This window comes from Leuresthes tenuis, unplaced genomic scaffold, assembly GCF_036924035.1.
Source record: "Leuresthes tenuis unplaced genomic scaffold, fLeuTen1.0.hap1 SCAF_8, whole genome shotgun sequence".
NCBI lineage: Eukaryota > Metazoa > Chordata > Actinopteri > Atheriniformes > Atherinopsidae > Leuresthes > Leuresthes tenuis.
Window position 1 is genome coordinate 18,220,150 of NW_027325362.1, and position 211,246 is coordinate 18,431,395.

General features: G+C 41.7%; 9 protein-coding genes across 14 annotated transcripts; 4 read left to right on the forward strand and 5 right to left on the reverse strand.

Moving 5' to 3' along the window:
• Positions 1–1,894: 1,894 nt before the first annotated feature.
• On the forward strand, positions 1,895–4,687 carry pla2g12b (phospholipase A2, group XIIB). Of its 2 annotated transcripts, none has more exons than XM_072391204.1 (4): positions 1,895–2,438; positions 2,897–2,985; positions 3,094–3,259; positions 3,399–4,687. In XM_072391204.1, the coding sequence occupies exons 1-4, from the start codon at positions 1,895–1,897 to the stop codon at positions 3,515–3,517; spliced, it is 918 nt and encodes a 305-aa protein (XP_072247305.1). In that variant the 3' UTR covers positions 3,518–4,687. The 2 variants fall into 2 exon arrangements, with proteins under 2 accessions (XP_072247305.1, XP_072247306.1); XM_072391205.1 differs by having other exon boundaries at positions 2,897–2,973.
• Positions 2,070–14,503, reverse strand: oit3 (oncoprotein induced transcript 3). The gene is made up of 9 exons (XM_072391203.1): positions 14,395–14,503; positions 10,092–10,466; positions 9,854–9,964; positions 8,035–8,157; positions 7,808–7,930; positions 6,698–6,858; positions 6,116–6,528; positions 5,130–5,229; positions 2,070–4,977 (listed from the first exon to the last, which is right to left on the reverse strand). Exons 1-9 carry the CDS (start codon positions 14,450–14,452, stop codon positions 4,825–4,827), a joined length of 1,617 nt encoding a protein of 538 aa, XP_072247304.1. The 5' UTR covers positions 14,453–14,503; the 3' UTR covers positions 2,070–4,824.
• Positions 14,504–17,466: 2,963 nt separating this feature from the next.
• mcu (mitochondrial calcium uniporter) lies at positions 17,467–65,213 on the reverse strand. Its single transcript, XM_072391212.1, has 9 exons — positions 65,027–65,213; positions 43,519–43,632; positions 26,468–26,531; positions 24,265–24,435; positions 23,844–23,948; positions 23,589–23,749; positions 21,688–21,891; positions 21,156–21,272; positions 17,467–21,005 (listed from the first exon to the last, which is right to left on the reverse strand). The coding sequence occupies exons 1-9, from the start codon at positions 65,141–65,143 to the stop codon at positions 20,925–20,927; spliced, it is 1,134 nt and encodes a 377-aa protein (XP_072247313.1). The 5' UTR covers positions 65,144–65,213; the 3' UTR covers positions 17,467–20,924.
• Positions 65,214–71,937: 6,724 nt separating this feature from the next.
• micu1 (mitochondrial calcium uptake 1) lies at positions 71,938–100,191 on the forward strand. 3 transcript variants are annotated; one of them, XM_072391213.1, is made up of 13 exons: positions 71,938–72,058; positions 77,251–77,415; positions 78,231–78,426; positions 80,608–80,770; positions 82,551–82,594; positions 84,929–84,940; positions 92,252–92,366; positions 93,830–93,912; positions 94,333–94,533; positions 95,572–95,709; positions 97,056–97,164; positions 99,111–99,200; positions 99,363–100,191. In XM_072391213.1, the coding sequence occupies exons 2-13, from the start codon at positions 77,252–77,254 to the stop codon at positions 99,521–99,523; spliced, it is 1,476 nt and encodes a 491-aa protein (XP_072247314.1). In that variant the 5' UTR covers positions 71,938–72,058; position 77,251; the 3' UTR covers positions 99,524–100,191. The 3 variants fall into 3 exon arrangements, with proteins under 3 accessions (XP_072247314.1, XP_072247315.1, XP_072247316.1); XM_072391214.1 differs by lacking the exon at positions 84,929–84,940; XM_072391215.1 differs by lacking the exons at positions 71,938–72,058; positions 77,251–77,415; positions 78,231–78,426; ... (1 more) ...; positions 82,551–82,594; positions 84,929–84,940 and adding an exon at positions 89,645–91,533.
• A 1,996-nt stretch (positions 100,192–102,187) lies between these two features.
• On the reverse strand, positions 102,188–111,050 carry nolc1 (nucleolar and coiled-body phosphoprotein 1). The gene is made up of 15 exons (XM_072391217.1): positions 110,917–111,050; positions 110,579–110,634; positions 108,896–109,035; positions 108,637–108,776; positions 108,423–108,549; positions 108,206–108,330; positions 107,972–108,080; positions 106,313–106,429; positions 106,160–106,234; positions 105,788–106,063; positions 105,435–105,647; positions 103,773–105,350; positions 103,465–103,595; positions 103,250–103,333; positions 102,188–103,149 (listed from the first exon to the last, which is right to left on the reverse strand). The coding sequence occupies exons 1-15, from the start codon at positions 111,025–111,027 to the stop codon at positions 102,991–102,993; spliced, it is 3,441 nt and encodes a 1,146-aa protein (XP_072247318.1). The 5' UTR covers positions 111,028–111,050; the 3' UTR covers positions 102,188–102,990.
• Positions 111,051–111,666: 616 nt separating this feature from the next.
• Positions 111,667–114,004, forward strand: mrps6 (mitochondrial ribosomal protein S6). Of its 2 annotated transcripts, none has more exons than XM_072391236.1 (2): positions 111,667–112,019; positions 113,897–114,004. In XM_072391236.1, the coding sequence occupies exon 1, from the start codon at positions 111,667–111,669 to the stop codon at positions 111,997–111,999; it is 333 nt and encodes a 110-aa protein (XP_072247337.1). In that variant the 3' UTR covers positions 112,000–112,019; positions 113,897–114,004. The 2 variants fall into 2 exon arrangements, with proteins under 2 accessions (XP_072247337.1, XP_072247338.1); XM_072391237.1 differs by having other exon boundaries at positions 111,667–112,005; positions 113,882–114,004.
• A 633-nt stretch (positions 114,005–114,637) lies between these two features.
• On the forward strand, positions 114,638–122,156 carry psap (prosaposin). Its single transcript, XM_072391229.1, has 14 exons — positions 114,638–114,839; positions 117,248–117,381; positions 117,594–117,668; positions 117,774–117,899; positions 118,283–118,498; positions 118,606–118,749; positions 118,832–118,888; positions 119,856–120,014; positions 120,127–120,219; positions 120,298–120,481; positions 120,683–120,846; positions 120,934–121,014; positions 121,095–121,202; positions 121,402–122,156. The coding sequence occupies exons 1-14, from the start codon at positions 114,806–114,808 to the stop codon at positions 121,435–121,437; spliced, it is 1,611 nt and encodes a 536-aa protein (XP_072247330.1). The 5' UTR covers positions 114,638–114,805; the 3' UTR covers positions 121,438–122,156.
• A 176-nt stretch (positions 122,157–122,332) lies between these two features.
• slc29a3 (solute carrier family 29 member 3) lies at positions 122,333–128,406 on the reverse strand. 2 transcript variants are annotated; one of them, XM_072391231.1, is made up of 7 exons: positions 128,297–128,406; positions 127,146–127,256; positions 126,620–127,007; positions 126,116–126,198; positions 125,574–125,800; positions 123,537–123,699; positions 122,333–123,317 (listed from the first exon to the last, which is right to left on the reverse strand). In XM_072391231.1, exons 3-7 carry the CDS (start codon positions 126,947–126,949, stop codon positions 122,702–122,704), a joined length of 1,419 nt encoding a protein of 472 aa, XP_072247332.1. In that variant the 5' UTR covers positions 126,950–127,007; positions 127,146–127,256; positions 128,297–128,406; the 3' UTR covers positions 122,333–122,701. The 2 variants fall into 2 exon arrangements, with proteins under 2 accessions (XP_072247332.1, XP_072247331.1); XM_072391230.1 differs by having other exon boundaries at positions 126,620–127,054.
• A 2,066-nt stretch (positions 128,407–130,472) lies between these two features.
• On the reverse strand, positions 130,473–181,330 carry unc5b (unc-5 netrin receptor B). The gene is made up of 17 exons (XM_072391221.1): positions 180,550–181,330; positions 147,244–147,474; positions 146,840–146,983; positions 146,450–146,553; positions 145,189–145,369; positions 144,800–144,967; positions 144,219–144,383; positions 142,460–142,492; positions 139,680–139,874; positions 138,948–139,316; positions 138,739–138,826; positions 138,311–138,485; positions 137,991–138,230; positions 134,612–134,761; positions 133,586–133,750; positions 133,302–133,480; positions 130,473–133,084 (listed from the first exon to the last, which is right to left on the reverse strand). The coding sequence occupies exons 1-17, from the start codon at positions 180,635–180,637 to the stop codon at positions 132,919–132,921; spliced, it is 2,841 nt and encodes a 946-aa protein (XP_072247322.1). The 5' UTR covers positions 180,638–181,330; the 3' UTR covers positions 130,473–132,918.
• Between the last annotated feature and the right edge of the window lie 29,916 nt (positions 181,331–211,246).

A 211,246-nucleotide genomic window follows, 5' to 3' on the forward strand; every position in this document is an offset into this window, starting at 1 on the left:
TATTAATTGACTAAGTTTTCTTTTAAGGATCTAGAGAACAACATCAATGTGGTGCTGAACAGAGAGAAAGCAAGCAAGGCCATAAGACGGTGCGTGTTGTGCTGTATACAGCGTTTGGGACATTTAATTAGTTTGTGTCCCTTATTTACCTACATGTTCTCTCTTATGTTTTGCCACAGGATGCTGTGGGGCGAAATACACAATGATCTCCAAACAGAGGGTGAACAGCTTCATCATCAACAAACCAAATAATCAGTTGGATGTTTCAAAGTCATACTGTTTGTGCAAGATAATGCCAAGTGCAATCAAATGAAGGAAGTCTCTCTTTTTTTTTTATTGATTCATCACGTTCAGCGTGGAGGACAGCAGCACAATGACGTGGTTGTGTTATCTCTTTAAGTACAATGTTTACCTCCAACCAACCAACTTTGATTTTTTTTTTCAATTCTTCTCCAACTGTGTGAAATTGACCACATTGAACACTTTAAATCACACGACAACAAACAGAAAGGTTTAATTACAAGCATGAGATTCAGAAATGATAAAAGTTATTTTGCAGACAGGCCCTTTTATGAGTGTTATTCTAGTCAGATATATTTTACTGTTATGTGGCAATACTTAAACAGCACCTTGAAATTGCGGTCAGTTTAGGTGACGGTAATGATATAAAGTATACACTATTATAGCGGTTAAACTGTAAAAATGTGTCCCATCTCACAAAAACAGTCATGTTTTAAATGTAAAAGCTTGCTTTAAATGACAAACTAGTATCAGACTAATCTCCATGACATAAATCTATATGATGGAGTAAGAAGTACGGTTTAAATAACAGCTAAATGAGATAATTCGATGCTTCACATATTGTTTTAATGCCAAAGGGAAACCTAGTTTGGCTTTGTTAATATGAGCAACTTCCAGCTTACAATAGAGGAGGAGGAAAAAAGAACATTAAATATTGTCCTTTTTTAAAATTATTTATTTCCACATGGTAATCTGCATGAGCAGGAGATAATATGTATTGTTGTGCAGAATGGATCATTTAGATAAAGAGTCCATAACATAATTCCCAGTAGTATGATTTACGCATCTTGGCAGGAACACTGAAAAGGTCTTTTTTTTTTTTCACAGAATTGGGAGCAAATTGCTCTATAAACACAAGATGGCACCAGAGATATGTGAGAAAAGTGCACCATAGAACAAACACAAAGTTCAGCACCAGAAAAGGATTCATTTGCTGGCTTCACTCTGGAATTGCAATTAATTTGTTTAACAGATTTCCCTTCTGTTGTTTTAATTTTTTCACTTTTTTAACCCTTGAACATGGACTTAAACAGACGGATCTCAACATGTTAATGTTGTTAAAGTCCCCTTAAATGAAAAAGAATGTTTTGCTTGTCTCTGTTCTTATTCAGTGCTGAGGTGTCAGTTTGTGACCTTTATCAAAAGCAGCAAAGATAGTTTGAGGTTTGTGATGTCTTGAGAAAGGTCATGGTGGAGACGCAGGGGGAGCATTAAAAAGAAATCTGAGGAGGGTTTTCCTCTAGGCTCAGTTTCCATGGGACTTAAGTCATAAAAATGTAATTATAACTCTGTGAACAAAACTGTGGAGAAACACTCATTTGATATATTCAATAACCACAAAGAATGAGAGGATTAGCGGAGTTATAGAGGCTTTTCTATGGTGTGATATGGTGTGACCTTTAACCCTGATAGGACAAAGTGTCTTGTTGTCTGCGCCAATCTAATCAGAGGTCAAAGTCTGCACTGTGGCTGACAGAGGCAGTAAGAGCAGAGTGCGTTTTTGCCTGTCACTGTCTAAGCTCTTCCCTCCCTGGAAACAACACTTCACTTTGTGAAGAACTACCTTTGCTTGGATTGTCGCCAGTTCATCATCATGTTGCTCCGGATTTTGGTCCTGCTCCTCCTCTGCTTGTCCTCGGGCATGTGTGCCACTTTAGGCTTCTACCAGACCGAAGCAAAGGAGGAAGACGCAGCTCCCGCTGTGGCAACACCTGCTGAAGATGCCCATGGAGGCGCCTCTGAGGCTAATTCCCTTTTTGGCGACAAACTTTTAGCTAAAATACTCGCGGTGGATAACCAGGGAGGTGATCGACCTGAAGTGGAGGTTCGTGTGGCGGATGGTGCAACAGTCAAAGAGCCAGGGGCAGACAGTGATAAGCCTGCTGGAGACATCCCTCCCACTGAAACTCTTACCAAGGAAGCTGTCACTCAGAGACCTCCATCTGAGGAGGAGGCCAATGAGATCAGACCAGTCCAGACAGACAAGTCCCCAAACAAACCCCAAGCACAAGAAGATGAAAACAGTTGGAGCCTCAATTCAATTAGAAATAGTTTTCAGAATATTCACGGATACTTTGACTCTCTGGTTGAGCTGGTCGGGGGACGCGACGGTGTCTGCCAGTACCGCTGCAGATATGGTAAGACTGAATATGTTTTTTTTTACACATATGATCACTTTACATTAGTCTTATACAGAGTATTGTAAATACCTAATGCAGTGAACCGTACTGATGCAACATCAGTGATGAACCTTCATAAATGTTATTTTGAAGCCAAAAATCTGTATCGGCTATTTGTTTGGTCAGCTCTCTTTCATTTTAAAGAAATTGATCTGGTCTCAGTTTACAGCCACTTACTTCTTGTAAGCCTCAGGCTGTGACTGAAACTTGAATTCTTTTTTTTTATCAGTCTGGAAGGTGCATGTCCTTTCAGTTTCACAATCAATGCAGATGTTCTCAAACAGAAGTTACATCTTATCTGTGAAGTGACACACACCTGACGATAGAGATATACTGTACTGTTATCTTTTGCTGAAGGGATGTGATTGCATCAAATAAGTTTGTAAATGTTAAATGGAACTTTTCTGCCTTCATAGGTGAACTTCCACTTCCTCGCCCGGGCTACCAGCAAGCAGAGCCCAACGGCTGCAGCTCTTCTCTGGTGGGATTCCAGGTGAATGCTGCTGTAGGTGGCCTTTTCATAGCACCAACAGCCCAGAGCTATACTGTTCAGCCAGCCATACCTATGTATCAGTGAACCGTTCTGATGCAACATTGTTATTTGTTTTGGTAGCTTGATATGGGAGTCCCTGCTATGACAAAGTGCTGTAACCAGCTTGATATGTGCTACGACACTTGTGGCATGAATAAGTACGACTGTGACGGCAACTTTCGCTCATGCTTGCATGACATCTGCTCTGACCTTAAGAAGAGCCTCGGCTTTGTGTCCAAGGTACAAGGTGAGAAGTTTGCAAGTATCTACTTACTCCCAATTCCTAAGCTGTGTACTTTTACCACCAGGATCATAATGCAAAATTGTGAGTTATTGAAAAATAAGCCTGCGTCTCCCCTCTCTCTGTTTCTTAACCCCCCCTCCAGCCTGTGAATCGATGGCAGACACTCTCTACAACACAGTGTGGACTTTTGGTTGCAGGCCCTACATGAACAGCCAGAGGGCAGCGTGTGTCTGCGAGGGAGAGGAGAAGGATGAACTGTGACACACAGCACTACGGACATCTCTACTTTCACAGATGAATAACATAGTTGTGGAAATTCCCATTTATTACACAGTACATTTATAGGCTTTTTGTCAAAGAGGAGACACCTCATAAAGGCCCCGCTCAAGATTCCAAGACCGGGCATTAAAATGACGTAAATGGGAATTCAAGTGAACTGTTTCGTAGGATTTATTCACAAGGAGATATCAAGTGCCTAAATATGACTTTCAGAATCATCATTAGTTGCTCTTGCATATTTAACCCTCCTTACTCCTCATCTTAGGCCAAAATTAGGCCTCTATGACTCCATTACCATAAATTACTTGATGACTCCAAACAAAGTGCCTGATAGGAGGATGGAAAGGATATGGAAGTCAGATTAATTTCCTTATATAGTTAAGCTCAAGATTATTACTGAGGTGCACATGGCATTCTGCTACACCTAAAGTTTGCCAAGCTCAAACGCAAAGTCAATATCACGTAAATGTAAAGCCCATTACAGCTACAATGCTCCTGTTTGATGTAAGTTATTCGGCAGTTATTTGCTACTTTTTATGAATAAATGTATGACTAATGGCAATTTAACTGACATGATTACCTCCAGATTGATAGTCAGAGTGATGAAGCGTGTGTATAATTTCCTGGCACAGCTCACTAATATCTCTTTTCTGCCACAGTATAATGTGCGACATGCTCCCCAGCCATCGATTACACGTAGCAAATGACTTAGAATGCATCTAAGGACGTTCCACTTCTATTTTCCTAGTCAGTGATGGTGTGAAATATGAACCATTTTTATAAATCTAGAAAGTCTCCAAGCTGTAATTAAGCCTAAGAAAAGCCCCAAAGTGTGACCTAGAAAAACATCTGTCGTGCTGTAGTTGTTAGAAACGCACTGTGGCCACTCTGAATGGTTTCTAATAGAAATGTCAATCACTTTAATGTCAGTAAACTGTGCTGCGAGGTAAAGTGGCAAAGATACACAAACTCATATGTGCTGGGTCATCACCAGCCCAATGAATAACACTGGAACTAAGACAAAAAAGGGAAGTACAATGTACTGCTAAGTGTGTTTCTATGTTGTACTTTAAAGGGACAGTCCGATAGACTTATTAGCATACACATCTATTTGTTGTTTTACCTGCCAAATAAATTGGATTGGTCTGTTCATCTGAAAGTGTAGTTTTTCTGTTCCTAGCACGCACAGCTGCCATGTTCTCAGTGTTTTTCTGGATATTTTCTTTTTCTTTTTGTTATGGTTTCTTGTTAGCATCATTGTCAAGGCAGAATGTAAATGGGGCCTATGGTCAAGGCAGAATGTAAATGGGGCCTGTGCTCAGTGTGCGTTGATCCTGAGATTCACCCATCTGAATCTCCCGTCTGGCACGTCCCCGGCAGCGCCGGGCACAGCGGGTGTCTCCTGCCCTGCATACCAACACCTGGCAGTGGAGGAACACTTGCTGTAGACACAGGAGACAAGCTTGTTTTGAGGTTTTAAGATGGAACAAAATACCATTGCATAATAAAGGATGCTGCTAATGCATACAGTCTATCTTCACAGTATAGTACATTATATTTGCCAGGTGGCTCCCAGCATGCTTCTTTTACTCACTCGATTGTCCTTGCCAATGAACTTGAAAACGGGGACCTGGTAATGCTTGGAGAGCTGGTCCTTGGATGAGTACTGTGTCACTGTCTCATCAGAGATGCATCTGTGCAGGAGGCCAAAGAGAAAAAACAATGCAGGCAGCTGACATCTCAACACAATACTATTTCTTTAACCTTGATGTTGATAATGAGAAAGCATAAAAACAGATTCAAATCCATGCTCTGTCGATGTCCACAGTGCAGCATTAGAAAATCTCACTCTAGATAAATATTTAGCCAAAAGTAAATGTTTCATATATAAGGCCACATTAAGCATTCATGTTTTCTCTCCATATTCATCAAAATTTGAGGCCAGTGCCATTTTTCATTTGACATTTCTCTGAAGGACTGAAGATTCCCTGTCATATAACTGTCAAGCATGAAGCTAAGGACTTTATAAACAACAGCTGGGTATGACGCCGTTGATATTAATGATAAAGTTGCAGGATCAAATGCATCTCTAGTTTTAACTTGACAGAACCGAGAAGGCAAAGATTAGCATTATCATCATCATTAGTGGAAGTCGCAGTCATTTTGAAACAATTTCATGTGATCATTTTGGTGACACTGCAACTACAAAGCAGCTATAGCTATTTTCTCTCTGCTACTCATTAATAATTCAGAGGTGCTGATGAAGTGTAGCATTTCTGTCATTAAAATATTTTTGCTCAGCCAAAGGTGATATCCTACTTCTACTATACACTAACACATCTCTTTCTGTGTAGTTGATCATCCTGTCTGGAAAGATTAACCTGATACCAGCAAATGCACAAGTTACCTGGATGCAACTTATTGTATCGTAACTTTAGCTAATAGGGAGTAGTTGGAATAAGATCCTTTTAATCAAAAAATTGCATCGGTACACAGTTTCACTGCTTGTGTTTGCTCATAGTTTAATATGTCATGTAATGTTGCATATGATGTGACGCTAATGCTGTGAAAGTTATTCACCCATCTTTGATGAGGTAATACTTGAGGGCCTGGTCAGCGTTGGGCCCTGGTGTTGCGAAGCAGCTCTCCACCAGGGAAGTGAGGCCTTCCACTCTCTCCTTTGGCTCCACCCCAAAGAACAGGGAGTCGTGCAGGCGCAGCTGGGGCGGGGTGCTGTAGCGCTCTGAGAACTCAGCGTTCTTGAATAGCTCCAGGTTGAACTGGAAGACTCCCTCACTGTGGCTTTCCAGCTCCAGGGCTGAGCTACGCAGACTTGCCTGGTATCCGTCTGACACGTGGTATTCCCGGGGGAACTCACAGGTGACCGGGAGGAGTAATTTACTAGTCCGGACTATTAAGTCCCGGCTGCTGCCTGAGCTGCTCCTGGGTAGGCCTGTCACCAGGTTGGTCCCCACAATCTTGTCACTTGTCACCTCGAAGCAAATATCTATTTCACTTAAATGGCTTTTTCAGTCAGCAACAACCTCTGAAGTGAGTAACTATTTTAAAATATATTGCATTCAGTTTTTTCTTGCCCTAATCTTACACACAAACAATGCACACACTCAGTGGAAAAAAACATGTCACCCCAAAGCAGCTGACCTCCACAACTGTGCCGCACGTCTTGAGGCTGAAGCTGAGGTTGATGTGTGTGCCATTGGAAACACCTCGACAAGAAGAGTTGGACAGAAAAAGTTCCAGTCCACCGACAAGGTCTTTAGGAACTGATACTGTGATAGAGCTGGAGTCACACTGGACCGGCACTGCAGGGATTGGAGTGAGAAAAGAGGTTAAAATAACCCCACTGTCAAGTAAAGTGAATAGAACCTTTAAACTCACACTGTCTGCTTAACAGGAAACTACATGAAGAAAGTGAGACTGTGTGAGAATACTCTTGAAAGCAGAAAGTGATGTCCTACAGTGATCAATCACTTACTGATTGACACCAGTATTCACCATTTTCTGCCTCTCAGGTGATGGTTTGCTGCTCGTTTTACATGATGGAAATTCAAGATGAGCTTAATTCATTAATATTAAGCAATTAATTAATTAAGTTGGCGAATTGAAAGAAAACTCATTTAAATCTATTCTGATAACCCATCATTTGAGAATTTGTTGTTGTGATCTCTTTAAAAAAAAAGACTCTAAGTGAGAGGGGGTATGATTTGTGTCATGAACAATGATAAATAATAAATAACCAGATCCTGAAATATATATGATATATATCTATATGCCTGGAAAAAAGTTTTTGTTGTTTTTTTCCCCTCCCAATACACAATTACACACCTGTGAAGATAAATGCAAACACATTTGTATTCCTAATTTCAGCCTCCTTGGCGACTCCCTCTACTGATGTGAAAAAGAAAGAACACCCACTTCCAAAGATTTTTCATACTGGAGCATCATCTCAAAATCCACCCGGTTCTTATCACATTTTGAAAATGGGTAAATACCTCAGTCAAAGACCATGACATATTACACAGGGTCATTGTCTATTTAACAAAAACTAAGACAAAATTCAGAAGCAGTGAGTGAAAAAAAAGTCTATCTCATTACTCAATAACTTGTAGAACCATCCTTAGCCACAATAGCTCAAAGCAATTGTCATTTGTATGACATGATTAATTTCAAGAGCTGGTAGAGATCTGATGATTTTTATTACTTTCCGAAACGTTAAACCTTAGAATACCTTCTTCTCACACACATACACACCCTGGCATGTGCGCTTGTCATCTCCCAGCTCCAGCCCTCTGGGACAGTAGCACCGGTAGGAGTCCAGCAGCTTGGAGCAGCCATGGCTGCAGCCTCCATTGTTGACATGACAGCCTGCGATCTCTGGATGAAGCAGTAGAGAGATATGCAAAGTATTAAGTACACTAACACTAAGCAGATCCCTAGTTTAATTATCTCTGTACAACACCAAATGGTGTGTCTCATACCTCTACAGTTGTATCCATCCTCATCCAGTACTCTACCCCGCCCACAGTCGCAACGCCTGGAGCCTTTGGTGTTCACACACACCTCCGCACAGCCACCATTGCCATTTTCACATTCATTTATATCTGAACACAGCATAGGCAGCACATCTTTCATGATATTATCATCAGATGAGTCTTGTTTTAATCCACTGACCACCAGATGGGAGGAGTTTATCACCTCCAAGCAATTAATTTTATTTTTTCAAGGAGGAGGATGATAAATTGACTCTAAAGAATATTAAAATGGAGAATATAATAGGGAGAGAGTTAGTAAAGAAATAATGATGGATTAAATAAGCATGGGGAGAAAAGTAAGAATCTAGTAGAGGGTGAAAAGATAGTGAAGATAGAGGAATGCAGAACAGGAGAGAGAGAGGCAGATTTAGTTGAAGGGTGTATAAAGATAGCAGTTTTCAGGCTGTCTGTGATCACCCTGCATGCCTGTCATCCATCATTAGGTGCCAGTGTACCACACATACACACAAACACACACACATGCCTTCTCACATGACATTACGCGTACCTATATTAATTTCCTGGAGACTTAGTCCAACCATGATCAAAAAAGCATTGATCTTAAAATGTATCCTTTTACAGTGCAATATGAGACCTTACGTTTGGTCCCTATAATGTGTCTTTTTAAACCCATTTAGGTCCCCACAACATTGATAATACGGTAAGTTGAGGTGGTGGCAGCAAACATAAACAACAATCTGTTACTTTTTCCATCAACAGTGGTTGCTTCTGTCATCATTTCTAGACATTCGAATATAAAATTAGGTAGAAGTTGTTGGTTTGGAAGTGTAATTGTGATATAAACTACACTCTTTTTGGAAGAGAGTCAGATCTCCAAGATAACACAAATTAAAGCTGGGACTTCGTTTCCAACGTTTCAAAAGAAATTAGACTTTTTTTTAAATTATTGATTACAGTCCTAGCTCCATTTAAAGTTTAGCCACCCAGAGAAACTTGGGCTCTCATAACTTACTGAGGTCTCAGACCTTGTTCACAGTTGAAAAGGCGAAGTGATGCAAATTAGACTTTGTCCCAACAATCAGTAGTTTTTGGCTCCTCAAAGCATTAAACACGCACTTTTATAATTAGAATATCTGATGCTCAGGAGGATGTATAGAACACTGCAGGTCATAATGTTATCAAGAAATAGCATTTAGCAGAAAAGCTGGAGGTCAGTTTGAGGTTTGCAAGAAAACTTTGTGAGAGAGAGCTGCTCATCTAATTATAAAAACAAATTAAATCCCGTTTCACTGCAACCATCAGGATGAGTAATCAGTGGTACACCGTTCCACTCTGCACAGACACCTTCACATATAGTAACTTTATGGAAGAGTGATGAGAGTAAAGAAAACTTCTCACAGTACATCACAAAATTCAGCAACACAAGACTGCACAAGAGCATCTAAACAAGCCTAATGCATGTTAGAAAAAAGCCTTGTGAAATGAAATAGGACTTCATAAAAAATTCTGTGGACAGATTACAAAATAGCAGCAAATTCGAGACAGCCCCAAGCACATATGATATGGAACTAGAAACCTTTTTGAAAGAGCAATGGATAAAAATATCTCAAATAGAAACTTAAAGACTATAAAAAGTGTAACAAGCTTCAACACTTGACTGTAATACTCAAATATCTTGAAACAGGCTTTGTTTTTTGTTTGTTATTCTGAAAACACTCTATCTGTCTATCTGTCATCTGTAGTTATCTTTTCCTCTTGAACAACTTGTCTGTCTCCTCTCTCGCTTCCTCCCTGTCTGTCTCACCCAGGCATGTCTGTGTGTCTGGTCCCAGGACAGTCCCAGGCGCACAGCGACAGTCAGACTCCGGACATCCGGGGCCTGTGCAATCGACCTCATCACAGATATCGTAGAAATCTGTGAAACAAACACACGCACACAGGCAGTAAATGTCAAGCAAATGAAATGCTTCTTGAAAGTGAAAAAAGTGAAAATAAAAAGAAGATTTATAGAAAAAATAAAAAAAACTGTCATCCTAACTCACGGCCACAGTAAACATGGAAGCAGACGGAGGGTCTGGGCAGGCGGTAAACAAAGTATCCACCAGGACAGGCCTTCACATCCACGCTGGAATTCCAGTGACAGCAATTGTCAGTGAAGCTGGCACAGACAGGCAGGGTCACGATGCCTTCATCGAGCTGGGGGTGGTTGCCATTGAGCCATATGGGGGCGTGTGTGCCACAGTGATTCTCAGTTATGCAGAAGGTAGGCATGGCATCCCCGGCCATGCCAGTGAAGCGGTACCATTCCCCCGCCACATGGCTGTCGCAAAGGGGCCCGCCAGATGACTGGTTGACGTGGAAGTCAGTGTTCCTCCAGGGTTCATTCAGACTGATGTAAGCAGAGCACGGGTCCAGGGCTGAGAGGGGGGGGTAGGGAAGGCGTGAGTGAACAACACGTCGGTGTTCACTTTGACATTGCACACAAATGTAAATTTGCTCTCAAATGACTCAGTAATTCTTGAAACACATTATTACCTTATGAAGGGGCGTACAGCAGAGAGTTAACTCTGGACAACAAACTGTACTGGCCGGCAATTTTATTCTCAGATACTTACATTTCCCCTATCTGTAATTCAGCCACAGACAGTTGATACTGATCCCCCTCTTGGGCACAGCATTGTTGTGAGTCATGCATTTGAATGGCCCAGGTTTGTAAAACACACCAATGGTAGGACTGCTGAAGTAATGTAACAACCAGCCAGAAATAGATCACTTACAAATCTGTTTGTAGATTTTTTTCTTTTTGAATATTTCGCATTTTAGAGGCCATTGTTATGAATTATTGCTCATATGGGCAACACTTCCCTGATACAAGTTTGCAAGTTTGTTTTTGTAATGTTGGGTTCTGTTGCTGTATCTGTTCATGCTGCATTCAGAAACAGATACATTTCCAACTTCCAGCTGGGTAACAACTTTGCAGAATGCCAACAAAAAGTCTGATGCCTTTGGAGGAATCCGAAAAAGTAGACAAACTACAGGAAGAGCTTCATCTTCACAGCTATAAAACCAAACATGACCTACATCTGAGTTACAGCAGATGCTGCCTGATTTGAAGTTGTGGGTGGGAATAAAGATGGTGACGCTGTATATTTCCACTCTGGACTGATACTACGATGCAATGGTACCATAAAAAGTCTGAAAAACTCACCACTCACCTATACTTTTAGATTTAGTTTAGTAATTAATACTTTTAGTAATGAACACTTAATCACTCTAATTAATATATGTCAGTTTCAGTATCTATGTTAGCCTTAATTAACATTATACTCTAACATTATTTGTTGTCTCTTAATTTATTTAAACCTGTATGATTGTAGCTGAGTCTTCCAACAATTGAGTTCTCAATTCCCAAAACCTTGGACAGAACAAATTCCCATGTTAAATGTAACAGATTGTGTGATGATGGAAATTGTCATCAATCCAGGTACACACTGCTCCCATGGTGTTCAATTTGTAAAAAAAAAAAAAACAGTGTTAAAACAGAACCATATATTGAAATCATTACATGATTTGGTTGTATTTTATGTTTCAATTCAGTTATATCTTAAATATAGAATATATTTTTGCAAAGAACAAAACCATCTGAAAGAAAGATGCATTTCTTGGCTGTGAAGTTACATTTAGCAGACTCTGTGACAGTTTTCTTTATTCAGAATCAAATTACTTTAAAATATATTGGAATAGGAGAATGGAAATTTGTATGATTTATATGATTGCTGTAAAAAAGGATTTCATGGATGTTCATTCAGTGGGTGGGGCTCAGAAAGAATTGCAAAACATTTCAAATGTAGCTTAGAAAGACCAACTCCAAGTACGGTGAGAATAGGTCTAAGGTTTTCCAAAGTCTCATGAACTTGATAGAGGTTTTCACGTGAACATTTGAAAGAAAACTGCAATTGCAAAACATGATGCCATGCTAAAGGTTGTCAAATTATTTGAAAATGGTGTTATACAATTATTATCTGTTCTCAAGTACATTCCAGTGATGTTCATAACACTGCAGCCGCCTTATTTTTCAATATTTCGAGTACATTTTTCAGCTAATAGAAGAAAGTGTTGACGTGATTACATTTCTGAATGTGTATTTTGTTGCTTTTGTCACTTTTATGGCATTGATACTTTAATCGATACTCTCTGTCAGTGCTGCCTTCCACTAAACCTGTGCAGACTTTGTTGTCCGCACTTTGTTTTCGTTTAGATTTTCTCAGGTTTTGGGGTGTTTGTTTCTGAGATTTCCACCTCTGCATCAACATTATGCAGAACAACGTTTCTGGGTCGAGTCCAATCTGGGGCTTTGGTGAAGGTCATTCTGCATCTCTCCCTGAGATAAGCAGAAACTTCACCACTTATACTTTTAATTCTTGGGTAGTTTTAATGAAAGCTGCTCATAGATTGGCTTATAAAAGCCATAACGTGTAATTTTCCAGAGCTGTGAGCATTAGGATCCACAACTAAAATTGATTTCACCTCCATTATATTAGGGGTGGAAAAAATATCTCAGAAATCAAATAGGATGTGTCTGGTCATGTGACTGTCTAGCATGAATGGTTACTCCATTAAATACTATAGTAAAGGTTTGAAGGGTCTCAGAGACTACTGATCTATGCTGCCTATTTGAGCACTCTTGTTACCTTGGAGCAAATCTTCCTATCATCGAGATAAAAGGTAACCGAGTCAGGTGTAAATCAAGATAAACAAGCTTTCCACAAAGGATTCTTTATCCTCTGAGTTGTCAGAGACGACTGTCGGTGACGACTCTTTTCACCACAGTCAGTTGTGCATAATCAGGAAAACAACTGAACAGGAAGAATAAACAGTCAATAGTTGCAACCTTCTTTATGGCCTCTCCACAGTGTAATTAAGAGGCAGACATAGAACAAAAGGAGATAACATAAGGACCTGGGCAATGCAGACAGGAACGAAAGCATTAATGAGTGAATTTTTGGAAGGCGTGGAGAAACAGCAGGAGGCTGATCAGTGCAGCATCCGCTGTGTTAAGCAAAGCCAGACAGCATGAGAGCTGACAACCAGCTCCAAACAGTTTACTGGAGCATTGATCACGATTATATCCAGTGGTCTTGCTTTCCATTCAGAGGAATTGCATTACATAAGATCCCCATATTTTACGCTTTCCAGTATCTTGTATTAAAAGTGCACTAACTGCAGTCAAGGCCGAGAGGAGATTTACAGTAACAATAACAGTATGTTTCTTAAATCTTCTGTCAGAAGTGCTCATGAAAACACACACTCAGTGTGAAGCCATCAACTAAGACTTAAGTGTTGAACCCAATTTGTGGCCACAAAGCACACACATATCATTTTCACCCTCCATCCACTGCTGGACAGTCCACCATATCACTATGCTGCTGCAATAAAAGCAGAGGGAGGAATCCATATAGCCTGAGAACCTCTGATGACATTAACAACCATTTGTGGAGACGTACAACTGGCTCACAGTGCTCATGTTCGAGCTGCACAGAAGGGGCAGAGGACACAGCTGACTCATGTGGTTATATGCTAATAGGAGTATTAAATCACCCACATGAGGCCTGAACTTTATTTGGCTTTTACAGAGAAAGTAGAGCCAGACCTGGATGATCATTCAGACTCCTCTTATCTGTGCTGATGAAGACCAACAGATCCAAATTTATTGCTCATACTTTTGTGTTGAAGGATACATGTCTTTTCTAATCAAAATTAACAACAAACTAATCATGCTGACAACTGTACCCCTTAAAAGCCTGACAGGCTTTTTTTGTCTTGCATTAGACCCACAGTGATGCCCAAAGTATTGTAAACACATCCCTAAGCCACAGCAAAACCGGATGACATGGTGATTTATTACAGTAAACAAAAGAACTTCACTTTATTTTAGGTCAATCCCCCTTACATTGTTTTAGTGCTTAACTGCTCATACCAAACGCATGTATTTCCACAGCTGAAACTAGTCCCAGAGTAAGATCTTTCAAATAACTGACTTCATGAAAAATGACTGCATTGTAGGAAATCATGAAGCCTTAACGTCAGGAAAATATATTTGTGACCCATTTTTAAAGATTTGCAAGCTCAGTACAAAAAGTAGTCTCGAGGCTGACTGCAACATACAGGAAACTGAAATATTTAGAGAAAGACCAATAGGGGGATGGAATTGTGTATTTTAATTGGGCATTACCATTAAATCTATAGCAGAAAATAACTGTTACAAAAGCAAACAGGAAAGTAATTTCATAAAAACTATAGCAGAATTCTGATTCTGGGTATGAATATGTGAAATGATGCACTCACCTACACCTGCAACTGCAAAAGCCTCCTGCAGCAGACTGATGATTACTAAAAAAATCATGATATGAATTATTCCATCACTGTTGGATAAAAGATAATCCAAGCTCAGGCCTTAGAGTATATGGAAGTGTAACGCTTCTGTGTGTCTTTAATAGGGCCTCTTATCTGAGCCATATTGTTATGTATCTTTGTCACCTTGAACCACTGACCCTCTGCTCCCTGAATCCAGAGGCAGGACCATCCTCCCATTGTTTCAAACAAGAATCTGTCTATTCACCTTCCTCTGTGCCTATACACATGCTCTTAAGATACTCCACGCAACTTAATCTACTGTCATGCTAAGAGGAAGTGTGGCTTATTCCACTTTAGCATGTCCGTCTTTTTCTTTCGGATATTTTCTTGTCATAAAGTGTGTCAAAATACAAGCAATGACCTGGTCTGCAGGATGAGTCAACAAAGTGATTCATCTGTTTAGCGTCATATTGAAGGATCTGTCACATTAGGATGACAACAAGGGTTGCATACTCAGGATTTCCTGTAGTGTAGACCGAGTCCCTTAGTTAAGACACACACTTTTTTTTTTGGTTTTTCAGTTTTGTTTCTCCACATATTCAAATTAAGAGGGATATTAGTCCACAAATCTTACTATAGAGGACACATTTCAGGCAAATTGATCAAACACAAATTATGCTTATAGTATCCACTTGGAGGGATGTGTTGTCATTTACAACACACAGGAATTTCCTGTGGCGTTTGGCTGTGCATCGCGGCGTGATGAGTATATAGCTGAACATGCTCCTGTGACTGTGTTCGGCCTGCCATCACTAAGTCGTAGCTGGCTGCATTTCACATTGATAGGACAGGAGGAGGGCTTTGCAGTATTGATACAAAGCAAGAAAAATGTAGATACTGTTCTACCATGGAGCTTAAATGTAGACCAGTTCATGGTTTCCATGTCTTATGGGGTCCTTGTGGATCTGAGTGATGCAGATGTTGACATCTACCAAGACAGCAAGGGTCTACACTAACCTCTAAAGTTTGTCTCAGTGCTGAACATTCCCTGCAAGCTCATGATCAAGGTTACTGGATACAACTCCAGCATCTAGTGACACGTGCAAAGTGTTTTTGAGGAGAGGATGAAAGCTTCTATCCCTGTGCTATTGGGAATTTTCCATTTTGCCATTTGCGAGTGTGGAATGCTCCAGCGTCACCTTGTGCTACAGCTGTGCAGCTGTGTTCTGACAGAGATATACTCGCTTTTTATTATGTATTTGTATCAATAATCAATAATCAATGTATCATGTAATGGGAGGCAGAGCCTTCAGTTATCAGGCCCCTTTCTTGTGGAATAAGCTGCCAGTAAATGTCCGGGAAGCAGACACCCTTTCCACTTTTAAGATTAGGCTTAAAACTCTCCTTTTTGATAAAGCTTATAGTTGGGGATGGCTCAGGTGATCCTGAAACATCCCATAGTTAAGCTGCTATAGGCTTAGACTGCTGGGGGACCTCATCTGTCACACCTTTCCTCACTTGCTCTCTTTTTCCCCTGTTTAATTTCTCAAATAATATTATGTACATGTGACATTATTGTGGTTATTAACTTGTGTTTCCCTGTTCCAACAGGTATCCTTTGAATGGTGTTATCATGTTTTTTCCCCCTCTTTTCTGTCTTCTCAAACCCCAGCTGGTTCGAGGCGGATGTCCACCCTTCCTGAGTCTGGTTCTGCCAGAGGTTTCTTCCTGTTAAAAGGGAGTCGGTCCTTTCCACGGTCGCCACAGGCACGCTCAGGACGGGAGATTGGACTGAAGTTTCGGTGCAATCTGTTGGTTTCCTTAGCTAGGATATTGTTTTTTGAATTGGCTCTATATGAATTAATTGGATTATTTTGAAATGAAATAATTGGATTTAATTGGATTATGATTACAATTAATTGAATTCCAAATGGCTTGAATTGGACTATATCATTTAAGTGCCTTGAGATGACAATTGTTGTAATTTGGTGCAATATAAATTAAACTGAATTGAATTGAATTGAATTTGCAAACATATGATGGCTGCCTTGTGTATGCTGCATCTGGAACATGGGCTGCAGGTGTCCTAAGATGCATTCGCAATATTCAATCAAAATGAGACCTGAAGGGGAAAAATCTGACCGATGTCAAGGGTACAGGAGTCACAAGTGGTAAAAACTAGTCTTTAGACAAGTTTACAGACATTGTCCCACAATCCATCAAACAAACACTGAGTTGTTCCATGTCTATTGATTGGCTCAACTATTCCAACGACTACAAGAAGAACTAAACTTCAATAACTGTTTGGCCTAAAAGCACCCAACTACTGTATATCAATAACAGAGCCAGTGGTTTAGAAGCAAGGAGACGATCATCTTCCCAAATGCGATCCGGTGGGTCCTTTGCTCATGCAGGCCAAAACCACCTACAATCATAACCCATCCAGGAAGCACAGTGGTGATTTGGTGAAGAGAAAAAACACAGTTATCATATCTTGGTCTCGGACATGCAAACAATTTAAAAGCACTGCGTGTAACTATCCAGTATGTCTGTCTGATTGCAAAGACTCAATAAGTCTGTGTAAAACTGATGCAAAGAAACCATAATGTATGACGAGAAAGGTATTCACTGGTTACTTAAAGATGGTAAAATGTTAAAATAAAAGTATGGAAAGTATAAATACTGTATATAAATACAATGTATGCCATTTTCAAAGTGTAAAACCTCTGGCCTCGATGCATTAATTAGTCCAATATTTTACAAATCTAACTGTCACGGTCCAACACCTCTGAGCATAGCTTAGCAAGCCTTTTTTTTTTTTCTTTCCCCAAAATATATCAGGATTTATGTGTCTAAATTCATAATTGGTTTCTTATGAACATTGTAAGTGTCGTGTGTTGATTCACAGGTCTATCTGATAGGATGTCCTGTAGAGGAGGAACTGGAGGTCAAGGAGAGTCGGAGGATATCATCAAGACCTTGAAAAGCTGCTCTTTGTAAACATCTGCAGCGTGTCACAAGAATTACGGTAACAACAACAAAAACTTTATCGGGACAACTGGCTCCAAAAAACTGGATAAGGATTTTATTGATAATTGAATTACATTTCTCTTTTATACATATTTCATAAATGATACAGGATTTTACATTTTTCTTTTTTTTGCCAACATGACAGCATCATATGTCAACTGAAGAAAACAACAAACAAACAAGAAGAGGTCAGAATGAAGAGCGAGATCGGTTCAATCCTATGTTCTGCTTCACTCTTTAGGCATTTTAAACGGCTTATTGTAAGTGCACAAAAAAAAAAGAAAAGAAAACTTAACACACATTTAAAACATAGAATAACAATGAGACTTTGGAGGGGGGGAAAAAAACCTGAGGGTTGATGAAAAAGGCAGAAAAGGGAGAAGAACTGGAGATTTTCCCCCAATAGGCTGAAACTGCACGTCTGACGACTCTCCTTTGGACAAGAGGTCACGAAACCTTCTTTAAAGGTGCACCAGCGGTGGGGGTGGGGGGGGTTTCCATCTACTGGGGAGTGTGAATGCACAGTCAGGGCAGGGGGGTAAGTAGGTGAAGATGGGACTGGGTCGGGGTTTGAGCAGTGGGTTGGCTGGGATGGAAATCACATTTGGCAGAGCAGATTCTAAAGATGCAGCCCTGTCCACTGCCCTTTATTACTAGGAATCTCTACAAACAACGTTCTTAAATTATCTTTGCAGTTATTTTAATAAATCGTCTTTTTTTTTCTTTTCTTTTTTTTTTTTTTAACTTTTTACATAATTTCCCATGTAAACATACATTCATGCAACACCCTCTTTAGAATAAAGTTTCCCTATATTTGATATATTTTGTTGGAAAAAAAAAAAAAAAAAAAAACCAAAAAAAAAAAAAAGGCAATAAACAGTGGATGGTCTGATAAAAAGGAGGTGATGATGGGGAGAAATGTTGCGTAGAGGCCGCAGAGGGGAGGACCTTCCACTGTGCATCGCCAAGGAAACATTGTTTCCTCATTGTGTGTGCGTGTTGTAGCGTGTGGAAGCTGGCCTATTTAGGCGAAATGAATTTAAAGCTAATGATGGAGACTGGATGAAGGCAGAATTGATTCTTACCGGTATTGACAAGCAGCAATTAGGAGCAAAGGATTCGCGGATAGGGTGATCTGCTCTTTGCTCCCAGCGCACACACATGTGGACTCAACAAACATCACTGTTCACACAGAGCGAAAATAGATTTTCCCTCCTTTATATGATCAGCCTGTTCCATGTAACTTTCACAAACCATTTCCTATCTTCTTAACATTGCTGTTCATCCAATAGCTACATTGTCTGTACAGTTCAAATCACTGATTATCTAAAAGGCACCATTTCCCTTGGAGGTAACACGCACATTGCACCAGGTTAGACCAAATCCTTGTGATCTGCATGTCTTAACTACTGATTTGACCCAAAATCATGCATTTTAATATGAAATCTGCAGTTAAACATGCTGATCTCCTCAGTAGGATTCAGCCAGCTGTTCACACACAAGCACAAGATGATCTTAAACTCTGTGGAGCAATGTTGAGTTGTTGATCCTCCCCTCTGCAGAGGTGATCTACTGCAGTTCAAAGTAAAAACAAGTACTTGCGTTACTCCAGAGACAAACGGGGCCTGGGAGAGGGCCACCAATCCTCACCCTGAACAGAAAAACGATGGGCTGACAAAGGCTTTCTCTTTTTTTTTGTGACCGTCCAAAAAAAAAACAAGAACCGCCAACATAAACGTATGGCTTCTACAACCTTTGACTTAATAAGGGGTTCAACTTCAGCTAGATGTGGATGAGACTTCAGCAAGATGTGGCAAAGAAAAGTGTCCAATTAAGTACAAAATTGCAATAATGCTCCTACACATTCACAAATTTCTACTGAGGGCATACCACAGCATGCAGTCTACCCTGCCTTGCCTTTGAGGGAGCAGGGGGGGGAGGGGCATTACAGCAGCAGTGGGAGGAGAAAACTCTGACTTTACTTCAGGATGAAAGAACTTTTCCTTCATCCACTCGAATTATGGTGTCATTTTCCCTTTTCAATTGAAAAGGGGGGGGGGCAGGGGGAATGTAGTTTATCAGATCTTTTAAACTTCAACATGCCTTTGAGTTTGTCTGAGGCCGCAGTAAGTGAACATTTTAACCCTGTCATTATCTTAAACTTTTTTTTTTTTTTGGCCTATCCACAGCCATGTTCACCTTTTTTTTGGCTTTAGCTTTGTGTCGCCCCTCATGGGGACCACAGGGGACTGACCTTTACAGTTAACAGAACGTCGTGACTGATATATTTTGTCATGGGATCACGTGAAACTGTTAGTACAACACAGTAGATGCATACTGTGTTACATTCTTCGTGTTGTACTGCTAGAGGGGTTCTTTATGGCAGGAAATCTTCAGAAGATGCAAATGGCCTTTTCATGAAATGACGTTAGTAAGAGAGCTCCTCCCCCCACTGGAAAAAAACTAGCCTCTGGTCATTTGTTTATTTGATTGTATACATATATATTCATATATTTTTTTCATAACAAATATACTATGGCTTTCAAAATAAAAAGTGCCAAAATATTTTTTTTTTTTGTTTTTTTTTGGAATAAAAGAACACACAGTGATGTTGTTGTCGGTAGGACTCTCATAGTTGCGGATGCCGGGCCGCTACAGGACATCAACAGGAAGAGGAAATGAGCCGTCGTCATCCCTGCGTCCTGTGAGCGAAGATATGCTCCTGACGAAGGTCAAGCAGGGAAGGACAGCTGTCCTTCACCTGGAGGAGGCGTGGCTCAGAGATGGAGAGGCAGCAGAGTTCAGCCACGGCGATACCGAGCTCCCTCCCGTAGAGTGACTGCAGTCAGAACTTCCTTGTAAACTTGTCCCTAGAGCCTGCACTGGCCAAGAGTAGGTGTGTGTGTGTGTGTGTGTGTGTGTGTGTGTATGTCTGAGTGTTGATAGTTTGACTGCCGGCGAAAGTAGAGATAAACTGCTGCGTTGACCTGCAGCGTGGCCAGGGTCTATGTCCAAGCATAGCCAAAGGCTGTCCAAAGGCTGGCCCTCTTCGTGATCCCCGTCTTGGAGTGCCTGCAGGCGTGATGCTTCACTGTTTTGAGGCATATCCATGGCGCCCAATTTGATTCGATCATCATCATCTTCCTTTTTAATCGACCTTTTTCATCCTTCAGCTGCGAGAAGTTTTCAGTTCTGGGTTTTCTCACCATCCTGTTTTCATCTTTGAACAGTTTTTACTTTCAATTCCAACGGGAGATTTCAGTCAGGAAAGTAAAAAGGAAAAACAAAACAAAAAACTAATCGGGAGAAAAAAAAAAAACCTAACTCCCACTGTCGAGAACGAGAAAGGATTAGTGGGTAACGGAGGAATTTGGGGGGGGGGGTCTGAGGAAAGCTGGGGGCATCAGGAAAGGAAGACGGGTGTTGGACAGCAGAAGGAAAGAGGGAAGGGGTGTTGTAGGAGCTCAGAGAGGAGGGAGTCACTCTTCACATCAATTTTTATCGGTGGTGAGCTGCTGAACTGGGAGCTGGAGCTGGAGCGGGTCCCGTAGACGCTTCAGATCCAACTCCACCTGGGGAGACAGAGACGGGGGGGGGGGGGGGGGGCACGAAGGGTTGGTTACAAATCAAAGTGGTGAAATGTAAAATGTGTAAGACCCCGGTTTGACTGCAGAGTCTGTTTTTACATCACAAAACACGCAGCTATCACCGAGCACCCGTACCTCAGCAACATCATCTTTCAGCTTGTTGTACTTCTCAATGTCGAAGCGTGTCCTTTTCACCCCCTTGTGGAAGAACAGCAGATACTGTCTGTCTCTGGCGTCGGGGTAAACATACTCCTGCAGGTTATAGAGAGACACAGACGGAGCACTTTGTAAGAAGAACCAGTTTCTCAGATGCCCTTCGTGTTCTGCTTTCTTGTCCTTGGGCCAAAAATCACACTGGCCTAAAATAAATCCAGTGTCCTTGGATTTCAAAATTTGTGTTAATTCATGAAAAGTGAATTCAGCTCTGAAGGACAATTTCTCCACATTAATCTTTATAAGGCTTGATGATAGGGATTTCTGCTTAAAACTTCTGCAAAACACAACTTAAATAAAAATAAAACAGCAGGGTAAAGCAGTGGGTGCTCACATTAGAGAGGCTCGAATCAAAGTTTGGCCTCACATAATCTTGGTTACTGTTAGCATCTTGCAAGCAGCTTTTCTTCTTGTTCACTTATGCGCATGTACTTAGACTCTTGGCATATCTTACCTGACGTGTAAGAACAAAGTAGGCATACATGGCCATCGCAGTGCCATAAGTGATGAAGTAGGTGACCGGCTCCATGATATCCCAGGAGTACTCCCACCAGGTCAGCCTGGCCAGGATGCCAAACTGGGTGGCCATGTAAGCCATGCCTCCCCACAGCACCCAGGTGGTGCGCCGCTCCGCCTTCTTACTCAGCTCCTCCTTCACCTACACAGACATGTGTACAGAGCAGCCTCAGCATCAGAGGTCATTTTTACAGACGATAGAAAGAAAGTTACGAAACGAAAAAGACACAGGACACAGTTATTGTCACCCTTTTTAAATAACAGAAATACAACAATTATAGTGTTCAAAAGATGCTGTTTTTTCAAAATATGAAGTGGAAATGTATTGTACATAAAAGATTGTTGTGCTGATCACTGGAAATGTATCAATTAAATTGAAAAAGCACTGATCTTGAGGCCTGAGGGCCAGAGTATTTATAGTATTTTATATAAAAGTGGAATATATATATAATATGACGCTGTGCAACCATTCAGGAAAAATAAAAATGTTTTATGTTGTGAAAAAAACAATCCCTAAGGCTACAAGGCAGTTGCCAAAGACTGAAAGTCCTGGATTTCAGCAGTTTGTGAAGATGTTTCACTCATTAAACTGTTAAGATGTTTCTGGGCTGCGAAGATGGGGAGATATTAAATGAGACAACTCTGTGAAGAAAAAAAAAAACATCCCGCAAGACATCGAAAAAGCTTCAGGCTGACCTGCAGCTATCTGGAAGACATCAATTTTATAGAGGGCACAAAATGCCAAAACTGATATTTGCAGAAGTTCTCGGAGTCAACCCAGTCTTTCTGGGATAAGTGCATCGCTTTTGTTTTTATAGGTGAGAAAACGATGTTCACAGGTAAAAGATCACCATTCATACAGTAAACAGAGTGGGATTCTATCGTGCTGCGGGACTCATTTGCTGCTTCTTGTGCTGGAAGCATTGAACGTATTAAATGATTGAGAACCAAAGCAATGAGGAGCAAAATGGGCAACACTAGATTTGAGTTGAATGCTGTTAGCTATTTCATCAAAGAAACTAAATGAAGCACAAATCCAACAGCACAAGAAGGAGGTTTAAAAAAGAAAACAAAGACTGCATTAAAACTGGAGAGCAATGAGCAGCGACGACATCCCATTGAAAACATTGAAATCAGAAATTGGAAAAACAGCTTGAACACAATTAAACATTTGCTAAAAGTGCTATCAGACAGGTACACAAAGCTCCCAGGTGGCAGTACGAAACGATTTGGGGCTTTTTAATGTGACAATAACTGTGTCCAGGACACATTTGGTGTTTCTGTCGCTTCACCATCATACAAGTCGTCTGGCCTTTTGTTCACATATATTCAGAATGTTAAAAACAAAAAAAAAATGGTTCCTTTGGATTACTGAAGATACTCAGAATTCTTTTCTGAGAGCTCACAGGTGCCGATAATTCTTATAATTCTACTAGGACAGCAATCACATTATGGATGTACAGTACAACATTATTAGGCAGCTGTTCCTTTTCTTTTCTAGATTAAGACTTCATCACCATGTGATCAGCGGTTTTGTCGCGGTCACACAAACAAAAGGATCTCATTAGAGATGTAACAAAAGCTGTGTGTTCATACTCATGATGGCTCAACTGTGAAGTAATCCTCAGTTAATGGATAAAAAGACCAAACACATCACACAAGTCACACAATGAAAAAGGCCAACTATAAGCAGTTTGAATAACTTTGTAATGTCTTAACGGCGTGCTCATAAAAGTTTAGCTTGTTCCGTGATTTGTCAAACGTTCGGCTGGCTGGCTCATTAAAAACTTGCAGCAATGTGGGTCTCTACTTAAAATCAGTCAAGAACTGTTAATGGACCTTTTCTAGGGGGCGGAGTTGAGAGTTAAGATCCTCCAGTCGTTGAATCAGCTCACGTTCTTTGCTGAGTTGGTGCTCCTCGATGCGCAGGGTGGTGTAGAGCTGCTGCACTAGAAATTTGACGTCATTCAGCCTCTCGGCCTCCTCGTGGGGCAGCAACTCTGAGGGGCACGTGAGATGACAGGTGATCTTAGTTGTGAAGGCATGACTCCCATCAAACAGCACAGGCTCGGCCTTCTGGTTGCTGGTACTCACCTCTCCTTGGTGGCCGTACGAGGTGTGTGGTGTCATTGATGACAAGCTTGAAATCATCCAGCAGCAGGATGTCTATGCCTGTGGAGGAGGCAACCCTCGCGCCATCTGAAGAGAAAGACAAATGGGAGGGAAGGCAGTTAGAGTCGTGAAGCGCTGATGGGTTTCCACTTCAAACGCTCTTCACTTCTCTTGATAATCAGGCTTGTTGCCATCTGATTATCATGAGGAGTAAAAGCAGATACACTCACTCACTAAGAGTAATATTTCAAGCACCAGTAGTTCATGAATAATGAACCCTGAGCAGAGTGTAAGCAGCGCCGTGATAGGCTGTCACAAAGCCACAGCTGCAACACTTAACTATACATTCACATGCAATTGGGTTAAGTAGAAACAGTGTGTATTGTTGTGCTTGTGTGCGTACCCATGGAGTAGATGGCTACCCGGTCGATGCCTCTGTCCTCTTCCTGGAGCTGTTGCAGGAAGACTCCCACACAGTCACTGAGAGGCTTGAGGGTGAACTGACAACGCTCTCGCCTGGACGGCAAACTGACCGAGATCACAGGCAGCCCGTTCTGATACACCACTGTCACCTCTGTGAGGGTCGGAACAAAAAAAAAAAAAAAGGGGGCGAGACAAATGTCACAGATAGCCTGAGGTCTACACTGAGCCACAGACAAAAGATGTCCCTCTGCTCCCTCTGACGAACACATAGTTTAGCAATGATACACGAGTTTACTTTCGATTTGCTCAGTACTGCTCGGTCTCTGCAACAGAAGCCGACGTTTTCACAGACCTCAAAGTTGATATAAAAGAACACAGAAATGAAGGAAAATAATCCAGCATTGTATACATTATATGACAGTGGCAAAAAATATGTGGACCTTCAGACTTAGCACTTCATTTTTATATTAAATTACAACCAGCTGTTTTTAAATCAATACGAGGACAATAAGGTGTTCCTCTAAGCTGGTGTGATGCACTGATCAGCAGTTACCAGAAACACTGAGTAGCAGTAATTGCTAAACAAAGGGGTCACACTACTTAAAGCGAGGCTTTACATACTGTTACCACACACAAATGAGGAACATTGCATGATTTCCTTCAGCGCCCAAGTATAAGATTTTTGCCTTGCTTGTATACTTTGATCTTTACCAGCTGCCTTTGAAAATCTGACAAAGTTTTGGATAAAATCCATGCAAATGAGCAGAAACTTCTACAAGGTTCACCTACTCTCAAGCACCACTGCACTTATGCTGCATTATCAGCGAGCTGTTTGAACTTCAACTCAACTCCTCAAACCGGTAAAATAATGCACGGGCAATGCTGCACGAGCAGAAGACAGTGAAGCACACTGCTGACAGTTTGCTCGGGACTAACACAGCAATAATACATCACCACCGTTTCCTGAGAGAACTGTGGTGCATTCTTTGATGCCAACTATTGATATTTCTTATTCCCACAGAAAGGCTTAAAAGACTTCTGGACGATGCTTGTGTGCTGAGGCTGACAATCCCAATGACCTTTAGACACAGCAATGATCACAATTCATTCATTTCCGGCAAGATTTTTAGAGCAGAAAAAAAAAAAAAGGAAAAGGATGAATCGGTGCTGCGGGGACAGACCGAACAGACCCCATCACCATTTCAAAGCTCGTGATTATGGTTTTGTTTGTTTGATGTTCTCTATTCACAAGCAGATTTTATTTTTTATTTTTTAAACTACCACAAGAAAAGGCATTTTTGTCCCCAACAGCTGCTCAGAAGCACTTTCTAGCATACTGATAAGGTCTGCGATGCAGCTCTGTTGGTCCGTAACGAAACTATAGTTATAACGAGCCTGCACAGCTTATACTATTATCATGCTGAAATGCCTCCAACGAGAGAGCCATGAATCAACCCAGAGGGCTGCGAGCCCATAAAGGAGACGATCCACACTGCCTTGTTGCTGCTGCATCCAAAAACCTCTGCCTGCTGCTGAGAGCCACTGCAGTGAATCAGCAGATCTCTGCTTGAACTCGCACAGGGAGGTGAAGGATCATCAGTTGGCAGCTACGTGTCTTTTTGTGACGTGCTTTCTTTTGAAAGACAACAGGGGTATCGATATTTCGTCTCACAACCGTTTCTCCTTTACAGTGACACTCTGAAACCTTTCCCCAAGCAGATAAGCTGCTCTTCTCGTCCTTTCCCTTTGTCCTCAATTATCCTGCCATCACAGTCACGCTGCTTGAAGTGTGAGTATCTTGTGCTCATCTCTGCTAAAACTGCACAGCTATTAAAGCTCACTTTAAAACCAAATCATCCTGCTCTGCAATGCTGCTGCCTCATCCTCCTCTCAGCTAGCCAGCTCTTGTATTCCTCCCACCATTCACACCTCCCATCGCAGACTAAGAGATGCTACCCAAGATAATAATGACCACTGCCTGTTAAGTCTAAATGAAGCTCTGTTGCCCCATCAATGTATAATATCTCATTTGTCTCCAACTGGAAGCGGAAGCTGGTCTGGGGAAGTTGTCTTAAAAAGGGAAATCCCTGATAAAGCTCACATAAACTGCAATGAAAACAGCACCTTGGTTTGTATAAGTATTGTATAAGTTGACAGAAGTAAGAGGAGGGGCAACGACTTACCTTCCGGAGCAGTGGAGGAACACAACAGTCTCTGGCCATGCCATGAGGGGGCGCCTCGAAAAACCTAAAGACAAGAGGAGAGAAAGATACAAACTGCTTATTCTGCTTTAACAACAACCTGCTGTCCTCTGACATGTTGTTCTTTCAAGTAACCAGAGCTGCTGCTGGCCAGTGTGACACTCAGAAACATGGCACTACTCTAATCTATAACATTTACTTCTCTAACTGTTTATTTTCTCGAGCGGCACAGTATCCTTTTACAAAATGGCTTCCAGTTCCAGGCAGTGTTCCCATTTGCAGATGGGAGCCACACCCGAGGAGGGAAGTATAGCAGATCCAGTAGTGGCTGACATATTCTGGACGAGTGTAAGCAAAAATATGAAAATACACAAAGCCCCCCTACAGCTCATTTAAATACACCAGGATCCAGACACGAAACACGTAAAAAACACACAAACTTCAGCCTGAATTAAGCTTTCAAATGAAGAGGAGAGGATGATAAAAACAGTTCACGGAAACTCTTGGTTTTTTTGTTGCTATTAGATACTGTAAACTGCCAAATGGGAGTGCCCACACAGCCTGTGCTGCACATGCTTCAAATTACACAGCTTGTCACGTGTTTGAGTGAGCCTTGGGCACAACAACTCCTCATTTCTAGAAAGAGCATGAGTATGAAGACATAAGAAATCAAGCAAGCAAAAGGGCCATGGGGGGGGGGGGGGGGGGCTAACTTTTATGATTAAAGCTTTAGTCATGCACTCAAAGATGCAGATAAATGCCCCTACCAGAAAAAAAAGGCTTCACTTTCCTGGCAACTGGATGTCATAATTAAAAACATTCAGTAACCCTTCACCAGGCACAGGAAGTCCTTCATGCTGTCTGGGCTTTTAAAGAGACCTGTCTGCCTCCAGCAGCAGGCTGATACACTCACTCTGTATACAGTATGCAACTCAGATTTAGCCTGTACTCACACTCTCTGACCCTTACTGAGGTGAGCCGCAGCAGCAGAGATTTAAAGCTCTAACAGCTTCTCCTGTGTGACCACAAAGTGAAAAATACCACAGAGGACGCAGGTGTGTTTGTGTTCATTTATGTGTGCGGGATCTCACCACGAGCAGCAGTCAGACAGGGACCCTGCAGTGGGGCTACCAGTAACCCCAGCATCAAACTGAGACACCGAGGATCGGACTGAGCCGTCAGTCAACAGCTGCGGATCGAACATCCCGCTGTCAATCAAGCCACGGCTATCTCAAATGAACAAAGCCGGTGCTGAAGTCAGACGGATGCAAGTGCGAGTGATGACAACGTTGAAGCGATGGCTGTCTACTAAAAACACTGACATTTAAAAGAAAATGATCCCAATGACTCAGCAGCACAACATGACTGACCTGGATCTGGACTTCTGAATTTCAAGGGGCATCAACAATCCATCGCAACACTATCCAAACCTCTCTGAGGCTCAGCCACAGAGGTGGGAGCCCCACAATTGAGGTGTTCCTCTGGCGGAATCCCAAAATAAGACTAAAAAAAGCTCAACTTTGTTATGCCGAGAACAATGAAGAACAAATTGGAGAATTCTGAAAATATTTGTGAAAGTAAATGCCACCGCTCGGCTGAGCGTGATTGCATTGTAATTGAGAATACCAATTGCTGCCCCACAGAACCAAGTAGAGCACAAACAGTGATTAGTGCTGCCGATAGGCTGACATGCTGAGAAAGGGCTTTTTGGCCCGTCTGGAATAACTGCACACTCTGCAGAGAGTGGTCCAGCACTGCTTTGCTCTTTCATTAACTTCAGCTGTTTGAAGCCAGGAGGAAAGATTTAATCGAAAAACACACAAACTTCACCATCGACCATCCGCGCAACCCTGACACAGTGCAGCCGGCATCAAAAACATATGCAAATACGGAGCCGGCATTAGTGTACGTCCATCTGTGGGGTGACATGTGTGCGTGAACGTCGATGTGCGTGTGTGCAGGTGGCGTGTGTGCATGTATGTGTGTGCGGCCGTCTGTTCACCAGCCTGTTTGTCAGCAGTGGTTGCAGAGCGACTGAGCAAACCCTCCCGCTCCTCCCTCGGCACACAGCCACTGAACTGCTGCCTGAAATATTTAACAGAGGGGCAGCAGTCAATGGCACACCAACCTTGGAATCAATGTCACTCAGCAAGGGAAGGGAGGCAAACAAAGAAATGGGCTTTGAGGTAGAAGATGGACACATGAGCTGGAAGAGGGAGAGCGGTTTGGAGAGATAGTTTAGAGAAAATGTGAGGATAAATGGAGGGTCAGCAGGCGAGCGATAGAGATAAATGAATGCAGGAGTGAAATGGTGGGAGTCACGAGTGCGCTTGCGTTTCTAACCGTGCGCTGCGTATACTGTACCATGCAGCAGACTATCCCTCACCACTGAAACGTGACTCTGGTGTGTGTGTGTGTGCAGCTGAGATGGCATCAAATAAGAGGGATGGGGGGGGGGGGGGGGGGGGGGGGGGGCTGAGGTAGGATGAGAGAAAAGAGAGGGAGGGATAAGAAAAGAGAAAGCCTTGAGAGCGAGGGAGAGGAGGAGAGGGGAGGACTGCTGATCACTGCAGTAAAGGAATCCCTCGTCTACAAAGGGGGGTTGCCCCTCGAATTCCCCCTCCCTGCCTCCATCTAACTCACACTGAATCCCTACGTGCCGGCTTCTGATCTTCCATCAAGTCTCATCTGCACTGCGCTTTAACTTCCTCTGTGCATCATTATATCCCTCGTGTGCACATGTGCACTTTCCTTCTATTAAAGAACCCTCCTCGACTCATAATCGCCATGCCAGTGTAGTAAATTAACAACAAGCAGAGGCCTAGTAGGTGATACCACACATGCTGCTGAAGAAAAATGAATGGTCTACAAGAAGGCTTTGCACCAGTTTAGGCTGTGGGCTACCCGCCAGGTCCCTCCTCACATTATGTAGTATTATGTACTAAAGGTATGACACTGATTTGCAGTGAGGATTCATCACCTTTATACAGTAGAAACTCAGACATCAGACTATAAACAGCACGGGAAGGAAACTGACACTCAACCACATAACCAGCTCAGCCCATTAACAATACATCCCCTGATGTATGTGTAACCTTTTCAATTTGGAGTGTTGTGTTCCAGCAACATAATCATATTCTCGTTCTCATTTCAGTCTGGACTATAACTGTGCAGAAATTTGTGGGATTTATTAGCCTCCTCCTCCTCACACATTACACATATTCATGAACTGTTTGCAGAGCTGCTTTGAGGGTGGATCAGAACAACAGCCAAAGTTGGTAAATCAAGAAGAAGCTCAGAGACGGGGTTATTTTAAGAGTTCTGTGGAAGGTGACAAAACGCAGGACGCATTGGATTTAATTGGAATACCCCTTACATAATGGTAGCATTGGGCTTTTTCTACAATGATCTATCCCTTTAAACACCAAACGGTGCTGAAACAAGTGAGCTGGCACAAAATAGGATTTCATCATGAAAGTGTACTGAATATCTTCACACACGGTCCTCTGGGATTACAATATTGGGTTCAGCCATTTTTTTCCAACTCATTTGGTCTGAATAATGATCCCAAAACTAATGTATACATACAGGTAGATATAAACATAAAATAAAATGCTTTTCAAGCACATATTTACTGAAAAAAAAACAGAAAAGCTATTTCAACTAACCCACAGAACATTCTAAATTAACTTTAAGAAATATTCTCAATATCTGATATGCTGATATTTCATTTTAAAGCCTATATTGGCCAATATAGATGGTTAGGAACCACAGCAGTTCACATAAAGGCTGTCTCTTCATTCAGCTTCGTTGGTGCAACAGAATCTGGGCACAAAATGACACAGCTGTTTAAAAGCCTCTTCCTCCTCAGAACAAATCCTTTTAACTCTACATCAGAGGAACCAAGCAGAGTTTACAATGTGTCTGCATGTTGAACAGACATCAACGCTGACGAATAATGTTGCTGATATAGTTCCCATTTCATGGTGCCCTACTGGGGGAGTGGAAACCTCCGCCACATATTTAAACAGGGTGTGCATCCATCTCTGCGGTAATTTGCTGCCCCGGATTGTGACCACAGACGAAATAATGTAGTCGCGCACAATCATGCATGCAATCATTCACGGATAAAGGGGCTCTTTTACACCAAACCCATGTCGAAAGGAGCACATATGATAACCTCATCCCTGGGCCTTAATGGACATGCGAGTCAAAAATGATCATTTTAGATCAGCATGAGTCTAGAGGACAGGACAGAAAATAAAAGGATGCCTGTCATCCAAAGTAGAGAGAACAAACGTTCCAGCGTCACTTTATCAACACAAAAAGGCAGGGAAGCACAAGTTATCATTTCCAGAAGCACCACCAGCCACCTGCTCTTTAAGATAAAGTAAAGCCTGTGAAGAACAGTTAACAGTATCACCACAATTAGCTGGAACGGCCTGCTGACTCAACTGTAGGGACTGTATGGCTTGTCGCAGAAAGTGAATGAAGTTTATGAGATATTAAATGGACAATGCAGCACACCAACTATCCTATCACCTGCCAGAATCCCCGTGTTGGCAGTGACCTCTTTGATTAACCCAGTGAGATTTTAGTTTTTAAGGATCCTTGTGTTTCTGGTTTTACGAGACTTTTATAGCACATCCGGAGAACGCTGACTGCAACATTTTCAGACACACCTTGCTCTCATTTCCTGTAAAGTGCTGTTTTCTCGATTTTCTTAAAGATACAGTATAATTGAATAGCAACTAAATGAAGTGGAAGCACTTATTAGATTACTTTAGACACAAGCTAATTTATTTTTCAACTTAATGATTTATTCAAATTCCTCTTTTGCCAGCTGAAGATGGGTTTTAAAATGGTAAATCCAGTTCAAACGCATATCATCTTAGCTGCAATATGCTGTATACTCTCTCACATCAGTCAGAAGACCATCAAGCTAACCCTTCGGTCAAATCACCTCATCTTTACACTGATTAACTGTCTAATGTGTACAAAAGCAGTTATGCGTTAACTTTGCTTGTTTTTAACACGCAAAAGCCAAAGATAAGAAATTTACAATGACATAAAAGAAATCAAATCAGAAAATCGGTTATCTAATGATTTCTTTTTTCTTTGTGCTAAATGGCAGCTAGTTGAAGAGTGACCATGTCATGTCTTCCCCTGTTGTGAGTGCCCTGGAACTCTTTGTATGCACACTCCCACCTACTGCGTGCACTCAGCATTCTTTAAAGAGCAAAGTGGATTTGAAAGCAATGGAAGGATAATCACTCACCGTCTCTCACACGTCACTAATCTGGTCACTCCACCGCAATGCAGATTCAATAGTGAAAACTATTTCCCCCCGATTAGGCTATCAAACCCCAAAACCAGTTACAGCAAGATACAAATAATTCCCACTTGTGCATTCATTTTCTTTCAATAGATTGCCTTTCAGGATCGAGACATGCTTTGATTAATTCATTCCAGTTCTTGGCCTGCCTAATCCACCAGATGAGACCTCAGCTGTGGAGGAATCTGTTCCTTGATACGTGGGCCAGTTTGACCATCATACCCAAACCACCAAGCCATACATCTGGAATGTGACGCATTATTAAAAAGCAGTGCAGGCTGAAGACTTAAAACTTAACAGTGCTTGCATACATAATGCCTATAGGAAGGTGTGTGTGTATGTGTGTGTGCGGTCAGTCTGCAGGCGCAGCGAGGCCTCCTCTGATTGCTCATACACCAGATGGCACTAGCTGCTTGTGTCAGTGTATAATTCAGCTACACAATACTCTGCTGACATGGTAGTTGACTAGACAACAGAGCTCCACCTGGGACTCATTTAAATTGTCTTGAAAAAGCTTTACTTTCATTAAAAGCTTTATTTCTCTTCTTCCCCATGCACATTAAATACACAGACCCTCATCTTATTGATGGTCTTGACATTGTCAATTAACCTAGAAGAGCAAGAAAAGGTGGAGCTCAATGACTCCTTCAAATCACACATCAATCTGCTGCTTAAAAAAAAGACAATTCAGTTCTTTCAAATATTATCCTCCAATTTTTTCTGAGCACAAAGGGTCCTTGGCATCTATCCGCACATCCCACCATCATACCGTCTGTGTGGTGACACCTCCGCCAACAGAGCTTCTCTCTGCACCAGCATCAACACCTGAATGAGGGCACACATGTATCCTCAAACAACGGGTAACAATTGTGATGTACGATCATTAGGAGCTTTCTCAGCATGGGGAAACCATCTGCGATGTAGCTTCTTGGTGATTGGTGGTGCTTATGTCAATTCAGCATTGCTCTCTGTAGTGTGAATGCAACCACAGAGAAAGCTATTGAAGTGACTTGTCTTTAGGGAAGTCCTCACAACTAAAGGAGTCTCGAAGAACCCCAAAATGCCAGAACAGAATCTGAAAGTAACTCTTGCAGCTGCTGGTGTCACAACGAACACTGGCAAAATGAGAACACACACATTTTCCCCTCCTTCTAAAGCTTACTAACTAGGAACTGGACGCAGATGCAGGAAAACCCAGCAGACTCACGTCAGACTGATGGACAATTGTGCAAATCGCTTTATCCCCGCTAAAGGGAGCAAAAAGAGGAATGTTTCAGAGGGATATTACATCAAAACAATCGTGGTGTAAACACTCCCTGCAGGATTCAAATTTCATGATCACTTTTATCAAAACCCACACTGGATATATGATCATCTTCACAGCATGCATTAGTACTAGGTCACCAGCGATTTATCTCTCATCACTGGTGCTCAGGGGCACAAGATGCTCCACTTTTCATTCAGCAGCCTCTTCTCTTCGCGTGCATTCATAATCTGACCCCAGGTTTTGTTTCAGACGAACAAACAAACTTTCAACCTCGCAAACTCGACAGCACTGTCGAACTAACACGTTTATGTTCACAGTTCTGGTATAAAACTGTCATTTTTCAGTTCTGCTGGAAACAGGTTTGATTTCCGACACAAAAGATAAATGGAATTACATCCTCAGAGTAATAATATCCCACTGAATTCATGCCAGTATATTGCCTGTGTGCTCCAACTCCACTCAGGTGATAAGTCTCCAAGAGGGAGAGCAAATTTCTTCTTGGCAACACCAAAGCCTTTCCATACACCTTAAATAAACACACCTTCATAAAGACAGCTGATGCAGGCCAGTCCTGCTCTGCTGCACCAACAAAGTTCTCAGTACTAGAAAAGGTAAAGGTAGTACCAAATCTTCACTGGGCTGCTCTGCTTCAGAGCCACACTAATTAAATGTCATCTGAGAAAAAAAACGCACTAAAACTCAACAAAGAAAATGTCAGATTTAAATTCCAAGACAGCTAGGTGGCTTTTCATCTCGACTGGCGGTGCTGGGGGATTTCAGCCCTTCTCGGGGAAATTTGGAATATTATTTGACTAAAAAGGGCACAAAAGTGGATAAACCTGCAGACAGAGAAACTATCCATCTCACCATAGACCAGGGTGGAAGAGGAGAAAGTTAAATGCACACAGAAAATGATACATCTTGTGCCCTTTGAAATAAAAATGTTTCCCAGAGTAATGAGCGCAGTAAGAAGATCTGAGGAAGCTGAAATAACCTGTCCACTGGTTAATATGATAGCTGCTGCTATGATTGGTTTAAAAACAGTTAGTAGAGTCTCTGGTGAGGTTACACTCAGGGCAGCGTACAGTATCTCACAGACCGCTGTGAATTCCCTCTGAAGCAGCATCTGTTATTTATGGAGCAGAGCCTGGGAGAGCTTCTGAGGAACTTTGACAGCACTCTCCTTCTGTCTTCCCTATGGCTATTCATATCTCAAACACGAAAAAAAAAAAAAACAGAATATCAATTCCTGTTTCCAGCCAGCTCAGTGCTCGGCTACCAGTCTGCAGAATCACCCCTCCACCAGCATTAGTGCACAGTCCACGGAGAGCACTGGACAGGCCGCATGCACATCCCACATCATGTGACCATTTACTGCTGCACGTGGACCTCAATGTCTTCTTACTATGATGACGGGGTTTTTTTTGTTGGTGAAAGCCGAATGCGTGACTAGTTTTCTGCACAACATATCTTTTGTCATTTTCAGCTTTCAGTATCTGTCCGCTGCTAAGCCTAGAGGGGGTTTGTGCCACCTTCGGTGTCAGAGTGTAACATACACGGAGGCTTTACTCTGAGCTGGGTTGATTCAGTTGGAGGCATCGCTGCTAATCGCTAAACCCCGTGTCTCAGTGGTCGCACAGGCAGCTACAGGCAGCTACACCTCCACCACTGAGCAAATGGTGAAGATGTAATTACGTTGGTACATACACATCTGTGTCACAAAGCAGCAATAAAACAGCTTATGCCGTTTCTACACCAAAAGCAGCAGTGTTTAAACTGTTTTTTTTCCTTTCTTTCTTATTCTTAAAGTTAGTACACCTGCTAAAAAAAGCCGATATAACGCATTTCCCAGTGAGTCTGACACATTTCCATTGACCGGTTTGGAGTAGTACTGCCAGAGGGTGGCCTGGAACACCCCTGACACGATAGAAGCAGTGGACCTAACGGAAAACAAACCCTGGTTGCGATTCAAAAAGTTGTTTCCATGCCCTTCTAATGAGCTCCAAGTCTTATTTGAAATGAGAAAAAAAAATAAAACATAACCAAGTGAACATAGAAATTGTTTTGCACCACCAGTGGATGTTTTTCCAGTTTTTAGGTTTTCCATTCACAATTTTTTTGGGGCATTGTCTAAATACAGCAATGGAAACTCGAGTAGAGTAGAAGCAGTCCATTAACTACCACCACCTGCCACGGGACAGACCTGACACTCTGACAACATGAAGGGATTAGACTGTATCCTGCAGGCTGGTTTGGAACACAATTTCTGATAGGCAAGACTCTAAAATATCATTATTGACTGAATAGCAGGCGTCAGAGCCACACAAGGTGACAGACAGTGATCCAACTGTCTTACAGTCAGATTAAAAACAAATCTGCAAGTTTTTAGTCGTAAAGTGGCTGCTGTTATTTTCAGATCCTCCATGAGAGACATTAGGTTTGGTAAATGTGCGTCTCTAATTTGAAGCTGGACAGAAAGCAAACAAACGTGCCACTCCAGGCCATTCACAACGAGCATCAAATATTTACAGCCCAGGTACCGTGGGGGCCTGTTGTGTGAAGCATGCCGTCATACACACTTTGGACAGTTTGAAGAAAGTAGGCCAGTCTCTGTGAAACGCCTGTTATTCTGCCCACCTGCAGGGCAGCGGGAGAGGAAGTCACAGCGGTCAAATAAGCAGACAGTCCAGCTTTCAGATGTCAAACACTTCTAAGCAGCATCCCATTCCCTCCTGTTTGCAGGCGATGCGCCGGCAGCCGCTCAAACAGCTGAAGGAGTCACGATAAACACATCACACTGACTCACAGACCAGACAAGTCTGACAGTGCTGAAATGAGTCTAATAACGTCAGCTGGTATCAATGGTGTCTCAGACGCCACTGCTAAAGGTTTCCTTCCACCCATCTCTCCTCCAGCTCCTCGGCTCATATCTGCCCTTCATCCTCCCATGCGATATCATGTCCTAATATCAGAGTGAGCGAGACAACCTGCCTCTGACAAAAACAGTCTTCGTATCTCTGACCTCATTTACAATCTTAATCCCCACCAACAGTATGGTGCTAACTGTGCCGCCTTTACTCCTCGATCCCTTCCCACTTGAATTTGATTCGATTCTCCAGCCTGCTCAAGGGCCCCCTTCACCGCTCGACCCTCTGCTGCTATTGTTCCATAACTATTGTCGTTCATCCCTCGCTGCAAGATTCCGTACTGCTTGGATGTTTGCGAATGAACCGAGGGCGCCCCATCATACTTCCTCCCACAGGGGAAAAAGTGCTCCAGCTCTGCTCGCTTCCCATGGATGGTTCCAAGATTATTCAAGGCACATAGAGAACATTAAGCTGAGACACATGATGTTAATAATTTGCAGGTAAAGCTAATCTCCACGAGGGTCCATTAAGGCAAATTAGAGTTTTATCAGCTTCAGTGTGATCACTGAACAGCATCACCCCCGGCGAGCTGCCAGACACAGCATGGCCCCTGCTTGATCACTGGTATTAACTGGGATGAGGGCTGGGATGAGACAAGCTTTCGGCACTTTCTTAAACTAGCGTTTACATGTATACTGTTATTTTTTTTAAATCAGACTCGGTTGTTATTTTGCATGCGATTAACAGTTTTGTAGGAAAGTCTTGAGCCACCCCTCGTTTCTTTGTATTGCTAGAAAAACTGGAAAGGGGTGCGTCGATTTTTTTAAAACGAGAAAAACGTAAATGGAAACAGATTACGTGCGGCTTTCTTTTCATTGCTTTAAGTGGTCTTCAGGAATAGTTCTCCAGGCTTCTTGAAGGGCATTCCAAAGCGTCCCACACGGCTTCATTATTGTTGAGGTTCGGCCTCTGGAGGATTCCTCACTCCAACAGACCCGATTCTCAGTCCAGTTCTTGTATGATTTGACATACCTCAGCCTTTTTCCTTATGAATGGCTTCTTGACACCCAAATGTTATCTGTGTTATCTTTGGCATCTTTCACAGATGCAAATAAAGAAATGCGAGCAACTCATGTGTCTTTGCAACATGCTTCTGGGAACAAAGATATTACATTTTTTTTTTTGTTTAGATTCACTGGTTCATCCCAGGTCAGTGTTAAGTGGCTTAACTAACAAACAAACACAAAAATTTCTCTGAAAAAAGCCAGACACAAGATTTGGACTGAAAATGAGTGAAAACGCAGGCAGTGTTCAAAGAAAAACTTTCAGAGAGACCTTCAAAAAATCTAGAGAACTATAGCTAAGGACCACTGTAAAAGATAACAAGAAAGTCTGGCTGCTTGGAAACAAAATATAAAGAACGTTAGTATGGGTGAGGTGGATCCCGAGGGAGTACTTTATCTTGACTAGCATGTGATCATAACCAGGAGACCATTTTACAGCTTCTAACGATAATCCAAAAAGGAAGTGATTCATATTCAAATTTCTTCTACGCAGCAGCTAACATCAGAGTCTGGAGGCACATTCACACCTGCTTTCTTTATGGTTTGTTCACTGGTACAGTGTAACAAAGTCTTTTAATCTCAGAGCAACAGAAAGGAGATTGATTAAATCAGATAGAAGCTGATAAATGAAGCAAATGTGTGAGGACTGGCGTGTGTTGAATAAAAAGGAGGCAATCAAAACTAAATAGATGGACATGAAATTAAAAAGATAAACATATGGTTATAATGACAGATGATTTTCTTTGTTTTCTTTTTTTTGAAAGAGAGAGAGAGAGAGAGAGAGAGAGAGAGAGAGAGAGAGAGAGAGAGAGAGAGAGAGAGAGAGAGAGAGAAGATTGTCAGCATCAACATCAATGGGATTGGTCACCGTGGTAACCCATGAATGAAAGTGAGGCTTGTCGGTGATGGGAGAATCTTGCTTTCTATCAGGTGATGAAAGTTTTCAAATAGTCGAGGTTTACTGTTCGTCTTCAAGCTTTTGCTCAACTTGTTTTAAATTCATCTTCAGTCTTGCTCGAACGGTTTCATTTTTTTGTTATTTTGTTTGTTTTAAGACTGGCATTCATTATTTACACAGAGTTATTGATTCGTTGCGTTAACAGTCAATGGGAGTTTAAAGATCAATAGTTTCCTTTCTAACACATAACTGAGGCAGAACATGTCAGTTAGCATCCTCTGTGCAAAAATCAATCTTCTTCTTTAACTTTGTCACATGGATTTAATGATCAATCCCAAGAAACTCTCCGCAGACACATCTGCGGACAGAGAGGGTTTCAAAACTTTTAAATCGGGCAGAAAATAGGTCATCTGGTTTTTGGACATTTACTGGTTTTGCAACACTGCAAACACATCAATGTCAAACCAATGTTTTTTGCACCGATACGAACATTGGGGCTGCCTTTATTTGTCCTCCGCATTGTCTGAGAACGTGAGCATCAAAAGGATCATTTTTAATATCCACAAAGTGAAGTGACACACAGAGAAAAACAGATCAATAATAGAATTAGACAATGGAATGAAATCTGAGACTTACAGGTAGTTGTAAACTGATGACGCCTGTCAGCATTTATGCATAGTGATGGAATAATCCATTTGTTTTAAAGGCAACAAAACAAGAATTTGAAATATTAACTCAAACAGGCTTTTTTCCCCCCTCCTGTCTACTGACAGATGGCAATCTTGTAAGAGCTCTGGTGACGACTCTGTGCGCTGCCACTCAGAGCACACAGTTACACGAGAATGGACTCAACATCCTAATTAAGTGCCAAGTTGATTAGAGTTGAAGAGGCCCGCTCGAGCTCTCTGGATGTGCAGGTGGAATTGAGGATTTGTCATTTAGACACTTTTAGAACGTGGGGAGAGAACACAAACACAGGAGCGTGACGGATGTGTTTTTTTGCAATCCAATCCATTTCTTTGTGCCGTTCCTTTTCCCTGACAAACATCAGAGACCAATCGAATTATTGAAATCGCCCCCTGACCTGCTGCTGGTACAGTCAGGGACGTACAGAACAGTCACGACAGACCTTTAGCAGCTCCTATCGATCTTTTCCGTTAACTAGCTCCGATTATCAGCTCCTGCTTGAGCTTTTGAGGTAAACTGTACACACCCATAAACACCATCCATTTCCATTTTCAGTGTTACGGCACATTTCTCCTCTGACACCTCCGATTGTTAATAATGTTAATAATTGCTCAAGTTTTAGGCTAGTCGTTATTGATAGTTTAAAAGCTCTCACGGACGTGTAACAAGAGAATGACTGTTCATTGATCTGAAGTGGATATGTGAAAGTGAGACATCATCAGCAACCAAAGCCTTCATGGTGTCTTTTAAGAGCTTCTCCGAAATATAAAAAAACAACAAAAAACAAACGATAATGAATAAGATAAGTAGATTTACTGAGTCTCACTGTCTGGGCGATGAACTCAGAATTGGATTCCACAGATTTTAATACATACAAACAAACTCTTGCCAAGTTCATGCCATAAAAGTCGAGAACGTGCTTGAAATATACACAGAGAGAGGGAGAGTGAGAAAGACATGCTCTCTAAATGCAGCTAGTTGTGCTTCAGAGTTGAACAAATGTTTGAGTTCTGCAAGAGCAGGTCAATGGGAGGCATTGAAATAGTGTGGCAAACTGTTCTCCTGGCACTCCTCACAACACACCTGCCATTGTTTTCAATCACAGTTTCCCAACTCCTCACCCCGCTGATGCAACAAAACGTCTTATTACGCTCTCACATAACGCCCACCTGCAGAGGCTGGACAATGTGCGATTGCTCAAGTGTAGATTACTCACAATATCCTCCAGAGATAAGAGAGACTGACACAACCTTTGAACTGACTGAACAATGTTAGTTTTCACCGTCTAATGTTCTCTCTACAGGCTACAAGACAGAGTACGTGTTTTGGGGTTTTTTTTTCCAGGAAGAGGTTATATTTGACATATAAAGGCTGTGTGAAGAAATGGGAGTCTCCAGATGAAAAGTGCCTGACAGTGACCTGCTCAACAGCTTTCAGTGTACTCCCCTGGTGCTTCATCTCCATCTGATCATTGCTCCCAGTTTTACTCAACATCCATCTCATCTTCAATCAATCCACGAATGTCCCCTGTGGTTCAAAGCCGTAAACACGGAGCAACGACAACCGCACAAGCTCGACTCCAACGGGGAGCCAACAACTTTGTTTCCTCCTCATTTAGATTTCTCTCTCCATGTGTCGGCCTGAGATCTGACAACTGTCACGGCTGTCCTTCTGGAGGAACTGAGTCGCAGATGGGTCGAGAGGTTCATGCGTGAATTGTGCTGCTCTTGTGGCTCTGTGCGCGCGCAAGTGTGTACACAGCCGTGGCCCACGAGGCCTCGTGGGAAGCTGCAGCTAAACTGAAGGATGCCAAAGAGCGACAGAGGGGAGGCGGGAGGAGTGCCAGCATAGCCAAGGAGGAGATACAGTGCTGCAGCAATGCAGGCGCACGAAAATAGAAATAGACGGGGAAAAAAGAGGGGGAAAGTATTAACAGAGCACAACAAATATGTCAGATGATGAAATAGCCTTGTTTAGAGTCATTTCTCACAAGTGTGTGCACGATGATTCTCACTGTATAAAGCTTCTGTACAGCATCATTGCATCACTTTCACTGCAGTAATGACAATATCATCCTGAGCTCTACTTAGCAGAGACAAGAAGACCTGGTGAGACAGACACTCCCTGCTGGGCCTCCCATGCCTCCTTCCTCCCCTGTCCTCTGAACAAACAGCTCTCTCTGGTGGATTCATGGCAGGAGGAGAGACACTCGGGACTACTGACTAGCTCCCTACCAGCTTCGATGTTTCATCCCGTTGTGAATGAAGCCTTGAACCCATGGCAGGTGTTCTTACTATCGTCCAGCAGCGTATGTAATGTATAAATTTCCTCTGTTTCTCTTCACAAAACTGCCCTCCAACGCATTTCCGAGAGGCCCACAGCATGAAATGTAAACACAGTCTGAAGAAAGCCCCTGCTCACTTTACACTGTAAAACAACCACCGCGCTGTGCAAACCACAGAGCCTTTCTCCATTTCATATAGCCCAAATACACACAGATACAAACACACAACATGCACATACAGAAGAGGGGATGAGCTAATGCACTGCGATCCAAAGGCGTAAGGATTGCGAGCACTCAAAGAACAAATATCCTGTTCGCATCATAAAAATTTCATCCCGTGCAAGTTTGTTAGAGGACCAAGTGCATTTCCTGGAGAAAATATACGCACTTAACCTTGAGCTGATCTTTTTAACATAATGCGTCTACCTTATTGAATTCTAGCTGGCCCTTTCTCACAGGAATACCAAGTGCAAAGAGTCGCGGTCTGACAAAGCCAAGTTGGAGATTAGGCGAAGGAAGGAGAAAGAGGAAGCGGTGAGAAGTTGCTCTGCCAGATCTTATGGCGGTTTGTCACAATCGACTGGAAGGCCACTGTTATGCCATTGTGATGAGAACGCTGCAACAGTGTTGCGCTAATCCTCAGGTAATAGCACGCAAAGACGAGAATTACCCACACCTGTGCAAATATCGATTTTGGTTTTAAATACAGTCTGTAACTATTACAATATTAGCTCATTAAAAATGTATTATATGATCATTCTCAGAAAACTGCAGATAGAAAAATCCCAAGTTTTGAGCAAGCAAATCCTTAAGTTTGCACAGATGAAAGCGACACATGGACACCAAACGGCAACGGTGAGAAATCTTCGATTTGAAAGCCCCATGGAGGTGGGCAAACACCTTGAAATGACTTGAAGTGGTTTAAAGTTTGCTTTCACATCAAAGCCAAATGTCATTAAGAGGCTCTGTTTATCATCTAAAAGCATCCATGTCAAAGTATCACTCGTTTGCAGGAGAAAACACGTCACAAGACGTGACGCTGGCTTCATATGGCGACACACGCTGCTAATTCATGTCAACAAGACAGAATCATGGCAATTACACCAGCGTAGCGAGGTTGCTTTGAACATTTCTGAATACATTTCAATAGATATTTTTCTGGTAATAGAATTATCAAAAGGCTGCCTCATCAGCCTTCAAAGGCTTCTCCACTACATGGGCCCATTGTTAATCATCAGATTGAGTTATATGCAAACGATCCGTTATTTTCATTGTATTACTATGAATCTACCCCCTGATCAAATCTGGTTGATTCAATCGCAAATGTACAGCACAAAAAAAATGGATGTGAACCCACTCTGGACAAATGAATGAGACGTTTAAATCTGTTTGCTCATTTTCTATGTTACTTATGTTACTTTCGGCAGCAACTTAGAAAAGGAGGAGTCACAGCGCCAAAGCTCCGGGTCTCTCCTGTCGGTCGTGGAATTCATCTTGCCAGAACATTTAGGCCTGAGCCGTGCATATTTTTTCCTCTTACAGATCATGGGTGTACCAGCTCTATTTTAACCACAGTAACATACGCTGAACACATAACATGGATTTGGTTTACGTCCACAGTTTCAGATTACAGCGTTTCTAAGAAGTGTCATCATGTCACTGACTCTCTTCCAGACATCAAACTGAAACTGAAATGACATTTAAATGCAGAAGTGTTGAATCTATGTGGTTGCCCCGACATCAGATCCAAACAGAAGGCTTTAGATTGATGAAGACAGAAAAATCAATAAGCCAGCTGCCAATGGTAAAGACAGCCTGTGCAATAATTTAGATTATTTTAATAGTCAAATTTGATTAAAATTGATTCAATCACATATTTTCAGTATTTCGTTTACCGCACTGTTGCATATTTGCATGCACTGTCGCTCTCTGTTGCTCGTGAGGTGTTTTTTTTACACCTCACGATTTGAACAATATGTTCCGCTTATGAATAAAATGCCATTGGTACGTTTAGTGCCAAAAAAACTTTTTTTGTCCAACCTCACAAACACAGAGCAGAAGTGGACGTGAAGCATTGGAGCAAGAGGAGAAATTAAATAAAGTTTGTTTATTTTAAGCATATCTTTTCTTTCAACCTTTTTTTTTTTTAAAGCTCGGAATTCAAAGTTCACGTCTTTATCATATGTTTATGTATCTTAAGTGATCGCTCACAAACCCCCTAAAATGCATCTAGGCAGAGAATGACCTTAAAGAACTACCCAGTGCTACTAAACTGTTTTGGATAATTGGCAACTTCTCAAGGCAGAATGATGCAGTTTACAATTTCTAGCTGGCCAATGTCCATCCATCCATCCCACAGTGATCTACATATTGGCTTCATAAAGAAAAACTATTTCATAACTGACCTTTTGAAATGACTTGAACAAGAGAAATGGCTGATGAAGGTGTCAGAAAAAGCTGACGGTGCTGATGCCTGCATCGATGAGCCAGAGACATACACAAAACTGACCTCATATCGATGAAATATGGATTTGCTCTTGAGGTCGTAAAATGGCACAGAAATCAATACCGAGCCTATTTTCCTTTTTTTTTTTTTTTTTTAAAGACGTGCACACTCACAAGAACACTAACCTGTGGAGACAGGGCAGTGGTAGGCTGGGTGAACAGTGCGGAGTGGGCTGCCGACCGTAGGCCATGTGCTCTCCTGACGGTCTGACGGGTGAAAGGAGCAGGCAGTACCTCATGCTGGAGGAGAGACACAAACACACAGACATGTCAAGCTGTGGAGCGCCATCTTTCACAAAGACAACATAATCACAAGACAAATGGAAATTAGCAAACCCAAATCCAGTTTTCAAAACAGGCACCATCAGGATCTACAGCACATTACTGCGGGCTAAAAGAAAGGCTGGAAGTAATGACACATGAAAGTGTTTTTTTGGTTTTTTTTGGTTTGGTTTTTTATTCTATTCCTGTCACGGGCTCTGGGTACTTCTTTTTTGTCAGGAAATCAAAGTACGGTGTGCGAGACAAGAAATTTCCTGCATACATTTCAGAAAGGACGCGAGGCAGTCGCTGCTGCGGCAGCTGACACCCGGAGATGAAAGATAGGACCAGCCTGCAGCTGCTTTACCCCAAAAACCAAGATTAGGTGTGATTTAGTTTGAAAATATGCAAATACGTGCGTTGTGTGCTTGTTTAAAAGAAAGAGGTGATATGCTGGCTGCTCCTCACTCTCAAAAGGGCTGTGGGAGGGTTATGTTTAATTTATTTATTTTAAGTAAGGAGTTGCAGAGGCTATTTTGTCAATGACTGTCCGCACACAGACAGAAGTACAAACATGTGTGTGTGTGTGTGAGTGTGTGTGTGTGTGTGGGGGGGGGGGGGTTATACAAGTGTATAACAGAGTCATGGACGACTGGAATGACTAAAATACTTTCACCTTCAAAGTACACACTCGGATGTTCCCTGCCTCCCAGCACTGAGGAAAGATTAGATGGAGATAAAGTGGAACCTAAAGACAACACCTTGACTGTTCACACAACCAGTGAAGCTCATTTATTACTCATTTTCAGCCCATGTACGAGGACTCGTTTTGGTGTCTCGGGAGTACGGGGAGTTCTTCTGAAAGAGTCTTGTCTTGTCACCCAACAGGAGCGTGCTCTGGTGTTTTATTGAAGAAACACTTCTCTCGCTGCGTTTGGCACATTTCAGGGCAGCAACATTTGGGCCAAGGTAGTGCAGGTATCAGCTAATTGCGGCTATAAAAACATAGCGTTCAGTTCAACCAAAATCCCCTCCCACTTGTCTGTTTTCTGTGCAGATATCCGTCCTTCACACATTCTTTCCATCTTCACTGGCAGAACCCCACGTGATTGTGTGGAAGTGTGTGTATGGACATGAAACTGCTGTGAAGCAAATGGCAAATTCTGTTTAATTTAAGGGATTTAATGCTTTGCTCAGCTTGGTCCTTCTGTCCCTTTCTAAACACTGCTACTACTCTTGTTTGCAATGCTGGGCAAGGGGCCAAGTTTTATGTTGCATTTGCAAGGATATAACCTTGCTTATTAAACCTTAAACTTCTTTTTCTAAAGACTCTGGAAGCCTTGGATTCCTAAATCATTTTTACAACGGAACACAAACTGGCTTCTTCCTGCATAAGAGTCATAAGAGGCCTAAGACGGGCCTTCCACTGTACCACCAGGGTTAGAACAGAGTTCCATCCCAGGGCAAACACATTCACACAACACTTTCAGTGACATTTATATTCATAACAGTGTGCAGCCGGTAGATGTATGGCACTGGAATTGTGGCAACCCTCTTATGGTACATCAACTGTGTTCTTTCCACCAGCAGCGTTCCAATCAGTGAGGACATCTACTTTATAACTTTTCCTTCACACTACACAAACAATTACTTTTTATTAAATTACTTTCAACCGCGGTGAACTGCATTTGAAGGCACACTTTATGCCCATTTGAGTTTTTGCTCGAGGTAGGAGTTATACAAGACATCGCAAAGAACAATTTGGTGAATCAAGTCTGTGGTTTATCTTATACCTTTAAAAGAAAAGTATGATGCACACTGACGGGAAGTCTTTACTTCTCGGTATGCAGACCTGCGGAAATTCAGGAGCTGTCAACTCAAAGATGAGCTACCCTGGAGTGGTGCTGCAGTTACCAGCACTGGTGACATCCTTTCTCCTAGTTTCTACAAGTGCAAACAAGCAAAACTAATTCCTGATGGGATGGTCGAGGACACCTATTGAAAAAAATGCTCTCCATTGTTATTAATTGTGTTTGATATAATCTTTTGAGCACAAACTGAGGCAAGCTACCTGGTTCCGAAGGAGGCCAGTTTCAACAACTGACGACCCTGTCAGTTCTCTGAAGCAGTGAGCAAAGAAGTCAAGTGAGATATCATAGTAAGACTTCCAGACCCAAAGTCCTCAACATTAAGATAGGCAATGCACCTTTGTACGGAGACAGCATGTTGCAGCATTAATTACTGAGTCTTCCTCATCTATGACAAGCCAGGCATACAGCATCAACTCTTGGGTGGGGCATCAAGAGCCAAATGACTCCAAGGTGGTCTGAAACTGACAAAAAACTGTCTCCTCTGGTGAGTTGCTGGCAAGAGGAACAGCACCTGTAGAATTTCTGGAGCTGCGATGTGGAATATTAACAGCAGCTTTGTCTCATTTTCAATTTGGCAGCCAAGCGTAGTTATAGCAGTACAGTACCAGAATAATATATTTGGTTAATAAGCTCCAATTTAACTTCAAGAGCAAAAACAGAGCCTAAGGTCTACCAAATCAACTTAACATTACAAACCCCCCCCCCCCCCCCTTTTTTTTTTTTTAGAGTTGACTGTAATTTAATACAGTATGACTGAGCTCAAAGTTTAATTCAAAATGTGTCATTCAAAATGTGAGTTTCGCCCCTCAGTGACAGTAGTTACTGTGACTTCTCTCTGTCACCAGACCTGCAGCACAGAGACAGCGAAGGAGGGTAGGGACTCCGTTTATTTCTGTTTATTAGATTGCCAAAGAGAACAGCTGCTCTCTCTAGATACTAGCTAACAGAAAGAGTCAGATCACACAGAATGCGCACACACTTGACCGTACCACTTTGTCCTCCTGACACAAAAGGTCCCACATGGTTCAATCCGCACTGACAACACCTGTTCTCCTGGATAAAGCACAATAAGCAACAAACAAGTGAGAGTTGAGAGGAAAGCAGCAATAAAGTAAAAACATGCCATTTTGCCAGCAGTAGCGAAATAATATTGCCATGCATGCCCTGCAGACTGTACGTATGGTGATGTGAACGGCTTGAAGAAAAGCCTGGCAATCATCCGAATACAATATCTGACAGTCTCAGTTACAAACGGAGTGATCCAACTGAAAGATACCAGTTTTTCACCATGTGTGAGACATGTGTGACTTTGAAACATGCTTTATTGTCCTCGTCACACTGAGATATTAAGTGGCTGCCACGTATTGATTTACTGATTGACTTATGGCACAGTGTGTTATGTGCTCAGTGCTGTTTAGGGACCCATCTCCATTGACAGCAGACGTTTCAAACCTAAAGTCCTCACGATGCTCAGCTCACAGTCACACAAGCCGTAACCACAGTTACCTGCTTTTCGTGTTGTCAGTCTGCATGTTTATCACCTGAGCGCAACCCGACCTGCAACAGCTTATACTGGAGTGTTTACATGAGTTCTGAGCCAAGGCCAGACTCCTAACATTCTGCCACCTCTACACATTCCCCATGCATGTGCATCGGGTGTGTTCCCGAGCAGCTTTAATTACTGGAAACGACTCATCAGCAATGTCCAGAAGACTCAGATGTCTGGCTAATGGTTAATCTTGGATGTCACGGACGCCAAGTTATGCGAGTCAACTTGTTACGAATAGGAGTCGGTGTCCGGCTAGGTTTTCTGAACCGACTACTTTAGAGTCCATGAGCCTAAATAAATCTTCTGCTTATAGTGAAAAGCAAAGTATTTGGGTACCATTTGTTAAAATTTTTGCTTCTCTGACTAAGAGACATACAGTTAAATTTGACAAAGTTCTTAAACATTTCAGGCAAATTAACTTTTCCAAACTGATATAGTAAAACGTCCTGCTTGTCCTTCTTGATTTAGTCCATAGTGGAAGTCCAGGTGAGTTAAAATAATCATCTTTATGTAGAAGCTATCTTCATTTTTCATCTCCAGCTGTTTAAAGGCAGTTTAATGTTTGCTTAGAGATTTTAATGGTATTTAACTACCCATTCTTCCCTCTGCCAGTGTAAAGTTACCCAAAGTAATCCCTTAGCATCATCATCCCTGTGCTTTTTAGTTGGAAAAGTTCTCATGAAATTTTGACATCTATTTCTCTAACTTCCCTTGATTAATCATGGTCAAAAAGTTATATTTCAGATTCATCAAGACTAGTTTCCAAAATGCATCAAAAGGGTCTGAAAACTTCATAAGCTAAATTTTGAGGTGCACACGCTGAGGAGGTTGTCCTCTAAGGGTGTTTGCACAGAGAGGAACTGTGTATCATCGAGTCTGCAAATAGATGCTGATTGTTGGAGCAAAGCCTGAAATCTTTATAAAGCTTTGAATTTTGCACAATTTGGTCTTCTCTTTCTCTGAGATTTTAGTGAAAGTTAACCCCTGGATTGCCCAAACAACTGGACTGTGGTCCCTTTCCTTTTTAACATAAATGTTGCACAAACCAAAAACTTTTAAACCAAAAGTTTAATTTCTGACTTTATGCCTTTGGATGAACACTCAAACCCAAATGTTTGCATGCCCTGGAATTACCAGCATTATGAACATTGTGTAATCGCAAACACAGCTTTGACAGCTTTGATGGTGGACCCTCCATCACAAGCCTCACACTGAGGTTTAAACATACAGGAGAAGAAGGAGATTTCTCCCTCAGCTTGGCTTCAACAAGCTGGCCTATAATACGAATAATACAACACAAAACCCTGATAGGTGTCAGAACATGGTGTGTGCTTTCACACAGCACATCATATCAGCCCAGTAGACCAGGAAGCCGTTGAAAGACAAGTGCCAGCAAAGTAATGGGAACGCTATTTATTCCCTGTTAAGTGAGTTAACGTGTGCAGCAGATTGGAAATGACGGCATCTTAAAAGCAAAAAGGATGCCACAGATAGATGACGGCCATTTTCATCTTGTACTCATGTGCCCATACAGCTAATTTATACTGTATGTGGAGTACATAAAAAGGATGACAAACTCTGTCGTCTCATTTTTGGACTTTTTTGCAAAATCCTGCAAAACTGACTTCTCGATGACTCTGCCCCAAAGTGACCAACATTTACTGTTCAATCCAAGCGATTTGCATTCTGATCTGACTTTTTCCACTAAGAGACCCTTATCTTCCCGTCTCATATCTTCTTTCTGTCTGGTTCATTCAGCCCCTCTGCATCTCCAGCCATAGTAGGAGAAAGGCAATAAGCCCCAGGGAAGGGCAGGCAATCGCTGGTCGCTGAAAGGAAAGATGAAGAGAACGAGATAGGAAAGGAAAAGGAGATGTAAATGAAATTTCCAACACATTTAGAACATCCAGTACCCCCTACTGCCTGAATATGAGGGGTAAGGAGGGGTGAGGGGCCACTGAGTGACTGCTGGCCAATGAAAGTAGTTTATTTCTGAAGAAAATTGATCGTTTTACTGGGGTTCCCTGGATGCTCCCTGATGATAGGCAGACATGACAGAAGCTCAAGGATGGACAGAAAATAACCTGTCCAGGTAATAAGTGCAATGTGATGGACTCAAGCTAACCACTTCGTAGACAACCACATCCCCCGGTGAACCCGCCCATCAGCCTCCTCTCTCAAGGACATGATAATTATATGTGGACATTCACAGTAGGTGTGTGTGGCTGTGGGAGCTCTGCTGCAGGGCTGGACAGAGAAATTATCAGAGCCACGCTCCAGGGTTCCCACAAACCAATAGACATCACACATTTTCAGTATGTGCATGATGCAAAGATGCGCTACTCCTTTGCCCTTTTTTCATGTGAAATGCAGACTCAAAGGGGGATACAGGCGGGTTGAGCAGAGATGGAGGTTGACAGGTTAGCAGCAGAGATGAATGGATGGGCTGAAAACTGCCTTCATTCATAATGGAATAAGGAAACAAAGTAGCTTCAACTGCATGTTTCTTGGGGACTATAAAAGGACGGTAAAGGAAAAAAAAGAGACTGTGGGGCAGAATACCTAAGATGAGGATGGTTTCTGATCTGTTGCCTCATGCGTTACCCAAATAAAGTTTTTAAACCAGGAAAAGAAACAGCATAACATGGCTGGTGTTGTTGGAGAGCTGGAATGGTCTGAGAGTGCACACTGCTGACTTTATCAGGTATGTGAAGCCCAAAAATGGCAAAAATGTTGCAGGATATGAGTGCTTTTTGTTTTGTTTACATTGTATTGAAAAAAAACAAAAGAGAGAGAGAGAGAGAGAGAGAGCGAGACACACACACACACACACATCCTCCCAAGCCTGGAGATAAAGCTGATGACCAGCATGGAGAGTGAAAGCGTGGGCGTGAGGGGGAGGAAGTGCAGGCACAAGCCAGAGAGAGGTGGTGAGCAAGCATCAGAGAGGAGAGGAGGGACTGTGTAGGAGAAAAAAAAGACTGCGAGTGTGTTTCTCTGCATGTCTGTTGATCCGAGTTTGTGTAATGATTACAAAGCACTCATTCTTAGCATCACTCGGCTCCACAAAAAGTAACAACAACCCACTGGCACATCGTCGCATGAATAGTTGCTGAAAATTACGATACTGGAGCAGAACGGGGAACAATATAAGCATCAGAAATTAAGAACAAATTCAAATTACACAGCCAGATTCTCAACGCTATATGTAGAGTTAAACATGGTTCTACGCTCACCATTTATGCCAAAACCGAGGGGTCTTTCATCTACCTTGCCTGAAAAAAAAACTGCAAACTGGCTTTTTGCACGTGTTGCAACCCTGTTGGCCTCAGGATGGAGAGTAACTGCCCCTGAGAGTTGTAGTATAAGAACACAGATTAAAGTTTTACCACAATCTGAGCCTGGGCTGTAACTCTGGTTGGCTACGTCAATATACTTTTTATAGGCCTGTCATTTGTCTCTGGAGAAACGGAGGCTAACTTAGGACTTAGGACAGCTTCCTCACATGACGAGTTTCGATGTACAAGGTACTTATTCATCCCAGCCTTCTATCAACAGCCGTAAAGCTGCAGAAAGATGACAGCCTAAAATACAACGTTCAACGTTCCCGTTTTATATACCGGGACTATTTATGTGTAAAATGGAGTAGAAGAAACTATTTTCCTCATGAAAGCCCTGAATCATCAAACTGTCTGTAGCCTTTATTTGTTCAATATGCTGTCTTCAAGACAACATGGATGAGGTACCATCTTTCATTATCATGCTGTCTCCCGTAGCAAAAACGCCATTTCTGTAGCAAAACAGTCGAAAGGTATCTATCTGAACACTGCTTTCACATGTTGTTTGTGTGAGTGAAGGACTGTGAGAAAAAAGCATTTGTTTAAACAAAGGAAGATAAAAATGAAAGACATTTCACCATTTTAGACCACCGTTGATTTTAGTGATTTAAGAATACATTTCTAAGTTTACAGGGTGTATTTGAATGCACCATGGACTGGTCGTTTATGAACAAGGTAATGTAGAGTGCAGAGTTAATGAGATGTAGCTTCTTCAATGAGAATTAGCACTTTTCAAAGCAAGGTAGATTCTTCTGACTTCTGACTGAACCGTGTTCCTTAATAGTTTAATCTGTGTTCACATGTAAAATGACTCTGTTGTCGAAATACCACACGCAAAGACTTATGTCGCAAGACTTGATATGAACACAAGCTTAGGACACAGCTATGAGCCAAGCGGCAACAAAGAGAAAGACAGGAAATATGAATCTTTATTCATTTTTCCTCGGAACCTGCAGTGGGAAAGGAAAATTCTAATTATTTTGGACAACAAAAAAAAAAAAAAAAAGAAAAGACAAGAGTCTAAATTAAATTGTGAGTAAAAAGACGCATACACTTCAAATTCAATTACACAGACTGAATCACAGGGTTACGTTTATTTCAGAGAGCTAATTTAATACCGGGAGGTTAAGCGTACTGAGTGCAGTTTACATTTTTTCTGCGTGGAGAAATTTTGTTCTGTATATCAGCAGATATATGGACAAGTCTTTTCTTTTTTTTGGTTATATATCGGTAGCAGAGAGCGTGAGATGGATAACCTTCAATCCTCTGTTGAAAAGAGGACATTTTCATGGTGCCAAGTGTTACCCAGGCAACAGCAGCACAGGGACTTTGAATAGCTCTGGGAACACGTGTATCTACTTCTCCTCTCACCTAAATAAAACAGCCCATTCGTCACATACATGCAAACTTCGTGGCCTTTACTTTTGGCAAGAGGAAGTTCTCCCATATTCCAAAATCCAGGTGTAACATACCTGGATTTACCAGACAGCTCAACATGATGCAACTTGAAACGCTGCCATAGGCTGAAAGAAGCCCCGAACATTACACATCAAAAACTGGAGAGACTCCTAACCTTCCTTTCCACTCTCACAGTCACCCTTCATTGGTTTTCCTTTACATCCAGTTAATGTCCAGGCTGGGAATCCCTTCATGATCCTGCCAGGCAGGTTAAGGCTCTAACAGCGCGGGTTAAGAGATCTGCTGGAGGTGCTTCACTGATCCAGTCAGATGCAAGACTCGGCTCCTCTGCCTCCTCACTGCTTAGATATTTCCCTTTGAAAAATAAACAGCCAGATTGATTTCAGGCAGCAATCTGGCTGAATGACAACCATTTGAACTATATTTGCAGTGGCTGTGTGGAGGAATAACTTGTTTAACATATGGCTGGCATGCAAATCATTGTCTTCTAATAATTGTCTATTACACTACAGAAGGCAAACAATTAACATGATCACTGGAGAATGTATGTGCTGAGTTTCTCCATATTCTCATGGTAATTTTTATGTTATTTTTACTTTATTTTCACTCCAATGGGGGGAAAAAACCCCTGAAGGCCCCACCCACAATTAGTTCAACACCCCCGGGATGACAGTCACACTCTGTAACCCACAACAGCAAACAAGGAAACAGCTGAAGGAAAAGCATTCACATACTGTCATTTGATATAGCTGCCACATGCTGGACATGTGGCCACTCCAAAATAACTCGAGAGCAACATTATGCAGCACACAGCATGTCTTCTTCGGACCGCTTGTGGGTCGAGAGATGCCAGTGCGGCTCAAAAGCCTCCCACGCGTGCTCTTTAACATCTTATCTATGAAAATAAGATTTAAATCCTTGTTTGTGCGTCTATCCAGATGAGATGTTTTGCATGCGTGTGGGGAAGGAACACTGTTGCATTTGTTTAGCATACCATCTGTGTGTGTGAGACTCTCAAATAAGCAGAGTGGTGTGCTCTTAAACACACAGTTCTCTGCGGGAGGCTATGTAGTTTGCCAAGTTAAAAGGGGATCCTGCGAACTGGGGTCGACGCCAGTGCCCTAAACAAGCTGAAAGGAGCAAACGTGTTTTAGTTTTGCCTACATCGTGAGCTATAACAACGCTGTCCTAACAACCACGAAATGCACAATAAACACATACTTCTGCGTGTGTACTCGTAAAGCCCAAGCCCAATGTGGACCGTCTCCATGGAAATGCCTTCTCCAACAAAGTCTCCTCTCCACCATCTCCTCACACCTATTTATAGAATGGCGGACCACTTGCGAGCTGGCAAAAGATGACTTACAGTACGATGAGAATTCGACGTGTCTAGTATTTCAATCTTTCTGTGCTGCCTTGTCTTTTTCCGTCACAGTTTCCCTGCGAGTCAAAAGCTTCAAACAAACAGCTGACTCACAATCCCCACTCTCACATAAGAAAGCAGGATGAGACGTTTCAGGCCGATGAAGGGCCAGCCAAGAATATACATGTATTGAAAACAGTGTGTGCGGACAGCGGGGTCATCAGTGACCTTCTCTGACTGAAAGTCGCCGGACTTTGCGGTCGGTTGCTTTTGGAGGCCCTCCGTGTGTGGAATGAAGATGAGAGAGCAGCTTCCCCATCAGTCTTCATCAAAGCAAGTGCTAAAAGGGTATACAGTACACAGGCTGTAAAATGAGCTAGATTTTTTCCCGCTGCGCCCACGGGTCGGTCATACAACAAAGACTGACCGGCTGCAGCGCACCTGCAGCACTGTCTAAGCTGATCAAATGAGCAGCAGCCAGACCTGCGCGTCTGCAAACACGCCCCAAGGAAAAGTCCTCCCCCAGTCCAGCTAATTAGCATTAGCCTACCTACACAGATGTCCTGCTTCCCGACACCAAAGAGCACCTGCATTGGAAATAACAGCCACTACATGCAGTGTCCTAGCAAAACCAAAGGTGTCCATCGGCTTTCACTAACAAACACACCAACTCTCAATGACCACCACAAGGGCAGCAAGACTAATCCCTTTTATCCAAACAACACAGTCTCTACTGCTCCCATTGCTGGCATCGAGTATCTTCTTTCTTGGCCTCATGCTACTGTGAGTCAATCCTTGCATGCTTTTTTTTTATTTCAAACCAACAAGCAAAAGTATTAAAATGATATTATCGGTCATTAATGTCAGTCCTCATCAACAATGGATTACAGGAGTTGAGCTATTTCCATAAGCAATTTAGCTGAAGCGGTCTGCCTCCCAGAGGTGCCTTTGAGCAGAGAAAAGATTGTATCTCCTAGTCCTGAGCTGGGTGTCCTCACCGACCTTTTCACACAGGCCCACAGAACGCTACACCATAAAGCAGGGCAGTGTTTTGGAAGAGACCACGTTGAACTAGATAAAAAAAAAAAAGAGTCGGGTCAAATAAGAATACACAAACAACTATGAGACCATGTTAATTAGCAGAGATATTTTTGGTTGCTGTTGGAGGGCAGGGTGGCTTTATATAACTTTATATCTGAAGAGTTTTTATCCTGGAAGTTTTTTTTTTTTTAAACTGACTAATGATAATCTCAATATATACGATTATTGAATTAATATATTTATTTTATACAGTCCCATGGTAAAAATTACATCAAACGCTTGACAGTATAGATAATTTGCCTCCCTGATGTATGAAAATGTTTTAAATAGTCCCATTTTTAAAGCTTCTAATAGGATTATGTGGTCAAATCCTTCCATTCATATAAAGAATATATAATACCTCTGACATAACTGGTTGGTTTTGGATGGGATTCCAAAGTGCCACGACAGCAAAAGAGAAGTTTTAACCTTCACAGCCACCTTACCTCCACATTAAACCCCTTCCAAGCCCTTTGCATGCACAAACAAGCTCAGCTCATTTCTCTGGATTGGGCGTGTTTATTCCAACGTGTCTACAGTCATTGATCCATTTGTGTTGATATAAGAGTTCATTGGATGAGACAGGGATCAAAGCTTGCACCCCGGATTCATTAATACAAGCTATTAAACTGTCAAATCAGAGACTTTTGCCTTCTACGGGATAACTTTCAGAATCAAGCCTGGCAGTGAGGGGGGAAAAAAAGAATCTAAAATTGTCTGCGTGTATAAAAATCGTAAAAAAAAAACAAAAAAAAACCACTGGCTTGTCTCTCAGCTCCAGCTAATCATTACAAATAATACAAAGGGACTTGCGGGCTCAGAGTTCATTGTTTGACGGAGGTGTTTATCTCCATGTGTTTGTTTTCTCCATGGTGAATACCCTGTGTGTCTACCATGGCACCGCAGCAATCTGGCCAATTACAGCGCAAACAGCCCGCCCGCCAAGCTGAACGGAGAGTTTTGCCTTCTTGGGGATCAAGTGACTCAGTAGATGAGCTCAGAGTCTGATCAATCACAGTTAAAGCTCACTTCTCGACTTCTAGTTGTGTAATGAGGCTCTCACAAGCAACCTTCTCAAAATACAGACAGCTCGTTTGAGGCAGAGAGCAGGCTGACGTTTGTGAAAGCATAGAGAGACTATATATATATATATATATATATATATATATAGTAAGGTTTTGAGTCAGCAGAACTGGCCTTGGAAGATCAAGGAGAAGAAGCATGACAAGATGAGGATTTATTCCCCAAACAGGAAAACAGTATTGGAATGAAACTGACCAGGATCAAATCATAAACCTCATTTACAAGCTCAGAAGAAGTGAATTTAGAGATGTGCTCCTAACAGCTTTATGTTTGAAATACCCACAAATCAGGGATAAATGATAAAATGCTGTTGCTAAGCAAATAAAATATATTTTCAGAAACTGCAATCATTTTTGTTTAGACCAATATACTTTCTTTTTTTTTTTCGATCAGGAGAAGTGGTGCTGTTCAATTACCTCGCTAAAAAAACCCCAGCAGGTGTACACATCTCTGTACGCCTCTTAGATTTGTTCTTGGCACAAACAGTGAAATAGGAGTATATGGGTGTACGTTTACACAGCCTCGTTCTGAAGTCTGGAGCTTATGAGCACAGACCATCCAGGCTGAAAGGAAGCAAAGCGTGCCCATGCTCCAAAGAAACAACAAACAGCAGCATGCTTGGCAACGAGTCTCGATAAGCTGCCACGGAGAGCCGATTCCTTGTGTTCACGTACTCCCACTCACCACAACGACATCATCACAACGGTGATGTCACGGCTCTCCATCCATCCTGTTAAACCGTGACTGCAAAAGCTCTTATTTACCTCGTAAGTCAACAAGAGCATGTCTCACAGATCACCTCAAAAACGCATGCAGATTTGCCTGCAGCAGGCCTGCAGCAGCCTGACCTGCCCTCAGAGATCAGCTGGCTTCATAGGAGGAGACACCGGCCCGCGCTCTCAAGTCACCGGGACAAAAACAGTGTAACGAACTTGAAAATGTCAAGCGCTCTTGCCATTAACCCAGCCAATCGATCCAGTTAGAAGAGAAGGACTACTTATAAGCTTGTGTGTGAGTTTGTGTGTTGATGGGAGGGTGTTGGGAGGAGGGGGGGGCGTTGAAGCGATCAGAGCGCTGTTAGACCTGTTTAAGTTCATAGGGATTCCCACTTTCAGAGGAAATCGTTCAGTAATTTGCACACTTTATCTGCCTTTCAAGGACTGTCTCCAGACTCTGCAAGACATGTTGAACTCTATTTGGGCTAAACTATAACCTAATGGAGCAGCACTGTGAGGTGAATGCATTACCTATTCCTCCAAGAAAGCTTCTGAGAGACATAAATCATTTACTGAGCAATTAGTTGAATCACTCGTCGGGCACTGGTAATGTGCTGCTTCGCCATCACACATGACAGATGCCATTTACATGCATGCGCCTAAAAACACACATTTTCCAGAGTGGTGAAATGCAAATATTCTGACACTCACAGCATTTTCACCAATGCAGCTTTTCTGAGGAAGGTGAAGAACAGTCCCATGAGTAAAGTTCCAGGTGTTGGTGGAAGATTCTGTCGTTTCATTCCTGCTGGCAGATGGAAGGCTCTGCAACGAGTAGCAGCCAGTGTCTCTTCAATTAAAGGGCTGGATCGACGCTGAGGGAATCCTCACGTCAGAATCCCCAAATTCTACTGTACAATCTCCATCAAATTATTCCATTAGCAAAATAGGAGTCATTCATGCATAATAATGTTTCCAATTCCAATTAGGAGCTGCTGCACTGTTGACAGTACTGTTTCATCTCTCCTGCTGCCTGTCTTTGGGTGACGATTCTCCTCCTGCTGCCCTGCCATGCATGATAGGACTGTTTTCTGCCTTTAATTGAAAAATTGGAATTTCTGGATTTGCATGTGTCGACATGCCACATTGTTCTCTTTTCAATAAAGCAAGGAAACACATTGAAGGCAAGAGGGAGCATGGCAGGCATACTGGGTAGAAAGGGTTCAGGAGAGTGCATTTCTACAGTAAGAAGGAACTGATGCAAGAAGCTGTTCACACAATAGCCAAAAGAAAAGCATATCCAGGGTTACTTTTCAGAGTGTGTCTATCTACAGCTCAGAAATGTCGATATTCTAAGGCTCACGGCAAATAAGGGGAAGAAGGGGTCTAACCACAAGGTGTGAGCAGATGGGTATGAACCAGATTAAAGCTTTCACACTTAGACATGAGCCGTCACACAAATAATGGTTTCATTTTTTTTTCTGCTCATTTCATTTTTAAAAGCACACTTTTCTAAAGCTACTCACAGTTTTATCATATGTACACAATTTATGAACAAGGGCACTCTAAAGGAACTGAACATTTCGACACATCTTACATGTACGTTTACATTTTGGTTAAAAAATGCACCCTATATTGAAAACGTATGGCTATCGGAAACGTCAGCATGGGCAATATGAGAATAGCAAAAAGATTACTTGGACTGCCTTCAATGGCCTTTTTCAGGGCAGAAGTTTTAACTTGAAACAATAGGACAAGCACAGGCACATTAATGAGGGCGACCTTCCACAGACCACATGAAGCGCTGCTTTTGAGCACATTCTAGAACTAACTGGCACGCAGAGGTACAAAAGTGGAACGCAGCCCTCGTTATCAACCACACCATAACACCAAATACTGAAGTATTTCTTTTATGTATCACAAGCCTTGCTGCCATCACGATAGTCAGCATTGCTATTGCATATGTCATGTTTCCCTAAATCATGCAGCTCCAAATCAAACCGCGACAGAGGAAGTAGAGTCTCAGTCAAGTGGAACCCTTTAATACCTGCTCTACTGTTGCTCAGTGACTTTACTGCATACTATCCAAAATTTGTGGAAGTAGACCTGCCTGCGCCTTTTCTATCGCTTGATCAAGGTATGCAATTCTAACAGAATGTGTGCGTTGTGTCATCGTTTTTTTTTTTTTTTTTAAAAAGTGTTACCCTGTTAATTGTGAAAAAACACTTACTCTAATCTTTATTACCCCGAGAAAATGAAAAAACAATTCTGTTAACTTTTGCTGGGGGTATTAAAGAGAAACAACACAGGAAATGTGATGAGTGGAAGCTATTCTGGCGTCTCTACTAAGTGATTCTCCTCAGCTTAAACAAGCAAATATGTCACTGTGGCAGGCCCAAATTACTGAGGCGATGATGATTTTTTTTCAATCTTACTCCGATGCTTGTATCATTTCACATGAACCTGAAACAACAAGGATACAAACAATCAATACTTCCTGAAGGAGAGGCTTTCAGGGCAAAGTTTTAATGACCTGTTAGGGAAGCAAAGTTCTATCAAAGCTACCAAATGATGAAAAAGCACAAGATCCAAGTGTAATATCACATTCTGAAATCATGACATGTTGCAATGAGGCCTGTAAATGACATATTTCTGATCATTTACATGCCAAAGATGACTTTTTATGTAAAACAACTTCTCTTTTTTCCTTCCCTTTGGTGTCTACAACAGTCAAATCAATCACTCAACTGCCCCAAAACTGAAGCACATCTGTGCCTGTGACCAAAAAATGAGAGGCGAACACCTCAATCAGGAAATGTTTTCAAATAGCTGTCACATATTCTTTGAACGATTTGGGTACAGCTGACCTTCATACAAGTCAAATCTGCCAAGGATAGTTTACACTGCTCATCTGGGCCCAGTGTTCTCACACATTTGTCATAATGATGAGCTCAATCTCATAACTAACGGCCCGGAAGGCAGGGCAGCAGATGACCTTCAGGTTCCAGCAGCCGCCTCACCTGCCCTCCTGGTAGAGACTGCCGCTGGTCCTGCTGTTGAGAGGGGGGGTAACCAAGCATGGCTCCCATCCGTCATCGCATTACACACATTGGCCTAGTTAAATGTCCTTTTCAGACTTGACTGGAGACATGCTGGGCCGCACAGAAACATGGGAAACTACTAATTAGTCTATGCCAAAGGCAGGGGGTTCACCAGTCATTTACCCTACAACGCCAGGGGTGAAAATTCCTTCCAAAGTACTAATGAGGATTTTGTCCATCATTATTGTCTCGTCCATTACAACGCTACAGCAATGGCAGGACAGAAGCATGTGGCTTGTCATTTGGAGCACTGGAATACTAACTGTACTGTACTGTACTGTACTGTACTGTACTGTACTGTAGAGGCACGGTGCAGCCGCAGCCACACTTGCTAGGACCAGGATCATTCTTTTGACTGCAGGGCAAACAGCTGGTATGAGAAAGGTTACCATGCTGAGCAGGTGCTGCAATGTGATGGACTAAGACAGAGCAGGGAAATTGGAAGTCGAAAGCACGGAGGAAACAGTACACACGCAAGCATATGTTCGGGGGATCTAGCAGAGACTCAGAGGGAGAGGGAAAAAGGAGGTGTTTCTCTCAGTGCTGAGGAATTGGCCAAAAGTACCTCATTTGCAGAAAGCATGGGGTAACATAATAATAAAACTAATGTGTTTTTACAGGGAATGTGTAAAAATACCCGCACCAGACGCCGTTTAATGAGTTGCAGTAGAAGCATGACATGCGTAATTATAAGTTGAACAGCAAAAAACCCCACTTGTTCAATAACCCTTGAAATACCACTGCAACAATGTTGTCTCTCTGGAGCCTTAAGCCTGGGGTGTTATTTCAACGTGAACCCTGTTAACACCACACTAAGAGCCCATTTTAGACTTCTGCCCAACCTCTTCACAAAACTGACAACCTCAATGTAATGAGTACTGCGAGGAAATTAAAAAAAAAAATAATAATGATAATGATGGCGCAGCTGAAGAAAAGGCCCACTCTCAGTTACAGCACAGTCCAGTCAGCCGTGCTGCTCCTAACACGCATGCAGACGTTCCAAATTACTCTGGCTACCGCTTGCCAGCAAAAATTGCCACCCAAGCGGACAGGAGTCCTGTCTGGAGTGCAGCCACCGAAGCCGGCGTCATTTCATCACTGTGCCGAGATAACGACACGCACGTGATAGTTCAGCCGATGGTGGGACAATTCATGGCATTTTCACTATGAAGTTGCTCACAAAGAGATGAAGAGATGAAAAAATGAGTTGCACAAGTACTAATAAGACATAACAACTGTTTTTCCTTTTTCTTTATTCAAAAATATATGTTCATACTAGCATGTTTTACCAGTTACTATCTCACTAGTTATCTACATTCCAGACAAGTTAGAAAAACTGGCTGTACATGAACTTCTCCAGAAGTGCTTTAGGGAACATGACTCAATAAGTTTCAATAAATGTCTAATTTGGACAAAATATCTTTGCGTTTTAGTGGGTGGTAGAAATGAAGAAATCAGCAAACAAACTGCATCTATGTGCCTGAGGTGGATCCGTCTCATTTCAAAGTGTGTAAAACATCCAGTAGTCCACAGTTCACAATGTAGAAGTGTTGTAAATAATAATAATTCTGATGCAGCTACATTTTTGGGTGTTATTTTACAATCATCAGGACTGATCACTGACACATCAGGACCTTATCTGGACTACTAATGGCACTTGTGGCTCAGTTACAGCACAGGCTAGTGTTGTGAGGGAGAGACATGGCCCAAAGGCCCAAAAGAAATTCAGATTTGAGCCATGTCTAATGGATATGTGACAGAGTCGAGACACTCAGACTCACCCTGATAGTCGTTTTAAGGTATCTGTGTCACTCAGATGGACAGACATGCAGTTCCACAAAAAGATAACAACGCATTTGCTCTTGAGATGCATTGATTGAAAGCTGACGATAAAACGTTATTCAAATTCTAACAAATTCTTTGTTATCTACGTTTATATTGTATGGCAGTATGTGAGACTGGTAACATGAGGCGAATCCTGTGGAATCAGAAGCAAAACCTGACTAAACCAAGTAGCTTTGATGTGTAAACTGTCTCTCTTTTAAACGGAAGTCACAGCAATATGAACTCACAATACTGAAAGTTTTGTTTTTTGGGGGGTTTTTTCTTAGCAGGAGAACACGGTTCATTCGGTGGAGGAGAATGTGGAAGTTTGGCAGACTTTGAAACGGATCAGTTGCAATAACACTTAACGGTAGAGCCTGGAGAAACTGCACTCAGGTAACAATGTCATTCCACTGCTATATCACTGTCAAATAACTAGTAGTTTGTTTGCTGTTGTATTAAGATCGAAAACCAGTTGGCCAGTGAAAATTACATTAAAGTAAAGGTAGCATACAGTGACTAACAAGGAAATTATCTATATCAGCATCTGATTTTCCTGGGTGAGAGGTTCTTGGGATCCCCCCCCCTCCTAACATCCTCTTTGACATGACAATCATTAAACTTTTTTCTCAGGCAGTAAACAGCTGTTAATTTGATAATCATTACTGACACTACACTAAATATTGTATTAAATGAGCTCCTAGTCTACTTCCCTTTACCTTTTACACTGATGCCGGAAACTAAACTGCCTTATCTCGGAAACGGTATCTAATAAGAGCAACAAATACACAGGGAATATAACAAATTCTACGTTTTACTGGGTACTGAGGCCCCCGAGGGGTGCAAATGCAGCCATCCTGAGCGGGACGCTGGCCAAACTAAGATAAGTCGCCTCTGTAGAAGAGCGAACTGTCATGCCTGCCTGGCACTACAAGATTGGTCATCCCTTCTCCACTTTCCTCCTAATTGCTCTGCAACTCACTATCTAAGACTAACTTGAACACTGAGGAATGAGCAGTCTGTCGTGGGTTGAACTCCTCAGTTTCTCTACACTTTTGTGAGGTAGGATTAAAGTCCAGCATCAGCTGGTGCCATCTTTTTTTTTTCCAAAGGGTATGGATTTAGCCAAATGTAACCACAAATCATTTGGCTTTTTAAAGCCAATCATCTCCATAATTCGTGTGCACCGGGACAGTTGATTGCATCTTATTTTGTCATACGTCTTCAAGCCCCAACAGTTTAATCACGCAGGCTCCCCTTGACCCAGGCCAGCTGATATTCGATACTAAAGTGTTGGCTTGTAATGATCAGTGGCAAGAACGCAACATGCTATATGGCCTGAGTGGAATATCCATCCAGCAAATCAATCACTTTGTAACTACCAGCCTCTGGCTGAAACTGACCCTAATCAATTTATCTGCAAGTAATCGCAGATCAGCTTTCTCGCCCACTAAAGAAATCTCTTCATGCACATTAAGATTTCACATATGTACAGCTAAATAACACCTAAGCTGACCAAAGATTCCTCTCTCACAGGGGAACCAGACATGATATAGGACGTGAGAGGCCATTATCATCATCACGAACAGCTAATGTCAAACACTCTAAATCATTAATTAGCTAAACGGACACACAATATGACACGCTAAAATGCATACATACAACCCCACAGCTGCACACGAACAGTATGACATTATAAATGGAGTGGGAAACCACTTTGTCCGTACAGGGCGGAGAGCATTAATAAAACTGCCTGTGTGGACCAGCTTATCAATCATTTGACTATCTCATCACCTTTAGCACAGCCACAAGCTTAAAGTCACTCTCTTATCACACTAATCCAGATAACTTGAACACTGAGCCCGTGAAGGCAGCAGGAATACATTCATTTACTCCCACACTGATTGGATTAAAAGCCAGGAGTGGGCCCCTACCCGTGACCATAACAGTAGCTGTTACCAGCCACCAGATGCTCAACTTATTGAACAGGTCAGCATACAGGGAAGGGGGAAAGGGATCTCTTTCCTTCCCACTCTTCCCATAAAACCATAGATTTTGATTTATGCATCCAAAAATACTGACTCAATTAGCTCATTCTGCAGATGACCCCCGCGGTTATTTATAATCCTTTTCGAAGGACTGTTTACTCACAGTGACTCAACTCCCCCGGTGCGTGTCAAGACAGCGGTATTTTATATGACAGCTGACTCAATAGTAATCTAGTGCAGGTTAAATGTGAGTCTCTGGAGTCTGCTCTCAGCCCCTGGAGAGTTGACACATCATGGGAGCACAGCGTTAAAGGAGCAGCGTTCAGTCATCAGCTTGCTAATTAAAATCAAGTTCTACACAATTTGGGTATTTCGAGAAATGAGTTTGCCTCACAGAGAGCACATGCTTTATGGAGACTGCATGGATCCCACTGCAGCCTTATGAGACATGAGAGCGGAAACAGAAATTCCACACTGCAGTGAAGGACTCATAAATGAATACAGAGGCTCGGCTGTCACGCGGTGACAGCTCTGCGTTGGGAGCTGCAACAGCAACACTTCGATGTACAAAGGTATGATGTGACAGACAGACAAAACTGCAACCTGAGAAGGCTGACGTAAAAGGAAGCATTTCAAGACACAACACAACAGAGCCAAAAACTCCTCCTCGCTTCAGGTTTAAATAGGACAAAAATATTCAGTGTCAGCAAACTTAAACTTGCTCGTTTTAGGAGTTCACGCAGTGGCTGACGCTAACAGGGTCTTATCCTGACAGCTGCTTAAAGCCTCGTTTAATTTCATATGGGCCAAGGAAAATGTGGCTTTAGAAGTGAGTGAGAAAGGAAAAAATTTGAAAGAGAGAAAAAAAAAAACAATGGTCAAGACAAATAGTGATTGCAACAAAAAAAAGGAAAAAACAAGACAGTACTCTGAGTCAGTGTAAAGGGGCAGTTCTGTGCTGGGCTGCAATGACTTCCTCATTCTGTTGTGCTCTGGGTTTCACCTCCCACCCCAGGCTGCTGGAGAAGGCTGAGGGAAACCAGAGAGGAGAACAAGCAGCGCAACCGCGACCGTTCTCACTTAGCTTCCCTTTATGGGCAGCTTTTTACACAGCAGCCAAGTGCAGAACCTGCATCAGCAGGAAATGCAGGAAAACCCTGGATCTCCCAGCTGAGTGGGGAAACACCCAGGGAGGGGAGAAACGGCAGGCTGGCTTTGAGAGTCTGACATCATCAAAGTGCGGGCCTCCGTGTTTGCGTGATGTCTCATATGTGTGCACACATAAAGAGTGAGTGTAACTCTGCCCCCCACCCGCCCGATCACACACAGATGTGTGCTTTTTCCTGTCGAGCTCCGGACAGACGTTCATTATTCTGAGTTTCTGCTGCACTGCCACACAGCCGCTGCAGCTCCCACACCATGTCAAAGCACGGAGACTGTCAGCCGAACCCCCAACAGTCTGAAGCCAAGAGATACTCCCACTGAGCATCCGTTGCAAGACACGCAAATACCCTTTTCCGTCCGTAAACAAAACCGACCCCACATCGCACTGCAGATACTCTGAAATGATCCAAAACCTTAGACGGGATATCATTCCAGCTCACACACGGCGACAAGAATAGCGCTGGCTGCCCCTGCGAAGTTGAAGGACGCGGGAGAAAAATGGGTAACGGGGGTTTATGCGAAAGCAGAGTGTCTGAGAGCCTAGTTACAGTAAACGGCGGGGCAGCGCCACTGGGGTGTAGATGGGCTTCAGCGAGCGCTCCAAAAAAACTGCATTGGCTCCATCAAAGCCCCGCGTCCCACCGTGGATTCATGTAACCCCACAACAGCGGGCTGGGGTACGTAACGTGGCTCATACCGAGCCTCACCTTTTCGCGATTCCCACAAGAAATATGAGCGGAAAAGAATCTTGCTGCTAATTAGCTATACTTCCTTAGCAAAAAAGCCAGCCGCCACAGCTGCACCTCCCCGGTCCAGCCAGCCTGACCGGGTCCTACCTACACCTCTCCTCTGGGCGCTCACACGTCCTGGGACTTACCGGCGTTATGTGCTGCTGGTGTCGCTGTGAAGACACAACAAGTGCGGGGAGGCTTCCGGCCACCGCTCCGCTGCTCCGGGACAACAGGAGTACTGATCTGCACACTTTCGCAGCCATCTCTGTAGTGAAACCTCGCCGGGAAGGAGACTGCTGCGGGCGGACCGAGACGCACCGAAGGGAAGAGGGAGGGGTGGTGGGCGGGTTGCAGGGCTGGACTATGGCTTCACACACATGCCCAGTGTTGCACCAGTGTGCAGAGGTAGAACGCTCCTGAGCGGACTTATCCGAAACAAGCATGTACACAGACTCTATTTCACTTGATTGGCCCACATGCTGCACCCACATTAGGTTCCCTGCTATAGTCACCAAAGAGCGATTATAGATGTATCTCAGTTGTGTGTAATGCCCTCTGTCAATACGATAAAACATTCAGACTGATATAGTGGGGGGAAAAAAACTACTGGTGTCCAATGTGGCGAACTGAGCAGATACATTTGAGTTGTGTGCAGGTGGGAGTCAACTGGTGATCGATATGTCGACGTTCACTCAACTTCTAACTGCACAGTAAGTACAGGGGAATAAAAAGTGCCCCTGGCTCAGCATTGAGTCACATTTTTAAAAAAACTTTTAAACGAGTTTTGACCAGAGTTGTTTCGGCCATACAATTCACAAAGGGGAAACACACAGAGACCGACAGCGCCATGCAAAAATCCTGATCCACACCTCATTCCTTAACATTTTTCCCTCCAGGCAGCCTGACTTTCTTGTAGGCCTTCAAAGCAATAGTTCCCTGGCTTTCTGAAGGTCTTTCAAAGTTTGTCTTTGAACGTTGGCTTTCCAGTCCAGTGCTCATACATAACCAGTGTTAGAGAGAAAGTGTCCTTTTATTCATTTGTTTTTAAGCTGACCTATGAATCATTCAGGAATAAGAATGAACCTAATTCAAGGAATTAACCTGAGTTGTGTCTACACATACAGACAAGGTTGCAAATAACCAATTGTAAATTGTATCTTAATATACTTTTTTACTTGCAGCCTGGCGCAAAGACATATTTTGTTCCCATTTATGTATTTAAATCTACGTTGACTGCCAAAGATATCACTGTTTGACAGAAACTAAAGTGGTATTTTTGCATCACCAAGGTGATTCCCAAAGAGACACTAGCTAAAAGCGGCAGCCTTTGTACAGCAGATGAACAGCACCGAGAAGGGATGTAAAATAATCCTGCAAAGACCTGACACAAGACCTGAAAGAGTCACCTGTCCCTTCAGTTGATCCATCGACTGTTTTACGCAGCTTCTTCAGAAATGGTCTTCGTGGACAGGTGGCTGTCAGGAAGCCATTCTTGAGGAAGGGAAACAGGAAGAAAAGGCTAAAAGTTTGCCAAATGACTCAAGAACTGACCTGAAAATCTGTGGCAACAGGTCTTATGGAGGGATGAATTATTGAAGAAGTGTGAGATCATCTTGACAGAGAACGGGAAGAAAAAGGCAACCAGCATCCAAAGAAGAGCTTTGAGATGTCCTTCATGAAGGAGGTTGCTTAAAGAAGTTACAGGATAGCCTGTCTGAGAGGGCTCAGACTGTGGTGGCAAATGAAGGTGCTCACCAGAAAAATGAACTTTCCAATTCATTAGAATTGAACAAGCACTGTTTTTACTTTAAATATTGTCTTTCCATTATTGTTTGCTCTTATTCTAATAAATCACCGACCCTATTTCCAGTATTCCTAGCAATATATAAAGGAATGAGGGGTGGCTCAAAACTTTTGTATGGTACTGTTTATTCTTTGAATGAATGGCCTCCTATCTTTTATCATATTATTAATTTCTTTCATTTGTTCTAATTAAAATCAAAAGATGATGGATGTAGGTACATAGCTATTATGTATAGGAGATGCTGTCCGTACCTATTTGTAGTTGTCCATTGTATATAAAAGCTCACTAAATCATTACTAGGAAGATGTGTGAGCTCAGTATAGTACTTACTTTAGAGATTTGCCTTGACAGAGACAGCTAATATAACTATCCTAAATTTCTTGCTGTCATTCGCTCCAGCAACCATGCATCTGTCTTATATTAGCTTGTTCCTCAGTAACACTTTGTGACTTTGTCCCCAAAGCGTCACCGTCAGGATCAAATCTGAAGAAGTTTATCCTCGACCGATTTTAAACAGTGCAGACTGCTTCCAACTGCAGAACCACTTCCGTGCATTTCAAGGCCTCTGACCCCAAAAAGTTAAGTTTGAGGTCTTCTGTTTTTTTTTTCTAGAATCACTCAACCACTGCAAATGCAGACAAAAGAAGTGCTAATGGGTTTGTTTGGTCAATGAATGTCAAGGAAACTCCCTTTTATTGAATGTGTGTAGCTTAATCTTTGACCGAGCTTGTCATGTGACACCACTTGCCACACCTGTATCGGTTAAGGAGGAGATCAGATAGCATAAAGCTTGATCTGCTAACATACAGGAATAAACACAATGTGGAGATGTATGTGATAACTTGCTTTATCTTAAGAGAATCAAAAAGTAGACAAATTATATATTTAAAACAACAACAACAACAAGATTTTGGTTGTTTTGATGTTAATCGAGCTTGTCCTCTGTTTGCGAAAGACTGTAGAATAATATGAGATTTGCCCTCATCGCCATCCCAATTTCCTCTCTTTTTACTACAGGTGCAGTGCATCAGGCTTTGCGGGCGATGCAATTTAAATGCAAATTCTCAGCCACGGACAATGACCTGCTTGAGGCCTAAAGGCTGCATCGATTCATAAGGTGATTCTTTGTGCCAAAAGCTACCAGGCATCGGCTCACAAAAACCTTGACTGTGGTGCCTGAACTGCACGATGTGTGTTCAGTGTAAACAAAAAACACTGCAGGTATTAGATTTCACTGTCTTTTAAGTCATATGAGACTGTGCAAGATTTTGTTTGCTCTCCGAATTGTGTTTACAGTGTTGAATCAGTGTAATAAAACCCATAAACAGTAGCTATACATGGGGGAAATACAGCATCTGACCTCAACATATCTGCTGGCTTAAACTGTAAGAAATGAAAATGTAAGTTTTAAGAGCATAGTTTTAATCTCCTCAGTATCTACTCATCATATCCCACATGATAAGTACTAACAGTGCAGGTGCAAGATGACATGCCAGTGGCACCACTTCTCCTCCGAGATGCTGAGTGCTTTAATATGTCTCTGACAACCCCAACAGCCTGGATTCACAATCACAGACCTGAGATCATTTTATGCAAATACTGATTTAAATTCTAAACTGTGCCCCATAAATTCAAATGCCAGATGGATCTCTGTTCAAAATTGGACATGGCGAGTCGACACAAATCTAGATTTCTGCAATTCAAATGCGATCTGCACCAGAACTAATTGTTTTATTCATAGATTTTGTCAAACTCTTAAGAAATAAAAAAAAAAACTCTTGAGAAATAAAACTCTTAAGGAGACACCATGTTGCTTTTAAACGCTGCATTTGCCAGTCAAGGTCAGGACTAGATGGGTGAATTGTGCAGAATGAGGTGTGGTTGAATGGCTGTTTGTGCTTGTGTGCACACAGGTCTCTGCATGATTGAAATGTGACTTAGCAGCACTAAAGAGCCCCACCTATGGTTCTACAAAAAAGGTAGTGCACACTGGTGTGTAACTTCTATTATATCACACCACCAATCGGGTGCTTGTATAAACACGGTCCTAACAAAGCAAGGTATGCAACCTTTGTCATACACACATGAGGGCTTGCAGACACCACACCGAAATATGACTGTAACTGGAGCCTGTGTTTGTCTCCAGCCATTTATCACTATTACACAAAAGAATAGTTTGTGGATCAAGTTTCACCACAGTTTTTTCAGCCTCCACATATACTCAACTGTGAGTTGTCATGGGCGCACAAAAACTGCTTTGGCTGTAGTAAGCTAACACTCCCCTGCGGACTTACAAGTGTGTAGTGCTGAAAAGTGCAACAGTCACGCACCAAACACAAGTCAAACAGCTGCTAGAAGCAGTTCAGCTTCTGCAGGCCCGTCTTATCTCCTGCTCCACCTTTGGACTTTCACAATAACAGGATTGCTTTGATCGGCATCCATTTCTATCGTATAGATTGCTGTGACACTGCAACACTGAGGCTGAACGTAAAAGCCTTGACTTAACAGGCGCATTTAACCTTCAAAGAAAACATAGTCATGCTAAAGGAAAGTGTGCTTTAGTCGCAAAAGAAAACTGGAAACCCGCTTCTGTATCTCTAATGGGGCAATATATTGAACTCTAAGCGTAACCAGGAGCCCTGGATATGGAGACAGAACTAAAAGTGCTAGGCATGAGCCATTTAGCAGCTACCCCTGTTCAGCTTCTTTTTTTTGGAGGAGCTAATGACTTGTATACAGAGTCTTGTATGCATTTGCTAACCATATCAATTCTGTTGTCCAAACTTCATTTCTTTTGTGGGAGTTTTTTAGAACTGATTTGCATCGTTTAATGCACATTTATGAAATTAATTAAAGACAGACGTGGTGTCTGTAAATGAGATGAATGGCTCAAGACTGGAGAAATATACGCTTCCATTGTGGACTCCTGGGCCATGCTGAGGTTATTGTTGTTGTGATGCTATCCACATTAAATATGAAATTTCAATAGCTGACAATTACATATTGTGTATGTGTGTGTATGTATGTGTGTGTGTGTGTGTGTGGGGTGGGGGGAGTTTGTGTGATAAATTGCTTATATTAATGATCCCTACACTGCAGTTCAGCTGCAGTTGCAATTAAATGTCCTCACTTATTATTAGAAGTAAATGAAGAAGAGAAAAAGAGCAGCCAGAGTTAAACAGTGCTTTAACAAAGGATGGCGGGGAGAAAAAAAGCTAGTGTTGATAGTAAATTGTAAAATAGAGTGTAAGCAGTCAACTTAGTGTCACAGTTTGTGTTTTAATAGTCTTGTTTTCAGTTTCTTATGTTTTCTTTGTCATGTTTTCAGGTTCTTGTCATGTTTCTCCCCTGTCACGTTAGTCTCACTCATGTCACCTGTTTCATTGTCATCAGCTGCACATCATCACTAATCACTCCCTCCACAGCATTTAGTCTCCTGGTTTCCTTTCGTTCATCGCAGAATCATCACTAACCCTTCATGCCACAGTCACAAGAGAGTTAAGGCTGGTTATGCCTCATAGTCTTGGTCCTTTGTATATTCATAGTCTTGTTTTGTTTTGCTAACGCTTGTTTCATTAGTTTTGCCACAGTTTGGTTTTTTTTGATAATCTGGCTCAGCCACGCTTTATGTTTTTTGCCTTGCTCCCTGTTTTTTGTGAATAAACCACATTTACTTTAAAAGACTGCATCTGGGTCCTACCTCCCCACTGTTTTTGTCACTTAGTTGTGGTGTGTGTGCTGGATAATATATTGTTTCGTAATTTAATGGTTGTATTGATCAAGCAATATACATGGTCACACTCATGTTTAATTTATAAAGGCATTTGACTATATTCTCCTTAAAAATCACACAGCCTTTGAGGTGAAACATTTGCCACCATTTTTACCAAGTCATCCCTTATTCATGGGTCTCCAGCCAGTAAACATCCCTGCAATGCACTCTACAACCCACCAAATGTCATTAAAATTTGATGATCAGATACAGTGGAGTAATGCAGGCTCGGTGCATTCACATTTTGTCAAAGTTTATCTACCACTGAGACATTGAAAGGAATACGTTGTTTTTAAACTGCAGGTGATACAGTTCACCATACGCCACACACAGAAGCTGAGTTCCAGGCACACTGTAAGAAAAGACTGATTGTTTTTGTCCACTGTTACTTTTCTGTTACCATCACCACTTTTTAAAAAAAAAAAAAAAAATGTATTCAATCTCAGCCCAGACTCTAAATGAGCTGAGCTTATACTGTATGGTGATGTGGAAACACTCTCTGATTGGCCAGAAAGAACTGTCAACTTTGGGCATAAAAAAACTCTACAGCAGTACACACACACACTCTTTCTTCCATAAAGTCCTCTGAATTACTGCCACACAATTTACAACATAAATCACAGATATCTCACTTGTTTGGACAGATTGCATTGAACTGTGCATGGCAAATTAATGCTTGACTAGGTTTATTACCTGCGAGTGTGGGTTTGCAGATCAGTCTTTGTTTCTCTGCTGAGCGGAAGCTGAGCTCGGTAGCGCTCAGTCGTTATCTCCCCCCAAAAGATATTCAAAACCTTCTGAGCCAAAAGCCTGTCACAACCTCATTCAGTTGAGTCACACCTCTACACTCCTCACATGTAAGTAGTTTTGGATAAAAACCTGTGCTAAATCAATGTAATGTAACAAAGACACACTGCAAAGTTGTTTGTCTGATTGGTGTTGTTGCAGCTTGACACACTGTGCTGATAAAAGCGGATCCCACTCCGAGTGAGGGGATATGGTATGTATTGGAAAACAAAGCATGGAACAGCCATACTGTACCACGACACACCATGTAATGGAAAAACGCAACACAATGTCTCATCTTTGAGACTGCACAGACGTGCATTTTCTTGTGTAATTGCCTGTTTATTTTGTGACTTTGTGTGTTTGGTCATCTCCCATATCGAAGGGCTACAGTTGCCAGCAAAATTAATCATGGAATAGAGGTTAAATATTTATCCAAGTCACTGTGTTTCACTGGTTTTATCTTTCAAAACATATGTTTAATACATTCAGGTCAGCTATATAGACCCATCACGTCTTTTGAGTACAGTAAAGAATTGTAAAGATTGTTGTTTAAGATAAATTTATATTTATAGTGAATAATTCATAATGATGCAACTCACAGTAATAAGTCCTTGGCGAGGTGGGCGGGAACCCATTTGATCTTCGCGGGGCGGGGCATCGGAAATGTGGCCCCGCCCCTCTGCACAGTTACTGGCAAACACGGAACTACTGTTAGTGCTCCATCTCCGTAGAAGGACGAGGCGTAAACGTATTCTGAAATACTGGGAACCTTAGCATTTTTGGACTGAGTGTTTTTTTTTTGTCGTCATTAACGTAAGTAACCTTATCGCCTCAGTAGCTACAAAACAGCTTTATAAGGAAACAGTGTCAAACTAGTCCCGAGCTATCAGTTGTCTTATATCCCGTCGCTCACCAACTTGCTAGCTGGTGATATGCTAGCGTTAGCTGCAGTCCTACGAAACAGTTCTCAGACTGCTGTACTTGTAAGCTAAGCATGTCACGGACAAGGCATAAAGCGTGTGAACTGAAGTTGCAAACGTGTGTTGTTGTCGGTTAATAGGCAGCTGCGAACCTTGCATTACCGCTGGTTATTGTCAACGACGTTAACTTTGAGCTAAAAACAAAACGCCGAGCTCCCTGTACATCATTTGTACAAATTCGGGTAGGTTCACATTTTCGATGCGGATTGATCTGATATAACAATAACATTACCCTCAGCATCACGATTTTTACCCCAGACAGTCAGCGTTAGCTCACTGTTGTTGTTAATCTTGTAGACCCCGACTCACTGGTGGGAACTTTGAAACCATATCAGCCACAGCTCACATGGAGGAGGATGTTGCTTTTCTGGGGTTCATTTTATTATTTGTTTTTACTTTGGTGCCCAGGTGACAAGGATTTTGTTGAGACTAAACTCACCTGTTAATTTGGGCTGGAAAACCTGCAGCTAGAAGTTTGGGTGATAGAAATCTCTCAAGTGTACCCTCGGGATTTTGTCATAAATTGGCATCGGATTAAACTCCTCCACCATTAACCCACAGTAAACACGTGTTTTTTCCCCTTCATATTCCTCTTGGACAGTGAGAAATTGCTCTCTAATGAGTCACTACATTGTTCATAGAGACAGGTCTTGTAGTATTGTTGCCCGTCCTCTGTATTTGATAGAAAATTAAGTCAAGACACACCTGCTTCTGATGTCAGTGTGGTTTATTATAGCTCCTTAATTCGTGTGTCCTGACACACCCACTGGTTTGTGACCTAAAGTCATCTGGGACATTTGCTGCTAAGTTTTTTTTTTTGGGCAGGCATTTTCAAAAGGTACTTGGCTTATTAAATAAAATGGGGGAAAAAAATTGCCCAAAACAACATTATATTTGCCTGTGTAGGATAATTATCTATGTCAGCTATTACCACATAGCTTTCGCCCTGGCAAGATGGCTTCTCTCTCTGATTGATGAGTCTTGAGATTCCAGCTGCTTTGCAAGGTACAAGTTGATATCCGTTGTCTTCATGAGGTACTGAGGTGGCCATGCAACTCTTCTCTGTCTGTATTTCTGTTACTTCTGAGAGTTTATGCTGATGGCTCTGAAGCAGAAAACACTCCAACATAAGAAATGGCAAGTTTCCTCTTTGTTGAGAGGAAAGCGTTACTCAAGCTTGATAACGACATCTTTTGCTGTTCACAAGTCGACTTATTGTCTGCTGAGGCATGGCATCCCACATGGCACCCCTCAGCTCATTGAGGTTCTGTGGTAGAGTTACGAGCCTGTACACAGCGACTCAGCTGATCCCATAAGTTTTTTATGGGATTCAGGTGTGGAGAAAGTGCAGACCACTCCATTTGAGGTACCCCCGTCTCCAGCGACCGTTCACTAATGATGCAACCTCGATGAGCTGGAGCGTTGTCCTCCATGAAAATGAAATTAGGTCTGTGTTGTTCATGCGGGGGCACAATGTCTGAATTAATTATGTTTCTCAGTTAGTATGGACTTGTCACAGTACCATTCACAAAGTGTAGGGCGGCTCTGTACTGACCAGATACACCAGACCAAACTGTAGCATAAACTCAACTCAAATTTATTTATAAAGCCCTTTCAAAACAGCCATGGCTGAAATAAAGTGCTGTACATGAATAACAACACGAAGTATAAGACATAAAACACAAGAACTATATAATAAACAATCAACACCACCACCAAAGGCTTGTCTGGTGACAACAGTGGCTGATGCACAACGTCTCCAACGTCGTTGGCGGCCATCATTACTGCTCAACGTGAATCGACTTTCATCAGAGAACAGCACTGGTCCAGCATAAATGCTCCCTGGCCCATGCAAGACGATGACACCTGTGCCTGGTTTTGTGGTCAGGTACCCGTGCAGATCGTCTCACACATAGACCACGCTAAACTGTTTCCAATGGTCTGGCATGACACTTGGCGTCCACTTCTATGGCTTTCTGTGACTCTTCCAGTCTCTCTGTATCTCTGTTGCAACCTGCTGATGACACTCTAAGCTCAGCGGCCACATCCGTCTGAGAACATCCTGTTGGAAGCCTCGCAATGGCGAGGTACTGTTGACCAACTGTTAAGTACTGAAACATCGAGCAGTTGGACATGTGAATTCAAAAGTTTACAGAAGGTCACAATAAGTTCACCTGTAAAGGTTATGGTTAAAGCAGAACGTCCCTAACTTTTTGTGAGTCGCGTATATGACAGGTGATATAAATTGTTGACGACAAGGAACAACGTAGATCCACCAATTCAAAGACTAGTTTAAGTTGCTGCTGTATTTTAAAGAGACGATTTTGGAACTTGCGAGACTGCTTTTTGCAGTAAGAGAATCTGAGGGAAACCTCTTAGGATTACCATCGGTCAGGTTCAAACGAATCAAAAGTTGACAAAGATGGTGACCGACAGTGATGATGGGGTTAGAATGAAATCACTCAGAGGTATATGAGCTTGTGGTTGCTTTCAAACTTTCAAAGTGACGGCCATTTCTTTTTTTAATCCAGTGACCCTAACTCTGATTTGTGTTTATGAATGTGACACGAGCGGCCTGCTACAGCAGCATCTGTCACTCTGGGGCCCTTTTTTGTCATTTTTAGAAATTGCAAACGTGGATAATGAAGTAATATTTTCAATACAGTTTCTGTGTAACCATGTGGCGAAATTTGTCCCGTCACATGCAGGAGCGCGCTTGGTTAGGAGACTAAAAACAGGAGTGCACGATCTTTATCTTTCACAACATTTGAAAAAAAAAAAAAGGAAACTTGGTGAAGACTTTAATAAAAAAGAGTCCGTTAAATTAGGCGTGGGCCAATTTTGTTGGAAGTATGGCAGCCCCGAGCGCTCCCGTGTTATATCGGTATCGAGTTATCAAAGAAGAGCATGAACAAACAACACTCCATCATTACTTTCTCTGCCAGCTTCAACACTGGACAACCTTTTAGATTTCATAAAACAAAGTTCAAACAGATTAAAAAAAAAAAAAAAAAAAGGGGTTTGGGTCATTTCTTGCCTTGGGGTGTGTATGTGTCACAGATTCCCAGAATTGATTCAATCAACATTCAAGTTGGTCAGGGACATTTCGGCTATTATATCAGCTGTGCTCAGAGGGACTAAAGGCTCACGTTGCCATTCAAGACTAATGCAGAACAAACTTTGCGCAGTCACATATAAGGTCATTCTTTCTGTTGAATCATTTGAATAAATACTGATTTAGATTAGAAAGATAATGTTTAAAAGGACCTTTTTAACAACCCTGCTGCCTCATTACTCCTCCAAAATGAACAGTACTGTTACACATGAGGTTACAGTCGTACTGATACTCATTTAAAATAGGTTTTCTATGTTAGACTATGTTCAAATTCGACTAGTTTTGAGGATTCAGAAACTGTTTTTGTGTATATGTATATATATATATTTTCTTTTTTAGAAAAAATGTTATGTTACTTAAATTCAGCTTCAACAATTTTCTTTTTTTTTATGACTCCACAGTAGATACTTCTAAAGTGTCATAAATATATCACAGAGACCTTTACAAAATTGCACACCCGGGGGAACTGTTGGGAAGGTATTCGTGTTTCAGAGAACGCTTTATTCTTTTGGCATTTTATGGAACATTTGGCAGAAATATTTAAGCATCAAGCTGTCGGTAGTTCTACAGAAATGGTCTGCGTCCTTTAGTCTCAATTGTCACGGGCTGCTGAACCCTCCAATTAACATGTGCCATGTTCTTTTTTTCCTCTCTTCCTGCTGAGTCCATTTGAGTGTGCCTGAATTGTTAATATGGTATCAACCAGTGGTAGGTTGGGCTCTCTGCGACGCAAACTCCTCTGTCATGTCGTTTGGAAAGTGCACACACGGGAGCCACGAATACACACCAATAGTCCCTTCGCTTAATTGTTAATCATCTTTCCGTGACACTTTTGAATTAAGTGGCATTACAGACGGACAAGGAGCTCTGCAGCTTATATGCACCAGTGGAAATGAGTTGTCGTCTTGCTTCCTGGTCCAGGGGGATTTCAGGAGATTTGTGCTCTGATTGATGGATGTATAGTTTTGCCAGTTGAGCAGGATGACAAGGCCAAATTTATCCAAAGAATGAAGTGTTCTAAAGGTCATCTTTTGAGATGGATTGATTACTTTTTCGGTCGTGCTTTCCAAGTCGTTACCAAAGACTTCCATGGATTATGATTGGACTGAGCAGTGGTAGCTGAATGCTGGCTTCAGGATGATCAAAGTATATACCGTGTGTGTGTGTGTGTATATATATATATATATATATATATATATATATATATATATATATATATATATCTATCTGTGTGTGTATATAGATATTTAAACTGGTTTCCTGCTCTGGTTGTGAACTTTATGTGATTTATTGTAAAGGAGAATTAAGCTTCATCTTAATGTAAAACGTGTATATTTGATCATGTTATTGCTCCAACTTCCATTGCATCACGTTTTATTTTTAAAACATGGTTTGATGCATGAAGTTTGCTCAGTTGTAGTGACAACAAAAACCCAAAAACATTATGTAAGATGTGGTTGAAAACACAACCACCCCATGGCTGGACACAACCTCAACTGAGCACACGTTTCCCCATACGTGGGCACAACACGCCTACATTGTGTGCTTTAGTAGTGGCTGTAAATTGGACTTGTATACATCAAAGTAACTGCAGGGACTTCAGTGGTGCGTTCAAATTCAACGGCTGTCGCTCTAAATTGTAACTCATCATCAGTAAAGCTGCACAGCGCCATCACACCACCTTCTCCATGATTCCTGGTGGCAAAAATGCATGCAAATACCATCCATTTAAGCTGGAAACCTCAAATCTGGTGTAGTCAATACCAAAGTGTAGTCAAATACTTTATTTTTAGTTTGAGTACCCTTAATATTGGTCTACAGTGTTCTAGTATGAATCAGCATTTCAAGTGTGTTAAAACGTCTCACTTTACCGTATGCTACAGCTCTCATTATACCTTTACTGTCCGTAGGATGTTCCGCTTGCGGGCGTTGTCCGCAGTTTCGGTGGGGCTGGCGCAGCTGTCCCGCCGGTATCACAGTGGGCCAGTGCGAGGGACTGACCGAAGGAGGCTGATGCTGGCAGCTCTGGCCGGGGTAACTGGAGTGTCTGCTAGTGCCGGACTGCTGTGGAAAAGGTAGGGCCCTTAAATACATTGCTGCAGCCTCCTTCTTGCACAGTGACAGTTGGGCCGGGCTTCATTGCAAGTGTTTTAGGCAGTAATCTCACAACAGTGGCCATTCGGATTGTCACATCTTTAGAGCTGTGTATTTATAGATTTCCTGTCCAATACAAAGTATTTCTTCTGAACGACACATCTCTATGAGTGTCAGTTAACCTGAGCCTTACTCAAATGCAGCTTGACTTTTTTTTTTTTTTTGCAAATTTTTCATTTATAATTTCCCAATCTTGTCGATGGCCATCCATTGACATTAAGGCGGGGGCTAAGTTAAGGCACTGTGTTGGAGAGAGTGCCAAAGGTAGAACTCTTCTGGGACAGAATGACAGCGCTGCAGTAGGCAGAGTGATGGATGGTGCCTCAGGGCTTTTCAGACTGATGGGATGAACCTGTTCCAGGCTTTCACTTCAGGCTTTATTCTCCTTGTGTTGCATTAAACTGAATTATTTAGCCTTCACCAGACAGACCCAGCTATTTATTATTATTATTATTATTCCAATGTTCTGTTTAGTCATAAATGTAATTAAGTGGGAGTTTGCCAAGGTAAGCCTCTCAACATTGCACAGAAGAACTAAACAGTGTAGAACAATCTCCCTCTCGCCTCTAAAGGCACATAACAAGCTGCAAAACAAAGGCCCTTGCATACTTCCTTAAATCTACATGGTGGAATGAAGCATAAGGAGATATTGCAGTACTGAAGTACCTTGTGTGAAAGCTGAAAACTGTCTCTCGGGTTTTTTAATGTGTTGATTTGTTTTCTTTTTATAAATTAGAGCATATGCTGATGCAGGACCCTCGGTTCGACACTCAGAGCAACCCAGTGCAGAGGAATCTGATTTTGTGAGAGATGCCGATCCAGAGATGGAGTCCGAGAAATCGGTTGAATCCAGCAGTGGAGATGAGGCTGCAAACAATGAAGGTGGAGAGGGGAAAAAAAAGAAGCCCCGCTCAGGATTCCGTGACCGCAAGGTAATCGATAAACCATAAACCTGCAGCCATTCAGTCAGTCACAAGAGCTGTGTTTTGAAAGGCCTCCCCGGTCAATGTCCAATATGCAAACGCTAGTATATTTTGACAGAATATTTACAGGGACGCACTGAGGTAATCAGCCTGCATTTCTGCTGTCATAAATAACAGACATTTACCACCCTTCAGATTTTATAGCTGATAATGAGGCAGCAGATGACAAAGGACTAACATAAGAGGAGTCAGCAGTCCTTGATCCGATGCCAAATGAACAGTTTCTTGCTACGCATTTTATTAAGTTGTGAGTAGAAGGGATTTGAAAAGTTGATGCAGTTTTTTTTTTTTTTTTCTTTGATGAAATGTGATGTGATTGTACAGGTGTACCTGAGTTATGGGTGCAGATGTGAATATTGCGCAGTCACTCTTGCTCAGCAGCAGCTGCAGCCACATTCTATTGACAGCACACGTCTGGAGAGCAAATTTATGCTCCCACTGTCCTTGAAGTGATCCATTGTCTTTGGAGTTTTATAGTAAGTGTCCCGTGAAGTATTAGATTTAGTTTCTTTATAAAACTGATTTAACTTTTTTTGTTTTTAAAGATGATCAGGACCGAGTGAAAAGTGTAAAATCAATAGTTTGCTTTAAAGCGGGTCAGTTTCTCTTGCTCAGTTGTCGTCCAACGTTCTCTTAAAATCTGAGAGGAAAAAAAACATTTGTTTAGAGAAATGAAAAGGAGCCATATTTGTAGGTGAGTGCAGACGTTTGGACAGATTCCCAGAATGTCAGTTGACGTCTAAAAGGCATAAAGTTAAAGATGAAACCATCCGTTTGGTAAACTGGCTTATTCCAACTCAGGGTGCGCTGGGGCCAATCCCAGCAGCCATCAGATCGCCATCAGACTGCTTGTATGCTGCTAGAAAAGGAGGGGACACCCCATCATTTGACTGCAGAAGACCCCCAGGAGGATTCTGCAGACTTCAGAGAGGTGGTGCACAGTTATGCTGTGCAGCAAACATGAAGTTTGATCAGAAGAAACTCTCCTTCCTCTCGCCTCACCACAGAATTGCACAGAAATGCAAAAGATTGACTAAATCAGCCTGATGTATGTTGGAAGGGAGCACATTGACCAATGCACTTTAAACATGAACAGGAACCACTTGCTAACTGTTCCGCGTGTTCATTCAGTTCCTGCTTTTTGCTTGTATTTGCAGTTTGTGGAGCAGGGGGCTGTAGAGGGAGGATTGGTTTTGATTGGATTCCAGCAAACTATGAAATCAAACATCTCAATTCCTTTGGGTAGCTTACCTGAACATGATGATTGATAGATATATGGATAGATCGTCTGTGATACTTGCCATTGTGAGTTCTTCTAAGTTCTGATACTACAAGGTGCTACTGCGGTTTTCTACAGGAACCAACCATGAAGCTTTTAATCAACTATAAAACAAAGAGGAAATTGTATTTGGATTGGTCTCTGTGTCAGTCTCCCACACACACTTTCTGTTTTGCAGATTCAACTTAATGACAGTCTCTAAAAGCTAAAGCTCTAAAATGTTTTTTTTCTTTTTCCTCAGGGGGTTGCAGCAGTAAACACAATCACTCATTGTCACATGAAATAGCAACCTTTGTGGATTAGCTCGTAAACAGACGTCAGCCACGCTGCGTCTGTTAGAAATATTCTGCCGAAAAGCGGATGGTATCGTCAAAACAACCACTCAGATGGATAATGTGTGTAACTGGGCCGAATGATTTAGTTTTGTGTTCCCCAAAACCGGGCGACACGCTGGGGATGATGCGCGGATAGTTTTTATTTTGTGGTGCAGACAGTTTTGTGGGGCTGAGATGTCTCTGCACTCTTCCTTCATTTGAACCTGCCAGTCAGAGGGACCCTTAAAGCACCAAAACTTCCTGTTTTGGTTATGTGGGGTATCAGTCAGGAGGTTAATGTACCTCTCCATCAAAGGTGACAACTTAATTTTCCTGTAGGTGGCACCTGCTTCATTACTCTGTACACATCTTCGCTCCATCTGCATCTTCTTAGCGCTCCTTTAGAGCGAGCCGAGAGGGTTGATAGAGGACTTTCTGGTTCTTGTTGATGTTTCGGTATATTAGATTGGTTCCTCTTGCCTAATTGGTAACGTGTGAAGCCTGCGTTGTTGACTGTGCTTGCTGTCTGGTTGGCAGGTGATGGAGTACGAGAACAGGATAAGGGCTTACTCAACTCCTGACAAGATTTTCCGCTACTTCGCCACACTGAAGGTCATCAACGAACACGGAGATGCTGAGGTTTACATGACACCTCAGGACTTCATACGCTCTATCACACCCAACGAGAAGCAGCCAGAGAGTAAGTTTCCTCTTCTCTGCTTAGTCTTTAAAGGGTATTTTATTTGGAAGCACTCACATTCATTATTTAATTGAATTAATTGTTATTACTTTACTGAATGTTAACTCTAATCCTGTCCCTGACTGAAAATGTATGCCCACCAATATAACCTGTTACACGTGATACATGGTATGTAATGGTACTTTTCATGCATGCAGGCTATTTATGATCACTAGAGTTAGCAGTGCTCAGGTCATATTGCGAAATGTAAGCATTACCCAACACTCCCCCGCCCTCTTCCTCCATCCAGCTACACGAAGATTTCCCACACATATGTCACTTCTGGGCTTTATGACAGTTGGTGGGTATATTGATACCACCAGCCATGAATGTACGAGGCAGGAGGGGTGCAGAGCAGAGCTGTCCAATCACGCTGAGTTGAGGGAATTACCACACAGCAGTTGCTGTATCAATTAACTGGCTGAACCCAGAGCAGACCTCTGGCGTCACGCATGGAGCCAGCAAGAGATATTTGATCTTCAGCCATGGGAGGTTTGTAAAAGCAGGGAGCTTAACTTGGCATAAATCTATTTCAGCAACACTCTCGTCATTATTATTCAACACCAAGATTGAGTTAGTGTCATTCTTTTTTTTTTTTTGATGGGAGGATATTAGCCTCAATCACAGACCTGCAGTTTAATTCTCAGTGTGTGAGGATTGTTACTTTTAAAGCATTCATTCGAAGTAAAAGAGACAAAACTGCAGTTAACAGACTTAATAGGAACTTATCTTGGCCCGTCACGTCCTTGCTGCCTTTCCTGCTCACCTTACCACTTCCATCTGTTAATCGTGATGAAGACTTCTACTAACTTGGCCCCCATTGGCTCTCTTTTCTTATACTTTGCACCTTTCCTGCCTACTTCTTCATACTCAAGCTTTTTTTTTTTTCTTTTGGCCCCTAAACTGAAAGCTAGAGTTCACTTCACAATAGGCAATTATTTTACTGTCATCTCAGAGCCCATAGCCCTGATGAGACTAACCATAGACTCGCTTTTCTGGTTTTAATGCTCGATAGATTTTCTGGCCCATAGATGATGAATTGGCTCTCGAGATGCAAAGATCAGATAGATGGAGAAGCTGTCCCCCATTTGAAAGACTAAAACCTCCCAAGACAATAGCAAAATGGGATCCACGCTGTTGGGATTTCACATGTTCCTCGTTAACTTTAAACAGGAATTTTATGGAGTGATCCAGTGACTGAGTAGTTGTGGTACAAACCGTATGACTGGGATGTTGAAATTTGACCTTGTTTGTCTCAATAATTTTGCATTTTCATGTCATTTTTGTTGAAAGCCGAATCGCAATAAAATCAGCTGGTGGCCCTGACCCAAAGATAAATGTGATATTTAACGACAGTCTGTGAGAAGCTTAAAGACCAGAGCATAGTGAAGGCATCTTAATTCACCTTGAAATACTCATTACAAGTTACCATGTATGTGGCTGCTAAAACTTCATAATGTCGAGCTATGAAATAAATCCCAAGTTTGAGAGTCGTATCAGAACAGATGATCATGCGGATGGCTGTTTGCTTTGAAGAACTGACTAAATGGAAATGGGTTTGTTAATGGGTTTAATCAGTCTCGAGCATGTCATCGATTACCAGAGGTTTATTACTGGTGGAGAGTAAATATGATTGCTCAACTTCATGGAAGGCATAAATCTACCCTGCATGTAGCTGGCATCCAGTTTCAGCATCTTTCCGATCTAACGTGCACGTCTCTGTTTATTGTCTCTTCTTCAGATTTAGGTCTGGACCAGTTCATGGTGAAGCGCTATGATGGCAAGGTAAGAAGTCGTTCCTGATTTTGAAAAGGTTAAGTTAACTGTTCATCAGGTCAGCAGCAGGAAGATTTTAAACTTTTTAATAATTAAGTCTTGGTTCATAAATCATTTCAAAGTATTGCGGGATAATAAATGCGCTTCCAGCTAAATTAATTTTACATTTCCCCCTGAAAGCTGTGTCATAACGATATGTTATTCGAGTTTCTTTCTTCTCCCCCCACACGGCCTACCAGGACACATGAGGGGCTTCTTCCCCAAAATTACCAGTGTGAAAAATGCTCATTCAGTTCACACTTTAAAAAATAAATAAATAAATGTTTCTACGCCTCGTGTTGCAGTATTGTGTGTTCCCAGTAAAGTTGTTGTTACTGTGGAGAATCCAAACCTTATTTGTCAGCCTTTTTATCTTTTTATAGATTAACTTAGTCTTGGCTAGAAAGTAGTTTGAGTTAAACTCTGCATTCAATTAAATGGATGCTTTAAGACCAATGTGTAATTGTGCTTTTCATTGGGATTGATTGGTCTTAAAACATTCAGTTATTTGAACCTAAAAAGCCTCCTCTTTAACAAAAAAAATAAGTAAAAACCCTCTGAACCTAGGAAATATAATAGACACATTAATAACTGTTTTATGACCTATTTAAAGACAATGACAGCATGGGAACTTCAGATAAAATAGCCCTTATAGCCACGAATTGACTTAAAGGAGCTAGTGTCTGTGCTCTAAATGACTGATGATGATGTTTATCCGTTCACCATCAGAAAAGAGTCCATCACCATGAATAACCAACATCATTATTATCAGTACTGATTTCCTCGATATTGATTTATTTATGACTATTACGGCCCTCTCACAGAGTCCACTGAGCATCCGTCTAACCCAGTAGCTAATCATCGCCATTGATTTCATATTAGCGAATCATAAGTAAGACGATTGTGTTTTCTAGCCTCATAACAAATTTTGTCTGCACCTGTTCTCCACATTGATGAGCCACATCGAATCTGTGAGGCTGCAGAGTCAGTTACGCGGACTCACTCCCTAATGTTTCGTGACCAATTCTCCAAAACTTTGTATTTCAAAGTTTAAAGAGCTGGGGCTGTACACTAATTAGAAATAGGTGTCAAATTCTCTCTCAGCCCCAAATCTAAGTTGTGCACTCCTTCCTTTATGGCCCTTGTCTGCTTATGTAAATGTCATCCCTATCTGCAGGCAATATGTTCCCTTTATTTGCCAGGCAAATCTCTGGCTGTGTTTAGCTCTGGTTATATCTGGAGATGGTCATGAGGGGTGCTAATGCCTCCCTCCCTCAGTGGCTACGCCCGGACCCTCTTTGCTCAGGGACACATGCCTCCTTCTCATTGGTTTAATGGAGTCTTCTGGCTATTTGGAAGAAGAATAAAGCATTACAATCTCCTGCCAAGTAGCCATGAAATCTAGATCAGATGAAACTGAGAACTGCAAGGGTTTTTACTCAAATAAACAGTTGGAACATTTAGTGGTGCATTCTCAGTAATATGTAAATTAGAGGGTGTACAAAAAGGAGTGTTTCAGCTGGGGGCCGGGTGGTAAACTGCAGTGATGATTGATAATACAGTGAGTATAACACAAGAGCTCTTTTAAAGGACCTGTGTCTCACTTCCCCCTTTGAATTTAAAAATAGCAGAAGCAGCTCAGTTAAGTAGAATGGTTTGTACAAGTTTAGCCACTGTAAATGACTCATTATCTCCTTCTCTCTCCTCTCTGTCAACACTAATTTGTTCCAGGATCAATCTCTCACAGACCAGCATTACATGCCTTTTGTGGTCATGTAACAGTTGTTAATATTGACTCATCTTGTTTGTTTTGTTCTCCTGTCCCACAGAATGCTGTAGTTTTAGAAGTCATTACATGGGATTGTTTGTATGTGATCGCCAGCTCTTACACTGCATCTGTTCTCTGCTGAGAATCTGAATCTCTGGGATTCCTCCTCCTACCCTCATCATGTGGAGATGCTTTTAGCTGCCGTAAATGTTAATGTGACCTCATGTTGCCATTGTTAACTGTTGATTACTCTCCCGTGCTCTTATTAGCCATTCTCTCTCATTCCCAAATCAAGTAATCCCTCCATTTTCTCTCCCCTCCCTCCCTCCCTCCCTCTTGACAAACTGTCCTCCTCCACTCCCCATTTCCCAACATCCCCAATTTTCTCTGCCTCCTCCCCAAATCATTCCGTCTACCGACCCCTGTTCTCCACCCACAAAATCCCCATCCCTCCTTCTTTTCCCTGCCTCTTCTAATCTTCCTGTCTCCCTCCCTCCTCGTCTCCTTGCCGTTCCGCCCTCCCTCCCTCTCTGCAGGACTTCTGGCAGGTATGGGGTGTGTGCCGAGCAGCATGTGTGCACCTGAATGAGAAACTGCACTTTGTAGCCACCACCTTTTCCCTCTAACTCCTCTATACTTTCCTCTTCTCACCCTGATGTCTATCACTCACACCTCCTCAGTGATGAAGGGCACAGCTATTCACTTTGGTTAGTTCAGGGGAATGGCTGCAAAGTATTTTTTTCTTTATCACATCTCAGCTTTGGTAAGCGTGAGGCCACTTTGAATTATGCTGTCAGTCGACTTTATGAGCACTATGGATAGGACAGCAGCCAAACTGTACATTTAATAGACAGGCAGATGAAACAAGTGCTTATTTTCATCTGATCCCAAGTGTCTGTAGTTTAAATTAAACTCTAATCTCTGAAATGTCTTCATATGGAAAACAAATGATTGGTTAGAGGAATGGCTCACGGGCCTCCCCACCTGTTTCCTGTCAGTTAACTGCATATACCTGGAAACCTGAACTGCTCATATCCCTTCCATAAATGTGCATGTGTTTGTTCATTAATGGTAACAGGAGCACTGACCTATGAGCTTTACTAAATGATTAGACCTGGGAGCAGGTCTGAATGCATCTGCCAGTGAAAATGATAAGAGGACAAGCCGAGCGTAGCTCAGGGCGGGTTATAGCCTGTTCACCATAAAAAGAACAGGGAGTGTCATAAAGTGAAGTGAGCATACACCCCTTTGTTTGCAAATTAGACACCAAAGCCCTGTATTGTTAGTTGACGTGTTGGATATTTTCCAAGTTTCCTTTCTATAGCTCCTTGATGGCAGCTGTGCCATGCTACCCCTGCTGAATTATTGAAGGTGATGACTATACTTTGCCTCAACAGAGATTATTAAACGCTGCAGCACTGCTACTTAATTTATATTATAGTAGTCAGCCCCACCCCCAAAGTGAAGTTAATTTCCGTTTATACTTAAAATTTGAGAAGAACATCATGACTTGAAAGCTGAGATGCACAGAGCAGCCAAAAAGAAGTCATTTTTAGGGTATTGGTCGATGCTAAATCCTAGCAGCGCTGTTCCCCTGCACTCCCTCTGTCTTACTTTACAAACACACTGTCTCTCCTCATGCTTTCATTCCTTATAAGAAATATCAGCTCTAGCTTTTCACTTGCTTTGGTGCTGTAGCTTTTTTTTTCCCAGCATGCAATGGTCTACTGCCTGTGAGAAAATTAGTTGGTGGTGGCGCCCCCTCTCTGCGCATGGTGGCATCATGGGGTGGGTTTGGACCCAGGAAATGGCTCTGTCGGCAAATGCCAAGGCTGTATTGATGTGCTTGATAGCCTTCACAAATCCATCCTCTGGGTTGCACAGATGTTGATGCTGCATGGTTTTTGTGAAGCATGATTTAAAGTAGCAGAAGGCAGGACTTGTCTGTTCATCTGGGATCCATCCAAACTGTTCTGCTAGCTGTGGCGCTCTCTGTTAAGCCACACGGTTTTCTGAGTGCTCTGCTAAGATGGAGAATACACATCTGTCACTCAGAGGGTGTGTGGAGGAGGCTGCTCAAGGCAGGAAGCAGGACTCTTTCACACAGACTGATGTAATGTTCAACCTTTCTGATTTCGCAGGGTGCTCCCTGGGGCAGCCATTTGGACCTCTGCTGCCCTGTCTTTTAAGAAATTTTCACACCGTCTCCAATTCTCACTTACTTTCTTTGACATCTTTGTCTGTTTTGGTGTTTATGAAACTTCTTATATAGATATACATAAACTCTCTGAAAATTCCTCCCTCTCTTTGTTCTTCTGATCCATCGGAGGTTGGTTGTCTGTAAACCTGGTCAGCTAATTGTGTTCGTTCTTTGCTGTTAGAACAAGATTTATTTATTGAATGTTCCATTTCTTCTTAAACACATTCCCTGTGTAATTGCAAGTTATTAACGGCGCACCTGCTTTGCAGTTACATCTGGGACTAGGGGGTGGAAAGCTAATAATTAACGTTCCCTCCTCCCACTCACCTGCTTGGCCACTTACACTCTGTGGTATTTTGGTCCCAAGGCCTCAGATGGTCACACCTGACATCTAAAAGCTCTGCCTGAGCACACACGCTTCCATCCATCAATCTTCTATACCCGCTTAATCCATCAGTCGGGTCTCGGGGGGGCTGGAGCCTATCCCATCGGGTGAGAGGCGGGGTACACCCTGGACAGGTCGCCAGTCCATCACAGGGCTACACAGAGACAAAAGAGACAAAACAACCACAGTTCCAGGATGACTTTACCTATAGCTGGGTCATTGTAAATTCAGTTTCCTCAGTAAATAGTGGCTTTTATTGTAAATGCCAAAGGAAAAAAAAATAATCCAAGCTCTCACATCTAAGAAAATGCCACAGAGAACAGTAACTCATTTATTCTAATGTACTTGCACCCACCCGCCCTATATCTTCATTTACTTTGCTCTCTGTCAAATACCCACGTTCCAGTTGACTAAGCTCTTTTGACCTCCACGTGCAAAAGATGAGAAACCCCTCGAGGATCGGGCATCTCTCTGGCACATAACCATGCATAGCACTGGCACATAACCATGCATAGCACTGGCACATAACCATGCATAGCACTGGCACATAACCATGCATAGCACTGGCACATAAGCATGCATAGCACTGGCACATAACCATGCATAGCACTGGCACATAACCATGCATAGCACTGGCACATAAGCATGCATAGCACTGGCACATAACCATGCATAGCACTGGCACATAAGCATGCATAGCACTGGCACATAAGCATGCATAGCACTGGCACATAAGCATGCATAGCACTGGCACATAACCATGCATAGCACTGGCACATAAGCATGCATAGCACTGGCACATAACCATGCATAGCACTGGCACATAAGCATGCATAGCACTGGCACATAAGCATGCATAGCACTGGCACATAAGCATGCATAGCACTGGCACATAACCATGCATAGCACTGGCACATAACCATGCATAGCACTGGCACATAAGCATGCATAGCACTGGCACATAACCATGCATAGCACTGGCACATAAGCATGCATAGCACTGGCACATAGACGAATCGAGCACGAACAAACATCCTCGGCCTCTCTCAAATCTTCGCTTTTCACCAGATCTCAGAGTAGACCCGAAAGTGTATCTCTTCGCTGGAGCTCTAATGTCACTAATGTGTAACGATTAATAATAATGAAGTGATGGCATCTAACAAGCTCGTGCTAAACTGGCAGATAGGTGGAAAATAGTGTGTGTGGGGATGGGGCAGCCGTCATTGGGTGAGAGGCGGGGTAGACCCTGGACAGGTGGTCCGTCCATAACAGGGCCACACAGAGACCAACGAGACAAACAACGAAGTCACTTCTCGGGACAATTTAGAGACACCAATCAAGCTAACATGCATGTTCTTGGACAGTGGGAAGAAGCCAGAGTACCCGGAGAGAACCCACGCATACACAGGGAGGAACCTCCTTGCTGTGAGGCAACAGTGCTAACCAGAAGACAGTAAATTTGATAGATTTTTTTTTTTCTCCAAAGTCTGATGATGCTCACTGAAGTCGGGTTTACAAAGAAATCTGAGGAACTTTTCAAGTATTTGAAGCCTTTTACTACAGCCATGCGCTTCAAAGGTCTTCAATCATTCATGTGAATCGAGCAGAAATAAACGCAGCCCTTAACACGCAGGCCCCCGGCAGTACTTGATTGGACTTGTGTGGGCTTTGTGCGTCGGCTTTGTTCTTTTTCTCTTTAGCTCTGTGCAGTGGCGAGATTGTCCCTGACCAGGCCTTTAACCCCGCCCGTGTGCGTATATGACAGCAGTACATTTCACTGTTCCGCTGCCAGCACAGTTCCGCCTGTCAGCATCTTTCTGCCTCGGCTCACGGAATTGTGCCGTCGCTCAGTTTGTCATCTGGATACAGTCGTCGTGTTTCGCTAGATTCATGGAGAAATGATGAACAGGTGACTATCCTCAAGGCAGAGCTGTTTAAAGACATCAGGCTCATTACATACAGATTTTTTTGAACAGAAACGCACAGAAGAAGCAGATGTTAGTTTGCTCATGTCCTGTAGGGATTTTTTCCTTCTGTCATTTTAAAATCCAGTGAAACAAATGTTGAAATGTATTATTCCGCAAACAAAATATTTCTGAGGACTACAGAGGAAGTATTCTTCAATCCCCAGTCAGGCAGATGGGTGTATAAAACGTATCAAGAGGACTCAATCAAAGGAGGAAAAAGAAGACCACTTTAAGAGCAAGCCTTCTGATATTATAGGAAGTCAGAGTGGAGCCCAGAGGGAATTATCAGCAACCTAAAGACTTCCTCACTAGGACAACACCAATCGTGTGAATGGAGGGGCTGTTGAGGGGAAAAAAAGAAAAAAGTACTCCGCTCACCATCTGGAGTTTACTAAACATGGCGTGGACATACCAGAAGGGTGTTGGAAACCTGTTTTGTAGATGGATGAGACGAAAATAGAATGTTATGCTGCGTGTGGGCCAAGAAGGCTCAGAATTACAGATGGAACAGTGAATTCTGAAGTACAACAGCAAAGTCTACGAAAGAATGCCTGAACATCGGTCAATGGACTGAACCTCAAGAGAAAGAGGGCCATGGAGAATATTTCTAAAGTACTGTGAAGTGGTTTCATATGAGGAAACTGAATCTGATTGTTGCCTAAAATCTTTAGTTACAGTTACTGCTGCATAAGTGGCTCACTGTATATTCTGAAAGCAAGAGTTCACGTAGAGCCATTCTATTCAATAGATAAATGACTTTTACCTTGTCTCTTTTATGTTAATGACCCACTATCTATGTTGAGTAGTTGTGCACAAATGTGAGGTTTTAATTCATATTTATTCAGGAGTATAAAAGAATTCTGAAGGGTTCACAGACTGTCAAGCTTGGCTGTTGTTAAGTCTTTTAGATAAAACATTTTGTCGTCTATCCGAGTTGCGTTTGCATAATTGTGCTGTTGGAACGGCTTGTTGCTGGAGCATTCAATATTGCATATCTTGAGTCAGAAGCTGAGGTTTTCACTGATGACAGATGGAAGATGGAGGGAGAAGTGGAAGATGGGCAGCGATGCTATAACGGAGCTACAGGCTCGGTGGGGAGAAAAAAACGATGAAAAACACGCCGAAAGGCTTAGTATACTGTGCACATTACCATAGTAGGTGTCTGCCTCAAAGTGTATAGTTACAGCGTACATTTATTGGAGAGATGTACAGTATGATAGCGCTCTAAGAGAGAAAATTGCAACCGTTTTGTCAGCTCATTGTCAGGTAGAGTGGGGCCCTAAAAGGGAAAGTTCTGTTCTTTTTTTGACCAAGACACACTACACCAGGGAGCACTTAGGGGTTTTATCACCATGCTCCTTTGAAGTTACCCTTTATTTAACCAGTTGAATATGCCATTTAGTCCCTCTCTTCACCTAAAATCTCTTTACCTCATTCTCAAGGTGATGTGGGCTGTTCTGTATTTTAGATTTTGTCCTCGACTCCGGCCACTGGAAAGTCTGAGCATCCCTTATGTGCTCGGTGCCTGAGCTCTGGTGGTTATGATAAGGCCCGGCGTGTTTTTCTCTCTCGGTGTGTGTAGCTGTCTATGTGGAAGGCATGCGTACGCGCTTGCCCACACACATACACATCTTTGCGCCCCCTACTTTGGTTTTGTGGGCTGGCATTAGTACTCTTTGGAGGGCTTTGTCTGTGCATCATCATTTTAAACCCAGGGGCCAGAACCAACTTTCACTACCTCCTCTCTCTGCTCTTCCTCTTTTTCTTTCTACATTATATGCTCACGGTTGTTCCAGTTTCGCACTCTATACTCTCCTGCACATGAAAACACCTGAAAGCCTTTAACTCTTAAGGCACCACAACCCTTTTCTTTCATTCTTTTGTTCTCTCTCAAACACAAACACAGGTCCAAAAATAACTTATTTTCTCTCCCTGACCTCCCTACTGTCCCCCACTCCCTTCTCTCCTTATACGTTGTCATCAATTATAAATGTCACAGTAGAAACTGCTGTTCTCTATCTTTGCATCTCTAACTCTGGACTCATATAAAGGATAGCGATATGTTTTATAAGCTTATAGCAGTTGTTTTCAGCAGTGTGATGCAGAATGCGTGTCATGAGGAGGGGAGTTGGGTCTTGGGGAGGGATTGTGAAGCCATGAAAGGGATGCCACACAATTTTTGTATTCATTTATGCTTTTTCTAATTGATTACATGTGAGAACATTGAATTTACCGTCATCTCTCATGTAGTCGGCATACAGCTTCAGCAATAATACTCAGTGGAGCTGCATCACTTACTTTCATCTCGCAAAAAGGTGAAAATCAACAGTTGCTTTTAGAAGTTTGGACACACCTACTTTTTCAAATAGAATGGATGGGTGGAAATTGTAGAAATCCAAGGCTTGTTTGAATTCTCATTTTTGAGTGGCTTCCCTTTAGTGATCTTGTTCTGATAAAGATGTTGTGTATGAGTGCACGAGTGTCTTTGTCATTTAAGGCCCTGCTAAAGACAGCAGAGGCCTCGGTGTTCTCTAACAGTTGTTTCTCCGTTCTCCTCCTCCTCTGAAATGGACGTCTTTACAGATGGAGGTAACTTCACATGGGCTCAGCGTGGCCCGGCACCCCCACCCCACCCCTTCTCCTGCTTCTCTAGGCATGCTCTGTCCTTCTGTTTGGTGGGGCGTCCCACTAATGGGACACTGTCTTTCAATCCTCGAGTGTGTAGTACGCATGTGGTGAAGTGACACTTTCATGCAATGCTGTATATATACACATGCTAACAAAACCAAAAAACATCAAGTCAGCTGTCGGGAGCTAAATTTCACTTGTTGTTTTTGTGATCAGTACATCGGGTCGTGTTTCAGATATGGTTAATCGGTAGTGTTGTGTGTTTGTGCGACATTCTCTCGTGATGTTTTCCCTCTCTTTATGTCAGCTTCCCACTGTGAGTACAGCCTTTGGTGGATAATGTGTTTTCTTCATGAACTGACCACAGACTAATTGTTCATCTCTGCCATCCTCCCCTGCCTGTACGGCTTCATGTGTATGCAGCAGCTGCATGACTGTTATCATAATTAACCTTACGCACCGGGACTGCTCTTCATTTGTGTGTGAGAACCATGTGTGTGTGTGCATTCCTACAGCTGACTGTAGCCAGTCTCTTATTTATCTGAACTCTGAGACACACACACACATGTGTGTCTTGCACACAAACAACAATTGTAGCTGTAGAAGCTTTGAGGATTGTGCTGAATAACAGAAATTATTTATAATGCAAGTGTTTCCCTTTTATGTCGTGGATGAGCAGAAAATTGCCCAGGAGAGGGAGAGGTTTGCTGATGAGGACAGCATATTTTACTCCCTGGGAGAATGTGGCCTTATCTCCTTCTCTGACTACATCTTCCTCACCACTGTGCTGTCTAGTAAGTACCTTTTTTTTTTTTTATTTACGTTGCACAAATATGATCCCTCTCTTAAAATCATAGAATTGATCACAAATCCTCTAAATATCTCTTTAGTTCTCGGAATGAACATGAAAAGGAGTGACATTTCAGTATATTGTTAGCTGGGTTTTATGGCTGGCGGCTGTTCAGTGAGATATCTGTCTCTGTCATTGTTAACGTGTGTCTGGCATGCCAGCTTCGTCGGAGGTGCTGTGTTTCACAGTCATTTGCTGGATCTACAAACACAGGGAGCAAATTGCACATTAAGGCCTCTGCTCTAATGTGACAGAGTTAATGGAAATAAAAATCAAGCATGACTTTGTCCTCTTTAATGCTTGGAGACCATCATAATCGGTTGGTGTGGAGAAAGTCTTGGGCGAAGACGGGACAACATGCCTCGTGGTCGGTTTGGGTCCATTTCGCACTGCCACAAATACGAGACGATGGAGGACTCTTTTTTTTGCCTGCCAGTTCCACAGATTGTGTCAGAGCATCTTAGTGGGACATATTTACCTTTTTTTAAGAAGAAAAAAAGTTACAAAACATATTTTGCTTGATAAGAAAATGGGTGTTTAATGCATTTTAATGCAAATTAACTTTTACAATGCAAGCAAACATGTTACTTTGACCACAATCTGAGTTTCTCAAAACCATACACACCAAGATCATGCAGTGGAGGACTCGGTCTCTCCTGCATATATACACTTACTCATACTTCTTGGTGCTGCAAGCAGGCTCAAAGGTCCATTCTCTTGCTTTTTGTAAAAACAGTAAAGCATAAGTGTGTTTAATGCCACAAATTCCTGATCAAGCTGGTCTCATTCATATATATATTTATTTATTTGTTTGGTCAGACAGCAAGAAGGAGAGAAACAAAGAAATTGTGATTTAAAAATCAGCCCATCATGATTAGGCGTCAACTCGAGATCACTTAAGGAATTCCCAGACTGTCATTCCACTCTAATTGAATCCAGACTTCATAACAATAGCGTTATCATCAGAACTGTCATTCAAAATTAGCCTTACTTCCATGTATTTTAGTCTCCCACAGAGAGCGTTAGGAGTGGCATAATGTCTTGAATAGTTCCTCACACAGACCCAGACCTGGCCTGTCTGCCACAGATAAAGTTCAGACCCATCAGCATCCTACACTGGAAGCAGATGACTTCATATAGAACGTCCAGAGTCAGTTTGAGCAGTTTCGCTGTTGGCAGAGTGTGGGGCTGACTCTGCAGTCTGAGTGATATCAGATTCTCTTAGTGAGGCTGTGAGCTCACCCCAGTGGCGTGAAGGCTGAAGATGGTGTGCAGTAAACGTGTAACGATGGTATTGGACTCTTTAGCTGTTCTCTGGGTCGATTGAGTGTGACTGTTCTTTTCATATTATGCTGTATTGATTGACGAATGTGTCTCTTTGTGTGGTTCATCTGCTGCGGCACCCAGCTCCCCAGAGGAACTTTGAAATTGCTTTCAAGATGTTCGATCTGAACGGTGACGGAGAGGTGGACCTTGAAGAGTTTGAACAGGTTAGCAACACGCCTTAAATGTTGCACGCCCACAAAGAGCCGGACCGAGACAGGCTCATGAGAAGCAACACACATATTTGGATTTTAATTTCAACCCACTGCAGTAACACACACTGACTGGCTAATGGAGGCAGGGTGGATTTTCTCAGAGAAAATGAATGAGTTCAGTTTTGTATGTCAGCCAAGGTATCTGGATCTGGAATTATTTGCAGGCGTATGATATAGGATTTGATTTCAGAGACGATAGATTAAAGTTTTGAAATGTGACTCGGTAAATTTGGACTGTTTATAACAGGTTCTTCTGTGACTAAATGAAATTAGAAAATCAGCTAGACTTTCAGTCAGATTCTAAACTTTGAAAACTAAAAAAAAAGAAAAGAAAAACAAACAAAACGTTGTCATATTGGTTGACATCTGTAGGTCCAGAGCATCATCCGATCCCAGACCAGCATGGGCATGAGACACCGCGACCGCTCCACCACAGGAAACACCCTGAAGACAGCCGGCTGCAGCTCTGCTCTCACCACCTACTTCTTTGGAGAGGACCTGAAAGGAAAACTCACCATTGGCAGCTTCCTGGAGTTTCAAAGGAAACTGCAGCATGACGTGCTCAAATTAGAGGTAATGAAAGAGGAAATAAACATTACAGCTTTGATGTGTTCCTAAATTTTAGCCTGGGGTTTATCTGTAGCTATGGAGGACTAAGCAAGTACATTTTATGGGCCTTGTTATATGCTCTCCCCATAGTAAACCCAAAAATGAAGCACAGGCAGAGGCAGTGACAGGTGAGGGCTTCCAATAAGAGATTTGCTCTGGTTGTGTGTCAGAGCTGGTCAGTGTCCCACCTTTGACAGTTCAATGTAAAAGCCACCATCTGTTTCTGTGCCTCTGCAGTCACAGCTGATCAGTGTTGTAGAGTATATGGTTCAGCTGGTAATTAGAGAGGAGTTGGAATATAAGACTCGACACGATCTGCCATGTCTTAATGATCCCACAGTGCCCAGAGAATAAAATAACATCACAGATAAGGTTGACAAGGTTTTTCCACACGTTTGCCCTCTTGTTATAACTGCTGGGGCTGCAGCTCACCCAGGGCTATGATTCACTATTCCTGTCCCTATTTTCTGTTATTTTTGTAACTTTTATGATACCCTTCAGTTCAAGAACTTATTAGATTTTCTAGAGGCTGTGGTATCATAAAGAAAGACCCAGGTCTCCCATCCTCAAAGGGCCTTTAACTTCACAATTGGCCGATACGAGATGGTTGCCTAAATCATCACGTCCCCTCCAGAATGTCCACGCCAGGCTAATTTTGCCTTAGTGCCTGCCAGAAGTGCAAGAACGAATATTTTCAGTGGTGGACGCATGCGGGGAGGAAAAAGGGAGGAGCGATTCTGCTATCAAACATAGTCGGACATAAATCTGCTGTATTGGCCTGACACAGCCGAAGCCCACTGTTGTCAGGTCTCCCTCCAGCACAGCATTGTAAAAAAATGCGCATGCAGATTTAATGACGCCAATGGCAGCTCCATACATGATTCAACTGGAGGCCCGACACCAGTATTTACTGTTTTCCATCTGGCCACGCTGTCCTTCTCATATTAATTTGTTTGTCTCACTGCATAGCACTCAGTCCCCATCTTTCTCCTCCCTCCCCAGTTTGAGCGGAACGATCCTGTGGACGGCAGAATCACAGAGAGACAGTTTGGGGGTATGCTGCTGGCCTACAGCGGCGTCCAATCTCGTAAACTTAAGCAGATGCAGAAGGGCTTGAAGAAAATGTTCAAGGACGCACAGGTAGATAAATCAGTGTTTTTATGCATGCTTGAATGAAACCCTTCGACAAATGATGGCGACTCTTTTGTTATATGGAACGTTTGATGAATGTCTCCACCAACTGAGCTCCGTGGGAGGACAGACAGTGTGGTGTGTGTGCCTGAAGGGAAAAGGAGATTGAGTTTGGAAATTGTGTTTGTGAGAGCCAGGATAAGAGGTAATACGTCTGTGAAAGCGAAAGTTATGTTATCCACCTGAACCAACCCTCAGCAGCACCCGGCACCACCTCAGACAGAGCAATAACTGCTCAGCAGAGGAGCAGGAGTCAGCCCTTCATCCCTTTCTTAGCTCCCCTGTAAGCTCTTTCTCCATCTTCATAGCATTACTCTCTGTCTCAGATTCCCTCCCGCTCCTTCTGTACTCCTCTATCAGCTTCTTTTAGTTCAGTTTAGGCTGAGTAGTTGGGAAAAGCCCGTCCTTAACCAGACACATCTACATTGTTGTATGAATCAGAAAGGACAGACGAAGCAGGTGGAACGATCATTCACGATGTAAAGCTTACCTCGTCTCCTCCTCTCTGCCAGTGTTTTTGCATTAACCGTGGTCTCGTGCTAGTTCTGCGGCACTGTAATGAGCCCCATCCGTCACCTGGCTGAAGTTCCGCCTATCATCCCCAAATGTGGGATAGAAAATGTATCCCATTTCACAGGTTTAAATTTATAGAGTGCAGCAGTAAGAGTTTTTTTTTTTTTATACATTAAAGAACCACAGGGGGCAGACTGAGCTTATGATGAGGCATGTTTGATAGTTGAATAGAGCAATTAAAGGAGAAAAGAAATAACGAGCTGCATGTTCATTTATCACAAAGCTGAAGGCTGTATAGCGTCACTCTCTGCTTTTCCCTCTTCCACCATTTATCCATTCTGTCTTTCAGCTGTAGCTCAACCAGTAAGGTGAATTGGAAAGAAATTATTTACTGGCAAAGACCAGCTGCTCATTTTTCTTTGCAAACAAGCTCATGAGCAGTGCAGCAGCTGTGTGATCGTAGGTCTGTTGTCATGTGTATGTGTGCGTATGTGTTTAAAACCGTCTGTTCCTCTGTCCGTTCACGGGACTCTGTTCATCCATGTGTGTCGAAAGCTTCTGCACACTTCCTCATGTCATTTGTGTCACGCTGCTGTGTTTTTTTTTTAAAGAAAATGGCGCTGTGCAGTTGCAGCTCCTGTCAAGGCAACATTTAGAATAGCTTACCGAGCATTGCTATGCTCAAATAGCCCAGTTAAACTTGCAGGATGGACTTTGTTTAAGATTAGCCACAGACATTTTTACCCAAGTTGTTTTTATCCATACGCTCTCCTTTCGCCCAGGGAATCACATTTGAGGAGGTGGAGAACTTCTTCACTTTCCTGAAGAACGTGAATGACGTGGACACAGCCCTGAGTTTCTACCACATGGCGGGAGCCTCAATAGATAAAGGTACACCCACGTTCACCCTTTTCCTTTGACAGTCTCCCTTTCCTAATTACTTCCCTTTAGATTTAACTTGTGTCACTTTCATCGTCTGCCTCTCAGAGCCGTTAGGCCCTGCCAACCAAATCTGCTTCCCACATCTTTCTTTGCTTGGCTTTGCTCCCAGTTCTAACTCAGCTACTTGTCATCCGTTAGTCCATCCATTCATTCTCCTCTCCCCTGTAGTGTACATATGTAAATTTAAACTTAGTAAACTTAGTCATCTTCCAAAGGAGGTGGAAGTACCCAACCTGCCTCATCTTTTCATATTAAAGGAGGTGATACGTCTCCTTTAATGCTTCAGTCAAAATACAACAGAAGGACTGTACAGCTTCTTCCACCATGGATTTCCTCCTCTACAACGCTGGCATGTTTTTGGGTTTGGAGTGACCCAGTCTGTCCCTGCAGCCCCTCTGTTCCGCAGGGCCTGCCTCTTTTGAGATCAATAGTACTCTAAAACATTGAAGCACATAATTACAGGACAACAGAGAATACCATACAAAGCCTGAGAGCTCCCATTAAAACAAGCGGTGAACTGAACTCGCTCCATCTAAAACCAAACCGATAGAGAAATACTCGACTGGCAGTTTTTTAGTGGACAGTAACTTCAGACACGCAAATATATGCTCTGAATCACCCTCACACATTTCCCCCTTCACATATCAACATGAGCAGTATCACTCTGTGGGTTTAATGTCATGAAAACCTCAAAATTAGAACATTAAATATCACACTCAGTTGTCATTCAGAGGACTTATTAGTAGGTATGAAATCAGCCAATAGATTACTTGGATTTCATATGTCTGCCTCAACACTTTAACTTTTGCCTAATTCAATTTCCTGTTTAGATTCAAACAATAAAAATCCATTTAATGTGACAGCAGCACGTTAATAAAACACTTGTAGCTTTTATGATATGGACATTGTTTGATGAATCGTGTCTCCGGCGTCTATTGTAGTGAATCAGCCCATTAATAGGCCTCCATTTGTTTTCTGTCGGCACATTTAGCCACTGATGAAACAGCTGCTGCATTACAGGAGCGAGGGAATCACCCCGAGGTGCCAGTTTCCAGACTTTGCTTTCAGCTGCGTCTTTCCACTCTAACAAGTCGTGTTTGTGTGTCCGTGTGTTTGTGAGTGTCTTTTGAAGGGCTATTGAAAACATCGGCCTGCTGCGGGTTCGTGGAGCGCTGTCGATTATTAGTCTGCAACCTACTGTCATCCTTGCACTAAAAGCAGCTCTCCACGCTTCCAGCCTAAAGGAGCTGCGGCACTATCTGCTGCTTCTTGTTCTTCTTTCTCCTCTCTTTCATCTCTTTCTTTACACTCTCAAATCCAATCATTTCAAAAACCTTTCAGTGCAGTTTCCCATATGTGGGTGTGTTGTCTCGTGCTACACGGCGCCTTTCTGAAAGATACAAAAGAAGGCCTCTAATGAGTTTCTTGGCTCGATTCATCTTTTTCGCCGTGTGTGGGGAGGTTTTGTCAGTATTTTTAGTCATTCAGGGTTGATTTTCCTTCTTTTTCTTTCCCTCTTCCACTTTAGCCTGTTGAATTCTTGTAATGAATTATCCTCAACTTACTCATCTCGATTTCACCGTTTTTTACGATCCTGAAGTGCCTGCCTCCCTTTTTTACGTTGTAACGCTTCCTTTCACATCCTCCATCTTACCTCTCAGCGAGTCTTGTTCTCAGCTTGATGTCCTGATGCCGTCTGGTCCTTCTCCTCCTATCAGCCTCTTTCTCCCATGCCTCCCTGCTGAATAAAAACCCTGCCTTGTATTGATCCGGTGTAGTTGCACTTGTGCACAGTATTCTCCACATGGGCCGTTCGTGAGCTGACTTGAGTGCGTTTGTGCCCACTCACTCTTTATTTTTTGTAACAGTGACTTTTCTGTGGCTCTGTCTCTCAGTTACCATGAAGCAGGTGGCCCGGACTGTAGCCAAGGTGGAGCTGTCAGATCATGTGTGCGATGTGGTGTTTGCCCTGTTTGACTGTGATGGTAAGTAGGTGACAAACTCATTATATCTCTCCACTGTAAATATTTATGGACCACAAACGGTGCATCTGGAGGTTAAATTAAATCGAAGTCCTATCCTCTTTCTCTCCCTTTCTTTATTATTACATCATCTCCCTCCGCTCTCCCCTCGCCTGTCTGCACCAGGGAATGGAGAGCTTAGTAATAAGGAGTTCATAGCCATTATGAAGCAGCGGCTGATGCGTGGGCTGGAGAAACCCAAGGACATGGGCTTCACTCGGCTGGTGCGTGCCATGTGGAAGTGTGCCCAGGATACCGCCTGGGACTGGGCCTCACCGAAGACGTAATGGAGATGCGAGATGACGCGCAAGCAAGGGAGAAAGACAGGTGGCCTCATTCAGCAGGTTTCCACAATTCAAATAGACAATTATTGCATTGAACTCATAAAGACTGCAGCTCTGAGGGGCGCCAATAATCATTATCGCATGTTGCAGTAGTTCATGCTGTCATTATAGGGACTGAAGCATCCAGGTGCAGTGCAGTGTGTACTGAAAGGCTTCTCTGATGGGCCCGTCTAAGGCATTATGAGGATTTGTATATTTCAGAGTACACAACAGTTATGTGTTTATTTTTTCCTTATTCTATAGAGGAGTAGAACCTCAGCTTTTTAACTGTGTGACCGTTTGGCAGACACTAAAACACCAGTTTCCTTTTCTACACTCGACAGGAAAGGAGTCGGTCTTATTTGCCTGTTCAATACTGACAACAGACCTTTAGTCATGTTTGTTTTTGGGACAGAGTGTAGGTAACACCTCTTTGTTTAAGTCTACTAGCTCCACATGCCTCTATATTCCTCTGTTTGCCCCATAGAAAATCAATAATGCTCGTCTTTACTCTGCTCTGTAATGTTCAACGTGTGTATTCTTCTGATTATTATTGCTCACTGCAACGCTTTATATGAAATGGATGTTAAAATAAATGCTCTATTAAAGATGTTTTAATAATGTAAAACAAAGTGGTGAAGCTTTATTTCTTAATGACTGTGTTCCGCTTGCCTGGTAAGTTGGTTTGTGGTGCTTCCCTGTTCTCATTTTCACTCTTAAAATCAAAGAAAAGCCAGGCAAGGGATTAGCAACACTAATCCATGGGGGCACCTCGGAAGTTATTTGTCATGAGTAATGAAATGCGATGTGACATGTTTAGGGGGAAATACACACTTGATTGTATCTATTGGCTTGGAGTGCGTGCGAATGCTGAAATTATGGCGTGTGCAGGAGCAGTCAGCAGTTTTGACTAATTGAAATGGACAGGACGGGCAGTCCTCTGCCTTTGCTGCCCATTAAAAGATTGTCCTGCAGTCCCTCCTCACACACCGCTGCATTGGCCTGAAACAAACTGTCCTCCACATACTCCCAACTGACAGACAGAGGTGGCTGCGTTACGTCTGCAGTTAGGAGATTAAAATGACTTTCAGCTTTGTTGTATCTCAAAGTTGTCTCCAGGTTGGAGAAACCGTTTCAAAACAAGCTTCCTCCCCTGCAGCATACAGGCTACGAGGGCAGCAGCAGCAGTTGTTACATCCTCACTGCCCGGCAACGGTTCTGCAGAAACGCTTCTCCACAGCTCATCGGTGGGAACTCCAAGCAAGCACACGCTGTCAAATTTCTCTGCTTGGTGAGCACAGAAGCAGGGCTCAATGGGTAACTGTGTTCAGACTCAGCAGGGAGGCTATTTCCAGAGTGACTGCAGGCCTCCCTCATAGGTCAGTAGATCTTTTTGTGTTATCGGTTCATTTTCATCTGAAATCTTTCCAGTGCTGTGCTGTTCTTGAAGTATGTTATGTCTCAACTTTTTATTCTCCCCTACACTGAATATATTCATTAGTTCACAGTATGTTTGGTGCCACCTGACCAAAAATAAAAGCTGTAGAGATGAGTTTTTCCATCTTTCTGTTGCGTAAAACCAGTGCAGCCTCAGCATGACTTCACTCAGTCTGCCAAAGTGAGTCGGTAGGATAACCTCTCCAAGTGAAATAACTTCAACTAAAGCTGAGTAATGCTGTATCTGCCGCACCAAGCCATTGTGACCAGAGCTTATTAAAAGAAAAAAAATATATTTTTCTGACACAATCCCAATTTCTCTGCAACTGCCAAAAGTGACCCAAATTTTTTTTTCCCCCTCTAAAGTTAAAATAATACAATTTGTGCTTTGTGAGAGCACTGAGTGACAGAATCTGCCACAACAGAAGCAGATTTTCCTGTAAAACGTTGTGCTGCATCCAGAATAATCTCAGACTGTAATCGGTCTAAATGTTCAGGTTTAATGAGCTCTACAGATGTGTTATTGTCATGTAAAATGTGTTCATGTCAATGTTCCCTCATGGGAATATGAAGCTGACTTCAGAAAGTAAGATGAGAGGCAGCTCATATTTGATTTAATGCTCATCTGAATATGGCTGTATGTACTTTTTCAGCTGATTGACGGTTAAAATTATTTTAAATAAAGAAAACAAACACTTATAAAAATGAAAAATAGAGTAAGCTAAATGGACTCTGCCCCGTGACGTCAAGCAATCAGTTTCCACGCTGTACTTTCTGCTGAAGCACTGCTGAGGTACCCCACTGCCATCTGTTGGCTTTGATCAAAAGTCCAGATATTCTTTCTGGCTTGGTCCCGTCTTTTTGAAAATGTGCAACTCCACAGAATGTCCTCAATACCACAGATGGTCTGCTGACCAAAAGTAATACTTGAGCTCTTTCTTGGATGCGCGTTTATTTTATTGTTAAGACTGCAGAAGCTTGATATTTAATACGCAGAGCTCCTCTTCCATTTCTGTGCACATGAAACCGTCAGCTGAATGAGATACCCTGCCTGCATTAAGCCGAAAGCCACCACTTTTAGTCTCAACTTCAAATCCTCAGAGCCACAAATCTGATTATGCCAACATTTAATTTGTCAAGTTTTTATTTACAGCAACAAGAACTTTTTTAAAAAATAAAAAAAAAAAGACAGTGGTACACGCAACTGTAAGTTAAACAAAGCTTTCCCTTTGTGAACAATGCGATACCACTGATGAACAGAAGAGGAAGGGTTAATGTGGGCATCAAAACTTAAGTGTCAAAGCAAATATCTTTGAGAAATGCATGGAGAATGCATCCGAGGTCCCAAATGGTGAAATGGGATAAAACTTGATAAATATAGAGTATAAAACTACTTCATCTTTTCTTTGTAATGTTTAGCGAAAAAGCCCAAACCCCTCTCCACAAATGTGGCCAAATAAAAGCGGACAAACGACAAAGTTTGAAGTCTAAAGAAGAAGAAAAAAAGACCCGATCGCTTTCTCTTCACACATAATGAGAAACCCGTTAGAATGGATGGCTGTTATTCATACGTAGATAAATGAAAAGTAAAGTCACATTATATGACAGGGCATTCATCATAATAAAGAAGTACAGGGTAACAGAGGACATAACATCGACATTAGCTCTGTACCATTAAGTGGGAGCCTGCAGCCACCTAGTGGCTATAAGTAGTAATGTCACACAGATGTTAACCAGTACAGTCACCGCTGTGTCTTTCTTAGTTCCAATGATCCATTAAAAATGTTGCCTCAGGTCAGAGATCAAATGAAAGGTCTCCGCTACAAACTAACAGAAGTTCAATTACTCTTAAGTGCCAGCTTGGCTCTTCGATCTGATCACATGACCGTGTGCTGCTGGGTGGTGATAGAAGACCGTTTACAGGAGAGCAAACAACAATCTCTGAACTCATGACTACAGAACAGGTCAAGTTGGAGGGATCAGACAGAAAGTTCTCAGTCACTGTCAAACTTAATGGAGTTGACTGAGGTGGAAATGGCTCCGCCGCGGTAGCTCCCCCTCTTCTTCTTTGTCTTCTCATGGCGGAATGACTTGCCTTTAGTGAACCTGAGCACATCGTTAGCTTTCTGGCCCCAGTCTCCGTTAGCGCCACGCTGGAATAAAAAAGATCAAATGAAGAGGTTTAATCACGTTTAACAGAAGGATATTTACTCCACAACTCAAGTAAAGTGCTGCTGAGAGAAGTGAACTCACCTTAGCGTCAAAGGAGTTGTCTGCCAGACGGGGATCCACACTGACTTTCTCCTCTACTATTCTACGGAAGGGTATGTTGGTGGACTAAAAGAGAAAGTGATTTCAATCAAACGGCGTTTTTAAAATCTGAAGAAATCTTCTTCAGTCAGCAGCTGCATCGACTTTTAAGTCGTTTCAGAAAACCCAACAGTTACAGCAACTCCTGCAGGTCTTACCTTCTTACTGGCTTTTGGAAAAGTCTGCGGGGTGGTTGTTACTTTCTTGCTTTTTGGTGTCTTTAATTGCGTTTCTTCTTCCTCCTCACTTTCCGATGACTCTTCATCCCTTTTTCTCTTTCCATTAGTGTCTGAGAATCAGAGGAAACTGTTACTTGTGCTCATATTCAATAGAAACACATTTAACACTTAAGTTCCAAAAACCTTAGACGCATGAAATTACACAAGTACAATAAGGCTCAAAGTAATGGCTGCTTGAACATACAGTTTACACATGGAAAATATTAACATTATGTTTTTAAACGTACCATTTGCTGTGGGGGTGGTGGGTGCAGTGGCTGCTTTACGTGGTGCTTCCTCTTCTGATGAACTGTCAGAGGAGCTGCTCTCTTTGGGTTTAGCTGCTGGGGTCGTCTTGGCTGATGCAGCAGGTTTTACTTTGTTTTTACTGGCCTCTTCCTCCTCTTCAGAGCTGCTGTCACTAGAGGAAGAGTCATCTGGCTTTGCTGCAGGCTTTGCTGCAGTCTTTGCCGTCTTACCGTTGGTCACTGCAGGCTTAGCAGGGGTGGCCTCTGCCTCAGAGTCAGAGTCAGAGTTGCTCTCTGCCGCAGGTTTAGCTGCAGGAGTGGCCGGCTTTGAAGCTGGGGTAGGTGTTTTAGCCACAGCTGGCTTGGCCTTCGCTGGCTTGGCCTTCGCTGGCTCTTCGTCCTCTGATGACGACTCAGACTCCGAGCTGCTCTCTGCTGCTGGGGCAGGCTTTTTAGCCACAGGAGTAGCAGTTTTTGAAGCTGGTGTAGCTGCTTTAGGTGGTGCTGGCTTGGCCTTCGCTGGCTCTTCGTCCTCTGATGACGACTCAGACTCCGAGCTGCTCTCTGCTGCTGGGGCAGGCTTTTTAGCCACAGGAGTAGCGGTTTTTGAAGCTGGTGTAGCTGCTTTAGGTGGTGCTGGCTTGGCCTTCGCTGGCTCTTCATCTTCAGAGGAAGAGTCGGAGTCTGAGCTGCTTTCTGCTGCAGGTTTAGCTGAGGGAGTGGCCGGCTTTGAAGCTGGTGTAGCTGTTTTAGCTGGCGCTGGCTTAGCCTTCGCTGGCTCTTCATCTTCAGAGGAAGAGTCAGAGTCTGAGCTGCTTTCTGCTGCAGGTTTAGCTGCAGGAGTAGCAGGTTTTGAAGCAGGTGTAGCTGTTTTTGCTGCTGCAGGTTTAGTCTTGACTTGTTGTTCATCTTCCGAGGAGGACTCAGACTCCGAGCTGCTCTCTGCTGCTGGGGCAGGCTTTTTAGCTGAGGGAGTGGCCGGTTTTGAAGCTGGAGTAGAGGTTTTTGCTGCTGTTGGCTTGGCTTTCGCTGGCTCTTCATCTTCAGAGGAAGAGTCAGAGTCTGAGCTGCTTTCTGCTGCAGGTTTAGCTGCAGGAGTAGCAGGTTTTGAAGCTGGTGTAGCTGTTTTAGCTGGCGCTGGCTTAGCCTTTGCTGGCTTAGCCTTCGCTGGCTCTTCATCTTCAGAGGAAGAGTCTGAGCTGCTTTCTGCTGCAGGTTTAGCTGAGGGAGTGGCCGGCTTTGAAGCTGGTGTAGCTGTTTTAGCTGGCGCTGGCTTAGCCTTCGCTGGCTTAGCTTTCGCTGGCTTAGCCTTCGCTGGCTTGGCCTTTGCTGGCTCTTCATCTTCAGAGGAAGAGTCAGAGTCTGAGCTGCTTTCTGCTGCAGGTTTAGCTGAGGGAGTGGCCGGCTTTGAAGCTGGTGTAGCTGTTTTAGCTGGCGCTGGCTTAGCCTTTGCTGGCTTAGCCTTCGCTGGCTCTTCATCTTCAGAGGAAGAGTCAGAGTCTGAGCTGCTTTCTGCTGCAGGTTTAGCTGCAGGAGTAGCAGGTTTTGAAGCAGGTGTAGCCATTTTAGCTGCTGCAGGTTTAGCCTTGACTTGTTTTTCATCTTCTGAGGAGTCAGAATCTGAGCTGCTCTCTGCTGCTGCAGCAGCAGGTTTAGCAGCAGGTTTAGCAGCAGGAGTGGCGGGTTTTGAACCTGGTTTGGCCGTTTTAGCAGGTGCTGGTTTGGCCTTCGCTGGCTCTTCGTCTTCAGAGGAAGAGTCGGAGTCAGAGCTGGACTCTGCTGCCTTGGCTGGCGCTTTAGAGGCAGCAGCAGGTGCCTTTGGGGCTGTGGTTTTAGTGGAGGGCTTTGCTGGAGCCTCATCTTCAGAGCTGCTATCTGAATTGGGGATCAAAGGCCAGTACTGTTTAAAAGCTTTGCAAATAATCAATATCTGAATACCTTTGGTGTAAAAACAAATGAAACCAAACGCAGAACTTTCAGAAATTAACTTATATGTATATTCTGCTTTCTCTTACCTGAGCTTGAGGACTCGTCTTTTTTAGCTGGGGTAGTCTTGGTAGGTGGAGCTTTAGCAGTGGGCTTAGCTGTGGCAGATTTAGTTGGAGCTGCTTTAGCAGGAGTCACCTTTGCTGCAGGTTTCTTCACCTCCTCCTCTGAACTCGATGAGTCTTCATCCGAGTCTTCCTCATTAGCAGGCACCTTCTTAGCTGGGGCTGCTTTAGCTGGGGCTGCTTTAGCTGGGGTAGCTTTGGCAGCAGGCTTCTTAGCCTCTTCTTCATCTGAGCTTGAATCTAAGAGGGTGACAAAGAAAAGCATGTCAAACGTCACTTTTTTAGTCTTGCTTTAGTTTGGGAATAAAATGAGAGATTTTGACTCTGGATCATTACCAGAGCTATCCGAGCTGGACTCTTGCTTTTTTGCGGCAGGTTTGGACACGGTCTTCTTCACCGGCGCAGGTTTTGCTACAACAATTCCAACACGGTTAGACAGTCTATCATAAATGCTGACATGATAGTTTCCCAGCTTTCTTATCCTCTCACCAGGCGCTTTCTTCTCCTCGTCGCTGCTGTCGTCACTGCTGTCTGAAGACTCACTGGCCTTGGCAGCAGCTGGGGCTTTTTGGATTGAAGCAGGAGGTGGGACTGCACTGTATGCTCCTAACAAGACAGAGGCAGCCCATCAGGATCAAGTAATATAGGATGTGGCTGCAGTTCCACAACATGTCAAGCACAGATTGTTCTAGGATGGAACAGGTGACCAGTTTGACATTGTTTTCCAATCTCAATACTCCGTGGCTGCACAGGCTGCAGAGCCCCGATCTTTGTGGGAATCGAGGGTTAGGGATTTCTAGCTAACGGGGTTGCCCGGATACCAAGATTTTAAATTCAATACTAATACAAAGGAAAACACTAAATCATAATACAGGCAAAATGACTAATTTGGAGATACACAATGAAACTTTATGATGAACAGGGCTACAGACTACCTTAAAACACTGAAAAGGCTTAACTAAATAATTCAATAAATAATTAAATAATAGTAATAATAGTGGGTGAGACTGGAAATATGAAGGCATTATGATGCTTATACAATGTAATGGAAATGTGGACACAAATATAAATATTATTACACATTGTTATTATAATAAAATTTTATATCGTGATCGAGAACTATTCATTTTAAAAAATATATGAGAATGGTCTCATCACCCAGTCCCAATTATTACTGTGCAAGAAAAAAAAAAAATTAATCATTTGACTGACTACTTAATTTGTGCCTTAAAATGCTGCAGACAACCCATTGTTGTTCAAGCAATCCATTTCTGTAGAGTTTGGTCACATGTTTGTTGGAAGGAGTAAATCTCCCGCTGACTCCACATCTTATTCTCATCATTAACTCGGGACCGTCCTCTCACGGTGTACGTAAAGGTCCCGACAAGCTCGGGCAACAGTAAGCTGCTTAAGAGTAAGAAGTCTTCACCTGTGTTGTTGTGATACCAGTGAGAAAGGCCCTCATTCTCAAAGAAAAACAAAGTTTTAAAATGTCTGTGTATACAAGGACATTTTTGCCCCAGTGGAAAGCTTAATAGGGAGGAATAAGTTAGAATCAAATTGAACCTGCAAAGGAAAGCATCAATATTCCCAAACAGATCCAATGGTTGGGTCAAGATTCCTCACTGATGGTGAGAGTTTGATCCACAACAAAGCTCAGGGACCAGTGGAGGAGCCTACAGTCAACATGGAGCAGTGCATCAGGTCAGGAGGGTGACCAAGAGCTTTACTTCCCCGTTTCTTCAAAGCTCTGTACCCATCTCAGACCGTCAGCAACGAGTTACTGAAGAGTCTCTAAATTCACTAGAAACTACCTAAAGTGAGGCATGTGCTGTCCAACTAACACAATCTTTATATCTCTAGATCCAACACTTGCCATTCTCTCCAGATTTGGCTCCCAATGACTTTCTCCTCTTCCCCAAACTGAATTCCAAGTTCAGTTACCACAGTTTTGACACCAGAAAGCGCATCCAGTGCGAGTTTCAAATGCAAACCTGCCAGTGGGCAAATGAGAGCATCAGGTCTGATGTTGAGCTGCTGAGTGTCAGAGAATGCACTGTTCTTTGTTGATCCCTCTCATCTTCTTCGATTAGAAATCTGAGCTGTTGTTTTTACAATGGTTAAAAAGAATAAAATAAATAATCCCACCTGCTTTGGGTTTTTTGCTCGGTGGAGCTTCATCTTCAGACGAAGAGTCTTCACTGCTGGATTCAGCTGCTGCTGCTGCCTTCTTTACTGGGGCAGGTTTAGCTGGAGCCTTACAGAACAGATGACATAAGCACTTAATGTCTGCTGTGCACATTTACAAACTGCAGGTCAAACCTGACTGAGGATAAGGACAACGTGGAGGATAATATTCAATAATCTTGAGTCGTCGTATACCTTTGCAGGTTGCTCATCTTCAGAATCTGAGCTGTCTTCACTGCTGCTGCTCTCCTGCTTCTTCTGAGCTGCACCTTTGGTAGGAGCAGCTGCTTTGGGTGTGGTGACAGCACCAGTCTTGGTTTCTGTTTTATACGACATATTTGCATTAATATCTTCGTTTAAAGTATTAACAGTTGAATAACATTGCGTTGCTAACATCTGCCTATAGACTCACTTGGTGCAGGAGCTTTGGCAGGCTGTTCATCCTCAGAGTCTGACTCCTCACTGCTGGAGCTGCTGTCCTTTTTCCTTATGCCGCCTCCAGCAGCAGCAGCAGGAGCTGGTGGTCCTTTAACTTTAGCCTACAAAAAGAATCTCAATGTCAATGGCTGCATATAAAGCCAATTCTTCCAGATCTGGCAACGTTTGATCTGGACGTTTCCTCCTACCTTTGCAGGAGCCTTAGCAGGAGCCTTGGCCTTTGCAGGAGCTTTTGCAGGAGCCTTCTCCTCCTCAGAATCACTGGAGTCTTCACTGCTGCTGGATGCAGCTTTAGTGGCTCCCGGTTTTGCTGGCACTGCTTTGGCTGCTGACAAAAATCACATTCAAACTCTGATAATGACATCTTGTGTTTCAGAATGAAACATTACAAATAAAATTCAACCAGCCTTATATCAAGTCCTAAGTGGCAAATATAATCATTGTTACCTGCTGTTGGCTTAGTTTGTTCAGCATCAGATTCTTCATCACTGCTCGACTCCCCGCTCCCTGCACTGGTTTTTGTTTTCTTGGCCGATGGACCGTCAGGCTCATTTGGAGGCGCTTTTCGCTTCTTGGCCTCAGGTGACCTAGATAAGTCAAATTAATTCCATTACTATACAGAAAAACTCACAACTTGGCACAGGGAAGTTTTTCAGTCTTCACAGCAGTCAAAATCTCACAAAAAGCCATTGACAATTTAAGCCTAGTTTATGCTTCTGCGTCTGTGACGCCATCATTGAGCATTCGAAGTTCTGCATCGAGGGAACGTGTTGGTGTAGGAGTAAAAGACTGGAAAACGCAACCGCCGGAAATTACGTTCTGAGCGGACCAATCCCAGCCCTTGCGGTCAACGCTATGCGTAGTTAGGATTTTTGGGAGGTGCGCATCAGGCTACGGCGTAGGGGGCGTAGCTACACCGTCAACATGACGCAGAAGCATAAACTAGGCTTAAGTGGCACAGACGAGGTTATGCTGCTTTGCAAGCACCCGTAAAAGTTCTTAAAAATGTTGCGGTTGGTCTCTTCCAATTCATTTCCAAAAATACTGATTTTTAAATCGGGCAACATTGTAAATATTTTGTGGAAAACTTAAATGCGACACACTGCTGACCATTCAACGTGGTAGCAAGCAGAATGAACTTGTGCAGCTCTCCCGTGTTGAGTTTGATACGGTATGAACGGCATCTTTCTGCAGATCCGGTGCACCTCATAACCCGAACCAACAGGCTTAAACAACAATGTGCCAAAGCCATCGCAGACTTTGGTATTTGATGGAATATCAAGACATGAAAACAAACTATGCGCAAAAAGACTTTCATTAGAAGCAAGTAATACTGTTCATCGCCCTTTTCTGGTCACTTCTGGACAATTGGAGCAAAACTTCTTAAAGAAATAAATAAATCAACTCTAGACCAAGTTGTCATTTGCGTTTTTTGCCGCCATCAAGTGATCGTTTGGTGGTACTAAACATTACAGCAAATACAACTTTATCAGATGTGCTGCAAGTTGTTGAACAGTAGCTCACCGTGACACTTGCTTCCCTGAGGATCTAAATTGATGCATACACGGCTAATCCGTGCACTGTACTGTGGGATTCTACGTGTCCAAGTCACTTTAAAGGAGATTGTTTTTGTTGCCCTGAAAAAGATTCTAACTTAGACTCAAGTGGAATCTAATTGCCAAGTAGAATTTCAACATAAATTAAATTAATGAGAGCCAGGAGTACACACCCTTGGGCTTTGGGCTTCAAATACGGGGACAAAACTTAAGAAAAAGTCACAGAGAAGGATCACTGGCAAAATTATCTAAACTGTAAAAGTATGCTGAAGACCCTCAAAGACATTAAAGACAATACGTCCTAAAATAGATAATTTAGAAAAGTAAAAGTACATGGCTTGAGTCTTAAATGAAAATGTAAACATATACCTCTGCTTAAATTGAACAAACGAACAATAAATAGATAGGGACTGTCTTGCATAAAATTCAATAAGCCCTGATATATCCCGGAGCAGTAAATGGAGGAGTGCTTCTTTGACACTCTACAACTTATCAGGAATATCAACACAGACCCACAGCGCGGTTTAGGCCCATCTGTTCTTATGAAACGGTCGAAAAAGAATAAGGAACTCACTTCACCCAGAAGTTGTAGATGCCGACCAGGCTCTCTTCATTTTGATCTTGCGGATTCTGCAGAGAAACATATGAAACATATTATCAGTCACTTCCAACCGATTTGTTCCATCCAAGTCACAATAACATACAACGCAAGCAATATGGTTGCTCTAAACAATACGAATATAAAATATTAAAATCATTAATTAGTTCAATTGCAGGTGGCAGCTTTTGCACAACGTGTGCTGCCACACGTGCTAATTTCACCGGTGTGGGAATTGACCCCTCGAGTTCAAGCTAAGTGAAAGTAGGCAGCACCGACGACGACAAACGGAACACCCAACATGAGCTACTTACAACTTTCGTCTGTTTCATGAACTGCTGAGCCGCCTTGGTGAACTTGTTCTCCAACAGAAAGGAGTAGACGCATTTGTAAAGATCACTAGGCACCGAGTTTTGCGACGCCATCTTCACCACGCTCCTTCTGGAAAGAAAGGAAGTGCTCGAGAAGCGCATGCGCGTCAGGACGACGGAAGAGAATGCTTCAGATATGCGCTGGTTGACTCCAGAGCTCTATAGCTCTGGTTGACTCCGTTAAAAAAATTATGATAAACGTTCTCATAAACCGGCTAATCTCTCTTTGAAATGGCAGAGAATTGAGTCAATTGTTTTACTCTACCGGACCTTTTTGTGGAAATACCACTCGTTTATAAAAGGAAAAGCTCTGCCATTAAGAGAAAATATAAATTCTGAAAATTGGAATGGAGTGAGACCTCTGTAGCTAATGCATTTTCTTCACTTTAGATTTTGCACAACATGTACGCGTATATTGTAAAAAAAAAAAAAAAAAAAACTTATTAACACAACCACAGTGAACTTCCTTGCTGATTCAAAGCCACATTTATTGTATTTATTTATTTATTTCATATTCAACTGGCTGCGTTGTTGTCAACACAGGCGCATGCTTTATACGTCATCGCGAAAGACCTTTCCTGTCCCTCGTGTCATAATATGGTCGCCGCTCAACTGAAACCTACTGCAATGACATCGAGCCAGTGCTAGCTGGGTGAAAACTGACAGTGAAACGAGGACCACTAATCAGGAGCCATGCCTCGGTATGAACTGGCCCTGATCCTGAAGACGATGCAGCGGCCGGAGACGGCGGCTGCTCTGCGGCGAACAATGGAGACTTTGATGGAGCGCGGCGCCGTGGTGAGAGACTTGGAGAACCTGGGAGAGAGACTGCTGCCCTACAAGATAACCAAACACAACGAGAGGCACAGCCGAGGGACTTACTTTCTAATAGACTTCTACTCAGCGCCCACAATCCTTAATGGCTTGCTGGATCACCTGCACCGTGATATTGACATCGTGAGGCCCACTTTTCTGAAGAAAGAAGACCAGCCCCCCAAAAGTAACTGCTGTGGTCCCCAGCAGTGATTGAATGTAAGGAAGGTCATCTGCGTTAGCTGCACGAATTTAAAAAAAAAAACCCTGCTGGGCTGTGAGCGCGAGTATTTTCATTCATACGTCCGTGCACAAGGGGCCACCATACCCCACTCTGCCATGGGTGGATTCAGGCTTACGACCAAATGCAATCTTTAGTCGATGCCCAAAGCCAATCAGCCACAAAATATGCGATAGAACCCCAACAAGAGAAAACCTCTAGTAACATTTGTGAGTCTGTTTGCATCGTAAAGATCAATCAAATTAAATTAATGTGTGTTTTTTCATCAAGTACAAATCCATTTGAACAACTCTGGATTTTAACTCGAGGATGAATAATTTAGAATGATTTAAATCACTTTAAACTTTTCGTTTAAATGTTATAACCACCAGGAGGGACGTTCAAAGTTGCAAGTGATTCTCAGATTGTAGAGTGAAAACTATGAACTATTATAATGGTCAACGATGGGTTTTATTGTTGTAGCCTTATGGGAATCCTCCAAAAATGTGCCTCAATACAGGGGATGGGTTGATAAGGGCAGGCAGTTAATGGATGCCTGCACTCGGGCTTCAGAATCTACTTTTTGTGCCATTGGTCGGCAAACCAAGTAAATTTGCCTGCCAAAAGTAGTCAAAAATGTGTTTTACTGTCCATAAAGGTCTAATCAAGCGTTATTGGACTCAACCTCACATTCCCAGATGTTGGTGTGTAAGCTGAAAGAGACGCACATAATAGACCATGTCAAATTATAGCATTATTTTGTTTGTCCCATCTTTTAGATCGATTAAACCCGCTGTCTGAAACCGTGGGCGGCTCTCTGCAGATTCAAAGTGGAAATCCCTGTCTTTTAACACACGAAAACATCTTCTGGACATGTTGATTAGGTTAAAAGCTTAGTTTATAGTAGACAGGGACCTTAAGGAGAAACGCAAGCTGTTACAAAAGCTTGGTTTGAAGGCTTCTTTAACAGCTTGACTCCTGACACAGTCTCGCTTCAATGCCTGTTAAGGGACGCAAATCAGACCAACAAAGCATCACACCACAAGGTTACAGGGCTGAACTCCTAATGACTGACGATAACTGGAACCACACGGATGGAAATCTGTGTGCTCACATAATGATGATAAACACCAACGCTGCAGAATTTCTGTTAGAATGAATGAAATTATGTTTGAGGACGTTCCAAATGTAGTACATAAGTATGCCTCAGCAGTGGGATAGTGTGACATATATGTGACAGATTGCCACATGTCTGTTTACTAAATATAAAAAAAAAAAAGAATGTGTAGCAAATTCAAATAAGTGGATCTTTTGAGATAAGGTCAGCTCGTGCAGGGGAAGAAGACAGGAGCCTCCAGCAGCATTTAATGTGTACATCTAAGAGATGAGACATGTGAAACCAAACTAAAACTTGAAGATCTTTATAAGGTTAAGAGTGTTTCTGCTTTCATGAAGTTTTTTTAAACGTGTTCCCACCTCGTCGGGTTTCAGTGTGGGTGTGGAAGTGGTCGTCACATGCAAAACCGGAGCAGGAGGCGTTCACTTCGATTTTCTTTGCATTTGTTCTTGCGTCACGCTGTTAACCGGCTCCGTCCCAGCTGGGCTGACATGACAAAATACGACATACGAACACCTTTTGGTGATTTCCATTCATGGTTTTTAGTTTTTTTTGTGATAATGAATCACCAATTAACCCTTTTTTTTTCTTTGAGTTTAGTCTTGATTTTACTTGCAAAAAGTGTGCATCCTCTTGTGCTGCTGGAACAAACCAGTAGTGGGAAGAACCACCTATGCCTGTGTCCTACGTAAGGACTTTTGCTGACTGCACTCTTAACCCGACTCCCTCGTAACTTGTGTTCCCTTTAATTTTTGCAGGTCTCCGCAGCTCACCTTCCAGGCAGTACAGCGTCACGTCTCCCCTCGCTGACCCTCCCCCACTGGCTGTTGGCTTAAATCTCGATGTGACATCATATATGATAATAAAGTACTTTCCTTTTTCTTGCTTGCAAGTTTCGTCCTTTTCTCATGCGCTCTCTGAGGGCGTGGCGTCCCACGTGCTGTTTAGTCATGTGGTGGCAATTTCTGTTCTTCTTCTCGGCCCAGTTTCACAGTAGTTTTAAAAGCTTTGTTTTTTTTCCGTGGCCCCCCGGACTTGATCGCCGTCCTCTGGGAAAATAACCGTGACACTTCCACTTAAGCCTAAAAAAAAAAAAGCCGAGCTACTGTCCTTTGACTGCATCAGATGTTTTTCTTTACATATAGCTCTGTATTTAAAGGGATCTTTCTTAGACAGCCTCAGTTGTTTATTGGCCTGCTCTCCATTCCAGATCTTACACAACATGAATGTCACTGTGTTAAGTAAGTCTCCCTTGGAGTACAGTGCTTTTAATAAATAGGGGCAGTTTAAACTTGGAGTTATTGACATTTACTTAAAAGTACATTCCCTTCTTTGTTAATATACAGTTTTTTTTTTATTTAATTTAATTTAATTTACAGAGTTATCAGCATTTAAAGCTCACTCCCCATGTAACTAAGGGCTGCGCTGCTACTCAAACTTTTATGAAGAAACGACACGGTTTTCAAACACCCTCTTAAGGTCTCAACCTCTGACACCTTGAATCGTCTACGAATCAAAGCTGATGACGAGTCACATGCCCCGCTGAGCAGTCAGCTGACAGTGAGCCATCATAAAGGCATCAACAAGCCACACCGCCTGCATTGCAGCACCCGCCGTTCACTGGCCGACGAGAGCATCCGAGAAACAAAAACAGAAGCTACAGGGAAGAAAACAGCGCAGTCATGCTGCTCCTAACTCTGCTGTTTGTGTCCGCAGGTAATTCCAACAGCTAGTTGTGTTTTGTACATTATACGTGGCTTAAATGTGATAGTTGTCAGGCCTCAATAAGAGCTATTTGGTTGCGTAACTAAGTGCGTTTCGTTAGTGGTACGCGGAAGCTTTTCAAGTGGCGCTAGCCTTGGTAAACAATTTAACTTTAACGACAAACGCTGGCTCGTGTCGTGTGTTATTTTTGAAAAAGACACGAAAGCGTGCGCTAGTTTTACTTGGACAATTTTTTTGACACATCTTGTAAAAGATAACACAAACAGTGCAAATTGATTCCGTGACCGTGTGCCTTTGAGGTTTACCGTTGTACCGCTGGCCTTTCGGTGGAGCTGCTAATTAGCGTTAGCTTCCTCGCTAACGCAAATTTTCTACGTTAGCCTCCGATAAGCATTTTATTTGTGAAAATTTTAAAAACTACAATAGAACTAGTCCTTTGAAGAGCAAGCTAACTGGTGTTTAGGAATTCTATTTCACTGGGTTCTATTTCAGTATTAGGCTGACGATTTATGTTTTGAACAAGTTGCGTTCAGTTTCCGTGCTGCTTTGTTGACTCCCTGCTTTAGTTTTACCAGAAAACGCGATCTCCGTTAAACCAGCAGCTTCAGTTAAAGCTTTTCATTAAACTCATACTTCTTATTAGCACAGTCTTTTGGCGTTTGGAATATATATCTGAAGTGAATGTAATCTGTTTACCCCCCTTATCACGGCAAAAAACTGGGCTTTCCTCCAGCTCGCTGCCAAGGTCTCCCTCAAACAATAGCTTTTATGTTTTAGTGTATTTGATACTTTCTTTCTACTTGACCTCCTAGTCAAACAATATTTTGATTTCTTTGCTTTCCACATTCCTGCACGTGCCTTTTTTGTAACACGACATAGTTCAAGGTGCTGTGTACTTTCTGGGTCTCTCCCGGTTTTTTTTCCCCGACTTAAAGCGGCTTGCTACATAAATGTGTCGTACACCTGGTCAGGTCTGCTGGGGGGGGGGGTAATGCACTCAGTGTTCCTGTACATTGTTGGCTGTCGTACTGTACTGCCCTCACTGGATCGACCTATTGGCATGAGAACAGCTTATTTGTCTGACTGCTCATGTGACTGAAGTGGAGGGTGGGAGTACCCTGCCTGCTTTGGTGGATGATTGAAGATATAGAGCAAAAACTCGTCTGTTATCAGCCAAGTCCACTCACTCGTCTTGGCTAACTACCCCTCCCCATGCTGACGAGCGACTATCCCAATGTTAACAACTGTGCTTGAGTTCTTTTTATTTTTTGTTTGTCAAGTGTTCAAATTTCATTTGAGTAGCGGAGATGATTCGTTCCTCCTCAGTGAGCCAGGCTTTGATGGATGAAGAGGAAGTGTTGCTGCAGGTCTTTGGGTGCTTTCCCACACCTCTGTTTTCACTTCAGTAAAATGGAGCTCTGATCATGTTCTACCCTTGGCCAAAATATCAAATTTGTTTGTCATCTTTAACCCCCAGTACTTGCTTCTGCAATTTTGGTGCACGTGTACTTTTCCTTTTCGTGCACGGTACTGTGCAGCTGCTGTTTACAGGTTGGTCTTTGCTGCTTGGCAGTGACAAAATCAGGCATATGCTAATGCGAGTTGGCAATTCATGCTAATAGGATTCGGTGTGCTTTTTTTTTTTTTTTTTTTTTTTTTTTTTTCCATGGTAGGACTTTGAGTCCTACCATGTGTGGTATTTACCCACAATGCCTGCAGCAAGCTTACAGGGTGTTACTAATCCATTTTTTTTGCTTGCACAACTTCAAGACTCAACTACAGTTTGTTTTTGAGATCATTTTGTTCTCACTGATGAGAACTCTTCTTCTGAAACTTAGTGGGACCTGTTTTGAAACTGGGAGGCTGTCATTGTGAACCTAAATCCTACTTGACCCCCACAGTGCAGTTAAACTATTTTTGACAAACTTACACCGTGATTCTGTGGCTCATTCATCAGACCAGAAAGCTCAGAGGTACTAAATTCAGTCTGATAAATGACAGCCGGTTGTCATTTGTGGAATAGAAGTAGGGAAGTTAGGGGAGTTAGGGAACGCATACTGAGAAGTATACTCGAAAGTAGCTTCTCACTTTTGGAATGCTTTAGAGGAAGTTTGCTTTAGTTTTCTTTATATGGTCACTGCTGGCAGCACCGGGCAGATCTAGTGAAAGGTGTGGCAAATCGAGACTCTTATCTATCATAAAGCTAGACTGACCAGAAATTTGAAATGGCAGCAGTTGCTTGTCGTGCCGCCATGAATTACCGATACTTGGTTAACTTCAACCACGGCTGTTCCCCTTATCTGGAAGAACTCAATGCTTAATGGGACATCTTGGGGATGTGGTTTGTCAATATGTTCAGATTTTTATGTTTTGAAATCTGACTTTCCTCTCTCTTGAAGCTGTGGCGACCCCTCTGCTGGGGACCGAGCAGTGTGCTCGTGGTCCTCCCTACTGGTGTCAGAACGTAAAGACGGCATCTCTGTGCGGAGCTGTGCCTCACTGCCAGCAGAATGTGTGGAACAAGCCTCAGATGGTGAGACTAATTTGATGTTTTTCACATACTTGCATACTTTCCATATGCGTTTCTGTTAATGACACAGCTTTGTCTGTTTTTAAATGTGTCCCTTAAGGAAGCACACATGCTCCCTGTAATGTTTCATCTACTGCTTATCTGTATCATGGAGTAGTCTTACTAAGAAATGCGTGTAGCAAATCTTGTATTTACACCCAATTGTCTGGCCACAGAAATCGGTGCCATGTGACTTGTGTAAAGAGGTGTTGATGGTGGTGGGGGAGCTGCTGAAGGACAATGCAACTGAGGTAAGAAATCCTACTTAAAGTGAAGGATTGACATAATGTTTGCTTATCAAATGAGTTAACTGCAGCTCTGCTGAGGATGTTATGGAGATATTTCTGTGATTGCAGGCTGAGATTCTCGGGTACCTGGAGAAGGTCTGCCAGCTCATCCCTGATCAAGGTTTGACTGCACAGTGCAAGGAGTACGTGGACAGCTACTACCCCATCCTCATTGGAATTATCACTGGGGAATTGGTGAGCAATTTAAAGTTGATCAAATGCAAATATCCCGTTACGGTGCTTTGATTCTGAGATTTTCTGTTTTCTTTTCTGCTTCATTATGGGCTGAAGTTTGATCTTTGGTAGGCAAGAAAGGGAAGGGAAACAGAAGTGGCTGTGTGAGCAAAGTGCAGTCAGCTGAAAAGGGGCTATTGATGAGGAAGTGAGTTTAAGTCTAAATGAGAACAGAGCAGTCATTGTGCAACACTTAATCCCATGACGGGGGGGCGTTAAACATTGTCTCTGTCTGAACTCTCACCTTCCACAGCAACATCGAAAATAGAAGTTGCGGTTAATTACAGATACTGTAAAATACTGAATAAAGAGTATGTTGAGTGAACTTTTGTTGGTTTGTTTAGGAGGATCCTGGTGTAGCGTGTGCAGCGATGGGACTGTGTAAATCTCAGCAGGCGTCTCTGGCTAAGCTTCAGGCCCAGAAGCAGATCATGTCCAATGAGATCCCACAGGTTGACCTTGCCCAGCAGGTGGCTCCCTTCCTCCTCAATGTCCCCCAGCTCCTGTATCCTCAGGAGATCCTCAAACAGGACACCCCCAAGCCAGAGAGTCCACAGCAGGTAGACTGTTCTATTCAACTCTCCACCCACCATGAACCCAGCTACGTTCTCCATCTGCTGTTGTTGAATATTGTCTTAATTTGATCCCAAATCCTCTCCGACTGTAGGGAAGTGATGAAGTTTGCCAAGACTGCATCAAGTTCCTGACTGACACTCAAGCAGAAGCCAAGGCCAACTCGTCCTTCATCGACTCTCTTATTCAGAATATTGAGAACCAGTGTGACCTGCTGGGACCAGGCTTGTCAGACATGGTGAGGGTCCCACGAAATTACTGTCGATTTCTAACCGCACCTCTTTCTTGTCAAACTTCCTGACTGTACTGTCTCCTTGCAGTGTAAGCAGTACGTCGGCCAGTATGGAACCCTTGTTGTTCAGCAGCTCATGTCCATGGTAAGTCCTCTTAGCCTCCCACACGATGAGCTTCACCGATCTAAAGGACGTTCAGGAAAACCCATTGTAGCCACATTGTGACTTGACTGGTCATTAAAGTGTGATAGTCAGTGACTAGCTTACCATCAAGCGTGATAATTTGGTGGTGCTTAGCCCATGTTTGTTCTGGCAGCAGCAGCAGCACCACCTGGCCTGCTGGTTTTCAGTTTGTTTCACTGCTATAAATTGCTTTTTTAATTTTTGTTTTAAATTCCTCTACATTTGTGTTGTCTTCTTCACTCATGTTCTTTCTTCATGTTTCACCTCTTCATCCTTGTCATTCTGCTCTTTCTTTTTTATTTTCCCCCCTCCTTTTCTTTTCATTCCCATCCTGCTCTGGGGTGTGTGTGCTGCTCCTCAGGAACAGGTAGGTCAGTCCGTGTTCAGCCTGTAGTCTTTTAACCCGTAGTTGCTCCTTGTGCTGTCCACTCCTAGTGCTAAACACCTACCACAGACGCCGCATGTGAATATTGATTGACTTATGAGTTGGACTACTTCAGCTTTTGACCCATCAGCACCACTCTTTATTTTTATTTGTTTTGGTTGGTTGGATTCTTTTTTTTTTTTTTTTCTTAAACTGGGAGTCACAGGCTTCAGTGTAAACGATAAGCTAAGGGATGCACTGGTCTTAATTATCACGTGTCTGTCTCGTAAAAGCTAAGGCTGATCTTTTGGGAATGCCTCAGAGTCGGCACTGCTGGTATTTTTGTCTGCCACTTTGGGTGTGTTGCTGTGTTGTATTCTGGTAAAATTGTATCTTTGTTTTTGGTTTGTTTTGTTTTTTTCACATAGAAACATTTCCATATTGCATGAGTGGTAATGTTGTGGAATGGCATGTAGATCACACGTTTGTTTTTGCTAACAGCATGCATGCACCCCTGGTTTTGTGACCTTATACCCTACAGTAACGATCTGTTTCTGTCCTTAGCAACCCAAGGATATTTGTGCCCTTGCTGGTTTCTGTGCTGCTACAAAGAAGTCCGTTCCCATGCTTAAGCTTCAGGCTGCTAAGGCTATCCCTGCAGCAAAAGCTATTCCAGCTGCCAGGCTTTTCCCTGCCACCAAGGTGGATTCTGCTCCTGTTCAGGTAAATGATGGCAGATGAACTTAAAAGGGTCAATATTTGATTTGATGGAAACCACTTGGAGCACAGTGTTGTACATGGTCATTGGGATTTACTGTTTGTTTCTGTGTTTCAGCCCATGGTGCGTGTACGCGAGTCCCCAACATGTGCCATTTGTGAGTTTGTGATGAAACAGCTGGAGTCGATGCTGGAAGATCAGGCAACAGAGGTGGGATGTGTGCTGCTGTGTGTTTCTGTAGGACTATTTAGCTCCTAGTGTCCTGCTGACCTGTCTGTCTTGTATCAGGAGGAGGTTATTCAAGCTGTGGAGAAGGTGTGCACATTTCTGCCCTCCTCTCTGTCCGGCCAGTGTAAAGACCTAATTGAAACATATGGCCAGGCCATCATTGAGCTGCTGGTGCAGCAGGCCGACCCCAAGACTGTCTGCACCGTGATTGCTCTCTGCAATGATGCCAGCCGTGGATATGTCGGTAAGCTCACAGTCATCCACACTAAATATTTGTTTTGCTGTGGCCAATTACACTTCACTTTACATGGATATGATGCGTATAACTGGTGGGTTTTTGTGAACTGTCACTCTTTGCTGTAGCACGATGAGCCAGTTTTTCTTTTTACTTCTGAAAATGAAAATTTGAGTTTGCATCTGTGAGTAATGCTGAAACTCTTCACAGCTGCACTTGACCAGGCGCGTTTTAAGGCTGGTGGCTTCTGTGACGTGTGTAAACTGGCGGTTAATTACATCGATGGCATTTTGGAGAAGAATGCCACAGAGGCTGAGATCGAAGAGGCTGTGAAGAAAGTGTGCAGCTTCCTGCCTGACTCTTATAAGACCGAGGTTGGTGGTTGCCTTCTTTTCACCGTCTTTACCTGTCCTTGTCCTTTTTGTGATGGCCTTATATTTACTTCTTCCGTCTGTCAACAGTGTGACCAGTTGATTGAACAGTATGAGCCTATGCTTGTCCAGCTGTTGCTCCAGATGCTCGACCCAGACTTCGTGTGCACGGTAAGGAGTAGGTGATGCAGCAGCTGTTCTACAGTTAAAGCGACTTCTTTCTCTGAGCTGTTTACCTGCATGTGTTCCAGAAATTGGGAGCATGTCCTGAAGCTGTTCGCAGGCTGCTGGGAACAGAGCAGTGCACCTGGGGGCCTGAATTCTGGTGCAAGAACATGGAAACGGCTACTCGGTGCAATGTGAGTAGATGAGTCTTTTACACCAAAGAACTGTCACTAGAGCGATGTGCATGAAAGTGAGACGGCTGTAAAAATCTATTCAGTGACTCCTCAACCAACCTCAGTAACTAATACTGCATTAATTGGTTGTCATAACTAGCACTTTTGAACTGATGTGGTCTGTTTGAGTCCTGTCTAACCACTCATTTCTGTCTTCCAGGCTGTGGCTCACTGCCAACGCCATGTGTGGGTATAAAGGAGGATTACCCCAAACTGATCTGTAGGGAATTAAAAGAGAAAAAAAAAATACTGTAGTGCTGCTTCCCACTATTAATTTCTAATAGGCTCAAACAACTGCAATGTGTGATTAAAATAACTTTGATATTTTCAATGATGTCATGGTGGAAAGGGACTGGACATTGTTTTTTTTTTTGTTTTGTTTTGTTTTTTGGGGGGGGGGGGGGTTTGGGCTATAGGGTAAAAGTGATTACATATGTTGGCCTGAAACTTGACCTGTTCCTGCTTCAGAAGCAGCAGTCAGAACTTCACTGTTGGGATTTGCATCTTTCTTCTCTGTACTGCTTTCTGGAATTGTGAGTAGGAACATCATTTTACTTTCACATTTGGGATAATGTTGAGATCAGCAGATGGCCGCTGTTGGGACGGGTCCCACCCCCATCAGCTAGATCGGCTTTCTTCTGTCTGAAAGGCTACTCAGCGTATTAATGACTGGCATTACTTTTAGCAGTACACGTGGCCCTTTTGAACAGATACTGATTTCTTTTGTAGACGGTGTTTGTTCTTGTTTTTATGAGCTGATTTGGAGGTAACCTCCCATTGTTTGCACTCTTCTTACTGTTTGTAAATCAGTGTTTTTAAAGCACAGAAAAAATCTCAAATTCAAATGTTTGCTTTGATCCTTTTGGCCGATTGTCTGTTGATCTGTAAAATTTAACAATTAAAGTGATCCCAAACAACTCGTATTTAGTATGCTGAAGCTTTTCTTGTGGATCTTCTCACTAAATAAATCAAACAGTTGCTCTTCCCGGTCTTCTCTTCAAAAGTAGTTACACAGAAACTTGCTGCCGCCATGTTAAAAGCAAGACAAAGTGAAAATGAAGCTCAAAAAGATTTATTTATTAAGACCAAAGTTGCAGCTGGCATAAACCCAAGATTTGTTTTTTTCTTTTTTCATAAATCTGCCAAAATTTAGTCGTCTTCATCCAGATGGAAAGTAAATCCCAGCAAAGTAACTCATTATATACCTTGTTAAAGGTCTGACAAACAACAGCAGATCTGTGTCTGTTATATCCTGGACATTATGTGCATCTTAGAGTCCATTAACGGACTGTGTGCTTCAGGTCACTGTAACAATGAGGTATACGCAGGTCTAGACCTGTTGGTCTGAAAGTGTAAAGCTTGATTGCACCGTCCCTCACAGCAGGCAGCTGGTTGCACCGGTGCACACTGTAGTGCCACGCTTCACAACAGCTGTATGTGACGAGGTTATAGTTTTATAATCAGATGAAGTGCACGATAAGCACAGAGAATGCAGATCCAACAGCCAATCCCAGAGTAAGAAAGAATGACATGACCACTCCCGTGGCCTCTGCCAGCTCCCGGGGTACCACCTTTGGGCCATAGATCATTGGCAGTGTTCCTAGGTAACCGTTGGATAAACCAAGCAGGCAGTTAAAAACCACAGGGTACACATCATGGGCGAACAGTACAGTGTGAAGGTGGTCCCGTGGCTGGTAGTTACAGAACATGAGCAGTGGCACCATGACGGAGCGACACAGCACCAGTGCGGGCAGAACTCGGCTGGTGGGACCAGGGACCTGCACCCAGGCCGTTACCTGCCTGCCGCAGAAGTCTGCTACGTTGTACAGGAGAAAACTGGTAAAGGGCACAAAGTAAGTAGTTGTCCAGGGGCTGCCGCTATCCATGTCGACAGACTGGATCCCCGAAGATACAGCAGGGAACACTGTGATGGAGATGAAGAAGACGTAGAAGACACTCAGACCGAGCACCCACGCCTTTCTAAGGATTGGCTGCAGTGGTGGGACAGAGGCCGCAGTATCTTGGCCCTCATTGATCGCTCCTGGACTGATGCAGGTTGCTGCCAGCATGTAGTGTCTAGTGAGGAAAAGATGCATTTGGCCTGCCCATTAGCTCAAATATATGCAAGGCAATAAAATAATCACTTGTTATACCACGAGCATTGACATGTATCAAGTAGCTGCAGAGTCAAAATGCACAATCCTAATAACTGACACAGAATGTTTAAGGAAATGCGATACTCTCAGTACTGGTAGTGTAGAGGATGAATTCAACGTATCATTTGCTGATGCTGACCTTGAATATGCCAGCTTTGGCAAGAGCAAATAGGAGACGATGCAGAGCAGGATGAAGATATCGGCGATCAGGAAATAAGCCAACGCATCGTTTGTCACATCCCCACCGACGCTTAAACTCACTATCGATGCCGCTGCACTCAGCGTGCCTCCCATGGCCTGGCCTGAAACAAAGAAGGATCTCAGGTTAGATATTCTGCCGAAAGTCTACAAACAATTTCACTTGAAAATTATTTGCTGACTGGCAAAAAAAAAAAAAAAAAAAAGTCACACTTTCAACATTTTGCTGGAACGCCTTTAGCTTTAATCACTGGACATATTAGCCATGATACATTTTTTTTTTTTTATTTTCTGAGCTGCAGTGATGTTTTTGCCAACAACGTGTGTCATCGACAGGAGCGTCGAACCGCTGTGTTAAGTCTTTGGCTGCATGCATCAAAGATTCTGAATTAAGTTAAGGTCTGGACCTTGACATGTGAAAAAGATCAAAGATCAAAAAAGATCCTCTGACAGTCTCTGTAGTGGTCTGACAAAAACATCAACACATCACAGGGATTAAGTGTACTGCTTTGGACTGGTTTATATCCTTGATCTAATAGGTTCCACTTTCTACATGCAAATGGAAAATCCTCTAAACGTACTCAACAAGATTCTGGACTGGGACCAATTCTGTTCTCCCTATACATGCAGATCACTTGAAAACACCACATATATTTCCACTCTTATGCTCATGACACCCAGCTCTATTTATCCACGAAGCCCGAGGAAACTAATCAGTGGCTGAAGTTACAAGCTTGTCTTCCGAGAAATTAATATCTGTCGTTTTTCTACTTTTAAAATCCAGGCAAAAGTGATGCAATCATTTCTTCCCTTGAAAACGTCAGAGATTCTCCAGCCAGTCATTCTTTTATTCTGCATGGCTTCACCATAGCTTCCAGTGAGGATCTGTGAGGATTTTTCACCTGTATTCCTGTTTAAGTTCTCATATCAAAAAGGCTTTCATTCTATTTTATTTGCTGAGCACAACCAAAGTACTGGAGCGTCCTGTCCCAAAGTGATGCTTAAAAACTGCTCCACAAATTCACCGCACAACTGTAATGTAGTTTATTAACCTCACTGGCAACACTTTTTTTTTTTTTAAATAAAGGCTACACAGTTGTTTAGTCCCAGTAACTTGAGTTCTCTTTGCACGGAGTTAGTTTTCTTTGATTTTGGGAATCTGAAGCTACTCCCTGCAACATTTAGGGATCAAGTAACTAATCATTTGATTAGTTAAATCCAGGAGAGACTTTCTTTTTTTTCTTTGGCCAGGCAGTGTAACTATAATCTAATCTTTTGTCTTTATTGATAGAATAGGGAGTCAAACAAACAGCAGTAGTGAGACAAAATATTGTAAATGAACCTTTAACGAAGCCACCTAACAGTGTCAATTCTATGAACTTTAAGACAGCGAAAAATGCATTTAGGCTATTTTTAGTCTGCTAAATCGGGGGTATACGAGCCAAATTTTTGATTTGTGTTCATTTGCTCCCCTTCTGCTAACAGATAAACATTAGAATATACAATAAAAAGTAGAGAAATCCCCAAATCTGAGATTTTTTTTAAGTCACTTCTACACAAATCAAGATCAGAGTAAGTTTGGGGGCAAGAAATGTTGTTCTTATTTTCTACAGGGGCTCTCTCTTATAGTTTGGCAGACTTTATTTGGATTTTTGGTCGAAAACAGGAATCCAAACACAAAATTTTATAGAAAGCAAATCATTTCTTTTTTATTCCATCAATACATCTATCACTATTAGCATCTTTCCCATAAAACGAGAGACTTAAGTTCTCTAAAAGAAGCGATCATGTCACAGTGACTCTAAAATTTCTTATTTTTCTGTCATACAAATCATCTTTCACTAGGAAAGAAAAAGAGCAATAAAACCCCAGACCAGAGGTGAGGATACCTTTAAAAGAGTAATACCACTTCCTGCACAGCACCGTATAGATGTCACAAAGACAACAGCGCCCGCCCTAACTTGTAGAAGGACTCTACCTGATATGAGAGCCTGAGAGATTCTCATGGGAAAATGGCCACTGATCCCAAACATGCTGCCAGAGAAGAGGTTGGAGGCTCCGCTGACGATGGCCACGCTGGTAAGAGTGCCGATAAAAAACGCAGTCCTGGAGTCCGACACATCCACTTTCACCAGCACTGTTGTCACCACAAACACCAGCAGGATCACAAAAAGAGAGGATAGGATTCGGAAGTTTGGAGATAACCTATCAACAAACACACGCACATATTCTTTGATCAGGCTGGCGTTTTATCAAAGACCAGCTGAATTGACGCGATGTCACTTGGCAACATATAGCTGCGCACAATCCTAGCTGTGCTCATGCAAAGTCCAAAAAGTGTAAAAACAGAGTGTAGTGAGACACATAAATTAGATTACCACAATTTGGCCTCTAAGCTGCCAGATAGAACAAATATGGCATTGTACTATTCAAACATCTGGAGACAAAATAACGAAGCCACAGAACATAATCTGTGTGTGTGTGTGTGAGAGAGTGTGTGTATATATATGTTAAATTAACCTGTTAACAAGGACGTAGTTGAGTATCAGAAACAGTACCGAGGGCACCGTAGAGGCAATTGCCAGATAACTTTCAAAGTATTCCTGTGAAGAGAAAAGAACAAACATTTTTGCACAAGGATTCACTTGAATAGGAGCTCACAGCCCTGTGCTCACATGACGTCTTAAAGTAAAAGGAAGTGTTTTTCCTGAAGTGTGATTTTTTTTTAAGCTGACTTTACTAAACAAGCATCTCCCTCGTGACTCTTACCTTGACCACCGACTTAATCACCCACTTTTCTTTTTATCGACTGTCATCTTACTCACTGACCTTTAGCCATTACTAACAGCATTACCGTGCTGCAAGGGAATTTCTCTGTGATCTGATAGGACATTTCATCCCATCCTCCGTGACAGGTTAGTCATAGTTCCGTGTCAGGAGCATGTAGAATCGCACAAATGACCATCTTCCTGTACACTCGGACAACAGAAATAGTGCTGTTGTATTGAGCAGCCTCTTACTCACACTGAGGTCTGAGCGCTGCTCCTCCTCCTCTCCACTCTGATGAGTATTGTTGCTAAGTTTGTAGAGCCAGTAATGTTTGGCTGTTATGAAGAAGTTCCAGGGCAGCAGGGAGCCGATACCCATCAGAAAAAAGATGATGTACACCAGACAATATGAGTCCTCCGGACTGTAGCGCACGGCCAGTGGCGCCGGGGAATGTTTTGGGAGAAGTGATGCAGAGGGACTACGGTCCTCACCCTCCTCCTCCTCATCTGTTGCGCTTTGGTCACCGAATAACGTCGGGACATAGGACGAGTTGACGCTGGGCAGCGTCGGTTCTGTGTGGTCCATTTCTCACAGACAGGAACCAGGACAGTCAAAGTAAAGATGAAAAAGAACCGGGGGGGTGCTGAAGCAGTAAAGGACACCGAGGCAGAGAGTAAAAAAAACAAAAAGCTGTAAGAAAAGATTAAGGAAAATCTAAGAAAGAAAAATCCCCATTACGTGATGATGTTACAGCAGTAAGGAGGGCTTAGATGACACTTACTTTTGATTGTCAGCATGAGAAAAAATAGCTTTGTATGAAGGTGTGGTATGTTGGAGTTGTCTCCATGATGTAGCTTGCAGACATCAGTCCAGTGATTTGTGATCTGCAATGCTGCAGCAACAGAAGTCACACTCAAAGTTCATTAAGTACTCCAGATCAAAATACATTTCCCATATATAGCTCTTTGCAATGCATATAATCAACATCTAAGGAAGACTTGTAGCAGGGACGCTCTGCTCCTACTCAGATCATATTTAGCACAAAAACAGCACGTACAAAAAAACAACAAGGGCTTCATATTGTAATCTAAATGAGGAATGTCACATGAGCTTGTGCCAGGGCTTCAGCAGTTACTTTATTGCGAGGCCTAGCATCCTCACCGATGAGCAGCACAATGTGGATGTGAACCCAAAGCTCCGTGACTGTCCTTTATCAGGCGTTTACTTAAGTAACCAGTTAAACGCTGCATCAGATAACACAACCCAGCATCTCGTGTTTGAGGGCATGTGATTGTTTGACCTGACACAGGCTTTAAGATGTACCTGCAATTTCGATCACACACCTATGTGTATTCCAAACTGCACGACAACGTGAAAAATGTCAACAACAAGCGGCGAACAGGGCTCGTGTGAAAACACAGCCGCGGTGTGTTACTGAACAAGAAAAAAAAAATGTGCCTTTAATTGGCACCACTCCCTTGAACAAAAAGACTTCTGACTTTTTAAAGTCAGACAACAGAAATACTGTGGCATTATAGGAAAAAGCTGACTTGGCATTCTATGCGTGTTAACAATGAGGAACTAGTGTTCACATGATGTTTAACTTAGAAAAAACAATTATGCAGACAAACTTTACACAGCACAGAACCGGTTTTTAACAAAGAAAGCAGGCAGCCGGCTGCCGTTATAGCTATTGTTACTGCTCTGTAGAAAACGGTTCTGCCTTTTCTGTCATGGTTTACTTGCAAGGGTCTTTATATGTGTAAGAGCTTTATATGTGTAGTTTAGATACTTTAAGAAACTGTGAAGCAGGTAAATAAATACTAAATGCTAGCTACTTTGGTAACTACTAACGTAGCTAACCCCCTCCGACTCGTGCCAAATATTGCTGTAGATATATAAAATGTAAATAAAAAACAAACAAAACCGTACCTCACTGTCGTAAACTTTGGTGCTGTTGCTCGTGTGTTTTTCCTGACACAAAAGTCAATTTCATAGCCAACGTCGTCCCATATCAGCTGACAGTAAACAGTCTTCCTGATAGTCACTTCTGGTCACGATTAATAACGACTGTTACACTTCCGGTACGGATCCTTCAAAATAATAGATCAGCCGTCACAAGCTACAGCCAGAGACGGAATAAATTACATTTGACGATTTCTTTCTCTTTTATTTATTTATTTATTTTTTTACTCGTGTAAAACTAACGATAGAGTAAATTTAATTGGAAAAAAATCTGAAAAAGATAAACTGATCAAATGTTTAAAGAGAGAAACGAAGAGCTGCTGTTACTTTGATAGACCGGACATTTTTTTTCAAGGAAAAAAGGAGATTTACTTGTACAGCTTTGTACAATAAAAGCACACATTATGCCTGTAATATGATAAACAGATAATATGAGCCCCATGTACACACATTTTCACACGGAAGGTACACAATTATTAACAGAGGCGTCCACAGATGACTCTGCTGCTATAAAAAGCATTGACAATTAGCATGAGTTATGAGATATGTTGGGATTTGATAATCCAAAGAATGCAGAAGAAAAACTGTAATAATTTTCTGAAAGAGTTGCAGTCTAAATTTTGGTCCAACTTATGACAAATCATTGAGAGCTAATTACTGAACGTGTCATGTAAGGTAAATAAAAACTACAGTGCAAGACCACCATCAAAAATAAAGACAAAGGCACATTTGTTAAATGAAATGTCATTAATGATTCCTTTGACAAAATATTTGTCTCCACCGACAACAATATTGACTTAATCAATCTGATAAGACTCACATCTGCATAGAAGTGTCTTTTCTATTGGTGTTAAAACCAATAAGCATTCAAATCTTCCCTCAAAATAAGACATTTCAGCTTGATGCATAGCAAATTGCCAGAACTCATTTTGATTGTTCTTTATTCAAGTGCAAAGTGTCTAATAAACAGTACATGTGGAAAAAGCATGGTTTGGGGTTCCACTTTGCTGTATTTACCAGGAGATGTCGCTGTAGTGCAACTGTAGTGTAGCCAATGATGTGTTACTGCTCCTCCCTTGAGTACAAAAAATTATTATAACACCTGTAAGAAGACATGACACTGAATATGCATGAGTGTGAGGTGACAAGAGGTGACTTGGTTTAATTTCTTCAAGATTAAACGTGCCATCTCTGGGCTTATTGATCATTATAAAAATGATCACCAGCCAAAGGATCGAGTTGTTCAAACTCACATCTAATGAACCGGCACAGAATTAGTCAACACAAACAATAAAACTCTAAACTTTATGGACTCTATTACAATTTAAACCCCAATGCTCTAAATAACATTAAATGAGGCCAAAAATCTATATAAGCTTCAGAGTGAACTCAGAAATTGCCGTTGTTATTTTAAACAAGCACAACATCCTGTTTATTTATGCATTTGTATGCATGCATATCCTGTAGGTTCTCAATTTTACTTGTTTTCAATATAATATACTATCCACACTGTCAGTTCTTTCTCATAATAGGTAATGGAAATGAGGATGGAGTCAGCTGTTACACCACCATTTTATAAATTATAAAATGCTCAGTTAACTCAGCACTGAAAGGTGCCAAGTCAGTCCCTAATTAACAGCGTATTTAATTGATAAAACAGATGCAAAGTGTTGCCTGCCATTATAACCATGCTGCAGTGCACAATCGCTACAAATGACTCACTTAGCTCTTAACAGAAGAGTTTAATCCAACGAGTCCCCACACAACCTGGAGTCATTAAAAAAAAGCACTGAGGTTACAACCCTCGATGTAAATGTCCAACTCAATCCTTGAAGACCACTATTAGTGTCTCTAAGACCTTGTAATTGTGATGGCCTGTCAGTGTGCCAGTTAAAAGCTTTAAAAAGGTAAATGGACCTGAAGGGAACTTCCTATTTAGGTCTGAGGTTAAAAAAAAGAAGCAGGTTGACAATTTTCACTTAAAATAGGGTGAAATTGAGGAGATATATGCCAGCTTTTGTCTTACAGTACCAAGTGCCAAGCTCCAGAAAAGTGCTCAGATGGGTTTTGCTTGCAGTGAGCTGTTTGTCTCCCCAATAGTGAGTTTTGACTCATTAAAAACAGAAACACACACACAACACTGTTAAACTAAGAAATATAATTTATTGCATAAAAATTATATTCAGTTACAGGTAAGAAGGCTAGACATTTATTTACAATTGGTACTTTACAGAGACAAAATAATGTCACTGAATCCATTAAGTTTTCCATAAAAATGTCTGACTTCTTGAACAAAGGCTGAGTTTATCTCTTTGAAAGGAGCAAGTTCAAATCCAGTACAGCTCCAGCATAAGTTATCCAGCAATATGGCAAAAAGATCCAGCAGACACTGAAGAAATCTGGAGGAATAAACACTGTAGTCTAAAGCTAGCCAGTCTCTGTAACAAGAATGAAGAAAAGTGTTCAGGGATCCAAAGTACTGAACTGGTGTTCAGGTGTGTCTTCACAGCAAAGACCTGCAGGACACAAGTTCATATTGTTAATCACAACTTGTGCTGAAGCCATTGCACCACTTTGTTTATAGCTTCCTTGGACGGTGATCCAACTCTTCCAGTTCAGATAGAGAATTCCCACACGGATTAACATCTCCAAGAATGTTAAACCAATCTTAAACGACAATAGGATACAAAATGAAAACCCTGTCAATGTCCTGATCTGAAAAAATAGAATTACTCTTCCAGGAAACAAAAGAAGTGGAAATGCTTCACTTTTCTTTTGTACTTGCATAGCACTTACAAAGAGAAATGACAGATTTTAAGAATGTGCACATATGATACGTGCACACCCACCTGCCCACACATACCCATTCACACGCACACACACGCACACACAGGCTCACTCCATTCACACAAAGCAGTGACATGACTCACTGCTGAAGAGGAGGGATACTGTCGGTGTTTTGGTTTTTGTCATTTTAAGATATGAACACTTTTTTTTTTCTTTTTTTTTTGCTTCGAGGGAGAGAAAGACTCAGTAACACAGAATGGAAGGAGAGATGATGTTACAGATGACAGAATTTTCAATTCCCATCTGACAGAAACTGACAGAGCAATGTTGATAATGCAAACAGCTTGAGGACCCTGATCACAAAGCAGATCAACAATATGTTTCAAATTGAGAAAAGGGATACACAATGAGCTGCATGATAGGGAGACAAACTGAAACATATTTCAGTTTGTTTTAAGGGGAATTACTGGCAATGGTCGCTTGCTGACCGGTTGAACTTTTTAAACTTAATCATTAGGAATGGAAACTGTCTTCAGTTACAGCAAAGCCAACGCATTCAGTAAATTCACCATGATCATCTCTAATTGTGTCTTATGGTTTATATTTTGCATTTTGAATAGATGCACAATATAAAAGAACAACATAAACATGGTTTTGTTATTCACAACAATATTTTTCACTCGGCTAAAATAAAAAATGATGCAAGGCATTTCAGTAGCCTAAACGGGCAAAAATGATAAAACAGGTTCCATGTGATCATACTGTTGATGACAATTGAAACAAACAAACAAACAAAAAAAGTCATCCACAAATATGGATAATAAATAAAAGGCGTTCCCCACAGGAAACTATTAAGGGAAAGATGCAGTTTATTCTCAGCAGATAGGAGCGTGGCAGAGTGATGGAAGAATGCAAGGAGAGATGAAAGAGAATCACCCCTGTGAGTCAGAACGATATGCCAAGGCTTTGAGGCATTTGTTGATACAATATGAAGAGTCAGCCGAGTTATCTGCCAATTCTGAAACTAACTTTGCAATTCAATCTCCTACCACAAAGAAGAGGCAGCTTTTTTTCAGCCAAAAGCGATATGACTCAAACCTTGAGGGTTCGATCTGCTTATGAGGCAGTTAGACAAGAAATCCTCATCTATGTGTCGCAGAGCCGATTAATGGCCACTGTGTCCGTGTGTGTTTTGGAGTGTGTGTTGCCTCAGGAGGCTGCATGCTGGTCGGCGCCGCCTGTCATTCGTTGAACGAGAAGAAATATAAGTCCCTGCCATGAGGTGAGATGGTTTTAATCATGCACTTTCATGCTGCTACTGAAATATGTCCAATCCCATGTTAGGGACGATGTTGTCGTGTGCACTTTCCTTTGACAAATACATGGATGCTTTCATTTGTCCCAAAGCACTGATATTAATATACAAGAATAATGTCATTTTCAGTACTTGAAGACGTTTAACATTACATTTGTCAGAAGACTTTATACCAATTTTACGTCTTGGTACACTCAAATTGGTTTTCCATCTTGGAGATGCAGCATTGCTTTTCAAGCTGAATCAGGATAGCGGTTGGATGGCCAGAATGGGAATGGGTTATGGTTGATATGTAGCTACAGTGGCTTATCATGGGTCAGCAAAAGAGGAGGTGAGGCAGGCGAAACAGAATACATGTAAAGCAACTGAAATTCTCTGTGGGTTAAAGATCTGTGTCAGCTTGTGCATATCCATAGGCAGGTATTCTCATTTTTATCAAGGAGGTGGAAAAAAAAATGTCTTGCTTGTTCCTTTGTTCTTTGTCCAATCAACAGTCCCCATCTGTTGTCATGACAACCAGCACCTCACTTTTGCCCATCTCCTCTAGTGCAGTTGCCAAAGAGACCAGGTCTGCGTCACCTTGGTGACATGCTTCCCATAAGTCCAGCAGAACACCTGTGGGGCTGGGCTTTGTGGCAAAGTAGTTCAAATATCTGAGTGGAAGAAAAATTAGGCAATTTGTGAGCAGACCAAAGTACTTCATCATTGATTACAAAAGAATTTAAATCATTAATAATGCTTTATACTGCAATAAAAAAGGTAAAATACTGCAGGTAAAAACTTTATCTTGACAGCCGCGTATTAAATTCAAAATTTCACAATGTTTAAGGCATGTTTACCAGACACAAACTAACATATGACAGATCTCACCTGTCAAAGCCCAGGCTGCGAGCCAACAGTCTCCAGTCACATCCTCGGGCACTGGGCGCATCCAAACTGGCACAAATCTTCTGACGAATGGATTCAGGCAGGCGAAAGGCATAAGGTCCCACTTGGGAGGAAGGCAGGCAGGTGCCTCCCGAGGGGAGGGGCGAGTGCGGCGGTAGAGTCTGGTTTAACAGAGAAGTTGAGGGACATTGAGGTCAACCTTTGAGCAACTATGTGATCGTCATTGCAACTTTATCTGTGCTTGGCAAGATGACCTCAGTTGTTACCTCCTGGATGTCCGTGTGCAGCTGGAATATCTGTCCTTCCCCTTCCACCTGCCGGACACAGATCTTACAGGCGAGCTGCGACACAGCCAAGCTGCCTCTTTCCAAGCTGAAGGTGCAGTGAAGGGGTCTCTGACTGCCGCTCCAAATGTGATAGAACGGTATCTCCTGTCACACAAAGGAGCAACATTCAAGAAGAAAGCTGGGGAAAGAATCCCAACACTGTAACTGAAGTGGCTCTCTTCTCTGAAGAACAATCTAGAAACATCTAGAACACAGTTTACATTCAAGGAGTGGACGACATGCTTTATTTTCATCCTGGATGTTTCCGTGTATCTGCGTGCATTGGAGCTCAGATTTATTTCTAAAGCTCAATGTCCATAAATTATAACTCCTATCAGATTTCCTGTTTGTTTATTCAGCTCAGACTGTAATCTCATTGGTGCAGCTGAGCGAATGCAGCAGTGTTTACAGCAGCAGAGAACAGTATTAAGTCCACAGGCTATATTCTCAGAGAAAATAGCCGATATACTTTATAGTTTTTTAAAATCATAAATCACGAGTTTTCCAAATCATTCTTTCTTTATATAGTATTGTTCATTCATAACACAAAATATATTTGACTACTTTTATTCTGTTGACTTCGGATGATTTATGCCTTACTCCAACAGGAACTAACTGCTTTTTTTTAGTGGTGAACAATCAGGCTCAGAAAACAAGGACAGCAGCATTGTGGCAGCTTGAGAAGCTTTGGCTTTACCTTCAAACCACGGCTATTAAGCCTCACATATAACTTAGACTGGTGATATAATCTGCCTAATTGCTGTAACTGAGCAATGTAAATAGTTATCATACCTGCCGTTTATTGAGCTGTTGCTTTCTTACTGCCTCTGCTCCCTGATAATGCCAATGTTCCTTTATATATTTGTTGAATATGAGGGGACCACCATGCTTCACATCAGATTTAGGAATAAGAAAGCATATGATCCATAGTAAATGTCAGATGTTCTATGTGTTGCATTGCATCACCTGGTACTTGGCCAGAAGTTTGCTTCTCCAGTAAGTGTGAGGAATGTCGTGGATGGACAGGCGAAGATTGTGGTAGCTATCTTTGAAGAGCAGCGGCTTGGGATCTTCGAGCAAAACTCCGCCAAGACTCCTCTCCATGTCCAGAACCTCCTGCACAGAGGCAGAGAGAGGCCAAAATGTATTAGGTGGTGAGGCTCAACACTTTAACACATTTCATGAATCATCAAAAAATGCATAAATAAAAAAATGATGTGCATTTTTTGTAGGTTCTTCAAGAGGATAATGTGTGAGAGCTAATATTGTGAAAGCTGCATGAATTTTAGCAGCCAGAAATTGTGCAATGCAATGCCAGTAAACTGCACGCTCGTGTGTACTGTTCTGGCTGGGCAGTGAAAATTTAATGCAAAATGGACAGAGAGGGGAAAACTTAGTCCAGTTTTCACTGGACGTTTAGGACAGGGTTTGTTATTTTTCTAACTTCTGAGCAGCTGCTTCTTTTGGGACTAGATGATTCAATATATTATATCAAAATTTAATTTGGAGAAGTAAGGCGGATCTGAAGGCTTGTACGAGAACAGAATGTCTCTATTGCCCAGAGCCACTACGGAAATAACTTATATTAACTTTTTGTCTTATTATTTTGTGACATAGTTCAATAAGCAAACACTGTGTATCGGTTATATTCTATTTGCAGGAATTTAAATTAATTTTGTGTTGCGCTTTTTCACTTTACAGGTCTTGGCTGTATCTGAGCCTTTTATTTTGACTTTTGACTTTTTACACTCAGAGTGCAAAACTAAAGTAAACTAAGGTCTGTTCTAATCATACTTCACACATGATGGATGCATTTTTAACCGCATTACAGCTTATAAGTTTTTGGGAGTACCACTGCATCTGTGTGTGGGGAATGCAGGAAGCAGGTTTTGACGTCACACAATAAATTACAGGTGAAATCTCCCGCTGTGCTGTATTAAATTTTGCTTAATTAGCATAAAGTCAGGCTACTATTTAAATCAGGTGATTCAGGCTAATTTAGCAGTCCTTGAGAAATTAATGTTAAAAAGGATAAAAAAAAACAACAACATCTGTACAGAAATAATATACAGCATTGTGGTTTTTGAAAAAAAACAAACTGTCAACAGAAATTCAATTAGCCCGTACCGTCCCCTCAGCCTCAGACCAATAACTCTCCATATAAAAACTCTTTTATTTGCTGATAGTAAATGTCTTATTGTATCACATGATAATTTCAGCACACTGGTCCAGGAAACTTCTAATTTCTAAATGGTTTCAGGTGAACAAAAACTATCTTAATGATAAAAGAAAAAAAAAATTCATAATATTTTGTCAATAGCCCAAAAACATGATTTAACTTTATCAGATTAAATTAGAAAGTTCATAGTAGGTAAAAAAAAAGTATGGAATAACCACATTGATCTGGTCTATAAAAAGACTACAAAGTCAGTTTGTATCCTAAAGTTTATTTGTCTGTAAATCAATCTTCTGTTATAAGTTTTTATCATAGCTCCATTTACCGTTATATCAGTCACTGTAACACAGTTGAGGCTGCTGCATGTCCCACTTTTCTCAAGACTATTTTTTTCAATATGAAATTCCTAAGAATGATTGATTTTGCTTTGGAAAAAAAAAGGCTTTGTCCGCCCTTCTTTTCAGAAATAATAAGCTACCAATATTTGAAGTTATTAGACATCAGAACTGTGTTCATGTATAAATATGTCCATTTAACTCATGGTTTGCCAAATGCATTTCAAAAATTTTTACCGGTATTCTTCAGACATTGATTGATTCTCTACAAGTTTTCATACAAACTTGCATCTCCCATGTTGTCTGACTTCTCTTAATCGATACTCGATTAGATATACAGAACTACATCAGTGGACGAACCTACATCCATAACTGCGGTCGGAAGGTAAGGAATCTTTATTCAAGAAATATCTAAATATGTTTTTGATTTGTTGTTTTGTTTTGTAATTGTTACCTTGATTTACATGTACCTCCTATACGTATTCCAAATGATCTTAATCATGTTTATATTAGCACTGTAATCATTTATTTATAAACCTAGCTTGGGTTCTTGCATCTCCTGCCCCAATTTGTTAACTTTTTTATGCTGTTGATATCTTTTATTAAAGTGGAAATAAGATAAAACAATAAAATAACAAAAAAAATTCCAGAAATGTGAGAACTGTCAATATTAAATCAACAAATTCAGTTTTTTTCAGATAAATACAAATCCAGAGCACTCAGAGGTTCAAAGAATTATAATAAAAGTGCTTTTTGATAGTGGACACAAAAGTTCAACAAGAAAGTTCAAGGCAGTCCATCTGCAAAAAGTTTAAAAATGAGGTAATCATTTCATAATGAGAATTCTAACAACATAGAGTGCGCTTTTGTTGTTCAGAAAGAACTGGGTTACAACCCACATGTAGCTGCACAAACAGCCTTCTTCACGGTACAAATACCACAACAGCACTGTTTATCAAGCTTCCTGGTACAGAGAATCGCTACTAATTTTCAAAATTCTGATTAATAGAATTTAAATCAATAGAAATGTGATATTTTCAAGAATTTGCCCTTGCACTTAAGATTAGATGCTTCGGAGGATAAAAAAGTTACTCACAAAGAATCTCAGCCCTGAAGAGAGCTTTAAAAAGTAGTTAAGAGCAGGGAGGTGGGTGTTAAAGAGGCTTAAGCGTCTCATAAGTAGAGGGGAAAATGTCTGGCAGAAATAGAGGTGGGAGGAATGTTTTCCAATCACTGAGTGATACTCAGGTAGTGAAAGAGTACAGAGGAGATCCAGCTGGGATAATGTTTGTGGTCAGTCTCATTAGATATGCAATACAATAAACTATAACGTAGATTGAAATTAAAGTGATCAGAACCATAAGATATTTTGAAAAAATTAAAAGGTAACTGGAGGGAGTAGCCAACCAATTGAGCTAATGGTAGTTGGCTTGGTTGTTTGCTGGTTTGTGGTAAATTCAGGTTCCAACCTGCACCACTACTCATCCAGACTGGCCAGAGATGATTAAAAAAAAAGCAGAACAGCAAATCCTGAACTATACTTGACCTAAGCAAATGAATATAGCAATTATCAGTGCATCTTACTTCTGTGTATGTGTATTTTCAATGCTACTTTTAGCATAAGGCTTTGAATATATTTCTAAAAACACAATGCTTGTGTTATTCACAAATGTCTGTGAATATGGCCCAAATAGTTATCTTTGGAATGGAAGCTAACAGCAAGACAAACAGGGAGAAAAATAAAGACAAGCAGCAGGATAGACAAATGTAAGGTAAGAGATGTAAACACACATCAACACAGTCTAAAAGAGATGCATGAAGATACAAGCAGCACCTTGAGTGCATGTGGGGTGTCATGGATACAGTAGATGCGGAGGCTGTAGTCCAGGGAGAGGCACGGTGCTCGGGGGGCAAACAGAGCCAACTGCAGGCGTTTGCAGGCAGGTTGTGGAGGGCAGGACTGGCCCACAAGGCCGTATGTTCCCAGCTGCTCCATGAGGACATGACAACATTCCTCTTCCAGCTGCAGGTAACATGGAGAAGACAAAGTCTCCTCCCCTACAGTCAGCACCTCCTGTGAAAACATAGCAGGTGGGTTCAGTGTCTCCCACTAAGAAGTTACTCGTCACTAGTACCAGTTTAATGCTGTCTCACCTCCCATGCACCCTGGTGTGTTTGCGTCTTGAGTGTGAGGGTCCAGTCGGGTGTAGGCGTGTCCAGCTGGGCACAGTGGGGCAAAGTAAGGACCACAGGTCGATTCAGCAGCATACCAGATGGACCACAGCTCACCACAGGACTTAGAACTGTCTGACTGCCCTCAGATGGTAACCTGTAATATCACCCACAGAGAGGTTTGCAACAAAATATCACACTTTATTTATAAAAAAGTAATTGCCGTGGCATCATTTGGCATTTGTTCAAATCTCTGTCCTCAGGTAAGGTGATAAAAGCTCGAAATAAACTTCACAGCAGCCAGAATTGTATTGGAAAAGTTACTGATTGAGGTGAGAGTGAGGTCTGTTCTGCCTTGTGGCTGCAAAGGCAGCGAGAGAAATAAAGGAATAAAGATGAAGGACACTAACGTTGTTTTGTCCCACTTGTTAATAATGAGGTACATCTCATAGAACTTCCCCTGGGGGATTGTGCCAGGCGGGACCAGCAGACTCACACCTGAAGGAGAAGATATCATGACTTGTCTTATGTGTAATCAACATAAGATGACACTAATCCACTGTGGATTCAAATTAATTTAGTTTTCATTGAATAGACCGCTCCGTGAACCATGTATTACCTGTATTGGGGATGGTAAGGCGCCCTCCTAGATTTCCCAGGGTAGCACTGGTGCTCAAGCCTGGCTCTCTGGACAGAGTGTGGCTGTGAAACTCTCGCTCTCTACCCCCAGTGCCCACCGATTTCAAGCTGAGGATCTCTCTGTCACCTAAGCCCATGTCAGCTGGCAGCTCCAGGGATGAAAGAGTGGAGGAGTTATACACCTTGATTTTAAGACTAGGAATAGGGTCCAGCAATGGAGAGGTGGTCATGGGAATTTTGTGGGGGCTGTCGTGGACACCTTGCTGGAGAGAGAAAAGCGGCCCCCGGAAAGTGCCTGCTGTGGCTGTCAGATCCGGAGGAGCTGAGGGATGAAGGGGGTGAGGGTTATCTGTGGACAGAGAGTGGAAAGGAGAAAAGCTGTCCTTTTATCACTGGAAATGATACAGGCTGGGCTAAAGTGACGCGGGCGAAATGGATTAATGTTGCTAATTAATATTTGATGGCAAGAGCAAGAGAACGGACACCGTGACAAATGCTTAAAATGTAAAAAATGAAACGCAGTGAAGAATGGAGAGCCGACTGAGAGGAGATAATGGCGTATGGGAATGAATTCAAGTGATGATAAAAATAGAAATGTGATAGTGAAACAAATTGTGGCATAGTGCTTGTGTGAAAATGTGTAAAAACAAGAGAATCTGGGAAAGTAAACAATCACAAAAAGACAAAGTATGAATGCTGTGCGTGAACTCACCCTGTCTGGGAGGCTTGTAGTTTCCAGGGTGGAACGCAGCAGTGAGAGCTGATGAAGAATCAGTTATGTCTCCGCGGAGATGGCGACATCTGCGACGGTATGCCAGAACTCCTATACAAAGCGCCATGACCACACTCAGGAGCAAGGCCACCACCAAACCAGTGTAGACTGCTACACCCATACCAGGGACCATGGCTAAAAGGAGAGCAAAGAGGCAGACAGTCAACGCATCATAAGCACAAGAGAACTATAACTGAAAATCCCATATTTACTACATACTGTCAAGTAATTAGAACAAATTAGTCATTGTAGTTAAAGTTAGGACCGAAAATACAAGTTGGTTGATTCAATAATCGATCACAAGACTTTAAAGAGTAGCTTTGATGAAAAATCTTAAGACTCTCAAAGAGTTCTATGTCTGGATTACAAAATGTTGACAACATTCCCATGTAACCTTCAGATGAGTGTCTTGCTTGAAGGTCCAATGCTGTCCAAAGCAAAGACTACTTGACATTTTCATCCAGAATCCTAATGTTAATATTAAGATATATGTTTGTTTGTTTTTTTTAATCAAAAACATATCATAGCTACAAACATATTTAATCACAATGTGCAACCTTCTTTTGTCACTTTATGTGACATTTTTAGCTGGAAAAAAATCTGTTAGTTTAATTAATTATTGAGAAAACCACACATGTATCTATTCTATCTAAAGCTAAATAATGCTTGTAGTCAGATCTGAAATTTTTCATCAACTCTAAAATGCACTAATATCCCTTAACTTGAATATTCACTTCAGATAATACTGACACATCCATCTATACGTGCACACAGTTGCTAAAGTTGATCCTCTTTTCACTACAACTGAACATATCCGTCTCCAATGCTGTTACAATAGAGACAGACTGAGGATAACATCAGCATTTCTTAGGGCAACCCAATGGCTGAATGGTTAAAGCAAACATCACATGGTTTGCATTGCCTTCAGCAACAGAGTCCTCAGCCTGACTCTCTGCTGATCGGACCCTCACTGCATGTAATTCTTCCATTCTCGCATGCCACATTCCCTGCCTGTTTTGTTGTGCGCCGTGCGAGCAACAATGCCCCCCCCCCCCCCCCAAAAAAAAGAAATTCTGTGTACAAATCAAATGCAGCTCCGTTGTTCAGCTGAAGCTGCTATGACTCATTTTAGTGTTTACTCTCACACTGTTGTTACCTTTGAACTATTAAAGCTCAGCATGGAGACTTCATCCAGTGAACTAAAATACAAAATTAAGCTTTAATCAGACTGGAAATTTAAAGATCCTCTGCAGACTTGGTTCAGTCAACAAATATTGACACTGAAACCGATACTAAGTGGATCAGTGTCATGATATGAACAACATTAACAACAGAATTGTCAGTGTCATTATCACATTTATTGCTTTTCCTGTGAGCAACGTTATTTCAGTCACAACGACTCGCTGACTGGTTTTCACTGGCGTCATGTTACCGAACATAAAAATGGATTCAAAGAGTTCCATTCTGTAAGAGAGATGCTGGCCTGCCTCTGTGGATGCACCCTACCCGTGTTTTATCTTTGCTGAAATGAATTTCTACTCAGAAAAAGGTCCATGGCTTTTGTTGCTCATCTTTTACAATGAAATACAACTTCAGCATAATGATTGCTCGGATGTACTGTGTTCAGTTTAAAGCAGCATCGCTTTTTGGTTAATCATCCCAGAGAGCCGCATAAAGGGCTACTCTTAGCCAACAGGGGGCGCATCTGATACCAAAAATAAGTATGGATAGAAGCAGGGTGAGGGGGTGGTTGGCCCGAACTTCACCTGCTTCCTGTTGAGCTCCCTCCTTCTCTCCTGCTGGGTGATTGGTTTTGACTGGTCAGCAGGCTTTCTACTGCCTGCTTAGCCCTGACTCCCCAATGCTGGCAGAGCCAGACCCAACCCGGACACGTGAGCCAGTCACACCACAGCGGAAAAGAGGCAAGCAAAGTTGGCGGGAGACAAAGAAGAGCAAAAAAACAAGAAGGCGTAGACAGGCTGGATATACTGAAGAGGAGAGAGCTAGATAGAAAGCAATTTGGCAAAAGTGACAGCAAGGAGGAAGATAAGGTTGTGATTTGTTGAGAGGACAGAGGGATTATAAGTATGTTGAGGAGGGGAGTGGAGATAAGGATAGCAAAAGACACTGCAGAGCAGCAGTGAGAGTATCGGGACGTGTGGAGGAGAAGAAAGCCGGAGGCAGGCGGGCTGGCAGAAGGGAGCTCCCATGCTCACGTGGAGCGACTGAACAGAATCCGACAGCCGTCCACACTTATTATCAGAAACGGAACAATAGCAAATTAGGTGCATTACTGGGACTACTCTCCACTAAGCCCACATATTATTGAGCAAAAGGAATTATCATCACTCGAATATAAACTAAATCACAGATGAACTGAAAGTTAGTGAAAAATCTAATGTTTTTCACCAAGAAACAGCATGCTTTAGAACTCACAGACAATGTATCAAAGGGGGGCAATGTGCCAACATTAAGTCAGGTCGAAAACCCAAATTACACTCTGTCAACACGCTATACAAGAGAGGAAGACAACACTCACAAACAGGCAGGATAAGAAGGTGAGGCCTGTTTTAAGTGAACTCCACCTGAGATGACACAAAATGCTGCACACGTTCAACTAGAAACGCTAATAAAGATGTTAGGACTCCAAACCTAACACACACACACACACACACAAATAGACAGACTATATGAAGTAAAGTCATGAAATGTGAACTTACGATGGCTTGTATGTTCAATAGAGATCTTTTTATCTGTTTGAACAGGAGAAAAAAAACAAGAGAAGAAAAAAGGAAAAACAAAAAAAACATAAAAATGTATGCACTATTTGTTATGCAAATGAAAGTTATGATAATTCAATGCAATGAAAAAAATAAGAAAACAACAGCTCATTAATACTAAAATAGAAAATTAAACATATAGTCACTATTTGTAAAACAACCAATTGGAAACGTATGTAAAAGAGATTAGAGGCATTTGGATAAGAGTGGCAGAGACTATTTTTGAAATAAGTAAGGATGACTGTTGTTTGTGTGGTACATGTGAGACAAAATATAGATTAAAACCATGTCTCTTCACACCCCAGGGGTACAATATCACCTCTTTCCTTTGAAAAACAAACATTCCCCCCAATGGGAGTAGTCATTTCCAAAATAAAACCAATGTGAATCATCACTGAACAGTTTGAGGAAAATCAAAACCATCTTTCAGGATTGTGTCACTTAGTGGATCTCAAATCAAATAACCTTCTCTCTATAGCATAATCAAAACACCAAATGGCTTCCCAGAGTTTGCCATTCATCTGAATAACAATTAGAATCTACCAGGAAGTAATAAAGATGATGGTTTGTGATTAAAATTGAACATTTATGACTGGGGTATTACATTGAGGTAGCTATGGGGGTAAGCTTCAATTATCTGGAATATGATCAGGGCTGCTTGTGACCACACAAAAATCTGATGAACATGCAGGGGAAATAAAGATGTCAGTCAGTGGCCTGTCAATTGCGAAGTCACACATTGACAGATCTTCAACAGAACAGTGCTACCCTTTCTGTTAGATACACTTGAGTGGTTGTTTTCCCAACGGCCTCCTGAGAATGCCTTTCTATGATCAGCCAAATCACACCGTGTATTTTTATGATCTTGCCACTGTTTATGTCAGGTGTTCCTTGAGTGTCAAGTCACAGATTTGAAGTACAGTGTTGCTCTGAGTGTGCACACGATCACCCTTGCTGCAAACTGCACAGGCGTTTAGGAGGCTTGGTTAGAGTATGGCGTGTACACGAATGTATCTCACTGCCTTTGTGGATGTGTAACTTTAAGATTGTAATGCACTGTCAGCTGGATTCCTCCCAGCTCATCACAGGCTGCACATTGGGTGTCAGTGTGAGTCTGAGTCACTCTCATATGCTCTTCCTCGTGCTAATTTTCGACTCGGCCATGTCATGCTCACTTCCCACTCGATCCGCTCTCTTAGCCTGCACTTGCTCTTTCTTATTTTCCTCTCTCTTTCCGTCTGTGCATTTTAGATGTGGATCAGTTGCTTTCTTTCCACGGTAAAATTTCCCTCATGAATCATTTGTTTGTGACTTGGTTAACTTCGTCTCCCGGGCACGTTTTCACTTTCACTGTGCTACGATGGCTTAACACTTCAGGAACGCAGCTCAGTACAAAATGGCTTTGAAATGCCATACACCTTATAAATCTGTGACCTCGGAGCAAAGAAATCACTGCAGGTGAGATCTTCCTTCATCAACTGATCAATCACCTGAAGCAGCAAACATGCTCTTAGGGAAACGACCCCTAAGTTATTATACAGTTGAACTATTTGAATTTGTGAATTGAATTCAACAGATGCAGCTCTGTATTAAAGGGCAAAGAAGTAAAGAAGTTGGATATATCCCATCAAGCTAAATATTAACCCCAACTTGACATTTCTGTACCAACCAAGCCACTTCAAAGAAATTGGAGCCTTACTTCTCGCGCACAGCCCCTCAGTGCAATTTTTGCTCTCCATCATGCTGCCACTGCAGTGCTTTCCTCCATTTATGGGTGGGGGGGCCTGGCATTCACGGCTGCGCCAGTGAGTGCACTCTGTCCCGCAGGCGGACCACTTTGACCACTCTGTCCAACCTCCATCCACTGCAATGACAACAGAGATGCGAGTCATTTTACAACCCAATCTTTACAGTTTCAGGTAGAGGGAAACTGGGCATTGCATTACCATGACGTATGATGTAATGGCTGGAAGTCTTTTTTTTTTTTTGTACTTGAATAGTTTAGAGTCTGTGTGTTCTGACACACAGGAAAGCAAAGTCAGAGGTGAGTGTGACTGTACAACATTTCATCATGTTCGTTTCTCTAACATCTACAAGAGCCAATGTTGAAGTTGGTTTTCAAATTTGAAGGCTTAGTGTAAAAGTGAGCCTGAGAGACCAGTTGAAGATGTTTAATGGTTTCTAGACAGTTCAAATTTATTCTGATACTGCAGTTATTTGGGATCTATCCTGACATTCCAGTGCGTGACTACTTTACAGGAAAATGACTGTCTTCTTTACCTGGACACAGTGTGGTGCACGTTACTCTCTGTTGTGGTATGCCCTCACAAAAGGCTCCTCCATTCAGAGGGGCAGGATTTGTGCAGCTACGTGTTCGACGCTGCCATCCCCGCCCGCACCGAGCGTTACACTCTGACCATTCGGTCCAGGAGGACCATCCTCCGCTCACTGACACAGAGACACACACAGAAAGACCTTCAGTCAAATTTATATCTATCGTATTCAACTGACCTCCAACTGCCAACACACAGTTGAAAATAGCTGAAAAGTAATAAATAGTAATATAAGACATTGATGTACAGAGCTAAAATATGAGACTTTCTCAATTGTGATTCATTTGTTATCTTTACCATTATGTACCTCTGCTAAACATATTTAGTATGTGTTACCATAAACGATGAGAGTGGCTGTGCTGCTGCGTCTTTTAGCCACCACATTTCGTGCCACACACGTGTAGTTAGCCGTATCCGAGAGTCTGGCCTGTTTGATAATCAGATCATGATCAATCGTGATCAGGAAATTGGAGTCCTGTGATGGATCAATGACATCCTCATTCTTCAGCCAGTCCACCTGAACAGATGCAAGAGGAGACAATTACACACCACTGAAATCAAAATCAGGATCTTGTTAACAAAGAAAAGAAACTGTTAAGGGATAAAACAAAAATCATTGTTACAAATAATTAAAAGCTTTCACATTTAAAACAACAAACAAACACTAATGAACTAATTCAAAGATGAGCAATAATTTGGTTAAAAACTTTCATTTTTCTTTGTAATGTCATTATTTTTCTCCTTAATATTTTTTGGACTGATGTTTTGGTGGCATAAATCATTGTAAAATCAGCAGCTGTTTATGCACAAACATGAGTCAGCTCACCCTGAAAAAAGCCATTCAGTAAACACTATAAACCTGCAGAGTATTAAGCCATCACAACTCACGGTAATGATCAAACACTTTCTTACAAACACTTACATTTTTTTCTGCAGGAAGATGCAACACATCCACCTTAATAATGAGCATCATATCATAGTTACCTACCACAAGCAACACAAGTGGTATTTATCGTCAAACACATTCTGAAATGCCAATTTGATGCTCTTATGTGATCACATGACCAATATTTATCATTTTGATTATGCTTGCATAAAGAGTTATTTTAATATCACATAATAATCATGTTATTAAAACATTAAAATGAACGTCGTGGCAATACATACTTACCTACATACTTGGCAGGCATTCTTACTTGAATAATAAAAATCTATAAACATGAAGCCCATTTGATATGCTTTTGTAGAGTCAGAGCAGCTCAGTGTTTAAGCACAACATGATGTTGATTTAAGCCTTTTGAGATTTGTTGCTGGAATAACAGAGGATATTATTCACTGTTATTTATGTGTTTTAATGAGGTTTTTGTCAGTGATTGCCCTTTACTCCCTCTCTTTTGGCGTTGTGCTGTTGCAGTCTGCAATGTGAAAATGTGTGCATCTGATTAGTTAGCTCTATGCTTTGATGTCTGTCTAAGAAGCTTGGACTTGCAGCAAGTGGCCTTACAGTGTAAAACATACATTTAAAACCTCGCTAACCATCGAAAAACAACAGCACAGCCCCAAGAGAGATGAAAAACAGCCAGAGAGAGACATCTACCTCAGCAGCGGGCATGCCTTCCGGGGGCCGACACTGCAGCAGCACCTCCTGTTCCAGTCGCACCTCCCTCCCCAGAGGCTCCTGCTCAAAGTTCTTCCTCAGGACTACAGGGGGCGACACATGTAGTCATCACTTAGTGGAGGATGCTTATTCAATAGCTGCTATACAAATTTGCACATATGCATGCACTCACGCATCACATTTTTCACTCTATACCCTCATAAACATGCAACATGCAACATTATCATGAGGGAGTAAGATGGAGTACTGAAAAAAATGTATTTGCATATATACTTAAGCTGACATATATAAAACATTTCTTTTTCCACTGTCTCCCCTCCTGCCATTCTTTTGCTCGGTCTGTCTCACACACACAGCCTTGATACTGACATGCAATGCGAACATAGGCTCGGTTGCTCTTTGTGGTGCCAGCCGAGCTCCAGGCCACGCACTGGCACCAGTAGTCCTCGAGCCCAAACAGCTCCTCCACCTGGGTCCTCGACACTGATATTTCCACCTCCCGCACCACCAGACCTGCGGAGAGATAGAAAGAGGGAGGGATCACTGAGGCGTGTTTTTCACGCTGCATATAAATAATGCTTTGGCTGGAGGCCGAAAGCAGTTAATGTGCACATAAAATCCTAAAGGACCTAATGGATTATGAAGTTAAAAATGATTTTGGTAATTGAAGATGATGTTTATCTCTGTAAAGTACAAGGTGACATTACTATGTGTGGGTATAGTGATGTTTACAGTTCTCCGCTGTGCACGTGTCAGTGTGTGTGAGTGTGCACCTGTGATCTGGTCCAAGCTCTCTCTGGTGATGTGATCGTTCTGATTGACCCATTCGCCATTACATTTGAAGTAGATCTGAGTGGCTGGTGACGCTCTGCACCTCAGCTGGACTGGCCGGTTCTTTACTATGAAGGCGTCCTCTGGTTCCAGCAGGAATTCTGGGAGGGGCTCTGCGGGGGCTGATGGGAAGGAGTCCGGGAGAACCTCTGCCTCGCTGTAGTCGCTGCTCTCTAGAAAAACACAACACAGAAAAAATGAAGATGCCTTTTCTTCAGCGGAAAAGCCGTGTGCAGCGGATCCGCGGGATAAGCTCTGTGGCACATCCCGGACTTGCACTTTAAGAAATAAGAGGAATTACAGATTTGTCCAATATGTATGAGGGTGCCTGATTCTTTTATGTGTCTAAATCGAACTTTGGGGTATTACGGTTTCTTTTTTTCTTCAAGAAGGCATTTAAGGTGTTGACAGTGTGCACCATAATGGAGGAGCGCTGTGACATTTAGTCTCCATGTATTGCCACTAATCTGTTCAATGAAGGCCTCCTACTTGGAAGGCTCTGGAAGAGTCCATGCTTCTCAGCTGAAGAGGAGAGCTGCTGACCTTCCACATATAGGTCTTGTTGATCACACATTATCCCCTGACATTTCCAATGTGACACATCCCTCCTGGCAGTGCTGCCAAGCTTCTCCTGGCAGGAGCAATGTAGACTTCCTGGCCTCTTCAGTCACGTTTTTTTACTTTAATAATTATGGGTACATTTCAAATAGAATGTCAGTGATGCACTGTTGTATTGTTTAGTACTAGAGCTCATCATTGTAGACAGATTATTGTATCTGTCCTGATAACTTTGCTATGTTCTACACTTTAAAGTACAATGTAGTACGTCACAGAAAACTAACACATACTAAAAAATGTATGTTTATATATACATATCTTTATACACAACTAAAGGGCAGTTTTAAAATGTATTTATTAAAATTTGGCATTATAGGTCAGCAGGTGCTATGGTACATTTTTACATTTTTACATTTTTATGTTGTGTTTTAACATTGTCTCTCTTTGAACTTTTCCCATCAAATTCCCTTTAGGTGAAACCAGGTTCCTATAAATTTTTGATAGCTCTGACCTTCCAGTAGAAAACTTGCTTCTGCTTTTGAAAATGATCTGAATTCAATAAGCATTAAGTGAAAGACTGGAGCAGAGTGCGGGGGATTGACCACGTTGGCTCCAGTCTGGAGATTCAGAAAAACTACAGGCAAATCCAGCTCAGTGCACTTTTTGTCTTTGCAGACACACACATCACAAAAAGCCGCAGTGTCACACTTCTTAAATTTAAACTTCCATTTAGTGGATAAAGAAGGAGGTGCGGGGAGAAAATACAACAGCCTGCGTACAGTGAGATTTAAACTGGGCAAATTTGTAGAGCTCCGTTTTCAAAATGTATCAAGCCCAAGCTGATCAGTTATTCCATCACCAGGGAGCAAGAGAAACTACTTTGAAAGTAAGATATCGCCTGCTAATATGGAAAAGCAGGCACTTTCCAATTCCCATTCCACTGTTCTGATTAACAGACTCTGTCTGGCGGAGCAAGAAGAAGCTGAAGCAGTACTACACACAGCTCAGAGCTCTGCATTTGCTGTGGCCGCAGGACACATGGAGAGAGGCTTAACCTGGGATGGACCCGTCATCCTGTATCTGTCCATGCTTTTCTCTGTTCTGGCTGTCACACCTGCTTGTTTTTCTTTCACTCACTACTTCACTAACCCGTAAGTCTGAATAAAACTCTAATAGCACTCCTTGTGTTTTACCCCTTCTAGACTCCAGTCCTGTGCAAGACTCACACCTAACAGCAATCACCAGTCATACAGAGAGGTACTTTGAGGTCATTTTTCCATATTATTGGTACATCTGTGTAAATATCTCATTGCATTGCAGTGATTCTTTCCACACAGAAAAGGTAATTTCCAGAAAAGTTGGGAAGTTTTCAAAAATGCAACTGCAACTTTAATCTGTAATTTGTTCATTTGTTTGAACCTTACAAGTACTAAAATGATTATTCTCTTCACTGACTAACTTTATAGTATTTTGAAAATATAGGCAAATCTAGATTTTGATGCCAGCAACTTGTACAAGAAAAAAAGTTGTAAGAGAATGGCAAAGAAAGACCGAAAGGTTTATAGAATATCTTAATTAAGAGCAGTTTTAGGTATCCGCCTGTGTTGCTCTAAACCCTCGCAGACAGACATTTTTTTTAGAGCAGCAGGACATAGGTGTCCTCCTCCAAAATACTAATGACACACTGATTCTGGATATAACACTATACGCTGACTTAATGTTGTATGGCTGGGAGCTTCAAGCCCTCAGGCCGCTCTGTATGAGAAATCATTATGATCATTACAGCCACATGGGCTCAGGAGTACCCTTGACCATTTTCACTCAGTACAGTCCACTGCTGCATCCAGAATTGTAACTCAGAACACTACGGAGCTCCCTGATCACAAGCTCATCTCTGATGGATGGAGAGACAGTGGGCACGTGTTCAGCGGTGTCTAAGTGTCAGTTGCTCTTTAAAGAAAAAACACAAGTAATGGTTCTACGTGCCAAAGATGTGAAAGACCATCCAAATCCAACAACTGTGATGATATGGGGGTGCATCGGTGTCCATGGCATGGATGACTTGCACATGTTTGAAAGTACCACTGATGCAGAGGAGTATATTGGAAAATTGGAGCGACATATGCCTATTATCAAGGCGACATCTTTTTCAGAGATCTGTAGTTATTTCAGCAGAAAAAGCTTCAGAGCTCATTCTGTACAACTTACAACACAGAGGCTCCACAGACTCACAGTGTGCGTGCTTGACTGGCAGCCCAGATCTGCTTCCTATTAAAATTTATGGCACATTATGAGGAGGAGACCCAGGTAACGACAGCCATAGACTGTTGAGCAGCTAAAATCTACTCACAGTAAGAACAGACACAGACAAAGCTGCAAGAAACATTATCCTCATTTCCCAAATGATTATAAATGGAACTAAAAGGAGTTGTGATGCAACACAATGGTAAACATGCCTATATCCCAACTTTCTAATGAGCCGCTGGAATCAAATTTTCTGGCTTTGTTTACATTTCATGAATACAATAGAGTCGGTCTGTGAAAACATTGAAAGTCATTTTCTTCTCAATTGCGTCTTAAGTAAAGGTTCAAACGAATTAAAATAAAGATTTCGGTTTTTGTTGCATTAAAAAGCCTCACAACTCTTCTGGAAATGAGGCTTGCGTATCTATTCAAGTCATTCATTTATTTTTCTTTTGGGAAATTATTTTCATATCTCAAATTATATTGTGGGAATATATTGCACTATGCAGCCTTATCTCACAGGGACGCAGCAGCAGGACAAACTAAGAAATGTAAACAAGTAATGGAGACTATGCCCTCACCCGCACAGAGCACTTACAGATTCTTGTATTCTGCTCCCACTCTGGCAGGTGTGTCCACACTGATGTACACTCACTCAATTAAGTATGTACAATACTGCAAGTCGGTACACGTGCACGTAAACACATATAAATGTAGACATACACAGTTGAGCGTTAACACATCTAAAAGTGAGGCTTAACAATGCACATGAATTGTAATCATCATTTTGATTCACTCCCTTTACTAAGCTGGCGCCGCCACTCTTTCAGACTCTGAATTCTCTGTCAATAACCAGTTGTGTTGCCACACCCCACCCCTCACTCCCGCTCTTTCCCTTTGTCCGGCATTGATCGGTCTGTGTTCAAACATCGGCTGAAAACACAGCCTGTCACTCCTCAGGCATGACGAGAGGCTGCACAGAGAGACAAACAGAGATAGACGGCGGTTCAGGCAGAGACAGAAAAGGAGAAGAGACCTGCATATTTGGATAAACCTCTCTCTCTCTGAAGAGTGTGTGTGTGTTTGTGGTCAGAGGCCTGCAGGGAGGCACGGTTTAATTTAAAAAACAAACAACAAAAAAACTTTTGGATGACAGAGGTAGGAGACAGACAACTTTTTTTCTCCCCCTTTCTTTATCTGGAATAATGAAGCTGGTGGGTTTAAAGTAGAACCTGTGTTTTGGGGCTTGCATACAAACATCCATCAGAGCTCAGCAGCTGGCAATTTGTGCAAAATGGAGGAGCCTTAAAGACGAGAACTCCTTGCTGTGCAGCACAGCGAGTCTTTTATTACTCTAATGACAGACAGCAGACAGCTCGACAGCAAACACAGACCTCTGTGTATTCTTTTCCTGAGCACACAATCATGCGAACAAACACACACACTTACATCCAGCCAGCAGATGACAACCTATGCTTATGCACTGCCTTCTCACTAACTCCTATTTTTCTATGCTGAACTCAATGGTAGCTGAAGGAGACTGGTGGCAGATTTTCAGTAAAGTGTAAAAGCCAGCCCTTTTCAACCAAAACTGTTCTAGTTCAGTTCAGTTCTAAGTTGGCTCTATGTCTTCATGTCACTCTTCCAATACATGTTTGAACCTCCCTCTGGATTTCTGCAGAGGATCGCTTTGCAGGGAGACAGATCTTCACAGACCACAGTGGGGTTTTTTTTGCTTGCAAACCGCATTAATATCACCAAGCACACTTTCTTAAACGACAATAGGCTTTTTGCATGACTGGCATTTTCAAACACTGACACGAAATCCCGTTCGGTGCTGCAAATAGGATTTATACATACTGTTTCGGACTGGATCTATAAATGTAAGTTTGAGATACCAATGCATGCGCTATGTTTAAAAAAATTAGTAGCAACAGCGCTTTAAAAATTCTGTTTTAAACCAGCAGCACATTCGGCAGCATTTAAAAACGTGATCTGTGTTTTTAGAACATTGAACAGAAGGAAAGTTAGAGCTGAGCACTGAGCTGCCTCAACTTCACATCTATGTTAAAGGTTAGTCTTGTGACCAACACAACACTGACTCTGGATTTTTATCCAGACATAACAAACATAACAACACTGTAGTTGATCAGGCTGGTCTCAATAACCTCGCCCCCACTCCAAGAAGTAAGTGGTTCTCTGCTCTGGCCCTGACACCAGACCCTTCGGCAGTCCACACTGAAACAACTGGTTCGAAGTTCCTGGCTCCGAACCAGGATGGCAACCACTTTGATCGAAGAACCCTAAGAGTCGCAATGACAGTGATGGAGCCAGGCTAAACGGGAGGGCAGGACTGCATGAGAGAGAGACAGAAAGGAATGTAGCCAAAGGTGACAAGTAGGGAGGAAAAAGACAGGTCAAGAAACCATCAAAGACAAGTGAGAAGAAGACAGACAATGCAGTACACACAGACACACACACACACACAAGCATAAACACACATACACACAAAAATACTGGATTGCTATCATTTCTGGTAAGGAAAATAAATAAGAGTAAAGTCTGTCTTTGTCTCCTGCCTGACTGAAACTGTCTCTGTTGTTCCTTCTGCATCTCATTCTTACACACACGCACACACACACAGAAGACTGTAATTTTCTTAGCCCAAGCGCCTCTAGCCAGAGTGGAGTCGTAAGCATCTGTACTTTATCATTACCTTTACAGAGTTAGTCATTACTGTCCCCTCCAGTGCCCTCGCCATCCCAACACAGCACTCAGAAGTTAGGGGGGGTAGAGGGGTGAGGGGGAGAAGGAAGTAAGAGAGAATAAAGGATATAACGAATTCTTCGTTACTTTGAAGCAGCCAAACAACAAAGACACACCACAAAAGACACAGGGTCAAGTTGTGTTTGGCAAGATCAAAAGTTTTTCTTATTCTTTTAAGCGTCCTTTAAGGTGAAATACAAACAACAAGACAGCATCCCATCCCCATGCCCCTCTTCTGCTTTCCAGTTGGATCTATGACACTGGAGTGCTTTTCTTCTTGCTCTCCCCTCACTTCAGTCGTCCTTCCCTCCTGCCTGCTAGATTCAAAGCGTTTTGTGCAGCTCCAGTTGACTTCAAATGACATCCTGCAGCCTTAAATGCAAACACACACATAGAGACGGAGCTGTAGCCCACAGCTATGAAACACAACCGTCTGGCTGAGCTCACTAAGGACAAACAGCTGTAAGGACAGACATTCAAACATGACAATGCCTCCGGTGACACAGCCAACAAGGCCAATTAATATAGTGATCAGCAGCTATTACGTAACATTGACTGGCTGAGATACAGATACATCATCCTCATCCTATCTACCTCATTACTGTCATTCTTGTGAGGAAGCCCCGCGGTACGACTTGCACATGCCACACACAGACACACAGAGAGGCAGGTCGAAAGAGACAGAGATGGATGGAGGGAGACAGTCTCTCCTTGCATTCCTTAAAGGACAATTACACTGAGTGATTGATATTCAGACTGACCTCATCCTCATCAGCCTGAAAAAAAACAGCAGCAGAGTGAAGAAACCAACAGGGGAAAAGATGAAGTGAGGACACATGAAGACTGGAAAAACCAAGTGTTGAGATTTAGACGGAGGTTTTGATAGAAAAATCCCTGTATGTGCGAGAGGGACGCAGACTTAGAGTGTGTGTGTATGTGTGTGTTGGCATCAGGTGACAGGACTGCATGTTGGAGCGACACAGCATCACTTCTCACATCAACAAAGGCAGACGGAGTGTGAGGAGTCATGCAGTTCACCCATCTGACTGCACACACACACCCACTCTAACAAAGTCTTACAATTTAAAGCAACACTTTGAGCGCGCACAGGGGGCAAAATTGGTCATCTTTTAATAGGAAATGCCATTAATTCACCAGTGACTAACAGACATGCCATTATTTTTATTTCATCATGAAGGCTGTGAGGCAGCGGGAGGGAGGAAGCAGTGGTTGACTTCCTGCTAAGGGTGACACAGATTCAGCTCTTTGTGCTCTCTCATGACGCCCTCAACATGTTGGCCCTGAAAGCTCTGGTTTGGGTATTTTGACGCCGCTAAGACGTGCACCTGGGGTGACTTCACATGGCTCTACAGTCTGTTTCTTTGTACTCACCATGGACTCAAACTAACAGACGTCTCTCATACCAGCAGGCACATATAGGCCTCTTCAGCTCCTTCAAGATTCTTGTGTAATGTATGCAGAGTTACAAAGTCTTCAAAGAGAGTCATTCTCCCCCACAGAAGATGCTGCACATTAACTGTCTGGAATGGCTGGTTTGTAGCTCAGGTTTTTCTCCCTTTTCCTGTAGGATCTCGGTGAAACACTTTTGCATTATGCCTACCCCATAGCTTGTTTGGTACAACCCAAATTAAGAAATTAAGACACTACCAAATATCCTCTACTACACCAATTACAACCCATAAATTGACTATGACTGAACAGAGTAGTCTGCATATTTAAGGTGGGGGAATGACCGTTTAAGGAAGATTATTTAATCATATGCACGTCTATACACAAAAACTGAAAGCTAAGACTTCCTGAGGTCATTCTTCACTTATGACTGGGCCACGTTTGCCTTTACCCTTCATTGACCATGCTAGGACAGACAGAGGTAGGTGACAGAGGGCTGGAGAGCAGATTGGCAGAGGCGAGAAGGCCGAGCAGGTGACGGAGATGCACAGTGACAGAAATGCTTCGCTTGTCCATCCAGCATGTCCGGGTGGCAAGAGGAGAGAGCCTGAGGACATGGTAACACACATGCACACGCGCACACGCACGCACAACAAATGCAGAGGCATGCAAGACCTCATTTACAGATCTGCTTGTAAAGAGAGTGTTATCTCATGCTCTTAGCTGCAAGGTGTGTTGCCCTAGAACCGTCTAATTGTAAATGAAGTGCGACCTGCCCTTTTTCAAAAGGACTCACCTTCTGTCTCTTTTTTTCACCCTTGAGCCTTTGGTGTCATAATAACACTTAATCAGCCCTATTGGAGCTTATGCCATGGGGAAACACACAAATACACATGTGTAAACATGTTATCCAACCTCACGGTTACAGACAGTAAATAACACACAATGAAAGAGTAGCAGTCAACAGTGTTTTTCACTGATAACTGGGTAAATGCTGCAGAATTGTGTGGCTGTTTCCCATCGACCTTCAGTGGAGGTAGGGCGGGAGCGTTCGAGACAAACTATGGATTATATGTAACCACAGTGTATGCAACAAACAGCCTACTCTAAGTCAGATTCTGTGACTGTTTTTGAATGTGTGGGTGAGTGTGACTTTGAGTGTGGGAGCACTAAGAGGATTTGGGTTTGTGTTGTAGCTGTGACTGCTGCACATTGATGCTGAAAGAGTGCTTTGTCACAGCTAGGGGGCGCCACCCCCTGCAGAGCTCATTAATCATTGCCCATCAAAAAGTGGCCCTGTGTTGTTTGTGTGTGCCCTGACGACCACCTACTGCATGGGAACACAAGCGTGCACAAGAAGTTCTATCAATCACTATCAGAAGTGGAGACAAGTAGGGCTGAGAGGGGTGAGGGCTAAGAGGGGTGAGGGCTGAGAGGGGTGAGGGCTGAGAGGGGTGAGGGCCGAGAGGGAGGAAGAGGAAGAGGAGTGGGTGAGACAATGATGTTTTCCTATTATTCACTCCAATTTATAGACCAACGTCACAACTATTATACTTGGAGGTCAAACTTGTAGGCTACAAAGAGACACTTCCTTTTCCTGGTTGTCCTTATGTGTCAGTAATGTTGTATGCGTGTAAGGCGCCACTGCACGGCTGCTTGATAAGAGCTGTGCAAATCTACCCAGAGTGCCTAGTGGCTAGTTGCCATGGTGGGCGTTCACATGGAGCCGGCTCCTCAAGAGGCATGCAGTCTACACAGCTATTAACACACACACACACTCACACAAACAAACACTTGTATCGTCTGTGGTCTTGTGCCACCTCACTTCCTCCTTCTAGAAGTCTTTGTTTAAAATATGTCCTTCTCTGCTCCTGATCATGTGACTGTGCGTGTAAATACGTATAGTGAATAGGTGAGCAGTACAGTGGGATGAGTGTTTGGAAACCAGGGCTGTTTAAATGGCCATAATTACATGAGAAGATGAGCTGCATTCCTTCCTGAGGGCAGACTGATTACAGGCCTCTTCTCTCTGGGTCCCTATAATTACCCACCCTATCCTGCCTACCCTCCCCTAGCCCATGCTTCACCCTCAATCCCACTGCACTCACACGAGTTTTGCTCGGCCTTGGCGGGGCAACAGTTTCCCCCCTCCCCGCCTCCTGTCCTCTGATCCACCTCTCTAACAAATTCTACAACACTCCACCTCCCCCTCCTCTCACCAGGTCACTATTCTGTCCTCTCTCATAGCCCCTTAAAACTGATTACTCCTCAAACACATACACAGACATCTGGAGACCAAACAAACAGCAGAGCAGCCTTACAAACATTGCTCTTTTTCAGATCTGTCAGACATTAAATTGTGCCTCTTTCTTGAATAAAAAAAAAAACGCTAACACTTCACTCAAAAGCTATAATGATGCATTCTTGCTGTCCATAGGCACATTTCTACAGCATGTAATTGTGTGTGTAAATGTGAGAAGATAGGTGGGGCCACTGTCAAAATGTGATGTTTATGGCCAATTCTTGAGAAGAGACAGCTCCTGCCCTGAAGGTAAATCCCTGCTTTTTCTAACCCTATTTTTGTCTCTCACACACTAAGAGTAAGGGTGGAGTCGAACACATGACCTCACACATAGACAAACCTCAACAAAACCAGTAAGTCCACGCCACTTAGGAGCTGTGGTAAGACTGGAGACACAGAGACAGCCAAATTACATGTTCACCCAAACTCCCACAATTGTTGCACTAAGCAGTCCCCGCTACTCTTTCATTTATCCTGAAGTAGCCTTTATAATCAGCAAAAGACCTGTCTACGTTCTGCACAGGTTCCCTGTTAAAAATTAAGATTCAAGTCATGTTTAAGATACCGTCTTTGGGAAGTGTCACGTTATAATGTGTTCAGTCACAAATCGTGAGAGGAGTCGGCCAAACGCGTCACAACATATGTGTTTTTTATTATATGATATGACAACTCAGATCCCCAGAGACAGGATGATGGCTGGATCAAACTTCCTGTACAAATCACATCAGACACCCTGAGCAGGTGATAATGAAGGGAGAGGAGAGTGTTGGGGGTGCTTAGTGAGCTGGAGAGAGAGAACTAAAACATCACAGGGAGAAGATAGATGGATTAAAAATGAAAAGTCTGGATCTCTTCAAGCATTATGAAGACAGAGAACAGAGGGAAGGGAGACAGAAATAGAGCCTGTCAGGAAGTAAAATTCAGGAGAAAGGACAAGAAAATGGGTGAGATGGAGGGTACATGCATGTAACTTGGCTAAAGTAAGGCAATGATGGAGGGAAACGGGGAGGAGGGGGAAGGTAAGAGAAAAATGAATAGTGAGGCTGTAAGTTTGACATGCAAGAAGGGAAGAAAGGAAGGAAATGTGGATGGATGGAAAGGTAGAAAGAGCCGAATAAAAACACAGAAGCAATTCTTGAATGGTGTGTGTATCTAAGTGTTAGAGTGTGTGTGTGAGATGTGGGCTTTGGCTATGGTTTCCACGATTGCCAGCGCTATTAGAGATGCCTGCCGCTGTAATGTGTTGTGACAGAGGCTGATTCTTGTGACTAACTGCTTTGGCAGGGGAGCTACTCTGTCATGCTAATGAACAGATGAGGAGATGAGCTGGATTGACAGCGGATCGACAGGCCACGCGCATGACCTCTCACACACACACACACCGACAAACAGAGAATTCAATGGTCTATGGGAGCCCGCGAGCAGACGTTGGTGTCATAAATGTGCACAGAGCTTCACACACACTGACATCTCCATCCCAACTAGTTTCCAAGGAAGTATGACAGAGGTGACAACACATGCGCAAACCAAAAACAAAGCACAATCAAACCACACATAAACACAGCGGGGTTGGCGTCACTCTGTTCCTTCATTGCGTCCCCTTGCATCAGAGAAATCCCTAGATATGGAATAGACAACAAGCAACATGCTGCAGGATGGCAGTGTGTGTCTGTGTGTGCTTGTTGGAGGCAGACATGGTTTGTTAGCTTTGTGAAATTCGCAGTAAAGCAGATAAATGTTTCAAGTCCTTGAAGAAATTAATATTTACAAAACGTGCTTGAGGATTAGATAAAATTTTATAATGACAAATTAATCAGTTTGCTGGTTAAATGGATGATAAAAGGCTTTAATTATGTCATTTGAAAGCACCTTAAGAAGCATCTTAGGAATAAGTCTTACTTAAAGTAGAGATAGAAAATAAAAATGAAGAAGGTAGAGATAGAAATAGACAGATAACGAGGACAGAGTGAAAGGTAGGCAAGGAACAGTAAAGATTAGGACCCTAATAAGCAGAAAATCCACGTTGGAGGAGATAGATGACGAGAAGTGATGTGGTGATAGCAGTGGAGGACAAATGGAGAGGAAGCAGATAGAGGAGAGATTCAATCTCCTTACTCTGCAGAATGTCAGGGTCTTGCAGGCAAAAAGTAGTCCTGTGCAAAGGCTAATGGCTCTTTTATCCTTCTGATCTTTTTCCTTCATTCCCTCTATACCTAGCTTCATCGTTCGCTCAAAATAAATTTCCCTCTCCGCCCTCAGCTGAGATACAGTTGCTCCAACCAGGCAATACATTCAACCAAGACATTTTGATCCAGAACACTTGCTTCACGGGACAAAATTTTCCTCGTGTATGCATTGATACAAAGTAATTCCTGTCAACATCTTGCAAAAAATAGCTGCCGATTTTGTATTTTCTACAATTGTTTTTGTAGCACGTTTTGTTTTTCCAACATTACAGGAAGCAGGAAAGACCAATACAAACTCAAACTACGCAGGAATTGGTGCAGTTCAGGAGGCGGGAGAAAAAAGCCCACAACACACCACTTGATTTCCATATCATCTTAGAGCAGTGCAGCAACAAAACATAAAAGTTACAAAAGCACAAGTATTTCACAGACTAACTTTTGGCCAGAGCAACTTTTCCACATCTAGCAATCTTTCCAACAGCTTGTGAAACTGGGAGAACTGGTAACTCAGCAGTGCATGAAGAGAGCATGGATACTGCTGCAACCTGTGTGCATCTCTTCTCTACTCCACAAATGTAAATCTTGTTAAGTTTCAGTTCAAAATATTGGTTCTTCCTCCTGCGTGATGACTCAGCAGTTAGACATCAATCATTCATGAGGCTTTGATTCTTCCCTGATGTCAAAGTTTTTTTGCTGTTCTCCACTGCAGCTGCTGGAATGTCTCCTTGACCCAAGGACAGGATGGAGAGCAGGCTGGGTTAGAAAAGAGGACAGCCCAGAGCCTCGAGCCAGGACCAGTATGACTGGAGCGGCAGGAATGGTGGTGATGGTGAGCAGTAATGAGGAGAGCATGACAAAAAAACCCCTTGGCATGGACAAATAAAGTAGGAGGCCGTGAGAGAGAAAAGTTTGCACGTGTTTATGTATATAAACTAAAAGGGTGAGATGGTGGGATGCAAGGAGAGGCAGACGGCCACCCGCCAGATGCCCAGGGCCAGCGTTGACTGTGTGACTAAAGCACGTGACGCTGTGATAATAATGATGAGAGACTTTGTCCTGATCTCTCTGGTTTCTTCTTCTCCTGTCGGTCTATCCTCCCACTGCTGCCCCCTGAAGCAGCATGTTACTTTGATCCTCAGCCTGAATGTGTGCACTTGGATCTGATCAGATTGACAAGCAGTCTTGTAATCATGCAACCCAATAAATGAACATTCTGATGTAGCAAGCACCTCACTCACACCACCGATTTTAATTCTTCTCTTGTATATATCCAAGGCAAGTAGTGTAGTTTTTGGTTAGTGGGCACAGTTCATTTTATAACAGCCATGCATAATAGTTTGATGACCCTAAGCAGAGCAAGTTATTTGCTCCAGTTAGTTCATGGAAACCTGCACAGCTCCTGAACCAGCTTTTTAAAATCTTTTTAATGTGTAAATGTTAGGAAAAAGAAGAATAAAACTGCATGAGAAATTAAATCTGAAACATTTTCACATTCTTGCCTGAAGGATTTCCGTTCCCCAACAGCATAGAGCCTGAATTTCTACATTGTTTGATAAGGCACCAATTGTTTTTAAAAAGGTGATAGATCTGGCAGGCCAATCACAGCATTTCTTGCTCCGGAACCTGTTTTCTTTGTTGTTTTTTTAAAAATTTATTATTCGGCTTTACTGGGATCTTGATTCTGACTTTTACACTTTGTGCTAACAAGCCAGATGGTTCCTCTCCTCTTCAGAACTTCTGAAGAACACACCATCAATGAGTCCTCAAAAGAAAATTTCAATTTACTCATCAGACCACAGAACAGTTTTCCGAGTCACTTCAGTCCAACTTTTGTTCTTTGTACAAGTGGATGTTCGCTGATGGTTTTCAGCACAAACAATGATTTCAGCAGCAGAATTGTGTCTGCTCTTAAATTCAGTGTCACCAAAGGGCCCGAAGAAAATGTGAATTTAACATTAGTTTTCGACCTCGTCTTCGGCAGGCAGAGATTTTTCTGTATTCTTTTAACCTTTTGATGACCTCGTGAGCTCCAGATGATGACATCCCCAAATTCTTTTGTCATGCAGTCTTTCACAAAATGATGAATCCTTTCCCATCTTTACTTTTGAAAGACTCAGCCTCTCTTGACCAGCTCTTTTTATACATTGACCTGAACCCAATTAATCTAAATAACTGTGAGATATTTAATCAACTGCAGCTAAAATAACATTCACTACTAACGTTCGTCAAATACACTGCAATTTGAATCTGATGATGGCCTAAATGAAAATGACATGCCTAAGTTTTGAAAATTACAATCAATTTGGAGGAGGACTGAATATGTTTATTGAATTTTATTAAAGAAATATCAAATGTTTTTTTAGATGTTTCACTCAAAGCCACAGATGTCGTGACAGGGTGTAACTACTGAATTAATCTAATATGCATCAAGTTCTGTAGGAATATGTACAGTGGTTGTCAAAAATGTTAGAAAACAAAAAGAAATCACTGATGGCAATAAAGTAAAGGGATATATCTTTTATTTCACAACTAATCGACTGACAAATTAACAATACCATCCCCAAGAAATAATTGGCACCACAGTTGTTTAAAGGTTAGAATAATGGGCTTCAGCACTTGGGATAGTGAGATAAATAATTGAGCAACTTCTCGGTGTGGACGTGTTTAAACATAAGGACGGCACTGAAAAACTGTCCCTTTTTTAAGCTAAACTGATCTAAGAATTTTAAGATAACAAAAGTGTTGCAAAAAGGTTTAACAAGAAATGAAAAGGACTGACATGATCAACAGTATGATATGAGCTGTTTCTGGTCCTTATCCCCTTCCCTTGGGTCTCTGCCAGAGGAGAGCAGGGGCACATGGCCATAGACAGCAGGGCATTAACTCTGTCCCAGATCCTATTGGCCATGGCCTGCTGAACCAAAAGGCCGCCCAGAGTCACGATTCATCCACAATAACTGACTCCCAGCAGCACTGTTTTGTTTAATGTGCCTTTTTCTAACCTGTGCACTTGCGTGTTTTCACTGTGGTCTTTGGAGTGTGCGTGTGGCCTTGCCTTTTCACTCAGTGTTCTCTTTCCCATCTCTCCCACTCAGTCTTCCATCCCCTTCACCCAGCTGAAGCCAAAACAGCAGCGCTGGTTAAGAGGTTTGTGTATCCCATTAGGATGATGAAGAGGCCTTTCATCAGTACACTCCCTCCGGCCAGGCGCTGACAGGAGCTTTACCTCGACAAGCCTCTCAAATACACGGCTCGACATGAGACAGCACCCAGCAAAGAGATCCGCGGGCGGAACACATACTCACTGACAAACAATCACTGTTGCTCACACATACAAACACACATATAGACTCTGGGCACAGAAATAAGGATAAAACTGGAACATTTTGTTGCCAACTTTTCACTTTCAATTTTATACCCATTTCTAACCACGAGAGCTCGTGTATAAGGAGGGGAGACAAGAGGAGGCTGAAAAGGAACAGTCTTGACTAATTCGGACTCTTTTGTACTCTGATCTATTTTTAATCACGGCCACAAGAGGAGTAATAGTGGAGTGTTCATGCAGGGCTTAGTCCAGAAGGGATAAGTAATTTTTTAGGAGAGGAAGAGCAGGAGCAAGAAGATGGAACATAAGAACAAAAAAAAGACAGGGAGAGAAGCATTGACTGAGATTGATAGAGAGAGATGATAAGACAAATGAGCCACAGGAGCCAAGATGACCTGGATTCTTCAGACCAGTATTGATTACTCAGGGATGAAAAGCCAAATAATGAACCCTGCTTATGGGCTAGATGAAGAAGCTCACAGGCAGAAATGGGGATCAGACATACACACCCAGAACCTGAGCTTTGTAGCTGCTTTGCCTTAAATTTATGTGGGAGCAAAACAAGTCAGTTGCTTAGAATAGCAGCAATGGATTTAAAAAAGGTATGACAGGTCAGAAGTGGAAACGTTTACATGTAGACACAGAAACAGCTTTAACAAGTGCTGCAGCATATGGGCCACGGCATGACCTGATGAGATTTTCTCTGCTTTATGGGGCAGTCTATGGAATGTGAATATGCGTGATTTATGAGGGTTTGTAACCACCAAAACACACACAAATACACAACACAGAGGCCCATCTCCCCAGTAGTGCTCTGGATTATTCCGCTCCTCATAGATTAACTTTTCATAATCGCTTCTGAGAATTATGAGCTTTAAAGTCCAACGCCAACCAAAGATACTTCACCAATGGCACACAATAAAATGAAACACAGGTAGCAGATAAACTCCTGTCAAATTATATATTTCCATCAGCCTCACATAATATCAACTATTTCAACTGGTGAAAATGTCAATTGAAAGAAGTAACTTCTCTTTATCTGGTAAACTTTCTGGCAAACAGTGGCTTTTTTAAACATTCAAAATGTACAAAACACCATGACCACAAATGATGAATGCAAGCCCATTTCTATGTTTTGCTTCTAATGAGAGATAGCAGTGTGAGGTTTTAGTACTTTAGGTGCTGCAGCTAGAAACAATGCTGGGGACAGTAGCTAGTGTAAAAATCACACTGTCCCCCTTTGAAAAACAACATCAAAGCTCATGTGTTCAAGCTGTCATTACCAACTGTAATTTGCAGACAATAGCAGTCATGTGACTAAATAGATGAGAAAATTTGTAGTGGACTTGTCACCCTGTAAACAAAGAAAGTTGGGGTGCTTAAAATGTCACGTAATGAAATGTACCCTACCTACCTAAACTTGTCTGATTAATTTCAGATGGCTGAAATGAATCGGTCAAAGAGAAAGTAAAACTTGAAGGCAGAACTAACACAATAAAACAACAACATATATACTCATACAAAACTAATTCCTCTCAATCACAGTGCTAGGTAGTCGCCACACTTCGTCTGCCTTCCTGTCACTCAGATTTTTTTTATAAAGGCCACCAGAGCCCAGGAAAACATTAGAAATGAATGAATCAATTAATGAGTTAAGTGTGTTGGTTTATTTCTCTGCAGAAACGCCCCTCTGCCTGTACTTCTACGGCTGCTTCTTATTTTCCTTTCTATTCATACACTCATACACATGCTGTGTGTACCATACAGCAGATGTTAGGCTCCATGAACAAAACAAGGACTTACATGAAATCCTACTGTGCAGCACCTTCCCACCAGAGGTGTGCAAGAGTGTGGACGTGTCTATTTGCACTGTACAATGTAACTTGAATGATTTGCTAAGAAGCCTTGTGCTGATCCTTCAACCTTCTGATAGAATTTCAGGCTGGAAACACTGAAACAAGTTTGGACTGAGGTGAAAACAGACCTATTAATTTTCAGTGCGTAATTCTTTTTCTTAATGGGATAACAAAAAGGCAGTACCGTTTATACAGATATAGTCTTAAAATTCACTAGTTAAACTGTTTCCTGTTAAGCAAAATGGTCAACTTGAAAGAGTAATCTAAACAACAGATTGTGGAGAATATTATCTGCAGGTTTATGACTAAATGCAGTCAGTTGATCCACTGTTTATACAAGTGCTAATCATGTGTAACTGGTTGTATCTAATGTAGTTTAACTTGTGCAGAACTGTAGTGTCAAATCAAAATGTTTTTATTTCTCCCCTGGGGTTCAGTTCAACCCGCAGAGCAACAACAGCCCAGCTCTTGAATATCCACACAACCACACTGGAGATCATAAGAACAGAAAAGCTTGACCCTCACATGGCAAGAGTCAGTTGGGTAGTTTGTGAAGCAGAAGGGCAGTCTCCAAATATAAAAGTGTTTAAATTTTTCCCACACTTTACTATCTATTCAGCCCAGTTGACTTCACTAGTTCCATTCTCACAACAATACAGAACAAACTTTCAGTGTGGGTGGCTGTATGAGGTGTGTACAGATGAAGTGCTGAAGAACATCTAGTGAGTATATAGTGTCTGTCCAACCAGATTACAGCAAGTATGTGGGATATATGCAGTTATGTTAGCGGTTTGAACTGCACCATATTCGACAACATAAAACGGGCTGTTTGCATAGTTGCCAAAGCTAAAACCAAATGACTGATGTAAATGAAATGAGACTGTGTGTATGCAGCTCCTCTGTAAATACGCCTGAAAAAAATCCATGCCAGACAGTGTGGGTTTATCAGCTGTACAGCATACCGAAGCCAGTTGATGAAATCCAATATTCATGTAGGAGTTTTGTTTTTTTCTCTGATCATAGCTCACATTGGTGCAAATTTGTAGGTTAGAAGTTCCAGCCTTCCATAATCTCCACATCCCACGCTTCACTGCTCAATATTACATGACCATCATAGTTTTGCATCACTAAGACAACACGACACACCGATAAAATACGCACAGCAGCCAGGGCTAACAGTGAAAGGTCTCCCAGCATGTGTAGTTCCATGCCCTGTAACCTATGACTTTTCAATGCCTTATAACATCTGAGATCCTGCTCCAATGCAGACAGAGGGAACTATGATGCATACGGAGTAGCATGCAAAAGTTTGAACATCAGTGGTCCAAAATTCTGTGAATCTGGATTGTTTAGAGAGTATAAGAAAAGATTATGCTCTAAACAAATAAATTTAATGATGGCATATTTATTTACATTTGAATCAAGAATACTATTTTATATCCATCTTTTAAAGTTTCAAAATAATAAAAAATGAGGAAACGTGTCTTCAGTAAATGTTTTGGCTTCCTGAAAAGTCAGTAATTAATTTCTAATTAAGTAGTCAGCAATTAATTTGACCATTCCTCTAGCAAAAAACTTCTGAGAGACCCTTGGTCTGCACTGCATGCAATGATCTTTTGAGGTCCATACATAGATTTTTGAGTTAGCGGACCGTGGCAAAACCTTCAGCTGGTGCCTCTTAAAGTGGCCCAGTGTGGATTTTGAGGTGTGTTTGGGATCATTATATTGTTATAGAAGACATCCTGTTTACTTCTTTAGCTTTTATTTTAACAGACTGGGTGATGCTTGCCATTCTTCTCTATTCCTTTTGTCCCTTGCTTTCTTTTTTTCTGTACTGCTCATTGCACCTAAAAATTTCTCTGACTTTATTAGTTCACAGGAGTTGTTTCAAAATGCATTATACATGTGTGAATGTTCATTTGGACCTCACCACAAGTTAACAAAGAACATTTTTACACTTCTTACAACCATTTTTTTAAGATGCAGGAAAGGTTATGAACCGTTTATTCATGATGCATGAAGGTCCTGTTTGTGCAGGTGTGGCTATGCAGCTGAATGTACACCACTGCATCAGGCTCTGCTGAATCATCACAAAGCCTCTTTTGCAGTAAAGAATATTGTTTTTGAACAGTCCTGAGAGAAGTTCTCTCAGACAGTTTCCTTGATCTTCAAGACCTCAACTTGGCTTACACTATTCCCGTTAAAAGCCATTAGCTTAAAAGGCCATTAAGATTTTGTTTAGATGTATCCTGCCGCTAATCAGCTGTGACTGACAATATTGCCAGTCTGATCAGAGAAAAAAAAATACAAAACCTAAAAATCAAGAACAACATGCCTTTTTTTCTAAACCCAGGCTATAGAGAGGAAGAACTATTAGTTAGGACACGTTGTGCAGCCAACATGATGCATAGCAAGGACGTTCTTTGGTTGAGAAAATGTAGTGACAAAGTGATAAAAGATAACAAAGTAACACTGTAGAAACGAGAAAGTATGCTTGAACTGCTGTGAAGGTTTTGGGGTTTGAGTTGTTTTAGATGGAAAAAATTTGTTCCTCTGATGCTTCTATTTTGAGAAGCATCTGTCTATCTCCTATTAGTGCTGCAAAATAACCACTGCCTACTGCAGGTAAATCATACTATCATTAAGGACTTCACTTAACCCACTTCAAGAGGAGAAAATCTCTTCTGAAAAAATACTTTGCTATAATGGTTACTTTTATTATCTTTATTTTTAGTTTGCTAGGCAACTGCTTAGGAGCAAATGGCTGACCATTGTTGGAATACGTTTTGAGAGGTCTTAGAGTAATTCACATTTCTTGGCTTTTTGCAAACATGAATATGAGCAATCTCTAACGAGATAATTAAGGTTGGAGACCTCAATCAAATTTACCTCAATACTTAATTGCCCAAACCGTTGCATGGTGCCCGTTTACAACTCCCCTTGAAATCTTGAACATAAAGTTTCACCCCTCACTAAAATGTTTTGGGAAACAGATAATCTTATTTTGAACCAGATGTTTTAGAACAGGGTTCCTTAAACTTTGGCAAGCAACTGTAAGTACAAAAACAATAGACTGAAGTCTCAATTTCATTTCTCTGCGCAGAGGTTTGCAGCTGTTTTTTCCCAATGAAACATAGCATTTACAGCGAAACTACTTTAAAAGTACAAGCACATTAATATACATTACACAGTCTCCAATCATTTTAATGGCTGTAGAGACACTGAAAGCAATCAGTGAAGCAAAATGAGAAGGAAAGAGCAACACACGGAAGTAAAGTGGATGTGATGAAGTGAAGCTACCTGTGTATTTGATGAGTGTGAAGATGAGAAAGAGAGAAAGTTAGCTGAGCAGAAGAGGCAATTTTGGATCGCGAGAGATTCATCATGCCGTCTTGTCTTAGACTCATCATGTTCTAAGGTGTTTCATATAACAAGGTGTGGAGATCAATAGCATCCATTTACAGAGGTGCAGCTCATCTAATCATCTGACGCTCTGCTTCCCACAAAGGAAGCTGCGACATACGCCCGGGCGTCTGGGGAGAACAGAGTAATGAAATGTACACTGAAGCCCGGTCTATCTCTAAGTCCCAAACAGCTAGAGCAAACATAGCCCCTATGCCTCCACTTTCTCACCTCCTTTATCGCCTTCACCTTCACATATGAGCAATAAATGCGTCACCTCCACCCTTCCTTCCTCTCTTCTTTGCATGTACGTGTACCGGCTTTCAGACATTTGAAGAAAGCTGCTACATATCGTTTGGTCCATTTGGAACATGAGGGTGTGAGGCTCAGAGACTAAAATATCAACAGCACTCTGTTTTTTCTCTCCAAGTCATTGACTGAGTGCCTCAGGGCAACGTTACAGTAAGCACTCCGTGTCCCCTTCTCCCAATGCGATTCTATAATTCATCTTAATTAAAAAAACAACAAAGCTAGAGGGCGTAGTGGGTGGGATGTAAAGTGCAGGAAAGGTCATGTACCTGTGGCACTGAAAGCGATCTTGTACATTTAGTGTTTCCGAAAGGTGAATTTCAGTGTTAAAAAATGTAGTTAGTTTTTATGGAAGTCAGTTTACAGGTTTTTCTTACTTTGACAAGGCTGAAAACAAAACAGTTACATGGAAGGGAAAGCATCATATTCAAAAGGTGACAAAGGTGACTTTAACTAATAAAAGATAAAATGTTACTATCATATTTGAAAAACAATGAAAATTAGATCCTCCACATGGGGTATACTTTAATCTTCTCCACTGACTGATTTTATTTATATTATGTAATTTATTCAAGAATATCCAGTTAAGGTTACTAAGCAAGTTAAATAAAAATCAAATAGTTGAAACACTGTCTTGAAATTGCAGACTAAACATGACATCTGAATATCAAATAGATCAGTATCTCTTTGGCAGGTCAAATACAACTGAAGCCCCAGATTTCACTGCTTTAGGTTACTGAATTGGAATTCTATTTCCTTTTCACCCTCTCTATTTGTTAAAGCCAGAAGCAAACTCCTAGTAAAGACAGTGCCACTGTGCAAAGCATGTGCTCCTGCACTTCTATTATATGGTACATGTTTCTTATAAAATGCACCACTATATTAGTTTAGTGCTTGTTGTTATATATTTTTTTATCCATTTTCCAGTGCCTGCACTATCTAGGACAATGGTCAGCAGTTTTAATCAATTTTCCAAATACAGGAGCACTACGGAATTCAAGCAATCCCTGCAGGACAGTAGGGAATAGACATAGCAATAATAATAACACAAAATCTAATCTGAATTATGCTCTAAAGAGATTACGTCAAAATAATCCACAGAATAAACACAAGAGGGGAGGAGGGGAGGCCGCATGTGATCAAAATGCTGGAATGGGAGCTGAATCTCCTGTGTGCGGATGCCTTTATTCCTGATGGTGGGGATTTGTGTTAGGTTGTGTTTGATTCAAATGCTGATGGTGATTTATTTTGGGAAGCAAGAGTACGTCTGAGGCTTGGAGTTGCTATTATTAAAGTATGATAAAATGCTGCTCAAACAAAGCCTGATTCCCTCAGTGTTATGGAATTCTGTTCAGTTTTAGTGAAGAATTGAAACTAAGGATGTACACAGGATCCAGCTTTTTTCCCCAAACACATCACCCTGGTAAGTGGAAAAACAAAGACAGAAAAATGGACAGGAATGAAGAGAAAATGGTAGAATTACAATTCAGAGTGAGATATAAGCAGTATAATATAAGTGCCTCACACCTTTTATGCCCTATGACAGTTCAATCTAATGAAAAATAAAAGGAAATATTTTGGGAAATGTGGCATGTGGGTCAGACCAAGAAATTCCATTACTAGTTGTGTATCCAAGCATAAAACTACTATCTTTCATTATTACTCTTCTGTTAGTGTTAGGTTTGAACAAACATGATATAAAGTGTTCATTTGTATCATTCATAGGGGCTGTATTTCTTAAAACTTTAACCATGCAAAGTTTGACCACCTGCTTGAACTTCATTTTCCAGGAAATAATGTTTCTTTTTCTTTGCCGCTCATAGAAGTCTTGATGCATTGTGGTGTATTGGGGATGGTCGCCTTCAAACAGCCTGTGTGTAGATGATGCAGGAAGAACTCTGCTGACACAGAGTCGGTCGAACACAGAAACCTTTTATTGTCAACCAGGTCCGTATCAGAATGATGCATCAAGTCTGGAGAGATGTGTCAAGCCCGGATTCCCCAAAATCTCTGATTTACTGAGGGTGCGGTCTTCGTCAAGTAGAATCTGCCTGTTCTTAGTGACCTTGAAAATGTTGCATGTTCTCATCACCCAGCACAAAGCCCTGATATGGTGTGTGTGTCATTTTGAGCCTATCCTTGGACAAACATACTGGGGAGTATGTTATTCTCAAAATGTCCAGATTTATACCCATAACTCCCTTACATAGATGGCAATTAACAGATTTCTTATCATTTTCCCAAGGCAACTTTGCACAGGTGGTAAACATCAGACACTACAGCATAACCAAGTTTGAAGGTAAATGATGTGATTTTTGTTGATTTGCTCGGTCGGCAGCAGGTCTCTGCAGTGGTTCACCCCTGTGCTGACTCTGTGTGGCGAGTGTTCAGGGATCAGAGTGGAAAGGATCAAACACACCTCGAGGTCACTTGCTGCCTTTCTGCTGAGCGGGCTATTGTCCAGCAACTGCATGGCTGCACCACTCCAGGCCTATTCAGCAGCCCCAGTTAAGTGCAATAGAAGACCTCAGTCTATTGTCTGATGCCAGATCTGTTTGAGCTGCTGAGGAACGCTCACTTCATTTCCCAGAGGGTTTAGAGAAACAGTTAAGTCTCTATGAATGAGGGTGGATTTACACAAGTAAAAAGACATGTTGAACACATTCAGGACAACTATGTCTCCAGCGGGGTGCTGCTTGACCTTAGTGCACTTTCCACAATGTAACACTGCACCAATACATGATTGCATGGGAACACAACGCTCAAACATGCATGTGAACATGAACAGAGAAGAGGTGCTAAAGGTTGCGAGGAAAAAAGAGAAATCTTTGATTTAAAATCAAGAAGCAATAAAGACATTATACTGCTGTTACCAGTGGCATTGCACGAAAGTAAGCAGTTCCCAAAGTAGTGGCTAAGTGTCTAATCACACGCACAAAATGGCCATATCACACTCTGTAAAAACGCCATCTGGAGGCATCAGCACTTCTATGAGCAGAATTAAGTCAGAGTGCAGTGACTTTCTCATTTGCCGTGCCTCCAAAGAGCCCCATTATTAACTTCCCAGAATGCAAATGTGCTTTGGGCCAGTTAGCGGTTGAGCCACAACCAGTGTATGCCCATAAAAATCCACCCTTTAACAATCATTCAACAACATGACTCATAGGTAAGACTAGAACACTGGCCTGTAAATGTGTCATCATTATGACTCTGTACTTAAAACGAATGGAGGAGCTGTATATTTCATTCCCACGGTGCTGGAGCACTGCCATTCCTGTTAGTGTCAGGGCTTCTAATGAAATAAATGGACTTGTGATAGTACTTATCAGACTTTTATAAGTGGCAGGTAAAGACAACAGCCCTGTGGTGGATCAAAGGCGGCTAAACGTCTCTTTTTAGATCTTCCCCTATCAAGAGGTATTTAAAGGGAGAGGGGGTGGCTTTTTTTGTTTGTGGAGACAGACGCCCTCATCCAGGATGTCTCTGTGTAATTACACGCCACAGAAGACCTTCATTCCTCTCCTCTTCACAGAGTGAGATGAAAGACAAGAGAGACAGAGGCATGTAATCGCTCCTCTGGCTAAAAGAGGGGGAGAGGAGGTGAGGGACACAGAGAATGGAGGGACAAAAGGATGGTGAGTGCTGGTGGGGTTTTAATAAACCTCCTCTTGTCTCTTGTTTACAGAGTCTCCCCAACCTCTCTCTCTATTACACACACACACACACACAGCCATTTTCTTTTTGACTGAGGCTTTCATTATTCTCAGAGTTGCCTCGGGACAGATGTGTAAACTGTTGTGCTAATGTCAGGCCCACTACTGAGAGCTTAAGACGGCAGGAGATTTACACACTCCACACCACTGTATAACTGTAGCTCACATACTCACGCTCACAAGAGCATAAAGAATGACGGCACTGAGCGACAACAGTCCACACACACGAACAACACCATGTGCATGCAGGTAATGCAGACTCACAAATGCACACACTCTGACACTGACAGCAGCGTGGGTGGACACCGAAATGCACTCATAAATGTTCTATTTCCTTCCCTTCCAATATTCATGGTCCTCTAACCTAAATTTAAAAATGAATAAATATATAAAAATAAATGAACAAAAAGACCATCATATCATCAAACAGGGCATTAGAGCAGCAGTGAGGTTACAATCTGTTGCTGTTTGGTTGTAAAATTATGATATTTTTCCATCACAGGAATTATTTACTCTTGGGAACACATGGTACCAAACAACAGAAATACATGTTAATCAGCTATTTGTGCTTCTGTGGTTAGGTCAGTGGCATGCTGAGAAAAAGAACATACACACCCAGAGAAAAAGTGTGTTTTTTTAATACTTTGGCTGCTTTTGTTGTATGACGAGTGCAGAAAAATCCTCATCATACAACCCTAATCAACACAAATGTTAATGATTTAAAGAAAAAGAACAAACTAGAAAATGAGCTGAGTTGTTTCTTGCCAAGTGTTACTGTGGATAAGAAATTTGTTCCCACCACTTCAACCTATCAGGCAAAAATCAGGGAAAACAGCTCACCTTCCTCAGTCTAAATATAACAAAGTTCCCTTACCAGCACATCTAAAGCCTGAAAAAAAAACTATCAGTCTTGAGAAACTGTTCAATTCAACATGGATAAAAAACAACCAACATCATTAACCAGCAGCAGCTCTTCAGTCAAATTCTGCATTTCATCAAGCAGCTGCCTACACGCACAGAAGGTGAGCTATTGGTCATGTGCGTAGTCAGTCATGTAGATTTGGACAGAAATTATTTCTGAAATAGTGCTAACGACCTCATCTATACAGTGATTGCTTTTATTCTAAAATGATACTTTGAAATGAAAACCAATAAGTGTGAACATAACACAAGTCATTTCAAGTGACTTGTGACAAGACAGTGATTAATGCCCCTTTTTCAGCCAACACAAGCCAAGAGCTGATTCAGTTTACACTTCTAGGGGCAACAGAGCCAACATGGAGCCACATAACTAAATGTGTGCACAAACTGTTTTTCTTTTCTTTTCATTGTTTCAACTTCCCTCTAGCTTTTTGTAAATGTTTGTCTAGTGGAAGTGCAACAGCCCATATATTGTCCCTTTTTTGCCCACCCTTCGCTGTTTTTCATTCTCCATTTGTTGATAAATGCTGCTGTAAATACGGTTCTAGAAATAACTTGGCTGAAAGGGGCCACAAGTGTGTTTCCTAAAAGCTGCAATACTTTAAATGTCTGTCAGCCCAAAAATGGGACATCGAACATCTGGCTTCACCCATTTGGAATTCTACTTTTATAAGAAACTGTAGCCAACACCTTAGAATCACCCCTTTGACCTCTGTTACCACATAGAAAACATCCACAATAAAGAGCTATATCTATCATTCTAAACATGATCATTAAATACTATGTTCTTAGTATATATATATATGTATATATATATATATTTTTTTAGACTCTGGGGCCACCTCTGTCTCTCAAGGTGTCTCATGGCTATGAGGCCTCCATGGGGCTCCGAACAACCCATCTGCCCAGGAATCTGCCAGCCCATCTGTCTGTCTGTCTGGTTCTCCACAGGTATGTCTGTCTGTCACGACATGATCCATGTCTCTTTCATTAAGCCACAGAAGAGCAGGCCAGGAGCCGGCTGCAGCGTGAAGGTTGAAGCTATAGAAATGGAGACACTGCTCGGTGTTTAACGATCCACTATAACTACACCAATTCATCTCCCACAGCAGAGCGGCGAACTACTGTGGAGGTATTCCTCATCTGAAGATGTTGCATCACGCCAAAGCAGTACTTTTGAGCAGGCACTGAGATGACTGTAAAAGCTCCAGCTTTTCATGTCAAAAATGTTTCTTTTAATAAAAAAAAAAACAGTGAATGCTTTGTTATTAATTAATTAAAATCTAAATGCAGTTTTACTGCAGTCACTGCATGGCTACTGCATGAATCAGTCAAGCAGAAACATCTTTCTGTCATCGAAACAATAAATATCTACCAGGCTTGATTACACACAGAATTACATGCAGGAGGTCCTGTTGCTGAATCAGTTTTGAAGTAAAGCTGACCAACAGCAGTCAGAACAGAGACACCCAGAGTTAATGAACCCTCAGCAGTCAGCATGGCTGCCCATCTGCTTTCATAATCCCCATAAACAGCAGGCCATACGTCACACACACACAGGCATACACGCACACACAACCAGCGTATCGTCATCAGAATATTTAATATGAATAATGGGGTATGTTTGTGAGTGTGTGTCGGGGGGGGGGGGGGGGGAGGGGAGGGGGGGGGGGGGGGGGGGCACGCGCCTTTCTTCAGCTCACCAGCTAATCTAAGCAGAGTGGCGGGGAGAGGTGAGTGTGAGGTCGGCTGTTGAGCCCATCTGGTCAGCAGCAGGTAAGAGGCTTGAAACACACACCCACTGACACGCTTAATGCGTCTGCAAGCTTACACACTTAAATCTAACCTTAATTACATACAGGTACATCTGCAATATTATAAGGATCTCTTGTCCCTCAACTTCACACATTCCTAATTCTAGAGCGGCCAATACCTGGTTGGATTTGAGAACATCACATGACAATCTGCATGGCAAATGCAGCAAAAAAAACTAAATCAGGTTTCATCCGGTGCAATCAGAATGGCGAGAGGTGGGGTGTGTTTGCAAGCAGTGCGCTGATTGAGAGCGAGAGTGCGACCCCACTGTGACCCATACATAAAAAAGGAGTAATACCTGACTGATACAGTTGGTTTCCCACCAGTGTGTGGTGCACCCATCATATATACACACTCCCACGCCAAATACACAAAGCGAGCCAAGATGTGCTTGTCAGCCCTTGATTAAGACCTGCATCCAAGCGGGAACAGAATCTTTACTATGTGCTCGGAGGCTCTCAGTCAAAGTCTCAAGAGGAGAAGTAAGAATTAAGTCGTAGAGCTGAAGACAGCTGGAGGAATTAAAGGGTGGATGAGGCCAGATCTCAATCTTTCACTCTTCTCTTTGCTATGGTTGCGATCCAAGAGTGTGTGAGCAGAAATAGGGATTATTGCAGCAACTTTAGCTGTTTGTATGGATCTGTTTATGATTTAACGATGAACCTAGATGCAAAGCAGACCTTTTCCCTAATCATTGTTTTAAAAGATTGCATTCAAGAGAAGAGAGACCATGGATAAAAAGGAGAGGAAATAAGCAGCAAAAATTAAGAGACAAGGTACTGAGGGAGAAGGGAAAAAAAAGCAAGGGAAGGTGAAAGGAAAAGCCAGGAGTGTTTGGGTGTGCACTTGCTGGCCTCTGATTAAGTGGCCAATCACTGCCCCATTACTGACAGGGACAATGAGCTGAAGAGACAAATATCATGCTTTAGCTCCACATCAGGCACTGCATTAAATCACAAGTAGCAGACCTCTGACATGCAACCAATCACGCGAAACCCATCAAGTCCTCCGTCCTCCCCTTTTTACACACCCACACTCACAAATACATTCACTAAACATAATTTTTCTTGATTTAAAATTTAAGGGGGGGGGGGTTAAGTTGTTTGAGAGTTCTGCTGTTGCCTAGCTGCGTGCCATACAGACAGAAGGATGCAGGATCATTTCTGTTCCCTTTGTCAGACATAGATATGCACACGTATGCTCAATATGCCCATCTCTCCAGGGAGGTCCATGTGTCATTCCCCTACTTTAGACACACCAGCTGCTCAGTGTGTGCTCTGCAGTGTTAAGATCCCCTTCCCACCTCTCACCAGCCCCCCGTGGCATCCACATCCACTTACATACAGCCATGACAAAGCTCCCCTTGCTCCCTTCCTTTACCCACCCTCAACAATGCAGACACCTCCCACATTCATAAGTACCTTGAGGGCAGATGGGACCCTAATAAGCGTTACACTCAGAGAAATGGGATTTTTCACAGTGCCTTTTAAAGAGTAACTTCCTAATTCTGCTAGAAAGCTTGCTGGGAGAAAATATAGTGAGAGAGATATGGATGACAGAGGTTGGCATGTGTGAGACAATAAAGCTATTTAAATGTCTGATGAGACTATCAAAAAACCAAAGCAAGGAAAAGAGAAATGGGGACACGTGGTAGCAATTTATTAACGTGGATGTAGAGGAATGCAGCTTTTTAAGTCAAATTCATTAAAGTCACTAACACTAACTGCCACAGCCCTCCTAAATGCAGCATATTTCCTCCACTAACACACTTTCAGCTGTATTTTTCTCCACTAAGCCGAGCCCACATGACACACACAGATAGAAACAGACACAAACACGAGCATTAACAGACTGGCTGTGGTTTAAGAGTGGACTCGGCTCAACTGCCTTTTGGACACAACAGGAAAAAAAAAAAAAAAAGACTCCGCTAAGAAGATGAGGGGAATCTATATGGTCTGAAACCCTCCGTTTTTAGACAAGGACACACACTGAGTTGGACCAAAGCATAGCCAATCAAACGCTGACACAGCCTCTGATCTATAGACCTCTGTTCAGCCACATCTACTATGTGTGTATATGTGTGTGCATGTGTCTATCAATGTGTAAAGGGGTTGCTCTGGATCTGGCTTGACCCCCCACAGAGAATCCTGATCCTATTGGCCATGATGTTCAGAGTGCTGCTGAGATCTTAAATGAAAATTCCTGCACTAACTCACTTTCCCCTTCCAAGTGACCCAGCGGGTCCACCAGTATAATACACACAACTACTAACTCTTCATCAGAGGATGCGGTTTTGCTTTGCATAAGTGTGTGTGTGTGTATGTGTGGGTGTGTATGTCCGTGTGTGGGGGTGGTTAAGTGCTGTCTTTTTGACATTTGATGTCACAGTGCTTGTCTTAGCATATCAATTGTTAGGAGATTCTGACATTTTTTAGCTCAAACAAGCAGGTGTAATTTCCTTTGCATGAATGGTTATGCAACAGTAACATACCTCTAAAGCACACATTCACACATTCATGTGAGTCGAGCTCCTGTTGAAGTTGTGAATGAGTGTGTGTGTGTTCTCTCGCTGTCCCCCTTTACCCCACACAAAGAGACAGAAAAAGCTTTTTGGAGTCTCCTATTCATCTAAAGCACAATGGCACCCCACAGAGGTTTTCTTCCTGTTTCCCTGTCTGCTCCACCCATCTGCCCCCATGGGGCAGGATGGAAGGGCAGGGGGTACCCTGTCCTGCCGGTGGAGCAGAAACTCAGCTCCCATCTGCTAGCGAAACTATCCCTTTTCCACCCCCAGTTCATCTATCCATTCACCCCCCTTGCTCTCACTCCAACATTAACATTCTTCTACTTCACTTGTTGGGATAAAAAAAAATTGTCTGTATTCTATCTGGCAACACAGCATTCAGAAGCCAATGACAGAATAAAATAAAAGAATGCAACTCATTTGAATTATTTGACCTTGGGTTGAGTAGCTCAATCAAAAACATTGGTACTTTCAAAGTTATCAGCAGCTGTGAACGTTTGGATTAAACTGAAACATTCCTGTATTTCATTACAGTTTTATATGGAGGCACATAGGCAGAGGAGACCGTCTGGCTTGAGATAAACAAGACATTTTAAATCAGAATAATTAAAACACCACCACAGATTCAAAAATACTTTAAGATACTATCTTTGTAGATGAAAATAATGATCTGTTCATAAAGCTATATTCATCTCTGGCCTGCCAATCTCTGCTCAAAGCTTTTTTCCCCCTGCTACTAATTCCTCTTTTCATTCTTCTTAGTCAGCTCCCTCCTCCATTTACCTGCTGTTCTGCCCTCTTACAGAGCTCTAGCTGTTTGCTGCAGATTTATGGTCCCATCTAACATGCACAGTATTGGCAAAGCATTAAACATGTCTACTCTTAATACTGTGAACTCGCTCCATCGATAAGAGCCTTAATAAAAACATCCCCCTCATGGATTTGTGTCTCTTTTCACTTTCAATCCTCCATCTCCCTTCTCGACAATATCCTTCTTTCTTAACCACTGTTTCTTCAGTTGCGTTGCTAAAAGTAGCCTCGTTCTGCTGCACACTGCATGCTTTTCCTGCTATTTTCTCCATCTTTCGCCACCTCTGTGTCTGGCCTGTGCCAGAGGTTTAATGATGCTTGAATGCCACTGCTAAAGAGTTTTCTTCCTAAGATTTTTCCATTGAGGATATTTAAAAGCCAAGCCCTGAGATCAATCTATCTCAATGTGTCTCTAACAGATTAATTTCTCTTCCAGCTCTTCCTTTAGTTTTTTTCCCCCTTTTTGCCTTTAAATGGATAGCATTACCCTACATAAACCTTTTCTAGTTTGGTTCACATGCATTATCTGCAACAGCTTCTGGCCGCAACTGGCACACTTGCTCAAACAGTTACAGTTTATAAATGCCTATTGGTATCCTAAAACCTTCACTACCTCCTGTAGCCGCCCGTGTCAGTTACGCTAAAGAGATCGCAGTGGCCGTTCCCCTCCCATTTCTTTCTCTTTTGCCATATCTGATGTCAAGAATTTGAGCATCATAAGCACATTTTAAATATTAACAAAGACCACTTTGCACATATGAATAATAGAGAAGAGAGGGCAGTGGCTGGCCAGCGATCCCATCCCCTGCTGCCTGACGGCCATAAAACTAATGCACTGCTGCGGGACAGCAGCAGTGTCCCAGCCTGGTCTGCGAACAGGACTAGCCTGTGGAACTCGACGGGCTCATGGAGAGCTGTCTGTCTACTTAACCACCACGGTGCCCAACCACCTGCCTAAAACCTCTAGGCATGCAACAGCCTGGCAGCACTTTTGTTATGACTATATGTTTCACAGATACCAGAATCTAATCTGACATCTCAATCTGTTGAGTGTCTTTGAAGCCAAATCTGCTTTGGAGTTTGCTTGAGGTTAGTCTGTTGTCACATTCCTTTCTTTCCATGCATCTAAACCCCACACTTTAAATAAGCAGAAATAAGGCAACGAATATTTTAGGAGCCTTTTACTGGCTCAGATATAATATGAAAGAATGGGACTCTTTTTATACATCACTGTTTTCACTGGAGTAAGAGGATTCACACACTTAATACAAATGAAACAGCCAATTTTCAGGGGGTGTCACTTTTCTTCAAGCTCTCTATGGGAGTGTCTAACATGCTACGCTTCCTAACTCTAAACACCAGACTGCCCCTTCACTAACTTCCTTCTGTCTTGACCACCCCAGTCCAGACACACATTGCCTGTTTGCCCCTCTATGTTCCTACTGGACACATACTCATCTTTGGGCTGGTTATCTAATCTTAACGGAGTCATTAGCATTGACACAATCACAGCAAGACAGTATATAGCAGGGCAATAACACCAGACAAGTTTTCGTGGAAGAACAGGTAATTAATGTATATGTCAACACAGAGAGAGGAGCACCAAAGCTGAAATGTGAGCTCAGCACATCTACAATACAAGCAGACACAGAGGCAGGAGGGTTTTTGGAGTAGAGGCAGAAGAGGAAAGGTTTACACACAATGGGAGACATGATAAATGTAGTCTGTCTGTCCCATCATGCCTTCCCTAAATATATCTCCTCTTTCCTCACTGCCAGACAGAAACTTTACTGGGGCACACTGTGCTGTTGTCCCCTGGTGTTTCCCTCCTCCCAGTTCTGCTCCCCTAACAGGACCTCACTGCAGTCCTCAACTGTTTTTATCAACATTTCTCATGCAAGGGTTTTAGAATGTCCCACAATTTTAATAAACATAAGCTGCTTTTCTGCTTTGCCTGTTCTGAGCATAATACACACAAGGACCTTGGGAGGCAAAGGCATGGGTTCTTATTAGTTCTCAAAGACACTGTTGCATTCTTACCAGACAGTCTGTGTATCGACAAAAGATTACAGCTGTCATTGAGTAAAAAATGTGTTCTTCATTAGAGGGTCAGTTTTATTTACTGAAGTGGTGTTTTAGCAAAGCTTAGATTCTGTACACATTCCCTGCATTGTTCTTTTTTTTTTGCCTACTGTAAACCAAGCTTAATCCACAATCCACTAAACCCTTGTTTTTCAATCTGATCAGGCAAAGAAAGGGAAATGTACACACTTGCCTGAAAAAAAACCCAACAACAACAACAAAAAAAAATGGGCGACACTGAAGGAAGAATCAGAGAGGAATCGCCAATATTGAAGTGTCACCTTGATGTCCTGTCCCATCAGCTCACTAACACTGCCTCGTGTGCCAAGCAAATACAGTACATCTCCGTGAGAGCGGGTCTCATCACACTTGGCAATCCACTGATTGAAGTCTGCACTGCCTCAATCTAAGCTGCTCTGCTTAGATTGCAACTTTCTCTAATTGAATAATGATTAAAAGGGTATAAATGGTTCATGTTGATAAGTTCAGAATTTCAGAAATCGTACATACCCAGGCGTAAAACAAGTGTGACTAAATTTAGATAAATCTCCCCCCGCGAGGTTTGGTAGTGCTCTTTCTTTTCTTTTCTCGTGGCTTTGCTATTTCTTTTTGGAGGCCAAGAAGGCATGGAGCAAAACCTTAATTACTCCCTGCGCACCAGGGGAGTTTGATTTTTCCGCTTCAAGTAGAATAGAGAACTCTGAGCTCTCCTGTAAAACTGAGGACTTTGAAAAAAAAAATGAAAATAGTCCTAGTTAGCAGGCGACATCAGACCTCCGCACTGTACTTGCTGTTGCTACATTACATATTTCATTTCCATGGATGGTTCACGCACTGGGGTCAAATGGTAACTTATGTAGCAGCTTTCGTTAAATGTTGAGAATCTAAATATTGACATCCGCAGCTGAAATTACTAAAAATGACAATTTGGGAATCTGTGAACATGTGTTGTGTTTATGTTGCACTATGTGTATTGCATTTCAATGCGAATACAATTAAAAATCATCTTTAATCTTAAAACTTACCCGTGCCAGACACGACATATCCCCCGACCAGGAGAAGAAGAACCAGAGGACCGAGATCTTGGTCACGTTGTATCGGAAGAGAGCGCATCTTTCTCGGCTACGCCGTTTCGGAACGTCTCTGGTTGTCCACACCGAGGAGCTCCACAGTCTATAAACGATGGTTTAAACGTCAAAGGGTTCAATAACTCTGGAAAGGATTTTAGAGCCGTTGTTTTGGTAAAGTTAATACTGTCCGCTGACGCAAACAGCTATGCCTTATAACACATCCATCACCAAACAGCGTGTAAATATCTGAGAAAAACTGAGGGAGCGTTAGTTCCTTTTGCAAAGTTTTTAGAGGTCCGTAGATATTACACTAGGTAAAGACACAAATTGTCCACACAGTTCCAGGTTGACCTGATTCCCTGCTCCACTCTACTTGTCTGGGAGCCGTGAGCGCAGAGGTGCAACGAGAGTCACCAAAAAGTTTGACGCATCGCTGCGCTGAATGGAGGATTAAAATGAAATCAAACGAGAGGCTTCAGTTCCCAACAAAGACAAAGTTGCTTTGCAACTATAACTACAAAAAAGAGATTGAGAAATAAAAATAATAGTGCCACGAGTGAATGCTGTCAGGCAATCGCGAAAACGAAAGACTACTCCCGAGTTTGTTCTGGGACCCTGGATGTTTTGTCTTGTCCCAGTCCGCAAGGTGTAAACATGAGCACGGGGAACAACGCCAGCCTCACAGTGCCAACCTCCGGACTACCAGTCCACGGCTGGCCAATCATATATCATCCTCCTCCTCTCAGGCTGAAGGCTGAACAAGTGAAGGTACACTAGTAGCAAGAGAGGAGGAAATAGGTGTGAGGGGAGAAACGGAAAACCCGGACCGCAGGGCGCGCAAATCCGCGCTGGAATCGCTGCAGAGTGAGGTACAATATCTATCTATCTATCTATCTATCTATCTATCTATCTATCTATCTATCTATCTATCTATCTATCTATCTATCTATCTATCTATCTATCTATCTATCTATCTATCTATCTATCTATCTATCTATCTATCTATCTATCTATCTATCTATCTATCTATCTATCTATCTATCTATCTATCTATCTAGTAATAATTTAATTATATTTTCCCTTTGTTGCTCCTACACAATTTGAATAAAATCGCTGTCTATAAGATAAATCCAGCAGCACAAGTCTCGCTTCATTAGAGCATAATATTTCCCTGTCAATCCATCCTTCCTGCGTTCATTGGTGATATTTTACTCCCAGTGGCCACAAGAGAGCACCCTCTCATAAATGAGACCATTGCAAAGAAACTAAAAGTTAACTGGATCTTCTGCACCTCACTTCATTTTGAAAGCCGTCTCTTGCAGGACACGGTGGCGCTGATAGTGTCTGTTGTGGACCTCACCAGCAAGGATGATGAGGAGGAGAGCACTGGTTTGGCATCAAAGCTGGGTGTTTTAGAGTCGATCATTTTTTATCAAAATGTGGGATGGCCTTTTTCATGTGTAATGTGGGCAAAGTTGCTGTTTCCCATTTGTTGTGGGAGCCCTGTTTCCCTGTTTTATTGTGTAGCCATGTGAGCTTATCATTCCCCCTCAGTTTAATTAAAAACACTCACTGATTTGCAGATGGGTGTCCAATAAAAGGAACTGTTGGGAATGAGAAAGCGTTGACTATACCAGTGTAATATTATAAACAGATTCAAATACTTTCTTGCTCTCTGATGATTGTGGTGAGGATGTAAGTTCTATATGGCCCTCACTGTCTCCTGTTGTCATCCAAGATTTCACAGCTATGTTTTAGTCTCTCCAGTGGTATCACCAATCACTTTTGGAGAAATGGTGTTCCATCTCACAATAGGAGCTTCAGAGACTGAGAATCTGTGTCGAGGATCATTAAAGATGTTCTTAGTGTTAGTTTTTCTTTTAATTTGTCATCTGTTTGCAATGTGATTCGGTGACAAAGAGAATGGAGCAGCAACTCCTTCCTTTAGAAATCACAGATTTTTTATTTTTTTATCACTGTTCTAACTCACATTGTTGGTCAATGAGAGGGAAGTTTATTCTTGTATGACTTTTACCTTGAGATTGGACACATTCTACTGTATAATGCTCAAGATTAAAGACATAAGAGTATCAGAGTGAATTCTGGAGTTTTAAGCATGTTGTGAGGCTGAGTGAGAACCAGTGTGTATATGCACGCTGCTGAGCCTAAAGCAGAGCCGCTCTCTAAGATGTGACAGTAGCTTGCAACAGAACAGCCTTGCCATAATTTGCTCAAATCCAACATCAAAGGTCATAATCCATCCGGACAAATGATGATTCCTAGAGACTCTTTCCTCCCATGACAACGGTGCTGTTTCCTGGAGCACAGAATATAAAAGCTGGATTAGTTATTTATCCTTCAAGTCTTTATTGTGACTGGTGAGAGAATGAGAGCCAGAGAGAAGGTAGGAGAGTGATGGAGGCAGGGGTACACTGACAGAAAGGGTGAGAGTAAGAAGGGTAATGTGTGAAATGGAGTTTGCAGGTTGTGTCTGAGACAAATTTCACTTGTGGAGCTGCAAATGCATTTTTTGTTTTCGTGTCTACGCATGCCATACCATCTGATTTAAAAAAAAAAAGTTCTAGCTTTGCCCCCTTTATTTCTGTATTCTTTGAATGAAGAGTTTTTCTTCTTCCTTTTTGGTACATATGGAAATATTTACATGCCGACACAATATTTGTCATTTTAGCTGTTTATCAAAACATATTCATTTGAATGGCTCAAATGCATTGGAAAGCTGAACTAAGACATAAATACAATGTTCATTTTTGATGCTTTATCATAAATTCTTTGCAGGCAATGACTGGGTGCAATGCAGAACTCAAAGTTTTTCACCAAAGAATGGGCTTCCTCCACTGTGATGCTTTGCCTGGCAGTTACTGCTGTATTCCCTAGCTGTTTTCTTTTTAAATCTTTCTGCTTTTGATTTTTGTCCTCAACAAGCAACATATAGGTTGATAGGGTTGAGGTCAGGTAATTTACTTAACCATTTAAACATTTTTTAATTCTTCCAGGTCGCTTTTACAGTACTTTTAGTTCAGTGTTTATCTGAAGCTCTGCCTTATCAGCTTTGCTGCTTTTGGTTGAACCTGAGCAGATAATATAGCTGTATACACTTCAGAATTGATTGACTTTATTTTCTATCACTTCATCAATGAACACTTGTGACCCAGTGACCCTGGACAACATGTAAGCACATACCATCACACTGGCTCAGAACATTTTATAGCCGATGCTGTATGTTTCAGATTATGAGCCATCCTAAGCCCTCTCCATACTTATGTTTTTTTGTTTTTTTTGCTATTCTTGTTCAGGCAAATCTTAGTTTCATCTGTTCAAAGAAAGCATTTTCAGGTCTCATCTGGCTTCTTTTTTTTTTAATCACAAAGTCACTTCTATTCTTGAGGCTTATTAGTTTCCCCCTAAAGTCTTCTCTTTTTGAGTAGACATGAATAATGTTATGTCTACCTCCTGGAGTGCACGTCCTATGAAAATCTACCACCACACGTTACCTTCTGTGGACATTCAGGTCTTTCTATGTTACTGAAGGAACAGCTCACACCAGTCTATGATAGAGCTTTTGAGTGAATTGCCCAATTACAGTACATTTGAGTCTCCTGAAGGAGAGGGTTCCAATGAGGATGAAAATATACTCAAATCAAAACCGACAGTCTGCATTTTTAGCCCATGCTCATACTGTCTACCATTAATTCAGACATAACTGCAACTGGAAAGTCCTTGTAAACAGCTAAAATGATCAAATAAGTATGGAGCTAAATGTATCTGATAATATACCCTTTTATTTTTAAATCTCATCTCTTGACAGTGTCTCATAGCAGTTACAGGAAAAGAGCTAATTTGTCAGATTTATATTAATTGATTTGGTGACACATGCCCTACCTTGATGAGGTCATGCATGATGTTGGCATTTTGCAAGCTCTTATTTGATAATATTGCCGCTCTTCCTTTTCTCCCAGCACAAACCCCCAATTATTGTCCAGATGATGACAAAGTTGATCTTGGTATAAGTTATCATTTCATTCTGCTCTTTGCTAAGACTAACTGATGATATAAGTCAAAGATGTCCAATGGAAAACTGTAGGGAAAAGCTGGGGAGAAGGAGAGCCAGAATCGAGAGGCACTCATATGCCGTGCGCCATATAGAGGAAGAGACAATAAGAAAGCAAAGGCTATTATTAAGGCATAATAGGTTGTCCTGCAAGGACTGTTTAGCACTGCTGAATCTCCACTGCTTTGTATTGCAGGCTTGACATAAAAAGGATCAAATTACCTATCTCTGTAAAACAGAAGGGGCGGGCTAAAAATAGGAGACATGCTCTAGAAGTTGCTGTGAAGATAATTGAATATTATTTTCAGGAATGATTAAGTTGACCTATCCAGTAGACTAATTATTTCTTGCAGACCAGAGGAGAACTTGTTTGATAGATGCTGGTAGCAGTGAATAAGGGAAAATAAAGCAGCCAATCTGCAGGCTGTCTGCTGACCAAGAAAACAGTATCTGTGCAAAAATGAATAATACCCATCATTAGAGTTAGGCTTTAGGAATGAGCACAGATTTATCTTGCAGAATTTCCAGAGTGGCGTCTTGTGTTGTTTCAGAGGGCGGTGTCCTATTTTCCTTAGATCAGAGGTTCCAATGTTGCTGAACACATCTGCTCAGAAGTTTTAGTTTTGTTTGGTCTCTTGACATTATATCATCACAAGTAATACTTTATACAAAGGTCCCTGTAATAACTTTCTTAAACGTAGACAATGACCTTATGAACTGTTAACACATATTGTTAATAATACCATATGGTGTAGTAGTAGCATTGACACATATTTTTGTTTGATCAGAAGACATCCATAAGAGCAAAAAGAGCTGTTCACAGTTTACTGTCTGTTTACAAGCCTTGGATTTTTACAATTACTTAAAATCAATACAAACAGTAAACAGTACTTACTTTTTCTGTCATTGTTAAACCTTTAAAAAGCTTGTTGTTGATTAATTAAGATTTATACTATCTTATCCAATTACAAATAGTGCTACCATTTAACTATTTAATACATTTAATGATTAAATACACTTTTTAGCAGTCACAGATAACAATAGAAATATAATAGAAATATAATAGACCACTAATATTATTTAATCACTGATGATATGTCTTAGTAATGAAAATGAAAATAAGTCTGAAGTCTGAAGAGTTATCTTTCCTTGTGTATGTTTGCAACCATTGGTTATTACTTTAGAAAGAAAATAACTAACCACTGTGCAGTTTTAGAGTGGATACACTGAGGGAAAAGCATGCAACAGTAATTATTCTGACTGTTTCTGTGATTCAGGCTTTCAAATAGCAAACTCATCTGGCGACACATGCACTTGTCCTTCATGAACTGTATTCCATGGATTTTAGACTGAGTGGAAATTATCCTCAGCCAAATGCACAGAAACATACATGTGACCTAAACAATATGCTCAATAAAATAAACTGTTCAAGTAGGTCTGAATCAGATCACTGAGTGCATATCATATATTACATATTTATGTTTCTAACAGAAACTGGGGAAATCCATTATGAATATGAAATCACTACTTTGTGGATCTATATTGATTTGATGGAGACATTTAGACAGTTAATAATCATAGCAGTGCACTTATGTAATTAGTGTAAATGATCTGCCACAGGCAACATTGCAGGCTAACATGTCTGTCTCATAGACTTTTTTACAGTCTGTGAGACATAAACAGTCATTACAGTCCATGGTCTGTCCTTACCAGATTAGAGTTGTACTTTAGCAAACTTATCTACTTAAATTAGGCAACCTCACATTGACCCCAAGCAAACTGTTTGAGTCCATCAGATACATGAGTGGTCAGCCCAAGAACTGGAGCTATAAAACCAAAGCATTGAACAGAGCGTACCCAACTTAACTTGGTGTATAAGGTGTCAGGTGTACCGAGCTCTTTTGTGACTTTAGCACTATATGTAATTTTGTGATTAACTTTTTTTGTGCTGCTACAACACTGCAGCGCAGCTTCTGATTCCCATAGCTTAGCTGGCCATTAGAATAAAGACAGAGTTCATTTTCATTTATTTAATTTATTTGATTTATTTCTTCTTTCCTCTACATCTTTTATTAATACTCATAAAGAGTTTATATTTAGATGTTTAATCATTAGCGTGTAAATATATTACCACAAGATGTGCAATTCAAATGTTTTTTACATGTTAAAAGATTTATGAGACAATATACAGTATGTACCGATATGATTTTATAAAAATATTAATTACAATTCTGCTACATAATATCTACATGTCATTTATCTCTATGATGCACAAATCAGAAAGCATTTACACTCAGTGATGTCAGTCATTGAATTTGTTTTGCTTTGGATAATCCATAGATCTCAACTGAGCCAGTTTTTGCTTGAGCTGTTCTTTTCAACAGGTTTTTACAGATTGTTCACTATTTAATGTTGATGAATTATTTTTTCATTAATCTATTTACCCATTAACTCATTTGAAGAAAGAGTCAAACTGAATTTGACTTCATAATGTTGACATGTGACCATACGCAAATTGGTTGTGCCGGGGTTTGTTGGTTTCTTTTAATGTGCCCGTGGCTGCATAGGTACTAGTGTGTGTCTGTGTGCACGTCTTTGAGAAGACGAAATGAATGTGTATGTGTCCCCGTCAGTCTGCACTGACTTCACCTGTCCTCCACTGTTGTAATCCCTGGGTACACCTGGGCCTTTGGGCTTCAGGGCTTTTAGCAGATTGCATGTGTCAGACTTAGGACAATTACATTGATTGTTGCCCTAGAAAATCTGCTCTCCCATTTTCTTTTGAGAGAAAAAAAGTTGATAAAACTTAAGGTGACAGGACAATGTGGAAACAAGAGAACTTGTCCTCAAGCTGCTTTTAATATAAATTTAACTTCACTATACTGTACAGAAATAGTACCCTAACTAACAAATGAATACAGCTTTCATTCAGTGAAAGGTCATTAATCTTGCTACCCAATTAACTTAAGAATTGCCCAAAAATTGCCCAAGTATATCGCAATTTAGGGAGAACTGATTTAAAGACAGGCATATTCTGCCATCCTCATAGAAATCAATTAAATGAAGATTTCTAAGTGGAAAATTCATCTACCAAATATATCTAATTGTCAATATGAGTTGAATTTACCTTCATGAATTGGGTGTTGATATCCAGAAATCTTAATCCCCATCTTATTCTCAAGTGGCTATGATCAGATTGAGCGTTCCACTCAGCTGTACACAGGCATCATTAATAAACATCAGATCGAGGAGGAACTAGATTGTTTGTACTGAACGCTTGGGCAAGAGCCTCGAAAGATGGCCCAATCCCTGAGTTCATCACAACTGATTCATATCTTCAGTTTGTTAAGATAACACATGCAACTGGCATGTATTGCATGATAATGAGTATCATCACCATCATAATTCTCAGCAGCTACAGTTCCACTGTACATGTGTTTTGTTCCATTGTAGCTGTCCTTTAAACCTTCTTAAATGATGCAGTAAAATCGCAGGGTAAACAATTTCTTTAACAATTGCCCAGGTTCATTAAGTATCTGCTTAAGCCATGACTATGAACCCCAAAATAGCTGCAAGACAGTTGTTTCTTTTATGTAATCAATTACTTGTGCTCCTGTGAAATTTTGTGTTTACACCGCATGAGTTGTCAGAGACGGAAATGTAAAGATGTGCGCAAAAGCTGTGAATGTGTTGCTGTGAGGTTGTGAGACTTGAGTGGCAGAGGAGAATAGGTGTGAACACTAATTAAACTTAACATCTGTCAGAAGTGGGGGCCTGGCAATCGACGACAAGACGACAATCAAATCATCAGTCATTAGAATCTACAGTTTTACTGTATCAAACAAAATACATTTTGTATGTTGATTTCAAGAGGGAATAATTCCTCCTGAATTTTGCCTTGAGTAGGCTTCAAATGAAGGAGTTTCTTACACACTGTGGGCTTTGTGAGGTAATGTCTCAGTTTATTAGTCCTGATGTGATCTATAAACCAAAATTTTGTTTATGATCCGGGGCATCAGGGCATTGTTGAGTGATGATATTTCAGGAGGGAAGCATTAAGTACACTTCATAATATTGGCTGCTCAACACATTCGCTAGTCCAGTCCAGACTTGTTTTTATGGGAGCAAAGGGTTTTAGGACACTGTACAGTACGCCAGAGTTTCATCTGCGAGAGCAACATTATGGCTTCATTTGTACCTCAGTGTGTGTATGTGTTTGTGTGTGTGTGAGCGTATGTGCATGTGGGTAGATTAATGACCACTGGCATAAGAAATGCCACAGACAAGTGTTTTACACAAACAACTACTAGTTTTGTGACGATATAGGGAAACGCCTCAGGGCGTAAACATGACTTTTGCTGTCCTCTGTTACTCCCTTCATCCCTCTCTCTTCATCATCCATCGCTCTTGTTCACCTGTGCCACCTCACTAATGATTGCTCAGCGTCGCGCGTCTACCATGCATCATTTACCAGGGCTCCAGAGAGGCAGCAATAGTGAGCGTTAAAGCAAGAAAGGGGAGAAAGAGAAAGGAAATTCTCTATTTGTGCAGGGAAGGCTGAAAAGGAGGCAACCATGTTATTCAAAAAGAGGGAATGAAAATAAGGAGGTGAGATGACAGAGAGCCAGACACGAGGAGACAAGCATGTGCTGCAGAGGCAGAGTAAAGGGAGAAGGTGAGAATAGGCTGGAGGGGACCAGAAGGGCCTATTTTATTAATCACAGCCTTGATCTGGTGGGAAACATTGACAGCTCTGGATGCCTCAGAGTTGCCGCTACTGCATATCTGCCTGCCACCAAGAGTGGGTGTTTAATGGGGTAAAACATAACCATGGTGGCTTTATACATGTATTCATTTTGATGAGCATAATTGTGGACATTCCTTAATGTGACCGAGACGAGCAAGAATATAGTAGTCATGTTGTATTAGATTAGAACCAATTAAAATTAATGTGAGTTTTGTATCTTTAAAAAACAGTTTAATTCAGTACATCCCTCTGGTGTTACTACTTTTTTTTAAATCAATTAAAAAATTATATTCATCAACCTTCAAGGTTAGATCCTTCATGTGTTCTATAACATTAAACTATTTTTGTGTTTTTTTTTATGGAACATTCAGCTTTTTGCTGGTACTTTTGAGTGTCTTTCAGCTGTTAAACAAAACAAAACAAAAGAAGATTTTCACACTGCAACATGTGCTGACAAAAACAGGAAATATCACCCCTGCTCAAGAATCACAGCTATGAGTTGTTGTGTTTTTTTTCTCCCTCAGACGAGATGAAATGTTTACTTCACCACATATGTGAATAGCCTGGATTACAGTCAGTGGCATCCCATGAAGAGACACAGCACAGCAGGATGCCATCATGGCTTACAGCACAGCTCCAACCAGTCCAAAGGATTTAGTATTACTATTTACCTTTCTAGGCATGAAGACAGAGACAAGTCAGGGAAGCTGACTGACATTTTTTCCACATTTCTCATGCAAGCTGAGTAGACTCTATCATTAGGTGTCTGACTAGACAACCAATCAAGTTGATAATAATAGGTTGGATTTCTGGAGACAGGGGATAGCACAATCGCTAACCCTGCAGTACGAACATTCAGCAGTGACCTTATTTATACTATAAAAAAGCTCAGATGTTGGTATGCTTTGTTGGTCTGCTCGTGGTCTCCCATCCCACCTATTTCCCCTCATTTCATGAAGTGGGAGCTGAAAGGAAAGGAGGGAGAGAAGGGGAGAGGAAGAGGGAGTGGGATCGCATGTTATGGGAACTATTCAGAGGGGGAAGACTAGCAGTTTTCTTGCATTGAACAACTGTGCAACCTCTCCAATGAATATGATTACACATAATTAATGCCAGGTTTATAATTAAATTCAACTAAACATTGATTCCCCAGCTTCTGATAGTTGCTCCTCATAGGGAGTGTGCACCCTAGGCTCAGTGACAAATGAAAATAGGCATCTGTAAATGGGGGTGATCAATGTATTGGCATGTTGTGAGTAACCAACCAAGTGGCATTACAAGTTTATCTTGTTTCCTTTCTTTCTCTTTGACCTTTATACCCAAACTGTTGAGCTGTTTTTTTTCTTTTCAAGGATGCAAATCCCTCTGTGGTTACCAGTCAAATCCATGCAAAGCACTTAGTTGAGGCTGAATCCACAGAAGCCTCAAATCAGGAAATGGAGCATAGGCTGCATTCAAAAAAGGTCATACTGTGGTGGAGGCAAGGTGGTCTTACAAACAGTGAAAAGACACGGATGCAAGCTTCTCAGTGTGTTTATCTAACCAGTAATGTGTTGTGAGAATGCCTTTTTTCTGATCGCTTTTTTTTTTTAAGTAGCTGTATTAAAGCATCACAATCTGCAGCATGATACCGAACTGGAAAATAACGCGAGTAACACAAGAAGCTGTTAGATAAAAAGAATCTACTGCACGTAGATAGCATAAAATATTAGTCATTTTCTCTGTCAAAATCACAAACATAAGACAAAAGATAAGACAGGATTGCAGTGTGATGCACTACCTGAGTGAACTGACAAAGATGCCCTTTTCGGTCCCAAATAAGACAGACAGAGAGAGAAAGGCCAGCACTATGCTGGGGTGGGTCATGACTTAGGTTAAAAAGGTGGACATTTGATGGTGGAGACACACCTGCTCCTCTCATCGTCCACATGATTGTTATTTTAAGAATTGCAAGGTGATGGTGTTAGTTGGACAAAAAACTTTTTGTAAGCAACACATATAGAAAATAATTCAATAACAATGTAAAGACTGGCAAGGATGTGAAATTGAAACATCAGAGCTGCGATCCTTCTCATGTAACATTTCCTGGGCTTTAAAGCAGCTCCTTCTGTCACTAAAAGAGACAAAGGAACGATCATGCAACTAACTAAAGGTGTGAGTGAGCGTGCTCTCGGGCTCTCGCGTTCCCTTTAGGGCACACAGCAGCCTTTCATCTCTGCTCCCCTTTCTGTATCTATCCTCTCATCTCTCTGCTTTATGTTCTGCTTTCTGAGCAGAGTTCAAACACTGGGGACCAGTTTAACTACTGGAGGTTCCCGCTGCAGTGCTCCAGTGAAGTAGAGCATATAGTGAAACATAAAAAGGTTTGGCTTTCGCTCAACTCGAGTTCTTCTTGTATTCTTTTCTCAAAGTGTGAGGCATTTATGTGAATAATCTTCTCTTCTTTTAATCAAGGGAAATAAAAGGCAACATAAAATACAGTGTGGTTACATTGAGCGTGGCGCTTAAGATGAGGGAATATTGGTAAAGTAACTGGACGGATGGAAAAGGACACAAGTGGTCAAAGCTATAATATGCTATTCCAACACTATAAAAGGCAATCTTACAAATACATCAATGTACAAATCAATACAAGAAAGAAGCAAAATAAATGAAAGGAGGGAGGATGCACCTGGATCAATAGACTTTCAGGTGACTGATAGGAAATGTGAGTCCTGTAGAACAACGGGTGGAGTGTGTGTATGTGTTTACATTGTGTGGACATTAGTGGTTACTCTTAAGGCCTATATTGCATGGCTGTGCTGCCCATGTATATTGAGAATGTGACAGTCTTTCTTGTGGTTTATTTCATGGCTGCTGATCTCCTGTCTGGTATCGACTCTATTTGAGTCTTCAACAGGAAGTATTTTTCAGGCGAACAAGGAGAGCTCCTTGCTGCAAACAGGACTTGAAGTCCATCAATAAAGTGACAGAGAGACCGGCAGAGACGCTGTGTTGCAACAGAAATCCCAGTGGAATGCACAGACTGCTACATCAAGACTGACAAGCAGAGACAAAAGCAGGAATCCTTTTTTTTTACACTGAAAAAATTCCAAAGTGAAACGCGTGTCTTATTAGTCCTTTTATCATTAGTTTGATGGTAGCACATTAATCTCATGGTTATACAAATACAATTATATGGATTAGGTAAGAAGACATAATCTGCTGTTCAATCCTCATTACTATGGTGATTTATCCTGACTGATTAACTCATTTTAATTAACATAATGAGATACTCAAAATATCCATTCCACTAACAGTGAATGTGATCTTTGGTAATGTGTTGCGTTGCCAGAGAGATGTTGTATGGGTGAATAAGTGTGGGTAGGTGCACGCACACGTGTGTGTGTGTGTGTGTGTGTGTGTGTGGTGGCCCTATGGAGTGACTTTTACCTGGTTGACGGGAACGGTCAGCCAGTTGAAATTAGATTACACAATCACAAACGTCCCAATCAGGGCTCATGCATAATTCATCTCCCATGCTTGGTTTTCATAATTACTTAATTAATTCCCAGCTCTAAAGAGATAGGCCAATGCTAATCCTTCAGCCTCCCCTGGGGCTTCTCGGGACTGCTATAGATGTCTTGTCCCAGGATGCACTGCAGCAAAATCAAGGGAGACAGCCCAAACAGTTGCACAGACTGCAACTATGGAGCTAATTTTACTCTCTTTGGAGACTTCTCTTTGTTCTTCTTTTTGCCAATATAGGTTGGGATTCAGGATTCTAACCTCCCTGCAAAGCTCTTAGCAGGATTTGTCTGCAGGCAAAATGTTTCCATCCCTCCGTGAGCAATACCCAGGCGCATATGTTGTGTTTCCTCCACGAGCAAAGAGAATGACTTCTGTCTGATCTGATGCAAGCAAGAAGGGAGACGTATCAACTTGCATGCTTTTACAAGCAACATGTGATCAGCCTGTTTTAGATTCTTCTTCATCTCTTGTTCTTTCAGTTGGGTAACATGATGTGTCATGCTCTGAGTTTGAACTGGAGATAAGGAAGCAAGCAAAAGAGAAGTGATATGCACTCTCTGATTGTTGAATACTGCTTGAATATCCTGCAGACCCACATTTTTATGTTTTTCCTTAGCTGCTTGCTTATCAAGCACAACAAGAGTGTTATGTTGAAGAAATAAGTAACTTATATTACTGGGTGGAACAAAAAATGCTTTAAGCCATTCTAGTTGTCATGTAAATAGATTTACATAAGGTGAAATCAACAAGTTGCACCAGATCTGTGGGACAGAACAAACAGTCATGACTAATACCGACAGTCAAACACTGCGCAGCATTAATTCCCTTGGCTTTTATAGTACAGTACAATGAACCAGACACAAGATTCCTACTGGACCTGGAGCTCCTTAATCGCTGATGAATTATTATGAACATATTATAAACATAGCAACTCTTATTTAATCACAACTCCATAGCCTCTGTGGTAATGACAAATAACATCTATTACTGGAATTATGTTGACCCAAAATGAGTGACATCATGGCCTTTCTTTCCCTTGCTCCCTCTTGAAAAATGTTCTGTCACTTATTGGGCTGTAATTAGTAATTATCTGTAGAGCCAAATAATTTCTTAACAAATTAATTATAGCTCCACAGAGAGGCAAAATCACCACAATTGAGGACGCATGTTAACATTGTGCAGATGGACCTGTCACCTGCTGCTTGCGGCCTAAGTCCCCACAGCAGGACTCCAGTGACTGAGAGTTTCCACTATGAGAGAGCCAGGTAAGACAGCGAGAGACCAAAGACAGACTGAAAACACTTCAATCAATCAGTGATTTGGCTCAGGGCTAAATCCATGTTGATAATTAGCCAATCAGAGCAGTTTGGGCAGTGGAAGTTTGCCAGGCAGGTGCCTGGAGGTCCTCAAGGGACCTGAACTGTCTCTTCCCTTCATTAACTCCTCTCGTCCTCTCCCCTTGTCCGCCTGATCCTGCGAGCAGCCAGGGCTGGTGGGTAATTCAGTCTCTTGTCTGTGAGGTGACCCCATGCCGCAGGGCTGAGGGAGCTGAGGATACAACACATCTTTTTAACCTCTTTCTGACTCTCTTTTTCGCTTTTTGAAGAACCGCCTCTGCTTCCTGTTGTTAGCTCTTTGTTACTACAGTTGCTCTGAAATGGTCTAAATACCATGACCTTTTTCTTTTTTCCTGACCCACCACCCAGTCTTTAAACATAGAGGTCAGAAGAAAAAAAGATTGTAGCTTCTCTCTTTTGTATTTTTATCTGCCTTCTTTCAATCTAAGTCTCTCTGTCTGTCCATTGGTCTGTCTGCAAAAATGCAATTTCCTCCCATCTCACTATTTGCTGCACTTTATGGAGCTTTTATTGCACATCTTAGTTGATTGCTTGTATTTATTTACAACAAATGCAGTGATGAGGTACTGATGTGAATGCAGAGGGCATATAAATGCAATGCTCAGTGCTGTTTGTTTATTAGAATATATTGCTTAGCTTTCATCTGAATATCTTTTTCCCTTTGTCTTCATGACTGCAAATATGAACCTTCCTGTAGCCACCCTTGGATTAAGATGGTTAGGAAGAGTAGCTTTGTTCCCTGAAAAAAAGAATATGATAAAAGTCTTTAAAATATGTTTAAAAAACCGAGGCATCATAAAATCCATTTTTAATAACAGTTCCTTGTCGCACTGAAGTCCATCCACCCACGTATGCACACACATGCACATAGAATATTCAGTATGATTTCACATTATGGTTTTGCACATCACCATTAAACCCGAGTTACAATGTGATTACTGCCTGTGACAAATGAAGAGGTTATATTCAAACTGTTAAACAGCTCATAGCTTTTGATAGAAGACATATATGACCAGTTAAGGTGCTTCAGGCAGAAGTACCGCCTGTCTTTCTGTAAACTTCCTCCTCTTTTCATGACTTGATCTCTTGCTGTAATACATTAAATAGATATATATATTTTGAATCCTAATGTGCATTTTTTTTAAATTGGCAGCAAAAAAAGCAAACTATATTAACAACTCTTCTCTTTCCCTCAAAAATGTGAATATAAAAATGTCTGTGTGCACAAACACACTACTAATATGAACATGTTTTTCAAATTATGTTACATGGTTTAATTAGAAATAACAACATCAGGATCCATGCATGTCAGTGATTTCTTGTACATATAATCATCTGTACCAATGAAAGCCTGGGCTTCAAAAAGCTGCATAGGAGCATAATCGCCCCCACTGCCTCTCTTGAGAGTAAGTATCTATCAATACAAATGCAGGTGGAATGACATAAAGAGTGAGACATGCACACACAAATTGCTCGTACATGCACACGCTGCAACACACATTCATGGGTGGCAGGTGCAGTATGCTTCACTGAGCAGCTTTGGTTACTGACAGAATGTGGCAGGCGAGTAGGTCTAAGCAAAGTGATGACTGTCACCTTTAATCTCCCAAAACGGCAAACACAGACACACACACACACAATGACACACGCACTTAAATACTCCCACCACAACTGAGCACAAAATTTTTTTTCTTCTCCCACCCGGCATGTCTGATTGCCATTGTGTCTGCTGGGGACCTCAACTACCCAAGGGGGAACCAGCATAGAGCCTTAACCGATCTGCCTATCCTTTGGGATCCTTTTTCTCCTCCACCATTGCATACACAACCATACTACTGCTTCCGTCCCATCTCATCCAGGCCAGGCCCAGGCAGGCTCCTGCAGGGCGTGCTGTAATGACTTCCTCTTTTCTTTCCCTCTTTGTGCATTTAGGTGTGGCTGCCATCTAAAAGGAGTTAGAGGAGGTGGCTTGAGAGATTAGCATATCAGGGGTACAGATTAGAGCCTCTGTGGTGTGTACATGTGCTGACGGAGGGTGGTAATGAGAAAAAAAGGACCTCCCTCCCCCACACTGAATCCAAACCCCCTGATTTAATAGAGGGAGTTCAAATGGAACCACAGATAAAGAAGCAGGAAGTCTTTATCTCTGCTTTACAGGTAGAGGGAGTGACATGTTTTTTTCAATTTCAATGAAGAGTTAGGGATTAATGGGAATTAAGCATTCAACCAGCAAAGAAATAGAAAATTACAAGCTCAAACATTTATTGTGACATTGCCTAAACCCAACCAGAAAGTTTAGTTACATCTAAGATTTTTTTTTGATTGAAGCAAGTCGTTATTTGTGATTTTCCCATATCATGTGATCACTTTGATTTAATTTCATCAAAGAGAGAAGCTTCCTTATACTTTTTGTTTTTTCCTGAAATGTTATCCTTTCTATCCGCTTATGGAGCTTCCTGCTGGTTGGCTTGGTTTTGGCCCTTGTCCAGTTGATCCAGCACTGACCACTGCCGCCCATTGAGAGGCCCAGGTTCGGTGTCACTCGTGATACGAGAGCCTGACCGCTGGTGCCCTGTCTCTGCCGCAGGGCCGAAGAGCTCCTTACCTCCATGGATTTTTCATTTGTGGATCTCAAAGAATCAATGTCCTGATTTTCTCTTCTCAGACAGAGATCATGGATCAGCATTTCTTTCACCACTCCTCTTTATGCTTCTATTTGTGTGCATATTTTCTACTTTCTTTAACATTTCCCCACTCTATTAACCTTTAAGAAATCACACCCCCCTTTACAAATGTTGTGCTTCCCCCATTCCTTCATTCTATCTGCCATACCATGGCAAGACTAGTGTACAATGGAGTTTTTAAACGCCGGAGCTGTTCTCATCTTAGTACAAAGTCTGCAGGTAGCACAGGAAATAGCTAAAGATTCAGGAAACAAAAGAAAGTAGGTCCCTCTTTGACAAACAAAGTTGTTTGAACTGTTTTTTAAAGCACAGCATGGGGCAGTTCCAGAGATTTGCTTCTGCACCTGTTCTCTGTTCCACAAACAGGCCTGGTAGCACATTTTCATTCCCATCACCACCCTCAGTGCCTTGTTTCCTAAGAGACTTTTAGTTAGGTTGGATTTATTGTTACAAACATTGAACCTCTCTATGACAATGGCTGTGCAAGAGGACGTCTAGCTCAGCTTTGCTACTTAAAAGGCTTCACTAAACACAATGTAAGTGACTTCTTTCTTGTACTCATCTCGCCTCTGCTGCCCAGCAGACCGTTGAAAACAAATAATGACTCACACTTTACACTTAAACAGCGGCAAACTAGAGAAGTGAACGGTAAAACTTCATAAAACTGCTCTTAGAAAACTCACCCCATGGATGACATCCAAGCACAAGATGGAAAATAATTGTATTCTCACCACACTCTCTGACAAACACTCCCTGCAGACTTTTAGGTCAGTTAATTGGAATTTCACTTAGTGCCAATGCACCATCAAGTAAGGTGCTGGGTTTGTGCTGGCCACTGTTCATACTGTGTTGCATTAGGAATTGAAAACCTCCCACTCCGCTCTAATTACTAGTCTCTAGGCAGTCTGGGAGGGACATGTTCGCTACGAAGTCAAGACATGTTGGGATGAATTTACCAATTAGAAGAACCCTTCTGTTTAAAAACAAAACAAAATAGTATGATTATTTAATTTATATAAATTACAACATATCCAACTGATAAATCTGTATTTTGCATAGCTGTTTGTTTGTGTGTTTCTAATCTGCTGATAACAACAAGATGTGGGTGCATATGGGATTAGTGCCCTGGAGTTACACATTCCTGTATACATGTCAGCAGTGCACATGATATTTCAAATTATGAAGTAAAAAATACTGAAATACAAAGAGAGTTTGCGTTTGCTGCTGGAGTATCCAGGGAGCATTTTGCCAAAAGGAAAAAGATGTTGCTGAACATTTATTTGCCATCTGCGGCTTTGAACACAATTATTGTCCATGTACAGAGCATTCATATGCTGCTCTGAATACATGCTTTCTGAAATTTTTTTGTCAAAAAGACAATTAACTAATTAAAAAGTTATATTTTCTTTTCAATTTGATGGTATGGCTCTGTTCTGGGACCTTTCTGCCCTTCCATGTGCTAATGTGACCAAATATGACTATCCTCCCCCCAAATACTTCCCCATCGGGAGTTGTTGATATAGCCCTAAAGAACCTATTGCGGTTGATGAATATGCTACCTCTAGTGGTTGTGAGAGCAACTGCATGTGAACTGTAAAACTGACATCTAACAGCACTATCAAATTTTGTATTTTACTCCTAACCAAAATCATACTTTAACTCAAATAAAGTCATTTTGATTTCTAACCCAACCAAGTAATGTGACTGACTAAAACCAGGAAGTCTTATAATAATGCTACAGTTTACATGTAACAAAGACAACCAACAAAATGATGCCCATTAGAGTTCTGGTGGGTTGTCAAAAGAATGTACCTTAGCCCTAACCATGATTATTTTTAGTCCTAATCAAGGAATTGCTTAGAGGCTGTGAAGTTGACATCCCACGTCAGTTTGTTTGGATGCCATGTTGTATTCTTGCTTGCTTTAAGTTTCTGTGCTCAAACTGTAGGATCAGCCTCTGAAATCATATCCCAGTTCATTTCTAATCACAATAACCAAATGTTAAACATTCGTCCAATGTCAACAATTTTTATTGAGTTTTCTTATTAAAAAATATCTTTATTATCAGCTATCTAAAGTGACTCATAAAATCCACCATACATGACTTCATATTATAAACACAGCCGAATCTATTTGGCAGTACTATAATCGGTTGATTTTATTTTTCTTTGGGAGCTGCTTTATCGCTTCCTTTCTCCACTTGATTTGACGACTTTTAGCCAAACAAAACTAAAGCTAACCATTCTAATCTTGCCTCTCCCTTACAGAGAGGTTTACAAGAACTAAACAGAATGAAGGCACATAAAATGTCAGTATTTAGTTAACACAAATGTTAGCAATCTGAAATGAGTGTGGGATTTAGCAACATATAGCGGCAAAGTTTCAGATTACAACCAACTGAACCAACCCTCCTTCACCCTCACCTTCCAAGTATTTAGGATAAACTATGATTTCCCCTTAAAATGTGCAAACCTCACTTTCTAAATCATATGTTTGATTTGTTCATTGGGACTAATGTAGAAACAAGGTGATGATTTGTTATGAACAAGGACTGTCGTCTTCCCAAAATTTTTTCACACAGGACATTTGTTCAAGCAAGCAGTAATGAACTATATTTATGTTGAAAGAATATTCAACTTCTGCAGAAGATGCATGTGAAGGGTAAAATTAGCATCAGTGAAGCCAAAAAGGAGGTATATCATAGTACAAAGAATACATTTGATATATATTTACGTATTAATTATTACATATTTTGTTTTCATACTCAGTTTGATTTCTCCTGAAGCAAGTGATCTTGTTGCCTAAACCCAACCAGAAAGTGACAAATGGGTTTAGTAAAGTGTTGTCTTCCAATTGACACAAAAAATTTGCCTGTTTGTCAAACTAAGGTCCCTTGGTTGAAAGAGCTGTGCACAATCCCATCATCTACCCACCCTCCTTTCTCAATACAAGGAACATATTATGGAGAGAGTCCTATTTTTATGTGCTTGAGAGCATATATTTGAGTCTGAAGTCACAACCAACTCAAAAACTCTCTTTCAAAAGAACCCCCAAAACTGTTGTTTTGTTTTGGGCCCTGTATATATGAAAATCTGTCATTCAGTGAGCCATTCATATTTTCTCATTATTTTGAGTTTCAACTTCAAGTGATGCTGCATTTATTGTACATTAGAGGTGGGAAATTGAAACTCTTGCTCTTTAGTTATATAGTTTACTTAATTAAGTACCCTTAATAAATGAGCTAATAATGCACCATCAGTAGGCTTACTTTGTGTAATGCTTTATGTCCCAACAAGGAAATATTTATTATGAACTTAAGGGAAGCGAAGAGAGTTCTCAATGGTGATATTATATAAATCTACCAGTTAAGTATTTTTTCCATCAGTAAGGTGCTACAACATCTGAAAGGAGACAGTACCTGAAGAAGAGAGGAGTTGAGTCCAAGCTCTGAAATGATCCACTTGAACAAAGGTGTAAATCAATGGAGGAAAAAGGAGCTGCTGTGGTATCATTCGGTTTAATTTTGACTAATTTCACAGAAATATCATGAGGACCTCAGGAAATTGTATCTGCTTGTGAAAAAAGGGCATACGGCTTCTTCTTATAAGGATATGGGACATGCTGAAGGAAACGCTTGAGAATGAATCCTGTAGCTGGCTAGTAGTTTAAAAGAGTTTTTTATGATTAGTATTTAAGGGTAGGAACGAACAACCTATGTGGTTATTTTGATTGGAGGACCTATTGAGCAAATTGATCTTTAATTGCAGTCTGTCAACAGATTCAACTAGATGCTAAAAACAATGTACATCCTGGGACAACATAGTCTAAAAGTATTTTAATATCAATGCCAGGGTGATATTCTGAGAGTAATCCCTGATCTTCCATATATTAGTCCTCCACATCGTTGGGATGTGCAAAAACACAACTACTGATTACTTGGACATCTCTGGTGACCATTTCATCATACAGTGTTCTCCTGTCCCACCCGTTGCTTACTTTTGCCAGACAGTACCCATGTCCAGCATTATTTCCAAGACTCCTGACTCCATAGTCATGGGAAGCGTTAAGGGAAGGCAGAAAGCTGCGCAGGTCTACTTTCAGCTCCTCACCCTCCCTCCTCTAACATATATCATATCCCACCCACTCTCTTGGATAGTCAAAGGGCCATAAAAAGCTCTGCAAGAGAGAGAGGAAAGGAGGAATCATTACATGCAATTTATAAACCATTAAGAGCCATATTAAAAAGCCTGCAATCTAATTCACCCAGCGGTGGGTTCCTGCAATGATGGTGGCTGTGGGGGAGAGGAGACTTCATTTAGGGAGTGTGTTTTGGCCACTCAGAGTGTGTATGATGTTAATAAGGTCCGGGGTGGGGTGGGGTGGGGGTCACCTCTAGCTGAGGGAGGCTGCTTGCCTCTTCACTGATGCCCAAGTCAGCAGAAGAGCTGAAGGGAGAGGATGAAGGCTGAAACACAGAGAGACAAAGATGGGCGGAGAGGGGATAAGAGACATGAAGAGAAATGATATTGCTCACCCATCAAACCTTGTCCAACTGCTCATCTTTTAAAAGTAACTGTTATGTGCTTTCACAGTTGTAACACTTTTGACAGGGTATGTGGCTGAAATAAAAGTAGGAATTTGCCTCTTGGTGGTAACATTATTACATCCTTATGTTGTATAGACCAGCACTACAGAACTTCATTTTAAACTCTAGGGAGGACATCAAGGCCCCTCAGGATATCAAAAATGTCAGGCTGAATTAGAGGGTAATCTCTTTGAAATATTGTTGAAGACATCCAAGTTTGAATATTATTATTATAATACAGCCATAAAAATGTCACTCTTGGTCTGAATGTTTTGCTGAGTGTGCACCAATACAAGATACAAGAGAATTCTAGGAACTTCTGCAGGGTGTAGTCTCTAAGTTTTTAGTATGTATATTTATTTGAGATACTATTTCAAGTAGTATATAGATATTCTCTTACTCAGTGACCTTAGGTATTGTTTTGTCAATTTCACTTTTATAGAAACAGAATTCTTCACAAATAAACTTGTTTGACCTCTTGTTATTGTTGTTTGTATTCTTGTTCTCATTAAAAAAAAAGTTATATAAGCAGATCAATACCACTCCCACATCTGCCAGTTGAGCAATAAGCTTCAACAAGGAGAAATTTAACTAAGCTTGACTTAAATACTGAAAAAGCAAACCAATGTCCAGCAAAAAAAACAAGCACCAGCAAACATTAAACCCATAATGTAAGACATCAGTTAAATGTGTTCACAGACTAATAATATGTTAAAAGTTCTATTTGTACCATTCAAAAAGCTTATTAATGATGCTGGTGGTCATTCAATAAACTCCTGCAGAGGTGGCACTTTCCCTGGGCAAGCGTTGGTGAGCATCCTGTGCATTTGGCAAAACAGCAAGATAACATTCACAAAGCTGTATGCGATTAACCGGTAAAATAAACCAAAACCACGATTTTAAAAAAGTCCTTGCTGAATCAATGGAATATCTCTTTATGTATGATTGGCCTTTCCATTGAGGGCTTGACTTTGTTTTAACCACTTATGTTTTGCAGTGAGGTTACTGATTTAAATCCCCAACAGTCTTACCTAGACTTAAAGTTTTCCTTCCTTTGATACAGCCTATAGTTTGTGGCTCAGTTGACATTGAGCAATTCCTGCCTAATGCTGCAAAAGACCTGTAATGGTCGATGAACTCCCATGATGCATCGAGCAGCTCCCCTAGCCTCTCCTTTCTCACTCTACATGATTTTGCCAATATGCCACTATTGCATGTCATTAAGGTTTAGCATCTCTCTCCTGCATTTTGTGCTTGTTCTATTTCCGTGTACCTCTCTGTGGGTAACTGTGGCTTCAGAGCTGTATGTTCCTAATCTTATTTACTGGCCTAAATAATCAGCACAATGTCTTATTGTTTTTTGTGTCACTCTCTCTTACACTGTTCTGTTTTCTCTTCTCATGCCCTTTCCAACCAATTTAGGCACACTTTATTGTTCTAAAGTCTGGTTCTGCAGGACAATTCTTTGTGTCAAAAGGGATTTTATTTATCCCCACTATCACAAAGTGCTGGCTTACAGGGAATTGTTTGATTTAACTTCATATGAAGTGCCCTGACATAATTGTGTGGTTAAACATTAAAAGCTAAACTCCGCTGCAATAATTTCTAATATAAAGAACATGAATAAATGTGAACTTAATACAATAAGAACTTAGAAATAGGTTTTTGTTTTTGCATGTTTGAAGAAAATATTTAATTTTATTTTTGTCTAAATGTATTTGTAAAAAGGAATTATATTAGTTAGTAACCAGTGAGATAGTAATATGAAATAGGAGATTTGAATATTCCACTTTGTTACACAGTGTTGGTACACTGTCTTCTTTCTCTAAAGTACCCATGCAAGAATAGAATTTATAAAAAAAAAAGGAATATGTTAAATTAAGTGCATTTTAAGTGGTAAAAAAACCCAAAAAATCTTCTCATAATGGTTAAGCAATTTGAGCAATAGGGGGACACTAATTTTAGTTTGACTGTAATAGTATAAAAGTCTAACAGTGCTTTCACACCAGGGTAGTCTGGGGAACTCCGTTAGATTGGGTGGGGAATGTTGAAAGATTTCACACCTTTATTTAGTTTGGTTCACTTTCACACTGCAGTTTTGGAAGTAGACCATGTCATACAGTCACTACACCAGCTCATTTGGGGCGGGCACTGACCAGGAAGAAAGGGGGCTGGAGCCTATCCCAACTGGGCTCCAGGCGGGGTACACCCTGGACACGTCCATCACAGGGCCACATAGAGACAGATGAGAAAAACGACCACACTTACTCCTAGGGACAATTTAGAAACACCAATTAACCTAACATGCTTGCTTTTGGATGTTGGGAGGAAGCCAGAGTACCTGGAAAGAACTCACACACTCAACAACATGCAAACTCCACACAGAAAGGCCCCAGCTTGGAGTTGAATCTGGAAGCCTCTTGCTGTGAGGTGACAGACACAGACGAAATAACTTTGCATTGTGTGGAAAAAGTACTTATTAACATGAAATTAGTGCAGATTTGTGAAAGTATCAATACTTTTAATAAATTATCTATCCTAAAACGGACCCATTTGGGATTGTAAATATTGCTAAATAAGTATCGATCTGCACAACACTGGAACCAGGGTTCACTAGCAAGCAAACTGAGACCCACGTTTTCAGCCAGACCAGAGTTCAGTTGTTTGAGCTGCAAGAGAGTTTGGATGAGCTTTTTAAGGGCCCTAAAACTAAAAAAGTGCAATTGCAACAATATTAGACTGTTAGACTGCTTGATTCTCCAGCTCAAGGATGTTTCATATATATATATATATATATATATATATATATATATATATATATATGATGTATATATATGCTGTCCTTGTTGAGTGCAAGAGCCTCATCATAGTTTGCTACCTCTGGTCCTTTGTCTGTACCTGTTAAGCCATGCTTTGTGCTTTGTGCTTGCTTTCTAGTGCTTTTTGTTTTGACTGAAAACATTAACAACCCTCATTAACCCTGCCTCCATTATCATTGGATTGTGACAAGACTGCTATTTAATCTTGTACTCATTGGAAATTTAAAAAGAAGAGAAATTAATAGATTTCTACACGTTTACAATTATAGATGTCAGTGTATTCTAATTAGTTTTAGCAATATGAGAGGGTTAAGTTGAAGTTGAGAAAAATTCATATTGCTAGCTGTTTTGCTCATGTTTAAGCAAGCAGTGGACTTTTTCAGGGAGTATTTAAGATTTACAGTAGCCTGTAATTTTGAGATCATCCTCCTCCCAAAAACAATTCCATGGATCATTCGTTCATGCTGGCACCCACTACAAATAATGATTTTCAAAGAATACCTTTGACTTTTAAAAAGAATGTATTTTAGCTCTGACCAATCATAAAATGTTGGTGCCAAAACCCAACCAAGAGGAAACAAAAGTTTTTGAGTAAAGTGTTGCATTATGTACTTATTGTAAAACAGAAGTTAAAAATCAGCCTTCATCTCTGGGTGATGAAATGGCATCCCATGTGCTGAAAGGACTACGTTTAATTGTTCCATCAGTTAGTGATAAGCAAGGCATTGTTTAAAAAATGATCATGGATTCTTTCCTGTCTTGTTTTTATTAATGAAATAACACATTGACTTGCATTAGCTTTGTTACTGAACAGCTAACGAGCTGAAACATCATCATGAAGTATCATCGAAATAAAATAATTCATAGTGCAAGAAAAATGAGGTGACGATTTTCATAAACCACAATGTGTATGGTGAAAGTTTTTCTGAAAAATAAGAAAAAAAGAAACTCATCAAGCATTCAAAGAGACTTTATTTTACTGTACATTTGTAGTGCTACAGTAATAGTGTATCAGTGTTCGAAATTAATTGAGGTTCAATACAAAGATGTATTGGGAATTCTATCTGAGAGAAGCCTTTTCAGTGTTCCAAGTCCAAATAAGACTAGAGTGATTGGTTCTGTTTGTATCTCTGCAGTATTGATATGCTATACAGGGTCCTTGCTGAAATGCCTATATCATCTTTGAAGGGAGAAGGTCAAGAGGGTCAATAATTGTGGCGTTGGGAGCGTCTGGATGGAGCCTGAGGCCTTCTCTCACCATATCACAACAACACCACAGTCAATACCCTCCAAATTGAGCTCTCATGCAGAACACTGCACAAATCGATATTCTTAAAAAGGTTACACATCAAACTATTAAATACTTTATTGATCCCAATGCAATATGTATCGCTCGTATAGAAATCTATAGATATGTTATCCCTGTCCTATGGCACAGACGTGAGAAATATCTACCATTATCTTTTACTTAAAACTCAGCTGGCTCCATACATTGAAAAATTACTTTATTTTGGGTGCATCCTGTCAATCTAAGTGGCAACATCTGACAGTTTAACATTTCTCAGATGGAGTTTGACATAATCTCACATTAAAAACATGAAAGAAAATGGCAAAACTACATTTAACACAGCTACCTATGATGGTAAGATTATCTCAGAAAAGCAGACTACATGTCCCCTTTTGAAGCGCTCACCTTCCTTCTGACAGCTGAGAGAAAACTCTTGGCTTAAAGAGCTCATCAAGGGCTCATCTTTCACATCAAAACCAACCTACGACCTCAAAATCTTAACAATCACTTCTTTATCACATGCTAGCTCTATGGCTTTCAATCAAATGGACGAGCTACTTGACAAAAAAATTACATGATGCACAATAAAGTTGTCACAATCTGTAATTGGAGCGCATGGGAAATTAAAAAACAACAAAAAAATAAAAAAGCACAAGTCACTGAGTATGAATGTTTTAAGTTTGTCATGTGGAGATCTGGCAAATGGAACATAAAAAGGAGCAGGAGAAGATGTCAGAGATGGATGGATGTCATTTTAGTTTAGGCCAGGAATCTTAGCCAGAAATAATTAGCTGGTGGTCATAGTCACAATAGAGTAAAATATAAAGCTCTGTGATAATGGGTAAGAACAAAAATGAGTGATAACGGAACTTGTGGTCTACTTAGATCCATCAAAGTGGAAAATGTGTCTATAAGTGGAGAATAAGAAAACCTTAAGTGGCACACTCAGGTTGGATAATGTTTTTGATTGATTTTTCGACCATTATAGCAGAAGGAGTTAAGAGGAACGTTACCTGAGGAACAAGAATAATGTTAAATACAGTGTGGTGTAAGAATGTAGAGAAGGGACATGGAGTAAAATTAAGTGACCAGAGGCAGTTATGAATGCACAGTCAATAGAGAGACAGAGAATAGGCAGGAGAGGAAAAACAATCGAAAAAGGGTGCAAGAGAGCAAGAGAAAGTAAGTGGGATTGAAATAAAAAGAGACTGACAGTGAAGAATGGAGGCAGTTAAAGATATCTACCAAGCGATCTGTTATTACAGAAAGAAAGAGACAAACAGCTTCTATCTCTCTTTTTCTCTCCCCTCTTTTTTTTTCTTTTTCACAGTGGAATAAAGACACTCATCAATTTAAATCAGCAGGGTTCCTGGACTTCACCTTTTCTCTGTCAGATGCTGGGTGGTGAAGGCGTGTTCCTTCCTCCTCTTGTCCATTCATCACACAGAGGAAGAAGACACCTCTCCAGGGGCATCCTGGGTAATCTTGCATGGCCGGAAACGTGGCGATGGTGAACGGATGGTGGCGGGCCCTTTTGTTATTTACTGCTCACTTAGCCCCTCTGCACCCCGACACACATGCAATTTATGAGGACAATTGTCGGACCTGCAGCGCTCCACTGGAGCACTCCCTGATGGATGTACGTGGAGCTGGGACAGGAGAGAAAGAATGAGGGAGGGAGGTAGAGAGAGTCAGGAAGACAACGACTGAGGTTGGGATGTCATACAGTTTTCATTGTCCTAAAATGAGCTCCATAACAGAAACTATCTTCAAAACAATGAATAAGACAGGAACTTTTTACGACAGAAGAGCATTCATCGCGGAAAACCCCCCAAAAACTTAGACATGTTTTTCTTTTTGCCTGTCATGAATTGAACTGAGCTACCTGCTCATACATCTTCTAAAATGCCACAGCCACACCAAATGTCACCCGAATGTCAGCAATTTCAATCTCTGTGCTTGGAGATTTTATTTTGGTGCATTCATTTAGCCAGATACCTCTGTTCTCTGCCTCCATGCCTCTTTTGTCCTGTCTGTACAACCGCAAACGTCACCTCTGTTGTCCCTGTGTTTTTATTTTTTTTTTCGACTTTGCAGCAGGCGTCTTGTGCGGTAAATGTTGAATCATAACAATCCACTGAAAATAATTACTGATAACAAGTCCATTTTCACAAACGAGAGGGATTAATGAGCTTAACCCTACTTATGTTCCATCCATTTTATGCTGTAAATCAATAATCCAGTAATAATGTTCATCAGTTGGGCAACAAAGCCCCAGGAGCAGCATCTTCTCTCTCCCTATAAGTTATTTGAGCTGCTATCGCCTTTTTCTCTCTATGAAGTTGTCTTTTGGGATTGCCAGGGCCAAACACATGTATTTTTAGTATTTCCTACACAATCTGGTGTGAAACAGCATGAGAGACTGGTGAAACTCCAAAAAGCAGAAAACATATTGGCTGGGAAGGGAGGAAAAGAAAGCATAAGTTGAGAAGAGGAGTGATGGGGCTGAGAGAGCAGGAAAGAACATAAAATGCATGGGAGGAAGCATGAAGATGGAGGAGACACAGTAGTGGTGAGGTAGACAATTTTACAAGAGTCTGTTTAATCAGCCTTTCCTCCCTCTGTATAACTGGGCTCTAAGGTATAATTGTTCTCTCTTTTCTTCTCGTTGCCTTTTGTTCATTTACTTTTTAATAGCTCCGAAATGAAAAACTTTCGATTATCTTTTGACAAAATTATTGGGTCAGTTACAAAGTGTTTTTTTTTTCCAGAATATAAAAGCAGAACAGTCAAAAACAAATGATTTTATTCTATTTTGATTCAAATTATTAAAAGTCATTTCTCTTTTTTTACTTTTATGCCTCAGTAAAAAAAATACAAAAAAATACATTGTATCCTACCATAATTCTAATCTGAACATGTCAATAATTTGCTTTCTAGTGATGGTGTCATGAAAACTTTAAAGCATGCAGCTATTCAGAGAATATACCGGTATGTAGGACTCAGGTTGACTGCAACATTTAATTATTGTTTGCCTGCAGGCGGTTTTCTTTACTGCCTCTGTTGGAACATTGCTTCATTACTGTGATCTGAATCAGAGGAACAATGTGAAAGCTCTGACTGAACAGTTTATAATGTCAACCAACTGCATGAGACAAACAAAAAAGAGAACCCTCTTAAAAAACAAAAGATACTACTCCATGGCACAGCTATGGGTCAAAACATGTTACCTTTTGCATGTCATGTGACCATTTAACCTCATGTCGATCATTAAACGGAAAGTCTGAAAATCTACATGAGAACTTTTCTGTAGAATTTCAGCAACGCCAATAAAGGTGCACCCAAGTTATATTCTCTGAAAATCTTATTTCTGGGAAACACAGGCAGTGCTTATGTATCTGAGGCCTGATACCGCAGATACATAAGCACAATCCCTTGTTCATTTCTAAAAATTCTATGAAAAAAATCAATTATCAACCATTTCACAGAAGTGTATTTGGGAATGTTTCACCACTCTGACATTACATGTCAGACAAAAAGCTGTGGTCTTCTGAATGATAGTCATGTATGCACACTATTTAGACTTTTTTCCCCCTGTTTTGTGACAGCTTCACAGAAAACCTGCCACACCATGTCATGTCAATTAATAAATGAGAACCATGTCCCAGAACACAAATCAAGAGATTTCACGGCAGTCTAAGATAACTGTGTTAGCTAACTGCCAGTCAAGATTCTGTTTTAGCTAATAGTGATCAAAAGAGATGGCATGCATGGCCATGCTTGAGAAGGCTATGAAGTCGAGTCTAGATGCACCGTGGGGTTAAACTTGAAACAAACACAAAGTGTCAGTGTGACACCAGCAGGCTGCTTCCTCTTTCCTCACTCCCTGCTCTGTATGCCCCCATGCCATGATGCACTGAAAAGGTGGTGAGAGAAAAAGAGTTGACTTAACTCTGTTGCTCAAGTTCCACCACCAAGCCCCAACACTGCAATGCCTGCCTCAGCAACAATCTCTGCAACAGCATTTAAAACAGGAGGTAATAGCCCACAACATACCCTGACGCTGCAAATTTCTCCAATAATGTAGGCCCATTTTACAGCAAGAGATCATCATTTCTTTAAGTCTTTTTCCAGAATTGAAAATATCATTCAGCTAAATAAGAGTATCATCCTCTGCTCCATATATGTTTTAGGTGAAGCGGCCTATAAGGATCTCAGGTGACATATGAGATGTGACACAGTATGCACATTTCACCTCTCAGAACTATCCTCTTCATATGGTCTGCAGATCTGTCATATAAACACTTTGCTTTTATACAATAACATCACAATATCAGGGCAAGAAAAGTGGGGGAATCTGAGCCATGCTATATAATCGGAATATTCTCTAGAATAAGTGTTGGTAAGAATTTACATTATATCACAAATTAAGCTAAGCATTTTAAGAGTGCAAGACAAGTTCAACATTCCCATATGAGATGAGGAGAAGAGACTAGTAGTAAGAGTGAAGAAACACCAGAGGCCATCTGCATGTGTTATTAAACAGTCCGTCGCTTGGCTCTAAATCCCAAAAGTGGGAAAGATTCCAGCAATCAAAGCACATATGGCCAACGACCAGAGCCTGAATTATCCTTCAAATGTAGGTTAATGAATTCAGGAGCAGACTGTGCTCATGAACATCATATCTTTAACAACCTGACAGACACACCTGCCAATCTGCGACAGGGCTCTCTGCGGGAGGAGGTGGATTATGAGAGTGGAGGTGGGTGTGATCGATTAGCACCTCAAAAGAACAGCTCCTTGGTTGACAGCTCCACCTCAGATGCTGGAACGCTCAGGGCCAGTTCACTCATCAGAGACCACCAGGAGCTAATGAAACACACTGAGAGGGTTATTAAGACATAGGCACCAACTGCAGCAGGGTCCCACCCTGATACATTAATTACAACCACTGTCTGTGGGTATCTGAACCTTTAGTTATTTGTATATGAATGTATATAAACATGTATCTTTACATACAAAAACATGTGGGCATGTATTAAAAAAACAGCTGCTGGTAGCAGGAACAAGGTATTACTACTCTGCTTATGTTTGCCCTTGGATATGTGTCACATCTTTTCTGGCTCTACCAGTGCAAGACTCTAATCAAACTTGGGACAAATCCAACAAGCTGTTCTGCCGCTGATTGTTAAATGTAGGTGTTTATTGATTATTCAGACCTGTCCAACAAGAGGCAGGCATCAACATCCTAAAGCTGTGTTACATCTTGTAAAGGCGTGCCCTTTTTAGCTCAGCAAATAAATAACACGATGCAGATGGTCCAAGTGTTTATGTTTATTTAGTAAGACACTTCTCCTCTGCTGATCTGGTATTGCATAAGTTTGTCACATGAACTACGCCGTTAGAGGCTCCAGCATCTTTTACTGGAAGTACAAGAAGATGCTGCCGCATTAAAGCATCCATGAGATAACATTCAAACACCATCTGTTGAGACACTGTCTGAGAGACAGAGAGGCAGCATATTGTTTATGACAGAATCTAGATAAGAGATTAATACCTGGTGTTATTAAGAAATGAAAATGCATGAAGGTG

What these genes read in the sequence shown, in the direction of transcription:
- micu1 (XM_072391213.1), top strand. Translation starts at nt 77,252, where the DNA reads ATGTTCCGCTTGCGGGCGTTGTCCGCAGTTTCGGTGGGGCTGGCGCAG. An exon ending in ACCTTGAAGAGTTTGAACAG is followed by an intron (nt 93,913 to 94,332) that starts GTTAGCAACACG and finishes TGACATCTGTAG; the next exon opens with GTCCAGAGCATCATCCGATC. An exon ending in TGCCCTGTTTGACTGTGATG is followed by an intron (nt 99,201 to 99,362) that starts GTAAGTAGGTGA and finishes TGTCTGCACCAG; the next exon opens with GGAATGGAGAGCTTAGTAAT.
- unc5b (XM_072391221.1), bottom strand. Translation starts at nt 180,637, where the DNA reads ATGCGCTCTCTTCCGATACAACGTGACCAAGATCTCGGTCCTCTGGTT. An exon ending in GAGCTTGGACCAGATCACAG is followed by an intron (nt 146,984 to 147,243) that starts GTGCACACTCAC and finishes ATCTCTCCGCAG; the next exon opens with GTCTGGTGGTGCGGGAGGTG. An exon ending in CTACAAGCCTCCCAGACAGG is followed by an intron (nt 139,317 to 139,679) that starts GTGAGTTCACGC and finishes CTCTGTCCACAG; the next exon opens with ATAACCCTCACCCCCTTCAT.
- oit3 (XM_072391203.1), bottom strand. Translation starts at nt 14,452, where the DNA reads ATGATTTTTTTAGTAATCATCAGTCTGCTGCAGGAGGCTTTTGCAGTT. An exon ending in AGACACACAGACATGCCTGG is followed by an intron (nt 8,158 to 9,853) that starts GTGAGACAGACA and finishes TGCTGTGTTCAG; the next exon opens with ATATAAATGAATGTGAAAAT. An exon ending in TGACAAGCGCACATGCCAGG is followed by an intron (nt 6,859 to 7,807) that starts GTGTGTATGTGT and finishes CAATCCCTGCAG; the next exon opens with TGCCGGTCCAGTGTGACTCC.
- mcu (XM_072391212.1), bottom strand. Translation starts at nt 65,143, where the DNA reads ATGGCTGCGAAAGTGTGCAGATCAGTACTCCTGTTGTCCCGGAGCAGC. An exon ending in ACCAGCAGCACATAACGCCG is followed by an intron (nt 43,633 to 65,026) that starts GTAAGTCCCAGG and finishes TCTCTCCTCCAG; the next exon opens with CATGAGGTACTGCCTGCTCC. An exon ending in CGTACGGCCACCAAGGAGAG is followed by an intron (nt 23,750 to 23,843) that starts GTGAGTACCAGC and finishes CGTGCCCCTCAG; the next exon opens with AGTTGCTGCCCCACGAGGAG.
- slc29a3 (XM_072391231.1), bottom strand. Translation starts at nt 126,949, where the DNA reads ATGGACCACACAGAACCGACGCTGCCCAGCGTCAACTCGTCCTATGTC. An exon ending in AGCAGCGCTCAGACCTCAGT is followed by an intron (nt 126,199 to 126,619) that starts GTGAGTAAGAGG and finishes TTCTCTTCACAG; the next exon opens with GAATACTTTGAAAGTTATCT. An exon ending in AACTACGTCCTTGTTAACAG is followed by an intron (nt 125,801 to 126,115) that starts GTTAATTTAACA and finishes GTTTGTTGATAG; the next exon opens with GTTATCTCCAAACTTCCGAA.
- nolc1 (XM_072391217.1), bottom strand. Translation starts at nt 111,027, where the DNA reads ATGGCGTCGCAAAACTCGGTGCCTAGTGATCTTTACAAATGCGTCTAC. An exon ending in CGAGGAGAAGAAAGCGCCTG is followed by an intron (nt 106,235 to 106,312) that starts GTGAGAGGATAA and finishes GAATTGTTGTAG; the next exon opens with CAAAACCTGCGCCGGTGAAG. An exon ending in GTCCAGCTCGGATAGCTCTG is followed by an intron (nt 106,064 to 106,159) that starts GTAATGATCCAG and finishes TCACCCTCTTAG; the next exon opens with ATTCAAGCTCAGATGAAGAA.
- mrps6 (XM_072391236.1), top strand. Translation starts at nt 111,667, where the DNA reads ATGCCTCGGTATGAACTGGCCCTGATCCTGAAGACGATGCAGCGGCCG.
- psap (XM_072391229.1), top strand. Translation starts at nt 114,806, where the DNA reads ATGCTGCTCCTAACTCTGCTGTTTGTGTCCGCAG. An exon ending in TGGAAGATCAGGCAACAGAG is followed by an intron (nt 120,220 to 120,297) that starts GTGGGATGTGTG and finishes GTCTTGTATCAG; the next exon opens with GAGGAGGTTATTCAAGCTGT. An exon ending in ACCCAGACTTCGTGTGCACG is followed by an intron (nt 121,015 to 121,094) that starts GTAAGGAGTAGG and finishes CATGTGTTCCAG; the next exon opens with AAATTGGGAGCATGTCCTGA.
- pla2g12b (XM_072391204.1), top strand. Translation starts at nt 1,895, where the DNA reads ATGTTGCTCCGGATTTTGGTCCTGCTCCTCCTCTGCTTGTCCTCGGGC. An exon ending in CCAGTACCGCTGCAGATATG is followed by an intron (nt 2,439 to 2,896) that starts GTAAGACTGAAT and finishes CTGCCTTCATAG; the next exon opens with GTGAACTTCCACTTCCTCGC. An exon ending in CTTTGTGTCCAAGGTACAAG is followed by an intron (nt 3,260 to 3,398) that starts GTGAGAAGTTTG and finishes CCCCCCCTCCAG; the next exon opens with CCTGTGAATCGATGGCAGAC.